Below are 288,358 nucleotides of genomic sequence, written 5' to 3'. Positions count from 1 at the left end.
TGTAAGAGTATAGTGAGGAGAAAAAAATCAATACAGGCTGACATTAGGAAAGAGCAAAATGGCAAAATCAACAGTTTAACTTTAAAGGGACACTTTAAGGACCTGGAAAAACAGCAGCAAAGAGACTCTAATACAGGCAGAAGACAAGAAATAATAAAAAATCTAGAGTAGAAATAAACAACATAGAAACAAAGAAAACAATACAAAAAAATCAGTGAGACCAGGAGCTGGTTCTTCGAAAGAATAAACAAGATAGACAAACCGTTGACAAGACTCACTGAAAAAACAAAACAAAACAAAACAAAACAAAAAAAAAAACAAATAAATCAGATCCCAAATGAAAAGGGGAGAGAGCTTACAACAGAACCTCAAGAAATCCAAGACATCATGAGAGCTTATTATAAACAATTGCACTCAGTTAACTTAGAGAACCCAGAAGAAATCGACAGGTTTCTGGAAAATTATCTTCCAAGACTTAATAAGAAAAATGTAGAAAGCCTAAACAGGCCAATCACATCTAAGGAAATCAAAAAAGTAATTAAGAAACTCCCAATATCAAAAGTCCAGGACCAAACATTCCTAAAAGAATTACTACCATTGATTCTCAGTCTCTTCCAAAACTTTGAAAAGACAGGAATTTTCCTAACTCTTTTTATGAGGAGAAAAAAATTGAGTGAAGGAGGAGAAAGACATATATGAAATGATGGAGGACAGAGCCAATGGGTCTCAGGTGCATTGGTCATATAAAGAAAGGGCTGAACTAAATATCCAAGTCAAACTCAACAACAATGAAATTATGAGACCTGATCTTTAACAAACTAAAAGATGCCTGTTAGGATGGCAGGCTGGGGTGAGGGATGGTGGCATGGGATGGACTCTAGGAACATTAGTGGAGGGAGGATGACATTGGTGGTGTGATTGGTGCCGAAATATTGTATGTTTAAAACCAAACTATGACTAACTTGTTAAATCACATGTTTTAAATTAAAAAATCAAAAATTTAATTTTCCTCTTTCATGATATGTCTTTGGTTAGGACATAGTACATTATCAGCACATGAGATGCACACATGAAAAAATCAACAATTTTGTGCTTATAAAGGACAGGAAGAGGTCCCTGCAGTCCTTAGTGTTCTTATATTAAGCCAGGGTGGAGAAAAGGAATGTTCTACAGTTCAGGGCTCAACAGTGATGTGGCAGGATGATCTGTGGCCTCTCTAATGTTACAATTCAGGCTGCAAAGTATTTTTAATAGCCTGGCCTTAGACTCCTGGTTTAGGCCAATTAATTCCCTTCTGACTGTACAAAATGTTCTGGTTTGCATGAGCGATTGTGTAACAGTTTAGACTGGATACCTTTGCTGTCCGGGAACTTGCTGGATTCCCTTGCTCCTCCTTCATTTCACTGTGCCTGAGTCAGGCTCAGGTGCATTGTTTCTTCATAGAAGTGTGATTGTCATAATGTTCTCTTAGGATCTCTAGATTTGTAGTTAAAGGACTGTTTTCTGAAGCGGCCAGTGAACTAGCTTATTCTACATCCAGCAAATCCCCTCTGTCTAATTCTATCACAGGGTCATTTCCCTCTTCTGCTAAGGATTCCTTGCCTACACTCTCCAATATGCTGGGAAGGGTCATCTGCCTGTTGTGTTTAAAAGGGAAAGTGCAGAGAAAGATCAAAGGGAGTCAGTGAAGAAAAATGTTATAAATGAATGTGATTAAGTGTGGAGAGAGTAGCTGGTTTTCTTTTTAAAATATATTTTATAAGATGTACCCTGACCATTAACTAAGTTTAATGATAGGCTGGTGTCAGCTTTGCTTTCCTGACAAGACTTCTAGATAAAGGGTGTGAGAGTAAATAAGCAAGAACTGTCAGAATCTAAGACTTTTGTTTCTATTTTCCCCATTGTTCCAGCAGCAGCATGGAGCAAAGTTTTTTTTTAACCCAATAAATAAATGCCAGTTAAATATTTTTTTTCCTATTTCAGATAAATACATCTACCATTGATCTAAGATGAGCTAAAACATCAGGAAAGATACTTACAGTTTGGGCAAGTGGTTCAGTTTTCCAAGCCTCAATTTCTTCATCTATAAAGTGGGCACAGTGACCTCAAAGTCAAGGATTTATTGTGGAGGTTAAATGATAGAATGAGAAGATAAAACTTTTAGCATAATATCTGTCATTGAGTGAGGTCCCTTGAAAAGATAGCTGCTCTTCTTAGTGATATATATTTAAATTTGGGTAGATGTCAGGGACAAGGCCAGAAACTGTCATATAAAGTCAAGTAAGAGTGTGTCTTGGATAAGAAATAGTTTATAGTTTGTGCTGTAAGTGTGAGAAGATATGTGTGAAAGATATGTGAAAACATTTAGTGAAATATTGTTCATATCTTTGGGATTCTGAGTAGGGTAGGGTTGGGAATATGGCTTACTTGTCTCAATGTGTAAAACTCTGGATTTGAACCCTTGCACCACAAACATTAAAATTATATACGACAAAGGTACAATCAACATCCAATTGTGCACCAATTAGTGAAAGGAGATGAGAAAGAACTTTTAGATCAGACAGTCTGGTTTTAAGACTTGAAACTGGCAGACAGAAGAGACTTCCAAGTAGGTAAATGCTCAGTTCATTTTGCTTAATTGAGTGACCACAAGCTGTTTGGACATGCAAATATAGTGCATCACCTGAGTGCATCACCCTCAGCACACAATAATCCCACTGGTTTTGTGTTGCTACAGAAGTATGATATTATACATGCAGACACAAGAAGAAATGGATTATGGGGCATATGGAGAACCCCTGCATCTTAGCTCATCTTCTTCTAGAGGCCCTTTCAATGACACTCTGCAAAGTGGAGGGACTGTAGCCACTTTCTACTTTTTCTTGTAATTATGTAGGGAGGTGGTCATGAGAAAGCCAGCCTAGGAAAATGGGCTCTTTGTACATACCTAGTTAGAAAGATATCTATCACAGGCTAATGAGTAGTTGATTTCTCTGGCCTGCGTTTGCCTTTGTTTAGTAAGTACTACTGACGCAACCTGACTCAAGGCAGCATATGGGACACCAACCCTGGTGAGATGCTATTTCTCATTATTCTTTCAGGGCAGGAATGCACATTTTGTATATAGTATTTATTTATTCACCAAATGTTAGTTGAAAGAAATAATGATTTCTGATATATGAATGGTAGCTCTTGTTCTGCTCAAATGCAAGAAGACAGCAAGTCATGGGAAGGCAGAATCCATAGCTAAGCTTTTCACTGAAATAATTTTGATTTGAAGCTTGGTACTTTGTCACTACTTAATAGTTGCTGTATATTGTTTTCAAGCCATTAACACAAAACTCAGTTTAACTACTGATCACACTCTTAATGAATTACTAGATCTTCACTTGGGTATGTAAATGTTTTCACATTTACACTCCCACAGTCTCTTTTACATTCCCACTGCTACTTTTATCTAGACCTTGGTTATTATTTATCTGAATAGTTTCAAAAACTTCTCTCCTGGTCTACTTCCAGTGTTACCTCACTCTTTCTACATACACTAGTCTACTTTATCTATCTATAGGCTTATCATATGTGACTTGATAATCTGTCAACATATTTGTGTGCTCTTTAACATGGAACTGAATCTCACAATATATTGGGTTCTGACTTTTGAGATGATTTACTTTGCATTTTTGCAGTTGAATGTAACATATATTAGATACTACATACACTAGTCTACTTTATCTATCTATAGGCTTATCATATGTCACTTGATAATTTGTCAACATATTTGTGTGCTCTTTAACATGGAAGTGAATCTCACAATATATTGGGTTCTGACTTTTGAGATGATTTATTTTGCATTTTTGCAGTTGAATGTAACATATATTAGATACACCTTTGCTATTCCATAAAATTATCATTGTCTTTATACAGATAGACATTTTCTATATTCTTTAAACATGAATGGATGGAAGTTTGAATAGCTGGATAAATGAATAGATGGGTGATTGAACACGTGTATTCAAATATGGGTGAGTGAATTGTGGATGGATTGCAAGATGGATGGAAGGATGGGGGAGATGGTTAGATTGGTGTATGTATATATATTCATAAATAATTAGGTAATTGTTAATGTAGCAGCTCTCCAGAAATGTGTTCAGGTATTCTGATAACCCCTAAGCACACTTTATCTTTAAATGTGCTCAGTGTACAGCATAGCTGCAGGTGTGACTTACTTATTACTCATTTTCTGAGTAATAAGAAGAGTAAAAGATTTGGAAGGGGAGGCTGGATGAGGGATATATTCTTCCAGGTGTATATAAGAACAATAAACAACAAAATTCATTTGTTTCCATCTGTGTCAAATACTTACATAAATTATCATATTTAGTACTTAAAACAACTTTATGAAACAAGTTTCTTATTATTCCCACTTTACCAACTCTCAATGAGGTTAATAAAGTGGGAATGATAAACTTGTGAAGAAAACTGCAGAACTGGAATTTGAACCAGGCTTTCCTGATTCTGTTTCAGGCTCTCTTATACTATTTGATGCTAGGCAAAAGAGGGATCTTTAGGTATGAGATCTTAAAAATAAGAGCCACCATTTTAACTTTGTAAGGCTATAATAGTCAGGCTATAGTTTCTTTACTGGCAAATCATTTTAATTATCTTCTTGGGTTTTTTAATGGGACTAAGAGGTCCTTTTTAGCAGGAGCCTAGTAAAAATTAATGACACATCTAAAGTGATCTAAGATAATATTCTTAGACAAAAGGAGTGGGATAGAGAAAGTTTATGATGCTTTTAGGAAAAAACGATGGAGAGCATCTTATTATGTTTTCATGGATGGTTTATGAATGGGTAACATATTTGTAAAATATTCAGCTTCAAAGAAATATGCACTAATGATGACTTCTGGGTAGAAGTAGAATCTGATAAATTATATCTAGATTCTATTTTATACTGTGATGAAACACAGTATTTTTTTTCTTCCTGAAACACAGTATTTATAGTAATATTTTCTTAAATTATTTTAAGTAATATGATTTACCTGTTTTTATATCACTGTTTTATACTTACAATGCTACTTCACCACCTGTTTGTTACTTTTAAAGTTATGATATTAAATAATAAAATAAGATAATTAAATGCCACTGAAAACCAGGAAAAAACTACCACCTGATCTTTTTCTCTGAGTCAGATTGACTTTCCACTGGCAAAGGCAGGGTGACTTATTTACTTATTCTTTTCTTTTGTTTGCTTGTACTTGCAGATGCACATAGTCAGGGGATGGAAAAATGAAGCTCTTAATGTCACGATATAGACCCTTTCTCCTCCCTCTCCAGAGTGTGTGCCCTACTGTGATTTTCACAGGAGGATATCCTCCTCTTAAATTTTATCCTGGTCATCAGCTTGAAATGGCTATCATGCATGCCCAGTTAAAGGAACAAACAACCATCCCTCATCTTCTCTTATCCATGCCAAGTTCACAACTGTCTGTTCACATATACTTTCTCATCCAGTCACTCATTTTTTCAAATATTTATGAAACATAAGCTCTGTGCCAGAAACTTCCAACACAGAGAGTATAATAGACAGGATCTTTTTTACTGTGGATATATTCACTGACAAGTTATCTTACATAATGAAATAATTAGGCTGTGGCAAAGGATGACAAGAATAATGATGAAAAAGTCAAGGGTCATGACAACATGACTCTGTAGAAAGGCAGGGAAGGGTCCACGAGCAGATGATTTTGAGTTGGGGCTGAAAGATGGACAGGAATTCATTGGGCAGATAGTGGTCAGTTCCTGTGTTAGGCTTGTGGAGTCCTGACACAGCCCACACAGTAAACAGCACAACCCTGACCTTGTGCTGCTTCCTCTCTGGCCAGAATGATGGATCAGCAATGATGCAAATAGTGTTAAACGCCATGGATAGAAGTATGCCTGAGCCGAAGGTGAAGGTGAAGAGCACTTCACTGGAAAGTTTTTGCTTTTAATTGATACTGTCTGGCGAGTCTGCACTACTCTGAATAATCTGTGAGTAGAATTAGAAGATAATCAGGGCAAGGAAAATTATGGTGGGAGAACATCAAATGAGAAAGATTTGAGTACTTTTCTATCATGAAGAATCTTTTAAATCTGGAATGTAAGGAAGGAAAAGGAGATGACAGAGAGGAAGGGTCTGTGAGTTTGCTTAGGAATTTGAATGGGATTCTCTCTTGGGGAACTGTTAAAGGTTTTAATCAGGAAATGGAGGCCATCAGATGTTCACTAGAGAACATCCCTTTGGTAGAAATGGGTTAGATGGAAAGCAGAGAGTCATAATATGAGGAAGAGAAAACAGAATACTAGGAATGTAGGTATGCTAGAATAAGCATTTGGAAACATCTTTTGAGACGGGATGACTGATTGGATGTGATTGAGAAGGTTCAAGAGGGCAGTTCAGGAAATAATTCTTTTTCTTCTTTCTGGAAAGTGACTACCCATGCCTCTTAAATTATTAGATTCTTGGCCAATTGAAAGTATTCATAGATTGTATTTTTAATAGAGCCTACTGAAAATTATCACCAACAAAGATTCCTAATGTTTTTTTTTCTAGGAATCTTGGACAGTGACTCTGTTATTTTTTTTTTAAAGAATAAAAGTTATACTAGAGCATTATACAAACTTTAGGTGTGCTTAGTTGAAAATCAACATGTATGGTCATTACATTACACTTAACACTGAAAGTTTTATTAATTTCTTCACCCTTTGAAATTTTTTCATGGAATACTTTTATAACACCTAGAATACTCATTTAAACCATAATTAATGCTGAATATAACAATCTTTGCTTAAAATTATTCATTAAATATTGGACCAAGTTCAAATTTCTTATCTATATTTAGGGAACTTTCTGGTCAAACTCTTTTTAGGAGAAGCTTTGGATCACTCCATTTATAGGTTTTCTTTCAAATATATGTACTTTTTCAAAAGTTTTGGTATTTTTATTTCACATGATTTCTTTTTAATTTTGACCCACAGTTTTTAAAAACAAACTTTTTATACAAATCTATTGTCATTTAAGTTGAAAATACTGTTTGTGTGTCTTTAGATCTTGGCGTTTTTGTATATACTAAGTGAGAGAGTAGATAGAGCCTGAAATGCCTGAGGAATATTGAGAAGTAGACCTCACAGGATCTCCCTGGTTAAGTTTTCACATTTTGTGAAGAGGACAGAATTCTGACTGTCATCAAGATCTGCATCTCTGTGGGTTAATTCTCCATTCTACTATCTTGATTTGTCTAAAATATATTGAAACTTGGAAATATTCACTGTCTAATTCTATGAAGACTGTGATAAATAATAGACAAGAAAATTTCCCTGAATAATTTTGAGCAAATTTATTTCCTTTGATATTTAAATATTGACTTGCATCAAAAAGATCATCAGACAGTTTAGTGCTATATTTTATATACTCATGTTATTGAGTGATAGTTTTATGCCTGTCTCATTCTTTATATAACGAGAACCTTGGAAACCACAGATTCCAGGTGGAACTTATTGTTAAATACCTTCTCCAAAATATCCTGAGTATCATAGTCAGAATCACTTTCATAAATTTTTAAAAATATAAAGAGAAGAAAGGATGTGCTTCTCAAGGGTTTCTTTTCCTTTTCTAATCTGATGAAAAAGGTGATTTTTTAAAACTAATATAAAGATTAGAGATAAAACTCAGCTTGTATAATAATCTACTTAGGAATTATTCCATAAATTACTTCTAATTTAGTGATTTTTTATTTTACATTTTATAGTAAATCTTTAACTAAAAGGTATACTTATAGCCTATCTCAATTTATCCATTATTTATAACATTTATATAAACAGTGGTCCTAAGAAATGAGTTTAGGAAGATGAGATTTCAGGAGGAAAAATCAAAAGATCTTTAGAATAAATTTGATCCTCACATGAAACATCGAACACACTTCTAGATAGGTAGGTGGGTAAAAGAGTTTGTTTATATTCAGAAAGAAAAAGAAGGGAAAAAGTGGAAATATGGTACAGTGAGAATATTCAGTCATGGACAGAATCACCCGATAAGAGAGTAGAAGGAGCATAGAACATAAGCCTGGAAATTGTTACTCTTTGGACAAGAACAGGAGGAGAAAGCAGAAAAAAAGGCAGCCATAGATGGGAGGAAAGTCAGAAGTGGGTAGTTTTCTGAATTTCATGGAGAAGAGGTTTAAAGAAGGAATCCCAAGTCCATAGTACAGAGAACTCATAAGACATCATAGAAGTCACTCACTAGAAAAGAATATACTTGCCTATTTTTTAAACAGACTGGAGTCCCTGAGACTCTCGTAAAATGGCTATTTAGAGACAAAGGCAGAAGTTTGGTTCAATTGTGAACCTTAAGAGAGGGAGGGTATTGGTCTAGGGAACAATCTTTAAACTAAGTGTGAAGGCATTGAGTCTATCATAACTTCTATCTTGATATTACATAATGATGTGAACTTTCTCTGAACAGAAGTGTAGAGAGACAGAATGGAAGCAATGAGATAGTGTGTGTTTGTGTGTGTGCATGTGTGTGTATGTGTGTGTGAGAGAGAAAGAGAAGATAAAATAGAAGAAAACAGAACAAAGATCAGAGGATAATGAATGAGCAGAAGGTAAATGAAGAGTTTAATTCTGGCTAGAAAAGTGGGTTAAAACCTATGAAACTACGCCTGCCCAGTGGGGCCCGACTGTGAAAAATTGTGAGTGCTGCCTGTGTATGTCTGTCTACTGTACTGTCTCATGAACCTCTTGGGAGTGGGCTGAAAAGAGGCTCCAGCAGAGCATGGCTGCTCCGCTTCACTACACAGCACTGTGCTCTTTCTAAGGAAAGAACACCATCGCAACAAGAAGAAAAAAATCAAACTAAGAACTGTGCTGGATCACTGAAGCCCAGCATTTCTCTCTGAACTGTTTTCTCTGTTGCGTGCTCGGGCCTAAGATTTGATCCTGTGTGAGGCTTCATCCACGGAGGACTCCCCTCACTTGGAGGCAAGTCAACCCATAGTCAAGCCATAGCATGTGGCTGCATACATAATTTAGCCAATGAATACCACCACAACACGAAGAAAAACCCACAAAACAAGTGTGACAATGGGGAAACAATGCAGGCCAGCACCAGACATAGAGAATGAAGATGACAATTCTGATGACCAGATAATGACCAACCAACTAATCAACCTCTCAGATAAGGACTTTACACAAGCAATATGAAAGATGCTCAATGAACTCAAAGAAACCATGGATCGAGTTGAAGAGAACACTAATAAGAACCAAGAAAATATGAAGACAGAAATCACAAAACTCCAAACGGAAATAACATATCAACTAACAGGCCTGAAAAACTCAGTAAACGAAGTGAATGACAAAATGGATAAGCTCTGGACAGGGTATCAGAAGCTGAGAATAGACTTGGTGCTGTGGAAGATGAGATAAATAACAATTCATTACAGCGGGATAGATTGGAAAAAACTTAAAGCAAATGAAGAGTGGAAAAATTAGTCAAAGAATGGGAACAGATGAAAATAGAAGTCAACAGAAACAACTTAAGAATCATTGGAATCCCAGAAACCCAGGAAGAAAATTTCCAGGAAGAATCAATGATCAAGAACATCATTGAAGAGAAACTTCAGAGCTAAAGAATATATGTGATCAAATCCTGCATGCTCAAAGAGTACCAACCAAAAGAGACCCCAGAAAAAAAATACCCCAAGACACATCCTAGTCACAATGGCGAATCCCACAGATAGAGACAGAATTCTGAAAACAGCAAGATCAAAAGGGGAAATTACGTTCAAGCAAGCATCCTTGAGATTTACAGCAGAACTGTCACCAGAAATAATCAATGCCAGAAAGCAGTGGTGGGATATTGTGACAAGACTGAATGAAATGAATGCTTCACCTAGAATACTGTACCCAGCAAAATTCACTTTCCAGTTTGACAGAAGAATACATGGTTTCACAGACAAAAAACAGCTCAGAAACTTTACAGACTCAAAACAAGTCTTAAGAGAAAAACTAAAAGACCTAATTTAAGACAAGACTAACCAAAAGACACACCAAATTTCACTATAAAGATGGCACTAAACCCCAGGACAATTCTTTCTCTCAACGTCAATGGATTAAATGCACCAGTTAAGAGACACAGAGTGGCTAAATGTATGAAAAACTCAATCCAACCTTCTGCTAACTACAAGAAACACACCTGAATAGTCAGAAAAACATAGATTCAAAATAAAAGGCTGGAGAAAAATTATCCAAGCAAACAACACCCATACAAAAGCTGAAGTGGCCACACTAATATCAGATAGTGCAAACTTTATACTCAGGAAGGTTGTAAGGGACAAAGATGCACATTTTATATTAATCAAGGGGTATGTAGAGCAGGAAGAAATAACTCTCCTAAACATATATGAACTGAATGAGAGGCCAGCAAAATAATTAATATAACTTGACAAATCTGAAAAATAATATCAATAACAACACAATAATTGTGGGGGACCTCAACATGGCTTTGTCAACACTGGATAGGTCAACTAGACTGAAACCCAACAATAATATACTAGACCTGAGGAAAGAAATAGAAGAAAGAGGCCTAGTGGATATATATATAGGACACTCCATCCCCAGAAATCTGGTTACACATTCTTCTCCAATGTACATGGGACATTCTCCAGGATAGACTGCATACTGGCACATAAAACATAACTACTTAATATCAAGATGATAGAAATTTTGCAGGCAACCTTCGCTGACCACAAGGCTCTGAAATTATTTGTGAATTCCAAAGGGACACAGAAGAAAAACTTTAACACTTGGAAGTTAAACAGCCTGATACTGAATAACCAGTGGGTCTGAGAAGAAATCAAGGAGGAAATCAAAAGGTTCCTGGAAACAAATGACAATAAAGACACAAACTATCAGAACTTATGGGACACAACAAAAGCAGTACTGAGAGGAAAATTTATAGCTTTGCAAGCACACTTCAGGAAGGAAGAAGGAGCTTACCTGAGTAGTTTAATGACACAGCTCATAGAACTAGAAAGTGCTCAACAGAAGGACCCAAAAATAGGGAGACAGAAGGAAATAACAAAGCTGAGAGCAGAAATCAATGAAGTGGAAACCCAAAAAACTATCCGAAAGATCAACGAAAGCAGAAGTTGGTTCTTTGAAAAAATAAGCAAGATTGATAGACCACTGGCAAAATTAAAAAAGAAACAGAGTGAGAGAAACTTGATAACTCATATTAGGAATGAAAAAGGAGAGATCACTACTGATATGGCAGAGATTCAAAGGGTAATCAGAAACTACTTTGAGAAACTATGCCACTGAAATTGAGAACCTGGAAGAAATGGATAAATTCTTGGACTCTTATAATCTTCCATGGTTGAAGGAAGAGGATGTAGCATATCTAAACACCCCCACCATTACTGATTAAATAAAAACAGTAATCAAATGTCTGCCCAAAAACAAAAGCCCAGACCCAGAGCGATTCACTAATGAATTCTTTCAAACTTTCCAAGAGGAACTACTACGAATCCTGGCAATTTCATGAAATTGAACAAACAGGAACACTTCCAAATAGCTTTTATGAAGCCAACATCACCTTGATACCTAAACCAGACAGAGATGCTATGAAAAAAGAAAATTATAGACTAATATTGCTGATGAATACAGATGCAAATATCCTCAACAAAATCCTGGCAAATAGGATTCAATGTCTCATTAAGAAGATTATCCACTACGATCAAGTAGGTTTCATCTCAGGAATGCAAGGCTGGTTTAACATCTGTAAATCTATCAAAATAATACACAACATCAACAACAAGAAAAATAGAAATCACATGATCATATCAATAGATGCAGAGAAAGCATTTGATAAGGTCCAACACCCATTCTTGATCAAAACTCTCAGCAAGATGGGAATGAAAAGAACCTTTCTCAAAATAGTTAAGGCCATCTACCACAAGCCAGTGGCAAACATTATCCTCAGTGGAGAAAAACTAAAAGCCTTCCCTCTAAATTCTAGCACAAGACAAGGCTGTCCTCTCTCACTACTCCTATTCAACATAGCACTGGAAGTACTCGCTATATTGATTAGGCAAGAAAAAGATATCAAGGGAATCCAGATAGGAAAGGAAGAAGTCAAGCTCTCACTGTTTGCAGATGACATGATACTCTACTTAGAAAACCCTAAAGATTCTACCAAAAAGCTTCTAGAAACAATAGGCTCATATAGCAAGATGGCAGGCTATAAAATTAACACACAAAAATCAATGGCCTTACTATACACCAATAGTAACAAGGAAGAAATGGACATTAAGAAAACAACCCCATTCACAATAGTGCCACACACTCTAATATTTTGGAATCAAGTTGACTAAAAATGTGAAGGACCTATACAAAGAAAACTGTAAAACTCTGCTGCAAGAAATAAGAGAGGACACGTGGAAATGGAAACAACATACCCTGCTCATGGATTGGCAAGATTAACATCATCAAAATGTCAATACTCCCCAAGGCATTATACAGATTTAATGCGATCCTTCTAAAGATACCCATGGCAATCTTGAAAGAAGTAGATCAGGCACTTTTGAAATTCGTTTGGAACAATAAACAGCCTAGAATAGCTAAAGCAATCATTGGGAAAAAGAATATGGGAGGAATTACTTTCCCCAACTTTCAACTTTACTACAAAGCAATAGTTATCGAAAAAGCATGGTATTGGAATAAGAACGGGCCATCAAATCAGTGGAATAGGCTTGAATACTCAGAAAATGTTCCCCAGACATACAATCACCTAATGTTTGATAAAGGAGCAAGAAATCCTAAATGGTGCAAAGAAAGCCTCTTCAACAAGTGGTATTGGCACAACTGGCTAGACACTTGCAAAAAATTAAACTTAGACCCCCAGCTACATCATGTATGAAGGTAAAATCCAAATAGATTAAAGACCTCCATATCATACCCCAAACCATAAGATATATAGAACAACACACAGGCAAAACACTCCAGGACATGGAGACTACAGGCATATTTAAGGAGGAAACTGCACTCTCGAGGCGAGTGAAAGCAGAGATTAACAGATGGGAATATATTAAGCTAAGAAGCTTCTGCACCTCAAAGGAAATAGCACCCAGGATACAAGACCAACCAACTGAGTGGAAGAAACTATTCACCCAATACCCATCAGATAAGGGGCTAATCTCCAAAATATACAAGGCACTGACAGAAATTTACAAGAAAAAAACATCTAATCCCATCAAAAAATGGGGAGAAGAAGTGAACAGACACTTTGACAAAGAAGAAATAGAAATGGCCAAAAGACACATGAAAAAATGCTCCACATCACTAATCATCAGGGAGATGTGAATCAAAACAACGATGAGATACCACCTCACACCACAGAGAATGGCACACATCACAAAGAATGAGAATAAACAGTGTTGGCGGGGATGTGGAGAGAAAGGAACTCTTATCCACTGCTGGTGGGAATGCCATCTAGTTCAACCTTTATGGAAAGCGATATGGAGATTTCTCCAAAAACGGAAATCGAGCTCCCATATGATCCAGCTATACCACTCCTAGGAATATACCTTAGGAACACAAATATACAATACAAAAACCCCTTCCTTACACCTATATTCATTGCAGCACTATTTACCATAGCAAGGCTCTGGAAACATCCAAGATGCCCTTCAACATACAAATGGGTAAAGAAACTGTGGTACATATACACAATGGAATATTATGCAGCTGTCAGGAGAGATGAAGTCATGAAATTTTCCTATACATGGATGTACATGGAATCTATTAAGCTGAGTGAAATAAGTCAGAGAGAGAGAAAAACGCAGAATGGTCTCACTTATCTATGGGTTTTAAGAAAAATGAAAGACATTCTTGCAATAATAATTTTCAGACACAAAAGAGAAAAGAGCTGGAAGTTACAGCTCACCTCAGGAAGCTCACCAGAAAGAGTGATGAGTTTAGTTAGAGAAATAACTACATTTTGATCTGTCCTAATAATGAGAATGTATGGGGGAAATGGAGAGCCTGTTTAGAGTACAGGCGGGGGTCGTGTGTGGAGGAGGGAGATTTGGGACATTGGTGATGGGAATGTTGCACTGGCGATGGGTGGTGTTCTTTACATGACTGAAACCCAAACACAATCATGTATGTAATCAAGGTGTTTAAATAAAATATAGAAAAAAGAAAAGTGCGTTAAACAGAATCTTGAAACTAAGAAGTAGTTAGGGCAGGGAAGTGTTGGGAAAGGATTCCAGTTCTAGTTGTGCCTAAAGATGTGATTGAAGGGGAAGCATAGAGAAGAACTGTGTGTGTCATAGAGTAAAAGTATAGACAAATGATGGGTGAATGTTGAGAAAGAAATATTGGGTAGCAACCTAGAGGGCTTGAATTTAGATGTAGAGAAGTCAAAAATGAAGAGTAAAAATATGATGAATAGTTCATTTTAAGTGTTAACTCATGAGAATATTTATGAACTGGTATGTAAATTACATTTTGAGACCCAATTTCTTATTTATCCAAAAGATTTCCCCCTCCTCCTCGCCCCTCCCTCCCTCCCTCCCTCCCTCCCTTCCTCCCTCCTCCCTCCCTCCCTCCCTCCTCCCTTCCTCCCTTCCTCCCTTCCTTCCTTCCTTCCTTCCTTCCTTCCTTCCTTCCTTCCTTCTTCCTTCCTTCCTTCCTTCCTTCCTTCCTTCCTTCCTTCCTTCCTTCCTTCCTTCCTTCCTTCCTTCCTTCCTTCCTATTAATCCTTAATAATCACTGTCTTAGTACTGAGGATGATTATTTACTATGAACAGGTGAGAGATGGGCCAGACTAGGCATTTGTAACATTGTTTCTGCCATGTCTCACTAGGTCTACTTGGAGTAAGGCACCATATATGCCTCTATAACCGTATATATATATATATATATATATATATATATATATATATATATATATATATATATATATATATATATATATAATAGAGAAATAGAGAATACTATCAGCTTGTTCTTCACAGGGTTATTATGTAAATAAAGAACAATTTTGGGGGGCCAGAGAGATAGCACAGCGCCATTTGACTTGCAAGCAGCCGGACCCAGGACCTAAGGTTGTTGATTTGAATCCTGGAATCCCTATGGTCCTGTGCCTGCCAGGAGCTATTTCTGAGCAGATAGCCAGGAGTAACACCTGAGCACCGCTGGGTGTGGCCAAAAAAAAAAAAAGAAAAATTTGTGAAGTCACTGATAAAGTTAGGAGTCACATACTACTTGAAATGATCCCTGAGAACAGAGTATTGTGAGTATATGTGAGTATTTATGAACACAGCTAGGTATGACTCCCATGCACCCCAAAGCAAAATTGGTCATGTACAAATGATAGTGCTATACTGAAACTGTGTGTTACTGAAAACTCTCAGAGGTGAAGAGTTTGTATAACTTTTAGCTTTACATCAATCTTATTTCTCTTCTTAACTTCTCCCTCTTTTTCCTATTGCACCTGCAAATTACAAACACTATTCTCATCTCACCTCTCACAGGTGTTTGTCACTGAACATAATGTGTTTGAAATAAAGAACTCAACAGGATACAACATGAAATATATTGATCGTTATCTTTATTCAATTAATAAGTCAACAAACACTGCTTTTCAACTCTATTCCAGTAACACATAATAAAATATTATAGATGAAGTCCATTCATTTATGATCTGTAGTATTCAGTATGTGTCAAATGATTAGACCACTGATATCATATGGATCATGAAAGGGTAAAACATTTTTGTATATATATCTAGAAAGATCTAGACACATCAAAGGGCAAAAGACAGAATTTAGGGACCAATGTAAGAAGAAAAAGAAAGCAGAAGAATGTCAGAACTGTGACTTCGTGGAAGATTTTAAAGAGGCCACTTTGAGAAAGCCTTCATTTTCTATATAAACTTACGTTAGAAGTATGAATTCATGTGGCCACTTCTACCTTCCCTTTCAAATATTTTTTGAGTGTTCATTGTTGGATTTTCTTAAAGATTCTTTGTTACTGGCTTCTTCTAAGCCTTTGTTGAGGGTTCTAGTGTCAGAAGTCTTTTTGAATTAACTTTCTGTGGAAATGAGAAGTGAACATTTGTCAGCTCTCTCCATTGGCATGTCAAATTTTGAGGGATTTATTATTCAGCAAACTACTCTCGAGGACCACTTTTTATCATATCCCAAGTAACCACACTAAATTTGACTGTATGCTTCCAGAGATCCATGTGTTTCATGTTACCATCTGCCAGGAAAGGCAGAGCTCACGCTTTCTGACTATAACAAAGATCTTCTGTAGAAGGGAAGGAGACCAGGATCCTGAGTGTCTCTGAAGAAGGCAGCTGTGCTTGGGCCTTGCTTTCAACCCAAAGCTGCCTGGGCCTTGCCTTCTCTTGAGTTGGTTGTTCTGAGTACAGTATCAAACACTGTGCCCTAAGTGGAAGTTCAGATGAAAGTATTGATTTGAAAAGTGTGAGTTTAGCATAGTATCTCAGAACCTGCATTACTTACTGTCATCTGGGCAGCTACTGGATGGGCATATCCTGAGCTTTCTGCAGTCTTTACCCCAAGATTGCCACCCCAAAACTGCCCATACATTGCCAGTGTCCATCTGCCTTTTCAGCAGTTAGCAGCTTTGTGGATAGTGGTGTGGGACTAAACATTTTAGATAAAAATCCGCTTAGGACTTAATGAGTGCCTTGGCAGTTTATATTGTCCATTCTCCAAGCATCTCTGTTAGTGACTGCTGTGGTGACTCATCTAGAACATGAAAGAGGCTTTCCTGGTTTTAATTTTGGTTTTACACAAATGCAGGCCTAGTTGACCAGTAGAAACCCCCTGGCTTTAATGGAAACATAACCTGTAATGCAGCTATTAACTGGCAGGCTTTTATTTAACATTCTGTGGTCTTCATAAAAAGAACAAAAAACACACTCTACCTAGAGGAACTATAGAGTTGAGGTATCACTAAATTCTAGTGGTTCTAAATCATTTTTCAGGAGTTAGCTTTATCATTCCTCAGAAACATGGCTCATAAATTGTGGTAGCAGGGGGACAGGATAGTCAAATCTTTCCTCCCTCCAGTTACTGCAGAGGAATTCAGGCCTCTGCACTTGTTCTGGGAGGTGATAGTTTTCTAAAAACCAAAGAATTTTGTGCTGTGGACCCCATGTTTACCTCTTCTTGCAGGTGACATCTGTGAGACTGGATGTCATACTGCAGGGTACCAGTGTGAGAAATGCTGCTTTCTTGGAGAAATTGGAAAGAAAACAGCTTCTCTCTTTCTGAGCCTGTCAGAGGCCTGTTCATAATTTCTTGCTGCACACAGGCCCCTGTGGTCCTTTCCATGCTGGTCCACAGCCATTCACATCTTCCAACTGGCTCCAAAGCAGGGTTAGCTCACAGCAGAGAGCCCAGTCAGCCTTGCTTTATTTCCTATCCCCTTAAGTAAGTGATGTGCATGTAGATGGAGGAAACTGTTACCTCTGGTGAACGGGAATCATATTTCACCTTTCAATCCTCTGACCTGCTTTGACCATGGTGAACTAACTTCTAATCTTTTGGAGGAGAGCTTGGTGCAGAGCCCATTTGACATTATATCAACTCCCTTGCACATAGCTTGTCTGTTGGGGTTTTGGTTGAAGACACTCCACTTCCTATTCTGTAGTCATATGTCATGTCCTGAGAATCATGACATGTACTAGCCCCATGACAAGATAGGTGAGGGCTCCTTAGTGCCTGAACAGTAGCAGCTCCTCAATAAATGGGCAATTCCTATTTGCTTTTCTCTGTTACAGTTCAGGATAAGTTATATTTAAAGATTTTTCTTTTTCCTTTTTTACTTGACTCATTAAGAACAGGAAATCAAAGAGACCTCATCCTGTGCACAGACAGGAACCTCTCTTCTCTGTGTACCTTTTTTTTTTTTTTTTGTATTTTGGGGCACACTCAGTGATGCTCAGGGGTTATTCCTGGCTATGTGCTCAGAAATTGCTCCTGGCTTGGGGAATCTTATGGGACGCTAGGGGATCGAAATGTGATCCTTTTTGGGTCAGCCTTGTGCAAGGCAAATGCTTATCGATGCACCATTGCTCTGCCCCCTCTTCTCTGTGTCCTTGAATATAATATTATATATTGGCAACAGCCATGAGACACAGCTCTTTTCTTCTGTAGGAACTGTGTTTGTGTGTTTTCTTGGGGGGAAGGGGGGAGGATGACAGGCAATGCCCTGGGAAGTTCAGCATCCAGGCCTAGGAGCAGATACCGCTGTGCCTGGTGAGGCTGGAGGCTAAGCCTGGGAGGTGCCAAATAGAGACACACACTCTGAGCTGAAGTGTCATGGGATGGGCAGAAGCTAGGTCTGGGACAGGCAGCTTCATTCCAGGAGTGTTATAAATAAGGTGACAGGCGAGTACTGACTAGCAGATGGTGCATTTCATTAGCCGTCAAACTGGATTGAAGGGCCTGGGCCTTCTAGGAGCTGGTGAAATGGGTGAAGGGTGGGAAACCTGAATGGTAGGAGAAAGAGCTCATTTCAATACATTGAGCTGAATCAAACCCATCCATGCTGTGGTTGCACTCATTCAGCTTCATAGATTCTGCCCAGCTCAGAATCACAGGCCACTGATTTGTGATTAGAAATTTGTATTTCAATTTTGAACAGTGAGTCACAAGCATCAAGGCAAAGAGATCAATATGGTTCAAACCATCCTATGATGTTGTTAGTTCAAAGTCATTCTGCTCTTGGTTGCTATGAGGTGCCATTAGAAATACTCCTGTTTAAACAGGTTAATTGGTACATCTCCAGGAGCATTCAACTGCCTGCTTCTTCCCAGAGATGAAGGAAGATGAGTGAGATAATATACATATATTATATATAATATATTTATAATATAAGATAATATTTGATAATATAAGCTATTATATTAAATAATTTTATTAAATAAATTAAATGAATAATATTAAATAAAATAAATATTATATTAAATAATATAATATTTGATAATATAATATTTGAAGGTCTATAAATGGGAGGTCTATGCATAGGAGCAGTTGTGCCACAAGTGCTTGTCTAAACTCAATAACCCTTTCTGCCATTCATTGTTCTTTGGTACTGAGGAAGTATCAGAGCATTAAGGACCAAACTTATTGGATCACTGTCCCCAGTGAGCTTTCATGTGGAGCTCATTCCAGACTTTGAACTTTAATTGTAGTAGATCTCTTTTTTTCTGTTTACATGGTGGGTCTGTTTTATGCAAACCTAGGGCTGAGTACAGTTCATCCAGCATCATAAACTTTAGTGTTCTGAGCCATCTGTCTGTGTGGCCCTTGTTAATCTTTTCATGTGTTCATCATGCTTATACAAGTTCCATTACTTACCCTGTGGCGTCAGTTGGAGGTATAGGAATGAAAATGATCTGTGACCTAGAATTGCTTCAAGGTCATTGAGGAAGAGTTGGCATATAATCCAACTAGTCTTTAAAGCAAGTAGAAGTGACCAAATGCTAAAAGTTATGAGATGGATGTCATAGTACTTATTACATACTTTCTAGAGAATGAACTTCTTTCATTTGCTGCCAGATCTACTAGATATCTAAGCTCAAGTTTCCTGTCCTGTAACTTTTGGTCATCCATTAAGGTTTCTCTTTCCATAGTTACAAAGAGAAAGTTATATGTCACTTCCAAATGTTGAATCTTGTAATATGTGAAGATATTTTTGTCTTTTTGTCAAAGATCATTAGTCTCAAACCTTCAAGTTTAGGTTTGACTCTGTTCTAACTGCTCTCTTTTCAACATAGACCTTACTTAAGTGGAGAAGTCAGTATCAGGAGCTGGACAAAAATATATGACCTCTATCTCTGGACTCTCAGCCTAGACTTGATTTCTATCTCCCACTGGACATTTTCTTGTTCACCTTGATGAGTTTCCATTGCTAAAACTCTTCCTAATCCAGTTATCTAGCTTTATTGACTTTTTCTTTGTGTGAAAGCCAGAAAGGAACACTAATTCTTTACAGATAACCATCAAGAGGGTTGTTACATGTTACAGTCATGGCTTGCCATTGTTCATAGTTTCTATGATTAATGCATAACCTGAAGAAATGACTCCATCATAATTTAAGACAGCCAGTCTATGCAGATCAGTCAGTGAGGTCTTCTTTAGGGCATACTCCTGACTTTGCTCAGGAATTATTCCTCATGTGCTCGGGGAGACTGTCTGGGATACTTGGGATCAAACTTGCATCAGCTACATGCAAGGCAATTGTCCTACCCACTGTACTATTGCTCTGGCCCGCAGTGAGGACTACTTATTTAACAAACCCGATTAATATGTTTCTAAAAAAAAATATATATATATATATATACATACATACATATATAGCAAACCCAATTAATATGTTTCTAAAATATATATACACATATATATTATATTATAATTATACATTATATTATTATATATTATATATATTGGGTGAGGACTCTGAATGTGTTAAAATGAAGCCATCCTAAATATTATATTGATGAATTGGCATCTATTGCAACCAATGCTAGTAAAAAATTTCTTTGTAATTAGATTTATGGATAAAAAGGTGTCCAATTAGATGCACTCATTTATATTTGAAAAAATATATGACAAAAGATCACTTTGGGTAGTTTTGTCTACAATTACTAACAAGAAAGTTCTTTTTCTCTTTTTTCTTTTGGTTTTGGGGCCACATCCGGTGATGCTCAGGGGTTACTCCTGGCTATGTACTCAGAAATTGCTCCTGTCTTGGGGGACCATATGGGACACCAGGGGTCAAACTGAGGTTCTTCCTGGGTCAGCTGCATGCAAGGTAAACACTTTACTGCTGCGTCATCACTCCGACCCCAACAAGAAAGTTTGTAAAGATGCTGTGCTTTTCTTTTTTTTTAATTTTTATTTTGATCATATTGGCTTACATATCTTTCACAGTAGTATTTTAGGTACATATTAACATTGAATCAGGGGAATACCCATCACCAAATTTGTCCTCTCCTCCATCCCCATTCCCTTCCTGCAACCCATATCCCCCACCATCACCCCCCGGGCTGCTAGAGTAGGTGGTCCCCTCTTTGTCTAGCTTACTAATAGTGGTCATATATCTGTTTGGTCCTGGTACCCTCCCTTGTTTCCCCCTCATTTGAGAGGTGGAGCTCGATCATTCGAGTTATGTGGTTTTGTTTGAAGGAAAGAAAAGCAATAGAATGGAGTAAAACATAAGAAAAAATAAAAAAATAAAATAAAGTAAATAAATCAAATAAGCTGAAAATGGCAGAGTCCTTCTAGAGGCTTTCGACTTCAATTTGAGCGAGGACATGAAAAAGGTAATTGAAACACCACATCAATACAGAAAGAAATATAAAATTAAATATCCAGTGAGCACTACAACAATAAAGACAAGCACCACACAATAGTCTCAGTTCTAAAATCAAACCATGCCGGAGTACAAAAAGAAAAATAAAGATAAAATAAAATAAAATAAAATTGGAGACATCAACTTCAATATCTATACCAAAATAAAGACGTCAATAAAAATCAATCAATCAATAAATATATATGTGGAAAAATGATTGTTTTGTGCTTTTTTTTACTCCCTGCATAGGCACAGTAACTATTGGGGATATTATAGAGGGAATTCCCTTGGCCTAGGAGATACAGAGTTTCTCCCTCTCCCCCAAAGTATACTGTCATGGGATCAACAATAGACTCCTTGCATGATCATTTACTCTCCCCTCGGTGCTTTTTTGGTGTATAGAAGACTTCTGCTTCATCATGGATGGTAAAATCGGACCTCTGTATCTAGAGATCTTGGTTTCTGTACAGCTCAAGGAATGGAGCTTATGATGAAGTCTTTGTGGTTCTAGCAGTTCTGCTTCTTCGGTGTCATTTTAATTCATCTTCTGTAGTTGGTGGTCTTGGTCATTATGTTGCTCCTAGGATGGAGCCTGGGATAGAGTCTTTTGTTATGTTTCCCGAAGACCTGTTCATTTGCGTTTGTCTCAGTCAGACCTCTGGAATTGGAGATCTTGTTTGTTGAATAGATCGTAGACCAAAAGCTAGGCTAGTGCTTTTTGTTGTTGTTGTTGTTGTTGTTGTTGTTGTTGGTCCCGGGATGCGTACTGTCCAGTCCTGGTTGTAACAACCAGTCATCTGTATATAGAGATCTTGGCTTTTGCACAGATCAAAGGGTGACATGTCTTCTGATTTTGTCTTATCGTTGGCTGGTGAGGACGGACAACTTGCTCTTGTATCAAGTTGTTCCCATTTCTTTGTTGTCAGGTTATCAATTTAAAACTGGTGCATGTTGGTGTTAGAGCAGCATTATGGATGCCCTGGAGGGAATTTGGTTCCTGGAGCTATTGTGGAGAACTCTGTCGTTTCTATGTCTGGGATCCAGGAGTCAGAGCTGGATGGTCAGTGCTAAATTCCCTGGGGTCTAAGTTGGTTTCACATGACATATGTTCAGGGTGGGAGATGCCTCTGTGTTGTAAGAAAGTATAAGTTCTTATCCCTAGTAGATAAGAGCTTGTTTTTACACGTAAAATTTCCTCCTTTTTAATATGCCTTTGCAGGAAAAAGAGGTATTACATTATATTGCTGGTGGAATACAGACACAGGAAAAAAATATATATATGCTCACACATATCTAAAAAATTCTTTTTTTTAAATATTAAATAACAGATGTAATTAAAGGAATAAAGTGGGGCCTGGAGAGATAGCATGGAGGCAAGGCGACTGTCCTTCCTGCAGAAGGATGGTGGCTCAAATCCCGGCATCCCACATGGTCCCCTGTGCCCACCAGGGGTGATCTCAGAGCATAGAGCCAGGAACACCCTCTGAATGCTGCCATGTGTGACCCTAAAGAAACAAAAACAAATCAAATCAAAAAACAAAAACAAAAACCAAACAAAGAAAAAAAAAGAACAACAAGGAAAAAAAAAGAAAAAGGGAGAAAGTGATACAGGAGATTACTTTACATTTGGGGAAAAACAGGATAAGAGGTAGTGTTATATAGGTCTATACTTATGATGAAAGTATAGGCTTCCCCATTGTCTTTTGAGATTTTCTTGTGGGATGTGGGCTCCAGGCAGGGCGGTCTTGGGTAGAGTTCTTGCAGTGGGAGTCTGTTAGATGCTATGCTTTTCTGTAGGAAACTTCTTTGTACAGTTATCAGTCTCTGGTAAGGAAAAATAATTATTGCACAACACTGATAGTTTTCAGTAACACCTCTTTGAGCTATTCCTGTGGAATTCTGCTAACGCTCTACTTTCCCCTGGTGAGCAGATCTTGTGGGCCACATTAGGGATGTATTGCTAGGAGTTATTCCTGAAGATTCAAACTATAGATTTCTTAAATGCTGAATTTTTCTGTATTGAATCCTATTTCATTTACAATTGCTTGAATACTCTGTTTCCTGTGACTAAGCCCTGACAAGTACATCTATTAACAATAGTATCTGCAAAACAATTTCAACTGTTCTCCTTAGTTAAAGAGTGTTGTGTGATTGCACTTTAAGATAATTTCACTAGAATTTGAGTTTTTGTCATGTGCCTGTTGCTTATGAATGTGAACCATGCATGTGAACCATCGCTCAGTTCTCAGGTTTTTTCTTATTTCTTTTCTATCATTTTAGGAAAATTATACCTGCTTCGAATACATGGGCATACAGGGAGAGAATTAAGGTAAAAATGGGTTTCAAGGACTAAAAGTTGATTGCTCTCTTTACTCTTTAGTCTAATACATATTTTAATAGAACCCAATTTATTTCTTTCACAAAGTGCCAGTAGGATAGATATGAGAAAAATTATGTGAAAGAAAATTTGACATTATATAAATTATGTACTGGCTGACCTGACTAAATAAAAAAGTAACCATAATATGAGTTACTCACTTTCTATTACTAACGAAGTCAGTTGATTGCAAATAACAGATTTATCACACAGTACTTTATAATCTGCTCATCAGCATGGATACTTGCTTTGCTGCATCCAGGCCTGCTCTCAAGCTTTTTTAATGGAATCCTTGTTCTGCATGTCTCTGTCCAACCTATTTTCAGTTCCTTTAGGACCCTAGTTAGAAGCCACTTCCTCTGAGAAGTCTTCCTTAATTCCCTCCATCTAAATTATGTCCTCTTTCTACTATCACAATTATTCATGACTGTTATCTCTAGTAGATATCATTTTTCTGTCATATAATTTTAGCTATTAAAATATATATGCATTTTCTTTAGCTAACTATTTTAATTAAGAAGATCTGTAGGTATTAATGAAGTTTCTGGAATTTAATTTTGAGTTTACTGTGCCAACTTGGCAAAGAAAATAGTTAAACAATAAATATTGGTGAGGCTTAAGTGAAATCCAGAACTCTCTCCCCCTTTCTATTTCATTTCATGCCCCTTTTCTACCTATTTACCATGATCTAAAAGGTATACTTTTCTTGTTCTAGGCAGAGAGTATAATGTGACAGAGGTATTAGAACAGTAGGAAGAAGCATTATCTTTGAAAAATGTAAGTCTTTTGGGGGGTTGGATGTATGACAATGCTTGGGGGCTACTATTGACTACACTTGGGAGTCACCCCTCCCTTACAGCAGTATTCAGGGCAGGTAGTGTCAGGAATCAAACTGGGTCAGCATGCAAAACAAAATACCCTAGTCTTATTTATAATGCAAGGATCATAAACTTTTTAGGGATGAAAAAGGGCATAATTTATTCAAATCCTGCTTAAACCAATAAGAAAAATGCATAGGTATATTCAATTAATTGTTGTCCTTGGCACATTACCAAATTACTGTATCAGTGAATATGTGTGTGTATATATATATATATATATATATATGTATATATATATATATATATATATATATGGAATAGAGGTTGAAAAGAACATTGTAACATGATTTGCAATCATTGGTTTAAGAAGTGGTATCTGAGAAGTCTTTAAAAATGACTAGTGCTATTAATAAAAAGTTGTGCATTCACTATGTATAGTTTCAAATGTCTCATTATTTGACATGTGGTCTCACATTAGATATTCACTGTAAAACAGGGTAGCATCTAGAAAATTAATATTATCTAAAAGCCTACATATGAATAAGTGAATTTAGCCCTCTGGTATATCTCTGAGTTCTTTGGGCACATTAAAATTTAATGTAAATATTTTAGAGGAAATGTGCCTATCTGAAAAAACTCTATTAGTTTTTTTCTAAAATGGCCACTGCTTCTGTAATAAAACTGCAACCCACTAGAAACTTGCTAGTAAGGTTCAGAATTAGCCAATTACACTGTGTGTATAAGCATGATTTTGTACTATTTATTAAGCTCAAGATGCTAAACATTTGATTTCAAGCATACCATTTTTCTCTCTCAGTTATAGTCCTATATATTCCCACCAAAAAGACACAGATGGAAGAAGGTCCAGCATATAAAAACCTGAAATGCTCTGAGTTGAATTCTAGGTGAGTGACACTCAAACCACGTCTTCCAGCTTTCTTATTTACTGATGTGATTCCTCCTTAGGAATGAGCCAAAATCTATAATTTGGAGTATGACATTTAAAAAAACCTCTCTCTTGGGTGTTTTGAATAGATAATGAAAAATAGAAAAGTATTTAAAGACATTGTTCAAATTATATATTCACTTGTTTAGCCAAGATAATATCACAGTAGTATATGCTGGGGACATCTGGATATAAATGACATATGACTATCATTGAGCAGCTTATGAGCTTATGGGGTAGAAGACCATGCAAATAAAAACCATGTGATCACATCTGTATAGATGTGGGAGAAAGAAGCCAAGCCTGTTTGAAAGACTGGGTAGGAAGGTGATGCTGCAGAAGTTTGTGGTCAATGGAGAGAGCTGACAGGAAATGTATGATAGGCTCAAGTAGTAGATGTGACAGGCCAAAACCATGGTAAAATAGCGAGTAATTCACAAAATTACAATGGATTTTTTTCCATTCATAAGTGTTCAGTGAAATTTTGTTATTGAAATTACAATGGATTCCAATTATATTGACGATCAATTGTAATATAAAATAAGAGGCTTTCTAAGATGTTTCTGTATGCAAAAGGTTGCTTCATTTAGAGAGCACAACATTAGAACAGTGAGTTTCACACTTTGATGTGAGTAGAATGTGACTAAGAGTTGCATTAAAATGTCAGTTCAGATGAAGTGAATTTGGAGTAGTGTTTCAGGTTCTGTATTCCTAACATACTTCCAAGAACAGCTGCACTGCCCAGGATGCTGAATATGAACAGTGGGTGAGAGGAGGGCAGGTAAAAAGATGATGGGCAGTGTGTGTGTGTGTGTGTGTGTGTGTGTGTGCGTGCGTGTGTGTGTACTATAGCAGCACATTTTATTTGGTAAAGTAATGGGTAGCAACCCATGTATTTGATAAGTGATACTAAGATTACATATGTATCAAGTGACCATGTACAGAATGGCTGGGAGTCAATAGAACAAGACACAAAGATGGGAGTTGCTACAACACTCTGGGACTGGTATTGGGAGCTGAAACATTATTGGGGGGCAGCAGCCATTGAAAGAAGCAAGAGACACAGGTTCTAAGACACACAAGAACATATTAATTGATTGGGTAAGAGGTCTGAGGCAGTGAAAAGAGAAGGTAGTAAGAATGATTTCAAAAAAGCATCATAAAAGAGTGGGGTTTGGTGCAGTCATGATAAGATTGATAGCAGGAAGGTTTGGTTATTCAAGGTCACCCTAATTCATCTAAGCAGAATTTATCTAGGCTAAGTTTTTATGATCCCTAAATAGGCTAAAGAGAGCAGACTTGAGAAGTTTAGGTGAAGACACAATCCTCAGAAAAAGGAGAGAAATGGGTGAAGGATTCAGTAAGGGATGGCTCAAAGAGTGGGAGAACTACAAGTAAGTAGTACAGTAGCAAGTAAAAGTTCCATGCTTTAAGAAATATTCTATGCCAATGGCCACATGAGGATGAGGGAGATTTAGCATATAATTATTCAAACACTTGAGTAGAAGTAGTTTTAGAAGCATTTATGCAGGCTCTTCTATTCAAAAGTTAAGGAGAGAATTGGAGGCAGGATAATGGCCCAAATCCTTGCAACCAAATAAAATGTTGCTCACTTGGCAAAAAAAATCTTTGCAGTGGTGATTTAGAGACAGACCTGGACAAAGGGAGATTATCCCAGATTATCCTGATGGCCCTAATCTAATAACTGGAGTCCTTATGAATGAAATAAGAGTCAGCAAGAGTGACTCAACAGGGATTAGGTTTAAACACTTCACCTCCTATTGTTTGGCTTTACAGATGAAAGGAGGGAGATGAGTGCAAGAATATGACATCTAGAAAAGGGATTCTTAGGTTACAGCCATCAAGAAAATGGGGTACCTGAGAACCCAGCTACTTCAAGAAAACTGCCAACCAAATGAATAAGAACACAGTCTCTCAACACCTGACATTAGTCTGCTGAGACCTAAACTAAATTTCTGATTTATGAAACCCTAAGACCCAAAACTAGGATTGTTTTAATCATTAAATGTGTTATAATTTTGCTATAATTGCATTAACAATTACTCAGGAGGGGTTAAACCTATAGTTATGATAATAATGAGAAAGCCAGCTACTCTTTTAAGATGTTTGGTTGTAAATATATGCCTCTGAAACTTAAAACTTGAAATTGTTATTGGCAACAATTTTAAAGTTCACCCTTTTTGGAGTGGGGTTGGAAAAGATTTGGATTGGAGTTTGCACTAACATTTGACACTCCATCAAGGGGCTGGTTGCTAGGTAAAACTAGGAACTAAAGTATATCATTTTCTCCATATTTTAATTGTATTTTTTAGAAAAAAAACCTTTGTTTTGAGAGTAGTGTAAGCTTTACAGCCCAGTAAGGGAAAGTACAGAGATTTCCATTGATCCATTCTGCCCTCTCCTCTCTCCCCAATCCTGTCAATACCAGTTCCAGAGTAGTTCATTTATTATTATCCATAATTCTACCTGGACTCATTATCATTAAAAATCTATAGTTTATATTAGGGTTAACTTGATATAACATTTTTTTAAGCAAAATAAAAATAGTGATTTTACCAACAACCTTTGAAACTCTGTGTTCTTTACTTTTTTTTTTTTTTTTGCTGTAGTCACCCCACAATCCATTGGAAGCCACACTAAATGAGAGTATGCACATGGAGTCAAGGCACTTTTAATTCCACTCACTTTGTCTCCTTCTATGTCCCTCATCTAGTAGTCTGATCATTATAGTGAGTGCTTAATGTGTGCTGCAACATTGTGGCATCATTTAGATGATTGCATGCTGGGATGACACAATACAGAGATGATAAACACATTATCGGCTCATAGTTATCAGTTTGCTGGGAATTTATTCAGTACATGGAATTGTGGTTCCATGGAGACACATTCCTCTTTTTGCTCTTTTCTCATCCTACCCTGTTTCTCACATTCTGTTCTCTCCATGCAGCTGGAAGCAAGTGTGTAGCCTAGTTGCCTTTCCAATCTTGTATATACTACCTGGGGTATATAGGAGCAAAATGAGCATATAAGAGTGAAAGGGTATATAGGAGTAAAAGGAGTTAAGGAGTCCTATAGTAATGGCCATGAATTTTGGGAATATATTTCCTGTAGTTATGTATACATTTCAACATAAAAATATAAGTGAACACTGAAAGTGCTCCAGTTATATTCATTTGGTTTTTAAAATAATTCTAAAAATAAAGACTACACATATTTGAAATATATGTGGAATTGTATATACTAAACATGTATACACTATATTATATATGCTACATATCTAAAATGTATATGGCATTCAATGCCTTTCCCCACCTATCATACTGGCACTATAGTAAAGATTTAAGTAAAGATATATAAATTGATGAGCATGTCTTTTGTTTTCTAAATCCTTCTATATATTTTCCCATTTATTCATAGAATTATTCATATTAAGCATTCATTAGAATCATTATTTAATAGTTATTATAAGTACCAGAATACACCAGGATGATAGTACTGTTTGTAGAAATATTTTTAGTCATGCTCCCGAGTCCAGATTTTTCTCACAAGTGCTCTGAAGTCCTATACAGCATATAAATACACATATTCATATATACATATATGCATGTTTTCATGCCACATAATCACACCTGCATGCTCTCCTCCCCTACAGAAACATAGAATCCTTAGCTTTAAGCCCAGAAGACATCCAGAATTTCATCAGATTAAGGAAATGTGCATTGGAAGTGGTTCCATTCTGAGAGTTGCTCACCCATAAAGAAATACTCTGATATTGGTGATACTGGTAATTCCTGATATTCGAGGAACCTTATCCTACAATTTTTCTTATGTGCATTAGGCAATACAGAAAAATTTGTTGGAGCCAGTGAGGTGGCGCTAGAGGTAAGGTGTCTGCCTTGCAAGCACTAGCCAAGGAAGGACCACGGTTTGATCCCCTGGCGTTTTATATGGTACCCCCAAGCCAGGGGCAATTTCTGATCACTTAGCCAGGAGTAAACCCTGAGCATCAAACGGGTGTGGCTCCAAAAACAAAACAAAAAAAAGAAAACTTTGTTGTCTTTATATGCTCCAAATCTTTAAAACCAATCTCAATTTCTCCATTCTCCTCTAAAGTTAACATTTATATATGTCCTATTATATATATATGTATATGTATATATATGCCCTATAAAGTGAAACTTGAATAATTTTTATTTCTCCTTATATCTTCCAAGTTTTATAATGCTTGGGGCCTCAAATTTTTTATATGTGCACAAATTAAGCAATAGGATTTATTTATTGTGAAACAAATTTAAGTAAGCAGTAAAGATACTTAATTGAGTAAGACATAGTTTCTATACTCAAGAATCCACAAATTCAGACTTATTTTGAATCCACATGGCATTGAGTTTGAGGCATTTGATTGATATGCACCAAATGTCTTATGAAAGCTCCACTCTGGAAAGGATGCAAGTTGTCAAAATGAACGCTTGCATTCAGATCCATCTATCATCTATCTATCTATCTATCTATCATCTATCTATCTATCTATCTATCTATCTATCTATCTATCTATCTATCTATCTATCTATCTATCATCTATCTATCTATCATCTATCTATCTATCTATCTATTTATCTATCTATCTATCATCTATCTATCTATCTATCTATCTATCTATCTATCTATCTACCTGTCTGATTCTGTTAATGATATAAGAGCTATATGGAAACATCTAGTACATTAAAATAGTTACATATATATGGAAATAACATTATCTTTTGTACACATAAATTTATTTTGTACACATAAGATAATTATCACCCACAGGGAGTGAATGTTGGGGCACTTTCAGTTTGATTGTTTATATCTGAACAGCTGTAGATACGTTGATAGTGATGATTGTTGAAGATGATGGAAAGCAGCAAGTTTCACAGGGAAGTTGCTAGATATCTGTGATGGTTCGTTTTCAGTAGAAGATTTTGTTAATGCTGGACTTCAGGAGTCTTTGAAACCCCTGACATAAAGTAACCCCTGGAAGAAAAGATATGTGAGTAGTTTAGGCTAGGAATGTGAATGAGGAACAATCTTATTTGCCTTTTTTTATTTGGTTTCATTTTAGGCAGGATAATGACTTGTTCCATTTTAGCATGTGCTTCCAAAGTACTTCATAAAATATATGGCCAGTTTTCACTAATTAAGTTTGAAGAGAAGTTGACATTCATGGATGACTATGGGTAGCCATAGGCAATAACCCAAGGACTTCTGGTTATGGATTCTCCCCCTCTGTGTGTTACCAAACAGGAACACTTCCTTCTCATGAACACATCAGTCATAGACAGTTGTAACAACTTCCTCTGTGTCTCAAGCTTTCTTGGCTCTGGAAGCATCCTGGGTTTGCTGACAACACTCTGGTATGACTGCTTTGTCTCAATACACACACATGCCATCAAATGACTTCTATTAAGAACAAATAAAAGAAAAACAGAATGAATTGAACTGAAAGCATACCTTCAATGACCATTGTTCCACACTGGAAATTTATGGTTCTGCCCCAAGGGCAGCAAATGATGGGGCAGTCCTACAGGCATTTCCTCAGTGAAGATTAGGAAGAGTCCAAGAAGATTGAAAGAGGCCTAGAAGAAATAAAAAGCAGGCCTATCCCTCCAAATAGGGCAATTCTACGGAAGCTGACCTTAGGAAAAGCAGTAGTGACAGGAGCCTACCAACTAGGAACTTAAAAACAAAACAAATCTCTCTTATCACTACCTAAACACTTGCCCTGCAATCTTGGGGTTCTACTCATCATCATATGAGGAAAAAAATAAACATGTTCCTTCTCAGTCTAAGATTCAGTGCCCTGAATCTCAGGGGATTTATTCATTAGCTCAAAAGCTCACAGACTAGAAAACTTTACTCATTTCTCACCAGAAGTACCCCTTTGGCGTTGTAGCTCATAGCTCCTTCATTTTCCTGTTAGGATGGAAAAGAAGCTGTCATGGATTGCCATTTAAGAATTCTTTAGTCATCTGATGACTTAAAAAAAAAGAAATCTTATTTTATTTATTTTTAACTGCTGGGGAGAGGTTTTGGATTACATCAGACTTTGCTGAGGAGTCGTTCCTGGGATCCTTGAGGGCCCATATGCAGTAGCAGGGATCAAACTGGAATCTGCCATATTCAAAGCAAATGATCTTAAGCCTTGTACTATTTCTATGGACCCTAAGGAACAAGACTGATTTTTCTTGGAACATTTAGGACTTTGCTTATCTGAACTGGCAAATTTTGTAGAAATCTGGTTGGGCCTTTGTGCTCAGGAAGACAGAACTAGTTCTCAAGCCCAGTATACACACACACACTGGTTTGTCAGGGAAAAAGCTCTGTGCTAGACTCTCAATTTCCAAACAGAATGCAGTCCACTGTTTAAAGAGTATTTTGTTTTCCTTTTCTGGAACCCATTGTGTGTTGCTTCCAAGACAATGAGCAGTTCAGACAGCTGCAGTTTTCTGAGCTCTAAGCCTCCTCCACACCCCCAAGTCCATGGCAGCTCTAAGAAAGAGTTAAATGAGTGGAGCTGGTGTATAGGTCTCCTTTGACCAGGCCTGGGGACAGTGGTGTAGTGAAGGGCTGATTCCATCAGCCCCTTTCGCCACCTCTGAGGAAAGGGCCTCACTTTCACCTCAGGAGCTGGTCCCCACAACAACACTCACAATTTGAGTAACTGAATAATTGTTGGCAAGGTTTGTGGGAGAGTCAGCCAGAGAGGGTGGGAGAGCATTCCATTAATATAACACAATGCCATAATAGGCTACAAAATTCTTTTCTTATAATTTTTTCTAGAATAGTGATCTCAATTCTCAACTTTTACCCTGAAAGGTGGGAAAATCATGTTGTTACAACTAAAACTTTTTCGTAGTTGAGTTAACATTGGTTTATAGATATGTATCAGTTGATATATCTCAAGAGTGCACTTCCACCCTCCCAAAACACCATTGTTTTATTCATCCAGGGGGCTTAGCTTCTGTTTTTGAGTTTGAGATAGGGTTAGGTTGCTCTGGAGGAGAAGTGCGCTACTCTGTAGGCTCCCCAAAACCTTCTCTCCTGCTTTGCTTTGTGCCTGCCAGTTGAGACTGCTCTTGGGAAGCTCATTTTTCTTGTCCCATGATCAGAGAGCTCTGAAGTGTAGAGGTAAAGAGCTTCCAGGCCTCACAAGAGGATTTGAGCTTGCAAGGTCTGCAAAGCTGGTGCTATCCACTGAGATATCCTATCAATGTGCTCTTTTGCTACTCTCCAATCCTCACCCTGGTTCTCAGTGAGGACAGAACACCTTGCTTCCTGCACCCTTTCTGAGGTGAGCCCACCCTGGAGGGTCCCTTCAGCATATTGTTGATAGGCTGACTCAGTATAGATCCTGCAAACCAGAGACTGACGCACTTTAGCAGTGATCCTTGTCTTTGGCTTCATTCCATGGATCCTGGTCAAGAATGGAAGGAGTCACTGAGCAGCCACTCATCTCGGTGACCATTTTGGAGAGGATACCAGGATAGGTATAATTTATTCATTAGAAAAGTAGAAATTGTATTGGACAATTCTGGTCATCTGGGGCATCTCAAGTTCAGTCTCTTACTTGGGCAATGGGAGAGAATAAAATATGCTTCAGAATCTAGAATTTTTCCATGCCTTTGAGACAATTAATCAATTTTCTCACCCTTATTTTCATGGTTGAACTTAAAATCTGGGCATATATTTACTTAATATATTTAATGAAAGCCTTATATTTAAAAAATGCTATCATTTTTATAGATAATGGCAGAATTTTTCACATCTTGGCCACCCTTCTTGAGATAAATTCCCTTTTGTTTTGTTTTATTTGTAGGCCCTTTCTGTAAGTGTTTAGGGATTACTCCTGGCTCTGCACTCAAGTCATTTTGGTGGAGCTCAAGGGATTACATTATGTGTCAGGGATTGAAATGAGGTTGATGCATGCAAGGCAAGTATCGTATCTGCTATAATATCTCTTTTTTATGTGACGATATAAGGGCTGCATTGCTTGGACATCATGCCAACTCTCTTAAGGACACCGTGTGGAGAGACTGTGCGAGCTTTTAATTTTCCATTAAGTTCATATTTGCGCTTAGGAAAAAATGGCTTCTGGGTTTGGAGAAAGGTTTAGTAAGTAGGGCACTTGCCTTACACACAGCTAGATTGGGTTCAGTCACTGGCATCCTATATAGTCCCCTTAAACGCTGTCAGAGATAATTTCAGAGTGCAGAACCAGGAGTAATCCCAGGCATTCCTGGTGTGTTACTCCAAAACCAAAAATAATTGCTTCCATTTCTTCCCTTTTGTTAATGTTGCAATAGTTGTGGGCATTACCTTTACTTCCCTAGCTGTAGTGCTCTAACAATTTTAGCTGTAGTGTTTATCAGAACAAGTGTGGTGTTTTCACACTTGGCTGTTGTGGTGTTCACTATGGGATGCACTCCTTTTATTGTAGTGCTTGTGGCTGATTACACTTTTTAGTGATGGTCCTAGTGCTTTCCAGGGGGTTCTGTGATTCTCTTACATGTGCTCACTGGGGGAGTAATACTTCTTGGCCATGACACTTATACCACACATTTTCTTTTAGTTGTCAAGCTACTCAGGAATCACAGACATTTGTGGTGTGAGTGCAAACACATCTGGTTGTGGTATAGCTGCAAATTAATTGTGAAACTGGAGATTGAAGATAGCAGAATTAGCTAGGATTGAGCATGTTGCATGTGAAACAATAGGAATTCAAACTCATGACCATGGGCTTGATGGCAAGTGCTTTACTGTGCAGGCCCTCCTCAGGTCCCCTACCCTTGTGTCTTGGATTATAGATGTTTTGTATGTAAATGTGATTGCTATTCTCTGAATTTCTTTTGTGCAAATAGAATGCCAGACTTTCTTGGACTGCTTGCGTGATATCCAGGCTGGAATTTTAACAGTGAATATTAACTTGGAAAAGTAACAAAACCTATAAAAAATTAAGTCTGCAATAGAGGACCACAAGCTGCTCAGTGGCTGTAATGATCATGGTCAATATGATTTAATAAAGTGACATTCCCTGATTAGTAAGAAGTGGGCCTGGCATCTTCTGCAGCATAAATACCCTGTGTCTGCTTGTGCCAAGTAAATCCTTTCAAGATTGCATTTCCCCAGCTCTGGTGAGCTGGCTCTGGACAGGGGAGGACATTCCACTGAAATTGGGCCATCAGCAGCTGAAGACAAAGGCAGCTGATTCAAGTGCTCCAAATTGGAGTTTCTCTAATCAAATATATTAAATTCACCATCATTCTTGATTGTTTTAATGGAAAGAAAGGGCAACTGTGCCCTTCATTTCTTAAGTCTTATTTTATGCCGAGAGAAGGAGGGATAGGGAGGTGGTGGAGGGGGAAGATTAGGGTGCAGTGGTGGGGGATGCAGAAGGGGGAAGACAAGAAGATAGCTAAATAAAGACAGCTAAGAAAGCTACAGGAAGTTAAAGTCTTTTGTTTTAAAAGTAAAGTGATTTCACATGTGCTCAGATCCATATTGAGTTCCCAGGGCCGTCACTCATGGAGAAAAACCCCACATAACCAGTTTATAAAGCATGTTGATATACAAAGCAGGACAGATGAGCCAGATTTGGGGCTTGGAATACTCTGGACAAAAGGGAATCAGATGATCCCTATTAAACAGATTGATTGGTTTCACTGGTTCCAAGAAAGTTGCTAAGTTGAGTCTCTCATTCCTGGCATACTCCCCGCACCTCTATATTTTGCTTTGTATAGAACTTGAGACACTAAAGGAAACGCATCTCTGTCACTTGGTAACCTCCTCAGCTAAGAATAGCATTCACTGTAGATCTTTTTTTCCCCTTGAGTCAAGGGATTTTAAATTCTAGTTAAAAATGATTGCCTCGTCGTCGACCCCCCCCCCCCCACTAAAATAACTTAACAGAAAATTCAAGCGCAATGTTTCCTGTTGGGAGTGCAGCACTGCATAAGACCACGTCTGGGCATGCACCTCAGCTTCAAAGAGGAGCTGGGGTACATGATGTCACTTTCTCCATCTGCAGAGTTGATAACAGGATGACCTCGAGTTAGATATGGAGCAGACATTTCACTGTGTGCCTGATGATTTCACCCCACTGCAAGGCCCCAGCCCAGGTAGACCCTGTCTGGGCCATGAGCCCCACACACAGCAGCTGCTAGGAACGTAGCGCATGCGGGGGCTCGCAAGGCTCACACAGGCCAATGTGAGTCATCCTCAGTGAGCTCTTTGGAAGTCGGTGCCTGTTACAGCCTGAAGCCAGCCTGTTTCAGAGCTGGAATGTGAAAAGCAGCTGGCTGTGTCAAAGGGACCAAGAATAAAGCCCCAGTGTGAAAGGAAGATGCAGCTCAGCTTAGAGAAAATGCCAGTAAGAAGGTTCCTGCCCTTCTGGGGGTTTTCTCATAGGAGTGCCTCTTTTGGCATTCTATTTCCCTTAGAAGCAGAAATGGTAGAGGGGATTCCGTGCTGATAAAAATATTAGTGGACTCTTTTGAAACATCCACTTCTAATGGGAATCAACAATAATGTGAGAAGGCAGCTTCTCCGTCCTCCAGGGCATAAGCGACAAAATACAGGTCAAATGGTACTATTCGTCCTTTGGAGGAAAGTTAATAACTCAATCAATCAGCCTTGGTCTACTGTCATACATGGTGGGCATCTTGGCTGTTGGAGAGGAAGCCCATCCTTTACCCAGACAGCTGGGTGAGGGCTCAGGGGAAACGAACCCCACAGCACACATATACACAATGCCTTTTGTTCTTTTTTCAAGGCAGGGACAGAACTGGATGAAAACCCTGGTCAGGGAACCAATTAGATCCCTAAATATTCCTCTGGCAGTGACCGCCTGGCCTGAATCTCTCAGTCTGGTTTGCAGTCTGGGCCAGAGCTGGAAGACTCATCTTGGATTTGGGGTGGTATCGAGGGGGGGCTGGGACTGAGGACAAGCTGGAAAGAAGCTTGTGAATGTATCAGGTCCACAGTGGAGCAGAGAGATATTATTGGGGTTAATGTGTGTCTCCATATATGCAGCCCACCTCTGTTTCAACCCAGCAGCACATGGTACTTCAAATGCTACCCTGTGAACTAGGTAAGTCTCAGAACTACATAGATGAGCAGTATCTCATTCTAGGGTCTTCCAATTAAATTGGCTTTGTTAGCCAATAATTGATGGCCTTCTAGCACACCCCTGATCATTATCAAACACAGAAAGCATCAGGGCTACAGAGAGAGCCACTAAGCTGCTTTCCAGCTTCACCACCAATTCACTGTGCAAGTCTTGGGTGAGCTGCCTCATCTCCCTGTAGCAGGGTCTTCTATCCAAACCCAGAGGAACAGAAATAGGAAACAACATGAGTGCCTGAGTCCATTGCCTCTCTTTTATGACCTGTCTTCATCACTAAGTAGTTTTGTTCACGCTAGAAAGTTTCTCTTTTGAAAAAAAAAAAAAAGTTGGGTAAGATCCTATCTACAATACAAAGATACTACATGACTTAACTGAACGCTAAGAGGCAGTCTGTGTGATTCCTGGCAACACAGTATATATATATATATATATATATATATATATATATATATATATATAATTCTAAACATTGGCTTTCTTTGTAACCCATATGGCATTAGCTGTTGAAAGTACTTAATAAAATATCTGCATTAGTCAAACAGACTCAAATTTAAAAAGAAATTACAAAGTATGTCTATGTCTTAGGTGAACCATTTCCAGACATTTCAAATTTAGAGATGAATAAAATAGAAATAGCAGGGTTGATTGCAAGGAAAAATTATCAAATTTTAATGTTGACTAAGTAATGCTGATAGAAAAAAATACCCTGATTTATAACCACCTTGCCATAATTTTAGAAATTAAAGGCCATACTGACCTGTATTTACCTGGAAAAACATATATTCTCATTAGCTATATATGTAATTAGTCTTTTTAATTTTTACTATTATTAATTTTGTTGTCATTGTTTTGGTTTGGGGATACACCCATCTGTGCTCAGAGATCACTCATGGCAATGATCAGGGACCATCTGCAATGCCAGAGATTGAATGGGGTCAGTCACATGCAAGACAATTTACCTTGCCCCTTGTATTATCTCTCTGCCATGATATATTTTTAAATATATAATATATATGTGAACATTGCCCTTTTCCTTCTTTGGATAATTTGCAGTCTGGAAGAGTAGTAGTTTGTCCCATCTGCCATCAATGATTCTGGGAAATCGTTGTTTTAAGGTCTAAAATTATCCTAAGTATGTGCTTGTGTAAATGAATCTCTGCTCTTTTTTGCTTTTCACTTGAATCTCCTGACCTTGTGCACCCCATCATGCACATCTGATTTATGCTGTTTTGGTCTCTCTAGTGTACCTTGATTGACATGTCAGAAATGAGAAAAGTGTTGGTATCATAAATTTCAACCTTTTCTCTTCCTCTATATTTAAGTCGCTGTTCTTATTTGCACACAGAGCCCTGTCTGAAGGAGAAAGTCCATCCTGCAATTTCCCAGGGCTGCCCAGGATTCTGCCTCAAAGGACAAGTGTTCTCTCAGCAAAGGAACGTCTACCATGTCCCTTCCAGTGCCCCCCACCACATTGATGGGGCTTTCAGGAGGCTTCTGAGCCTCTCCTGAACTTAGTCACTTAGTTCTGTACTAGCTCAGCTCCTGAGAAAGCAGGTCCTTACAGCCAATTTTCCCTTTGCTTCTTTCTCTTCTGTAGAAAGTCGGAGATCTCTAGACTTAGCCAAGACTTCTTCCTCAAAGCAGGCGCCTTTGCTGCTTTTCATTAGTGGGGAATCTGGGCCATCACTCCTAGCATGGAATCTTGGGCAAATGCAAATAGAGTAGGAGTTAAATAGAAAAAATGGTTCAGTTCTCTGCCTTCTACTGCTTTGGGCTCTCCCACTGTGGCCTCATGTGTTATGAATTACAGAAATACGAAACACACCCACAATTAAATCTTAACACTAAAATGCTCTTGAAGGTACAGTGTAAATGATTGAAATGCTCTACCCCTGGTTGCAGCCTCTCCGTGGCTTTGCTTTTGTCAATGCCATCTTAGCAGAACTGGGGCTCCACTCTTGGGCAGCTGGCCTTGTTCCAGGGGCTTCCTTGCAACTTTTTGCCACCTGGACCTAGAGCTGATTGGAATGACATATTCCCTATAAGAATTTTCTTGTATGCCTTATTGCTCTTCCTGGGAGGTCTCTCCACAGTCAGAAAGTAAACACAATTGGGGCCAATATTGAATCTCTCTTTGGAAGTGGTGGGAAATGTCAATGCCACTTGCTCTGATGTGAGTCAGAAATCTGGGGGCTACTTGAGCTGAATGTATCTGAGTCCAGTGATCCAGCTGGCTGGTCACATCACCAACCAGCCAAGCACCACCTTCCTGTTCACCATCTGGAGTCAGGTCCTTCAAAATGCAAGATTCAAGCTGCAATGGGTGCAGAATCGTCCTTTATCTCCTTGTTGCTCAGCTCTGCACTGTGTGGGAGACAGCTAGTAAGGAAATGGGGCATATCTAGTGGGACTTTGTCCTGTGGGGCTTGTGAGTGTTTTTAGAACTAATTTAGACTTAAAGAAAGATGGTGCTTGTTTTTTTATTTGGGAAAGCTTCATTTCTACCCAGAAGCTTCTTCTTATGTGTTAAGAGGCTCACTGTGGTTGGTGCGCTTTCCCTTCATGTGGTTCACATTTATCATGCTTTACTTGAGTTTTGATGTGGTAGCTACAGCCAATGAAAGCGTCTCCATTCTCCTCTATCCACCCAGCTCCAGTTCAAAGTTGTAAACTGAGAGTTTGGGGTTTCTGTCTTTAACATTTTCTTTCTTCCAAGTCAGTAGGTGCAGAGAACATTATTTTATCGGGCATGTCCAGGAGCTTTTGCACTCATTAGTGCTGCTAGTCCCAGGACAGTGGGAGACATGGGGTACTAGGGTTGGGACTGGGACTACCTGCCCTGGTTTATGTTCCAAAAGAAAGATCAAACACTTTGCTGGGAACTGGAGCAACAGAACTTGCAAAGTCACCACATTAGGTATGCCAGCCTGCCAAATCAGTAAAAGGTGACCCACCTCAGAGCCTTGAAGACCACCAAGACATTCTAATTGCCAAAATTTAAGCTACTTTCAGTTCTCTTTTTTCATGGCTTCTCTCTTCACTAAATATTTATGAGATAGTGAAGTCATGGTCTCTGGGAAATTGTTCAGCATGATGATTAAAAAGAGGGTCTATGGAGTCAGGAAGATAATACAGCAAGTAGGCACTAGCCTTGCATGTAGCCGACCCACATTTGATCCCTGACATTCTATATTGTCTGTCCCCCAAGAACTTGCCAGAAATTATTCCTGAACAAAAGTCAGAAGTATACTTGAATATTGCTGGGTATAGACCCACCAAACAAAAAACAAATGAAAAAGATAAAAAGACTATGTTCATATCAAGGCCTGATGCATCTTATATATGTACCTGGTAAATAAGGCAACCTCTCTGGAGCTCGATTTCTTCCCGTGTTGGACGGAGCTAACAATTTTACATAATCACAAAAAGTGTGTGAATATTAGAGAGAATTATATAAAGAATGCCCTGGAAAATTTTAGGTACTCAAGAAATACTCTACTATTGTTATGAAACACTATGACAAGGGGTCAAAGAGATAGCACAGTGATTAAGGTATTAACTTTGCATGTAATTGACCATAGTTCTGATCCTTAACACCAAATATATCTCCCCAAGCACCACCAGGAGTGACCCCTGTCACAGTACTAGAAGAAGCCCCTGAACGCTGCCAGGAAAGGCCTCAAAGCCCAAAACAAAACAAATAGTATTTGAAGTATTAGAAATACATCTGGAACCCAAAGGGATGGTTTCTTCTTTCACCGAGTTTGCAAGCCAGTGTGTTGAAAACAAAACTGTAAGGACAAAACTTTTCTTCTCTGCTTCTCTGCATCTCTACTGTCCTGCTCCTCAGATTCTCAAACTTGTGTCTCTCTCTCTTCGACTTGTATTCCTCTTTGTTTTCCTCAAGTGATGATACCACAGAGCCTGTGTTTATTTCTTCTCACAGTTCAGAGTACTCACTTCACAATGTTGTCCCAACGGTGGTAAGTGACGTCTCCAGAAGGACTGATGGGCTTTTTAGCTGCTCATCAGCCTGGGGAAGGGTAGAGCCATGCAAAGAAGTGCTTTGTGCTTGTTTTTCAGTCAAAGAAGATGGAAACTCTGCTCAGAGTTGAGTCTTCTACAATCCATCTAACCTCTTTGTGGTTCAGTTTATTCCTTCTGCAAAAAGGAGATAATAATGTGTTCTTTTAAAAGTTCCTAGCAAGAGGTCCTCAGGTTGGTCTGGGGGACACTCCTGGTAATATTTGACCAATAAAACTGGTAATTCAATGTAAGGATTTGAGGATGTGGCAAAGATTGGACTTTGCAGTGCTGGGGAAAACAAGGAAGACCCCAGTGATACTTGGGGGACCCCCTCGCCATGCTTGGGAAAGTATATGGTGCCAGGTATTGAACTGAGCTTGGAACATGTAAGGATGCATTCTAATGTTTATAGTATTTTCCCAGCCCTTAATGATAATACTCTTTAAGTGGGACAAGTTGGCATGTATCACATTAGTTTTTAAACTATTTATAACTCAAATATGTATCCTTATGTATTAACATTCATCCCCACTTGACTGACCTATAGGTTAGTCACTCTAGCTCAAAGAATCAGAAAAAATAGATGATAAAATGCAATTGGAGGAAGGACATTCTAGGGGAAGACAGAAAAAAGAGGAAATGCATAGCTTTAGGCAACTGTGACAGATTTAGCTCAAACCAGGGTAATTGAAGTGCAGCAGCTCCGAAAGGCTGTGTTTGGAAGACAGGCTGGTTTGTGGTTGAGGGTATTTATGCTGTTAAAACATTCGCAACTGATTAGACTTATGTGCAAAAATTATGTGTCTTCTTAAAAAGATTTAAAGAATTTATCTGGATCACCTAGCTTGTAAGGAGACAAATTTAGCAAAAGGACAAGACTTGGTATAATAGGGAAAGAAGCCAGGTTGAATCTTGCCAGCCATAGCACCTTCTTTGTTGCTATTGGCAAAATTCTCTGTCATTAAGTGATGGTGCCATGACCACCAACATCAGATTAAAATTGTCAACAGATTTCCATGTGTAACAGAAACTTGAAACATCTTTCATTGCCTAAAAGCAGGAATATGGTGCCAAAGCCACAGCTTTGGTGTTATTAAGCGTTGGTGTTTCAGCTTAAAAATATGAAAAAAATAATATGAAAAAAATTAAAAAAAATGAAAAATAATTCTCAAATCAGTTTATCCATCTCAATCTTTTCTCCACATCTATAAATTCCAAAAACTCCTCCTTAACTAAGAAACAATTTTCAAATTCCTATTCTGATTTACATTCTGCTTTCCTCTTTCCAAGTGGTTCTTCGGCCCTATCATGTTTTATTCCTGATAGACATTGAACCATCCTATTATCCTAGATGACTTGGTTCAATTGCTACTCACCCTCTATCTATTTGGCCTGATTAATCTCATTCCCTCACTCAAAGACTTCAATAACACTTGTTCCCAGAGGCTTTCCTGTTTCAGGTGACATTCATCTTTTGGTTTTACTTGGAAACCTGTGTGGATATTTATTAGGGAACTCTTTTGCAGTATTGAAATTGCTAATTTAACAAAACCTATTAAACTTGCTGGAAAACTTCTGAATTAAAAACCTGATTACCTCCCCATCATATCTCAGACACTAATATCCTAGTCTCTTAATAGAAAAGAAAACTGCTCCAATTTGAGAAGAATAATTCTATGAATTATATTGTTTATCTCAACAACAGATAAAAACACTTTAGGAGGCTTGTGTCAGTAGGTGATCTAGAGTGCTATGGTGAAAGAAATAAAAGAATCCATAAAGAAAATACTATAAAAGGCAGGTTACTCTTAAGAACCTTATAAATGATCTAGCTCCATGTGAAAATATGGTCTTGGAACTTCTACATCAAAATCAACTGGTCTGTCAGCTACACATTCTATTTGTTACCTATATGATATCTCTTTACTCAAATTTATAAATGAAGGACCTGTGAGTTGAAATTTTTGCCTCATTTTCAAACCTTAGAATTCCCTACTAGGGATTCTAAAAGTCTCCGATCATTGCAATATCAGTAAATGTAGGATTAAAAGAGAAATTTAGATAGCTATATGGAATTTTATAGATCAGAGTTTGACTCAAACCTCTAGAGTAAGATACACAATATAATTTTAATTTAAAATTAAATGTCACTCTGCTTTTTTCATTCTATGTTGATGAAAATATTTATAATGCAATGAACAAGACAAAAATTTTCTGAAAGTCGTATTACTCCACTTGGATATTGGAATAAAGACCATGAAAGTGAACAGTTAGAATGGTTAGCCAGGTGAGAGAATATAATTAGAAATGGCCCTGCATGGATAGAGTGGTGAAAGCTCATGTATTTCAATCTGCAAACAGAAATTAATATGCCACTCTGTAGGGTCCTAAGATGACATGGTTCTTGGTATTTTGACATTTTCTGGTTCCAAAGAGTAAATAGCAAATTGTCAAAAATGAGCTCTCAACCTCCCATACAGCCAGATAGCCTCCATCAAAGTATGAACTTTCTCATACTGTGAGGTGAGAGGAGTTTGAAGTGTGGTGAACCTGATGAATCTCACTTGTGAGAAAGCTTCCCTGTTTCCAGGGTGCTGTTATTCCTGAATTAATTGTGGTGTGTGACTGTAGTAAGAGAGCTCTGGGTCCCCAGGTGACTGAGGTAACAGAGAGGTGGATATTACCCATGATCACATGCTTGCTTATGCTGGCTGTGACGGTAGGACAAATGTCTGGAGATAACAACATTCTCATGGGTCTTCGCTTCTGTTCAGAATGATTCTATAATCACAAGAAATAAAAAGCTATCGACAAGAAATAGGAGAATGGCAGTCCTCTCACTTCAAACCACAGAAAGAATCAAACACTTAGATATACATTACTGGGGAGCTAATGGAAAGATCAAGGGAAGTGTCCTTACCATATAAGGAACCACCGTGAAGTAGTTCTTTATTTATTGTTTAAAGCTGATGAAAGGTTAGAAAAACCTTGAGGTTAACTTGACCTAGAAACAAAAAAGATATTTTGTTTTTCTAATTACTACCCAACACTAAAGGAAAAGGAGACACATTTCTTTTAGTTTTCATTTCTTTTTATACCTTATTTTTTTCCTTGAATATGAAATGACTAGCAAATACCAGATACTAATCACACTGTAAAACCATTATAATGAAACTGTGGCTTTTGACAATTTTGAATCCACAAAAATAGTGGGATGCAATGACTAATATTTTCTGTGTTCCATTTTAAAAGGAATTTTTTCCTGAAATAACATAAAGAATGTTCTGTATGAAAGCACTGTATGTAAACTACTTTGTAGTACCTGCAAATTTCTTGCCAATACAGTTTAGGACAAAAGCTTATAGTTAGGCAAAATATTTAATAAAATATAAATCCCTATTTAAGAACAGTATCTCTGTATGTCTACAGAATTATAATAATAGCAAAATATACTAAGAAACAAAATAAGGGTTGATAATTTGTATTTAAACAAATCTTTGTGTTTATTGCAGGTCTGTTGAAACCAAAAATTTATCATGATTGCTTCTCCATTTCCCCTATATATTAGGAATAAATTTGTCACATTAAACAAGGTAAATATGTATTATTATGCATTTGTTGAATCAGTACATATCCTGCAATGCTGCTCTTTGAATAGACAGGTGTTTTTTTTCCATTTGTGGCTTGAATAAATGAACATTGAAAAACTAATAAGACTGAAAACCAAGGACTGTTGTTTGTATTTCTTAGGCAAGTACAGCTCATTGACCTAACATGCTGTGTCTGTGTATAATTCTGGAACATAATCTGACTTTGCTTTTTAAAGTATTGCAATGCTACTATCCTTAATCACAGACCCATGTTTACAACACACAATAATTTCCTCTTTAGATTAAATTGTTTTCCTTTGCTTACTTAAGAAATACGCTTCCAGACTTCTCATCAGGCATGATTTTGTGTGCCTAATGCATTTTTGCCAGTTACCCCTTGGTTATCAGGCTACCCCAAGTTACCCATCATATTTCTACTGTAACATGAAGCCTCAGATGAAGCAGTTGTGTAGAGCCAGTTTTTCTTACTGAAACATCTTGCTTCTCTCTAGTCTTAGAAGTAATGTTCTTTCTTTACCACATCTGAACTACCACTCGTAAAAGTGCTAACACTAAGTCTAAAGTTAATATGTAACATTTGCTTATATTTCAATCCCGTACTCATAATAGTAATTATTTTATAAAATAGACCCTGGTTATGTTAAAATATTAATCCTCATCATAATTATGAGTTGCTGTCAATATTATGACCCCTCTTTTATATCTGGGTGAAATGTATTAAAGAAAAATGCCAAAGAACTTGCCGAGGTTACAAAATAAGAAAGTGGCATAGCTCAGATGAAAATCAGGGCGATTCCAGATCCAGAGTTTATTTTCTTAACTACTTTCATATGTTGCCTTTGGAAAAAGTGGTTTCAAAGCTAGACAGAAGTCCTACAAGAGAAATATATTATTGTACTCTTTTAGTTGATGGAGAAACAGAAGTACAGAAGGCTATGCAGGTTTTCTACCATTAAGTAAATTCCACAGTTTCAGAGACATTCAGTTCTTTTTCCTTCATGGCTTTCCCAGAATGTGATGATACTAAAGAAGGACTGTTCCCTGCAGGCAGTGCTTAGGAGCAAAGAGATCCAGAGGCCACTGTTGGGATATGTAGCAATATTATAATAAGTAAGGCACTTGCTGTGCATGCAGCTTACCTGGGTTTGGTTTCCAGCATCCACAGGGTCCCCTGAACATGGCCAGGAGAAATTCCTAAGTGCAGAACCAGGAGTAACCCCTAATCATTGCCAAGTGTGGCCCCAAACCAAACAACAACAAAAAAGCTACTGACAGGTGGGGCAGATACCTGGGAAAGCAAGAGAGGTTTGTTTTGATTCCAAGTTTTAGGTACCTCCTTATGCTACTGATTGCCATATAGGTCCCCAAACCCAGAGTTTGAAGGGAATTTAAGATCTCTGGGCTCTGACTCAGATTCTCTGTCTTTAAGGAGCCAAAGTTTTTGTCTGGAGATGGAATAACTTCGCGGGTTCAGTCTGCAGTGCACCTGCAGATTTCCCATTAAACTGCCTGCCGAATCAGGAATAATGATTCTCAGGGGGAAGAGATATTATTTGCATTTGAATTAATGTTGAGTTCAGAGTCACAGATTCCTCATCAAGAAGGATTTAAAGCAATTGCTGATATCCTGGGGATCTGTGACCAGCTCATTATTTTCATCTTGCAGGGTAGTACTAGAATTTTTAATTTTTTTCAAGTCTTCTTTTGAAAGTTTGGCTCTCTTTATCCCCATGATCATAATTATAATAATTTTGAAACATCAGTCTGCTCAGATATCAAGGTGTTGAGCGGATAATTTCACTTTAATGAATTTGTCTCATATGGGCTTATTTTCCACATCTGTCCTAGACTGAATAGCTAAGTGGTTAATATGAGAACTGTTCCGTTTCATTAGCTTTTCCCTGTTGATTTTCTTGAGGTGGAACTGATGCATTGCCAGTTGCAAGCCCTGTCAGCTCTTTCCTTTTAGGAAAAGCATGGGTCCAAATTTTATTCTAAAGCACTGATGCCAACTAAAGAGTATAAAAATATAAAATAGTTTGATCATACAAATACATGGCAGGATTCCATATACCCTGTGGCTTCTGAGAGATTAGAAAGTTCTTGTCATGGACGTCATCAGTACCAGTACCTGAATCCATGTAGGATTAACTATGTAAGGTCATAAAACCTTTACAAAGTAGAAGAGGTAACAAAAGTTTTACTGGCAAATACAGGAAAGGAGAAAATAATGTAAATTCACTTTCAGAAGGGGAATTAAAAAATGAAGGGATTTCTTTTTAAAAAATTAGAGAGACTTTTGAAAAAAAAATGCTCCACATCACTAATCATCAGGGAGATGCAAATCGAAACAACAGGGAGATATCATCTCACACCACAGAGAATGGCACATATTACAAAGAACAAGAACAACTTGTGCTGGCATGGATGTGGGGAGAAAGGGACTCTCATTCACTGCTGGTGGGAATGCATTTAGTCCAATCTTTCTGGAAAAAATATGGATATTCCTCAAAAATCTGTAAATTGATCTTTCTTATATGATCCAGCAATAACACTCCTAGGTATATAACCTAGAAACACAAAGACACAATACAAAAATGTCCTCTGCCACTATTGTGTGGTACTTGTCTTTATTGCTCTAGTGCTCACTGGACTTTTAATTTGATATTTCTTTCTGTATTGATGTGGTGTTTCAATTACCTTTTTCATGTCCTCGCTCAAACTGAGGTCAAAAGCCTCTAGAAGGACTCCGCCATTTTCAGCTTATTTGATTTATTTTATTTTATCTTATTTTTATTTTTTCTTACTTTTTACTTTATTCTATTGCTTTTCTTTCCTTCAAACAAAACCACATAACTCGAATGATTGAGCTCCACCTCTCAAATGAGGGGGAAACAAGGGAGGGTACCAGAACCAAACAGATATATGCTTACTAATAGTAAGCTAGACAAAGAGGGGACCACCTACTCTAGCAACCCAGGGGGTGATGGTGGGGGATATGGTTGCAGGAAGGGAACAGGGATAGAGGGAGGACAAATTTGTCAATGGGTATACCCCTGATGTTAATATGTACCTAAAATACTACTGTGAAAGATATGTAAGCCAATATGATCAAAATAAAAATTTTTAAAAAGTTAAAAAAAATGTCCTCTGCCACTTCTATGTTAATCATAGCATTATTTACAGCCAGAACCTGAAAGCAACCCAGGTATCGAGGTATAACAGATTAGTGGCTAAATAAACAGTGGCATATCTACACAATGGAATACTATGCAGCCATTGGAAAAAATGAAGTAATAAATTTTGCTTATACTTGGATTGAGTATTATGCTGAGTGTAATGAGTCAAAGGGAGAGGGATAAACAGAATAATATAAGAAAAATAAATATAAGGAAAATAAAAAGCCAGTGTGGGAATAAAATCCAGAAACAATAGAGATAAAAATCAAGAGGACCATTCCATGAGAGGTAGCTTGCCACAAAGAGCACAGAGAGCACTTAGTACAAAAATTCTAATATGGAAAGGACATTCATGGCATCCCTTTATTTCCAGTAGTGAAAACCACAATGTCACAAAAGAAAAAGAGAGGGGAGATCTAGCAAATGAGAGAAAGACAGAGAGAAACAGAGAAAGTGAGAGAGAGAGAAAGAGAGAGAGAGAGAGAGAGAGAGAGAGAGAGAGAGAGAGAGAGAGAGAGAGAATAAAATGCTTGCCCCAGAGGCATGTTTCAGAGGGTGGGTGAGAGGGAAGAGGGCATCAGGTAGGGTTAGAGGGAACTTGTTGACATTGCTGTTAGGAAATATGTACTGGTGAAGGTTGTACATTGTATGATTGTATGACAATGTATGTAAGTTATACATTGTATGATTGTAACTCAATCATGAACAACTTAGTGAAAAAAAACTTTATTATGAACAATTTTGTAACATGGTGTTTAAATAAAAATTAGGTTTTTTTGTGTAAAAGAATTAAGACATTTACAAAATTGTTCATAATACAGTTGTTTAGAAATACAATGTTTGAAAGAACTCCAATTCCAGAAGTCTGACTGAGACAACCGCAACTGAACGGGTCTTCCGGAAACATAATGAGAAGTACTTTATCTCAGGCTCCATTCTCGGAGCAACATAACGACCAAGAACACCTACTACAGAAGATGGATTAAAACGACACTGAAGAAGCATAACTGCTAGAACCACAGAGAAAGACTCCATAAACTCCATTCCCTGTGCTGCACAGCCACCAAGATCTCTAGATACAGAGATCTGATTTTACCATCCAAGACAAAGCAGAAGTCTTCCACACACCACGAAAGCAGCAAGGGGAGAGTAAATGATCATGCAAGGAGTCTAGAGTTAATCCCATGACAGTATACTTCAGGGGTGGAGAAACCCTGTATCTCCTAGGTCAAGGGAATTCCCTCTACAATATCCCCAATAGTTACTGTGCCTATGCAGGGGGATAAAGAAAAAGAGGGAAAAAAAGCACAAAACAATCATTTTTCCACATGTTTATCGATTGATTGATTTTTTGACGTCTTTATTTTGGTGTGGAGATTACAGTTGATGTCTCCAATATTATTTTATTTTATTTTGTCTTGTCTTTCTCTTTCTTTTTGCACTCGAGCATGATTTGATTTCAGAACCGAGACTATTGTGTGGTGCCTGTCTTTATTGCTGTAGTGCTCACCGGTTATTTAAATTAATATTTCTTTCTATATTGTTGTGGTATTTCAATTACCTTTTTCACATCCTCTCTCAAACTGAGGTTGGAAGCCTCTAGAGGGACTCTGCTCATTTTCAGCGTATTTGGCTTTTGACTTCTTTTTTTTCCTCTTATTTTGCACCCCAATCTATTGCTTTGCTTTCCTTCAAACAAAACCACATACCTCGATTTTTCTAGCTCTGCCTTGTAAATAGAGGGGGAAACAAGGGAGGGTTCCAGGACCAAATAGATATGTGATCACTAATAGTAAGCCAAACAAAGAGGGGTCCGCAGCCTGTGGGGTGATGGTGGGGTATATGGGTTGTAGAAAGGGAACTGGAATGGGGGAAGGAAATAGTTGGTGATGGGTATTCCCCTGATTCAATGTTAATATGTACCTAAAATACTACTCTGAAAGGTATGTAAGCCATTATGGAAAAAAATTGTGTTTTTAATCAGAAACTTTCTTTGACTTACATGTATTATTATATCAATTATATTATATGTTATGTCACTATATTATGTTATGTTAGTTTACCTCATTATGTTAATCAATTTTGTCTCTTGAATAAATTCTTACAATAAAAAAATAAATACAATGTTTGAACACAAATTCCATCACCATTATGACCTTTTCTCCAGCGATGTCTCTCAGATTTTCTCATACTCTCCAGCATTACCCCTTGACTGGAATATAACAAACAAATTTATTTTGTATTACTTGATCCAACAAAACAAAAATATGGCAAATGATATTATCAGAAAGTAAATATGTAAAAGTATTTGTAATAATTGATTGCTATGTGATTTTAACTTATGTATATAAATTCAAATCACTTAATATGGTATATTGCCTTATTCTCATTTATATAACTAACTTTTCAAATCTAGCATCTAAAAGAGATTGCATTAAATTTTATTTTGTACTTGAATCTTATGTGATAATTATCATATCTTTCTTGTCACAAATAAACCTTTTTGAAAAAATTCAGTATTAATATATTTTAGAGTTTCCATAAAGTAGAAACAAAACCTACATATGTAAAATTTAGTAAGAGTAAAGAGAATTAAAAAAATTTAAACAGGAAAATAAAAATAGGCTTATAATAGAATGAAGTGTTTTATCTGAAAAAAGGGAATATTGGTTTTATATCAGAAAATATTATACTATATAAATGGTGTTTAAGTTTCTGCATTACTAATAATATATTGTAATAAAAACTCTGGATGTAAAAAAAGAGAAGACATAAAAAAATCAATATTAAATGTACATGGGACATTCTCTAGGATAGACTACATGCTAGCACACAAAACATACCTCCATAATATCAGGAGGATAGAAATTTTGCAGGCTACCTTCGCTGACCACAAGGCCCTGAAATTATATGTGAACTACAAAATATCTGAACTACAGAAGAAAAACTTTAATACCTGAAAGTTAAACAGCCTAATACTGAATAACCAGTGGGTCCAAGATGAAATCAAAGAGGAAATCAAATTAGAGTAACTTCTCAAAACAACACAAAACAACATCTGAATAGCCCTCTATCTTTGCAGAAAAACCTATTTCAGTTTCCTACTTATAATTTTAAAAACTCCCTCAAAAAAAACTCCAGGCTCTGATGGTTTTACTAGAGAATTTAAGAAAGATTTAAAGGATTACCTAGTTAAACACATCTTTTTCTAGAAAACAGGAATGAGGGAATATCTATCAAACCATTTCATAAAGCTAACATCACAAATCCCTAAATCAGCCAAGATGACACTGTAAAACAAAACAACTACCAAAATTACTCATGAAAATAGATGAGAAAAACTATTAGCAGCATACACTATTCAGAATATACAGAAAGAATATTCATTATGACCCAGTGAGCATTATTCCAGGGTTGCCTTCTTCAAAAGGCATCACCAGTGTTTATATCTCTTGTGTTTAATGCTTCTCTTTTAATAAGGATACTAATTTTCTTTTTCTTTTTCTTTTTTTTTTGGTTTTTGAGCCGCACCCGTTTGACGCTCAGGGGATACTCTTGGCTATGTCCTCAGAAATCGCCCTTGGCTTGGGGGGACCATATGGGATGCCGGGGGATCGAACCGCGGTCCTTCCTTGGCTAGCGCTTGCAAGGCAGACACCTTACCTCTAGCGCCACCTTCCTGGCCCCCTAATTTTATTTTTCAAATGCATATAATATGGACGAATCTTCAGAGAAGAACATTGGGCTGAGTGAAAAACAATAAACAAACAAACAAACAGAAACCTTCCTAGAAACAAATGACAATGGAGACACAAACTATCAGAACCTATGGGACACAGCAAAAGTGGTACTGAGAGGAAAATTTATAGCTTTGCAAGCACACATCAGGAAAGAAGAAGGGGCATACCTGAATAGCTTAATGACGCAGCTCATAGAATTGGAAAGTACTCAACAAATGGACCCAAAAATAGGGAGACAGAAGGAAATAACAAAGCTGAGAGCAGAAATCAATGAAGTGGAAACCCGAAAAACAATCCAAAAGATCAATAAAAGCAGAAGTTGGTTCTTTGAAAAAATAAACAAGATTGATAGACAACTGGCAAAAATAACAAAGAAAGAGAGAGAGAAACTTGATAACTCGTATTAAAAATAAAAAAGGAGAGATAACTACTGATATGATAGAGATCCAAAGGGTAATCAGAAACAACTTTGAGAAACTCTATGCCACTAAAAATGAAAACCTAGAAGAAATGGATAAATTCTTGGACTCTTATAATCTTCCATGGTTGAAAGAAGAGGATGTAGCATATCTAAACACATCCATCACTATTGAGGAAATTAAGACAGTAATCAAATGTCTGCCCAAAAACAAAATTCCAGGCCCAGATGGATTTACTAATGAATTCTTTCAAACCTTTCAAGAGGAATTTCTACCAATCCTGGCAAGACTGTTTCATGAAATTGAAAAAAAAAGGAGAACTTCCAAATAGCTTTTATGAAGCCAACATCACCTTGGTACCTAAACCAGACAGAGATGCTACGAAAAAAGAAAATTACATACCAATATAGCTGATGAATACAGATGCAAAGATCCTCAACAAAATCCTGGCAAATAGGATTCAATGCCTCATTAAAAAGATCTACCATCAAGAAGGCTTCATCCCAGAAATGCAAGGATGGTTTAACATCCATAAATCTATCAACATAATACACAACATCAACAACATGAAATATAGAAATCACATGACCATATCAATAGACACAGAGAAAGCATTTGATAAGGTCCAACACCCATTCTTGACCAAAATGCTCAGCAAGATGGGAATGGAAGGAACCTTTCTCAATATAGTTAAGGCCATCTACCACAAGCCAGAGGTAAATATTGTCCTCAATGGAGAAAAACAGAAAGCCTTTCCTCTAAATTTTGGCACAAGACAAGGCTGTCCTCTCTCACCACTCCTATTCAACATAGCACTGGAAGTACTTGCTATAGCGATTAGGCAAGAAAAAGATATCAAGGGAACCCAGATAGGAAAGGAAGAAGTCAAGCTCTCACTGTTTGCAGATGACATGATACTCTACTTAGAAAACCCTAAAATCTCTACGAAAAAGCTGCTAGAAACAATTGACTCATACAGCAAGGTGGCAGGCTACAAAATTAACACACAAAAATCAATGTCCTTTCTATACACCAATAGTAATAAGGAAGAAATGGACATTAAGAAAACAATCCATTCACAATAGTGCCACACAAACTCAAATATCTTGGAATCAACTTGACTAAAAATGTGAAGGACCTATACAAAGAAACTATAAAACTCTGCTGCAAGAAATAAGAGAGGACACGCAGAAATGGAAGCACATACCCTGCTCATGGATTGGCAGGATTAACATCATCAAAATGGCAATACTCCCCAAGGCATTATACAGATTTAATGCGATCCCTCTAAAGATACCCATGACATTCTTCAAAGAAGTGGATTAGGCACTTTTGAAATTTATTTGGAACAATAAACACCCTAGAATAGCTAAAGCAATCATTGGGAAAAAGGATATGGGAGGAATACTTTCCCCAACTTTAAACTTTACTACAAAGCAATAGTTATCAAAACAGCATGGTATTGGAATAAAGACAGGCCCTCAGATCAGTGGAATAGGCTTGAATACTCAGAGAATGTTCCCCAGACATACAATCACCTAATTTTTGATAAAGGAGCAAGAAATCCTAAATGGAACAAAGAAAGCCTCTTCAACAAGTGGTGTTGGCACAACTGGTTAGCCACTTGAAAAAATTGAACTTAGACCTCCAGCTAATATCATGTATGAAGGTTAAATCTAAATGGATGAAAGACCTTGATATCAGACCCAAAATCATAAGATATATAGAACAACACATATGTAAAACACTCCAGGACATTGAGACTAAATGCATCTTCAAAGAGGAAACTGCTCTCCAAGGAAGTGAAAGCAGAGATTAACAGATGGGAATATATTAAACTGAGAAGCTTCTGCACCTCAAAGGAAATAGCACCCAGGACACAAGACCCTCCCACTGAGTGGGAGAAACTATTCACCCAATACCCATCAGACAAGGGGCTAATATCCAAAATATACAAGGCACTGACAGAACTTTACAAGAAAAAACATCTAATCCCATCAAAAAATGGAGAGAAGAAATGAACAGACACTTTGACAAAGAAGAAATACAAATGGCCAAAAGATGCATGAAAAAATGCTCCACATCACTAATCATCAGGGAGATGCAAATCAAAACAGCTATGAGTTACCACCTCACACCCTAGAGATTGGCACACATCACAAAAATGAGAACAAGCAGTGTTGGCGGGGAAATGGAGAGAAAGGAACTCTTATCCACTGCTGGTGGGAATGACATCTAGTTCAACCATTATGGAAAGCAATATGGAGATTCCTCCAAAAACTGGAAATTGAGCTCCCATACGACCCAGCTATACCACTCTTAGGAATATACCCTAGGAACACAAAAATACAATACAAAAACCTCTTCCTTACACCTATATTCATTGTGCACTATTTACCATAGCAAGACTATGGAAACAACCAAGATGCCCTTCAACATACAAATGGCTAAAGAAACTGTGGTACATATACACAATGGAATATTATGCAGCTGTCAGGAGAGATGAAGTCATGAAATTTTCCTATACATGGATGTATATGGAATTTATTATGCTGAGTGAAATAAGTCAGAGAGAAAGAGAAAGATGCAGAATGGTCTCACTCATCTATGGGTTTTAAGAAAAATGAAAGACATTCTTGCAATAATAACTTTCAGACACAAAAGAGAAAAGAGCTGGAAGTTCCAGCTCACCTCATGAAGCTCACCACAAACAGGGATGAGTTTAGTTAGAGAAATAACTACGTTTTGAACTATCCTAATAATGAGAATGTACGAGGGAAATAGAAAGCCTATCTAGAGTACAGGCAGGGTTGGGTGGGGAGGAGGGAGATTTGGGACATTGGTGATGGGAATGTTGCACTGGTGATGGGTGGTGTTCTTTACATGACTGAAACCCAAACACAATCATGTATGTAATAAAGTTGTTTAAATAACAATATTAAAAAAGTGGGAAAGAACAACAACAGTGGGTAATACCTTAAAAGGATGAAGGAAATAAATATAAATTCAATGGGAAAAAATCAATATAAATGAGATGTTAATTTATTACTGAAGCATATAAAATTCCTTAGCAAGCTAGGAGTAAATATACCTCTCTTAATGTATGCACTATTAGTAATTGCTATACTCAATACCACAAGTTGGGCAGTTTGTCCTGCCCTTTAAAGAAGCTCTTTAATGCTTCATCTCTTTTTAAATTATTTTCCACTTTCTGCTGTTTCCTATTGATTTCCTACTCATCTTAATCTTTTGTTCAGTTTCTTTTATTCTGCTATTCAGAGTTTCTGTTGAGGGTTTTTGTTTTTATGTCACCTAACATGTTCTTCAGTTACATTATTTTGGTTTAGTCACCTTTTCATTTCAACTCTTAGAATTTCTTGTGCTTTGTAAATTACCTGCACCATTGTTTTATTTAGCTCATTGAATATCCACATGATGGTGCCACTAGTTACATTGTCTGAGCTGGTTAGGTATTCTTGAGGTTTTTAATCATATTGTTTTATTACTCATGAACTTGGGGACATCCCCCTTGGTATTCTAGTGTTCTTGCTGTTCCGGTAGTAAGCCTTTGTAGTTAGAACCTTAGAAAATGCCGAAGGATTAGGCTGGGTTGCTGTTTTCCTTCTCTTCCCATTTTCACTGAATGGCAAATATAACTGTGAGCAGCAAGTATTTTGTTTAGTAGATTTGTTGTGTGACATTTAAGTGATCACATGCTTCCCCAAAGGTTTCTTGATAGATGGATGTAGAATAGAAGAACTTTTGGGAAGAAGTTTAAGACAAAATAATATATTTAAAACATAATTTAAGATCTAGAGCAATAGTACAGAAGGTAAAGTACTTTCCTTGAATGATGCCTTGATCAAATACCTGCACTATATATGATTTATTGAACACTGCTAGGAATGATGCATGAAATTGTATCCAAAAGTAAGGCCTGAGAAACACACCAGGTATGACTCATAACAAAAATAAGTATTTTTAGATAAAAAGTAAGTTGGTCCCATGGGAAAAGGAATGGTGGCATCTACTTCATAGGGGCCTAAATTATATTGAGATCAGAGGTCATCCATTAAGATACTCTGAGTTTGAATAGAAAGACTGGCACAATCTATAAGCTGGTAGATTGTCCCTCTTTGTAATTATATTTTATATCACTATAATTTTATTTTTTACATTAGAACATAAAATAATCATAATTTATTGAATCAATATTGTCCTAGTGTAAATTTTTTTTCTCTAAGTGTGATCTTCTCAAGGTAGTATGATGACAAAATAAAATAAGTCTTTTCTTGCTCACTTTCCACAAGAAAATGGAAGACTCTAATCATGGAATAAAAAATAATTTACTTCAGTCTATATGGATATGTATGAATTATGTTTTATCCATGGAACAATAACTATAGTCAACAATAACCATAACAATAACTATAATTATAAATTTATGATTTACTGACTAATGCACAAGCTCTAGAACCAATCTGAAAGAGATGTAAACTTTCTTAGATTATGTACACTAATCAGTGGCACATTCTTGGTTTATATGGGAAACACCTTTTAGAATAACTATAGGCTATATAGAGAAAAGCAACAGTATGCAAGAATGAAGAATCAATGAAAAGTTATAATTCCTAACCTACAACTAGTATTGTCCACATTACTATGAAGAAGGTAAAGGTCTCAGGTGAGTTCTACTGGCACCAGAGGTAGATTAAGATGCAATTATCTTCCCCTAATGAACTTTACTTTTACTTTGTTTTGTGTTTAGGAGACCTACAACAAGAAAGTAATGGAAATGAAAACAGAAACCATAAAGTAGCACTGAGAACTCAGCTATCAGAAGGAGTGAACATGTGTGGGGGAACTTGTGTACTGAGTGTGACTACTTGAGCCCTCTGTTAAATTGTATGTGTTTAGAGGTATGTAGCTTTAGCTGAGGACTGCTCTGTCTTTCAGAACTCTTAACAGCCTTTGATCTCAAAATAGAATGATAATAAATTAAATGTCATCATTGTCCAAATTAAATGTCCCCCTTCTGAAAAAATTGGTTTAGAAAGGACTTGATCTTACTTATAGACCCTTTGTACATTGTGGTAATCTATGCTCATTATTTCATTTATTCCTCTTAATTACATTGGAATGTTTAATAATTGTCCTTTGTATTCTTTAACTTTCCCATTGGTATTAATAAGTGTCATCTTTTTAAATGCTGAATTTAGGTATGTTTAAAAAAAGAGCCATATGGTACTTCTAAGATGATGCAACATTTTATTACTAGTGTGAATTTCAAAGCAACTATAGTATTGATAGAAGGAATCCTAGGAAGGCCTAGGTGTGGACAGAGGCAATGGATGGGATGACCTGGTATAAAAATGAATTGACTCTCTGAGTGAGAGACATACAAGGGCCCTATGAGAAAGAAAACTAAAAATTGGTAATCAGAAGAAGCCATTGGTGGGGCTTTGTTTTCCAAAGTCAGAAACTTAGTAAAAGGTACCCACGCTGGCTATAAGACTAGCTGAAGAGTAAGTGACCCAGAACAAGGTCAGGATGTGCATCCTGAGAACAAATAAGAGAGAAAAGACAGAAAAAATTAGGAATATTCTGTGACTAATGGCTTAAATCTTTGTGTATTTTTCTTTTCAAAAGTGGTGCCTGACTGATACTCTATTTACATCTTGCTAAAATGGATCTACATTACCACATGAGTTGTTCCAACTGTGAGATATAAGTTAAAGCACTACTAGGAAGAAATAAGCAGCCATGTCATACAGGGAGGCAGATAAAAATTTCAACTAATCAAAAATATTCCCAATACAGAAATGCTAGACCAGATGACTTTGCCAATTAATTTAATAAAATATTTTAAGAACTGAAGTCTATTGTCTTCAGTATTTAAATAAATGTAAGAAAGGAATTTCAAATCAATTTCTGAAATCAAAATTTCTCTGTTGCCAAAACTATAACATACAGGGGCCAGAGAGATAGCATGGAGGTAAGGCATTTGCCTTGCATGCAAAAGGACGGTGGTTTGAATGCCGGCATCTCATATGGTCCCCTGAGCCTGCCAGGAGCGATTTCTGAGTGTAGAGCCAGGAGGAACCCCTGAGCTCTGCTGGGTGTGACCCAAAAACCAAAACCAAAACAAAACAAAAGAAAACAAAACTATAACATACCAATATCATAAAGACACCAAAATCATAAAGATAAAATTAGAACACAATATCTCTAATAAAGACATTTATATAAATTTTAAGCAAAATAATAGTATACTGAATTCAATAATATATTAAAATTTTATTCATCATATCCAAATGTAATTTGTTATGCAAGAATAGTGTCAACAAATATCAACATTTATGTATTAGTGTAATAATCATATGAATAAATAGGACAAAAATAATTACATCAATGGAAGTTGTGAAAGCAAGTATGAACATTCACTATACATTGTTGACAAAACGTATAGGAACTAAAAAGATAATTTATTTGGTTGAGCACATGTTTTCTATGCAAGAGACTTTGGTTTGAATATAACACTCCATGGAATTACAGTTACCATTGGAAAGACATCCCCAAGCACAGAGGCAAGATTAACTTTGAAAGCCACAAGGTGTGGCCCAAAAATAACACACATACACACACATACATGCACACATACAAACACACATATACACCACAAGGGTAAAAGGATTGGAAATCAAATAGTACATCAGGTTTGCCTTGCATGCTGCCAACCTAGGTTTTGAACCCTAAGACTCCACCAAGAATGACCCTTGAGCACAGAGCCAGGCATAATATCTCAGCACTGTTGGATATGCCCCCCTCAAAAAACAAACAAAGAAAGGAGTAGAAGGAGTAATCTAGGCATAATAAAGGCTATACCCTATATACTTACAGCTAATATATTCCCTAGTGAAAATTGAAAGCTTTTTCTTGAAAATCAAAAATAAGAAAAGCTGTCCTCTACCACCACTTCTACATAATTTAGTATCAAAATATCAAAAAGCAATTAAACAAATGCAAAAAATAAAGAATATATAAAAAGGAGTAAAATAATCAATTTTTTCAGATGACATGATATATATGTATACAACCTTAAAAATCTCATTAAAAAGCTATTAGAAATAATGAGTACAGCAACATGTTTGATTTCAAAATAGATATACAAAATATGTTGCATTTCTATTTGTAAATAATAAATGAGACAAAACTAAAAAACAATCCCATTTAATATTGCATCAAAATAAAATATTTAGGTAAATTATCAATGTAATGAAAACCATAAGCCACTATTAAACAATATAGAAGAAATTAAGCCAAAAGCCATTCCATGAGTAGGATTAGAAGAATAATTATTCAAAAATCCATTTATTTTCTCTCTCTTTTTTTTTACATACCTCAATTCTTAGGGGTTACTCCTAGTTCTGTACTCAGGAATTATTCCTGGAAGTGCTGAGGGTGCTGTATAGGAGAGCAGAGATTGAATCTGGGTCAGCCACGTGTAAGTCAAGAGATCTCTTTACTGTACTATTGCTTCAGCTCATCCAAAATATCCATTTCAATCAATATCCCAAATGTATTTATTTGTACTGATTTAATATAATCCAAATTAAAATTTCAATAACCTATTTTAAAGGAATAGAAGAAAATGAGCAAAGGTTTATATGGAATCATAAAAGTCCTTGAGTAGCTAAAGCAATCTTATTGGGAAATGAAAAGAATAATGGAGATACCTTGTTACCCAACTTCAAGCTATTTTACATAGCGATGGTAATTAATATCATATGGTATTCAGAATAAAAATAGATAGATACAAAGAAAATATTGTAACTGGATTGGAAACACAGAAATAAACCTTATATTTATCAATAATTAATACATCTCTAAGGATTCACTAATATATAATAGAGAAAGGAAATTTTTTCAGCAAATGGCAATAGAAAAAATGGACAATTACAAGTAAGGGAATGATACTGGCCTTCTCTCTACCTCCATGTACAAAAATGAAATCAACTGGACTAAGAATTTTAATATGCCATCCAAAACTATCGAGTTCATAAAAATATTTAATTAGAAATGCTTTGGGAATTCAACACAATAGCAAGGTACAATAAAAGCAAAGACAAGCAATTGATATTACATCAAATTTGAAAAGCTCTGTGCAACAGAATAAGATATTTTTTATTTTAATTATGACAACAAAGATGCAAAGAAAGAGGACAGGGTAAAGTTACAGTGGAAGCCCAATCACCCATAAACAGAATTCTCGGTAGTACCATCGATGATATCCTACCCTTGAACTTTCAGCCAAAGAACATTAAGAAAAACAAAACTGAACCCGTGTACAATACAATTACTTTGTCCCTCAAATCCCCAGTTGTAGTACATACTATTTCTTAGCAGCACACAATATAATCTAAAGACATTAGACTTATGTAATTCCTTAAACATTGAGGGCAAAGTACATTTCTCTAGTTCCATGCACATGCTTACTAGTTTAAGTTAACCTCAAAAGTTTTAGTGGTTGTTTTTCTTAAGGATTGGAGTCAAGGGAACATAGTAAAAAACGGTATTAAAGTGGCATTTGTTTGCATAGGCCCACCAAAACATAAGGGACATGGAAAGACAAATTATGGTCTATATACAAGGAGACCCTACCCCTGAAGTTTCCTGGCACAGGACTGACTCTAGGCTCCAGGCAAACTAGTTTGTCCAATTCAAGTACAGAATAAGATATTAACAGAACCAAAAGACAGCCATGTGAGTGGGGAAAGATTCTTGCATATTATAAATTGGCTAAAGGGATAATTTCCTAGTCTTATAGTGATCTCTGTGAACTACCTGATAACAACAAAATAACCCTTTCAAAAACTGTGCAGAATATTGAATAGATATTCTCCAATGAGGACATGTAGATGGCCAACAGGCATGTGAAAAAATTTTCTTTATAACTGCTAATTAGGGAAATGCAAATAAAAGTTAAACTGAGATTATATGTCATATTTGTGAGATTGACTTACTTAAAAAAATTAGAATTAATGAAGGTATGGCCAGAAAAAAAACTTCCATGCTCTGTTAATAGGGCTGTAAATTGGTGCAGGTATTTAGAAAAATGGGATTACAATTCCTTAGAAGGCTAAGTATAGCACTACTTTAGGATGCAGCAATCCTGCTTATTGATATCTATATAAAAATGTGAAAACATTAATCTTAAAAGTTATAGTCAGCCTAGTATTATTGCAGTGTTATTTGCAATAGCTAAGATGTGAAGACAACTGAAATGCCTATGATAAATGCTTAGATAATTAGAATGTGGAATATAGACAGATTTTCCCTAAAACAACAAAGAAAAATACATTTAGAAAAATTGCAGCAAAATGTAAGGTACCCAACTAGCTTACATGAAGCAAAATAAATCAGAAGGCAAAGAGAAACATTGGATTATTTCATTAATTTGAGCAGTATAAAGGCATAAAATTGATGAACAAACAAAATAACTTAAAAAGAAATCAGGAACGCTGAAGAGAACTAACACTACCTAAGAAGAAGAAGGTGGGGTAAAGTGAGCAAAAAGGTAGAGGAGGACTACAGAAATTTGCTTTATTAAGAAAAATAGAGCCCATTTCTGTCTGCCTGAGCCTGTGCTTCTGAATCCCCGAAGGTTTCCTCAGAGGCCTAGGGAGTTCACCCCAAAAAAAACTGCATTTTGAAGCGGCTGAGTGAGTACATTCTGGCTGAGGGATCGCTCTGCTCTGCTGTGCCTTTGTTCACTCTGAGGACTTCAGGGGAAACTTCCATTTCTGTCAGCCTGAGTCTGTGCTTCTGAATCCCTGAAGGTTTCCTCAGAGGCCTAGGGAGCGCACCCCCCAAAAACTGCATTTTGAAGCAGCTGAGTTCATTCTGGCTGCGGGATTATGCTGCCCTGCTGTGCCTTTGTTCACTCTGAGGACTGTCAGCTAAGGCAGCAGAAGAGCACAGCCGCTAATCAATGAACCCCACCACAACACAGGAAAAACCACACTACAAGTGTGACAATGGGGAAACCTCACAGGCAAACACCATCCACAGAGAATGAAGACGAAAGCTCGGATGACCTAATAAATTCCAACCACCAGATTAACCTTTCAGATAAGGAGTTTAGAATAGGAATGTGGAATATGTTCATAGAACTCAAAAAGAGCAAAGATCGATCTGAAGAAAACACAAAGACAGAAATCAGAAAATTCCAAACCGAAATAACAGATATGAAAAACATGGTTGTTCAACTGAAAACCTCAATGGATAGCCTCTCCAACAGGGTATCAACAGCTGAGGAGAGAATCGGAGTACTGGAAGATGTGATGCAGAAAAACCCAACACAACAGAAGAAATTGGAAAAGAACCTTAAGACAAACGAACAAGCAATGGAAAAAGTACTCAAGGCTGTTACACCGCACTCAGGAAGGGCTCACATCAGAAGTGCTTCTTAGCCTTCTTAGGTGTAGTGCACTCCTGAAAAAGAATTATTTGCCAAAAAGGCCCGGTTAGAGTAACAAATCAGTTGACCCTTTGCTTGAATTGTTTGGTTATAATTCTAAACGTGGCAGTGAGTATCTCTCTCTTTATTTTTGACCATTATTAAAAATCAGGCCTCAGTATTTCTTTCTAACAAAGGAAGACAGTATCAAATCCCGCCAAAATTTTCCCACTGACATGTTCTCTGTGATCTCTGCTACCTTGGCGCCAAGATCATGTTTTTTCCAAAACTTAGCTCATGATGAAAGCAATTTTCGGTTTTCCCCAAAACTCTAAAACATTTATCTTTCTTCCCATTTCCCTGAAAATTACCTGGTTTCTCCTGCTTACCCAAGACAAAAGCTAACCCACAACAGAACCTCTTTTTACCCTCAGTATCAGTTCTTTAATATGCAGATTTTAGCTATGGCCATCCATTCTGCTTCCCTGACCATTTCCCACTTTCTTTGATCTCCTAAATTACACCCCGCATTCCAGAGCTCACCCCTTAAAAGTCACCCAGCTCAAAAAATAAATTTGCTTTGTCTTTCCAGACGCAAGTCCCCATACATCATGTGTGGTAATTTATTTCTACAATACTGTTCCATTTTTCCGTCTATTTCATGTTCCCACTCTCTCCCCGTGAAATGTTTCCCAGACTCCATGAAGAAGCTGCTTAGAAGCGCTGGCATCTGCAGCACAAGGCATGCGAACAAATGAAAATAGAAGTCTTTGAAAAAATCAACAGAAACAACATAAGAATCATTGGAGTCCCAGAAACCCAGGTAGGAGATCTCCATTAAGAATCAACTGTCAAAGACATCATCAAAGAGATACTCCCAGAGTTAAAGACTACATGCAATCAAATCCTGCATGTCCAAAGAATACCAGCTAAAAGAGACCCAAAGAAAAACACCCCAAGACATATCCTCGTTACAATGACAAATCCCATAGATAGAGATAGAATACTGAAAGCAGCAAGATCAAAAAGGAAATTTACATTCAAAGGAGGATCCCTAAGACTTAGAGCAGACATGTCACAAGAAACTCTCAAGGCCAGAAGACAGTGGTGGGATATTGTGACAAAACTGAATGAAATGAATGCCTCACTGAGAATACTGCTCGACTCACATTCAGGTTTGAAGGAAGAATACACAGCTTCAAGGATAAACAACAGCTCAGAAACTTCACAGATGATGATAAACCAGCCTTAAAGGAAAAACTGACAGGTCTACTCTAAGACAAGAGAGACCAATAAACAGAGCAAACTTATCCACAAAGATGACATTAAATCCTATGACAATCATCTCCCTCAATGTCAATGGACTAAATTCACCAATTAAAAGACACAGAGTGGCAAAATGGGTCAAAAAGATGAATCCAACCTTCTGCTGCTTACAAGAAACACATCTGAATAGTCAGAAAAAACATAGGCTCAAAATCAAAGGCTGGAGGAAAATCATCCAAGCAAACAACACCCTCAAAAAAGCTGGGTGGTCAAACTAATATCTGATGACACCAACTTTATACTCAGAAAAGTGGTAAGGGACAAAGATGGACACTATGTACTAATCAAGGGATATGTGCAATAGGAAGAAATCAGACTATTAAATATATATGCACCCAATGAGAGACCAGCAAATTATCTAATACAATCAGTGACAAATCTGAAAGAAAAAAATCAATAATAACACAATCATTGTGGGAGACTTCAACATAGCCCTATCAACACTTGATAGGTCAACCAGACTGAAACCCAACAAAAAATACTAGCCCTGAAAAGAGTTCTGGAAGAAAGAGGACTAGTAGATATATACAGGACACTCCATCCCAAAAAACTTGGATACACATTCTTTTCCAATGTACATGGGTCATTCTCCAGAATAGACTACATGCTGACACAAGAAACATACATCCATAAAATCAAGAGGATAGACATCTTGCAGGCTAACTTTGCTGACACAAGGCTCTGAAATTACATGTGAACTACAAAGCCACACAGAAGAAAAACTTTAACAATTGGAAATTAAACACCATGCTACTGAACAACCAGTGGGTCCGAGAGGAAATCAAAACTTTCCTGGAAACAAATGATAATGAAGACACAAACTGCCAGAATCTATGGGACACCGCAAAAGCGGTCCTGAGAGAAAAATTTATAGCTCTACAAGCACACATCAGGAAGGAAGAAGGAGCATACCTGAATAACTTAATGCCGCAGCTCAAAAAATTAGAAAATGACCAACAAAAGGAACCAAAAATAGGGAGACAGAAGGAAATAACAAAGCTGAAAGCAGAACTCAATAAAGTTGAAAACCAAAAAGCAATTCAAAAGATCAACAAAAGCAGAAGCTGGTTTTTTGAAAAAATAAAGAAGATTGATAGATCATTGACAAAATTCACAAAGAAAGAGAGAGAGAAATCCGATAACCTGTATTAGAAATGAAAAGGGGAAGATCACGACAGAAATTGCAGAGATCCAAAGGGTAATCAGAGACTACTTTGAGAAACTTTATGCTACAAAACATGAGAACCTATAAGAAAGGGAAAAATTCTTGGACACTTATAACCTTCAATATTTAAGTAAGGAGGATGTAGCATATCTAAACACCCCCATCACTACTAAGGAAATTGAAACTGTAATCAAACATCTGCCCAAAAAGAAAAGCCCAGGCCCAGATGGTTTTCCTAATGAATTTTTTTCAAATATTTCAAGGGGAGCTACTACCAATCCTAGTCAAGCTCTTCCATGAAATAAAAAAACGGGAACACTCCCAAACAGCTTTTATTCTGGTATAAGACAAGGCTGTCTGCTCTCACCACTCCTCTTCAACATAGTACTGGAAGTTCTTGCTATAGCGATCAGGCAAGAAAAAGATATCAAGGGAATCCAGATAGGAAAGGAAGAAGTCAAGCTCTCTTTGTTTGCAGATGACATGATACTCTACATAGAAAACCCTAAATACTCTACCAAAAAGCTTCTAGAAACAATAGATTCATATAGCAAAGTGGCAGGCTACAAAATCAACCTACAGAAATCAATGGCCTTTTTTATACACCAATAATGATAGGGAAGAGATGGAAGTCAGGAAGGCAATCCCATTCACAATAGTGCCACACAAACTCAAATATCTTGGAGTCAACTTGACCAAATATGTGAAGGACCTATACAAAGAAAACTATAAATCCCTGCTCCAAGAAATAAGGGAGGACACATGGAAATGGAAACACATACTCTGCTCATGGATTTGCAGAATTAACATTATTAAAATGGCAATACTCCCCAAAGCATTATACAGATTTAATGTGATCCCCTTAAAAATACCCATGGCATTCTTCAAAGAAGTGGATCAAACACTTATGAAGTTTATCTGAAACAATAAACACCCTCAAATAGCTAAAGCACTTATAGGGAAAAGCAAATTGGGAGGCATTAATTTCCCCAACTTTAAACTGTACTACAAAGCAATAGTTATCAAAACAGCATGGTATTGGAATAAAGACAGACCCTCAGATCAGTGGAATAGGCTTGAGTTCTCAGAAAATGTTCCCCAGACATACAAGCACCTAATTTTTGACAAAGGAGCAAGAAATCCTAAGTGGAGCAGGGAAAATCTCTTCAACAAGTGGTGCTGGCAGAACTGGTTAGCCATTTGCAAAAAAGCGATTATAGACCCCCAGTTAACATCATGTATGAAGGTAAAATCCAAATGGATTAAAGACCTTGACATCAGACCTGATACCATAAGGTATAGAGAACAACACGTAGGTAAAACACTCCATGACATTGAGACTAAAGGCATCTTCAAGGAGGAAACTGCTCTTTCCAAACAAGTGGAAGCAGAGATCAACAGATGGGAGTACATTAAACTGAGAAGCTTCTGCATCTCAAAAGAAATAGTGCCCAGGATACAAGAGTCACCCACTGAGTGAGAGATACTATTCACCCAACACCCTTCAGATAAGGGGCTAATATCCAAAATATACAGGGCACTGACAGAACTTTACAAGAAAAAAACATCTAATCCCATCAAAAAATGGGGAGAAGAAATGAACAGACAATTTGATAAAAAAAAGAAATACAAATGACAAAAAGGCACATGAAAAAATGCTCCTCATCACTAATCATCAGGGAGATGCAAATCAAAGCATCGATAAGATACCACCTCATACCACAGAGATTGAGGCACATCACAAAGAATGAGAACAATCAGTGCTGGCGGGGATGTGGAGAGAAAGGAACTCTTATCCACTGCTGGTGGTAATGCCGTCTAGTCCAACCTCTATGGAAAGCAATATGGAGATTCCTTCAAAATCTGGAAATTGAGCTCCCATTCGACCCAGCTATTCCACTCCTAGGGATATACCCTAAGAACTCAAGAATACAATGCAAAAACTCCTTCCTCATACCTGTATTTATTGCAGCACTATTCACAATAACCAGGCTCTGGAAACAACCAAGATGCCCTTCAACAGACAAATGGCTAAAGAAACTGTGGTACATATACACAATGGAATATTATGCAGCCATCAAGAGAGATGAAGTCATGAAATTTTCCTATACATGGATGTACATGGAATCTATTATGCTGAGTGAAATAAGTCAGAGGGAGAGAGAGAGAGAGAGAGAGACGCAGAATGGTCTCACTCATCTATGGGTTTTAAGAAAAATAAGTCATTTTTGTAACAATCCTCAGAGACAATGAGAGGAGGGCTGGAACACCAGCTCACTCCATGAAGCTCACCATAAAGAGTAGTGAGTACAGCTATAGAAATAACTACACAGAGAACTACCATAATCAAGTGAATGAATGAGGGATCTGGAAAGCCTGTCTGGAGTACAGGTGGGGGTGCAGTGGGATGGAGGGAGATTTGGGGCATTGGTGGTTGGAATGTTGCACTGGTGAAGGGGGTGTTCTTTACATGACTGAAACATAATCACAATTATTTTTGTAATCAAGATGTTCAAATAAAGCTGAATAAAAAAAGAAAAATAGAGCAACTATGTAAAATTAAGTGTCACAACAGCACCCTTTTTAGGATCTAAGATGGAATAGGAAAGAAATATGTTTTGGGAAAGGAGGATAATCTGAGTGTTTCTGGGTTTAGATAGTTAAATACATTAACATCAGAAAGATTAGCAGGAGAAATAGCAAAATTCAGTGGGAGATGCATGGGAATTCACATGACTGTAAATTTCAATTGAAATTCTAGTATGATAGACCTGTGTCTTGGGAGTGGGGGGTAGATTTTATATGGCAAGAAGGGAATGATGTCATACTTTATTCTCAATTGAAAAAATGAGATTTTCAGATAAAACTTTTCAGTGATAAACACATACCTGCCTGCAAGACAGCCCTTAAACTACATTCTTTTAGGTCATAAAAGAGGGAAGCAGTGATTGCATTTTTTTTATTTAGGAAAAGTAACAAAAGACCAAGACAAGAGTTTCTTCTTAGCCTCTAGGGCCTTCTCTCTTATAAACTTATAAAACTTATCACTCTTATAAAAATAATTTGCATTCCCAAGTCATGCAAATTTTTCAGTCTTTCATTCTTTCCTCAAGACCTCTCATATTCCTCTGTTTTTTAGCTCACCAAACCAAGGTAACCTTTATGACAAATTAAGGAAAATCAATCTGACTTTTGGTGAAGATGGCTCCTCCAAAGTGGCATTGGGAGAAGTCAGGGTTTGGTTCTGTCTGCTAACACTGGGACATCATCACATAGGACATTTTCTGTCCAACATCCAAGGAAATTGAGTGAATTAGCAACAGGAAACTTCAACTCCATTCTGAGATGAGACTTGATCTTGAGGCTCAAGTGTAGATTTGGAAGTCTCAGCTGTTTGTGGATGTCACATGATGAATAGAGGCTGCTCTAAACATCCCTCTGCAGGTGGCATCCTTCTATCCAAGTAAGTGACACTGGTTGACTTTGTGATTGTAAAGATGGACAGCATGAACATGTGAAATTCAGAAAAGCCAAGATGTTCCCATCATTCATCCTTTGTCATGGAGTAGGAGGGAGCCCACACATAACACCCAGGCATTTGTCACTGTGTTTTGTGCTTATCGAGTCTTTTTGCAGGAGTAACAAGTAGAGTGCTGCAAAGATCTTAAAACTGATTTTCTATTCTAGATACTGTCACTTGTATGGAGTATTCCCTCAGGTATGGGGGATAATTTAGATTATTATCTGCTAAAAGAATCAGCCTCTTAATGGTAGCTGGTAGATGAAGCTGCAAAACATTTTTTATTCCTTACCATGATGAATAGAAAAATCACTTGCTTTTTCTATCTCTTTTTAAAAAAATCATTTATCATGAATTCTGTAGTAAGGAAAGTAGTTCATATTATTATTTACCTTACTATTGAAACTTAAAATTTCTTTGTCTTTAGGGATGAAGCTGATTTTCTGCTAATTATATTGTCTTATGAATCACTCATCCTGAAAGTAAAAAGGAGGTCAAATCTCAAACCAGAAGGGAAGTCTTCCTTGTTTTTGTATGTAGACCTTTCGATCAACTCTTTTGAGATGCAAATGTATGAAGGAGCTTGGAAGTCTGCTATGCATATTAAGAAAAATCATCTACTTTTCTCCTGTACATTTTTGCTAAACATTTAAAAACATATACTACTACAGTTTCATTTCACACTGTCCACCTCCCAGAAAATGTTTCAGAGTTGAAATCTACTAAAGAAAAGATGAAATATAGATTTGAGAAACTAAATTCTCTAAAGACCATAAATTTGGTATAACTGAGGACTTTGTTTTTATTCTACATGCATAATCCATATTTTCTTATTTTTTGAAAATTGCTAACTAAGTTGGATCCTGGATAACATTGGACCTATTTTGATGTAAAATTTCTTTACTAATTACTACAGAAGATAAAAATGTTCAAATACTTTACATTCTTGGAGAGAGGAAAAAATGTGAAAACTTGGAAGATTTGCATAGTTATGTTTAGGGAAGAAGGCATGGCTGCATTCTAAGTTCTATACAGGAAACCTCAGCTCAAGAGTAAAAGCATAAATAAATAAAGTGACATTTCAGGAGCACAGAAGAGAAGTCTCTGATACTCAGAAGCAATGCTGGAGAATATGTGCTTTATTATCAGCGACAACAATAATTAAAGGGTTTGGGAACCTCCATGGCCACCTCTACACTGTTTAATAGTAATTATTGGGTAATTACATACTATTATATGAGGGATATATAACTACATAATTGTTATTATTAAGTATGATGTTGACCATTGTGGTTCCAACCCCTTCTTCATTTCTGGGTCCTCTTTGGAATGGTAATCGAAATAATAAGACTAAGGTCGAGAAGAGGGAAAGGAATTGGGTGAGGGCATGTTGGCTTGGCTCAGCTAGAACAAAAGCAAGGGAGCTAGCCCTAGGAATCAGTGCATCTCTTTTGCAGTGGTTAGGTCCATCTTTGACGGACCTGCGCGATAACTATTCTCAAAGAATTTCTGATCCAAAGCTTACTGGTCTCCACTAACTTTTTTGAATGGCATTCAGAATTGAAAATCGGAGCTCAGAATTAGTGCACGGGTCACCTCACCTTATTTTCATATGCCAGGTATTGGCATGGAAATGTGGGTAGGAGAGATAGAGACAAAAAAAGAGAGTATCACTCTAGATAGTTTTCTCAGCTCTTTTTTTTTCTGTTATAGTGTATTGTTTCTTACAATGAACCCTATCTGAATTGGAATGCTCTAGAGAGTCTAGCATGGATTTGAAGTTTGAAATATTAGAAGCAGACTCAAGTTACAGCTCCTTTAAGCAGTGTGACTGTTAGTAGTGACTAGATGTTATAAACTCTGTTTCTCAAGGTACCATGAGGGAATCACAATTCTAACATTTACTGAAGGTTAGCAAAGAGATTCAAGCAGTGTCGATGAGCATAGGTGTGTAGTGAGCAGAAGGAGATCATGTCTGCCTTTTGCTGTGAAGGAACCAAGTATCACAGAAAATTTTTTAATCAACCTTCACTGTGACATTTGCATTGCCTGCTTCCCCCAGTAAATAAATGGCACAACTGAGACTCAAACCCAAGTATTTTCTGTTTGGTATGAATTTACATTCTGAGATGCTCTGGCCGCCTTCCTGGTTCTTCTGTCTTGAGGCAGCTCTGAGGTGGATGATTGAGTTTGAAGCTGTTCTGTATTTCAGTGCAGCAAGTGGCAAGCTGACACTTGTTTGCCTGTCTTGAGTGTAGCCCAGGTCACAGGGAGGGAGTTGCCAAGCTAGGAGTGGGAAGCTTTCCATAGATGGGCAGATAAGTAAGAGAATAGGACTGGCTTTGTGAAAGGTGAGCAATGAGGAGGCGATGAGACCTGGGCAAGGCTAGGTGTGGTCAGCATGCTTCTCCCTCTACAAGTCTCCTTTCAGGAGGGGGAATGCATTCCTGAGGGAGATGGAATAAATGACCCTAGTCATTCCACAAAATATTCACTTCCTTTTTCACATGTACATTTTAAATGCTTATTCTGAAAATGACCCCAAAGTACATATATTTAAGGTAAGAAAATATATGCCTTTAGGAACAGGATGGGAACCACTTGTAGGATTTTTTTAGCTGTATTCTTTCTGGAAAGAATCATATGGAGAAGAATGTATTTAAGCTTTGACTGGGTACAGAAAAATAAGGGGCTATAGTGCATTATGAATTTGTAAATTTCAATTCTTCTGTTATTTTTCCTGTCCAAAATCCAGCTTACTCTCAAATTTGCCTTTATTTATTACTTATTTATTACTTTATTACTTATATTACTTATTTATTACTTTATTTATTACTTATCCCTATAACAGGAGAAAAAGGAAAAAGATAAGAGTAGCCCAAGTGTAAGTAAAGCTTGCAACTTAAAATAAGGTTCTTAAATATGTCTTTCATATTCTCAAACTAGAGCTTGTGACCATGGACTCGATGATTAAGAAGAACTTTCTCTTAGTGATTTTTAAATAGGTATATAATATTTATTCACCTCAGAATTAGAATGCAATTTCTTATTTTTATGTTTTGCATGAAGATAATATAAAGTTGATATGAATCAGTGACAACTTAACTAGGATGGATAACATACTTGGGATTAAAGACATTAGAAGGTAGAGTATATGTTCATTCTGGGAAAAAAAAATCACATGATCCCCAGTGATTAGTGCTATGTCTTTTTAAAAGAGTTTTTGACATAAGAAACCTTGGGCCTGTCTAGGATGCTCTATCTGTACTGAATCAGTCACACTGAGTCAGGACAATGGCCTTTGAAGCTACCTCCCCAATACTGGGGAGTTTCACTTGATTCATGACTTTCTTCCATACACAGGTAAGCCGGAAGATGAGTTATGTTTTGTTGGCTAAGTGCTGATATTTCAGCAGCCTAGTTAGAGGTGTGGCCACAACTGCCTTGTACCAGGAGTTAGAGGATTGGATTCTGATCTTGACCTAGGTTGCATGACATTATACCAGGATACATTTTAGAGTTTTGAGGGGACTTTAATAATAATAAATTTAGAAAAATATGTAGATGCTGGTATGTACAGTCCTCATATTTATCTTGTGTAAGTAGCTTTACCTCTTATAGCCTAAAAGGATTTAAAAAATACTTGTTCTTTCTCAGGATTGAGACTCTAAGGAAATAATAAATGTATTTAAGGTATTCTGAAAATAAGAAACCCCTTTACAAATTAAGAGTTTATTTGCAAATGTTCAAAATGAGCTCAAGGTAGGTTAAATGAGAAAAGATAGTCAAAGAAATAAACTTCCAGTTATAAAGGAAATTATTCCTGGTGTTTATATGGAAAGCAGAGTGACTATATTAATGGTACTGCCTTGTATATTTGAAAGTTTGTAAGAGAGTGTCTCTTAAACATAATCTTCACATACTGGAGAATAGGGAGGGCTTTTGCCTTGCATACATCTGACCTGTATTGAGCTGTGTTTGATCCTCAGCAACCCATATGGCTTCATCAAGAGTGATCTCTGAATGTAGAGCTAAGGAAACACATTGAACACCTCTAGGTGTGGTCCCCAAATCAAACCAACAAAAACAAATAATCAAATGTTCTCTTCATAGTAAAAATAATTGTGACTGCACAAGTGCTAAATACTGTGATTATTTCACAATAAAAATATACATCGAATCATTGTTTGCACCTAAATTTATGCAATACTAGAGGTCAGATATCTCAATGAAACTGCAAATAAGCCTTATATGAATATTTTTTATAAAGTAAATAAATAGTGGTACTCAAAGCTTACTCCTAGCTCTCTGTGCTCAGATGTCACTCCTGGTGGTTCTGAGACAACTGTATATGGTGCTGGCTGCATGTAAGGCAAGAGCTTTTCCCTAATGTACTATTTCTCTAGCCCTTAAACTTTGTCTTAATCATAAATCCACATACAAATTCCTCAATCAAAAGTAAAATAATTTTAACAGGAAACCCAAGTTATACTAACCCTGAAAATAAAATCTAAGAGTTCTCATATTTTATTACAAATACAGAGTTTTACAGATATTTGCTACCTTAGAAATTCCATTTCTCTGTGCAGCAGGGAAGAATGTTTATTGTCACTGGTGGTGGTGACTAACACCTGTTTTCTCTCACGATTTTACAGAATGAGTAAAAGAAATGTTCTTTAAGATTCTCCTAACCAGAAGAATTATCATAAATCCAAGGACTGGCATCCAGTTTAAGGCTTTAGTGTGACTTTTCTAAAGTATAGAAAATAACTAGATACCCAAGCTTGTCTGTCTCTGCTTATAGTTATTTGGTGATATCTAAATGGCAATACTTGAGATATTATTGCTTTTGTACCCCATAATTTACCCATAATACAAAAACTAAATGTATTTCCCTCCACTCCACAGGATGAATGTTGCTACAAGTATGGACAATCTCTTTGAACCACATAGAATAAAGAGGGACCTTTTTGCATATCCCTTAGCCCCAGAATCTGATTAATTTGCCACTGCAAATATGGGCCTTGGTACAGAGATAGAAGCTGAATATTTAAGCTCAATTTTTAAAATAAAATTAAGAAATTGTTATAATTACATGGTAGATACATAATGTGATTGGAGCCAAATGTTGATTAATGTTAATTTTAGGGTAAACAGAGGGAGAGAAAGACAGGAAAAGCCAGTAGACTACAACTAAAAATATTCATGAGGTGAGACTCAGCATCTCTGAGTGTACAACCTGATAATTACTTATGAACAGTGATTACCTGGTCTTATATAATTAACTTTGAGATTCATCTGGACTGCTAACACTTCTCTCCTGGAATGTACCAATCTCTGTGATTCATAGACCACTGAACTAAATCCAAAAATGCCTGCACACTAAGTAATTCCATGTGGCTCACTCAGAAAAAGTATCTTCTCTCATTGGGACACAGAAGAGATATTGTTCATTAGAGACTAAATCTGTTAGGAAGTTAATAACAGTGGTAGCGTTGTAGATATTTGTCATGCTGAAGGTAATGGGATTTGGAATAGAGACCCAGAAAAACTTGCTGTTTAGTTTAATTAAGGCCACGTGAAGTGTCTTCCCATCCTAGAGTCCTTTCTGTTTCACTTAGAAAAGACACTGTTAAGCAGTGTTAAGTGTTAAGTGTTCTGGCACTGAATAGCACAGGCTACATCTAAATAAAGAGAAAATGAGAACATGACAGACCCAGGGAGGCAGGAGAAGAAACTTTAAGTCTGAATATGAAATAAAATGCAATGCTTTAAACTGGAACTGGGTTGAAAGCAAGTTCAGGGGGTTATTAGGGAGATAAAAATATTTGATTTGCTTCACTTTAATAGATTATCTGAGACCAAGAGATATTAGAATCAATTATAGCTAATTTATTTGATTCATTTTCTAAAACAAATATCGGTTGCTTGCCAACATTTATTTTCCCTTTTATTATTAACAAAGCCCTGGTTTAATTTGGATAATCCTACAGTCCTGTACTTCAAGAAAGCAAGCATGACCAGCACCAGAAATCAAACTTCCACCTGGGTAGGACCTAATGCCACCCTAGTACCGACTTGCTCCAGGGTGGGTTCATATGACACCCTGACAACTATGAAACAACAACAGCTTGCTTTCAGGGCAGGTTTCTCTGCTTCACCATCTAATAGTGAAATTAAATCAGAAGACACTCTGTGACACCCTGACTGCAACATATGATCTGTGCAAAAACAAGATATCTAATAACAGAAGCCTGACTGTAACTACAATTGAGTAGAGCTTTTCCTGGGTCCATGAAGAAAGAACTCAGGTTTGTACAATTAGTATGCTCAGAGCATGTAGTTGGTTTTATGATAGGATGCTTTATGGGTAGAGACACTTTTCTTTTAGGCCAAGGGTATTTCCTTTCTAATTTCTCCCAATTGCTATGCGTATACAAAAAACAAAAAAACAAAACAAAACCTGAAACCACCACCATTTTTTAAATTCTATTTGTATCTTCTAGATAGGGGCTCCTGCCTTTTAAATAGAACCTTGGGACATTATTTTTTTTTACCTCATACTTCTGTGTTTTCTACAAATTTCAAAAACAAAAAAAAATAAGAGAGTGAAAGGATGGGGCCCAGGGGCCAAGTGGTCTCAATTGGTGTAGGAAAACAAAAAAGGTCAAAACTAAATACCCAAGCTAAATTCAATGCTAATAGAATCAAGAGATCCAAGCTATAACAATCTAAACCTAAAATGGATCTTTTACACTGGGAGGCCAGGGTGGAGGTATGGGATAAAAGCTTGGATTTTTAGTGGATAGAAGTCAACCCTGGTGATGGGAATGGCCCTAATCCACTATTACTTTGCTTGAAATTCAACTTTGAAGGTTTGTAATTCACAATGGTCTCAATAAAAATTTTTTAAAAAGCAGGCAAGCATGGTCATCATATGTCCCTTCCAGGCATTGGTTTAGGCAAGCAAATGTGATGCAGTTTTGTGTAATGATATGTGAAATAATGTTTACTGGAGGAAGGAGCAACTAGAAAACATATTTTAATTGATCTTTTTTTCTTTTTGTTTGTTCTTTAAATTATAAAATACTTCCAGAAATAAGCAGGCATGTTCAGCTTCTACTGACAGGTGCTGGTGCTTGCCTGTGGTAACAGAATATGCCATTTTCTTCCCTGAAATTAGCTAGCTTGAATACTAGCCAACCTGTTGAGAAGGGCAGATCTGAGAGGAAGGAGGAACTTTTTCTCTCCGATTATATTTAAAACTCTGACTCTTATATATCAGGGAGTCTATGAATTAACCTACATTAGTGGTATTGCACAGCAGAACATTTTTCTATTTGAATAACTCTCTGAATGTTTGTAGTAGTTGAGTCAGAATTCCCTTTCTTGACACTGAAATTATTCTAAATGATAAAGCACTTCTAAGGAGAATTTCAGATCTTTCATGACAGATGCAATTCTGTCATCTGAAGAGCCTCAAAATTCTATTAAAAATTTTCTGGACTCCACACTGTACACTACTCATCATTAATAATAATAACAATAATAACTTTTACTTGTTCCTAATAAATGCTTTTGAAAGTCCTTTCACATGAATTCTTACCTGTAAGTCAAAAAATATTAATACTATGATTTCTATTTTCAAAATCAGGAAAAGTATATAGAGAAATGGAATGCTTTACTAAATATTCATAAATTGATAAATCTAGAATAGAAGCCTAAGTCTTTACCAGGGGTCTTCAAACTATGGCCCGCGGGCCACATGTGGCCCGCATGGAGTCTGATCCGGCCTCCAGCAGTGAGCACTGTTTGGTTGACAAGATACCTGCCAGCATATACACTCAGTGTCACGGTTTCTCAGGGATGACGTCAACCGTCTTCGCCCACAGCATGTTCTGTGCTGGGAGGGTGGGCGTGAGGGTGGTTTTGAGAGGGACACTGATGCGCCCTTGCGCCTGGCACTTGGCGTGGGCATTGCTGATGACGTCACTGGAGGGTGCCGAACACCCGTGGTGAGGAGTACTGCATGTGGGTGACTATATAATGTAAAAAGTTGCCTGCTCCACCCCCTGGCAACATGGTGTCTGTGTGCTGTGCCTGCCTGTCAGTAAGGTTTTCCTCCACTCCCTCCACTGCCAAAGGTCAGTCAAAAGTGCCATAAAAATAAATTTTTGCCAGATGAGGGGTTCTGCCCGATTGGGCTGTGGGTGACTCATATGAAAATTCCCCTTTGGGGGTGGTGAGGCGTTCAGTGCTGAAATCAAGGTTAGGGGGTGGGCGGTGGTTGGGAGGTTAGGGGTTCAGTGCTGAATTGCCCATGTGGAAAATTAGGGGTTCTATGCTGAAGCATTTTAAAGAGGTTACATTCAAAATTTTATATGCATTTTGCAATTCCTTTTCAGTGTTCACATGCTGATTCCGAACATATCAATTTGGGCATTATATAGGGAGATATAACTGAACTATCAGGGACTGAGCTGTTCTGCTTAGAAAAGCCTGCAAGGGGTAAGTGTTCACATCAGGGACTAATGGGGGTTCATACACTGTGTGTATATATACACACATATTTGTATTTCACTAATATCAGTTTGGAATCCCTAGCAAACAATGATGTCAAGAAAAAGAAAAATTGATGGCGAGTATAGGATATTCAAAGAACAGTGGACTTACAATTACTTTTTTATGCAGTACAAAGAAAAAGCTGTGTGTCTGATATGCCAGAATATAGTTGCTGTGTTCAAAGAATACATTTTGCGATGCCACTATCAAACTCAACATAAAGATAAATATGATTGTTTGGTTGGAGAAGTGAGAAAAGATAAAATATTACAACTGAAACATACACTGACGACTCAGCAAAATACTTTTGTGAAGCAGAAGCAGTTAAATACTTCCTCACTGAGGGCAAGTTTTCAAGTTGCCAAGCTAATAGTGCACAATGGCAAACCATTTGTGGAGAGAGAATTTGTTAAAGAATGCCTTATTTTTGTTGCCAAAGAGATGTGTCCAGAGAAGGCCCATTTATTTAGTTACAGTAAGCCTTTCAGGAGTTACAATGACATGAAGGATTGAAGAAATGGGAGAAAATTTGCTGCACCATTTGAAAAACTCTGCAAAGAAACTTTGCTATTTTTCCTTGGCACTCAATGAAAGCAATGATGTTTGTGATTCTGCCCAACTTCTCATTTATATGCGTGGGACAAATGAGTATTTTGAAGTCACAGAAAAGCTTGCTGCACTGCAAAGTATCAACCACAGGAGTGGATATATATGAAAAGGTTTGCCAAACTGTGAATGGTTTGGAGCTGGAATAGGTTAAACTAGTCAGTGTAACAACTGATGGTGCTCCTAGCATGGTGGGATCTAAGACAGGAGTAATTGCTCACATTACACAAGAGATGGACAAACATAACCATCCTCATCCAATTGCCATAACTGCCTCATCCACCAACAAGCGCTGTGTTGTAAATCACTGAAGTGGGACTCTGTTATGAAAATTGTAGTATCTTGTGTCAATTACATTAGAACTCATGTACTAAACCACAGACAATTTCAGGAATTTCTATCTGAGGTAAATGTTGCCTATGAAGATGTTCTGTACCACACAGAAGTTCATTGGCTGAGTAGAGGGAGAGTTTTGAAACGTTACTATTACATACTTCCGCAGATTACAGCTTTTCTACTTGCAAAAAACCAAGAAGTACCAGAGCTCAATGATGCAGAATGGAAATGGCACCTTGCCTTTCTGACAGATATAACAGAGCTACTCAACAGTTTCAATCTGCAATTTCAAAGCAAGGGGAAGCTCATCTGTGATATGGCATCGCATGTGAAAGCATTTGAAGTAAAATCAGGCCTTCTCATCAAACAAGTATAGGAGGAAAACTTCAGTCATTTCCCAACAACTCAAAACCTGTCAGCGGACAAACCATTGGTTGCATTCCCAAAAGAAACATGTCTGGCTTCACTAGAATTGTTGCAAAAGGAGTTTCAATTTAGATTTAAAGAGCTTCATCTCCATGAATAGGACATACAGCTTTTTCGTAACCCATTTTCTTTTGAGATTGAAGATGTCCTTACAATTTACCAAATGGAACTGGCTGAACTGCAGAATTGTGACTCTCTGAAAGACGCATTTAAGTCAAGTAACCTTTCAAATTTCTATGCATCTCTCCCCTCTGAGACATATCCAAATATCAGGAACCATGCACTCAAAATGGTAACCATCTTTGGTAGCACTTATGCCTGTGAACAGACTTTTTCAAGAATGAAACATCTGAAATCTCCAACCAGATCAAGATTAACTGATGCCCACTTGCATCACTTGTTATGGCTGGCAGTGACAAATATGGAACTGGACATTGACCATCTCATTAGCCAAAAGCAGGCCCACAGTTCCCATTGAAATACTGGTGCGTGATCTGTTTATTTATAAATGGTTTTCATTTTATTTATATAAGATATGTGCAGTGTGAGTAGGAATTAGTAGCTCATATAGTCCGGCCCTCCAGCTCTCTAAGGGACTGTAATCCGGCCCCAACTTTAAAAAGTTTGAAGACCCCTGGTCTAGACTAAAAAAGTGCAGTGAGAAAGAGAAAAATGTATAAAAGAATTAAAAGCATGATGTTTGGAGTAGAAGTTAATGAACAGGATACCGAAAGAAACAATTCAAAAGATCAATAAAAGCAAAAGTTTGTTCTTTGAAATAAAAAATAATTAAAATATATTAACAGAGACAGGACCTCAGACCAGTGGATCAGAACAGAATTCCCAGACATAAACCCCCAGATATACAGCCAACTAATATTTGATAAAAGAGGCAAGAATATGAAATGGAACAAAGAAAGCCTATTCAACAAATGGTGTTGGTACAACTGGAAACTCACATGTACGAAAGTGAAAATCGACCCATATCTCACTCCTTATACAAAAGTCAACTCAAAATGGATCAAAGACCTGGAAATCAGACCTGAATCTATAAAGTTTATTGAGAATAAAATAGGCAGAACACTCGAAGACCTTTATATCAAAAGGGTCTTTGAGAATGGAGCACCAATGGCAAGAACGTTGGCATCAAATATAAACAAATGGGACTACATCAAACTTAAAAGCTTCTGCATGGCAAAAGAAACCCTACTTAACGCAAGAAGACAGCTAACAGAATGGGAAAAAATCTTTTCACTTGATATATCAGATAAAGGGCTGATATCTAGAACATACAAAGCGCTCAAAAAGCTGAGCCCCTCAAAACCAAATAAAGCCATAAAACAATGGGGAGATGAAATGAATAGACACTTCTCTGAAGAAGACAGAAGGATGGCCAACAAACACATGAAAACATGCTCACCTTCACTCATCATCAGGGAGATCCAAATCAAGACAACAATGAGATACCACCTCACACCAGTGAGGTTGGCTCACATCAAAAATAATGGAAACAACCTTTGTTGGCGAGGATGCTGTATGAAAGGAACTCTCATCCACTGCTGGTGGGAATGCCCCCTAGTCCAACATCTATGGAGAAAAGTCTGGAGAGTGCTCAAAGAACTCAGAATTGAGCTGCCATTTGACCCAGCAATTGCTCTCCTAGGCATATACCCCCAAGATGGAAGGACATTCATTCCAAAATACGTATGCACCCCACTATTTATTGCAGCAATCAGTATAATAGCCAAATCTTGGAACCAACCTTGATGTCCAACAACAGATGAATGGATCATTAAGATGTGGTACATATATACAATGGAATATTACATGGCAGTTAGAAATGATACAATCACAGACTTTGCAGCAACGTGGATGGACCTAGATCATGTTATGTTAAACAAAGTAAGTCAGAAGACGAAAGAAAAATACAGAATGGTAGCACTATTCTGAAACACCTAGAACACATATTTTATACACAACTAATACTTAACAATCAAATAACAAGGTTTAACATGGTAGAAACTCCGAACACTGTAATAGTCAACATATACGTGGGAGCAGTGTCCAAAATACATGAAAAAGGAATAATGCAAATTTTTGATTACACAATATACCATAAAGAAAACAATAACAACAGAAACGGCAGCATAGAACAGGTAGGTAATCAGACTTCTACAACAAAGGCCCACAATAATCCCTTGGAGTTCGTATACAGGAACACAAGTATAGAACACCAAGGGAAATCACGGACTGCAATGGCAACATACCATAATACTACCTTTTAATGCCTTTATCTTACTATATTTTAAATAACCTCTCAGCTTTTCTGTCCACAGGCGCCCTTGGATACAAAGGGCGGACAAACTAAGGTGGCAATTCGGGATACCACACGGGATACCATACCTTGCATGCACTACGAGATGGCCACGAGAAAACTCTTTAACATACACTTTATCTCTAGGTAATACCTCCATTTAGGAATTGAAGCACGTGATCATTCAGATCATCGAAGCAGTACCTGAAACATACAGACTTAAACCACAGGCTCTATTCTTCGAACACTCTTAATTAAACCAGTATTCCCTTGCTATTCTCTCCTCTCTTCTCACTACTTTTCTTTCTTTTTTTTCTATATTCTGCTTATTACTTTTTTCCCTTTCTCTTCCCCTTTTCTCTCTGAGGTATTTTCTATTTTCTCTTCCTTCATACCCTTCCCATATACCTTCCCCTTTCTCCCCTCCGGAAATCCAACTATCCCTTTACCCCTCAATCCCATCCAGATCTCCCACCATATTAAAATTTTTCACCCTCAGTCCTTATTCTATTAGGCATCAAGATCGACCTCCTACCCAATGAACCAGTACCCTGCACCCAGGCGAGGGGACACCCAGATAAACCCACACCTCGTCTCCTGAAAGAAAAGACAGCCAACTCCCCTGTGGACTCATGCTGCGAGGCCCTCCCTACTAACTCTCCCTAACGGGGACTGTTCCTTGAAACTGGGCCTAGGTCCAAAAATATCCCCAATGCAAGAAATCTTCCAAGACCTCCCTGCCGCAAATTTTTAATAATCTGAACAAGGTCAGGGGATGTGTTAGGAAGATGCCTGGGAACCCATACACCACAAGAAAAACCCAAAAGACAATGGGAAAAACTGTACTTCCAACATAGGCATAAAACCTGTAATACACCACCTCTTTACCTGCTCTCCCCCAAATGTAAGGTAGTCCTCTGCACCACTTTGGTTCCTTAAAAACTTCGTTAACTTATTTTATTTTTATTTATTTTTTGTTTTGTTTTGTTTTTAATTTAGTTATTTATCTTTTTAAAATGATTGTCATATATATATATATATATATATTGGTGAGCACATACTTTTTTAATTTCCTTTTTTTTTTTTCTTTTCCCCCTCGTTTTTGGGTATGTGACCTGTTTCGGTTATCCCATCAATCCACCCACAAATATACAGACATTATAATGTAGCACCACTTCCCCCTGCAAAGGCACACTAAGTAAAGGGGAAATCTTACATATAAAAAAAAAAAGAGCTCCTATCTACTAGAGATAGGAACTCATAGTTGTTTACAATATGGGGATATCTCCTGCCTTGAAAATATGTCATGTGGAATCAACTTAGACCTCAGGTGATTAGATACCATTCATTCAGCCTTGAACCCTTGAGCCCCGACATAGAAACGGCACAGCTCTTCACAACAGCTGCAGGAAACAAACTTTATCCGGGACAGCCTTGATATGGCGGGACTAACAACAAGGCCCAGCTCTAACATGTTATCCTGACAATGAGGAAAATGCGAACATCTTGACCTTAGAGCAGATTAGCCTACCTTACCAACTAACGACAAGACAAAACCAGAAGTCTTGGTACCCTTTGGTTAGTCCAAAAACCAAGATCGGGATTTGCAGATGACTGGCTGCAAGAACCACGACCAGACTATATACATCTTGGGACCAATAAAAAAAGCCCTAGTTTAGGGCTTGAACTATGACCTGCACAATTATCATGATCCCCAGTCCCAAAGGTCCGGCAGAGACAATTGTAACGGAATGGGGCTTTTGAAAGCACAAAGAAAGACGCTATCCTAGGAGCCACCCTAGGTTCAGTGCAAAGACCAAGATCACCAACCACAGAAGATGGATTAAAATGACACTGAGGTAACAGAACCTCTAGAACCACAAAGACTGACTTCATCATAAGTCCCACCTCAGGATCTGTGCAGATACTGAGATCTCTAAACATAGAGCAGAAGTCTTCCACACACCAAAAAACAAAACAAAAACAAAAAAAAAACACCATCGGGAAAGTAAAGGATCCTGATCATGAGCAAAGTCTAGAGTTGATCCCATGACAGTATGCTCCAAGGACAGAGAAACCCCATATCTCTTAGGCCAAGTGAATTCCTTTTCGAATGACCCCAATATTTACTGTGCCAGGGCACGAGGGAAAAAACAAATACAAAAAGCACAAAATCTTGGTTATTTTTTATATAAATATATATATTACCTTTATTTATTATTGTTATTATTATTTTTGATTTATTTATCTATTTTGGTTGATATTTCTGTTTGGGTGCGATTATTGAAAGTGTTGTCCCCAATTATATTTATTTATTTATTTATTTTTTTCTTTCTTCCTTTCTTTTCTTTCGTTATGTGCTATACCATGTTTCTTAATTCAAGACCATGATGTGATTTTTGTTTGTTTGTTTTAGTTTTTTTGTTGTTGTTGGTTTGTTTGTTTTGTCTGTTCTTTGAGGTGCTTATCGATATAGCTGGAGCCCTCAATTCATGGGAGGACTGCCCTGGTTTGTCTCTAAGGAGGCGAGATTGGGGAACAGGTTACTGGGCTGCTAGAGCAGTTCACATGATCTGTGGTGGTTATTCATTGAAAATGTACTTCATTATATCTGCTTTTGCTTTTCTTGGGCAGCCCTGTCAGCCAACCCACCAGCTGTTAAGCAGTTTATAAGTAAATGTAATTTTTTGTTGTTGTTGTGGGGTTTTGTTTTTTTTTATATTTTATATTACATTTTGTTTAAAGTCCTATGAATGTATATGTGTGATTAAAATGGCTTTTTCTGTTTGAAAAAAAATAAATAAAAACCATTACAAAAAAAATAAATCCTCAAAAATATATATATTAAAAGACAATATATTTAGTATATTACTTAATTAAATTTTATATATTAAATAATTAAATTAACATATTTAATAAAACATATTAAAATATATAAATCATTAGCAAGACTCACAAAGAAAAAAAACTTAAGAAATCAAATCAGAAATAAAAGGAGAGATGCTACTACAGATAATACATAATTGCAAAGGATAATCAGAGATTAGTTTTAAAATCTTTATGCCACACAATAAGAGAGCCTGGAAAAATGGATAAATTATTGGCTCCTATTACCTCCCAAGGTTGAACCAAGATGAATATATAATACATAGATTTATCACTACAAAGAAAATTGAAATGGTAATCAAAAGCTTCCCCAAACAAAAACCCAGGTCCTGATGCATTCACTAGTGAATCCTTTCAAACTTTTCAAGAGGATCTAACTGCCATTATTTTTCAGGCTTTTCCAGAAAATTGAATAAACAAAACACCCCTAAATTATTTCTAAGAAGTTAACATCACCCTGATACCAAAAGCAGGCAGAGATGCTACGAAAAAGAAAACACAGATGATGAACACAGATGCAAAGATCCTCAACAAAATTCTAGAAAATACGATCTAACAGCACATCAAGAAGGTCATACACCATAACCTAGTAGGATTTATTCCAGAGATGCAAGGATGGCTTAACATAATCAAGTAAATCTATATAATATAGTATATCACCAAAAGAAAATATAAACATTGTATGGTCATAGGATTAGATACAGAAAAATCATATGACAAGGTTCAGAACAAGTTAATGATAAAACCTCTCAACATGATGGAAATTGAAGAAGCCTTCCTCAATGGCAAGCATTGTACTCAATAAAGAATAACTAAAATCATTTCTTCTTAGTTCTGACACAGACAAGATTGCTCCCTCTGACAACTTCTATTAAATATAGTACTAAAAGCACTTTCCATTACAACTAGGCAAGAAAAATATATCGGGGCATCCAGATAGGGACGAAAGAGTGAAGCACTCGGCTGCTATTACTCTGTTGGAGAGGCTTTCCAGTGAAGTTTTCATTTTACCAACAACATTTTTCAGTTATGTTATTTTAGAAAAGCCTTCTGCCTCCCTATAATCATCACAGCACTTTTCACAATAGCCAGAATATGGAAACAACCCAAGTACTGAAGAACAAATGATTAGCTAAAGAAACAGTGGTATAGCTACACAATGGAATACTATATAGCTTTTAGGAAGTCATGAAATTGAATTATACTTGAATGAATATGAAGAGTACTATACTGAGCAAAATGAGTCAGAGTGAAAGGATTCTTTTTATTTTAATATAACTCTTCCAACATTTTTTAAAATAATTTTTATTGAGACCAATGTGAATTACAAGTCTTTCACAGTTACATTTAAGCTACATAGTGACAGTGAATTAGGTCAATTTCCACCACCAGTGTTGACCTCCTTCTGCCACTGTTCCCAGCATGTATCCCATACCTCCACCCTTAGCCCCCTGGACTGCTTGTGTGTCAGGTCTCTTTTGTGTGTAGCTTGTTTTAGTTTGGCTCTCTTGATTCTATTGTCATTGACTTTGGGTTGGGTTTTAGGTCTGATCATGTTTTATTTCCACTCAATGCTCATGAGACCATTTGCCCCTGGTATCATCCTTTATTTTTTTCTCAATTTGTAGGAAGACATAGAAATATGAGACAGAAAAAGATGATTCATGTTCTATGGTTCTGTTATATAAAAATAGAAAGCAGGTAGAAAGCAGGGAGGAGCCCTGTCTATAAGTTATAAATATAAATTTAAAAGAAGAAAAAAAAGAGAAAAAGAGAGGGGCTGATGTGGCAAGTATTGGAAAAATTCGAAAGAAAATTTCCTTGGCCTAAGAGATACAGGGTGTCTCCACCCTTGAAGCATACTGCCATGAGACCAACTACAGGCTCCAGACATGATAATTGTCAAACCCTAAGGTCTTTCTTTATGGTGCCAGGAAACATTCTGTTCAGTCATGGTTGTCAAAGTCATATCTCTATAATTAGAGATCTTAGTTTTTACACAGATCCTAGGATGAAGTTTAGGATAGACTTTTTCTTTATAATCCCAGGAAAAGTTCTGCTCAGTGGTGGTTATTGTAGTCAGTCTTCTGTAATTAGTAATCTTGTTTTATGCAGATCCTAGGATGGAGGGCCCTCTGATTTCATCTCATTGTTAGTTGATTAGGTAGTGCAACTTGCCCTTAGATCAAGTTGTTGCTGTCTTATCATGGTCAGGGTGTTGTATTAACCTACCCTGGTGAAAGTTGGTGCCAGAGCAGTATTAGGGACTTCCCCAAGGGGAGTTTGATTCCTGATGCTGCTGCAGGGAACTGTGTCAGTTCTAAGGTTGGGATCTGAGATTCTGGGTTGGAAGGTCATTGTTTGATCACATGAGGTCTGAATCGAGTCCCTTTGACAAATATTCAGGGTGGAAGATTCCCCTGTATTTTAAAATTTATGGGTTCTTATATCAATTAGATTAGAAATTGTTTCTATACATAAGATTTCTCCATTTTAGTGTGTCTATGCAAAAAGGAACAATGCCATATTATATTCTTTGTGCATTTGGGGTAAAAATGAAAAGCTATACGGTCTTTGTGCCCTGGTTTTGCAGAGGTCAGAATTCTAAGCCCTTCTACCCTCCTCCTGTCTTCCTATACCTGATGAAGTGTCTCACACATCAGATGCTCAGCAAATGGTACTGATGCTGCAGATTTTAAATGTCCTCTGGAGACTGGCACACATCGCAAAGAACAAGAACAATCAGTGCTGACAGGAATGTGGAAAGGAACTCTCATTCACTGCAGGTGGGAATGTCATGAAGTCCATCCTTTATGGAAAACAATATGGATATTCCTCAAAAAACTGAAAATTGAGTTCCCATATGATCCAGCTATACCACTCCTAGGAATATACCCTAGGAACACAAAAATACAATTCAAATATCTCTTCCTTACACCTATATTCTTTGCAGCACTATTTACAATGTCCAGACTCTGGAAACAACCAAGATCTCTTCAACAGATGAATGGCTAAAGAAACTGTAGTTCATATACACAATGGAATATTATGCAGCTATCAAGAGAGATAAAGTCATGAAATTTTCCTATGCATGGATGTACATGCTATCTATTATGATGAGTGAAATAAGTCAGAAGGAGAGAGATAGACACAGAATGGTCTCACTCATCTATGGGGTTTAAGAAAAATTAAAGACATTCTTGTAATAAGGCCCAGAAACAATAGAGTTAAGGGCCAGAAGGGCCAGAAGGACCAGCTCACAATTTGAAGCTCACCACAAAGAGTGGTTAACACTGTTAGGGAAATAACTACACTAACAACTAGCCTAACAATGTTAAAGAATGAGAGAAGTAGAATGCCTGTCTTGAATATAGGCAGGGGAGAGGAAGGGGGTCATTGGTGGTAAAAATGTTGTACTGAAGGGAGGTATTGTTTATGACTGAAACCCAACTGCAATAATGCTTGTAATCATGGTGCTTAAATATTTTATATATTAAAAATAAATAAATAAATGTCCTCTGGAAGTTTAGGTAGAAAATTATAAGAAAAAATGTGGCTAAGTATTAGAGAATTTATATAGAAATGAAAAAAACATCATTTTTTTAAAAAAATTACTAGAAAACCTACAAAGTTTGGTGGCAGAGCGATGATGCAAGCTGTAAGGCATCTTGTGCTAGTCTAGGATGGACCAAGGTTCTATCCCCCGGCATCCCATATAGTCCCCCAAGCCAGGAGCGATTTCTAAGTGCAAAGCCAGGAGGAACCCCTTAGCATCACCAAGTGTGGGCTGAGAAACAAACAAAAAAAAATTTGCAGTTTTTTTCTCCCCTGATATTAAGTCTTCAAAGAACGAAAACATTGATGTGAAGTGGACACTGGCAAAGGATTGGTGTGGAACATGGTGTGGCCGAAACAATAGTGACAGCTTTATAACTTTGTAATTCATGATGGTTAAAAGAAATGAATCAACATTAAAAAAACATTGAACAATGGACTTATTTCCTACTCTACCTCCTAAAAATGTATACTTGGGAGAGTTTATTAGCTTCTTTGAGCCTCAGTTTTCTTAATCTGTAAATTGAAGGTAATTACAGTATTCATCTCAGAGGGTTAGGAGCATTCTAACAAAATATGCCAATCAGTATTTACATGGTTCTTATAACACAGGGACAGATAGAAAAGCATCAGATATTTTTTAAGAGTCAGTCTAGAAGTATTAAATATTATTACAGAGTAAATAGAGAAAAAACAAGTACATTTTAAAAGTTGCTTTAGAATATCCTGATACTTGCACACTTGTCACTACAGCTCCTTCTTTGGCTTCCTGTGGACTCTGGCCTTTCTAAATCAAAATTTTTGCCAGTTTAGCATCAACATTTTCAACACTAAAGTTCCATCAACGGGAGGAGGAGATTTCTATGCTAATCACTAACCAGCTGTCCTACGGGTCCAGAGGAGGCCTGCTCCTATTTATACTTCTTCTTTCTTAGAAAATTTCAGTGAAGAGACAAAAAATTATGGAACTCTCATGGTGAGATATCCAGAGTTGAAAGATTGTCTTTGAGGCCTTAATGACAGGGATTGGCCCACAGAGAGGGCCCTGTGAGCATGAGAATCTGCAGAGGGAAAGAAAGGACAGACACTACAGCCTGGAGGTACTTTTCTTCAGAGAAGAGAACAAACTGCTTGAGGACCTTCTGTTTATGCCACATCTGACAGTGCAGTAGCAAAGTTTCTGCCTTAATTATGCTGATGATTTGAACGGATTTGTCCCTTGAAATAAAATTGTTCTTCCTCAGGATGATGGCCTGCTTGTCTCCAATCTGAAAAAAGAGTAAATGTCATGATGAAGCTGATGTTGATCATCTGTTGGAGACACTAAATTCTTGGATCCTGCTCTTCATGACTGCCCTGTCTCACTCCTGAGGAGATGAGATTACACAAGCTCTTACTTTCCTTGAATAATAGTTTAAACTATACGGATTTCTTAATATTTGCTTTCTTTAAAGCCTTTCCTTTATTTATATCTCTGACCCAGACTTTTGAGTGCCCCTAACATCCATGATTCAGCCAAACTCTGGGTTTTTCTGTTTAATAATTTTTGTGTTAACAGTTCTACCAATTAGCATAATTTATTTTAAACTGTGGAATGACATCTTTTAGGGAGATTACTCCTAAAGTAAACATGTGAGGCAATATGCACAAATTACTATTAAAAGCCCTTTATATACCCCCCAAAAGCTGGCTGAATATAGGGTTTGCTTATACAGAAAGACCCACACATAAACATTTAACAGCTCAGGTACAGTAGTCTGAAGTTAAAGGGTTTATGCAAAGTAAGGGTTTGGACTCATATTTTCTTGTTTCTCTCTCATACAATTTTATTCTTGTGAGTAAATGTGTTTTGAATTTGTACACTGCTAAAATTCTCTGTACCTGATATTATGATGTTATAGTGTGTGAGGAAGTTCCCAGCCTGCATACCTCTCTTATCTAGATTTGTCTCACTGACACTTCCACAGCCCTGCAGGCAAATACACTCATTGGAGACCTAATCTGAAACTGAAAGGCAAATGAGGCAATGAGAAAGATGTGCAAATCAACAATTACCCACCTGAGGCATTTTTTTTGGGGGGGCTCCCCAGAAAAAGACAAAAGGGAAAAGAAGGGGAAGAGAAATGGGGAGGAAAATTTGGGTCTCTTGACTCCAGGTAATTTGACCTGTGACTTTTGGATCTGAAACTCTAGAGAAAACTGGGAACTATTGTCTTTAGCTGTCTAAAGCTGAGCTCTATACCCAAAGCTGCAGTTTCCAGGAATGAGAGTTCCCCATGGAGAGAGAAGTCTGTCTGTCTTTAAGGTTTACATTCAGCATGAATGATTTCTTTTAAAATAAAAAGCACCTAACATGATTTACCAGATGTCTGAGAGAATACTGTAAAAATGACATGTAGATCTTTGCCATTCACTTGAGCAAATACATATGCTGTCACATTTCAGTGCTATTTATTGCTTCTAATTCTCAGTGTGTCCAATACCACCCATCCAGATACACATCAGATGCACAAGTAAGGATGGAAGATAACTTCTGGAATATTTGAATATTTTCATTTCATGTGTAACATGGAGCAGAGAAAGTGCTCTAGATAATAAAATATTCAGAGAGTGTAAAATAGGCAAGATAAATCATGAAGTAAAATTTATGATTTTTATATAATGTAATAAAATATTTTTGGATCATGAAAGGTAACAAAGTAAAATGACAACCTGGAGAAACTAGGCCATTTGTATAACTTGTGGGAGCTGGAACCTCCCTACATGGCTTTCGGGAGAACATCAACCTCCTGCAGTGTTATCTATTGTCAGGGAATCAAGTATGGTACAGCTCTGTGACTCATTTTCTTGACCTTCCTTCACAAAGAAGCATAATATTCTTTAATCATACTACTTTGTTGAGGAGGAACAGAGAGATACTTCAGAAAGATGGTGCCACATGTGTGTGATTTCATGTACTTTTTATTTGTACACAAATAATTATAGAGAAGAAATAGACATTAACAATCAATCCTTTGGGCCTGAGCAATAGCACAGTGATAAGGTGTTTGTCTTGCAGGTGGCTGATCCAAAACAGACCTAGGTGTGATCATTGCAGTCCCATATGGTCCCATCAAAAAATAGAGAAAAGAAATGAACAATTTCTCAAGAAAGAAATGCAAATGACCAAAAGATACATGAAAACATGCTCCACATCACTAATCATCAGGGAGATGCAAATCAAAACTACAATAAGATACCATCTCACACCACAGAGACTGGCACACATCACAAAGAACAAGAACAATTAGTGTTGGCAGGGATGTGGAGACAAAGGTACTCTCATTCTTTGCTTGTGGGAATGCCATCTAGCCCTGCCTTTATGAAAAATAATATGAAGATTCCTAAAAAACCTGGAAATTGAGCTCCCATATGAGGGATATGTTCCTAGGGATAAGCCCTAGGAACACAAAAATGCAATACAAAAATTCCTTTTTCACACCTATATTCATTTCAACGCTATTTACAATAGCTAGATTCTGGAAACAACCAAGAAGCCCTTCAACAGATGAATGGCTAAAGAAATAGTGGTACATATACACAATGGAATATTATGCAGCCATCAGACGAGATGAATTCATGAAATTTTTCTATTCATGATGTACATGAAGTATATTATGCTGAGTGAAATAAGTCAGAGGGAAAGAGATATGCAGAATAGTCTCACTCAATCTGTGGGATTTAAGAAAAATAAAAAACAGTATGATATTAATACCCAGCAACAATAGAGATGAGGGCTGGAAGGACCAGCTCATGATATGAAGTGTACCACAAAGAGCGGTGGGGACGGTTAGGAAAATAACTACACTAACAACTACCATGACAGTGTTAATGAGTGTGAGATGTAGAATGCCTGTCTCAAAGTAGGCAGGGAAGGGGAGGAGGGATATAGGGGTATTGGTGGTGGGAATGTTGCATTGGTGAAGAGGGGTGTTATTTTTATGGCTGAACCCCAAATACAATCATGTTTGGAGCCATGATGCTTAAATAAAGATATTTTAAGAAAAAATATCTATATAAAATTGTTAACCATATGGCTATTTGCTAAATGAACATTAAAATGTATTACAGAAAGTTAGCTAGTATACAATATAAAGTACTTTATATTTTTCTTGATTTAAAAAATAAAGTAACTTAAAATATCTTTAAAATCACAGAAAATTGTGAAGAGGTTCTGTATACAATAAATGTTTCTCCTATTGTAGTAAACATGTTGCTCTAATAACTTCTGTTAATTGAAAATAATGTAGTGTATTATTTTTAAAAATTAAAAAATTACAAATATGCTCCTTGACATTGGTGCTGGGAATGTTGCACCCATGGTGGAAAGGATGGTGTTCTTCTATTTTCTTCTTTTTTTTTGGTTTTTTGGTCATACCCAGTGATGCTCAGAGGTTATTCCTGGCTATGAGCTCAGAAATCGCTCCTGGCTTGGGGGATGATATCGGGCTCCAGGGGATTGAATGTCCTAGGATTGTTCATCCTAGGCTAGCATCAGCCAGACAAATACCCTACTACTTGTGCCACTGCTCAGGCCCCAAGGATAGTGTTCTTTTTATGACTGAAACCTAACTACAATCATATTTGTAATCATGGTCCTTAAATTAATATATTACTTATAAAGATAAAATCCATCAATGGGTTTATTGATCAAATAGCAGATAATTACAGAAAATGGTTGCAAAAAAAAAAAAAGAAAAAAAAAAAAAAAGAAAAAAGAAAATGGTTGCAAAGAGACTGACCCTAGAACCTGAAACCTCTGGCTCAAAGTAGGGTAAACAGGACTGTGTCTTAGTGCTAAAAGTTTCCTCCCTCCAGTGGTGTTGGAGGGCCAGGGAGAGAGCACAGAACTGTTCCCTCAAGCGCTCTGTAGAAAAGGTCTATATGTCCTATATACACAGCTTGCTGCTAAATGCTACCCTGGTCTCTTAGATGATTTGGAATGTTCTGACTTCTCGTGTGGCCTGGCAACATCCCTGGAGAGAAAAGACACCCAGCATCACATGAGGTCATGTGACAAGGAACAGGTCAATCTACACCAAATTAAACCAGTCTAGCATCCAGGACAACAATCAACACCAAGGTTAGTCCCGATGCCACCTTGAATTTGCCAAGCAACTTCTTTCACTGTGAAAGGATATACCAATTGTCACTGGAGGCTGTCTGCCCTTTATGCTCCACCAGGTTGATTCTGACCCTGCAGGTTTTCCATAAATTTTGTGTCATTCAAACCTTGGCACTGCCTTCCTCAATAGAACAGTTAGTTCACTCTTCAACAAGCTCCCTACTGGTGACCCTTAAACTAACTCAGCTGTACCTGAGAATTTTAGAAGAGGAAGTCCCTAAAAACCAGCAAATTCACTCACCCTCATTTTACAATTAAGCCATTAGTTAGGTTGCTAACTTGACTACCTGTCTATAAGATGGCCCAACTTTGTCTCTGTCCAGATAGTACTTGATGTGATAGAGCAGGCATTAACAGAAGAATTCTGAATCTTTTGGGGAGACTGACCAATCCATATTTTTATGTTATGTTTTATGTTACGTAAAGCAGGAGACCACACTTTGCTGCCCAAAAGCCAGGAGGTAGGTCTATGTCTTTCTTTTCCTGAGGTCCCCCTCAGGGTGTCTTTAGGCACATCATAGGCTGTCTGTCAGTATATTGGCTGCAGTTGCCATAAATTGGTGTCAATGACTAGACGCTGAAGAAATGGAAATGTATTGCTCATCTTGGAAAGCCTAGTTCAGAGTGCAGATTTATTTATTTGGAGGCCCTCATTTCGGTACATAAACACCATCTCCTTGCTGGGAGTCACATGGCTTTCTTCTATGTGTGCTTACTTCTGCTCTGTTTGTGTGCTAATATTTTCTTTTAAGAATTCTGCAAACAAATTTTTGTTGCAATAGAATCATATAGAAAAGTGGCAGGTTATAAAATTAACATGCAAAAATCAATAGCCTTCTTATACACAAGTAATGTTAGAGAAGAAATGGTGTTAAAAAAAAACAATTCCACAGAAACTCAAATACCTTGGAGTCAACTTAACTAAAGAGTTGAAGGACTTATACAAAGAAAATTACAAAAAAACGTGCTTTAGGAAATAAAAGAGGACACAAGAAAATGGTGACACATACCCTGTTCATTAAAATGGCAATACTCCCCAAAGCATTATCAGATATAATTTAACTCCTCTAAGGATACCCATGAATTCTTCAACGAAGTGAAGCAAATACTCCTGAAATTCATTTGGAACAATGCCCTCACAAAAAAAAAGATGGGAAGCATCACATATCCTAACTTTAAATTATATTATAAAGCAATTAAAACAACATGGTATTAGAAAACAAACCCTCCGATCAAAGGAATGTACTTGAGTAATCAGAGAATGTTCCCTGACATGCAATCAATTAATCTTTGATAAAGGGGCAAGAAACTTGCAAGGATCAAGGAAAGCCTCTTCAAAAAGTGGTGCTGGGACAATTAATCAACCACATGCAAAAAAGTGAACTAGGACCTCCATCTAACACCATGCACAAAGTTTAAATTCAAATGGATTAAAGACCTTAATAAAAACTTGGAACCATAGGTATATAGAAGAAAACATAGACAAAAACTCATGACATTGAGTCTAAAGACTCTTCAAGGAGGAAATTCCACTGTCCAAACAAGTGGAAACAGAGATAAGCAAATGAAGCTACATTAAGCCAAGAAGCTGCTGCATCTCAAAGGAAATAGTGACTAAAACACAAAGGACACCCATAGAATGGGAGAAACTATTTATCCACTACCCACCAGATAAATGGGCTAATATATAAGATATACAAGGTGCTTATAGACCTTAATAAGAAGAAAATCATCCACTCCATCAAAAATGGGGAGAAGAAATAAACAGTTCCTCAAAGAAGAACTAGAGATGGCCAAAAGGCACATGAAAAAATGCTTCACATCAATAATCACCAAGGACATGCAAATCAAAGCAACAATAAGATGATATCTCACACCACAGAGACTGACACATATCACAAAGAACAGGAACAATCAGTGCTGGCAGGGATGTGGGGATAAAGGAACTCTTACTTGCTGGTGGGAATGCCTTCTTGTCCAGCCTTTCTGAAAAAATATGGAGTTTCCTAAAAAAAATAATGAGTTCCCATATAATCCAGGGATATACCCTAGGACCACAAAAACACACTATAAAAATGCTCTCTGCACACCTGTGTCCATTGCAGCACTATTTACAATAGCCAGAATCTGGAAACAACCCAGGTGCCCAACAACAGATGAATGGCTAAAAAAAACCTGTGTACATATACACAATGTAATACTATGTAACTGTCAGAAGAAATGAACTCATGAAATTTTCCTATGCATGCATGGACATGGAAAATATTATGTTGAGTGAAGTAAGTCAGAAGAAGAGAGAGATACAGAATAGTCTTCACTCATCTGTAGGATTTATGAAAAATAAAAGAAAGTATGATAATAATACCCAGAGACAATAGAGATGAGGGTCGGAAGAACCAGCCCATGATATAAAGCTTACCACAAAGAGTGGTGAGTGCAGTTAGAGAAGTAGCTACATAACAACTATCACGATAATGGTAGTGAGTGAAAAGATAGAAAGACTGTCTTAAAGACATTCAGGGTCTGGGAGGAGGGATATTGGGGAAACAGGGGGCATTGATGATGGGAAGGTTGCACTGGTGAAGGGATGTATTTTTTATGACTGAAACCCAACTAAAAACATGTTTGTAACCATGGTGCTTAAATAAAGATATTATTAGGAAAAAAAAATCTGAGTAGGGGCAGGTTATATTAAGGCCCACTCTTAATGGCCTCATTTCAACTTTATCACTTCTTTATGGGACTGTTTTTCTTTTTTTTTTTTTTTTGGTTTTTTTTTTTTGGTTTTTTGGGCCACACCCGGTAATGCTCAGGGGTTACTCCTGGCTATGCGCTCAGAAGTCGCTCCTGGCTTGGGGGACCATATGGGACACCAGGGGATCGAACCGCGGTCCGTCCAAAGCTAGCACAGGCAAGGCAGGCACCTTATCTCTTGCGCCACCGCCCGGCCCTATGGGACTGTTTTTCAAGTCCCATTCTGATATCTTGGAAATTAGGATTTAAACACTTCAATGTTTTTGGTTGATTGTTCATTTTGTTTTCCTAGTGGTGCTCAAGAGGCCCAGGGACCATCCACTGGAGATTCTCAGACAAATGGACTGGCAGTTCAATGCAAGGGCCAGTGGATGTAGAAATGCTTAAGTTATATACACCGGTGGTGCTTGGGGCCTTCAGGGTAGAATAAGCAGTGACAAAAGAACCATGTGATGCCTTAGATCAAAGCTGGGTCGAACATTTTCTCTAACCATTGTACAATCCTCTAACTATCAACATATGATTGTTAAGGAAATCACAGTTCTGCACATAATATACTGATTCCATATCCATCATCTAATCTTACCCAGCATTCCAGGTTGCAATGGTTGGCTACTTAGGGCTAGGAGCTCCCACTTTACCACCTGTTTCTCTGGCATCCAGTCTGAAATTTCTTTTTCACTTCTCCTTTGAAGGGAATGCTAGCATGGAAGGGGGCTCTTCCCACTGCTCTTCAGCAATACATGCAAGTTTCTCAAATCCCATCCCCACCCCTTGATGATTTTCCGTGAACATCAACAGGGAATTAGATTCAACCTCATATGGGAAAATTCAGCCTCAGGTTCAGCAACTCTTTGATCATGCCTCTTTGCACTTTTCACTCAGCAACAGCTCTTATTACCTCATGGTAGTAAGAATCTGAATCTGAGCACATGTCAGGTTGGTTTAGTGCTAGGGAATTGATATAGGTATTAATAGCATCTCATAATAACCCAGTGAACTGTAATTACCTTATGTTATAGATGATGCATTGAAGAGTCTAGAGAGGAAGTGATTATAATTGGAAAATAAAAGCATCCGTATTTGACATTACTTCTAATATTGACACCACATTACCTTTCTAGTGAATCCATCTTCTCTACTGTACTTCTATGGAACTTTCTTTTGCCTCTTGGAAGGGTTCCAGGTTCTTCTATTCTTAGTATTGCTCTTTTGGGTTCATCTTTGAAAACAGGACTCAATTTACAGGGAAAGGGGAGGATTTTAGAGTCAGTATTCAGATACTGGTCACAGCATTTATTAGTCATGTGAACATGGGAAAGTTCTTATTTGTGAAAGGAGATAATCTTTATCTCACTAGGATTAAATTAGATAAAATATGCCAAGCTACTTGTACACTGTCTAACATCAATAAAAATTCTGAAAAAAGTAGTTCTGGATTACAGAAGATTAAGAAAACAAGCCATTAATGCATTTTTAAATTTTAATTGTAACTGAACCAAATATTAATAATACATTTAATTATATTAAATTAATAATAAATAGTAACGTGCATATTGTACTTTGTACATGGTATAGAACTCTAAATAAATGAAAAACTCTACAATAGAGATAAAATAAAGGAAGCAATGCAATAAAACAATGGGGAAAATATGACCAGACACTTGAAAATATGTTCATCACCACTTGTTATTAGGAAAATACAAGTTAAACCCATGATGAGATAGTACCTCACTTCATTAAAAATGGCCATGTCAATAGGATTGGAGCAATTGTTGGCAAGCATACTCTACTGATCACAATGTAAATTAGTACAGATACTAAGAAAAACAGGATGCATATCCCATAAAAATACAAGTGAAACCATCACAAAATTCAATGATACCAATCTTAGGCATTTATCCAAGGGATATGAAAACAGGAATTCAAAAGATATTTGTATCTCTTAAGTTCATAGCATTATACACAATAACCAAAACATGAAGTCAACTTAAATGCACATTGATAGATGACTGGCCAAAGAAACTGTGATAGATGTACACAATGGAAATTGACTTTGCTAATGATGAAACTCCAGTATGGAGAGTTCTCAGCAAACTAATAATCGATCTGCCATATGATCCAGAATTCCATTTCTGAGTATCTATCCCCAGGACAGAAAAACACTGAGCCAAAATGATGTCTGCATTCATTGCAGCATTCAGTACAATAGTTAAGAGCTGGAATGAACCTAGATGTCCAACAACAGAGTAGTGGATCATGAAAATGTAGTACATAGATACAATGGAATACTACATAGCTGTAAGGAATGATGCAATCATTAAGTTTGCTCCAATATGGATGGCACTGGATGATATTATGTTAAAATAAGTCAGAACAAAGATAAATACAGAATTATATCACTTCTATGTGGTATTTAGAATAATTGCATTATTATTATAGAAGAAATGTAATGCTTTAAGTGAAAGTTGTCTTAAACACTCGGTGAAATTGAGTAGAGGAAGAGAAATACAAATATGAAATAGTTGGGGCCAGGATTCCAAGTAGTCTCAAGTGCATTGGTGCTGTTAAAAATAGACATAACTGTGATTGGAGTGACAATGCAGTGGTAAGGGGGCTTACCTTGCATGCAGCCCACTTAGGTTCGATCCAAGGCATTCCATATGATCCCTGAAGCCTATCAGGGGGGATTTCTGAGCACAGTTCCAGGAAGTAACCCTTGAATACTGCAGGATGTGGCCCAAAAGACAAAAAAAAAAAAAAAAAAAAAAGGACAGAACTAAGCATCAAGCCAAAGTCAAAAACAATGAAATCATGAGACCTAAACTAACAAACTTAAATGGGCCTGTTATGCTGGCAGGCTGGGAACTGGGGTGGTAGCATTGGATGGACTCTGGGAACATTGGTGGAGGGAATCAATACTGGTGGTGGGATTGGCCCTGATACATTGTATTCCTGAAACTCAACAACAGAGAACTTTGTAAATCACAATGGTTTCGATAAAATATTTTTAAACATGATGAAATTGTACCTATTGGGACAAGTGAATGAAATTTGAAATGATTTCATATTAAATTAAATGAATAAGGAAGAGAAAGGTGGGTTCATTTAAATAGCTTAAGTAGATGAACTGACAAACAACTTGAACTCTGTGAAAAATATAGTAATTAATAGAGACAAAGAGTAAAGTAGATATATGGAATGGATAGAGGTTTTTTTTATGGTTATGGAAAGCATGAAAACTTTAGCAGTGGTTAGCCTTATGTATATGCGAAGATGTGAAATATGTCCTGAAAATCTAAAGCACTGTAAACCAAAAATAAATCAAGAAAAAGAGTGTACATGTCCACATTCAAATACCTCTAATAGTCCTACTGAGTATTTGCATAAACATGAACATATACACATATGTACATAAATTATTGCCTATTTATGCAGATATACATATTTATGTGTATTTCTTGGGGGGTTGGGTCACACCCTGCAGTGCTCAGGAGTTACTTCTGGCTCTACACTCAGAAATTGCTCCTGGCAGGCTCGAGGGACCATATGAGATGCCAGGAATCAAGCCATCATCAGTCCTGGGTTGGCTATCTGCAAGGCAAATGCCCTACCTCTGTGCTATCTCTCTGGCCCCAGTTATGTGTATTTCTAATTTGGAGACTATTGAATGAATTTGAACATAGATTCTATATTGACTAAAATCATGGCATTCATATCATATGCCAGAACTCACTGTAGTGGTCTTATAGGAGACAGATGCTAAAAATGTGAGAATATGTGTCAACATCTGTTAGAAGCTTGCATATGTTTCATCAACCAATGTATACACATCTGTATGTTTATGGGCACAATTGTTCACACATAAACACACACAGAGAACAAAAGATGTGACAAAATAAGAATTCATTCTACTATCATTGCTACATTTCTGTAGGTTCAAAACTTTGCAAAATAATACAAATAAAAAAACAGTGCAACGAGAGATCTTTGTGGAAAGTATGGGCTGCAAGCCTAAGGTAGGGAGGTTATTTTACTTTCTCCTTTGTTCCATCCAAGACTTATGAATGCCTTTGCCAAGGCTGTAGAAACTTCTTTTAGAATCAGAGTTGGGCATTATTCCATGTTCTCCCCTAAGCATGTCTTGCTTACTTGTTTCTATGTTTCTTTACTTTTTTTTATTCTGGAGAAGCCTATGTGCTCTCTTGAATGCACACTTCCTCTCTTTCTCTTCCTTCACATCTTTCTAAGTTTTGTTCAATAAAAATTATCTTGCTTCACTGAGTTAGTCCTTTTATCCACACAGAGTTTATCTATCCTGTCCTGCGATGCAGAACTTACCTGCACTCCTGGCAGTGTACCTGAAATAATTTAGAGACTTTCAGAAGTCTGCTCTTAAAGTTGAAAGATTTAAAAAATAAAAATACTGAATACCTAGCTAATACCTAGAAGAAATAGCATAGTAGTGATTTTATGTATTTATTTATTTTTGGATTCGTGCCATATCTGATGGTGGTTAGGTCTTTCACTTGGCTCTGTGTTCAGTATCACTCCTGATGGGGCTCAGAGGACCATCTGTGATACCAGAACCCAAACCCCAGGGTGGCTGTATATAAGATAAGTGACGTACTCACTGTACTATCTCTTCAGCTCCCATATCAATTATTTTAGTGATAAGTATATCTCAAGTATTGTGGGCACTCTGCTGGTACTAAAAACTTACTTGCTAATCCTGCTAAATTTAAATTTAATCAGACATCTGTATTTTGTCTAATAGCCCTCCTCATTCCAGCTCTCATCTAATCTTCACCCTGATACCTAGAGTTCAGGGTAATCTATGAAGACCAATCTTAAAGACATAGCCAAAGGGCTTCTTAAGACTATCAGGATTCTCAGGTTTGCACAGGGCCACAGAGGTCACTGGATTGAGCAGGAAGATAGGCTACCTATGGAATGCAAGGAGCAAGAGCCCCATCCATTACAGTTCCCTCCAGTATGGTGTGTATGTGTGTGTGTGTGTGTGTGTGTGTGTGTGTGTGTGTGTGTATGCCTTTCTTTTCTTCACTCCTTCCCTGTCTTTCTTCTGCTCCTCATATCCCACAGATAATTCCAACCAGTCTTACATTCAGACCTGTGACTGCAACAACCATCTGTATTTGGCTGAATTTCAGCTTCACACTCACTTGCTGGGGCATTTGGTAGGGCATTATCTAACCAGTTTCAGTTTTCTGATCCATAAGACTCTAAAATTCACAGAGTAATTGTGCCTCCCTCAGAGCAGGATGGACTGAGTTTATATTTGCAAAGGACTCAGAATACTATCCTGCAGAAACTCCTGGGAACATGTGTGTTGAATCAATAAGCCACTTAGGGAGAAAAATTAGGGTCATTGTATGTTAAACTAGAGGCTTGAGGCCTCAACCCCAGAGTTTGTGCCCTGGGGATGGTTTGGTAATGTAGAGCTAGCCAGTTCTTACCTGACTTGCAGAAAAGCTAGGTCAGTGTGGATGAGATGAAAAAATGGTAGCTTGGACAGTGACTGTTCTTCTGACCCAACTAATTACCATGTGGGGGGACTCTGGCACTGAGAAAAGTGGCTCAGTGTGGGCTGTTTTGAAAATAAACCTCGCAAACCCTCCCGTCATGCATGATTCATTGTCTCCTTTGCTCTTATGTGCTTCTTCCTCCCAGTTGAAGTCGCCTTCCTTCACTTCCTTCTCTTTCATTTTCAGTTTTCCCTTTTATGGTGGTTTTATTGCAGAATGGATTTTCAAGCAGTGGATCCAGAGGTCACTTTTAAAGATAGTTGGCCACTTGGAATGGAAGGTTCAGTGCTGAGAAGGGCAATGTGGTACTTGGGGAACCAGGCAGTGCTGAAGATCCAATCTAGGACTCATGCATGCAAAGCATGATGCCAAACCCTGCTCTTTCTCTACTCGTATGGGGTTATATTTCATACCATACCTTCTTAATTTTGGTTTAAGTCTTTTCGCTTTACTCTTGGACTCAAAGAAAAATATGCACATGGAGTCCAGGGTTTTGCTTAAGGCAGGACAGATGTTGTTTCTGGTTTCTGGGAAGTCCCTATGGTGGGAATTAATTATGGAACAGGGAAAAGCTGAGCCTGTATCTCTGGGTCCATGGGATTTAAGGAGTAAGATGTCACTTTGACTTGGCTTAATATTCTGGAGTGCTTCACTCTTAAGGTGGAAGGGCCAGTTTTTCTAAAAACAAAGAGAAATGTATCTGCTGCTCATACTTCTTGTAACCAAATGATATGAGAAAAAGTCTCCATTTAAATCCAGCACTTAGACTTGAATCAGCCCAACCTTCACGTTTTCCTGACACATTGATACCAGATGTTACAGGATAGAGACACATTGTGTATTTTCTTTGGGCATGGTTTTGCTCCATATCATCCAGGGTTATGATAAAATGGACACTCTTTAAGTCGCTACATTTTGCAGTTGGTTTATACTAAATCTCAGTGACCAGAACTTCTCTTCATTCGCAGTATCAATATAGTGCCAGAAAGACGTTACAGTATTAAGACCTTGCATGAGGCTAACTGTGGTTCATGTCCATCAACATATGTTTCCAGGATTGATACCTGGGCACAGAGCCAAGAGTAGCCCCTGAACACTGGTGTGTCTCTAAACACAGCACAAAACAAAACATTACTGTAAAGAAATAAAATCCAAGATATTCTACTACACAAATCTCATCATTTAAAAAAAATAAACAAACATGGAGATTATTTTGCTGAGTGAAATGAATCAGAGGGAGAGGGATAATGATAGAATAATATAATTTATATCTGGGCTATAAGAAAAATAGAAGACAGCATGGTAATAATATTCAGAGACAATAGTGATGAGGATTAGGAGGACCTGTCCATATGGTAGGAAGCTTGCTACAAAGAGCAGAGAGTGCAGTTAGAGTAGAGAAGGTTCTATTATGACATTGATAGCTGAACCTGAATACTCTGGGTGCTAAAAGGGGATAAAGTGATATGCTTGGAACCCCTTTATTAACACTAGGTAAACCAGAGGTCTCAAACTCAATTTACCTGGGGGCCGCAGGAGGCAAAGTCGGGGTGAGGCAGGGCCGCATAAGGGATTTCACTTACCGAATATTCACAATAAAAAATGGCATTAGTAAGAAAAAAAATCGCATTAAATAAACATTTGCATACCCCTAACGGAACTGCTTGGGGTATGCGAATGTTTAGTTTAATGCGATTTTTTTCTTACAAATGTGATTTTTATTGCGATTATTAGGTAAGCAAATAATCGCAAATACTGCGATATTTGAAGGCCGGCCACGGGCCACAAAATGTTGTACGGTGGGCCGCAAACGGCCCGCGTGCCACGAGTTTGAGACCCCTGAGGTAAACCGTAGTGCCAAAAAGAAAATAGAGAGTGAGAGCAAGCAAGTGAGTGAGCAAGAGCAAGAGTGAAATATATAATATAAATATATATCCCACCCCAGAGGCAGGTGGGAGAGTGTGGATGGGGGGAAAGAGGGCATCATGGAGGGTGAGAGGGAAACTTGACGGTGGTGGCAGAAAATGCACACTTCTGAAGGTTGTTATACATTATATGACATTTTTTGACTGTAACTCAATCACGAACAACTTTATCTGTGGGGAAAATACTGTATTATGAACAACCATATAATCATGGTGTTTACAAATTAAAGATCTCATTTCCACTAAAAAAATATCTTTTTTCCCTAGTGTTTTTTTTCTTTTCTTTTCTTTTCTTTTTTTTTTTTTTTTTTTTTTTTTTAGTTTTTGCACAAGTTACAGTAGTCCTCAGGACTTATTCCTGGCTCTGCACTTAGGAATTACTTCTGCCGGTGCTTGGAGATCATATGGGATGCTGGCAATAGATCCTAGATTAGTTGCATGCAAGGCAAGTAATCCTATGTGCTAGGCTATCTTTTAGGCCCAATCATTTCTACTGATATTAACTAAGAACTTCAGGTCATTCAACACATTCTTTTCTAATTTCCAAATTACTTTTATTGGTGTGTGTAGGGAGAACAACCTTCTCTCACTCATTGTTCATCTACTGTAGGTTTTTCTGATGTTTTTGTCTGTTCTCTCTATTATATACAATTTCTCAACTGTAGCATATTTAGAATTCCTTTAATAATAGAGACTGACCCTAGTAGAGGTTTGTATATGAGAGTATGGGAGATTCGAAATAGAGTTCTCACTATGCATATTCCTGGTTCAGGAGTTCATTTTATTTCAGTGTCAGTCAATTCTACTTTTTGGGTCAGATTTAAGGCCATTCTGTGTTATGAACTCCGCCAATTCTGCCAATGTACTCTTTTCTCTGATATCTTTGGTCCAATTCTACCTCCTTTCCTCATAACATTTAGGACTCATGATTTTATCAGAGCTGAGCCAGGTGCTGAGGCTTGCACCAGGAGGAATTATATGCTTGGGCAATCTTTCTTGTGAATATTGAGAGATCTTCTTTGAGAGCCATTTAAAGCTTTAGATTTTTTGATAATGGACTAGGAACCCAAGGCTAGAGTTTGCCCAAGATCAACAAGGGACAGTAAGGTAAATGCAAGACAGATTGACTTACCTGTGAAAGTTTGGAATTTGTATTTATTGCAGATCTTTTGGCAATGAATTTTATACTTGAATAAAACTTTTGCTGAAAGTAAGCATTTATAATAATTGCTGAGACTTCTGACACTTCCTGAAATGTTGCACCCAAAGTGAATGTCTCAGTCAACCTCCTTGAAAGATCTGTCTCATCAAGGATTTGTTGTTCTAGATCTTGTTTAGTCAGACACCCCACTCGGATCTGCCCCATTTTCTATCTTGCCTTTCCATTCCTCACTCCTGCTGCACCTCCAGAACACTTCTTTTTTATCTTCAGGAAGAACAATACTGAAATACTGTTCCAGTTTGGGTTTGCATCTGGAGCAGAAAATAGAAGACTAAGGTAACACACTGGACAAATGAGGACACACAGGACTCTCAGTTGACAGATGTTTATAAAGTGAAATGACTTTTTTCTTTCCACAAACTACCAAAGCAATGTTTTCAATATTACCATTTATCCAAGCTGCTGAGATGCATCAAAATGGTCTAGTTAAGTATAAAAATAGTCTTGAAAGCCAACAATGTATGTTCCACTTATCTCGTATAAATCTCTTCTATCACTTCACACAGATGTGTGTGTTCATCTGAATTATGAGATGATGCATAGAATGGTTGAGGCTTTGGGTGAATGTATTATCTGCTCGCTCATTTTTTTTGCTGATGATACAGATTTTTTAAAATTAAATCACTGTGAGAGTGTTAGATTTTAGAGTTTCAGTCATACAATGTTCCAAAACCCATCCTTTCACTAGTATTCATTCCCCCCAGTATTCCTCCAGCCCCTATCCCACCCTAAACCTGCTTTATGGAAGACACTTTTCTTTTTCTTTTTTCTCTCTTTACAATTTTTTTCTTTTATCCTCTAAGCACCATGGTTTGCAATACACTTACTAAAGGAGCATCATGCATATCACTTTACTTCCTTTCAGTGTTCAGTTCTTGTCCAGTGTGATCATTTCCAGCTATTATTGTCATAATGGTCAAAGCCTCCAAATCTTTTAAATTTGAAAAAGTTCCTTTCATTAATGTAGGTGTAGCAAAGTAGAATTCCTGATACATCATGTTCCACATTGCTGATCATGGTTCTCAATCTGGACCTAGTATTATGATTGTTTATTTAACCTAAAAATAAATTTTAATAAAGCTTCAAAGTAAAGTGAATCTTTAGACTTGTTGCAGAGGCAGATCCCTGACAATATGAATATACATAAATATAGATACATAATGAAGTCCATCCTCCCTCCTTTCCTTCCACTCTCCCTCCTTTCCTTCTTTCCTTTCTCCCTTCCCATCTCTCCTTCCCTCCCTTCCTCCCTTCCTTAGTCCCTCCCTCCTTCCTTCCTTCCCTTCCTCCATTTCTTCCTCCCTCCCTTCCTCTATATCTTCCTCCCTCCGTTTTTCTTTTCTTCCTCCTTCCCCCTTCCTCCATTGTTTGTCCCTCCCTTCCTTCCTTTCTTCCATCCTTCCTTCTTTCCTTTTATTCTTCTCCCTCCCTTTTTCTCCTCATCCTTTTCTTTCTTATCACTTAGACTGAGTGACATTGACTGTCATATTAGTCATTTATAATTAAATATTATACTTACCCAAAGAGCCATAAAAGGGCAGTCTTAAATATATTTAAAATGTTGTGAAAGTCATTTTAACAATGGTAATCTTTACTAGTGCTTGGTCAGATTAAGCACAGAAAATAATATCATCTTCTAGATGTCATGGCCAGTATAGCTTCTTCTGCAAGCAGAAAAAAACGTTTTGAAATATATTGCTATAAGGTACAAGGCACATCAGAACATCAAATTCTACTTTTTGAAATATGTTTTGACTTAAGTTTAATTCACTTTCTGAAGGAATTTAAAATAGATTCTTACCTATAAAATCTATTTGGCAACACTTTGAATTGTATTGTGAACCTATGCAATGTAGACACAACTAAATCTGGAAGTATATTAATGTCATTGATAGTATGTTTTATTTATAGAATTTACCCTGTCTCTGGTTCTCAGTTAGAAGCCTATACACAGTAATTAAGTCATTATAAAAACACAATGGGATATATCATAATGGAACCATCCTGCTGTCAAAGCATGCAGTGCAGGGAAATCAGAATAACACAAAAGAACACAATGCATCCAATTTAGTCCTGCTGTGGAAATGTCACAAACCAGTACCCTCCAAAGGATAGGTAGGGTAAAAGTTATTTCCAAAGACAACTGGGGATTGAGTCTTAATTTTCAGAAAACAGCAAACCAACCAGCAAACCAATCAATCAAACAACCAAACAGCCAGTAAGGGCAATTGTTCAGAGCTTAGTGAGAACTATAAGGTATTGTCTTTGGACTTAAAAGGTTTACAGTTATTTATAAAGGAAAGGTTAAAAACTTGAATACTGTATGTTAGTAGTTTAAGATTATTACAAAGGAACAAGCAAAGAGGAAAGCCTTAATATAAATTCTGCACTTCAGAAATGACATAAAACATTAGAGTTGGGCTAAAAATTTGCCTAAATGATATGAAAAATGTAAATATAAAGTGAAGAGAAAGAAATGGTATAGGAAAAAAATATTGGACATATAGATTCTTTTGTTTTGTTTTGTTTTTTGGACCACACCGGTGATGCTCAGGGGTTACTACTGGCTATGCACTCAGAAATCACTCCTGGCTTGGGGGACCATATGGGATTCTGGGTATAGAACCAAGGTCTGTCCTGGGTCAGCTGCATGCAAGGCAAACGCCCTACTACTGTACTATCACTCTGGCTCCAAGATTCTTAAGAAAATATTTACAGCAAATATTTTATTAATTCATAAAATAAATATCAGGCAGTTAAATAGCAGCTATATTGTCTTTCTTTGAAAACAAAGTAATGCTCTATAATGTAGTAAAGTAAGACAGGAAAATGTATGACTTTTGATACCCAATTCATAATAGGAATTTATAGGTATCAGAGAGAAAAGAATGCATCAATTATTCATTATTTTTAGGGAGTAGTCAATGCGGACCATTTAATTTTTTTCTTTTAAAATATATATATATATATATATATATATATATATATATATATATATATATATATATATTACTTAAACACCTTGATTACATACACATTGTGTTTAGGTTTCAGTCATGTAAAGAACACCACCCATCACCAGTGCAACATTCCCATCACCAATGTCCCAAATCTCCCTCCTCCCCACCCAACCCCCGCCCATACACTAGACAGGCTTTCTATTTTTCTTATATATTGTTAGGATAGTTCACAATGTAGTTATTTCTCTAATTAAACTCATCCCTATTTGTGGTGAGCTTCATGAGATGATCTGTAACTTCCAGCCCTCCTCTCTTTTGTGTCTGAAAATTATTATTGCAAGAATGTCTTTCATTTTTCTTAAAACCCATAGATGAGTGAAACTATTCTGCATCTCTCTCTCTCTGACTTATCTCACTCAGCAAAATAAATTCCATATACATCCATGTATAGAAAAATTTCATGACTTCATCTCTCCTGACAGCTGTATAATATTCCATTGTGTATATGTACTATAGGTTTTTTTAGCCATTCATCTGTTGAAGGGTATCTTGGTTGTTTCCAAAGTCTTGCTATTGTCAATAGTGCTGCAATGAATATATGTGGAAGGAAGGGATTTGCAAAATGGAAACACATACCCTGCTCATGGATTGGCAGGATTAACATCATCAAAATTGCAATACTCACGAAACTACACCTGCCCAGTGGGGCCCAACAGTGAAAAATTGTGAGTGCTGCCTGTGTGTGTCTGTTTACTAGCCTGTTGCGTGAACCTCTTGGGAGTGGGCCAAAAAGAGGCTCCAGAAAACTCGCTCTCCCAGAGACCAATTCTAGGGTGGAAATGCCAAGGAACTGCTCCATAACATGAAAAACCAGCTATGCTTTGCAGAAGCCAGGTCCCCTGTTTGTGACGTCAGGCTGGGAAAATCCATGAAACTATGCCTGCCCTGTGTGGCCTGACTGTGAAAAATTGTGAGTGCTGCCTGTGCGTCTGTCTACTATCCTGTTGCGTGAACCTCTTGGGAGTGGGCCAAAAAGAGGCTCCAGAAAACTCGCTCTCCCAGAGACCAATTCTAGGGCGGAAACGCCAAGGAACTGCTCCATAACGTGAAAAACGGCTATGCTTTGCAGAAGCCAGGTCCCCTGTTTGTGACGTCAGGCTGAGAAAATCCATGAAACTACGCCTGCCCAGTGGAGCCTGACTGTGAAAAATTGTGAGTGCTGCCTGTGTGTGTCTGTCTACTATCCTGTTGCATGAACCTTCTGGGAGTGGGCCAAAAAGAGGCTCCAGCAGAGCACTTTGGCTCTGCTTTGCTATGGGGCCATGCACTCTTTCTAAGAAAAGAACACCATCGCAACAAGAAGAAAAATCACACTAAAAACTGTGCTGGATCACTGAAGCCAGCATTTCTCTCCGGACTGTCTTCTCTGCTGCATGCTCAGGCCTAAGATTTAATCCTGTGTGAGGCTTCATCCACAGAGGACTCCCCTCCCTTGGAGGCAAGTCGACCCATCTAGAAAGGGCGGAGCCAGAAGAGTGTGGCTGCCTGCATCAGTTAGCCAATGAATACCACCACAACACGTAGTACAAGTGTGACAATGGGGAAACAACGCAGGCCAGCATCAGACATAGAGAATTAAGATGACAATTCTGATGACCAGATAATGACCAACCAACTAATCAACCTCTCAGATAAGGACTTCAGACTAGCAATATGGAAGATGCTCAATGAACTCAAAGAAACCATGGATCAAATTGAACAGAACACTAATAAGAACCAAGAAAATATGAAGACAGAAATCACAAAACTCCAAACTGAAATAACATGTCAACTAACAGGCGTGAAAAACTCAGTAAATGAAGTGAATGACAAAATGGATAAGCTCTGGGACAGGGTATCAGAAGCTGAGAATAGACTTGGTGCTGTGGAAGATGAGATACATAACAATTCCATACAGCAGGAGAGATTGGAAAAAAAACTTAAAGCAAATGAGCAGACAATGGAAAAATTAGTCAAAGAATGAGAACAGATGAAAATAGAAGTCTATGATAAGATCAACAGAAACAACTTAAGAATCATTGGAGTCAAGAGACCCAGGAAGAAAATTTCCAGGAAGAATCAAACGTCAAGAACATTATTAAAGAGAAACAACCAGAGCTAAAGAATATATGTGATCAAATCCTGCATGCTCGAAGAGTACCAACCAAAAGAGACCCCAGGAAAAATACCCCAAGACACATCCTAGTCACAATGACGATTCCCACAGATAGAGACAGAATTCTGAAAACAGCAAGATCAAAAGGGGAAATTACATTCAAGCGAGCATCCTTGAGATTTACAGCACACCTGTCACCAGAAACACTCAAGGCCAGAAAGCAGTCGTGGGATATTGTGACAAGACTGAATGAAGTGAATGCTTCACCTAGAAAACTATACCCAGCAAAATTCACTTTGCAGTTTGACAGAAGAATACATGGTTTCACAGACAAACAACAGCTCAGAAACTTTACAGACTCAAAACCAGTCTTAATAGAAAACTGAAAGTCCTAATTTAAGACAAGACTAACCAAAAGACACACCAAATTTCGATATAAAGATGGCATTAAATCCCAGGACAATTCTTTCTTTCAATGTCAATGGACTAAATGCACCAGTTAAGAGACACAGAGTGGCTAAATGGATCAAAAAACTCAATCCAACCTTCTGCTGCCTACAAGAAACGCACCTGAATAGTCAGAACAAACATAGACTCAAAATAAAAGGCTGGAGAAAAATTATCAAAGCAAACAACAGACATAAAAAAGCTGGTGTGGCCATAATAATATCAGATAATGCAAACTTTATAATCGGGAAGGTTGTAAGGGACAAAGGTGGATATTTTATATTAATCAACGGTATGTAGAGCAGGAAGAAATAACTCTTCTAAACATATATGCACCAAATGAGGGGCCAGCAAAATATTTAATACAATTGTTGGCAAATCTGAAAAATAATATCAATAACAACACAGTAATTATGGGGTACCTCAACATGGCTTTGTCAACACTGGATAGGTAAACCAGACTAAAACACAACAAGAATATACTAGACCTGAAAAGAGAAATGGAAGAAAGAGGCCTAGTGGATATATAGGAGCAGAAAATCCTAAATGGAGCAGGGAAAGCCTCTTCAACAAGTGGTGTTGGCACAACTGGCTAGCCACTTGCAAAAAATTGAATTTAGACCCCCAGCTAACATCATGTACGAAGGTAAAATACAAATGGATTAAATACCTCGATTTCAGACCTAAAACCATAAAATATATAGAATAACACATAGGGAAAACACTCCAGGACATTGAGACTACAGGCATATTCAAGGAGGAAACTGCACTCTACAAGCAAGTGAAAGCAGAGATTAATTGATGGGAATATATTAAGCTGAGAAGCTTCTGCACCTCAAAGGAAATAGTGCCCAGAATAGAAGAGCCACCCACTGAGTGGGAGAAACTATTCACCCAATACCCATCAGATAGGGGCTAATATCCAAAATATACAAGGCACTGACAGAACTTTACAAAAAAAAAATCCATCTAATCCCATCAAAAAATGGGAAGGAGAAATGAACAGACACTTTGAAAAAGAAGAAATACAAATGGCCAAAAGACACATGAAAAAATGCTCCACATCACTAATCATCAGGGAGATGCAAATCAAAACAATGTTGAGATACCACCTCACACCACAGAGAATGGTACACATCACAAAGAATGAGAATAAACAGTGTTGGTGGGGATCTGGAGAGAAAGGAACTCTTATCCACTGCTGTGGGAATGCTGTCTAGTTCAACCTTTATGGAAAGCGATATGGAAATTCCTCCAAAAACTGGAAATCGAGCTCCCATACGATCCAGCTATACCACTCCTAGGAATATACCCTAGGAACACAAAAATACAATACAAAAACCCCTTCCTTACACCTATATTCATTGCAGCACTATTTACCATAGCAAGACTCTGGAAACAACCAAGATGCCCTTCAACAGATGAATGGCTAAAGAAACTGTAGTACATATACACAATGGAACATTATGCAGCTGTCAGGAGAGTTGAAGTCATGAAATTTTCCTATACATAGATGTACACGGAATATATTATGCTGAGTGAAATAAGTCAGAGAAAGAGAGAGAAAAACACTGAATGGTCTCACTCATCTATGGGTTTTAAGAAAAATGAAAGACATTCTTGCAATAATAATTTTCAGACACAAAAGAGAAAAGACCTGGAAGTTCCAGCTCACATCAGGAAGATCACCACAGAATGATGAGTTTAGTTAGAGACATAACTACATTTTGAACTGTCCTAATAATGAGAATGTATGAGGGAAATTGAAAGTCTGTTTAGAGTACAGGCAGGGGTCGGGTGGGGAGGAAGGTGATTTGGGACATTGGTGATGGGAATGTTGCAGTGGTGATGGGTGGTGTTCTTTACATGACTGAAACCCAAATACAATCATGTATGTAATCAATGTGTTTACATAAAATATAAAAAAATTGCAGTATTTCCCAAAGCATTGGACAGATTTAATGCGATCCCTCTAAAGATACCCATGACAGTCTTCAAAGAAGTGGATCAGGCACTTTTGAAATTTATTTGGAACAATAAACACCCTAGAATAGCTAAAGCAATCATTGGGAAAAAGAATATGGGAGGAATTACTTTCCCCAACTTTAAACTGTACTACAAAGCAATAGTTATCAAAACAGCATGGTATTGGAATAAAGACAGGCCCTCAGATCAGTGGAATAGGCTTGAATACTCAGAGAATGTTCCCCAGACATACAATTACATAATTTTTGATAAAGGAGCAAGAAATCCTAAATGGAGCAAAGAAAGCCTCTTCAAAAGTAGTGTTGGCACAACTGGCTAGCCACTTGCAAAAATTTGAACTTAGATCCCCAGTTAACATCATGTACAAAGGTAAAATCTAAATGGATTAAAGATCTCGATATCTGACTAGAAACTATAAGATATATAGAACAACATGTAGGCAAAACACTCCAGGACATTGAGACTACAGGCATCTTCAAGGAGGAAACTGCACTCTCCAAGCAAGTGAAAGCAGAGATTAACAGATGGGAATATATTAAGCTGAGAAGCTTCTGCACCTCAAAGGAAATAGCACCCAGGACACAAGAGCCTCCCACTGAGTGGGAGAAACTATTTACCCAATACCCATCAGATAAGGGGCTAATCTCCAAAATATACAAGGCACTGACAGAAATTTACAAGAAAAAAACATCTAATCCCATCAAAAAATGGGGAGAAGAAATGGACAGACAATTTGACAAGAAATACAAACGGCCAAAAGACACATGAAAAAATGCTCCACATCACTAATCATAGGGGAAATGCAAATCAAAACAACTATGAGGTACCACCTTACACCCCAGAGATTGGCACACATCACAAAGTGAGAACAAGCAGTGTTGGCAGGGATGTGGATTGAAAGGAACTATTATCCACTGCTGGTGGGAATGCCGTCTAGTTCAACCTTTATGGAAAGCAATATGGAGATTTTTCCAAAAACTGGAAATCGAGCTCCCATTTGACCCAGCTATTCCACTCCTAGGAATATTCCCTGGGAACACAAAAATACAATTAATTTTTTCTTTAACTTCTCTTATTTTCCAAATATTTATCTAAACAATAATATATTTTTAATAAAGCACAAAGGAAACTCCCCTAAAAATCTCAAGATAAATTTTAATGACTCCTATCTACAAATTTTATATCCTGCCAGCTAGGTTCTTTGTAAGTATGTAATTGTGTTTTCCTCCACATGTGAATGTTGAACTCTTGCTGTCTGTGTGATATGAAAACAGAGCCTTTAAAGGACTATAGTTAAATATGGGGGTAGGTCTCCAATCCCATGAAACTGGGATACTTGTAAGAAGAGTCTGTGTGAACTCAGAGAAAAGTCTTGTGAGAAGCAGGAAGGTAAAAGCCAAGGTAAAAGGCCTCACGAGAAAAGAAACCTGCCACTAGCTTGATCTTAGACTCTCAACTTCCTGAAGTAGGAGAATGCAAATTTTGTTGTTTTTACACCTAGTAGCATCTTTTTATAGCAGCCTTAGCAGAAAGCTGTTCTGCCAGTCCATTATATAGTTGATTCTATACATTAGAAGCATAATAGGTTCACATAGTTTTTTCTTTATAAAATTAACATAACAACTCTTTGACACACACAGAATGAAGCTTCCAATCAGTTGTGGTTTTCCATTCTTGTCATTGACTTGGTACCACCAGAACATTGGCTATGATCAATACCTAAAGAAGTTACAGATTGTACAAGACACAGAGAGACCTTTTGCAGGGTCCAAGAGTAAAAAGCAGCATCAATGGGCTTTGTGGAAACCCAAGAGGTGATTCCAGTAAGGGAATTTTTTTTCCTTGCTGCTATGTGTTTGCACAGAGCTCTTCATTTGACTCCATTTCTTAATTTTCATATTTAATTAGTTAAAATTTTGGTGTCACTTTTACTTCCGTAGATCTTTTTTTTTTCCTTAAAAACTGGTGCCTCCAGCTTCTATAGATGTTGCTGGTTGATAGCCCTCACCATCAGCCCTATTTGAGAACACCCTATAAAGGCATCCTCTACACCTTTAAGCCATCTCCTCTATGTAGCAACCTCTATCCAAAGACTAAGCATTAGAGGCAGGTAAAGATATGACCTTTCTTGTCCAAACTGGTGACATATCTGAAAGGCCAGTCCAACTCCTGTGGTCCCTGCATTGAGCCCAAAACATAACTTTTACCCTCTGGCTAATTTTGCTTCCTTCACTTTCCCCACAGGTATTAATCCTGACCTACAACATTTCCTAATTTATCTGAACCATCTCTTTCTGCCCCAAATAGAGATTGCTTATCCATGTAATCTCATAGCAGTTATCAGCACATCAAGGAATATAGTTGACCTTTTATGAGGTACCCAAGACATTTTAAGATATCTGGCATTCCAAGATCTCTGGTATTTTAAAATCTCTTGTTAAACAAGGACATGTATTTTATCTCTGATTTGAATTCCTACGGAGATTGTTGTTGAGCCCTGGAGTTAAGCCATAGTGTTCAGCTTTCTCTGTCCATCCCACCAAGGGGCTATGTCCTCATTCAGCCATAACAGTTTAAAATTGAGATTCCAGGTCTCCCCTGGCCCTAAGATGTGGGTCTAAATTTGAACTTTCAAATTATAGATGTAAAAGTTAGAAGCCACTTTAGAAACACTTAAGTTTAGAATGCCTTTTTCAACTTATTAGTCTTGAAAATTCTGAAGGTGGGATGAAGTGATGTGGTTGGTTGTAGATATTGGCATGAGTGCAGGATGGGGAGTGACAGCAGTGACTACAATGATCCCTTGATAGTCCTCCTCTTTATTTTACTAAAGAGAAAATAAACCGAGGTCAAAATGATCCAAGATCATGTGACTGGTTACAAGAGTTTGAATCATAATCATTGTGCCATAACTAGCAGTGGAGAATTCTATGTCCATACATGGCTGCATTTATACTGTCTGCTTAAATACATTCCATTTCAACTCCTGATCTGCCATAGCAAAATAATTCTTGTTCTCTCCTTGGTTGCCTTCTGCTATCTTACATGAGCCTTATTCCTTTGGTTGGACTTCTATGAGGTTTTGGATTTAAGCCCAACAAAGTTCTAGCACTTGGGTTTAGCAAACTTAGTAGCTGGTTAATTCTTTGCTATACCTCCATCTTCATTTATTCATTTGCTAATGAATGAACTTGTCACTGAAAATATTAAAATTATTACAAAAATGTCTATTTATACCTTTGATTAAAGACTTAAATATATAATGACATATAACCTGCCTTGTGGCAGACATTTTATTTTATATTCCTCTCTTTTAGCCTTCTCACTAATATATTCTGTTCTTCATTAATAAATTTATCCCTTTTTCTCTTTCCATTGTTCTTTGGAGATGTCCATTACACTAGTCCATGCTCTGAATACTGTAAATTTGTCACCTAAAGCTAATTTTGATAGTTGAACTAATGTTCCCTCTCCTAAAGATGGTAATGATCTATCTTTGAAAAGTGAGAAGCTTTACATTTACTTTTGATTTTGACATTTACATACATTAGCATTACATGAAAAAAGAAACCTTGCATATGGAATTGACATGTAGAGTTAAAAATGTGAAAATTACCCTCAATTAACCATGTGGTCCCAATGTAAACCCAAGTGATTTTAAAAGAGGAATACAGAAGAAAGAGATATTGTGATAATAGAAAAAAGGAACTGGAGAGATATGAAACATGAGAAGGGCTTATTCCACCCATGCTGGTTTTGAAGATGGAAGAAGGGTCCATGAATCAAGGAATATGATTAGTTGCTAGAAACTGAGAATGGCCCACAGACAAAGATGGAAATAAAATCCAGAGTGTGAGGAGAGCATGTAATGGAATTCTTTCATAAAATTGAATGGGCAAGAAAACAGATTTCCCCCCAGAGTTACAGAAAAAAAATGTGTAAAAAAGTCTTTATGAACAGCTCTAAGTCATTTAGCATGCAATGCAAAATGAAAACAATGATCAAATCTCTTTACCAAATGATTGATCCAGAAGTGGGTATGTAATTCAAGTAGAGCCATTATTACTTATTAAATAACAAAAAAACGGAGAAATACTTCTTCATTTTATTTTGTATTTTTTTAGAGACTACCTGAGGTGCTCAGGTACTAATAGTGGAGCTTCTCCCAGCAGTGTGAAGCATGTGTTCTAGTCCATTGAATTATCTCTCCAATACAAGAAACAGAAGTCTCCAGACAAGAAGAATAGGGTTTTCTAATCCAAGACCTGTGTGGTACATAGTTTCTGCATAGTGGAGGTGTTGATAATAACCAGGCCAATCCAAAACAAGAGTGTTCTAGGGAGTCGAATGCCAGTCCTGAGAGGGTTCTTCTCCACTGGTGTTTGGGCAAACTTCAACCCTGTCATTCCTGCCACATAAGCCAATTAAACCCCTCCTTTTTTTCATATTTATTACATCTGTTTTTCACTGAAATATGGACTAATTTGTGTCTCCTAGAAATCTCAATTTTGGTCTTTGCTAATTCATCAATTTCCTGGGTTAGCCTCTCTTCTTCAGAAAAACCTGAGAAGTTCATGATCCTTGGAAGACTTGGCATGTTAGCAGAGATTGTACTATCAGAAGAACTCAGGTTTCTGGTGAGTGATGGTAGAGCCCAAAGAAAAATGGCACATGCATGAAAGGAAGGGAGGGGCCTGTAGAAGTTGAGGGCCAGAAAAAATATCTGAATCAAATGGGTTGTTGTGGGAGGAGGATGTGTATGTCAGTGAATATCAGGTTAAGTCTAGGAAGCTAGTACATTGAGTGAAGAGAACAAATCAATTCTGAACATTGGGAACAAAATGGGGATGAAAGATAGAGAGAGGAAAGAGCAATTCTCTTCACCCTTCACAAGCCTCTCTTCTTTCAATCAGCATTCCTCACCATAACAGAGGTTGATTAATAGAACTGAATCACAGGTCCCATAGCAAGAGGTTAGCAAAGTAACACCTGGCAGACTCAGAAAAGAGGGTTTGATCTGGGGCATGCACCAGAAAACCATGAGTACTTCCTGGTTGTCTGACCACCTCTGCAACCTCAATAGTCCAAACTAATGCCCCAGCAAGCAGCCATGAGGACATGAGAATCACCAAAGTGTCAACTAAAGTCTTAGGACCAGGCACAGACAAAATGCCCATTGTTTTTCTGGAACACCAGAGGTAGAGAAATTATTGAATAGCAACACAAAACAACCTCTTGGTGAAGTTTTCTTATTGTTAGAGTTTGAAATTCTGCCAAGAGTCTTCATACTTTGAAGTTGGTCAGCAGTTAGCTGGAGACAATAGTGAAAACAGCCCCTTTTGGCCTCTACCTAAACATCAGCAGAAAAAAAAACAAAACTGGCTTGAAGAAGTTTGAACTTGAATGGTCTCATTACCTTTATTTGCCCTGACCTAGAGTTGCTTCGCTAGGGAAGGAATCTTAACTGGAGGGCATGGAAATGCTATGAGATGGACATTTCTAGCTTACACATTCTCTGAGTCAGAGTATTGGGAGTTAGTGGTTGATTTAGTAGGGATGTGGGAGAGAAGTTCATTTGTTATCTTGAGAACCCCCTTCTTAGGTTCAACATTTTAGGCAAACTTGAAAAAAGGTCTTTCGGCATTTGGAGTTTGTTTTTCACTTGGAGAAAGTCTGTATCCTTTTCTTTGCAAAAAGGGAAAGAAAATATTAAAAGTGAAAGATGAAAGTTTACTTGGGCATGATATCACTGTTGAACAACTCATGTCTTCTGAGTTAAGTGTCAAAAAAATCTGCAATTTACTGACGAGGTTTTTCTGAAATTATACAAGGAATGGATAATTGAGTAGCAAACTCCCTGAGCTCTTTAGACTGAAGTTGCACTGCTCTTTATGAGATTATATGAGTAACACCTAACATCCAGCTTCTGAGACAAGTTGTTTGTTTCTAGAATCAATTTATGATCAGTAACTATTAAGTCCCCAGATAATCTCATTTCTGAGGTAGCCATAAGCTAGCTTTTAGTTTGTAAAAATCTCCAAGTATTCATATTCATATTGTCTCTTGTATTTCTTTTTATTTGGTTTTTTCGGCCACACCCGGTGATACTCAGGGCTTACCTCCTGGCTAAGAGCTCAGAAATCACTTCTGGCTTGGGGAGACCATATGGGATGCTGAGGGATCAAATCACTGTTCGCCATCCTAGGCTTGAGGTGCATGCATGGCTAATGCCTCTACTGCTTGCGTCATTGCTCCAGTCCCTCTTGGTAATTTTTTTTTATAATTTTTATTTTGATCATAGTGGCTTACATATTGTTAACAATAATATTTTAGGTACATATTTACATAAAATCAGGGGGGATTCCCATCACCAAATTGTCCTCCCTACACCTCCGTTTTTGTCCTACCTCCCATTTCCTCTTCCCTCACCCCAGGGCGGCAAGAATATGTGGTCCCCTCTGTATCTAACATACTACTTAGTAGTCTTGCATCTGTTTGGTCTTGATGCCTCCCTTATTTCCCCCTCTAACTGGAGGCAGGATTAGCTAGTTCAAATTGCGTGGTTTTGTTCGAAAAAGAGAAAAGTAATAAACTGGGGTAAGAGTCTAATACACCGAAAATGGGCGGAATCCTTCTAGAGGCTCTCATCATCGATTTGAGAGATGGAGAAAAAGAAGGTGAAACACTCCACCAGTACCAAAAGAAGTGTCAAATATCCAGTGAGGGCTCCAGCTATATCGACAAGCACCACAAAAAACAGAAAAAAAAACAAACAAACAAAATAAAACAAACAAAAAACACGCCATGGTCTTAAAATGAGAAACATGGCATAGCCCATAACGAAAGAAAAGAAAGGAAGAGAAAAAAATAAGTATAATTGGGGACAAACAATTTCAATAATCACACCCAAACAGAGAAATCGACCAAAATAGTAGGTTAAATAAAAATGATAATAACAATAATAAATGAAGGTAATATATATATAAAAATAACCAAGGTTTTCTGTGCTTTTTTATTTTTGTTTTTTCCCTCCTGCACTGGCACAGTAAATATTGGGGTCATTCGAAAAGGAAATCACTTGGCCTAAGAGATATGGGGTTTCTCCGTCCTTGGAGCATACTGTCATGGGATCAACTCTAGACTTTGCTCAGGATCATTTACTCTCCCGGTGGTGGTTTTTTTTTTTTTTTTTTTTGGTGTGTGGAAGACTTCTGCTCTGTGTTTAGAGGTCTCAGTATCTGCACAGGTCCTGAGGTGGGACTTATGATGAAGTCAGTCTTTGTGGTTCTAGAGGTTCTGTTACCTCAGTGTCATTTTAATCCATCTTCTGAGGTTGGTGATCTTGGTCTTTGCACTGAACCTAGGTGGCACCCTAGGATAGCGTCTTTGTGCTTCCAGAAGCCCCATTCCGTACAATTGTCTCTGCCCGGACCTTTGGGACTGGGGATCATGATTATTGTGCAGGTCATAGTTCAAACCCTAATCTAGGGCTTTTTTATTGGTCCCAAGATGTATACAGTCTGGTCGTGGTTCTATCTGCCAGTCATCTGTAAATCGCGATCTTGGCTTTTGGACCTACCGAAGGGTACCAAGTCTTCTGGTTTTGTCTTGTCGTTAGCTGGTAGGGTAGGCTAATCTGCTCTAAGGTCAAGTTGTTCACATTTTCCTCGTTGTCAGGATATCATGTTAGAGCTGGCCCTTGTTGTTGACCCCGCAGTATTAAGGCTGTCCTGGATGGGATTTGTTTTCTGCAGCTGTTGTGAAGAACTGTGCCGTTTCTATGTCTGAGATCCAGGGTTCCAAGGCTGGATGAATGGTAATCTAATCACCTGAGGTCTAAGTTGATTCCACATGACATATTATCCAGGTAGTGAGATATCCTGATATTGTAAAACAACTATGTGTTCCTATCTCTAGTAGATAAGTGCTCTTTTTTTATATATGTCAGATTTCCCCTTATTTAGTGTGCCTTTGCAGGGAGAAATGGTGCTACATTATATTGTCAGTGTATTTGCGGGTGGACAGAGGGGAATAACAGAAACAGGTCCCATACCCAAAAACGATTAAAAAAAAAGGAATAAAAATGTATGTGCTCACAAATGTGATATGTAGGACAGACATTTAAAAAAAATAAATTAAAAAAATAAATAAAAGAAAAAGAAATAAAATGAGTTAGCGAAGTTTTTTAAAGGACCAAAGTGGTGCAAAAGACTACCTTACATTTGGGGGGAAAGCAGGTAAAGAGATGGTGTATTAACAGGTCTTATGCCTATGTTGGAAGTACAGTTTTTCCCCATTGTCTTTTGGGTTTTCTTGTAGTGTGTGGGTTCCCAGGCATCTTCCTATCACACACCCCCTGACCTTTTTCAGATTGGTAAAAATTTGCGGGCAGGGAGGTCTTGGAAGAGTTCTTGCATGGGGATACTTTTGGACCTAGGTCCGGTTTCAAGAAACAGTCCACGTTAGGGGAAGTTGGTAGGGAGGGTCTCGCAGCCTGAGTCCGCAGGGGAATTGGTTGTCTTTTCTTGCAGGAGACGAGGTGTGGGGTTTAACTGGGGTGTCCCCTCGCCTGGGTGTTGGGTACTGGTTCGTTGGGTAGAAGGTCGATCTTGATGCCTAATAGATTAAGGACTGAGGGTGAAGAGTTTTAATATGGTGGGAGATCTGGATGGGATTGAGGGGTGAGGGGATAGTTGGATTTCTGGAGGGGAGAAAGGGGAAGGTATATGGGAGGGGTATGAAGGGAGAGAAAAGAGAAAATACCTTAGAGAGAAAAGGAGAAAGAGAAAGGGAAAAAAGTAAAGAGAAGAATATATATATATATATATATATATATATATATATATATATATATATATATATTATATATATAAAGAAGTAGTGAGAAGAGAGGAGAGAATAGCAAGGGAATGCTGGTTTGGTTGAATGTGTTCGAAGAATAGAGCCTGTAGTTTAAGTCTGTACGTCGCAGGTACTGCTTCGGTGGTCTGACTGGTCACGTGCTTCAATTCCTAATTTTTATGTCAATCTCAGAAGCACTTATAAAAATTCAAGTTTTGTATGGTTCTGAGTAGGAAGGAATGGTATCCTTTTCAGCTTGACCACAGTGATTGACAGCTTCTAAGTGTATAAGAACTGCATGTAATCATGCATCAAAGTTTCCCAAGAGGTACTTGAAAGTTTCCCATTTCTATTTCTGAGGAGTCTGAGACTCATGGCCCTCTACCTCCCAAATTTCTGGGCTACTTAATACAGCAACTTTTCTTTTGGTCCTTTACAGAAGCCTAAAATGAAGAGAAAGCTTTAGGTCAGTCTGAACCATTTATTAAAAAAAGTATTTACATAAAATGACTTTCTTATAAATGATTTTTCGATTGTATTTGGTTTTTGAAGCACACTCAATAGTACTTAGGGGTTACTCACAGCTTGGTGCTCAGGATCATGTTTGGCAGAGTTTGGGGGGACCAGATGTAATGCTAAGATTTAAACTCAAGTCAGCCACATGCAGGGTAGTTCCCTACTTGCTATCCTATCTATGCAGCCCTCAGTAAATGTATTATGGGCATAACTTTCTCTTGGCTACTTGGAGCTAGAAAGGAAAGAGGGAGGAGTGGAGAGTGAGTATGTTTTTGGTTGTTTCTTTTCAGTGGCAGAGATAAAACTCAGGATCTTAATGCATAAATTCTGCCTCTAAACGACCTTGGCTTTACCGGTCAATAATTCTGTGTAATGCACTTCAGTCACAATAAAAATTAAAAAAAAAAAAAAACAAGAACAAAATCCTTGGCTTACCATGGCTTTCATATTTGGGGGGTGGAGGAGTTGGATAATACTTAACTAATGCTCATGGCTGACTTCAGGGCTTTGAATTCTGAGACAAATTTTAGGGGGATTTGGACATGAGTGTAGTGTCAAAGATATAACCCAGTTTGGTATGTGCTCAATTGCATATGTTATTTCTCTAGCCTCAATACAATTTAAAATTCTGAACTATCAGCTAGTGACATTTTTTGGTGAGAGATTTTGTTCTTGGGCAACCATCTTGAGGGGACATTAATTGGTATTAGTTTTTAGTAAAGTAGAATGAAATCACATAAAAAACCCTAGTGTAAAATCTCACTAGCTACAGAAGGAAAGAAGAAATGCTGGAAGGAAGCCGTAAGCTCAGGTGAGTGATCCCTAATGAAATAAGAGAAACCTCTGTCTGCATCTGCCACAAAGATTCCTAAAAACTCTAAAATCTCAGTTCAGAAGAAAGATTCAAAGCTTCAAGATGTGGCGTTGTGGTCCCTCCACTTGGGGATTCAAGCCCTCTTTGCTTGTTCAATGTGCACATTTCTTTGCCATGTAGAAGAAGATTGGGCCCATCCTGAGTGAGAGGAAGGGCTTCTTTTATGATCCCAGTGTCCAGAGGCTCTAAAGTGCTGGCCAATAGAAGGCAAGCTCCTTTCTTGTATCTGCTATCAGACAGACTGTGAAGAGGCAAGAGCTCCCTGTGAAGCACCTTTCCCCTGGCCTCTCCTGACTGAAGTGTAAATGACTTTTGAGAGCAGAATCAGCTAGTCAATGAACATATTCTTTGAACTTCCCTGACTGAAAATCTTTCTGAGACTTTGAAAATCTTCAAAGATCTCAGTCCATGAAATCAATAGTTCAGGTTTTTTTTTAAGTTGCTAGAGTTAAGGCAGGAACTTAACTCAGCAAGCAAAGCACCGAGGTTCTGATATGTAAGAAGCTGCCTTCCAGCTTTTATGAAGTCTCCTAAGGAAGGTAAGGCATGGTCTTCATCCTGGAAGGATAAAAAAAGGAACAAAAGGCAAAGTCCTGTGCCTATAAGGTGGTGACAGAAGTTGGCTTTTTGGAATGGGTGTCAGCAGGGAAGCTGGGAAGGAAGGTGCTTCTTTATGTAAGGAGCTACCTAGAGCCAAATTCAGAGGTGAACAAAGTAATCTGAAACATATCCCATCTTCATGTTATTTTGAACTGATAACCCTAGAACACTGACACATATATAAACGATGACTCATTTTAATGAGATATTTACTGTGTATGCTATATGTTTTCTTAACCTATCATACATTATATAGTGTAATTCTTTTTTATAAATTCTATAAGATTTTTTTCAGTTATTTTCTCACTTTAATTTGTTCATTTTGGGGGGGGGGCTCACATCTAGCTATGCTTAGGGTTTACTATTGGTTCTGTGCTCAGAGATTACTCCTGATAGTGCTTGGAGGATCAAATAAAGGTATTAGAGCTAGAAATATTGCAAAATCACCCCACACACTGTATCTTTAACACCAGGTGAAGAGTTTGAATCAGGGTCGTGCAATAAATAATCAAGCCAGGCTGAGGGTGGAACGTGTATAGTCTGTCAGTCTTCTATCTTTTATCTCCATCAGATGTTTGCCAGAACTGCTGTTTTTACTGAGTACAGAGACCACCCCTAGGTGGGGCAGTAAGGACATAGTTACGATAGATAGCTCAGTCTATGCTAAGCCTTTCCCCCCAGGTTTACATAAAGACAATTTTTGTTTTAGATGAAACCAAGTTATAAACAGATATAAAAAAACCAGTGATGATCTTTGTTTTAGGTAAAATAAGGTATAACCTAATTAAAATATGATTAGTTTCAAGAAAGACAATTTTCTTAATCTATGTACTGTATTATTGGCCTTATATTGATTATTTTTGGTTCAGATGAGAAGAGGAAGCCCAGAGAGGTAAAATAACTTGCCAATGAGATAAATACTTGTTCAAATTTGTGTTTGTTCCTATAACTCCAGCACCTTCCCCCAATCTAGGCTGAGGAATACGTGGTCCATAGAACTGAATAATACCTGTAAAATTTTTTAGTCTTGCCTGATTGTAAAGATATGAATTCATCTCACCACAAAATGAAGCCCATTGCATGTCCTATATGAATCATACATACAGTTGGAAATATCCAAATGGCTATTTTGGCTAAAAATAAGCTGGTCCCCCTGCACTAAATTATCATTTTCTGTTATGCATGGAGTAAGTGGAAGAACTGATGCTTTGTTAGTTTTATTGAGATCAGAAGGAGAGTCTCAGGTTCTGTCTCCCAAAAGGCTAAGGGAAATTCTTAGTTTAGAGTCCTAACTCCTAGGAGAATGCCTCAATGCCAGATGCAGTGTTTTGGGGCCAAGGCCACATATGCATGCATTACCTTGGCCTGCCACTGTAGATGGATTTTTTTCCTTCTCTCTACCTGGCTGTTTCCTCACTCATTTCTTGATGATTCTTACACAGCAACAGAAAATAGAACTGGAAAGAAGAAAATGATGCTTACAAGTAAAGGGAAAGCATCATCCTTGAGGCAGTGGGGTTCAGAGAAAGAGTGATGATTAAGAGGTTTGTGAGATGCTAGTACCTTCTGATGAGTAGCAACAAAAGCCAGATGCAGATTAGGCCTGTGCCATTGTGCCTGTGAAGAGCTCATGCCAAGGCTTCTTGTCAGCAGAGGGTGGAGTGTGACATCAGATTTTAGCAGGATGCCAGGCCAGCCCACAGCACCTCCAGGGCACACTGTTGAATAAAACAAGTACTTGATGAAAATGTACAGCTTCCAGATGTCACTGAGCTTCAGCTTGTTGAGAACCAAGATGTAACTGACTACAGTGTGTGGCTCACTGACCTGATGCTCTGGCTCCCCCTTCATGGGGCAGAAGAGAAGCAGAATCAACCCTACTTCTTTCCTGGTATCTACTTGACCACACAGAATCCTTCAGATTGTGTTTCTTTTTTTTCCTGGCAAAGAAAACAAGTCATGACTTTTTCTAGTGGTAATTACAGGTAGTCCCCAAAGGCTGCTTGGCTGTACCTAGGAAATACTTTCGAGCATGAAGAAGTATCTTCACATCCTCAATTATAAACCTCAGAGGCAGTATTTGTCTCTATATTTGGAAACTAAAAAAGAAATACAAGCATTCTCCAACCCTCTCAACTTGCCAATTGTTGGGTCAGGACTGTGTCTCGATAAAGGCATAGCTTGCATGCACGAGATTTAGTTTTGATTCTAAATGCTGGAAAAAGAGTTTCTCCAAAACTAACAGACCTTATACAGTCTTATTTATAAATTATACATTTCAAATACTTTTACCAATAGGGCAGAGCATTTGGAGCCTGGGTTACTTACTGCTGGTAAAGTTTGACCTGGCAGTGCTCAGGCCAGTCATGTTCAGTGCATACTCAGGAATTCTCAGGGGCCACTAGGTCTTCACTGGATGTGCTGTAGAAACCTTGGGGTGCAGGAAATTGAGTGCAAGATATTACACAAGCTAGCCCTGTGCCCGATCCCTTGAATTATCTCCTAGTTCCCTATTTTTTGCTTTTTTACTCAGGCATCTTGATGTCTATAGTTCAATTACATATGCATCTGCTGACCTATCCATGACCTACAATATGCATAAGTTACAGATTGCTAGAAAAAAATTGGGAAGTTTGTGGAGTGTTTTTATAATCAAATGGTAAATCACTTAAATCTATCTTTCTTTCCTTCTTTCTTAATTTCTTTCCTTTTTCTTTCTTTCTCTTTCTTCTCTTTCTTTCTTTCTTTCTTTCTTTCTTTCTTTCTTTCTTTCTTTTTCTTTCTTTCTTTCTTTCTTTCTTTCTTTCTTTCTTTTTCTTTCTTTTCTTTCTTTCTTTCTTTCTTCTTTCTTTCTCTTCTCTCTTTCTTTCTTTCTTTTCTTTCTTTCTCTTTTTCTCTTTCTTTCTTTCTTTCTTTCTTTCTTTCTTTCTTTCTTTCTTTTTCTTTCTTTTCTTTCTTTCTTTCTTTCTTTCTTTTCTTTCTTTCTTTCTTTCTTTCTTCTCTTCTTTCTTTCTTTCTTTCTTTCTTTCTTTCTTTCTTTCTTTTTCTTTCTTTCTTTCTTTCTTTCTTTCTTTTCTGCTCTCTTTCTCTTTTCCTTTTGTCTTTCTTTTTTCTTTCTTTCTTCTTTCTTTCTTTCTTTCTTTCTTTCTTTTTTCTTTCTTTCTTTCTTTCTTTCTTCTTCTTTCTTTCTTTCTTTCTTTTCTTTCTTTTCGTTTTCTTTCTTTCTTCTTTCTTCTTTCTTTTTTCTTAGTGCTCAAACTTATTGTCATCTCTTTACTCAGGCTTCAGTTTGTGGTTGAATACGAGGTCAATCACTTAGAAGAAAATATCTGAAAAATTTTCTAACCCTCTAGCCAAGATTATGTATTTAAATGAGTTCAAGTACTGTTATATTTTATAGCAGAAGTGAAAAGCACATGAATGCATAAAATTTTCATATAAGCAAGGCCTCTCCAAAAGAGATTTCAAGGTGTTCTGCAGAAGGGTGTTTTACAAATTTATAAGCCTGAAGAAAAAAAAAAACCTCTGAGAAAAGGATCCAGCAGAGGCATCTCTCATTTGAACTATGGGGAACCTCATGCTCACATGCCTCATCAATTTGGGTTCTGAGAATTGAGTCGAGAGAAGAAAGATCTTAAAATGGAGTTGAGAAGATTTGGTAACTGGTACAAATAGAATGAGAGGCAGTGAAAAGAGGGTGATACTTTTGAAAACTTTCCCTGAATAATTTCCAGTAATAAGATTTGAACTTCTCTTAAACCACACTGCAGTACTGTGTCAGCTGAATTCTTGGGATATTATCTAAAAGCAATTATAATATTAGCTCTATTTACTAATTTCTCTCCATGTGCTAAGTCTCATGCTACACCATCATGGTTGCATTTATTGATCAATTCCCAATTGGAAGCACATACCATTATGTTGCTTCTTCACGTGAAAAAAATGTGTCTCAGAGAACAGATCCAGCACCCACCTGACCAAATGTCAAAGGGAAAACTCCAAGATGGAGAGTCTGACATAAGTAGAAAGAACATTTCTTCAATTTTGTTAGATAGTACACTTAAGGCACTTGCTTTTCATGTAACAAATCCCAGTTAGATACTCAGCACCACATATAGTGTCCTGTCACCAGTAGGCCTGATCCCTGAACACAGAGCATAAAGTGATCCCTGAGCAAAGAGCCATAAATAAACTCAGAGCGCCACTGGGTATGGTTCAAAAGATAAAACATATTTTTCTTTACCTACTTTTTATAGAATGTCATAATTTCACAAAAATTTATTTTTAAAGGGATTCCAACCCCCCTGACCTTTACTTGTTTTTTTTTTATTTGTTTTGAAAGTCATACTCAACATTTTTTTTAAAAACTCCTGTTTATGCACTCAAGGATTACTCATAGATATGCTTAGTTACCATAAAGGGGTCTGGATTAAACTTTGGTTGGGTATGTACAATGCAAGTACCCAATCTGTTGTAATATCTTGTTGTCCCAACATTTTACTTTTTACTGAAGCTTTCTGTGAAGTCAGGAACATTAGAACGGTCAGTCTGAGAGGTTTTCAGATGCTAAAGGTATTTCCAGAGCTTGTCTTGCTCTGCCCTACCACCAGCTGACTCCCCTCCTGCCATCTCTGCTCTCCTAGTCTTGTTTGTTTTCCTTTCTGTGTTTGCTTCCCAGACCTTCAGAGTTTCTTGGCTTTCACTGCAGCTCTGCCCTTTAGAAAATAGGAACACAAAAATACAATACAAAAATCCCTTCCTTACACCTGTATTCATTGCAGCACTATTTACCATAGCAAGACTCTGGAAACAGCCAAGATACCCTTCAACAGATGAATGGCTAAAGAAACTGTGGTACATATACACAATGGAATATTATGCAGCTGTCAGGAGAGATGAAGTCATGAAATTTTCCTATACATGGATGTACATGGAATCTATTATGCTGAGTGATATAAGTCAGAGAGAAAGAGAAAGATGGAGAATGGTCTCACTCATCTATGGGTTTTAAGAAAAATGAAAGACATTCTTGCAATAATAACTTTCAGACACAAAAGAGAAAAGAGCTGGAAGTTACAGCTCACCTCATGAAGCTCACCACAAAGAGTGATGAGTTTAGTTAGAGAAATAACTACGTTTTGACCTATCCTATTAATGAGAATGTACGAGGGAAATAGAAAGCCTGTCTAGAGTACAGGTGGGGGTCGAGTGGGGAGGAGGGAGATTTGGGACATTGGTGATGGGAATGTTGCACTGATGATGGGTGGTGTTCTTTACATGACTGAAACCCAAACACAATCATGTATGTAATAAATTTGTTTAAATAAAAAATTAAAAAAAAAGAAAATAATTACTTTATGCTGAGCAGTGGTCATCTTCAGGGAGGTATGTAGAGAACCTGTTTCACTCATCCTTACCTTCACCCTTGGTTTGTTCTATCTCTGGGTCCAGATCCAAGATTGGATGAGGATACCATGTGTCTGGGCTAGTGACCTGCTCTTAAGGTAGAGCCCTCATTGAACCCTTGAACTGGTACTTGCTCTTAGCCTTCCACATAAGAAACTTATTCCAAACTGCACTGTTTCTGGCATGTCTTCTCTGTAGCAACATAAGCTGGAGGGGTGTGCATAAGAGTCGTCACTAAAACCCAAATGACAGCTGATATTGTTTGAAAGCTCATTTTTGTGTATAGTGGTTGTTTTGAAACTTTTATGACCTTTAGTTTTCTTTTTTAGGGAAAGAGGGTGGGGAGTGAGGGAGACACCTGGCAGTGCTCAGGACAATTCCTAAATCTGTGCTCAAAAGTGATCTATGCTTAGTTAAACTATATGTAGTGTCAGAGATTCAAACCAGGGTAAACTGCAAGGAAAGTGTGCTACCTTCTTCCTATCTCTCTGCCCCATTAGCTTTTATTAAGACTATTGTGGACTAGTGTTTTTTTTTTTTTTAATGCTGGGGCAAGTTTTACAGTTTCCAACTTTAGGTTGAGAAACTTTGATAAATATGGTTAGGTGTGTTGCTTTGCATCACATCCAGGAGGCAGTGTTGGTAGGGGTCAGATGTGGACAATTTGGGTTTAAACATAGGACATAGCTGTACCTGTTATACAACAGGCAGGGCTCTGTCTTTTCTCCTATCTAATCTTTATGCAATTTTGTTTGACTCAACTCTGTATAAATGCTCCCATGCCCTACATCTGGCTCCCCACTCTTGTCCTCTGTTCCTTTTTTGATTTTACTCTTCTCCAGCTCCATGGATCCTGAAAGCTCCCAGGCTCCATACAGACAGTTGTGCCATAGTTGCCCAGCAAGTTTCTGGTCCTTTGGCACGTGAGCACCTTGTCGTGGTTTCCTTATTGGCCTTGGGCACACAGCCAGCTGTGGAGAACAAGTTGCTACCTTGCCACCAATTATGCTCATGTATCATAATTGTATGGCTTTTTTTTGAAAGCCAAATGATGAAGCTAATAGAGTTCATGCTGAGAACAGATGTTCTTATTTCTACTCAGATGCTCTACATGGCAAGGATCCTCTGAGTCTTTTGTACTTTCATTTGATATGTTTCTGGTTGAAGAGATCTTGGGAAAGGTTGAAAAAAATCATGCTGTCCTTCCAACAAGGAACTGGGCACAGGTCTTGAGGGGGTGTGAAGTCTCCATCCTTGGCATTTTATAATCCATCTGTTTCCTGAGGACATAATCCTATTTCTGGTTGAAAACTGCCTTGGCACAATTTTATAATTAAACATTCAGATTTTCATTTTTGTGGTTGTTTCCATCTAAAATTAATGTGGCAAATAACAATTCTCCCATTTTCTCCTCCATACTTTTGTCCCTCTCTACTTGGAATTCATGAGAAATTGTTTTTTCTTCTCCTTAAAAATCAACATTTATAGAGGACTTCCTAAGTCACAGTCACTCAACATTTATAGGGGCTTCTTATATTCCAGTGCTAGGTAGAGTACACAATAGCATTTTTGTTTTGGTAAGACTAATGTTTTGTCATAAAATAAAGACAATAGAAATAGAATTGTCAAATAATTTTTGACAGAGGAAGTGTTAGGAAGGAATAAAGTAAGGTGGTAAGATAGAGAGTTGTGCTATAGAAGTAGGTCAAAAAAGTTCTTATAAGAAGATGAGATATGTGACGTGAGGCTTAGAAAATCCACAAAACTATGCCTGCCCGTGGGGCCCAACTGTGAAAAACTGTGAGTGCTGCCTGTGTGTGTCTATCTACTGTCCTCTTACGTGAACCTCTTGGGAGTGGGCCTAAAAGAGGCTCCAAAAGGTGACTCTCCCAGAGGCCAATTCCAGGGCGGGACTCCATAACATGAAAACCGGCTAGTCATTGCAGAAGGCAGGTCCCCTGTTTCTGACATCAGGCTGGGAAAATCCACGAAACTACGCCTGCCCAGTGGGGCCTGACTGTGAAAAATTGTGAGTGCTTATTGTGTGTGTCTTTCTACTATCCTGTTATGTGAACCTCTTGGGAATGGGCCGAAAAGAGGCTCCAGAAAACTCACTCTCCCAGAGACCAATGCTAGGGAGGAAATGCCAAGGAACTGCTCCATAACATGAAAAACCAACTATGCTTTGCAGAAGCCAGGTCCCCTGTTTGTGACATCAGGCTGGGAAAATCCATGAAACTACACCTGCCCAGTGGAGCCTGACTGTGAAAAATTGTGAGTGCTGCCTGTGTGTGTCTGTCTACTATCCTGCTGCATGAACCTCCTGGAAGTGGGCCAAAAAGAGGCTCCAGCAGAGCACTTTGGCTCTGCTTTGCTATGGGGCCATGCACTCTTCCTAAGAAAAGAACACCATCGCAACAAGAAGAAAAATCACACTAAAAACTGTGCTGGATCACTGAAGCCAGCATTTCTCTTCAGACTGTCTTCTCTGCTGCATGCTCAGGCCTAAGATTTAATCCTGTGTGAGGCTTCATCCACAGAGGACTCCCCTCCCTTGGAGGCAAGTCGACCCATCTAGAAAGGGCGGAGCCAGAAGAGTGTGGCTGCCTGCATCAGTTAGCCAATGAATACCACCACAACATGTAGAGAAACCCACAGTACAAGTGTGACAATGGGGAAGCAACGCAACCAGCATCAGACATAGAGAATGAAGATGAAAATTCTGATGACCAGATAATGACCAACCAACTAATCAACCTCTCAGATAAGGACTTCAGACTAGCAATATGGAAGATGCTCAATGAACTCAAAGAAACCATGGATCAAGTTGAACAGAACACTAATAAGAACCAAGAAAATATGAAGACAGAAATCACAAAACTCCAAACTGAAATAACATGTCAACTAACAGGTGTGAAAAACTCAGTAAATGAAGTGAATGACAAAATGGATAAGCTCTGGGACAGGGTATCAGAAGCTGAGAATAGACTTGGTGCTGTGGAAGATGAGATACATAACAATTTCATACAGCAGGAGAGATTGGAAAAAAAACTTAAAGCAAATGAACAGACAATGGAAAAATTAGTCAAAGAATGAGAAAAGATGAAAATAAAAGTCTATGATAAGATCAACAGAAACAACTTAAGAATCATTGGAGTCCCAGAGACCCAGGAAGAAAATTTCCAAGAAGAATCAACGGTCAAGAACATCATTGAAGAGAAACTTCCAGAGCTAAAAAATATATGTGATCAAATCCTGCATGCTCGAAGAGTACCAACCAAAAGAGACCCCAGAAAAACCACTGCAAGACACATCCTAGTCACAATGACAAATCCCACAGATAGAGACAGAATTCTGAAAACAGCAAGATCAAAAGGGGAAATTACGTTAAAGGGAGCATTCTTGTGATTTACAGCAGACCTGTCACCAGAAACACACAATGCCAGAAAGCAGTGGTGGGATATTGTGACAAGACTGAATGAAATGAATGCTTCACCTAGAATATTATTCCCAGCTAAACTCACTTTCTGGTTTGAAGGAAGAATACATGGTTTCACAAACAAAAAAAAAACAGCTTAGAAACTTTACAGACTCAAAACCAGTCTTAAGAGAAAAACTGAAAGACCTAATTTAAGACAGGACTAACCAAAAGACACACCAAATTTCGATATAAAGATGGCATTAAATCCCAAGACAATTCTTTCTCTCAACATCAATGAACTAAATGCACCAGTCAAGAGACATAGAGTGGCTAAAATGATCAAAAAACTCAATCCAACCTTCTGCTGCCTACAAGAAATGCACCTGAATAGTCAGAACAAACATAGACTCAAATTAAAAGGCTAGAGAAAAATTATCCAAGCAAACAACACCCAAAAAAAGCTGGAGTGGCCATACTAATATCAGATAATGCAAACTTTATACTCAGGAAGGTTGTAAGGGACAAAGATGGATATTTTATATTAATCGAGGGGTAAATAGAGCAGGAAGAAATAACTCTCCTAAACATATATGCACCAAATGAGGGGCCAGCAAAATAATTAATACAACTGTTGACAAATCTGAAAAATAATATCAATAACAACACAATAAATGTGGGGGACCTCAACACGGCTTTGTCAATACTGGATAGGTCAACCAGACTGAAACCCAACAAAAATATACTAGACCTGAGAAGAAAAATGGAAGAAAGAGGCCTAGTGGATATATGTAGGACACTCCATCCCCAGAAAACTGGATACACATTCTTCTCCAATGTACATGGGACATTCTCTAGGATAGACTACATGCTGGCACATAAAACATACCTCCATAATATCAAGAGGATAGATATTTTGCAGACTACTTCGCTGACCACAAGGCTCTGAAATTATTTGTGAATTCCAAAGGGACTCAGAAGAAAAACTTTAACACCTGGAAGTTAAACAGCCTCATACTCAATAACCAGTGGGTCCGAGATGAAATCAAGGAGGAAATCAAAAGGTTCCTGGAAACAAATGACAATAAAGACACAAACTATCAGAACTTATGGGACACAGCAAAAGCAGTACTGAGAGGAAAATTTATAGCTCTGCAAGCACACATCAGGAAGGAAGAAGGAGCTTACCTGAGTAGCTTAATGACACAGCTAACAGAACTATAAAATGCTCAACAAAAGGACCCAAAAATAGGAAGACAGAAGGAAATAACAAAGCTGAGAGCAGAAATCAATGAAGTGGAAACCCAAAAAACAATCCGAAAGATCAATGAAAGCAGAATTTGGTTCTTTGAAAAAATAAACAAGATTGATAGACCACTTGCAAAACTATCAAAGAAATAGAGAGAGAAACTTGATAACTCGAATTAGGAATGAAAAAGGAGAGATTACTACTGATATGACAGAAATTAAAGGGTAATCAGAAACTACTTTGAGAAACTTTACACCACTAAAAATGAGAACCTGAAAGAAATGGATAAATTCTTGAATTTAATTATTATAATCTTCCAAGGTTGAAGGAAGAGGGTGTAGCATATCTAAACACCCCCTTCACCATTGATTAAATTAAAACAATAATCAAATGTTTGCCCAAAAACAAAAGCCCAGACCCAGATGGATTCACTAATGAATTCTTTCAAACTTTCCAAGAGGAACTTCTACCAGTCCTGGCAAGACTCTTTTATGAAATTGAACAAACGGAAACACTTCCAAATAGCTTTTATGATGCCAACATCACCTTGATACCTAAACCAGACAGAGATGCTATGAAAAAAGAAAATTACAGATCAATATCGCTGATGAATGCAGATGCAAAGATCCTCAACAGAATCCTGGCAAATTGGATTCAATGCCTCATTAAGAAGTTCATCCACTATGATCAAGTAGGTTTTATCCCAGGAATGCAAGGATGGTTTAACATCCGTAAATCTATCAACATAAAACACAATATCAACAACAAGAAAAATAAAAACCACATGATCAATCAATAGATGCAGAGAAAGCATTTGATAAGATCCAACACCCATTCTTGATCAAAACGCTCAGCAAGATGGGGATGGAAGGAACCTTTCTCAATATAGTTAAGGCCATCTACCACAAGCCAGTGGCAAATATTATCCTCAATTGAGAAAAAATAAAAGCCTTCCCTCTAAATTCTGGCACAAGATAAGGCTGTCCTATCTCACCACTCCTATTCAACATAGCACTGTAAGTACTTGTTATAGCTATTAGGCAAGAAAAATATATCAAGAGAATCCAGATAGGAAAGGTAGAAGTCAAGCACTCAATGTTTGCAGATGACATTATACTCTACTTAGAAAACCCTAAAGAGTCTACCAAAAAACTTCTAGAAACAATAGACTCATATAGCAAGGTGGCAGGCTACAAAATCAACACACAAAAATCAATGTCCTTTCTATACACCAGTGGTAATAAGGAAGAAATGGACATTAAGAAAACAACCCCATTCCCAATAGTGTCACACAAATTCAAATATCTTGGAATCAACTTGACTGAAAATGTGAAGGAAATACAAAGAATACTACAACACTCTGCTGCAAGAAATAAGAGAGGACACGCAGAAATGGAAGCACATGCCCTGCTCATGGATTAGCAGGATTAACATAATCAAAATGGCAATACTCCCCAAGGCATTATATGGATTTAATGCGATTCCTCTAAAGATACACATGACAAGAAGTGGATCAGGCACTTTTGAAATTCGTTTGGAACAATAAACACCCTAGAATAGCTAAAGCATCATTTTGAAAAAAAATATGGGAGGAATTACTTTCCCCAACTTTAAACTTTACTACAAAGCAATAGTTATCAAAACAGCATGGTATTGGAATAAGGACAGGCCCTCAGATCAGGGGAATAGGCTTGAATACTCAGAAAATGTTGCCCAGACATATAATCACCTAATTTTTGATAAAGGAGCAAGAAATCCTAAATGGAGCAGGGAAAGCCTCTTCAACAAGTGGTGTTGGCACAACTGGCTAGCCACTTGCAAAAAATTGAACTTAGACCCCCAGCTAACATCATGTACGAAGATAAAATCAAAATGAATGAAAGACCTCGATATCAGACCCAAAACCATAAGATATATAGAACAACACATAGGCAAAACACTCCAGGACATTGAGATTACAGGCATCTTCAAGGAGGAAACTGCGCTCTCCAAGCAAGTGAAAGCAGAGATTAACAGATGGGAATATATTAAGCTGAGAAGCTTCTGCACCTCAAAGGAAATAGCACCCAGGACACCAGAGCCTCCCACTGAGTGGGAGAAACTATTCACCCAATACCCATCAGATAAGGGGCTAATCTCCAAAATATACAAGGCACTGACAGAAATTTACAAGGAAAAAAACATCTAATCCCATCAAAAAATGGGAAGAAGAAATGAACAGACATTTTGATAAAAATGAAATACAAATGGCCAAAAGACACATAAAAAATGCCTCACATCACTAATCATCAGGGAGATGCAAATCAAAAAAACTATGAGATACCACCTCACACTACAGAGAATGGCACACATCACAAAGAATGAGAATAAACAGTGTTGGCGGGGATGTGGAGAGAAAGGAACTCTTATCCAGTGCTGGTGGGATTGCCGTCTAGTTCAACCTTTATGGAAAGTGATATGGAGATTACTCCAAAAACTGGAAATCGAGCTCCCATACGATCCAGCTATACCACTCCTAGGAATATACCCTAGGAACACAAAAATACAATACAAAAACCCCTTCCTTACACCTATATTCATTGCAGCACTATTTACCATAGCAAGACTCTGGAAACAACCAAGATGCCCTTCAACAGATGAATGGCTAAAGAAACTGTAGTACATATACACAATGGAATATTATGCAGCTGTCAGGAGAGATGAAGTCATGAAATTTTCCTATATGCGAATGTACACGGAATTTATTATGCTGAGTAAAATAAGTCAAAGAGAGAGAGAAAAACACAAAATGGTCTCAGTCATCTATGGGTTTTAAGAAAAATGAAAGACATTCTTGCAATAATATTTTTCAGACACAAAAGCGAAAAGAGCTGGAAGTTACAGCTCACCTCAGGAAGCTCACCACAAAGAGTGATGAGTTTAGTTAGAGAAATAACTACATTTTGAACTGTCCTAATAATGAGAATGTATGAGGGAAATGGAGAGCCTGTTTAGAGTACAGGCGGGGGTCTGTTGGGGAGGAGGGAGACTTGTGACATTGGTGATGGGAATGTTGCACTGGTGATGGGTGGTGTTCTTTACATGAGTGAAACCTGAACACAATCATGTATGTAATCAAGGTGTTTAAATAAAATAAAAAATATATACTCCATTAATGAGACATTTTCTGGGATAGTGGGTGCAAGAGGTGCCAGAAGTGCTTGAGAGGCCTAGTTGTCACTCATGATAGTTTCTGGGCCACCAAAAAAAAAAAAAAAAAAAAAGAAGATGAGATAAGCTGTGGTTAGGAAAGAACATTCCAATAAGTGGCACAGTTCTGTCCAAAGGTCTGAGACAGGAAAGAGCAGGTGAATCTGAGCATGAGATTTTTGGTTAGTTTGCTGGCGTGAGATGTGCATTCAGAGGGCAGGTAAGACAAAGCCAGAGGTACCTGTCTCATAACACCCTGACTTCAATAAATAGTTTATACTCAGTCAAAAGAGGTTGACTAGAAATTAGGATTTTTTTAGGGTAGGGCATGTTTCATTCACAGGAAGTTGGCCAGAGATGTGCTTTTGAATATTCCTAACCCTGAGATGTCAGGCCAATTGAGGAACTAGGATCTCAAGTCAGGGTGTTCCTGGGGGAAAGACAAAGAAGCCAGCAAGGACATAGGTTTTTTCATTAGGCTCTTTTCTATACGTAGGCATCCATACTCCTATAAGTACCTCTGCTGCACTGTTTCTTCTATTCAACAAATGTACAAATCTAAGTCAGCCTCATGGGAATCATTAGTGGTGGGTTGTGAGGATGAGGTTTTAAGTAACTAGTCATAAATCACATAGTATCTAGCATGGAATGAACATTTTCAGAGATTTCTGTAATAAAATGTTTCTACAATGATTAAGTTTTCTGAAGAAACATGTTTTTTGGTCAGAAATTACTCCAAGCTTACCATCACAGTACCTGATTTTCCCAGTCTTAAGTTGTGTGATTTGGAAGAGCAATGATGTGAGGTCAGACTGCAGAATGCTCTGACAGAGAATATTCAGCATAGACCTTCCCCTTCAAATACATTTTCTCTTGGATCTGAGGTCCAGGGACTCCCTTTATACATCTTAGCCACATAAAAATAGCAAAATCTATAGTGTTAGCCATTGGAAACTGTTAATTTTACAGGTTGAAATGATCAAATGTAGTAAGAGGATCAGATAAAAGGAATAATACTGGCAATTGAACAAGTAGTCATTGAAATTTACTGGTTTGCACTTGGATCTGAAAAGAATGTTAAACTACTTATTTTCTTTCAATACTTTCATGGTTTCAGAATGGTGGCTGAGAGGAGAACAAGTTTGATTTTTACACTAAAGGTGTTATGTCTCTTTGCTTTGAAATAACCTCCTTCATTTTAACACTGTTTATTTGGGGGAAATATCAATCCTTTTAGATTATTTCATCTTTCTCTTCTCTTTCCCTTCACATGAAGAATCTTAAATCCTGAAACTGCAAGGATCAGGGAAGGGAGTTTCAAAAGTTCTTGCTGGACTCTGCCTTAGCCCCACCTTCTCCACCTGCAGTGAGCTTATTGTTTAGATATCTGCTGAGGTCACTGTATATCTACGACTCTTTTTTTGCTCCCTGTGCCTTTCCTCTGAAGCCTCTTGTTTCTGATACTCCTGCCCTATGGCCTGCTTTTGTTAGAATCACTGAAACCCTTGACATCTTAATAGATTAGACACAATAATTTCACCTGGGGTATCTAGTACTTGGGGTAGAAGTTCCCTGTGTTCTTCCTCTGATTCCCTTGTACTCTAGGTCTCTAGGCAACCATTATTTGCAAGCTTTCAGGATCCATGCAAGGAAGAGAAAGCTGACATCTCTAGTAGTTTCTAAGTGTTTGCAACTTCTTCCCTGTGCACATGTCAGGGTTCACCTGAAGATGACTGGGCAAAGAAATAGGGAGTCTTCTGGGACTGACCTGATGGATTCTTTTTTCTGTACCACCTTCTAAGGAGTCCTCTCTTTCGCTTTAGAGTGGAAGGAGCTCCCCTTAGTGTCAGGTCACCCTCTTTTACTCCCTAATGGAAGGCTTATATTGATTTCTTTTTTACTTCACTACTATGACTTGTTTGTTTGTTTCCTTGCTTTCAGACCACAGCCAGTAGTGCTCAGGGACTACTTTCAACTCAGTGCTAGGAGGCCACTCCTGTAAGTGTTTGAGGGAACCTATCATGCTCTATATAGAACTAACCCTCCCTCATGCAAACATGTGCTCTCCTGTCCAAAGACAGATATGTTTTTATTTATTTAAACTTTTCAATCTTCTTGCTCACTTCATCATAACAATCTCCCTTCTATTTCAGCCTTAAGGAGAAAATTTAATTTTAATTTTAACCTATATCATATGTGTATCGTCAGCCTTAACATATCATCTTTGAGCTATCTGAAATTATTTTTATTCTGCCTTGAACAATTGGCTCTGGAACTGCAATAAGGCTGCCTTTTAGAAACAGTATCCTAGCAGGGGAGGTGAGCAGCACTTATCACATAATATATATGCTTTTTGATTCATTTTTTTTTGTTTTTCTTTCTTCTTCTTCTTTTTTTTTTTGGGGGGGGGTCACACCTGTTAGCGCTCAGGGGTTACTCCTGGCTCTATGCTCAGATATCTCTCCTGGCAGGCTCAGGGGACCATATAGGATGCCGGGAATTGAGCCCAGGTCCATCCTGGATCAGCTACATGCAAGGCAAACGCCCTACCACTGTGCTATCTCTTCATCTCTGACTCAATTTTTCTCATAACCTCCATCAACAAACACATTTGTTACCTCAGACACAAAGATATATCCATTGTCTGAGGTTGCCATGAAGAGTCTGTCATGAGTTTTATACTCAGGCCTCCAGATTGTAAAATGTGAAGACATCCCACTTGCCATTATCCTCATTTACCTAACCTACCATTAATACATCAATTATATCAGTCAACTATAGTTTTGTAGATTCATATATTTGACAGGGCATAACTCAGAGATACAGACAATCCACAAATTTAAAGAAAAATGCAATATTTCAATTTGGAAGTTTTTGTAGCTCAATCTTACCGTCATTTGCCTTTTTCTCCATATCTGCAAGACAGTGTTGACAAGGTCAATCTTCTGACCATAGGAGAGTCTGCTGTTGGTTGACCCAGATGGAGATTGGCAGAGCTGGAACCCCAGGGGGTTAGGTTCCCCACACCCTGCCTTGTTTTCTCAGGTCCATGAAACCCAGCACTGTGTCCTATGCTGTATCCACTCCCATGATGAGTAGTGATGGAACAGCTGGCAAGCTGAGAGAACCCACAGGGCAGACAGACATACCTGGCAATTAGAACTGGAGAATATTATTTGAATTTGAGGGGATGAAAAAATCGTGAACTATGAACACCAGAAACAGTGGGAAGAGCAGTGACTTAGAAAAAACTGGCATCTCCCACAGACAAGCTGGTGGCTGTTGGGAGATGGGAATGGAACAGACTATCCCATATTGGGTTCCTGGTTTAGACCTTGCATTGGGTTGAGTTTTGTTCTTCTGATTGTACAGGCCAATGACTAAGACATGAACACAGCATGTCTGAGTGCCTTCACTTCTTTCTTGCCAGTCTGTCTGCACAATGTGAACTTGGAGACACACAACAAGGGAATATTCTTCTGAATGACCTTGCCCATGACTGCTTACTCAAGGCATAGCTGCCAAGATTGTTTTAGGGGCAAAACAGACACTACAGGATGTGCAATGGTGGTGAGTCATGCCCAGATACCATGGGTAGAACTTATTCATGGTCAACATGGTCATCTGAGCTCACAATGAAGTTTACATTTAAATTTCCTTCTGAAAGATGAGTGAACATTTCACAGAAATGGAAAAAAGGCTCCTCCAAGGAGCAGGAAAAACTGTCAGCATAACAACACCAAAAGTGATAATAGATAATATTGGCATAAATAGTTTGAATTAAATATTTATTTATGGGCTGGAGAAATAGTACAATAGGCAAGCTGTTTGCCTTTTATGCAGCCTACCTGGGTTTTAGTGCCAACACCACACAGTATCCCCTGAACCTTGCCAGGGTAATAGCAGAGTGCAGTAAGGAGTAATCCCAGAGCACAGCTAGGTGTGACCCCAAAGCAAACTAAAAAAGTTCATTCACTGAACACAGAAGGAATAGAACTCCTAGAACCATGAAGAAAGGCTTCATCATGAGCTCCACTCATTGATCTGTGCAGCTACCAAGATATCTAGATACAGAGGTCTAATTTTATCGCCCATGACGAAGCAGAAGTCTTCCATACACCAAAAAAGCACCGAGGAGAGAGTAAATGAACAAACAAGGTGTCTACAGTCAATCCCATGACACTTTACTTCAATGGCAGAGAGACCCTGTATCTCCTAGGCCAAGGGAATTCCCTCTCTAATGCCCCCAATTTTTACTATGCCTATGCAGGAAAAAAAAAACCGGGGGGGGCACAAAATAGTTTTTTTTTATCTATTTATTTATTTATTTATTTGTATTTTTATCTTTTTTGACTTCTTTGTTTTGGTGTAGATATTGAAGTTGATGTCCCCAATCTTATTTTATGTTATTTTATCTTTATCTTTTTTTTTTTGCACTCTGGCATGGTTTTATTCCAGGACCGAGACTATTAAGTGGTGCTTGCCTTTAGTGCTATAGTGCCCACTGGATATTTTATTCGATATTTCTTTTTGTATTGTTGTGGTATTTCAATTCCTTTTTTTCCTGTTCTCTCTCAAATTGAGGTTGAGAGCCTCTAGAAGGACTATACCCATTTTCGGCTTATTTGATTTTTACCCCACTTTATTGCTATTTCTTTCCTCAAACAAAACCACATAACTTGAACTATCTAGTTCCACCTCTCAAACAGAGGGGGAAATAAGGGAGGGTAATAGGACCAACCAGATATATGACCACTAAGTAGTAAGCTAGACACAGAGGGGACCACTTATTCTTGCAGCTCGGGGGGTGAGGGTGGGGAATATGGGAGGCAGGATGGGAATGGGGGTGGAGGGAGGGCAAATTTGGTGATGAGAATTCCCCTGATTCAATGTTAATATGTGCCTAAAATACTACTGTGAAAGATATATAAGCCAATATGGTCAAAATAAAAATTATAAAAAATAAAAATAAAAAAAGTTCATTCACTGGAAATATAGTGAATGTATCTGTGCTGCCATATCTGTCTATGTTATTGGAAAATTTGGAATTAAATATTTCTTCCTATCTCAGATGAACTAAAACATTGTCTAAGCAAACAGATTATTTTTTAAGTAAATTATTTAACAGAATCCCCATGAGATGCACAGTTACAAAGTAGTTCATGATTCAATTTAAATCATATAATGTCTAACACCCTTTACTAGTGCATATTTTCAGACACCAATGTCCCAATCACTCTCTCATCAGCCTGCTCCTCTATCTGCTTCTATGAAGACATTTTTTTTCTTGCTCTTCATTCTTGTTTAAATTAGATAGGGAGGTTTATAATATTGTTATTGAAAAAGTATCATACTTTGTTCTCAGCACTCAGTTCTTGTAAAGAGAGATCAGTTTTAACTACCATCTGCCCTCACTGCACTTCCCAACTATTAGTGGCAAGCTTCCTACAGGCCTTCTTAACCTTTTAGATAAGTCATTGGAATATTTGTGCTAGTATTTTGTTGAGGAAATGAGTTGAGTATTTTGCATCTGTGTTCATCAAGAATATTAATCTGTAATTCTCTTTTTTATCTATTTTATTTAAACATCTTGATTACATACATGATTGTGTTTGGGTTTCACTCATGTAAAGAACACCACACATCACCAGTGCAACACTCCCATCACCAATGTCCCAAATCTCCCTACTCCTCTCCTGACCCCCGACTGTACTCTAAACAGGCTCTCCATTTCCCTCATACATTCTCATTATTAGGACAGTTCAAATTGTAGTTATTTCTCTAACTAAACTCATCACTCTTTGTGGTGAGCTTCCTGAGGTGAGCTGTAAATTCCAGCTCTTTTCGCTTTTGTGTCTGAAAAATATTATTGCAAGAATGTCTTTCATTTTTCTTAAAACCCATAGATGAGTGAGACCATTCTACATTTTTTTTCTCACTCTGACTTATTTCACTCAGCATAATAGATTCCGTGTACATCCATGTATAGGAAAATTTCATGACTTCATCTCTCCTGACAGATGCATAATATTCCATTGTGTATCTGTACCACATTTTCTTTAGCCATTCGTCTGTTGAAGGGCATCTTGGTTGTTTCCAGAGTCTTGCTATGGTAAATAGTGCTGCAATTAATATAGGTGTAAGAAAGGGGTTTTTGGGGCCGGGAAGGTGGCGCTGGTGATAAGGTGTCTGCCTTGTAAGCGCTACCAAGGAACGGACAGCGGTTCGATCCCCCGGCGTCCCATATGGTCCCCCCAAGCCAGGGGCGATTTCTGAGCACATAGCCAGGAGTAACCCCTGAGCGTCAAACGGGTGTGGCCCAAAAACCAAAAAAAAAAAAAAAAAAAAAAAAAAAGAAAGGGGTTTTTGTATTGTATTTTTGTGTTCCTAGGGTATATTCCTAGGAGTGGTACAGCTGGATTGTATGAGAACTTGATTTCCAGTTTTTGGAGGAATCTCCATATCGCTTTCCATAAAGGTTGAACTAGATGGCATTCCCACCAGCAGTGGATAAGAGTTCCTTTCTCTCCAGATTCCCACCAACACTGTTTATTCTCATTCTTTGTGATTTGTGCCATTCTCTGTGGTGTGAGGTGGTATCTCATCATTGTTTTGATTTGCATCTCCCTGATGATTAGTGATGTGGAGCATTTTGTATGTGTCTTTTGGCCATTTGTATTTCTTCTTTGTCAAAGTGTCTGTCCATTTCTTCTCCCCATTTTATATGGGATTAGATTTTTTTTCTTGTAAATTTCTGTCAGTGCCTTGTATATTTTGGAGATTAGCCCCTTATCTGATGGGTATTGGGTGAATAGTTTCTCCCACTCAGTGGGTGGCTCTTGTATCCTGGGTGCTATTTCCTTTGAGGTGCAGAAGCTTCTCAGCTTAATATATTCCCATCTGTTAAACTCTGCTTTCACTTGCTTGGAGAGCGCAGTTTCCTCCTTGAATATGCCTGAAATCTCAATGTCCTGGAGTGTTTTGCCTATATTCTATATATCTTATGGTTTTGGGTCTGATAAAGAGGTCTTTAATCCATTTGGATTTTACCTTTGAACATGATGTTAGCTGGGGGTCTAAATTCAATTATTTGCAAGTGGCTAGCCAGTTGTGCCAACACCACTTGTTGAAGAGGCTTTCCTTGCTCCATTTAGAATTTCCTGCTCCTTTATCAAAAATTAGGTGATTGTATGTCTGGGGAACATTTTCTGAGTATTCAATCCTATTCCACTGTTCTGAGGGCCTGTCCTTATTCCAATACCATGCTGTTTTGATAACTATTGCTTTGTAGTAAAGTTTAAAGTGGGGAAAATAATTCCTCCCATATTCTTTTTCACAATGATTGCTTTAGCTATTCTAGGGTGTTCATTGTTCCAAACGAATTTCAAAAGTGCCTGATCCACTTCTTTGAAGAATGTCATGGGTATCTTTAGAGGGATCACATAATATCTGCATAATGCCTTGAGGAGTATTGCCATTTTGATTATGTTAATCCTGCCAATCCATGAGCAGGGTATGTGTTTCCATTTCCGCGTGTCCTCTCTTATTTCTTGGAGCAGAGTTTTATAGTTTTCTTTGTATTTCCTTCACATTTTTAGTCAAGTTGATTCCAAGATATTAGAGTTTGTGTGGCACAATTTTGAAAGGGGTTGTTTTCTTAATGTCCATTTCTTCCTTATTACTATTGGTGTATAGAAAGGCCATTGATGTTGTGTGTTAAATTTGTAGCCTGCCACCTTGCTATATGAGTCTATTGTTTCTAGAAGCTTTTTGGTAAACTCTTTAGGGTTTTCTAAGTAGAGTATTATGTCATCTGCAAACATTGAGAGCTTGACTTCTTCCTTTCCTATCTGGATTCCCTTGATATCTTTTTCTTGCCTAATAGCTAAAGCTAGTACTTCCAGTGCTATGTTGAATAGGAGTGGTGAGATAGGACAGCCTTGTCTTGTGCCAGATTTTAGAGAAAAGGCTTTTATTTTTCTTCCATTGAGGATAATATTTGCTACTGGCTTGTGGTAGATGGCCTTAACTATATTGAGAAAGGTTCCTTCCATTCCCATCTTGCTGAGAGTTTTGATCAAGAATGGTTGTTGGATCTTATCAAATGCTTATTCTGCATCTATTGATAGGATCATGTGGTTTTTATTTTTCTTGTTATTGATATTGTGTATTATGTTGATAGATTTACGGATGTTAAAACATCCTTGCATTCCTGAGATGAAACCTAATTGATCATAGTGGATGATTTTCTTAATGAAGCATTGAATCTTTTTTGCCAGGATTTTGTTGAGGATTTTTGCATCTGTATTCATCAGCAATATTGGTCTTTAATTTTCTTTTTTCATAGCATCTCTGTCTGGTTTAGGTATCAAGGTGATGTTGGCTTCATAAAAGCTATTTGGAAGTGTTTCCGTTTGTTCAATTTCATGAAAGAGTCTTGCCAGGATTGGTAGTAGTTTCTCTTGGAAAGTTTGAAAGAATTCATTAGTGAATCCATCTGGGCCTGAACTTTTGTTTTTGGGCAGACATTTGATTACCGTTTTAATTTCATCAATTGTGATGGGGGTGTTTAGATATGCTACATCCTCTTCCTTCAACCATGGAAGATTATAAGAGTCCAAGAATTTATCCATTTCTTCCAGGTTCTCATTTTTAGTGGCATAGAGTTTCTCAAAGTAGTTTCTGATTACCCTTTGAATCTCTGCCATATCAGTAGTGATCTCTCTTTTTTCATTCCTAATACAAGTTATCAAGTTTCTCTCTCTCTTTCTTTGTTAGTTTTGCCAGTGGTCTCTCAATCTTGTTTATTTTTTCAAAGAACCAACTTCTGCTTTCATTGATCTTTAAGATTGTTTTTTGGGTTTCTCCTTCATTGATTTCTACTCTCAGCTTTGTTATTTCCTTCTGTCTCCCTATTTTTGGGTCTTTTTGTTGAGCACTTTCTAGTTCTATTAGCTGTGTCATTAAGCTACTCAGATAAGCTCCTTCTTCCTTCCTGATGTGTGCTGGCAAAGCTATAAATTTTCCTCTCAGTACTGCTTTTGCTGTGTCCCATAAGTTCTGATAGTTTGTGTCTTTATTGTCATTTGTTTCCAGGAACCTTTTGATTTCCTCCTTGATTTCATCTCGGACCCACTGGTTATTGAGTATGAGGCTGTTTAACTTCCAGGTGTTAAAGTTTTTCTTCTGAGTCCCTTTGGAATTCACAAATAATTTCAGAGCCTTGTGGTCAGCGAAGGTAGTCAGCAAATTTCTATCCTCTTGATATTATGGAGGTATGTTTTATGTGCCAGCATGTAGTCTATCCTGGAGAATGTCCCATGTACATTGGAGAAGAATGTGTATCCAGTTTTCTGGGGATGGAGTGTCCTACATATATCCACTTGGCCTCTTTCTTCCATTTCTCTCCTCAGGTCTAGTATATTCTTGTTGGGTTTCAGTCTGCTTGACCTATCCAGTGTTGACAAAGCCACAATTATTGTGTTGTTATTGATATTATTTTTCAGATTTGCCAACATTTGAATTAATATTTTGCTGGCCCCTCATTTGGTGCATATATGTTTAGGAGAGTTATTTCTTCCTGCTCTACATACCCTTGATTAATATAAAATATCCACCATTGTCCCTTACAATCTTCCTGAGTATAAAGTTTGCATTATCTAATATTATTATGGCTACTCCAGCTTTTTTATGGGTGTTGTTTGCTTGGATAATTTTTCTCCAGCCTTTTATTTTGAGTCTATGTTTGTTCTGACTTTTCAGGTGTGTTTCTTGTAGTTAGCAGAAGGTTGGATTGAGTTTTTTGATCCATTTAGCCACTCTGTGTCTCTTCACTGGTACATTTAGTCCATTGACTTTGAGAGAAAAATTGTCCTGGGATTTAAGGCCATCTTTATATCGAAATTTGGTGTGTCTTATGGTTAGTCTTGTCTTAAATTAGCTCTTTCAGTTTTTCTCTTAAGACTGGTTTTGAGTCTGTAAAGTTTCTGAGCTGTTGTTTGTCTGTGAAACCATGTATTTTTCTTTTAACCTGAAAAGTGAGTTTTGCTGGGTACAGTATTCTAGGTGAAGCTTTCATTTCATTTAGTTTTGTTATAATATCCCACCACTGATTTCTGGCCTTGAGTGTTTCTGGTGGCAGGTTTGTTGTTAATCTCAAGGATGCTCCCTTGAATGTAATTTTTCTTTTTGATCTTGCTGTTTTCAGAATTCTGTCTCTATCTGTGTGATTTGTTATTGTAATTATGATGTGTCTTGGGGTATTTTTTCTAGGGTCTCTTTTGGTTGGTTCTCTTCAAGCATGCAGGATTTGATCACATATATTCTTTAGCTCTGGATGTTTCTCTTTAATGATGTTCTTGACCACTGATTCTTCATGGAAATTTTCTTCCTGGGTCTCTGGGACTCCAATGATTCTTAATTTGTTTTTTGAGACTTCTATTTTCATCTGTTCCCATTCTTTGACTAATTTTTCCATTGTCAGTTCATTTGCTTAAAGTTTTTTTTTCCAATCTGTCCTGCTATATGAAATTTTTATTTATCTCATCTTCCACAGCACCGAGTCTATACTCAGCTTCTGATATCCTGTCCCAGAGCTTATCCATTTTGTCATTTACTTCGTTTACTGAGTTTTTCAGGCCTGTTATTTGACATGTTATTTCAATTTGGAGTTTTTTGATTTCTGTCTTCATATTTTCTTGGTTCTTATTAGTGTTCTGTTCAACTCGATCCATGGTTGTTTTAGTTCATTGAGCATCTTCCATATTGCTAGTCTAAAGTCCTTATCTGAGAGGTTGATTAGTTGGTTGGTCATTATCTGGTTATCAGAATTGTCATCTTCATTCTCTATCTGATGCTGGTCTGCGTTGTTTCCCCATTGTCACACTTGTACTGTGGGTTTTTCTACGTGTTGTGGTGGTATTCGTTGGCTAAATGATGCAGGCACCCATATTCTTCTGGCTCTGCCCTTTCTGGATGGGTCGACTTGCCTCTAAGGGAGGGTAGTTCTGTGGATGAAGCCTCACACAGGATCAAATCCTCGGCCTGAGCACCCAGCAGAGAAGTCAGTCCAGAGAAAAATGCTGGGCTTCAGTGATCCAGCACAGTTCTTAGTGTGATTTTTTTCTTCTTGTTGCGATGGTGTTCTTTTCTTAGAAGGAGTGCACGGCCGTGTAGTGAAGCGGAGCTAAGTGCTCTTCTGGAGCCTCTTTTCGGCCCACTCCCAAGAGGTTCACGCAACAGGACAGTAGACAGATACATACAGGCAGCACTCACAGTTTTTCACAGTCGGGCCCCACTGGGCAGGCGTAGTTTCGTGGATTTTACCCTCTTTTTTAAGTGGTGTCTATATTTGCTTTTGATATCAGGATAATGTTAACTTCATAGAAACTGTTTGGGATTGTTTCTATTTCTTCAGTTTCCTGGAAAAGCCTGTTAAGTTTTGGTGCTTTAAAATGTAGGTTCTTTTAAAGATTTGAAAAAATTTACCAGTGAATCTATGTGTACCTGGCCTTTTGATTACCATTTCATATTCCTTGATAGTAATAAAGGTTTGCTCAGGTATTCCAAATCATCTTAGCTTAACCTGGAAATTGAAAGGAGTCCAAGAATTTATACATTTATTCTAGGGTCTTTTGGTTTATGGCGTAAAGATTTTCAAAGTAATCTCTGATCACCCTTTGAACTAATGTAGTATGTGTTGTGACATGCCCCCTTTGTTTTCTGATTTGGTTTATCATTGCTCTCTCTCTCTTTGTGAATAGTCTTGCTAAAATTTTATGGATATTGTTTAAATTTTTAGGAATTTACTCTTTACTTAATTTCTGCTCTAAGTTTTTTTTATTTCCTTGTACCTGCCTGTTTTCAGTACATTTTGTTGGTTAGTTTTGAATTTCAAATAGTAACATTAAGATATTTGCGTAGGCTTTTTCTTCATTCCTGATGAATGCTTGGAAAGCTATAAATAATCCCCTTAATACTGCTTTTGCTGTCTCAGAGAAATTCTAATAATTCGTGTCCTCATTATAATTTGTCTCTCACTGAGTAGTTATTTAATAGTGAGCTATTTAATTTTCAGGTGTTAAAGATTTTCTCTGTTTTGTTTACAATTTACTTCTACTTTCTGTGTATCAAGATCTGAAAAGATAGTTGATACAATTTCTATACTCTTGATTTTATGGTTATAGAATGTGATCTATCTTGGAGAATGTCCCATGCACATTGGAGAATAATGTGTATTCAGCTTTTGCGGGGATGAAAAGTCCTGTGTGTATCTACAACTATATCTCTACTTTTACTTTCTTCAAGTCCTGTATATTCTTTTTAATTTTTAGCCTGATTGATAGGTCAAGCAGTAATAGTGGTATTTAAGTTTCCAACTACTATAGTGCTGCAATTGATGTCTCTAGTCATGTCTATTAGCAGTTGTTTTAAATACTTTTCCAGTTCTGAATGGGTGCATATATACTTATTTATTATTAAGAAATAACTATCTAGCACTACAAACTTGGATTGGACAAACTAGTTTGCCTGGAGCCAAAAGTTTGTCTTATGCCAGGAAACTTTAGGGGTAGAGTCTCCTTGTATTTAGGCCAAGGCTTTTCCTTTCCATGTCCCTCATATTTTGGTGGGCCTATGCAAACAATAATTGCCACTCTAACACTGTTTTTACTGTGCTCCTTTGACTCTAATCCTTAAGAGAAACAAAACACTTAAACCTTTGAGGTTAACTTAAACTAATATGCATGTGCATGGAAATGTAAAAAAGTACTTCAATGTTTAAGGAGTTACATAAGTTTTATGTCTTTAGATTGGTTTGTGTGCTGCTAAGAAATATTATGTACTACAATCTGGGGACTTGAGGGACAAAGTAATTGTACATGGGTTCTGTTTTATTTTTCTTAATGTTCTTTGGCTGAAAATTCAAAGTTAAGATATCAGCAATGGAACTACTGAGAATTCTGTTTATGGGTGATTGTCCTTCCACTGTAACTTTACCTTGTCCTCTCTCTTTGCATCTTTGCTCTCATAATTAAAAATAAATAATTAAAAAAATAAAAAAGAAAACTATTTTTCTCTTATTACTATTTTGAGCCATGAAGCCTATGTCTTCTGATATTAGTATGCCACCTAGCCTTTTAGGGGAGTTGTTTGCTTGAAGAACATTCTTCCAATCTTTGACTTTGAGTCTGTGCTTGCTCTAACTATTCAAATATATTTTTTTCAGGCAGCAGAACGTTGGATTCAATTTTGTGTTATATTTTGCCATTCCATGTCTTTTAATTGGTGCATTTTTCCATTGACATTGAGAGAGATTACTGTCATAAAATTTTGTGCCATATTTTTATTTTTAATATAATTTTTATTTGGTCATAGTGGTTTACGTATTTTTGACAATAATATTTTAGGTACATGTTAACTTAATATCAGGGGGATTCCCATCATTGAATTGTTCTCCCTACAGCTCTGTTCCCATCCTACCTCCCATATCTTCCTCCCTCACCCCCAGGGCTGCAAGAATATGTGGCCTCCTCTGTGCCTAATTTGCTACTTAGTGGTCTTACATCTGTTTCGTCTTGGTAGCTTCCTTATTTCCTCCTGTAACTGAGAGGCGGGACTAGATAGATAAAATTACTTGGTTTTGTTTGAAGAAGAGAAAAGTAATAAACTGGGGTAAAAATCAAATATGCTGAAAATGGGTGGAGTCCTTCTAAAGGCTCTCATCATCAGTTTGAGAGATGAAGGGGAAAAAGGTAAATCACCCCAACAGTACAAAAAGAAGTGTCAAATAAAATATCCAGTGAGCACTCTGACAATAAAGGTAAGCACCACATAAAAGCCAGGATCTTGAAATAAAAATATGGCAGAGCACATAAAGAAAGAAAAGAAAGGAAGAAAATAAATATATAAATATAAACAACTTCAATAACCACAGCAAAACAATGAAATTGACAAAAACTAGATAGATAAATAAAAAAAGGAGAAAAATTGTTTTGTGCTTTATTTTCTCTCCTGTAAATATTGGGGTCATTCAAAAAGGAATTCCTTTGGCCTAAGAGCTACAGGGTTTCTCCACCCTTGGAGTATATTTGTCATGGGATTAACTATAGACTCCGTACAGGTTCATTTACTCTCCTGGTGGTGCTTTCATGCTGTTTGTTAGACTTCTGCTCCTTCCTGGGTGATAAAGTCAGACCTCTGTATCTAAAGATCTTGGTATCTTCACAAGTCAAGGAGTGGAACTTGTGATGAAGTCTTTTGTTGTGGTTCTAGAAGTTCTTCTCCCTCAGTGTCATTTTAATCTGTCTTCTGTGGTTGGTGGTCTTGGTCTTTACGTTGATTCTAGGATGTTTCCAGAAAACCCATTCCGTTGCAATTTTCAGACAGACCTTTGGAACTGGGGATCATGGTTGTTGTGCAGGCCATAGCTCAAACTCTACACTAGGGCTTTTTTATTGGTCCCAGGATACATACAGTCCAGTCATGGTTCTATCAGCCAGTCATCTATAGATCGCAATCTTGGCTTTTGGACAGACCAAAGGGTGACAAGTCTTCTGATTTTGTCTTATTGTTAGCTGGTGGGGTAGGATAACCTGCTCTTAGGTCAAGTTGTTTGCATTTTCCTTGTTGTCAGGATATCATTTTAGAACTGGCACTTGATGGTGTCCCAGCAGTATTAAGGATGTCCCAGACGGGATTTGTTTCCTGTAGCTGTTGTGAAGAACTGTGTCATTTCTATGTCTGGGATCCAGTGTTCAAGGCTGGACGAATAATATCTAATCACCTGGGATCTAAGTTGGGTCCACGTGACATATTTTCAGGGTGGGAGAAGTCCCTGTATTGCAAACAAGTCTAAGTTCTTATCCCTAGTAGATAAGAGCTCGTTTTTATATGTAAGATTTCCCCTTTTTTTAGTGTGTCTTTGCAGGGGGAAAAGGTGCTGCATTATATTGCTGGTGCATTTGGGGGTGGAAAGAGAAGAAAGCAGAACAGGTCACACCCAAAAAATATAAAAAATAGAAATAAAACTGTATGTGCTCACATGAATATATAAAAAATAAAATAACAAGGTAATTAAAGGAACAAAATGATGCAATATACTATCATACATTTTGGGGTAAAGCAGGTAAAGAGGTACTTTGTACAGGTCATATACTTGTGATGGAAGTATAGGTTTCCCCATTGTCTTTTGGCATGTGGGTTCCTGAGTGCCTTTTCATCACACACCGTGACCTTCAGATTGGTAAGAGAATTGCGGCAGGAAGGTCTTGGGAAGAGTTCTTATTTTGGGGGTGCTTTTAGAGCTAAGTCCATTTTCAAGTAACAGTCCATATTAGGAAGAGTTGGTAAGGAGGAATTAACAGCATAAGTCAGCAGGGGAGTTGGTTAGCTCTTCTCACCAGGACTGAGATGTGGGTTTGACTGGGTGTCCCTTCACTTGGGTGCGGGGTACTGGTTCGTTGGGGTAGAAAGTCAGTCTTGATGCCTAATGGATTAAGAACTGAGGGTGAAGAGTTTTACTAAGGTGGAAAATCTAGATTGGGTTGGGGGGTGCAGGGATAGTTGGATATCCAAAGGGGGGAAAGGGGAAAGTATATAGAAGGGGCAGGAAAAAAGAGAAAATACATTAAAAAGAAAAGGAGAAGAGAAAAGAAGAAAATAAAGAAAGTAATGAGAAGAGAGGAGGAAAGAGCAAGGGAATTCTAGTTTGAATGTGTTCGATGAGTAGGGCCTGTAGTATAAGTCTGTAGGTCACTATTGCTGCTTTGGTAGTCTGGCTTGTCATGTGCTTTAAGTCCTAAAAGAAGGTATAACCTAGAGATAAAGTGTATGTTAAAGAGTTTTCTCGAGACATTCTCGTAGTGCAAGCCAGTTATGGTATCTTGTGTGACTGAGCCCCGAGATGCCATCTTAGTTTGTCCACCCTTTGTATCCAAGAATGCCTGTGGACAGAAAAGCTGAGAGGTTATTTGAAATATCATAAGATTAAGGCATTAAGACATATTGTTATGTGATGTTTCCATTGAAGTTAGTGATTTCCCATGGTATTCTTTACTTGTATTTCTGTATAAGATCCCTAAGGGGATATTATAGGCCTTTGTGGTAGAAGGCTGAATACATACCTGTTCTCTCTATGCTGCTATTTCTGCTGTTGTTGGTTTCTTTGTGGTATAATGTGTAGTCAAATGTTTGTGTTGTTCTTCTTTCATATGTTTTGGGCACTACTTTCCAGTATTTGTTTACTGTTACAGTGTTTGGAGTTTCTACCTTGTTAAACCCTGTTATTTGATTGTTGAGTATTAGTTGTATATAAGGTGTATGTTCTAAGTGCTTCAGAATAGTGCTATCATTCTGTATTTATCTTTCGTCTTCTGATTTATTTTGTTTAACATAATGTTCTAGATCCATCCACATTGCTGCAAAGTCTATGATGGTATCATTTCAGACTGCCATGTAGTATTCCACTGTGTATAGATCTTAATGATCCATTCATCTGTTGTTGGACATCGAGATTGGTTCCAAGACTTGGCTATTATACTGAGTGCTGCTATAAATAGTGGGCTGCACACATATTTTGTGATGAATGTCCTTCCGTCTTGGGGGTAGATAACTAGGTCAAATGGCAGCTCAATTCTCAGTTCTTTGAGCACTCTCCAGACTGTTCTCCATAGGGGGCAGTCCCACCAGCAGTGGATGAGAGTATCTTTTGTACCGCATCCCTGCCAACAGAAACTGTTCCCATTATTTTGATGTGATCCATTCTCATTGGTGTGAGGTGGTACTTCATTGTTTTGATTTGGATTTCTCTGATGATAAGTGAAGGTGAGCATGTTTTCATGTGTTTGTTGACCATCTTTCTGTCTTCTTCAGAGAAGTGTCTATTCATTTTGTCTTCCCATATTTTTATGACTTTATTTGGTTTTGGGGGGCTCAGCTTTCTGAGTGCTTTGTATATTCTGGATATCAGCCCTTTATCTGATATGTTGAGTGAAAAGATTTTCCCAGTCAGTTAACTGTCTTCTTGTGTTAAGGAGGGTTTCTTTTGCCATGCAGAAGCTTTTTAGTTTGATGTAGTCACATTTGTTTATGTTTGACACTAAAGTTCTTGCCATTGGTACTCTATCCTCGAAGACCTTTTTGATATATAGGTCTTTGAGTGTTCTGCCTATTTTATTCTCAATAAACTATAGATTCAGGTCTGATTTTAAGGTCTTTGATTCATTTTGAGTTGACTTGTGTATAAGGAGTGAGGTATGGGTCAATTTTCAGTTTCTTACATGTGGTTTTCCAGTTGTACCAACACCTTTTGTTGAAGAAACTTTATTTGTTCCATTTCAAGTTCTTGGCTCTTTTGTCAAATATTAGTTGACTGTATATCTGTGGGTGTATGTATGGAAATTCTGTTTTAACCCATTGGTCTGAGGTCCTTTCTCTGTACCAGTACCATGCTGTTTTGATCACTATGGCTTTACAATAAAGTTTCAAGTTAGGTAAAGTGATGCCACCCAGCTTCTTGTTTTTCCATATGTGTTTGGCTATACGGGGTCTTTTGTGGTTCCAGAATAATTTTATGATTGATTGTTCTAATTCTTTAAAGAATGATGTCTGAATTTGGATTGGTATTGCATTAAATCTATATAGTAGTTTGGGTAGGACAGTCATTTTGACTATGTTGATTCTACCTACCCATGAGTATAGGATGTTCTTCCATTTCCTTAGATCCTCTTCAATTTCTTTCTGGAGTGTTTTAAAGTTTCCCTGGTATAGGTCCTTCACTTCCCTTGTAAGATTGATTCTTAGGTACTTTATTTTTTTTGATACTATTTTAAATGGAGTTATATTTTTTATCTCTCTCTCCTCAACTTCGTTATTTGTATAGACAAACGCTACTGTCCTTTGTGGATTGACTTTGTAGCCAGCCACTTTGCTGTATTAGTTAATTGTTTATAGGAGTTTTACTGTGGACTCTTTAGGGTTTTTGATATATATCATCATATTGTCTGCAAAAATAGATAATTTGAATTTCTCTTTCCCAATTTTTATACCTTTTTATACTTTTTATACCTGTGTCTTGTAGGATTGGTATTGCTAGGACTTCTAAGATTATATTAAAGAAGAGTGGAGAGAGTGGGCAGCCTTGCTAGTTCCTGACTTTAGTGGAAATGTTTCTAGTTTTTCGCCAGTAAGCATAATGTTGGCTGTGGGTTTTTTATATAGAGATGTAACTATCTTGAGAAAGGTTCCCTCTAACCCTATTTTGCTGAGGGTTTTCAACATGAAAGGGTTTTGGATTTTGTCAAACGCCTTCTCTGCATAGAATGATATGATCATGTGGTTTTTGTCTTTCTTGTTTTTGATGTGATGTAAAAAATAATGTTGATTGATTTGAGTATGTTAAACCAACCTTGCATTCCTGGGATGAAGCCCACTTGGTCATGATGTATGATCTTTTTGATAAAGTGCTGGATTCAGTTTGCTAAAATTTTGTTGAGAATCTTTGCAACTATGTTTATTAGTGAGATTGGTCTGCAGTTTTCTTTCTTGGTGGTGTCCTTGCCATCTTTGAGAATGAGTGTGATATTAGCCTAATATAAGGACTTGGGAAGGACTCCTGTTTCTTTGATGGTTTGGAAGAGCCTGTGGAAGAGTGTAGTAAGTCTTCTCGGAATGTTTGATAGAATCGCCTGTAAGTCCATCTGGTCCTGGAGTTTTGTTCTTAGGGAGTTTCTTAATTAAATCTTCAATTTTCTCTGAAGGGATTGGTCTGTTTAGGCTTTCTATATCTTCCTTATCCAGTCTCGGAAGAGGCATTTTTCCAGGAATCTGTCGATTTCTACTGGGTTCTCTAGCCTAACTGAGTATAGTTGTTCATAATATGATCTCACGAAATGTTGTATTTCTTGGGGTTCTGTTGTAATCTCTCCCTTTTTATTTATGATCCTACTGATTTGGGTGTTTTTCTCTCTCTCTCTTTTTTTTTTTTTGGTGAGATTCGCCAGTGGTTTGTCTATCTTGTTTATTTTTTCGAAAAACCAACTCCTGGTCTCATTAATTTTTTTATATTGTTTTCTTGTTTCTATGTTGTTTATTTCTGCTCTGGTTTTTATTATTTCTTGCCTTCTGGCTGTGGTTGGATTTCTTTGCTGTTGTTGTTCCAATTCCTTGAGGTGATCCTTTAAACTGTTGGTTTTATCATTTTCCTGTTTCTTGTCATAGGCCTGTATTGCTATGAGTTTCCCCCTAATTACATCTTTTGCTGTGTCCCACAGATTTTGACATGTTGTCTCTTCATTATTATTTGTTTCAAGGAATCTTTTTATTTCTTCCTTGAGTTGCTCTTTTATCAAGCTGTTGTTGAGCAGCATGTTGTTTAATCTCCAGTTATTAGTTTTTCTCCATTGCTTCTTCTTGTATTCAATTTTGACCTCTGTTGCACAGTGATCTGATAGGGTGCTTCTAAAGATCTTTACTTTTTTGGTCTTATATAGGTTATATTTGTATCCTAGGACATGGTCTATTCTGGAGAAGGTTCCGTGTGGGCTTGAGAAGAATTTGTATTCTGCTTTCTGGGGATGGAGTGTCCTATATAAGTCTATTAGCCCTAGATCTTCTAATTTTTTATTTAGGGCTCTTATTTCTCTGCTGTTTTTCTGTTTGGTGGATCTATCCAGTGGTGATAGTGGAGTAATAAAATCTCCTACAATTATCACTTTTCCCTTAATGTGTTTTCCCAGGCTTGTGAGCAGCTGTCTCACATATTTTGCTGGCTCTACATTAGGTGCATAAATATTGACTAGGGTTAATATTTCTTGGTCTAGTGTTCCCCTGATCAGTACATAATGTCCCTCTTTGTCCCTGATCATTTTTATTGAGGTTGAATGGAATTTGGTCTGATATAAGAATGGCTGTCCCTGCTCTTTTTTGTTTTCTATTAGCCTGAATAATTAATTTCCATCCTTTTTATTCTAAATAAATAATTTTATTATTTATTTATTTTATTTGTCCTGTAGTTGTAGGTGTGTTTCTTGCAGGCAGCAAAAGTCCGGTTTATGTTTTCTAATCCAGTTCTCTACTATGTGCCTCTTAATGGGAGAGTTAGTTCATTAACATTTAGGGGATTATAGACAGAGCGGACTGTTGTGAAGTTGTGTCGTGTAGGGTGGTTGTTGTTCCAATCAGGGGTTTGGATTGTGTAATTCGTCTCTAGTATTTCGGTTAGGATCGCTTTTGTTTGTGCAAATAATGCAAGATCGTTTTTGTTTGAGAATGTTTTTAGTCTGCCCTCTCACATGAATGAGAGTTTTGCTGGATATTGGACCCTAGTTTGAAAATTTCTTTCATTAAGGCATTTAAATATGTCATTCAACTGTCTTCTTGCTTGAATTATTTCAAATGGGAGATCTGGTCTGATTCTTATGTCCCTTTCTTTGTATTTTAGGTTTTTTTCTCCCTTATTGCTTTAAGATCATCTTTCTCTTTGCTTTTTGCCATTTGGATTACCATATGTCTTAGTGTTGGTTTATTAGGATCTATTTTGTTAGGGACTCTTTTCACTTCCTGGATTTGCACTGAATTTTCTTTCCAGAGGGTGGGAAATTTTTCTTTTATTATTTCTCTGACTACTTGTTCTTCCCCTTTTCCTATTTCCTCCCCTTCTGGTATACCCACTATTCTTAGGTTATTTCTTTTGTTCTTGTTTATTAGATACTGGACTTTTCTGTCTAGTGCATTGCCTTCTATTTCCTTGCTGGTTTTTTGGTCGTTTTTTGTTTGCAGTTTTTGTTCGAGTTCTTCAATACGCTTCTTCATCTGTGCGATCATGCTCACTTTGCTTGTTACATTCTCTTTTAACTTCTTTATTTTCCTTTGTATGGAATCTCTCATATTCTTTGACAGTTCTTCCAATGGATCTTTGCATTTTGGTGGACTTGGAAACTTGCTAGGGTTTGTCTCTGTGTCTCCAGATGTTAGGATTCTCCTTGATTTACCCATATTTCTTTGCATTTATTGGTGTGGCTTGTAGTGTAGTGCCTTCCAAATTCAGCCTGCTTTGGTCCCCTGTGGCACGGGGATGGGTCCCCTCCCTGAGCGTGGTTATAGAGGGGTCTGTTGGGTGAGCTCGCTGAGGTTCTGCTCCTCCTGTGCTCTCTATGTGGCCTGATTCATTGCTTTTCCCTTTGTTGCCAGCTAGTGCAGTTCTGCTCCTGGCCACAATGGTGGAGGGTGCTGTTTGGCCAACTCCTTCACCACCCCCCCCAACCTGGGAGTCAGCTCTGTCACTTCCTTCAGTGGGTCTGATCTATTCCCTCTCCCTATTCCTGCCGCTGGTGCAGTTCCACTCCTGGCCATAATGGTTTCCGGCGCTGTTGGGCCTAGCCCTCTGTCCTCCCTCCCCTATCTGGAAGTCAATGGAGTTCCGCCCCCTCTGGGCATCAGCGGAAGAAATTCCCTCAGCCAAACCCTGCCGGCCACTGCCCTCAGCCCTTGGGGAGTCCCAGGTCCACTCTAGGGCTCAGGGGCGTAGGCAGCTCTAGGTCACTCAAAGGTTCAGGTGGCAGGCCCAATCTCACCCAGTGTAATGGTCCTAGCCTGTCCCTGCAGCGCGGAGTGAGTCAGGTGCAGGGTTTTCCTCACCCCTCCTACACTCTGCTCAGGCTTGGGGATGAGCAGGGTGGCAGTGGGATGCAGGTCTCAGGTGCCCACATGGGGAGTGGGACACACCCGGTCCACTCTCCAGTAGGGCCTGGGGTCCCTGGGGTGGGGCACTCGGGGTGGCGGCCAAATTTTGTGCCATATTTTTGTGGAGGTTTGTTGTTTGTGGATTTGTCTTCCCTTAAATATTCCCTTCAGTTCTTCTAAGATTGGTATTGTTCCTAAGCTTTTGCTTATCTGTAAAGCTTTGTATTATACTTTCAAACTTGATTGAGATTCTTGCTGTTTTAAGTTTCTTGATGAGTCATTTTTTTTCTTGATATTTTTCCTATTATATTCCATACCTGCTTTTGGGCCTGGAAGGTTTCTTTGGATAATTCTAATGTAAATCTGGGGTCAGAACAATAGCACAGAATGTAGGCTCTTTGCCTTGTACAAGGCTGATGTGGTCTATAAAACAAAAATCTCGTGTAAATCTTAAAGATGCTACTTTGCATGTAATTTATTTATTTTTATCTTGTTACCTTCAGTATTCTATCTATATCTCTGGTTTTCATCATTATGTTTAGGATTTTGCCTTATGGTTTTTTTGTTTGAGTCTCTTTTAGGTAGTACTCTTTGAGTATTCAGGATGTGGGTGCATGCATTCTTTCAGTCTGGGAATTTCTCAGCAATGATATCTTTGTCTGTTGCTTCTTCATAGGGTGTTTCTTTCTTACTCTTTGGGACCCCAATGATTCTTATGTTTATTTCTGTTGAATTTATCCCAAATCTCTATTGTTATCTGTTTATTTTGAAGTTTTATCCACTTTATGTTGTCTGGAAGTATTACGCAGTTTAGCTTTTAATCTTAGAATCAACTGATTCTATAATCTGCAGATAGTACTCTGCTGGTGTGGCCTTTCAGTGAGTTTTTCACTTCAGCTACCAACTTTTTCAGTTCTATCATTTCTGTTTGAAGTTTTTTTCATTTATATTCTGATATCCCCTTGACTCTTATTGGCTGCTCATTGTATGGTTTTCTTGAGTTCCTTGAATATCGTCAACATTTTACCTCTAATGTTCTTATCAGAGAAATGACTGATCTGGTTGGATCTGCAAAACTATCATCTTCTTAACCAAGTGTGGTAGAGTTCTGCATTGCTTCCCCATTGTGACTGTTGCTGTGTCATGGAGTGTTTTTTTTTTTTTTATGCATTTCAGTAGGGCTTACTTACTGAAAAAAATGTGTGGCTGCAGTCACGCTTTTCTCAGGGCACACTGACCTGGGAGTGTAAGTACCTCTTCTGATTACAAAGCGGATCTTTCTAGCACTCTGACCATCTGCCTAAATTTCTTGGGATTGATTGGCTGGATGCATGTTGGTTTTTTTTCCCCTCAGGGCACACATATGTGAGAGTAAAAATGTCTCTTCTGAGTCACAGTGAGGACCACACTGTCAATCTGTCTGTCTACTTCAGTTTTTTTTGACAAATTTTGTTTGTTTTCAGAAACTTACCTAGATAAGTATATATTTTCTTAATTTGGTGTGACCAGAAATATGGTGGTTAAAACAGAAATGACTCTCCATTACTTCAGTATGAAAAATGTGGATGTTTAAGTAGCTTTATCTTTGTGAATTGAATTTTGGAATTTAAAAAATGTAGGGGTGCCTGTGAATAACCACTACTATTGACATAAATGGGAGAAAAAGCAGTCCTAAATGTAAAGTAACAAGGGTGATTAGTGGAGAGGAAATCCCAAGATGGTTTAGACTGCTCTATCTAGGAGGTCCTTTCTGGTTGGACAGTGTCAGTGCCATTGTAGCTATCTTTGAAAGATTGACAACTTCAACTACTACATGTATAGGAACATAAATATTTGGACATATATATATATAGAGAGAGAGAGAGAGAGAGAGTCCTTTTCATTGCTTCTCATACTTATTTTTTTTAATATATGGCACTTGGACTCAGAGCAATATTACAGCATGTAGGGTTTTGCCTTATATGCAGCCAACTTGGTTTCAAATCCTGGTACTACAGGTCTGGAGTAAACTAGGCGTGCATAACAGGATTAAGTCCTAAGTAATATATATATATATATATATATATATATATATATATATATATGCATATATATAGTATGTATACTAAATATACAAACATGCATTACACAGAAATTTTAACATAATTTTAAACATATTGCATGATCATTAACTCATACCACTAGCCATCAGATATTTGAGTCTCTACAGCTTAGCTTGTGAGATGGTATTCTTGGGATTACAATCACATCAGTTAAGGAAACCGATAAAAAATTATTTTATGTAGGGATTCAGAATATAGATTGACTCCCTGCCTCAAAGCATGAAAAAGCATAAGATGGCACTGATATTACTAAAGAAAATCAAGTTTCAAAAAAAAAAGATAAAAAAGTTGGGGAATTTGATGTTTTATGATGGATATATGAGATTTGGATAGCATCCTTGAAGTAAAAGGTGAAAGAGCAGGCCTCAAGGCAGGAAGAACTCTATGTGTGAACACAGGAAAGAATGGACATTGTCCTCAAGATTTAGTTTGTAGAGGCAAATGTAATAAAGAGAGAGGGCTTTTGACTCTGTCTCTACCAGCTCTTCTCACCATGGCAGTTTAATGGTTCAATTCAGGACATCTTTATACATTTGTAAGAAACCAGACACCAGCATATTCAAAAAATTATTTTTGGTTTATTTTTGCACTCTTACACATTATACTAAATCAAAAGAAACATATTCTATTTGAATAGTTTTATTGAATTCTGTTTGAAACAAGGACAGCATTTTGATTAGCCACTTTCCTCTTTGGGGTCCTTTTCATTTCTTCTCATACTTATTTTTAATATTTAGCACTTGGATTCAGAGCAGTAGTGCAGTGTGTAGGGTTTTGCCTTATATGCAGCCAACCTGGCTTCAATCCCTGGTACTTCAAGTCTGTGGTGAACCAGGATTAAGCCCAGAGTAATGTATGTGTGACCCCCAACACAAAATAAAAACAAAAACAAAACCCTCAGCAGAAAGTATTCTTGTATATCAATGTGGTTTCTCTAAGATAGATTCTTTATCTAAAATAGCAAGCTATTGTCTCTCATTTATTAAATTTGAAATAATTTTAACTTAGAATTATGTATTTTGATTAATGTAATTTTGTCAAATACAGAAAATGAAAAACTCCTCCAGAGTTTTGTTAAACTTCCCTGCCTTTTGGCATGTGCCTCTAATTAAAAAAAAATTATATTTTTGCCAGTAACTACTTTTGGCATAGCCAGAAGCTGAACATCAGTCAGGACATCACAGGAAGAAGCATTTTTTTGCTCCAAATTGCATCATTTGGCAAATTTTCCCATTATGGTAATTACATGTTTGGGAGATGCAATGAACTGTCTGCAGGCTGCCTCTTCTCCATCAATAGTTTGCTGCTGCAAGGCCAGGCCAGCATGAATAGCTCTCCTTACTACCCTCCCTTCCCCACTTTTGCATCTTTTTTTCTGTTCTGTGCTTGGCCACTTATTTGACTCTGAACGTAGACTCTTGTGGACCTTGCTTCTTCTTTATACCCCTTTTAAATCATGTTTTCTTTAGTCATATTTCCAATATATTAATAGATTAAACTTCTCAAGCTAACCTCAAGCTAACCTGATGTGTGTCTACCTGAGTGCATACATGAATCTTTGTATCAAAGTAGAGACTTTGTGTCTTTTTGGATAACTTTTATCTTTGTCTGATACAGTAGCAATAATTAATGAAAACAAGCATTGATTGTTTGAGCACTACCTTAGCCATATTCCTGTATGAGATTTAATATTTTTCCAATAATTTTTATTTTGACTAAAGTGGAGTAAAATCTTTCACAGTAATATTTTAGATACATAGTGACATTGAATCAGGGCATTCCCACAACCAATGTTGTCCTCCCTCCACCCCTGTTCTCAGCATGCATCCATATCTTCCTCTATTACCCCCAAGGCTGCTAGTATAAGTGGTCCCCTCTGTGTCTAGCTTGTTGTGGATTCGGTATCGATTCTGTTGTCAGTGGCTTTGGATTTGGAACCTAAGTCCGATCATATTTTATTTTCACTCAATGTTCATACAACTGTCTTGGTACCTTCCATTATTTCACCAATTTGTGAGGCAGAACAAGATGATTTAAGTTATGTGGTTCTGTTTGAAGGAAAGAAAAAATAGGGGGGGAGGAAAATCAAACAAGCAAAAAATGGGAAAAGTTCTTCTAGAAGCTATAAATATCAATTTAAGAGAAGAAAGGGAAAAACATTACAACAATACAAAAAATATCAAACATAAAACCCTAAAAGCACCACAGCAATAGAGACAACAACCAAACAATAACCATGGATCCGAAATAAAAACAAAATAGAGCACAAAAAAACAAACAACAACAATAATAACTAAAAAAGAATTAATTTGTGCTTCTTTTTTTGCATAGGCACAGTAAATATTGGGGAGATTATAAAGAGAATTCCCTTGGCCTAAGAGATACAGGGTTTCTCTGCCCTTGAAGTATACTGTCATGTGAATAAATCCCGGCTCCGTTCATGTTCTTTTACTCTTTCTTAGGTTCTTTTGTGGTGTCTGGAGACTTTCCGCTCAGTCATGGATGATAAGATCAAGCCTCTCTAACTAGAGATCTTGGTATTTGAGAATGAGAGTAAGTATTTACATAGGACACTGTTCTGTGTAATTTCACCCTGATTTTTGTGGGAAAGCCATGTGACCAAATGGCCCCCATGAAAGAGCAACTTGACCTTACTCTGCAGGCCACACAGATGCATAATTTTTCAAGGTGCTGAGGCAAGATGAGAACAATATAGTGCTTATGGGATCTACATAGTGACTGAATCCCTACCAACTGTCAAATTGGGTCCAGCTGGAGATATTTTGTTCACAACAGGTGGAATATTAATGAAGTAGCTTGATCATAAATGTGTTGTCTTTTTCCTCTGAAAACAAAAAAATATCTATAAAAATGACTGGCTCATGTTAAGACCTTAATAGATGTTTGGGAAGAGTATGCTGTTGGAAACGAAACCAGCCATAAATCAACTGGTCTCTATGACTTTTAGGTAGTTAGTGAATTTATCAGGGGAAAAAAAGAACTTCTTTATTGACATTAACAAAGTTATAAGGCCAGAGAGATTATATAGGGTTTAAGGTGCTTGCCATCAATATTGGCCAACTCTGGTTCAATCCCCACATATGAGTGCTCTTAAAGTGATTCTGAGTAATGCCTCCACCATTCATAACCAACCTGCCCCCCAATTTTTACTTTCAGGGGTGCTTTCGGGTTATAGAGAGCTGCTTACACCAATAGTTCATTTAAATTTTGGCCTGGCTATAGAGGTTTAACTACTGGAAGGCAGCCTCCCAGTGGTTTTTAAAGTTACACAGTCAGGCAGTGAAATGAGACTTCAGTTCAGTCCCTTTTCCAGGACCTGTGCTTAAATATTCAGGCCTGATAATCTTTTAACTTTTTCAGGGATTACATTGATGCTCTTTAGTATCATAGAGAGTATGTTTGAATAAAGTATTTTCTGTGGCAGCCTCAAGAATGAATGGTTTAGAAGACCCCACATGCCAGGACTTCTGCTCCTCTTCTACAGGTATGGCTGGGAATCTGGGCAGACAGCTGGCCAAAGGCCTCCTGGGCTGACCACTTAGTCCAGGAGACCTAGATTACCCCCCATGCCAGACTGGCCTTCAAGGCCGGGTCTGGCAACTGAGCTCTGGGGGGATGGGGAGGAGGGAAACTCATCTCCCATGCATTTTCAAACTGGAGAGGGAGGCTGCAGCTGGACCCAGAAGACCCCACATGCCAGGACTTCTGCTCCTCTTCTACTGGTATGACTGGGAATCTGGGCAAAAAAAAAAGTGGAGGGAATGCCAAACCCTGCCACTCCAGCACCCCTACTTTTTTTTGTTTTGTTTTGATTTGTTAGTTTTTGACTTTATTTTTCTTCTCTTTTTTCTTACACTTTTCTCTTTTTTTCACTCTTGTGGTTATTATTTGGTGATTTAATTTTTTCTTTTTTATTCCATCTTTCTTTCTTTTTTATTCCTCTTCTTACTTTTTTTGGTAGTTGCTACCAAATTTTTTTCTCCTTTTTTTTCTTATTCTTTTTATCTCCAATGACGGTGGAATGGATGCTCAATCTACAACAAGCTGTAAAGTGGAGACCAGTTGCACTAGCATTCTGGGGGTAATGGAGGGAGATATGGGATACCTGCTGGGAAAAGGGGTGGAGGGAACACAGCACTGGTGGTGGGAATGCCCCTCATTCATTGTCACTATGTACCATAAATTATGCAGTGAAGGATTTGTAATGCACTTTGGTCACAATAAAAATTAAAAAAAAGAATGATTTGTACAACTACCTCTCCTTGAGGCAAAAATGAAAGAGTGAACTAAGCCTAAATCTAGAAATATTTGTGCCTGTGAGGAAGGGAGTTCAACACAGTGGCTTGGAGCATCAGAAGAGTTTGTAACTACACTCTGGCTCTAAATGTAAACAGGAAGAAATTGTGTGATTATATAACATTGTTGTAGAAATTTTATATTTGACTATATGTTAGCCTAGCACTGTGCCTAGAGCAGAATACCTGTTTATTATAACTTTTTTGTTTAATCACTCATTTCCTTCTTACACTTCTCTTCTTCTTGTTATTTGGTCAGAAAAGGGTCAGTTCATTAGAACTGAAAAATTTGACCACCCATGAGCAAGGCCTGAAAATATTTGTATGATTGGCTGATATAGGAAGAGGACAGGCTTGAGTTCTGTTTTGTTTAATAATTAAAAGGCATGCTTCTGTATCCCCTTTCTTCAGATGCCACTAGTGTATCTGAATTCCCCCCCGGTGATTTTAGTTTTCTCTGCCATTTAATAAGTAAGAAGCATGATAATTAATGTCCAGAATTTAATCTTGATCCAGGTGAAGATTATTCTGAGCAATGTCAAACTGGAAAGAACTCATAGGATCCCTCTTCCATGAGGGTGTGTTAAAATAACAGAAGAATATGCCCTGGAAGGCAGTCCCAAGATGGTATGATGGCCAAAGGGCCAGACAGTAGAGTGAAATGGAGATTCAGGTGAGGGTGAGCATTCAAGGCAGAGTTATAGTAATAATTATCCAACTAGATCAGAAGGTATGGTCAGGGTTGGATGAAGTGAGAATTCAGAGGACCACACAGGATAACAGGTGTAGGCAATGATGCAAGGAAGATGCAAGGCTCAAGCCTCCGCTACCAGTCTGTGTTCAACACTGACACCTGAACATCTAGAAGTACTTAGGAATGTATTGTGAAGGTGTGATGTCCTTTCAACATCTACCTTATTCTACCAAATTGCCCCAGACAGGACTTTTCCCACTCCAGCTGGCCATGCTGGCTGATGGTGAGCTTATTTCAAAGGCAAAGCACCAGTTGTGAGGAACAAACATCAACAGAGGACCCTAGGGAATAGCATTAGCTCTCTAAGGGCCAGATTCATTCTGTATCTTTCTGAGAAATAAAAGGGGAGTATAACTTCCAAAGAAATTTGAGTGGAAAAACTTAAAATTTCAAGGTTATTGACTTATTAAAAGATTCTGCTGTTTTCAAAAGGCTCATTTGATCTCAGGAACCAGTCCCTGTGGAGACAGGTGACTCTTGATATGATCCAAACATTCATCCTCTTATCTGCTGCTTAATCTTCCCTTGTGCACGTGTTCAGTAAGGTAAAATGCATTCTTTGCAGTTTGTCCAGTTCAAACCAGTAACATTGCTCTAGGTGAATGCTGATTACAAATCTGGACCTTTTACAAAATGTTAATGGCGTGCTTTTGAGCAGAGTGGAAAATGCCAGTGGAGAGAGGACTTAATACAGCTTAGTGAAAGGGCACAGAGTCAGGCTACAAGGCTTGTATTAATCTTTGTTCTCTTAATGCCAGAATTTTACCTGGTCTGTCACCTGTATTGGTCAGTGTTACTGACAGTTACATAAAAATATCACCTAAATAATACTTTATTTGGGGTCATAATGATTGAATATGATGAGACAGGTAGAACTGTTTTGGGAACCAAATAAATGCTTAATTCTTTCATACAGAAAAGGGTTGCTAGTGGCAGCAAATTGGCTGCTAAGTAAATACAAGCATCCCAGGAAGGTGGAGGAGAGGGGAAGGGCAAACAAAGCTGCCATTACCTAAAGAAAAAGCTAGGAGCTGAATGCTAGGAGAAAAGAAAAGACAGCCAGGTAGAGGGACATTATCTGAACTGTAAAAGAAAAGAAATTAAGGTAGGGATGAATGGGTAACTCCTTCAGTCTTGGTCCAGGCAGCAGAGATCAACGGTCAAAAATTTGAAAGCTTGAGGGACAGGGAATCAGAGAAGTTTAGAAAGAATTCCAGAAATCTTAGTCACTGGGCTCAGGGGATTGTGTGAAGAAAAGTTTTGTCAGTATCTCTTCCCCTGACTAGCTTCCCAAGCAAACTCTGAGTAAGTCTAAAGTGAAATGGAGCTTAGCAAATGTGAATGATCATCAGAAATATCTGGATGGCTCATCTGTCTCCCTGCACCTCTCTTTTTCTGTAGTGTTTTTGTTGGTACTCAGGGATCCCATAGTGATGTGCTACCACCCAGGACCTCACACACACTCAAAGCATGAGTTCTACCACTTGAGCCACATTCCTGACCCTCGAGAGCTTCTTTTTTTAAGACACAGATTTCTGGACCCCAAAGTTTCTGATTAAGTAACTCTTAGCTTCCCTGGAAATCATTTACAAGGCTCATGATTCCCAGGTACAGCCTATCTGCTGGCCTGAGGATAGCACTTGAAGAATGCAGTACACAGACTGTTCTGAACTTTTGGCCTGACAAAGAAAGAGGCAGTTGGAGCCTGTGAGGTAGGTTCTCACTTCTGTTCTGACATCATTGGCATGGGAAAGAGCATGGGATGGGGTGCTGCTCACTGCACCAGGGGAGGAGCTCGAACAGGGTGAGAAGTCTGCTGCCTTTTCCTCATCTCCTTAAACTTCATCACTTTACATTAATCCCCCAAGAGGCTCAGCACAAACAGAGAACCATCTTTCTTGGGCACAGAGAGTTCAGAGTTCTTTTTTGGGGGAGAATCTCTACTAGTGCAGTCTCAGTAGCATCAGATTAAATCTCTGTGTTGACCAGCTTTGCCTCCAGGGTGATTACCAGGCTACATTTTCTCACTTCTTGGAATTCTTCCACACTAGCATGTCCCTCCAACTGAGGAGGCTGATGTGGCCAGTTTACTATCTAGTCTAACAATTGATATTCTTTGTGTTTTTTGACTTGGATATTTTTTCTTTGACATCCCATGAGTATCTATTTTGTCCTGTCTTTTTTCTACTTTACCTCCCCATTAATACATTACGAAGTTTTATGTATTATGTTTTCTGATTTTATTTTTTCTAAATACTTTGGGTTTCTAAACAACAGCATATATGAAGAGGGGATTATTGCTGAAGCATAGAGACAGGGTAAAATTGGACACAGCTGGTACAAGGATATTCCTCTAAACGAGTGGCTCTGAATTCTGGTCGAATGACAGAATTACCTCGTAGCTTCTATATCCATGGTATAAGATTTGGATTTAAATTGATCTGGGATAAAACTCATGATATTGGAAATTGAATCTCCTTAGATGTTTTTTCTGAGTAGTCAAGACTGAAACTCACTCTTCTAAACCATTTTTTAATCACAATTCTTTAATGTGAGTGTGCCTAAAGTGTGTGTGTGTGTGTGTGTGTGTGTGTGTGTGTGTGACATTCTATTCACAGCCATTAGCCAAGTCAAGACAAATGGGAGACTGCCACATATGAGATAGAGTAGCAGTCAATATGACAACCTTAACGTTTAGACAGGAAAGAAAGCAAAATAGGTGTATCTTAAGACCAGGAAGACTAGCTCAGAGACTCAAAAAACAAACAAACAAACAAATTAAGACCATATACTGACAATAAGAAAGACTGGGAGCATTAACCAGAACTTTCAGTGACCAGAGAACAAATTGCCAAGGTCAAGGGAATCCCAGAAATTTGGAGTCAGCACAGGGGTGAAGCTCAATTCTAGACCTGTTGCCATCTAAATCAGGACTTCTATAGAATCCATATTCTGGTCAGGAGCTGAGTGAGTGTTCAAAACTAGCATAGGAAATATACAAAAGCTAGAAGAATCTTGAAAATAGAGAGATGAAAATTAATTAAAAAGTATAGAGGAAATTGCTTTGGTTTACATATTGCTTAACAATCACTTTCATTTTTTTTAAAACCAAACTGGTCAAATGTTTCTAATGTTGCATGGATACAGTTCATATGATGGGAATTCAAAAATAAACTTCTTTTAGAGCAGTGTTTCTTCAGGCTAATGTGTGAAAACGCATTACCTGAAAAACTTGATAATACACTGATTCTAACTTCTAACTCAATAGGTGTGTGATTGGGGGTGTGTGGTGAAGATAGACCTGGAACTCTGCATTTATAACGAGCCCCCTCCACCTACCCAAATGATGCTCATCTGAGGATTCCTCAGTAGTTGCAAGGACAAAAAGGAAGGACTTGGAATCTACTTCAAGTTTCTTAAAGAACTGATGGGATCTCTTCCATCACTGTTGGCATGTAATTGGGCACTAACCTCATTTCCTAGATAGTTTAGGGAATATGTTCTTAAATGATTCCAGAAGCAAAGTCATATTCTGAACATAAGGACAAGGGCAATGTTCTGCCATGCACTACCATGACCATATCTCTATCTCTTCTTTCACATACCTGTCTCCTGGGAAAGGCCAATCATCCCCATGCTAAACTGCTAGAGTTGCTCAAGTGCAGCAAAAATCACAACTAATAATTCACCTGTTACACAGGAAGTGAGCATCAATTTTTCATAAATGAATGTCAACGAGGTGCAATATTTCTGCTGTAGCAAAATTTCTATACCTGACAGTATTCTTAATATACTTTAATTAAGAGGTTAATCTGTTGTAGAAATTGCTTTTCTCTGAAGCCACCTGAAATCAATTTAAACTCAATTACAAGTGGTTAGCTATTGTTTATGTGGTTAAAGATTAGAGAATACATTTTTGCTTGTCAGGAGCCATCCAAACGAATTTTGAATGTCATGATCAGAGGAGATGCTGAAGAGTTGAGTGCTCTTTAATGGGCATAGAGAAACCATTAGAAAATGTAATCAGTCATATTTGATGACTTGACCTTGAGACACAACAAGAAAAGGGTCTAATCATGTCTGTCCCATAAGTGCCACTGGGATTGCCCTGCTAAAATTAATTGATCATTACGTGCTTTCTGAGAGCCCCATATACCCTATTTGATGGAATATAAATTGCAAAAATAATCTGTAAATTATATAACAAGCTTCAGAATACATTTACCCTTTGTCTCTTTAGCACAGATTAAATCTGACAGCTAGTTTTAAAAATGATCAAAATTGCTGAACTCTTTCAATAGTTTGGAATGTTTGAGTTTAACAAAGAAAACATTTATCACACGGCAGGAGCCCCATATATAAATCTGAATTATGGTCCATTTTCTATCAGTAAAATGTAGAGAGAAAAGGGGTCTGAAAAGGTTTAATGGAACTTGTATGCATTATTTTTTATTCAATGGCTTACTAAGGTACTTAGCTGCTATTAAAAATTTGGATGCATGTCAGAGACAAGGATGCTGCTTTGAATCTAATACACTTCTATCTAAGTATATGAAAGAATGGCCTGCCTCGAACAGACCAGTCAGCTTGCTAATGTGATATGCTATTGTCTGGTAGAGCTATCCACAATGACATTGCACTCCTCTGATTATCAGAAGGTTAAAGAATTCTTGTCATCCTTTCACATGCCAAAGCAATGAATCCAATTACCTACTCTGAGTGTTCTTCAGGGATCAAGACATCCTGTTACTATAGAATACACATTGTATGACATTTGGGTGAAACTTGCAAAGTTTCTTCTAGAACTTGTACCCACCTCCAACCCTGCCAAGGAAATTATTTTTACGTTTTTCCTTTGGGTTTACACTTTTCATATTTGAAATAAGCCTTTCCAGGATTTTCTTCCATAAATGTTGGATGGTTAACTATTGAGTAGAAGACCATCTGTTCCTGCCTAATTGGCATAACAAGGGAAGATTACATTTGCAGATCACAAAAATAAGTGAAGTGGGCTCAGTAAAGTGTTTTGCCTTAAGAGCTCCCAGGACCATGGCATCTCCTTCTATAGAAGGAGAGATTTCTTGAACTTACCCAATGACACATAATTTCTGTTTAGAATTGAGTAAGAGGATGGGGCTCAGCTCCAGGGATGACATCTATCTATCTATCTATCTTTTGTTTGGGGACCACACCCAGAGGGGAACAGGAATTAATCTTGACTCTGCTCATGACTCACTCCTGTCAGGCTCAGGAGGGCCATATGGAATGCTGGAGATTGAACCTGGGTTGGTCCCTGGTTGGCTGCATGGAAGGCAAATGCCCTACCCACTGTGCTATCATTCCAGCCTTGTGGGGATGGTATTTATAATGCAAAAGCTCAGGATTTGACTCAGGATTCAATCCTTGACATCATTTACTTATTGGGAGCCTTTGTGCAGATTCTTGGCATTTCAGTGCCTCGATTCCCCCATCTATAAGATGAGATGATAGTGAAAATTAAATACAGTAAAGTTCATGCTTAGCAGTGTGACAGGTACAAATTCTAAGCTTTTAGCCTAACCAATTGAAACCTAAAATTGTTTATGAGCCCTAAATGGGATGAATTATTTAGGAAATATTTTTTCCTAGTTCATCTTTTTTTGGATATAAAAAGTCTTATAAAGACATCAAATTAAAGTTGTATTTAACTTTTTAATTTCATAGTATCTTTTATGAAAAATCCTTCTGCAGTGTGCCTGGGGAAAGACAATGATGATCAGCACCCTGGTGGAATCAGGGATTTGAATGAGTTGTGGTTAAACTTTTGCCCTAAACCAACTGTGTGAGGTTAAATTGAGAAGCCCCTCCTTCTCTAGAATCAGTTTTTAATTTTTTTTTCTGGATAGTACAGATTGACGGGTGTCTCATACAGCACTAAGATTCTCAACTCAGTACTGCTGGTCATCTCAGAAAAATTATCCACTTCTGAATAACTGATTTTCACTCGATGCACTGTCAGAAGGTAGATACTGGCAGAATGACATGTGGAAGAGTTTATCTTTGTTGCTATCTGCCTCATGATATCTGATCCTTTGCTCTGCATATCCATGTGGATGATTATTTACTAAGTTACTCACAGTTAAAAGTCATGGGAGGCCAGGTAGGTAGCTCAGTGATGCATATGAAGATACCTGAGTTTTATCCCTGTCTTTACAGGCTACACAATAACACCAGACCCAAGCTTTGCATTATTTAGCCTGTTTGATTGAGAATCACTAGTCCCTTGGGTACTGCAAGGGAATACTCCTAAAATATCAGATCTTCCATTGAAAATATAAAACTTGAACACTTCATATTGCTCTATCCTGGGAAGCTACTCTTCAGCCCCCTTAACATATCCCACACCTCTTTCCCTGACATTTAACTTGGAGAGTATTTCCTCCCCACCTTGTCCTACCCGTCTCCAAACACCCACTCTCAGCCAAGGTTGGAAAGGGCATTATGAAGATAAGATCCAATCCATAGACAGCATTATTTGTCCCTCCAAATGTTTTTCCACATTTGTAAATAGTTTTCAGAAATTAACCAATTAGAAGTTTTCATATACAACTCATTTAAAACTCCTTTTAAAAATAACCAACTATAAAGAAACAAAACAAGGAAATAGAAAATACTGTATATGATAAACTCTTGTTCCTAGTTTCCAAGTTGAGCATGAGGCAATCAAGAAGTGACTTGGACAACGGTGAAGAATTTGGGGCATTTTGGTGGTACTGGAGCAGTAACTATATACATATGTATATGTATACGGAGTGGTAATTATAAACATTACCTAAACTGCAATAACACAGTTTTAAAGGAAATTAACAATAAGGAAATTGGCACCAATGTCATCAATGTGAACAATCTACTTGCACCTGTTGTTGAAGAGTATGACTACGGCATGATAAAGGCAACACTCTGAACACCAACTCTATATTGTCTCAAGGACCAATTGATAATTCTTTGAACTATTATAGACTTTCCTATTTGGCAGCCACCTGGAGACCCCATGAGAATGTGTCACATAGAAGATTTCCTGCCCAGTCTTGCTCTTTGCTTGCCTGCCAGGCTTTAGAAGGCATGTGAGTCTGAGTCCTCATTATAATACATATATAAAGTTAGGTTTTTTTTAGATTCATACCTGGTGAGTATTCAGAAACCTTGAGTAGAATCCAACTTTGAGATTTAAAAGCACTTGACAAGTATCTCCAAGTGCTGATTTGGCTAACAGGTAGGAGAGAGTTGGGGATACAGGTTGTACCTGGGGAAGGTAGAAGAGGTAGTAAACAAACTTCTTTTAACTGTCAGACACATTTTTTCTTAGTATAGTCATTTTGTAAGTATGTAGAAAGACAAAAGTAGGGTAGAACAAGATTCATATATTTCCTAGACCAGTGAGTGTCATGATCTTTCTTGAGAGTCTTGGAACTCTTAGTCCTTTGCTGTCTTCTGGAGAATGAAGAAACCTGAAGTTCAATAGAACAGTAGAAAGATGTGTGCCATTCTCTGGGGTGTGAGGTGGTATCTCATCGTTGTTTTGATTTGCATCTCCCTGATGATTAGTGATGTGGAACATTTTTTCATGTGTCTTTTGGCCATGCGTATTTCTTCTTTGTCAAAGTGTCTGTTCATTTCTTCTCCCCATTTTTTGATGGGGTTAGATGTTTTTTTCTTGTAAAGTTCTGTCAGTGCCTTGTATATTTTGGAGATTAGCCCCTTATCTGATGGGTATTGGGTGAATAGTTTCTCCTATCCACTGCTGGTGGGAATGCTGTCTAGTTCAACCTTTATGGAAAGCGATATGGAGATTCCTCCAAAAACTGGAAATCGAGCTCCCATACGATCCAGCTATACCACTCCTAGGAATATACCCTAGGAACACAAAAATACAATACAAAAACCCCTTCCTTACACCTATATTCATTGCAGCTCTATTCACCATAGCAAGACTCTGGAAACAACCAAGATGCCCTTCAACAGACGAATGGCTAAAGAAACTGTGGTACATATACACAATGGAATATTATGCAGCTGTCAGGAGAGATGAAGTCATGAAATTTTCCTATACATGGATGTACATGGAATCTATTATGCTGAGTGAAATAAGTCAGAGAGAGAGAGAAAAACGCAGAATGGTCTCACTCATCTATGGGTTTTAAGAAAAATGAAAGACACCCTTGTAATAATAATTTTCAGACACAAAAGCGAAAAGAGCTGGAAGTTCCAGCTCACCTCAGGAAGCTCACCACAAAGAGTGATGAGTTTAGTTAGAGAAATAACTACATTTTGAACTGTCCTAATATTGAGAATGTATGAGGGAAATGTAGAGCCTGTTTAGGGTACAGGCGGGGGTTGGGTGGGGAGGAGGGAGATTTGGGACTTGGGTGATGGGAATGTTGCACTGGTGATGGGTGGTGTTCCTTTTATGACTGAAACCCAAACACAATCATGTATGTAATCAAGGTGTTTAAATAAAAAAAATTATGCATTAAAAAAAAAAAAGAACAGTAGAAAGAAACTTCAGAGAGAAGTTTTGGAGAAATTTTACTGCATGTGACCAAGAACCTTCCTGAAACTGTAGAGGCATGCATGCAGAGAATTTTCTTCCTCTGGACTAGATTTTCCTCAGATGTAAAATCACTATCCAACTCTGTAACACTGATTTTTATGGATCTCTTATAAGATTGTGCCTTTTGGCTACAAATAAGGGCTCATCTCCAGTATATTTCTATTTTGAACTTCCCATGGTACACTATGGTCTGTTTGCCAGTGGGTCATAATTGAGTCTTACTAAATGCAGTTCTGAAGAAATTGTTCTCATGGGTGAAGGTCTGTGTTAGAACCACAGGATCAGTACATCAAAATGAATGAGGACAACACTACTGGTGGTGAACGTCAGCCCATGAAATTGAGTTCAATGTGCCAATCAGTGACTGAACTCAGTAAGCACAATGGGCCATGAAATCAATAGCAACATAGTAACTTGAATATAATATTTGAAATTATTGTCAACTAAATCATTCACTTGAGAACTCAGTTACTGAACCAAATGTAAGAACAAATGCCCATAGAGTACATGTGCAGACAAAAGGATATTCTGACTGAGAAGCTAATTTTCATTGATTTGGTTGGTGATAGAATAAAAGGCTTCACTCTTGTGCAAAATACTTTAACAGACAAAGGCTTTCTGCTTTGTACTCCAAAAGCTTTCTCTAACTTCATTTCCCTAGAAATAGGCAGACTATGTGACATTAAATTCTCTCTGTGAGCTGAATTCTCTGGCATGGAATTTGGGACTTGGATCATCTATCTAAATGTGAAAAGAAAAAGAAAATATTTCTTTTTTCAACTTCATAATTCCTTTGTTCTTAAACAGGCTACTTCAGCTGAATTGTACTAAAAGGAATGAAATGGGGCTTGTCTAGCATGAATATATGATGTTAGGCTTGAGTTTTCCTCCAAAACTGTCGGAATATATTTTTATAGTGTTAATAGAAGTTCTTTTATCCTTATACAACAATATACTAGTAATTTTCTTTTAAACTTTTGTATGTATATTTTTATGATTATACTAAGAATTAAAGCATATTTCCCCTTTGTTCTTTTAACTTTCAAAATTTGCTTTGTAGGATTCATTTTTAATAGCCAAATAATAATCCATCAAATGAGTGCACCATTGTAGAAGATTGCAAAACTGCTTCTAATTTCTCATCTCTGCCTGTTTATACATCCTTTGCATTGTTATTTTATAACTCCTTCCATCAGCAAGTGAACCTTATTTTTCAGTCCTTGGAAATATGTTGTGGCCTTGTAATTTGTTTGGTCAACAACGTGGCAGAAGTGATGATGGGTACATTCTTAGTTTGTACCTTCAGAAAACTTAAATATTTATGTCTGCTATTTTTAAGAACACTGCTGTAAGAGAACATCATCAGAAAAATTTCAAGCTAGCCTACTAGAGTCTGAAAAACATGTGTATATCTTGGGTATAGTGGTGACTATAATCATAGCCTAGATTTCCTAGGTATAGCATTTCGCTTTTGATCTGCCATTTTTCTATAACTGCATGAAAGAGTTGGCAGAGACAAAAAGAAACTCACAGTTGCTCTATAGAGTCACTCACAAAACCAATATTTAATGCTTTAACTCTCAAATTTTGTAGGTGTTTGGTTAGTCAGCACTAGTCAAATGATGTAGCCATATTTTTTTTTTTTTGTGGTTTTTGGGTTACATCCGGAGTGCTCAGGGTAAACTCCTGGCTCCATGCTCAGAAATTGCTCCTGGCAGGCACGGGGACCATATGGAAAGCTGGATTTGAACTGATGACCTTCTGCATGAAAGGCAAATGCCTTACCTCCATGCTATCTCTCCAGCCCCAGTAGCCATATTTTCTTCTTTATTTTTTGCTATTTATATAGGTGTTTTCAAATATTCTCTATTATAAAGCAATGTTATTATAAAAAACTTGACTGAAAATGTTTATCTAAGGAATTTTTTATCTTATTTAAGAACACTGGCATTCACTTTTATCTCTTAAAACACATTAAAAATACAATTGCCATCCTCCACTGTCCTGGGTTTGATCCTTGGTATCACATATGTCAAGAGTGATCCCTGACCTCAGAGCCAGGAGTTGTCCTGAGCACTGTGGATATGACATAAAAGCAAACAAGCAAAAACTCGAAAACAATAGAAAACAAAAGGACAAACCAAAAATACCTTTCACTGGAATTTAAGGTTGTAAATTATCATTGCCAAACAAATCTAAGATTTTATACTGCTTAAATGCTTTATACAACTGTGTGTAGGATAGTACAGATGTATTTTCCATACAGAAATATATAACATGAGGTCCTGGGCAGTTTTAAACCAGACAAATTTCAAAAAAACACCAGATGTGTATAGAAACTTCAGGTTTGGCTAGGAAAACCTGAGTATAGTGATTGTTTTATATGGTTCTAAACAAAACTTAATGTTCATTAATTTTTCTTGCCAACCCATCATTTTTCTTTAGAAAATCCATGACCACAACAAACTCTGGCTGCCTCCTACAAAAATCAAACCAGTAATGTGTCCTCTAACATAACATGTTGGTAGGGAGTCTCTAGCAAATCATTTGTTCAAGCAAAAAGTCATTTAAATTAATAACTATGTCATAAAAATTGAAATAGCTCCAAGATCATAGTTTTTATATAATAATTTATATTGTTTCTTCACTGAGTAGCAATGTCTCTATTAAAAAAATTATTCTATTGGGACTGGAGAAGTAGCACAGCTGTAGGGTACTTGCCTTGCACGTGGCTAACTCAGGAAGGACTCTGGCATCCCATCTGGTCCCCCAAGCCAGGAGCGATTTCTGAGCAGATAGCTAGGAGTAACCCCTGAGCATCACCGAAAACCAAAAAAAAAAAGAAAAGTTATTCTATGATGACTAAAAGCAATGACTTTCAAACTTGTGTACTGTTACCAGTTGAAAACCATTGGTTGAATATATCTCTTTATGAATTCATATTACCAGAAAGCAATGCAGACATATTATTTATTTGTTTTATTATTTTATTATTATTTATTTTCCTTACTATTGTTATTGTTGTTATCACTATTGGTGTTGTTATTAAGATATCTATAAGAGGAAATAAACTCATTAAAAACAGAGTTGAGTGCCAGAGTAATAATACAGTAAGATACTTGTCTTGCATGTGATTGACTCAAATTTGATTTTTGGCAGCCCTCTGTTCCCTTGTAGTGCTTGCCAGAAGTCATTCCTAAGTACAGATCTAGAAGTAAGTCATGAGTAAGCCAGATGTTGGTCAAAAACAAAACAAGGAACCAAAACCAAACCAACAAACAAAAAACTCCTGGGAGCTTTGAAACTGTTCTTGATGAGCTAGTCAGTGATATATTTTTTCTTTTCTTACATAGCAATAAGACATACTATTACAGTTTTGAAGTTGTCTTACAATCTTCTCCTTGGTAAGCTGCTGTACTTCCTTTCAGAGCTACAGCCTGCTGCACATTCTTTGACAAGTAGGTCAGTTAGTTACATTATATGTATCCAGATCATTCTAAAGAATATGATCTTTCTCAAAATTTACTTCCATGGCTTACTCTTTTTTAATATTTTGTTATTATTTAGAAATATATGTTTATCTACTTTTGCAAGGTTCCTGTAACAATTTTGGGTAGTATTCCAGTAATATTCCAGTTCTACTCTGATCATAGAGAAATCTGAAAAGTTCCAGTCATTTGGAGGACTTGCCTTGCCTAAGTTAGATATGTAATCATAGAGTTATTAAAAATGACCCAATCCTTCAGAGGAAAATTATTTCTATTTTTATGTTTTTTGGGTATGTGACTTGTTTCTCTGTTCTTTTCACCCCCAAATGCACCGGCAATTTAATGAAGCACCATTTCTTCCTGCAAAGGCACACTAAAAAAGAGGAAATCCCACATATATAAACAAGCTCTTATCTACTAGGGATAAGAACTCATAATTATTTACAGTACAGGGTTATCTCCCACCTTGAAAATATGTCATATGGATCTATCTTAGACTCCAGAAGATTATACACCCACCGTCCAGACTTGAATTCTGAACCTCAGACATAGAATCGGCACAGATCTTCACAACAGCTACATAAACCAAAGCCCATCTGGGACATCTTGAATCCTACTCGGACTCCAACATGTGCCAGTTCTAATATGATATCCTGACAACGAAGAAATTGAGAACAAATGGACATAAGAACAGGTTATCCTACCTTACCAACTAATGATACAACAAAATCAGAAAACTTACCACACTATGGGCTGTGCAAAAGCCAAGAATGTGATCTTCAGATGACCGGCTGATAGAACCATGACCAGGCAGTATGTATTCTGGGACCAACAAGAAAGCCCTAGTCTAGGGTTTGGTCTATGTCCTGCATAACAATCATTACCTTTAATTCCAGAGTCCTGACTGAGGCAATTGCAACTGAATGGGTCTTCTGGAAACATAACGAAAGACAATATCCTAGGCTCCATCAGAGTTTCAGAGCAAGGGCCAAGACCACTAACCACAGAAGACAGACTAATTTGACATCGAGGAAACAGAACTTCTAAAATCACAAAGAAAGTCTTCATCATAAGTTCCACTCCTTAACCTGTGCACAGACTGAGACCTCTAGATTTAGAGGCCTGTTTTTATCATCTAGATCGGAGCAGAAGTCTTCCATACGGCACAAAAACACCAAGGGGAGAGTAAATGAACGTGAAAGGATTCTATAGATAATTCATGACAATATATTCCAAGGTCAGAGAAACCCTGTATCTCTTAGGCCAAGGGGATTCCCGTTTTGGATGACCCCAATATTTACTGTGCCTATGTGGGGGGGAGACAAAAAAACCACTAAATAATCCTTTTTTATTTTTATTTTTATTTATTTATTTATTTATTTATTTTTGTTTTTCGGGCCACACCTGTTAGATGCTCAGGGGTTACTCCTGGCTACGCGCTCAGAAATTGCCCCTGGCTTGGGGGGACCATATGGGACACCGGGGGATCGAACCGTGGTCCTTTCCTTGGCTAGCGCTTGTAAGGCAGACACCTTACCTCTAGCGCCACCTCGCCAGCCCCTTTATTTTATTTTTTTCTATTTTTTTTCGCTAGATTTTGTTGATTTTTTTGTTTAGGGGTAGATATTGAAGTAGTTGTCCATTTTTTTATTTATATATTTACATTTTCTTTCTTCTTTTCTCTTCTTCCTCTTTGCGCCTTGTCATATTTCCTATCTCAAGACCATGGCAACTATGTGGTGCATATTTTTATTGCTGCAGTGCTCACTGGATATCTTATTTGATTCCTCTTTTTGAACTGTTGTGGTGTTTCACCTTCTTCTTTTCCCCTTCGTCCCTCAAACCAAGGAAGAGAGCCTCTAGAATGACTCTGTTCATAGTTGGTGTAGTCGATTTTTACCCCATTATATTACTTTTCTCTTCCTCAAATAAAACCACATAACTTGAACTTTCTAGTCTCGCCTCCCAATTAGAGGGGGCAGTAATAGAGGCACCAAGACCAAACAGTTATAAGACCACTAAGTAATAAACTAGACACAGAAGGGACCACGCATTCTAGCAGCCCCTGGAGGGAGAGTGGAAAATATGGGAGGCTGGATGGGAGCGGATGTGGGAGGACAATTCGGTGGTGGGAATTCCCCTGATTCAATGTAAATATGTACCTGGAAAATTACTGTGAATGATATGTAAGCCACTATAATTAAAATAAAAATATACTTAAAGAAAAAGAAAGAGAAGTAAGGAGAAACTCAGAACATCTCTCTACCAGGAGGAATTTCAGTGGAGTAGTAAGCAAGTTAGCTCTATTAGCACAAGGCTGGCACTCATGCTTTCCAAATTATCTAGCATCAGTCTTCTCTTACATAAGGCAGGAAAAGCACTCCAAGCTTTTTGATTAAAAGAAAAATATTAGAGCCTTTTGTTTTATTTACCAAACATTTGTAACATTTACTATATCCCCACAGCTGGATATTTTAATACCTAAAACTTAGTAAAATAGAGAAGTCTGGTGAGTTAATTTTCCATTTACGTCCTAAAGTTTATAGAGCTCTTATCCACTTATATAATTCCAGTTCATAGGGTCACACCCAAAAAAGAAAACCAAAAATTTTGGTTACTTGGCCTAAGTTGCTCTCTACCCAGTCAGAGGTTCCAGATGGAAACACAAACTGTTCATCTTCTCTGGGAGTGAATCGTCACTTCTTCAGGCAGAGAGAAAGAGTCTACATCTGTCTCTGCAAGCAATTAAGGCTTTAAGTTAGGATCCTGTGCTTCAAGAGGCATCAGAGCAAAAGGGCTCCTGTGCCTATATTGATATTCCTACATTCTCTTTAAACCCCACTTTTCTTAGGACCTTCCCTACACAGCACTCACTGGTGCAAGAGGTGTAGGATGCTTTTTAAGTACCTGAGGCCTGTTTGATTTAGGTACTTCAGAGACTATATCATGTAAAATTGGATACAACTCATGATATAATTTATATATAAGCAGCCACTATATAATAAAATTGTATATCTCTAAAGGAATTGTGGTTCAATTCAAAACCTGAGGATATGGCGCTATTGGGTTCCTATATTGCTGGGGACCACAAAGCCACCCAGGTAGTGGTAAGGGGCCTTCAGGATTACACTTGGCAATGCCCTATAACCTGTGTGGTTCCAAAAATCTAACAGGTTAGATACATGCATATGCCCTAACTCCTGTAATATCCTACTGTTACCCCTTCACTTTAAAGAAATATCGTGTTTCATTTTGTTTTGGGGCCATGTCCTGTTGTGCAAAAGGTTTACTCTTTGCTTTGTGCTCATGGATCATTATTGGTAGCATTCCAGGTACCCTCTTATTACTGGGTCTATTGTGTATAAGGCAAGCACTATACCTACTGTACTATCTCTTTGGGCCTAAAGGAAAAAATTTAAAAGAATTTGTCTCTGTTAAAATACAAAAATTTAACTGAATTAAGGAACTCTGTAATAAATGTCAATCATTAGCTGAATATGGGGAACTATTTCAATATTTTTTGGGAACTAGTTTTTTTTTTCTAAAGCAGATAGATAAATGAGCAGGTTTAATTAAAAGAGAGAAATATCCACATGTTCTCTGAAATAATCAGCCTTACCTTTTGAATGCTCACAATTGTACAGCCTACTCAACTGTTTTTTTAACCTCTAAATTATATGCAGAGGATCTGGAGAGTTAGTGAAGCTGGTGCAGTGCTTGTTTTACATGTGAATTTACATGTGAATCTCTTTCTTTTCCAAGCACCACATTCACATCCGGCTAGGAGTGATCTTTGAGGACAGAGTCAGGAGTAAGTCCTGTGTACTGCTGATTGTAGCCTCAAAACAGACAAACAAATAAGCAAATATGGGCAGCATCTGGTTAGGAGAGATCAAAGTTAGGGTATTGTCCTGGATCATCAACAAGCTCCAGAATGTTGTCTTTTGATGTATATATGTCATCTAAAAGTATGGGCTAATTATTTAAATATTAATAAAAGCATAATAATGGTTAAAGAACATTTACTTATGTTCTATTATATAAGGATATCTGATTAATTGATCTATTATTTTCTTTTCAGGCTTAATTATCTGTTCATTCTCCTACTAGACAATTTATAAAATGTTTTTAGAGAGATATTTGATTTGGTTTACTCATTAATACCTCCTATTAACTGGAAAGAGCCTGTTTATAAAAGACATTGCAGGAAGCATGAAATATCACTATTCTGCAAAGTTCACCTTCAGTTTTTGGGTATAAGTCAATTCCTGTTGCGAATACAGGCAGGAGTGGGAGAAGTGGTGGGCATTGGTGGTGGGAATGTTGCACTGGTGAAGGGGAAGGGGGCATTCTGTTTATGACTGAAAACCAACTACAAATATGCTTGTAATCACGGTGCTTAAATAAAGATTTATTTAAGAATAACTGTGGGAAAGGAAAAAAAATAATAAATAAAACCAACATGCCTGCTTCCCTCCCACCCTGAAAAAAAATGGAAGTCAGTGGTGTGACAGGTAGAAAAAGGTCCATGAGAAATTACATCAGGGAAGTCAGAGTGAGTGAAACAATGAAAACAGTTTTAAAATATTGGAGCTGGAGAGATAGTACAAGAGATAGGGTGTTTTTCTTGCATGTAATTGATCTATATTTGATTAGTGGAATCCAATATTGCCCCTTGAATATATCAGGAGTAATTTTTGATTGTAGAACTAAAGAGGAACCCCTGAGCACCTTCAAGTGTGTCCCAAATATTAAAAATATATAAAGGTGGTCAAAAGCGTTTAAATATAAATTTTTGTTTAGAATTAACATCTTTCTTCACATGTGGAATATATTCAGATAATCACAATTTATTTTAAGTAGCAATTTTGAAATTTGAACTCTCCCTTGCTGAAAGCTTTCTGACTATGCCTTTGTGCACTTTTAGGAATGGTACCTGGAAAAGGCAAATAAACTAAAGACGTATGAACAGATACACCTCGAGGTCACCTTGTCCTTAACTGGGAAAGCATCATTTGCAGGCATCTGACGTCAATCAGCAAGGGTTGACAGATGATTCATATGTGTTCATACCATTGTTGGTTCCCGTTATTGTTTTTCACCTCACACTTGAGTTAATCATTTGTTCAAGTTAGGTTAGGCACTTCAGTGCCTAACTAGGTCTTTTCCTGCAGTTTTATGGGTGTAAAACCTTGGTTGAATATGGAAGTGAGTATTGGGAGGTCTGTTTCCTTTTCCCCAAAGAGTCAGTATACTGAGAGTATACAGAGAGGTAGAGGGAGAAAAGTCACAGTATAAAACTGAACCTCAAATATTCATAAGAATCTGGCTATATGTGACTCTTCACAAGAGTAAGTTCACTTCCAGAACCTTATTTATATAACTCTAAATTTACTATGAAGTCTGAAATAATTCCATTGTGACTAGTTGACCTGAGTCTGTATTATGAAATAAACAGAAGGCAGGGCAAATAGGATTTGGGGACCTACATAGTGGGGCAGAGACCAGTCTCTACCAGTATTTCAAAAGTCTGGTACTGACTTTCTAAGGATCTTCTACCCCTGTTTCTGGGTTGAAATTTCCCTTCTGATACAATAGGCCAGGGGTGGTAGTGGTGGTTCAATTAAACTCACCCCTTTTCTTCTCAGAAGTAAGCCCTGTCAGACATCAGCAGGCTCTGATAATCTTGTCTTCTCTTTTCTAAAATAGCCTCCTTCTTAGCTTTACAGAAAATCCAAGAGGATTTTCATATGCTGAATCCTGCTTGCTTTATTTGACTTGGTAATACTTCTTTCTACCTGCTCATTCAAAGGCTCTTTGTCAGACACAGCGAAAGGCACATCTCCTTACCATCAACAACCTATTTCTGATTAAGGTCCAAATGCAATTTCAGACCAGACTGGAGTCTTTCAAAACCAGGGCCGAGCCCAGACTGGGCCCAGTTTGCAGGAACTACTAATGACTTTCTGGTAATCACCCAAGTATAAGAAGCCACCAAACTCAAGAAACAGGGCTTTAGAAATAAAAAAGAAGTTTCTTTTCTTAGTTCATCTCATCACCATCTGGATAGCTTTGAGAATACTTATTGCACTATGATTAATTTTTTGTGTGCCATAGATTTTTGCTAATTAATTTTAATTACCGGGAACAGGAAATTTCAGCCTGACTAGCTCATGTTTAACTCAAGTGGCAAAATTGGAAGGCATTCTTGGTACTGTTGAATTTTTTAAAGCTGGTTAGAGTCTGAATTTAACTGGTTCAAAGAATTTACTAAAAAAATAAAAACCTGTCCAAGATAGCAGAGAGGACAAAAATGTGTGCTCCCACATTTCTTGAGGTAATGGGCTACCTCACTGGCTGAGTAGAGAATAAGTTCAAATCACTCCTCCATCTTAATTTGGGTGAATTCATTAACTCAGGATGCAATTTGGTCAAAATGTCTCATTGCATCATCATGTCTCCTTGAAACTCCAAGTTCTTTGGACATGGAGTTCTTGTCTATGTGATGTGAACCAACAAATTTTTTGTAAAAAATATTGGCCCAAAGACTTGGCTGGTGTCTTAGAGAAAAAAATATGGGCCATTGAATTATTAAAATGAACAAAGTTGCTGTTTTTACATCCTGGGGACATTGACTTTGGATCTAGAGAAATTTATCCCAAACTGGGACTGATTTATAAAATTGTGTGAAAACAGAGCTTTGGCGCTGTCATAGCAGCATCAGACACAGGATTAGTAGGTGATCAGGGTGAAGAGGAAGCTTCATGGTTTAGTCTGCTAAGATTTAAATTGTCTGCTCACATTTTTATTTTTGACAGCAGAGCTATCCTTTTAACTGAAATATCTAGATCTGGTCTCAATTTCTAAAATATATACTCATCACACAGATGCAATATTTTATGTTTAACAGGATACATTTTCCCCTTGGAAAAATATTAAATGATAAAAATAAAGTTGCCCTTACCAACTTACATTTTGAGATTTGGGGTGACTTGCATGGTTGGCAGTCCCCAGTTCCTTTCAGTATGTAATTTTTCTGGCAACCTGACTTATTCATCTGCTATAACAAGGACTTCAGCATATGATCTGGCTTATGGGAAGGCTCCTAACCAATGGGCTTCACAAGGGTAGAACTAGATTTTAAATCACCATTAATTCCCTTTCCCTGAAATTGTTTCTTATGCCATGGCTTAAAGTAGGCATCCCACAAGTAGTGATTGGATTACAATGTAATGAGTTTTTATCTGATGAGGTTAACTAATGGGAGCTCACCAGGGAGCTACTAGGGAGCTCAGGCAGTTAAATGTTGTTCCCAAGCCAAGGAATTTAATGGAATACTCTATCTGTAATCGTAGAATGAGTAAGAACCAATTGTGTCAGTTATCTTCATACAGATTCCTCGTCCTTGTGGCATATTTTAATGAATGACATCTTTCATCCATGTGGTCATTGAAAAAAGGGACATATTCCAATATCTTTACTAACATTACTCTCTTCCTCTTTCAGTCAATGATGACTTTTATACATTTCTATCTTTGATCTGGCCCTTTGGTTTCTTCAGACGCTTCCATTTTTATTGCTTTGGCTCCAATCTTCTCATTGTTCACCTAGACTGTTTCAGAAACTTCCTAACTCTTATACCTGTTTTATGAGTTAATATTTCTTAGCTTATGTTATGTTTTATTATAACATTTATTTCCTAAAATAAATGTTTATTAAGGATCTGGTCAATCAACTCAACTGTTATAAGCCTTTTGTGGCCCTTGACTTTCTGTAGGTTAAATTCAAATTCATTTGCAGAACATATAAGGCCATGTCCCACCTCATATGACTCTCCATTGCCTATATTGTGGACATAAGTCACTTTGGGACATCTTCAGCATATTTTTTTGTATTATTCTCCTCCCTGAAATGCCCCTAACCTGTCTTTTATGTTAATATATCACACTCTTCATTCAGGTAAGCACCACATCTCTTTTTCACCCCTGCTTCATCCACAGAGTTTAGACCAACATCAACACAAAATGTAAATATTTGTTGAATGAATAAATTGTATTGAAAAAATTTAAAATATATATCTTTATAGAAGATGGTATTCTTATGCTGAAATTTTTCTATTCAGCTCAGCAACATACAAAGTAGAAATCAACTGGGGGCTGCAGTGATAGTACAGCAGGTAGAGCTTTTGCCTTGCACTTTGCAGACCCTGGTTCAATCCCTGGCATTCCATATGGTCCCTCAAACCTGCAAGAAGTGATTTCTGAGCAAAAAGCTAGTAGTAATCCCTGTGCGCCTCCCAGTGTGGCCCAAACATCAAAACCAAAACCAAACCAAACCAAACCAAACAAACAAACAAAAAAAGTAGGAATCACAAAGATTTATGGAGAGCCTAAAAAATTCAACATATGTAGAAAATGTGAAAACTCTCCAAAGAATATGGCTGTTTGTAGTAGTTTAATCCTGGCAGTGATCTCCAAACTAGACTACTTGTCCATTATTTCTGCCCATGATTACTCTAATCAGATATGTACATGTTTCTTAGATTCATTTTTTCAAGTGCCCCTTTGAATGCATCAGTCATTAAATAAAAACTATGTTCAGTGATTATTGTTGCCAACAGATAGAAGTAAAAACAAAATATTAAATCTGTATATTATTTAAAGGATATGTACCAGAACAATAGTATAATGGCTAGGGTTTTTGCATCTCACTCAGACATGACACCACATATGGTTCTTCAAGCATCACCACAATCCCTTAAGCATCACCTGGGCACAGAATCAAGAGTAAGACCTGAGTAACACAATTGTGGTTTCAAAACAAACAAACAAAATAGACAAAAACAACAAGGATTCTGCAAAATTCTATTATTCTCTGAAGACTTTGCACCCCATTTCTCTGTGCCTGTTCATTCCTATAAGGATGTTAAAAGCTATGGACAACTCAAGTCAACAATATTATATAGATATGTAAAATCTTCATATTTCTGGATCCTAGGAAAGTATGTATTAGTTTCCCAGAAAAAACTCATATTCGCTAATGTATAAGTAATATTATCTATTCAGTGGGTCTATAGCTGCAGAAATGTAACACTCCTCCCCCCCAAAAAATCAGGGTCTTTCTGTCTAGCTCTCTTTCAGAAACTATAACAAGAAACGCTTGATCAGAATATATCATAAATAATTTTTAGCTTAATTTCCAAATCTTGCAAATCTCTCCATACACAAATTTTTTTTCCTTCAGAGCTTGGAGAATCACAAGAAGCTTATTAAAATGCAGATTTTAAATTTTTATATTTGAGAACCATGCATATATTTCAGATGGGCATTCTGGCTGCTGTAAATGCAAGGTGTTTATTGTATCTTGAGTTATTAATGAATTTATTTATTCATTCAATCAATCACAAACAGGCAATTCTTCACAGCTAAACTTTTCTAACCAGAATTACATGTGCTAAAATCAATTAGCCAAATCAATGGGCTACATCTACTGGTATTTATTATAAATAATTATCTTCTAAACCATCCAATAATCATATCTTGTTATGAAAAATATCACTCTAGTCTAACATACAGTTTCTTGGAGAAGGTCAATTAGTACATGATAAGAAAACCATATATAAATGTGTCTTTAAATGTTGAGAGGAAAAGTATTGCCTTTCTTAAACTGAATGGATGGATTTTTCTCACTGATACTTAGATTTGCACAGCTCTTACTCCTGGCTTTGTGCTCAGAGATCACCTCTGGTGGTGCTCAGTAAACATAGGTGTGGTGTGAGAAATCGATGTGCAAGGCAAGCACCTTAACCTCCGGATTATCACACCAGTCTTAATTATGCCTTTATAATTTTAATTCAAAAGGGGAAAGTTAAATATTATAAGAAAATTTAGTTCCTAAATTCATTCTAATTTTTCAGGAATATAACTCAGAGTATATAGGACATATTGTATAGATGCATTTAGCCTGCTTGCTTTTAAACCATATAGTTGGGACACAAATGATAGACTTCTAAATAAGACTTAGTTTCATGGCCTAGAAGGGTTTTTCAGGGTTTAGTCTGTGGTGACTCATGATCATCATAATATTCCAGAGAAATATTTGAAGCTGGGATACCATACCTGGTCTTAACAAATCTAAACGTGAGGTTATTCTTAAAATTCTGAGTGCATGTTCCCTGTCCACAATAATTCACAGCTTAAGTTTGAATGATTTACTCATTGTGCCCTCACATTGCCCCATACCTTTCTATTACCTTCTGTTAGCTCATGAGTTTTCCATTTTTGAAATAGCTTCCTTCCCATTGTTCTATCCATTTGAATCTAACTTTTACCCAAGATCTAGTTAATGTTATATTTTCTTTGTGAAGTCAACCTAAAACCATATCAGGCCATAATGAACTTAAGAATACCTCTATTCTTATTGTTTACATTATTGGCATTTATAAACTTCCTGACATATAGTTCCCATTTTCTTAATTATACTATTAGTACTGTGGAGAATGGTAGTAATGCTATAGATATTCAGTAGACTGAGCACACTACCTGACCCATGATAGATGCTTCTAAAAAATCTCTCAATATAAATGAGAAAGGGACATTTTTTCTTTTTCCTTGTATTTTTTTGTTTGTTTTTGAGCTACACTGGGTGGTATTCAGGGGTTATTCCTGGCTCTGCACTCAGAAATTACTCCTGGCAGGTTTGAGAGAGCATATGGAATACCTGGGATTGAAACCAGTTTGGCCGCATGCATGCAAGAAAAACACACTACCCACTGTACTATGGCTCTAGCCCATGTTTTTATTTTGTATTGGTCACATATTCTCTATGGTTGACTCATTCCATTGTACAGGTTCTGAATTCCACCTATGTCAATGACATTGTAAATATCTGTGATGGCTGTTGCCAAGTTCAAAGTTTTGTCCTGGGATAATGGCAATTTAAAACTAGAATCCTCAAAGTCATTGCTTCTCTAGACCTACTTAAGTCACTAAGTAGGTCTGTGCCAATCCAGCACATATACTGCCTTCGGGAGAAAGTTAAGCTAAACAGAGTTTATCTACTCTGCTAAGAGATACCAAGACTTAACATATTCATCCTTTAAAGGGTTCAATGCCCCCACACTACACAGTTATTAACTCATTCTGTACTTTTACCTCTCTGACCAATGTAAATGGGTGACTGAACAAAAATGCAAAGATCTGTATCCAGGTTCAACTAACCTAATTTTACTTCTTTGCACAGAACCCAATTCTCAATATCTTTCTAGGCCAAGATTTGTGTGTATTCATTCTCTTTTTTTTAAAGCTTCTGTCTTCATTTTTCTTTTCTTTTATATTTTATTTAAACACCTTGATTACATACATGATTGTATTTGGGTTTCAGTCATGTAAAGAACACCACCCATCACCAATGCAACGTTCCTATCACCAATGTCCCAAAACTTCCTCCTCCCCACCCGACCCCACCTGTACTCTAGACAGGCTTTCCATTTCCCTCATATATTCTCATTATTAGGACAGTTCAAAATGTAGTTATTTCTCTAATTAAACTCATCACTTTTTGTGGTGAGCTTCCTGAGGTGAGCTGTAACTTCCAGCTCTTTTCTCTTTTGTGTCTGAAAATTATTATTGCAAGAATGTCTTTCATTTTTCTTAAAACCCATAGATGAGTGAGACCATTCTGCATTTTTCTCTCTCTGACTTATTTCACTCAGCATAATAGATTCCGTGTACATCCATGTATAGGAAAATTTCATGACTTCATCTCTCCTGACAGCTGCATAATATTCCATTGTGTATATGTACCACAGTTTCTTTAGCCATTCGCCTGTTGAAGGGCAGAGTCTTGCTATGGTAAATAGTGCTGCAATGAATATAGGTGTAAGGAAGGGGTTTTTGCATTGTATTTTTGTGTTCCTAGGGTATATTCCTAGGAGTGGTATAGCTGGATCGTATGGGAGCTCAATTTCCAGTTTTTGGAGGAATCTCCACATTGCTTTCCATAAAGGTTGAACTAGACGGCATTCCCACCAGCAGTGGATAAGAGTTCCTTTCTCTCCACATCCCCGCCAACACTGCTTGTTCTCATTCTTTGTGATGTGTGCCATTCTCTGTGGTGTGTGGTGGTATCTCATCATTATTTTGATTTGCATCTCCCTGATGATTAGTGATGTGGAGCATTTTTTTCATGTGTCTTTTGGCCATTTGTATTTCTTCTTTGTCAAAGTGTCTGTCCATTTCTTCTCCCCATTTTTTGATGGGATTAGATGTTTTTTTCTTGTAAATTTCTGTAAGTGCCTTGTATATTTTGGATATTAGCCCCTTATCTGATGGGTATTGGGTGAATAGTTTCTCCCACTCAGTGGGTGGCTCTTGTATCCTGGGCGCTATTTCCTTTAAGGTGCAGAAGCTTCTCAGTTTAATATATTCCCATCTGTTAATCTCTGCTTTCACTTGCTCTGATTTGAGTTGAAGAGGGTGGCACTCATCAAGTTCCAACTCTCTGCTGCCCTCAACAGGCCCTTGACCTTATTGCTTTGCCATTTAACCAGATTAACTGGGTTCCAGATAAGCTCAAGAAGGACTTGATTCTTGAGACTAAGGTCTGAATTTCAGGTATTTTGTCAAGTGATTCTGTAGTTTTAGTCATTAATTTATCCTAAAGTATATAGGAAAGTACTTTTTCTTATATTTTTTGTAGATATATTCAATTTCTTCTTTACCCATATTGTTCTTTCTTTTCAAGTATAACATCAATGTTCTGATGTAGGATTTAGTTATTTTGGTAAATACAGCATAGTTTAATTAAATAATAAAACATTTGAAGTAATGTGGGGGATGTAAAGATAGTAGAGGGGTAAGGTACTTTCACATTGTTGGTTTGAACCCCTGAATACAAAGCCAAGAGTGAGCCCAGAGCAATGAAGGGTGTGGCCCAACTGTGCTTTCTCCAATATGAAGAAGTAAGATGGACCTAAGTTTTAATTCCAACTTTGTTAATCACTGATTCCATCAATTTGAAAATTCTTTTTCTTTGTCCTTCTAGAAAGGAGCATCCATTTAAAATATATAAGTAAGGCTGACTTGCATATGGAGTTCAATGCTGCTTTTATTTTCCACATAATGAAATATTTTACTTGAGTAAAGTATCCAGTCATTACTTATCTTCTAAAGAAATGAGAATGAACTATGTAGGACACATAACTAAGTAAGAAACTCCTTCTTCCTCTGACTCCCCTACCTTTTCTGCTTTTCTATCATCTTCAATATGTAGTTTCTTGGATCCAAGAGAAATAATATGCTTTGGTTAGTTATTTGGTCAAAAATCCATAGCTTTCTCCTATCTTAGACTTAAGGGTCTTACTTAACCTGAAAACTTGCTCCAGGTTTCAGTGTGTGAGCCATAACTCTTGTGAAATATTAGTTTATAAAAAAAATGCCCTGCCATATTTCATTAAATAGAATTAGGTCTAAAAAGGACTATTAAAAGGCCTCATGCTAATTTTGAAGCATAATGGCCATATTTGATTCCTCTACTAACAATCGTCAATGTGGGGCAGACTCTGATTTTACATTAAGGTTACTGACTTCTTACAAGGTATCCCAGTTTATTGATCACATAATTTAATTATCATAATTGCCTAGTGTGTTAAGTTCTCATTCTTGTTTTATAGATGAGGCAACTTTTGGAACTTCAATGGTGCAATCGGTTAGCACATGGTACTTTACATAGATGAGGCAACTGGAGCTCAGAGAATTGGTAGTAATTTACTCAAGGTCCAGTAGTAAAGTTTGAAGTTGGGATTTGTACCAAGGTATTACTGGACACAAGTATATACTTGTAGCAGTTAAGTTCAGCAAATTTTAAAAAGCAATAAATTCTGAAGGGTAGCCAATGAACAGGAGCCTTCAGGGATAGAGATCTTCATTTGGCTCCACATGGAGCCACAGTTATTGGAATTGATTGCCATATGGGAGTTCTTAAATGGCAAGTTGAAGGCCAGTTTAACTATGATACCATGAAATAATCATCAGATAATAGTTTTTGTCTGTTTTGTCCATTTGTTGATTGATATGTTATATTTTCAAAGATTGCATCAATTATTTTATTACTCCTGAGTTAGTGTAATGCTTCAAATTATCTTATTGTAATTCAGCATAATTATCTGTAATTAAAACAAATTCCTGTAGGGTGAGAATACTAAATCCTATCTAAACCTCTTTACATAGATCATGCCTATCAACCATTACTCATCTACCATTTGACATCTCTGAGCACTTACTGGCGAGCTAACTTTGCTTTGTCCAATAATTATGAAAAGAACTGTGTGTTCTCTGATATCAACAGGTTTCTGGGAACATTAGTTTCATGGAGATAATAGAAATTAAAGAATCCTCTTTCTATGAAATTTAGATGGTGCTCTAGCCTCGAATGTCCTGGTTAAAGTCATACTTGCCCTTGAGATAAGGATACTCTCTCAGAAGTATCTCAACCTCTCCATCTGAGCCTGGGTGTAATCAAGAAGAACACAATTCGTTGCTTAGAATCAAGTCAATTTTTGAAACAAGTTATATGTTATTCCAAGTAGAGAAGTTTTCAGCTAGTTTATAGTCATCAGAGTTGATCTTTTCTTTATGTTTCTATATTTACATATTATTACAACAGGAAATTGCTTAATTAAAAATTCTCACCTAACTTACCTAGATCTTGGATCTTTCTTGGGTAAATATTTTAAGCATAGACATTTTCCTCATCTTATGATTTTTTTCCTATTTTTTACCTTTCATCTTAAAAACTACCCAACAACCATCCAACTTTAGTGCAAAAATTTGAAAACAGTTTTATTTTTCAAAATGGGTTTCTACTTAGACAATTTCTACTTATTTTAAAACTCTACTTTAAAAGAAATGTGTAAACATGTATAACATGTGTAAACCTTAGAGATCTGTATTTTAAGCTTTATGTTTACTATTTTAGTATAGTGAAATTTGCCAGGAATATTACTTGATGTTTAAAATGTATGAAAATGAGATTATATTTACTTAAGCCAATTACCTTCTTTATTTTCCATTGCCAAATCTCATTCAAATTCACAAAATTGGTTTTATTTTCTAAAAGGGCATTTCAATATTTCATTGCACATTTTCCAATGATCAATTTTAGAGAGTTGCTTTTCTTTATAACTTTTTATTACTTTATTTAAGGAATGTGGCTTTCATAGTTGTTCATAATAATTTGTTTCTGCCATTCTATATTCCAACACCAATCCCAACACTAGTGTAAAATTTATTCCAACATTGTCCCCTGGTTCCCACCAACACCCAGATTGCCCCCATAATAGACATGAAATAATTTACGTTATATTTCTTGTTAATAGCTAAGAGGTAATAAAATTATGAAAAGAATATAGCATGAGGAAATTTGTGAAAATTATTATATATAGCAATGGGGGTCATTAAGTCCTTGTCTGAAAGTTTAGTAAGCTATTTCTTACTAGTTGATCATTCTGTCATAGTTTTGTTTGCTGGCTTTTTTCCTATTTTGTTTTAGGTGGCTTTTATCTTACTTTGACATTTAATTTGGTGTGTTCCTTCTAGAGTAACAGTATTGAAAAACATGGAGATGTAAAATTGCTGCATATACAGCGGTGTGGCCCAGGAATTACAAGGTCTGTGGTATGGTTATGGCTACCAGGTCTTAGAGAACTAAAAATAGGTAGGGGGAGGGTGCCCTCATTCTGATGAAGTTTTGGTGATGTCAGCCCAAATATTAGCATACCTGAAGTTTTGGTTGATTAAACATCTCTGCAGAAATCAGTAGTGTAGTGGTGAAGATGGGCCATTTGCAAGGCAGTGATGGTGGGTTCTGGGTGCAGCTGCTGGAGTTTTGACAGAGCAAGATTTGGTCTACCCCTCCTCCCAAGAGTATCTTCAGTTTTCAACTCTGAGGTGGTGTATCCAGGATTTTTCAAAGCTTTGTCTGCATCTTTTTTGAGAATAAAATGAGTCTGGGGCCCACCCAATAGCACAAAGGTAGGGCATTTGCCTTGCCCATGGTATATCCAGGATGGACCTGGGTTCTATCCCCGACATCCCATATGATCCCCCAAGACAGAAGTGGTTTCTGAGCACATAGTCAGGAGTAACCCTTGAGCGTCACCAGGTGTGACCCCCCCCCAAATAAATGTATCTGTGGAGCTGGCCATAGGAGGACATGGAAGCAGTTGATGGATGTGGATACAGCTCTAATTTTAAAAGATCAGATGGGAGAATGTATAAAGAAACTGGGGGAACAGTTAGATCACATCCAAAAAAACTAACCATACTCTATACTAGTTACTCTGTCCTGCATGCTTTTTCATCCTTTGAAAGAATATCAAGAATCTCCTTATTTCTTAAGACCGTGATAACATATCATGGCCACTATCCCTAAATCTGGTTTTAGTTTATTATTTTATTATACATTTCCAACATTTATTTGTGGTCACCGTTCTCAGGTCTGTGTTTCTGACTTCAAGACAAGTACTATGTTGTGCTTCTGCAGTGCTGCTAAATTAGCATATCCTGAAAGCTCAGTAACTTCTTGAGTTCATAAATGTCTGCATCCAAACTATTGTATGAACAGGGATGAATAGAGACATTGAGTGATAGAAATAAAACACCTTTTTGTTGCAAGAGTAACCTCATAGGTTGAACTTAAGACTGAGGTCTCTTAGCTTCATTAGCAAAAAGGAAACCAAGATCCCTTGACTTCACTTTGTTTCTACATTGTAGGTGATTTAAACTCTTTTCATAAGAAGAAAACAAAAAAATAGTGAATTTAACAGTTGAGTGTGCTCCAAACTGTTAAAGAATTTACATAAATTTAAGTATCCAAGTTTTCTGACTTTGCTTCTTCCCATAGTTTATATACCATCTTTATTTACTGCCTACTGCAGCCATTTAACTTCAATCTCGCTTTTGCCCTATCAGTGCTTTGAACGGTGCTGGTACTTCATTCTCACCTTAGTTGCCTTCTCCACAGTATTTAGTTCTGCTGTTCACTTCCTTCTGTACCCATCTCCTTTAAATTTTTTCCTTCTATTTTCAAAAGACCCATTTTTTTAAATCTTTATTTAATTGTTATTTATTGGATGTCAGCCTGCCAGAACATTTTAAAATTTGTATTGATTGCTATACATTTTTTCAGTGTGGATTTTCCTAATGGTTTTTAGTGGAATGGGATCAATTCAGAACCCCGTAGCTAGCATATTCCCTTTGTTCACCATCCCACCCAACCAGTTTCCTTTTAGTTCTTTGACTTGCCTTTCTCTTCCCCGCCCTGGAATATTTTCATAGGCTTTTCCTCTGTCTGGAGGCCACTCTCTTTCCAATTTTTGCCTTCAGGTTTTAGTTCAAGTATCTTTCTTCCTGGGGTCTTTCTGATACCTGACTACCTCATATGCTAGGGGAATTAGCCTTGTTACTCCTTTCATGATGCTTGGAGATATTTTTGCAAATATCCTTCACCTTTCCAAATTTCTAAATATATATCTGGTTCTGGGGATACACTTAATGAGTGTCTTCCCATAATCTGCAAGTTCTGTGAGGGTAGAGACCCAGTTTATGTGCTTACTGTTAGAACATAAAAGTTTGGACTAAATAAAAAAGTTTGTTCTCACATTGAATTTTTATTATTTTTATTTTTTAAATTTATTTATTTAGGACAACATTAAATTTTTAAATGTAATTTTATGGAGGTAACATTGCTTGACAATAATGTAAATATTCATATGTTTAGGGACACAATATTACTATTTCACATCAACCACTAAAGTGTCAAACAGGGTTTCTTAACTATAATCCATCAGATCCTTTAGCCCACTCTCTTCTACCATGGTAATCTTTACTCTGTGTAAGAGTCCTAGTTTATTTGCTTTGGCTATTGTCTGTTTAATCTCTTTGCTTCTTTTTATACCACAAATTAGTGAGGTCATTTGGTATCTGCCTTTATCCTTCTGACTTTAATATAATGCCTTCCAATTGTAGCAAAAGGTGAGATTTCAACCTTTACTAGAGCAGAGGAGAAAAATCTTATTTAATTTTAAGATTGTATAAATTTTGGCCTGATCATTATTATGTATCAGCATACTCTCCATATCTTGCTATATTTACATCTTTACTATAAACTAAAATTATTTCTCTTATCATTTTACTCATTACAAAAATGATCAATGCATGAAGTTATCTAGCAGATTTAACTCCTTTCACTTATGGTTTCTGTCTTTTGTCTACTCCCAGTTTTGAAGTCCTCCAGTCTCTTGCTAGTCAACTACTTATTACAATGACTCCCTTCCCTAAGGCAACTCCCACAATGCAATGACAATAGAGTTTCTCTGTTTACAGTTTGCTGTGGGTTATTATATTTATTTGATAGGAAAGGTTTTAATTATATCTCAACTGACTTGTCCTCTTTAATTTATACTCCCACTATTTGCTCCCTTTACCTATTATTCGAAATATTAGTCACCTATGTGGAAGGAAGATATTTCAAATATCCTCTTTGGTTGGCCCAGTTTGCAAAGAACAGCTGCTTACCTCAAAAGAAAATTAAAGTCTGAGGGCAATGAGAAATTTATAGCATTCCAGTATTAACATTCTTTGGATCTGGAAAGATCTTAGAGGTAATTTAATTTGAACTGCTTTCTAGATAGGTTAAGAGTGATGATATAATCAGTATCATTTTATTAATGGAAAAATTTTTCCTGACTAGATTAGACTCTTTTTAATCTACAGACTGAATATGTATTCATGTGTGTATATGAGAGCATATGTGTATTCATGTATGTGTGTATGTCTCTTAAGAATGTCTTTCAAACTGTTCTGAAACATCAAAATATCTAACATGAGAAAAAAAAGGTAATCTAGGCTCCCAATCAACATAAAATAGAATCTCTGAGCTTGGCTCTGGGAATCACAGGTCAGAGGTGGAGTATGCTCTTTGCCTATTTCTGTACTTCTACTCTCTATTTAATTTCATAGCAGACACTGTAATTTCAAGGTTGACAATAGTTTTAACAATGATCGTATAGATTTTTAATATTAATGGCATATGTATTATTAATAATTGTAAACCTTGGTGGATTTGTTACACTTTTATGTCTTGGTAGAAATCCAAAACTCAAGAGAGTAGATTATATGCAGCTATTGGTAGCCCTGACACCAGATCCTGTATCACCAGCTTGTGAGTAGTAGTACCTGAAACTGTAGCTTCTCTGGGGAAGCTGCCACAAGAATCAGGCCTGCAGTGAGTTGTGGAATGGAGTCTTTGGCAAACCCAGTAGTTATTCAGGGGCACAGCTGAGACTTCAGCTTACCAGGCTGTCCAGAGTTGGCCTGTGGTGAAGAATAGCATATCATCTTGAATTAGGCAATGAAATAATCACTAGCACCAGTCACAGTTATGGAGATATGATTTTTGTCTAAGAATAAATGAAAGTGTGAGAATTTGTGTGGTGGTGATGTATATCTGGTGAGGATAGTGGTTCAGTTATCCCAAAATGATCTTCTCGCAGTGAAAAGCCAAAAAACAAAACAAAACAAAACTCAGGCCCGGAGAGATAGCACAGTGGTGTTTGCCTTGCAAGCAGCCGATCCAGGACCTAAGTTGGTTGGTTCGAATCCCGGTGTCCTAGATGGTCCCCCGTGCCTGCCAGGAGCTATTTCTGAGCAGATAGCCAGGAGTAACCCCTAAGCACTGCCAGGTGTGGCACAAAAACCAAAAACAACAACAACAACAACAACAACTCATATTCATTAAAGTGTTAGCACTAGAAAGATTCCAAACTTGATGGGTGTATCCAAGAATAGTTTTATTTTTTGTGTGCAAAAGTGGAGGATTTAAATCCCTACATATGATTAAGTCTTGGAGAACTGCTTTGGTAAAGGATTCTCTGTAGTGGGGCTATCCTTTGTAAAAGTAGCTATAATGACACATGGACTTTGGGTGTTTCCCTTAGCTCCCTTGGAGACTGTATACAGTTTTGTATTCAGTTCAGGTGATTCTCCTTGGCCATATGGAGCTAAAATATTGCTTTATTTCTCTCTGCAAATATCCCAGGGTGATGCAAAGATCATACCTAATCACTTCTTTTCTTTTATGACTCTGCTCTCAAAACTTTGCCATCTTACAGAACAACAGGAGGATGAGGGGAAATAAAGGAACATGATATTATATTGGCATACTAAAATTATTTTGTTAGAACTACAATTCCTATCATGAGACCTGACCCCTCAGGCAATCTTCCTGTCTGTTATTAGTGTGCCAATATTAACAGGCACAGATGGGAACAGTGGATGTAATTCCCTTAAGTTACAAGGAAAAAATATCCTTGATGGTTGGGTCACAAGAAGTGAAGGGCCAGTCTTAATTAAGGAAATCAGGAGAAAATAAAAAGCAAACCCTAATAAAGATTACAATATAGGGATGAAAAGTTAAAACAAGGATTAACATTTTTTATTTGTATACTGCTGACCATGGTTTGACTCCTGGCATCAAATACTATACCCTAAGCACAGGGCTAAAAGTAAATCCTGATCAAAGAGCAAGTAACTAACCTTTAACTACTTAGTAAGCTTTAAACATTGTGGTATATGTCCCTAAAACCTCCTCCCTCCCCCGTAAAATAAACCACAATATTGTTAGACCCCTCAGAAGCTGAGACAATATGGCTCTGTGATCCTGGCCATTAGTTGGGGAGGCCTTTATGCTCTGTTATAGATAGGCTTTGCTAACTCTTGAGTTTCTGATGTACAATATAACTTTAACTCTCATCACCCTAAATTAGTACAATTTCTCTACATTAAATCTTCGGTTTTATCATAGTTTCCCTTTTCTTAAAAATTTGCTTATGCATAATTTAAGCTGAATAACTTATGGCATTATTCAGTACATTACAAATAGGCTGACATTGCAAATAACCAAGTTCTCTATATTTTGAACTCAAAGTTCTGTTAGTGGGTATCTGATTGGTCTAAGAGATCTGATTTTGAACTCAGGTCATTAATATATGTCATGTGACAGCTTGGATAGGCAGCCTTTTAAGCAGCTATCAGTTTCCAGTAGAATCAGATGTGGACAGAGTAGGAACATGTCTAAATCTGCCATTTCAGCTGGGGCATGGGTAGAAGAGTGCCATGGATTGCGTGCACTTAACCATGTTTTACTACAAGAGTTAAGGAGGTCCAAATTATAGGGAAAACTCAATTTATATAAACTCAGAAAAATACTATACATTTGGATAATATATACTTAGATTAACTATGATACCTTTAAAGTATGGATAAAAGTTTAAGTTCTTATTGAATTATACTCGAATAAAAATACTGTATTTCTGGAATCATGACAAACAATAATTATTGGGGTAAAGACTATATACAGAAATTAAAATGATAGGAAAGGGGGAAAATAAAAAGGTTTTATCACCTAAGGACATAAATAAAAGGAGTTTGTGGACATTATGGAACATAAACTCTACTGAATACATAGAGCAAAGTTTAGTTATAATATAATGTTTAAGAAAAATAGAAATTATTATTTTTTTATTATTAGCCAGATCTTATTATGTTTACTTTTTACTTCTGTTTTTTATTTTAAAATAAAAGAAAAGGGAAAAATGCTGAAGAAAATTATAGAACAAAAAGTGAAATGAAATAAATTAAAGGAATGTAAAATAATACCATATTTTCCAGCATATAAGATGACTGGCTGTATAAGACAACCCCTACTTTTCTTGTTAAAATATAGGGTTTGGGCTGTATTTGCCATATAAGACTACTCTCTTTTAATACACACCCAATGGAAATTAAAAAAAAACTTAAGAGAAAATAAGTAGAGCCCTCAAAAGTTAACAGTAAATGTTTAATAAAGCTAGACTTTGGAGTGCCAACAATAATTTTACATTTGTCATTTGTAGTGAGTGACTGATTTTTTAAATTGTAATCTACATTCAGAGCAGGGAAAGGGGGCTCCTCCAAGAGCAGCTGGCTGGGGTGCAGTGTTTAATAGGACAGCTTTATAGGGAGACAGAACACCTTCTCTGTGTCCCATAAATGCTGAACAGAGGACCGAGCACCAGAAAGCCGCATACCTGGCAGGTGGATGAGATGCTGTGCTCAGTAACTCAGCTCCTCTGTGTGCCCTCAAAGATTAATCAGGACAAGCAGAGGACTGAGTGATGACGCAGCTGAATGGGATGTGTCTGTAAAAAGGAGGTGGATCACTCTCCTTTGAAGCTGGAGTAAGTTTCAGCATGCTATTATACTGGTATATAAGACAACCCGACTTTTTTTAAATATAATTTTTATTATGATCATAGTGGCTTACATATTGTTGACAATAATATTTTAGGTGCATATTTACATAAAAATCATCACTGATTTGTCCTCCCTACACCTCCATTTTCGTCCTACCTCCCATATCCTTGTTCCTCACCCCCGGAGCTGCTAGAATATGTGGTCCCCTCTGTACCTAGTTTACTACTTAGTAGTCTTGCACCTGTTTGGTCCTGGTGCCTCCCTTATTTCCCCCTCTAACTGGGAGGCAGGACTAAATAGTTCAAGCCATGTGATTTTGTTTGAAGAAGAGAAAAGTAATAAACTGGGGTAAAAGTCTAATGCACTGAAAATGAGTGGAATCCTTCTAGAGGCTCTCATCATAGGTTTGAGAGATGAAGGAGAAAAAGAAGGTGAAACACCCCAACAGTACAATAAGAAGTGTCAAATATCCAGTGAGGACTTCAACAATAACGATAAGCACCATAAAAAAAAACAATGGTCTTGAGATAAGAAACATGGCAGAGCACATAAAAAAAGAAAAGAAAAGAAGAGAAAAAATAAATATAAATGGGGACAACAACTTCAATAACCACACCAAAACAAAGAAATCAACAAAAAGTAGATAGATAAATAAAAATATAAATAATAAATAATAATAAATTAAGATAAAAATATATAAATATATATATAAAATAAAAAATGTTTTGTGTTTTTTGCCTTTTTTATCCTCCTGAACAGTAAATATTGGGTTCATTCGAAAAGGAATTCACTTGGCCTAAGAGATATGGGGTTTCTCCACCATTAGAGTATATTGTCATGGGATTAACTATAGACTCCATTCAGGTTCATTTACTCTCCTGGTGATGCTTTCGTGGTGTTTGGAAGACTTCTGCTTCATCCTGGGTGATAAAATCAGACCTCTGTATCTAGAGATCTCAGTATCTGCACAGGTCCAGGAGTGGGACTTATGATGAAGTCTTTCTTTGTGGTTCTAGAAGTTCTGTTCCCTCAGTGTCTTTTTAATCCATCTTCTGTGGTTGGTGGTCTTGGTCTTTGCACTGATTCTAGGATGGCACCTAGGATAGCGTCTTTCATTGTGTTTCCAGAAGCCCCATTCCGTTCCAATTGTCTCTGCCAGACCTTTGGGACTGGGGATCATGGTTGTTGTGCAGGTCATAGTTCAAACCCTAGACTAGGGCTTTTTTATTGGTCCCAAGATATATACAGTCCGGTCATGGTTCTGGCAGTCAGTCATCTGTAAATCACGATCTTTGCTTTTGCAAAGGTCAAGTTGTTCCCATTTTCCTCGTTGTCAGGATATAATATTAGAGCTGGCACTTGTTGGTGACCCAGCAGTATTAAGGCTGTCTCGGATGGTATTTGTTTCCTGTAGCTGTTGTGAAGAACTGTGTCGTTTTTATGTCTGGGATCCAGGGTTCAAGGCTAGATGGATGGTGTCTAATCACGTGGGGTCTAAGTTGGGTCTGCGTGACATATTTTCAAGGTGGGAGATATTCCTGTATTGTAAACAAATATGAGTTCCTATCCCTAGTAGATAAGAGCTCTTTTTTATATGTAAGATTTCTCCTTTTTTTAGTGTGCCTTTGCAAAGAGAAATGGTGCTCCATTATATTGTAAATGCATTTGGGAAACAGGTCACACACCCAAAAAAAGATAAAAATAGGAATAAACATATATGTGCTCACATATGTATATGTAGAACAAACATTTTAAAAAATAAATTAACAAGTATATAAAGGAACAAAGTGATGCAAAAGACTACCTTATTTTTGGGGAAAAGCAGGTAAAGAGGTGGTGTAATACAGGTCTTATACTTATGTTGGAAGTATAGGTTTTCCCATTGTCTTTTGGGATTTTCTTGTGGTGTGTGGGTTCCCAGGCACCTTTCCATGACACCCCATTCTTGAAATTTGCAAAAGATTAGCAGCAGGGAGGTCTTGGAAGAATTCTTTCATTGGGGATACTTTTGGAGCTAAGTCTGATTTCAAGTAACAGTCCACATTAGGGGGAGTTGGTAGGGAGGATCGCGCAGCATGAGTCCACATGGGAATTGGCTGCCTTTTCTTGCAGTGGACGAGTTATGGGTTTGACTGGGTGTCCCTTCGCTTGGGTGCTGGGTACTGGTTCGTTGGGGTAGGAGGTCAGTCTTGATGCCTAATGGATTAAGGACTGAGGGTGAAGAGTTTTAATATGGTGTGAGGTCTGGATGGGATTGAGGGGTAAAGGGATAGTTGGATTTCCAACTTTACATAACATGTTCTAGATCCATCCACGTTGCTGCAAAGTCTGTGATTGTATCATTTCTGACTGCCATGTAGTATTCCATTGTGTATAGTTACCATTCATCTAGACAACCCCGACTTTTAAGATTTTCACCAGTTAAAAAGTCATCTTATACACCGGAAAATACGGTAGTTAAATTTCTTTAGTTTGAGAATTTGGAAAACCGGATAACAATTGGCTTTTCTAAATAAAGTTTCAAAATCTAAGGCACCAGATGAATAAACTCTCCTTTAATTTTAATGCTACAAATGAAATCAGAAAGAAAAATGGGGAGTCAAAAACTACTAGCAAGTTGATTGCCAGGCAACTGATCAAATTGCAAAGGGCTAAGCCAACTCAGTTTTCTTAACAACAAAATGATTGAACTGTGTTTGAATCATGTGAAATTATCTCCTTTAAGGATTTAAAATGAGTTTCAGTTTTTAGTAATAAATGTATTCCTTAGCTATTGTTATATTAACCAATAGACTCCAAAAGACCAATTCAGTGACATAATGTAAATACATTTTAAGGTTTCATAGGAGAATGCACTTTAAAACTATAAGTCACTGCCTTCTTGAGACAGGATACGTGAAAACTGATTCTCACATCCCACTTTAGAAAGTGGTCACAAGAAGATAAAGAAAGTGTGCATTTACTTCCTTCATTAGTTTGTGGGAGATTCATCTATTTAATAAAATCTATGTGGCAGAAAATGATTTAATAATAAGCAATTCATGGTTTCTTTATCTCTTCCTGGCACAAAGTTTTTAAAATTGTTATAATTTCTTAAGTGTAGAGCATGAACAAGGCAGGCAGTATAAGAATAGGGCCTGATTGCCTCATGATTAACATGTTAAAATGACCTTTACAAAGATTGGATTTGATCAGCAAGCCAATGATGTATCAGACATGTCTATGAATGAAGCTCCCATAAATCTCCTGAAAGAGACAAACCCAATGGATGTAAAAAATTTATTTGTAGAGGGAAAAAATGGCAGCTGAAAAGAGCATAAAAACATTGTCTCCTCTCCCACATATCTTGTCCTACTCATCACTTTCACCTGAATGTTCATTTATACATTTTTATCTTGCCTTCTATAAAAACTGATAAATGTTAACTTTTTATTTCAATTTTTCCCTTTTTTAAATTTTTCCTTCTTTATTTGAACATTGTGATTACATAAATGATTGTGATTAGGTTTCAGTCATGTAAAGAACACCCCCTTCACCAGTGCAACATTCCCACCACCAATGTCCCCAATCTCCCTCCATCCCACCCCACCCCCACCTGTACTCCATACAGGCTTTCCAGTTCCCTCTTTCATTCACTTGATTATGGTAGTTCTCTGTGTAGTTATTTCTATAGCTGTACTCACCACTCATTGTGGTGAGCTTCATGGAGTGAACTGGTGTTCAAGAGCTCCTGTCATTGTCTCTGAGGATTGTTACAAAAATGACTTTTATTTTTCTTAAAACCCATAGATGAGTGAGACTATTCTGTATCTCTCTCTCCTCCTCTGACTTATTTCACTCAGCATGATAGATTCCATGTACATCCATGTATAGGAAAATTTCATGACTTCATCTCTCCTGATAACTGCATAATATTCCATTGTGTATATGTACCACAGTTTCTTTAGCCATTTGTCTGTGGAAGGGCATCTTGGTTGTGTCCAGAGCCTGGCTATTGTGAATACTGCTGCAATAAATATAGGTGTAAGGAAGGGGTTTTTGTATTGTATTCTTGTGTTCTTAGGGTATATCCCTAGGAGTGGAATAGCTGGGTCGAATGGGAGCTCAATTTCCATATTTTGAAGGAATCTCCATATCGCTTTCCATAGAGGTTGTACTAGGCGGCATTCCCACCAGCAGTGGATAAGAGTCCCTTTCTCTCCACATCCCCGCCAGCACTGATTGTTCTCGTTTTTTGTGATGTGTGTCAATCTCTGCGGTGTGAGGTTGTATCTCATCATTGTTTTGATTTGCATCTCCCTGATGATTAGTGACAAGGAGCATTTTTTCATGTGCCTTTTGGCCATTTGTATTTCTTTTTTATCAAAGTGTCTATTCATTTCTTCTCCCCGTTTTTTGATGGGATTAGATGTTTTTTTCTTGTAAAGTTCTGTCAGTGCCCTGTATATTTTTTATATTATCCCCTTATCTAAAGGGTGTTGGGTGAATAGTTTTTCTCACTCAGTGGGTGACTCTTGTATCCTGGGCACTATTTCTTTTGAGGTGTAGAAGCTTCTCAGTTTAGTGTATTCCCATCTGTTGATCTCTGCTTCCACTTGTTTGGAAAGTGCAGTTTCCTCCTTGAAGATGCCTTTAGTCTCAATGTCATGGAGTGTTTTACCTACGTGTTGTTCTCTATACCTTATGGTATCCGGTCTGATATCAAGGTCTTTAATCCATTTGGATTTTACCTTCGTACGTGATATTAACTGGGGGTCTAAGTTCGCTTTTTTGCGAGTGGCTAACCAGTTTTGCCAGCACCACTTGTTGAAGATATTTTCCCTGCTCGACTTAGGATTTCTTGCTTCTTTGTCAAAAATTAGGTAATTGTATGTCTGGGGAATATTCTCTGAGAACTCAAGCCTATTCCACTGATCTGAGGGTCTGTCTTTATTCCAATACCATGCTGATTTGATAACTATTGCTTTGTAGTACAGTTGAAAGTTGGGGAAAGTAATGACTCCCATTTTTCTTTTCCCTAGGAGTGCTTTAGCTATTCGAGGGTGTTTATTGTTCCAGATGAACTTCATAAGTGTTTGATCTACTTCTTTGAAGAATATCATGGGTATTGTTAAGGGGATCGCATTAAATCTGTATAATGCTTTGGGGAGTATTGCCATTTTAATGATGTTAAAACTGCCAATCCATGAGCAGGGTATGTGTTTCCATTTACATGTGTCCTCTCTTATTTCTTGGAGCAGGGTTTTATAGTTTTCTTTGTATAGGTCCTTCACGTCTTTGCTCAAGTTGACTCCAAGATATTTGAGTTTGTGTGGCACTATTGTGAATGTGATTGCCTTTCTGACTTCCATCTCTTCCCTACCATTATTGGTGTATAAAAAGGCCATTGATTTCTGTAGGTTGATTTTGTAGCCTGCCATCTTGCTATATGAATCTATTGCTTTTTGGAAGAGTCTTTAGGGTTTTCTAAGTAGAGTATCATGTCGTCTGCAACCAATAAAAGCTTGACTTCATCATTTCCTATCTAGATTCCCTTGATATATTTTTCTTGCCTGATCGCTATAGCAAGAAATTCCAGTACTATGTTGAAGAGGAGTGGTGAGAACGGACAGCCTTGATTTGTACCAGAATTTAGAGGAAAAGCTTTTAGTTTTTCTCCATTAAGGAATATATTTGCCATTGGCTTGTGGTAGATGGCTTCAACTAGATTAAGAAAGGTTCCTTCCATTCCCATTTTGATGAGAGTTTTGATCAAGAATGGTTGTTGGACATTATCAAATGCTTTCTCTGTATCTATTGATATGATCATGTGGTTTTTATTTCTCTTGTTGTTGATGTTGTGTATGATGTTAATAGATTTACGGATGTTAAACCATCCTTGCATTCCTTGGATGAAACCTACTTGGTCGTAGTGTATGATCTTCTTGATGATGCATTGGATCCTATTTGCTAGGATTTTTTAGAAGATCTTTGCATCAGCATTCATCAGGGATATTGGTCTGTAATTTTCTTTTTTGGCAGCGTCTCTGTCTGATTTTGGTATCAGGTGATGTTGGCTTCATAAAAGCTGTTTGGGAGTGTTCCTGTTTTTTCAATTTCATAGAAGAGCTTGGCTAGGATTGGTAGTAGCTCCTCTGGAAAGATTTGAAAAGATTCATTAGGAAAACCTTCTGGGCCTGGGCTTTTCTTTTTGGGCAGATGTTTGATTACAGTTTCAATTTCCTCAGTAGTGATGGGGGTGTTTAGATATGCTACATCCTCCTTACTTAAATGTGGAAGGTTATAAGTGTCCAAGAATTTTTCCATTTCTTCTAGGTTCTCATGCTTAGTAGCATAAAGTTTCTCAAAGTAGTCTCTAATTACCCTTTGGATCTCTGCAATATCTGTCGTGATCTCCACCTTTTAATTTCTAATATGGGTTATCAGATTTCTCTTTCCCTTTCTTTGTGAGTTTTGCCAATGGTCTATCAATCTTGTTTATTTTTTCAAAGAACCAGCTTCTGCTTTCATTGATCTTTCGGATTGCTTTTTAGTTTTCTACTTCATTGAGTTCTGCTTTCAGCTTGTTATTTCCTACTGTCTCCCTCCTTTTGGTTCCTTTTGTTGGTCATTTTCTACTTTTTTGAGGTGCGCCATTAAGTTATTTAGGTATGCTCCTTCTTCCTTCCTGATGTGTGCTTGTAGAGCTATAAATTTTCCTCTCAGGACCACTTTTGCTGTGTCCTATATATTCTGGCAGTTTGTGTCTTCATTATCATTTGTTTCCAGGAAAGTTTTTATTTCCTCTTTGATTTCATCTCAGACCCACTGGTTGTTCAGTAGCAGGGTGTTTAATTTCCAATTGTTAAAGTTTTTCTTCTGTGTGGCTTTGTAGTTCACATCTAATTTCAGAGCCTTGTCGTCAGCAAAGGTAGCCTGCAAAATTTCTATCCTCTTGATTTTATGGAGGTATGTTTTATGTGTCAGCATGTAGTCTATTCTGGAGAATGACCCATGTACATTGGAAAAGAATGTGTATCCAGGTTTTTTGGGATGGAGTGTCTTGTATATATCTACTAGTCCTCTTTCTTCCATAACTCTTTTCAGGGCTAGTATGTTTTTGTTGGCTTTCAGTCTGGTTGATCTATCAAGTGTTGATAGGGCCGTGTTGAAGTCTCCCACAATGATTGTGTTATTATTGATTTCTTCTTTCAGATTTGTCAGTAATTGTATTAGATAATTTGCTGGTCTCTCATTGGCTGCATATATGTTTAATAGTCTGATTTCTTCCTGTTGCACATATCCCTTGATTAGTACATAGTGTCCATCTTTGTCCCTTAACACTTTTCTGAGTATAAAATTTGTGTCATCAAATATTAATATGGCCACCCCAGCTTTTTTGTGGGTGTTGTTTGCTTGGATGATTTTCCTCCAGCCTATGATTTTGAGTCTATGTTTTTTCTGACTATTCAGATGTGTTTCTTGTAGGTAGCAGAAGGTTGGATTCATCTTTTTGACCCATTTTGCCACTCTGTGTCTTTTAATTGGTGAATTTAGTCCATTGACATTGAGGGAGATGATTGTCATAGGATTTAATGTCATCTTTGTAGATAAGTTTGCTGTGTTTGTGGGTCTCTCTTGTCTTAGAGTAGACCTGTCAGTTTTTCCTTTAAGGCTGGTTTATCATCTGTGAAGTTTCTGAGCTGTTGTTTATCCATGAAGCTGTGTATTCTTTCTTCAAACCTGAATGTGAGTCGGGCTGGGTGCAGTATTCTTGGTGAGGCATTTATTTCATTCAGTCTTGTCACAATATCCCACCACTGTCTTCTGGCCTTGAGATTTTCTTGTGACATGTCTGATCTAAGTCTTAGGGATCCTCCTTTGAATGTAAATTCCCTTTTTGATCTTGCTGCTTTCAGTATTCTATCTCTATCTATGGGATTTGTCATTGTAATGAGGATATGTCTTGGGGTGTTTTTCTTTGGGTCTATTTTAGCTGGTGCTCTTCCTGCATGTAGGATTTGATTGCATGTAGTCTTTAACTCTGGGAGTATCTCTTTGATGATGTCTTTGACAGTTGATTCTTAATGGAGATCTCCTACCTGGGCCTCTGGGACTCCAATGATTCTTATGTTGTTTCTGTTGAGTTTATCAAAGACTTCTATTTTCATCTGTTCACATGCCTTGAGTACTTTTTCCATTGCCTGTTCGTTTGTCTTAAGGTTCTTTTCCAATTTCTTCTGTTGTGTTGCGTTTTTCTGCATCACATCTTTCAGTACTCCGATTCTCTCCTCAGCTGGTGATACCCTGTTGGCGAGGCTATCCATTGAGGTTTACAGTTGAGCAACCGTGTTTTTCATATCTGTTATTTCAGTTTGAAATTTTCTGATTTCTGTATTTGTGTTCTCTTCATATCGATTTATGCTTTTTTTGAGTTCTACGAACATATTCCACATTTCTATTCTAAATTTCTTATCTGAAATGTTAATCAGGTGGTTGGAATTTATTAAGTCATCCCAGCTTTTGTCTTCATTCTCTGTGAATGGTGTTTGCCTGCGAGGTTTCCCCATTGTCACGCTTGTAGTGTGGTTTTTCCTGTGTGTTGTCGTTGGGTTCATTGGTTAGAAAGAGTGCGCGGCCACGAAGCGAAGCGAAGCCGCCTCTAGTTGACAGTCCTCAGAGTGAACAAAGGCACAGCAGGGCAGAGCGATCCCGCAGCCAGAATGTACTCACTCAGCTGCTTCAAAATGCAGTTTTTTGGGGTGTGTGCTCCCTAGGTATCTGAGGAAACCTTCAGGGACTCAGAAGCACTGGCACAGGCAGACAGAAGTAGAAGTTTCCCTTGAAGTCCTCAGAGTAAACAAAGGCAAGCAGGGCAGAGTGATTCTGCAGCCAGAATAAACTTACTCAGCCACTTCAAAATGCAGTTTTTTGGGGGTGCGCTCCCTAGGCCTCTGAGGAAACCTTCGGGGATTCAGAAGCACTGGCACAGGCAGACAGAAGTAGAAGTTTCCCCTGAAGTCCTCAGAGTGAACAAAGGCAAGCAGGGCAGAGCGATCCTGCAGCCAGAATGTACTCATTCAGCCACTTCAAAATGCAGTTTTTTGGGGGATGCGCTCCTTATGCCTCTGAGGAAACCTTTGGGGATTCAGAAGCACAGGCACAGGCAGACAGAAGTAGAAGTTTCTCCTGAAGTCCTCAGAGTGACAAAGGCACAGCTGGGCAGAGCGATCCCTCAGCCAGAATGTACTCACTCAGCCGCTTCAAAATGCAGTTTTTTGGGGGTGCGCTCCCTAGGCCTCTGAGGAAACCTTCAGGGATTCAAAAGCACAGGCACAGGCAGACAGAAATAGAAGTTTCCCCTGAAGTCCTCAGAATAAACAAAGGCACAGCAGGGCAGAGCGATCCCTCAGCCAGAATGTACTCACTCAGCCACTTCAAAATGCAGTTTTTTGTGGGTGTGCTCCCTAGGCCACTGAGGAAACCTTCGGGGATTCAGAAGCACAGGCAGACAGAAGTAGAAGTTTCCCCTGAAGTCCTCTCCTTTTTAAAATTTTAATCATAGTGGCTTACATATCGTTCTCAGTAATATTTTAGGTACATATTAACATTGAGTCAGGGGAATTCCCACCACCGAATTGTCCTCTCTCCACACCCATTCCCATCCTGCCTCCCATAGCCTCCACCCTCACCCCTGGGGCTGCTAGAATGAGTGGTGCTCTCTGTTCCTACCTAACTACTTAGTGATCTTACAACTGTTTGGTCATGGTACCTCCATTGTATCCCCCTCTAATTGGGAGGTGGGACTAGATAGTTAAAGTTATATGATTTTATTTGAAGAAGAGAATAGTAATAAGATGGTGTAAAAATCAAATATGCCGAAAATGGGCAGAGTCCTTCTAAAGGCTCTCATCCTCGGTTTGAGAGACAAAGGAGAAAAAGAAGGTGAAACACCACAACAGTATAAAAAGAAGTATTGAATAAAATATCCAATGGGCACTATAGCAATAAATGTAGACACCACATACTTGCCATGGTCTTGAGATAAAAAACATGACAGAGCACAAAACAGAAGAGGAAAGAAAGAAAAAATAATAAACAAAAATTGGTACAACCAGTTCAATATCCACACTAAATCAAAGTAGACAAAAACTAGATAGAATAAAAAAAAAGATTATTTTGTACTTTTTGTCTCTTTAAATTTTTTCCCTCCTGCATAGGCACAGTAAACATATGGGTAATTTGAAAAAGAATTCCCTTGGTCTAAGAGATACAGGGTTTCTCCATCCTTGGAGTATATTGTCATGGGATTAACTATAGCATCCTTTCTAGTTCATTTTATCTCCCGTTGGTGTTTTTGTGGTGTATGGAAGACTTCTCTCCATCCTGGGTGGTAAAGTCAGGTCTCTGTATCTAGAGATATCAGTCTCTGCATAGGTCAAGGATGGAACTTATAGTGAAGTCTTTCTTTGTGGTTCTAGAAGCTCTGTTCCCCTAGTGTCACTATAATCCATTTTCTGTGGTTGGTGGTGTTGGTCCTTGCACTGATCCTAGGATGGAGTCTGGGATAGCATCTTTCGTTATGTTACCAGGACATTCAGTGTCTACTGTCTCAGTCAGACCTCTGGAATTAGAGATCATGGTTGTTGTGCAGGTCATAGATCAAACGCTACACTAGGGCTTTTTATTGGTCCCAGGATACATACTGCCCAGTCATGGTTCTACCAGCCAGTCATCTGTAGCTTGTGGTCTTGGCTTTAGCACAGACCAAAGGGTGACAAGTCTTCTGATTTTGTCTTATCATTAGCTGGTGAGGTAGGATAACCTGCTCTTAGGTCAGATTGTTCCTAATTTCCTCGTTGTCAGGATATCAAATTAGAGCTGGGCCATGTTGGTGTTTGAGCAGTATTAAGGATGTTCCAGATGGGATTTGGTTCCTGTAGCTGTTGTGAAGAACTGTGTCATTTCTATGTTTGGGATCCAGGGTTCCAGGCTGGACAATCGGTGTCTAATCACCTGGGGTCTAAGTTGGGTCCACATGACATATATTCAAGATAGGAGATGCCCCTGTGTGTAAAAAAGTATGAGTTCTTATCCCTAGTAGATTAGAGCTTGTTTTTATACGTAACCTTACCCCTTTCTTTAGTGTGCCTTTGCCAGAATAAATTGCGCTACATTATATTGCCGGTGCATTTGGGGGTGGAAAGAGAAGAAAACAGAAGCAAGTCACACACCCAAAAGGATAAAAATAGAGATAAAATATATGTATAAAGAAAAAACATTTTTAGTAAAAATAAAAAATAAAAGAAAAATGTAATTAAAGGGAAAAAGTGATGCCAGAGACTACTTTACATTTGGGGAAGAGTCGGTAAAGAGGTAGTGTTATACAAGGCTTATACTTATGATGGAAGTATAGGTTTCCCCCATTGACTTTTGAGATCTTCTTGTGACGTGTGGGTTCCCGGGAACCTTTTCATCACACAACCTGACCTTCTTGAGATTGGCAAAAGATTCGAGGCAGGGAGATCTTGGGTAGAGTTCTTGCATTGGGAGTCCTTTTAGAGCTAAGTCTGGTATCAAGCAATAGTTCACGTTAGGAAGAGTTGGTAAGGAGGGCCACACTGCAGGGGTGTTGGTTGTCTTTTCTTGCTGGGGATGAGGTGTGGGTTTGAGTGAGTGTCCCATCGCTTGGGTGCTGGATACTGGTTCATTGAGGTAGGAGGTCAGTCTAGATGCCTAATAGATTAAGAACAGAGGGTGAAGAGTTGTTTTGTTTTTGTTTTTGGGCCACACCCGGCATGGCTCAGGGGTTACTCCTGGCTGTCTGCTCAAAAATAGCTCCTGGCAGGCACAGGGGACCATATGGGACACCAGGATTCGAACCAACCACCTTTGGTCCTGGATTGGCTGCTTGCAAGGCAAACGCCACTGTGCTATCTCTCCGGGCCCCAGGTGAAGAGTTTTAATAAGGTAGAAAATCTGGATAAGATTGACGAGTGAAAGGATAGTTGAATTTTTAACAGGGGGAAAAGGGGGAAGTGTATGGAAGGGGCTGAAAAGGAGCAAAGAGCAAATAAGATTAAAAATAAAAAGAAGAAAAAAATAGTGGGAAGATAGGAGAAAAGAGCAAAGGAATGTTAGTTTGCTTGAATGTGTTCAATGAGTAGGCCCTGTAGTATAAATCTGTAGGTCACAGTAGTTGCTTCGGTGATATGGCTGGTCAAGTACTTCTGATCCTAAAAGAGGGTATAACCTAGAAATAAAACGTATGTTCAAGAGTTTTATCGAGACCTCTTCATCACAAGCTGGGTATGGTATCTCATGTGACTGAGTCCCAAGGTGCCATCTTCGATTGTCCACACTTTGTATCCAAGAACGCCTCTGGACAAAAAAGCTGAGAAGTTATTTTTAATATAGTAAGATTACAGAATTACATCATATTATTTTGAAATGCTTCCATTGGAGTCAGTGAATTCTCATGCTAATCTTTACCTGTAATCCTGTATAGGATCCCTAAGAGATTATTATGGGCCTTTCTAGTAAAAGGCTGGTTACATACTTGTTCTCTCTTTGCTGCTGTTTTGCTGTTGTAAGTTTCATTATGGTATAATGTGTAGTCAAGAGTTTGTATTATTCCTCTTTCATGTGATTTGGGCACTACTCCCCAGTATATGTTGACTGTTACAGTGTTTGGAGTTTCTCCCCAGTTAAACCCTGTTATTTGAACATGGAGTATTAGATGTATATATGGTATATAATCTGGGTGCTTCAGAATAGTGCTATCATTCTGTGTTTATCTTTCATCTTCTGCCTTACTACTTTTATCATAATGTGTTCTAGGTCCATCCACGTGGCTGAAAGTTCACGATTGTATAATTTCTGACTGCCATGTAGTATTACATGTGTATAGATACCACATCTTAATGATCCACTCATCTGTTGTTGGACATCGAGGTTGGTTCCAAGACTTGGCTATTATACTGAGTGCTGCAATAAATAGTGGGGTACACACATAATTTGGGATGAATGTCCTTCCAACTTGGGGGGTAGATACCTAGGAGAGCAATTGCGGGGTCAAATGGCAGCTCAAATCTGAGTTCCTTGAGCACTCTCCAGATTGTCTCCATAGGGATTGGACTAGGGGGCATTCCCACCAGCAGTGGATCAGTGTGCCTTTCATACCGCATCATTGCCAACAGAGACTGTTCCCATTATTTTTGATGTCAGCCATTCTCGCTGGTGTGAGGTGGTACCTCATTGTTATTTTGATTTAGATTTCTCTGATGATGAGTGAAGGTGAGCATGTTTTCATGTGTTTGTTGGCCATCTTTCAGTCTTCCTCAGAGAGTGTCTATTCATTTCGTCTTCCCATTTTTATGGCTTTATTTGGTTTTGGGGGGTCAGCTTTCTCAGTGCTTTGAATATTCTCGATATCAGCCCTTTATCTGATATGTCGAGTGAGAAGATAATTTACCCAGTCAGTTAACTGTCTTGTGTTAAGTAGGGTTTCTTTTGACATGCAGAATATTTTTAGTTTGATGTAGTCCCATTTGTTTATGTTTGACACTAAAGTTCTTGCCATTGGTGGTCCCTCCTTGAAGACCTTTTTGATATATAGGTCTTCGAGTGTTCTACCTATTTTATTCTCAATAAACTTTATAGATTTGGGTCTGATTTCAAGGTCTTTGATCCATTTTGAGTTGATTTTTGTATAAGGAGTGAGGTATGGGTCAATTTTGAATTTCTTACATGTGGTTTTTCAGTTGTACCAACACCATTTGTTGAAGAGACTTTCTTGGTTCCATTTCAAGTTCTTGTCTCTATTGTAAAATATTAGTTGACTGTATATCTTGGGGTTTATGTCTGGAAATTCTGTTCTAACCTACTGGTCTGAGGTCCTGTCTTTGTTCCAGTATCATGCTGTTTTGATCACTATGACTTTATAGTATAGTTTCAAGTTAGGTAAAGTGATGCCACCCAGCTTCTTGTTTTTCAATGTGTTTTTGGTATCCAGCATCTTTTGTGGTTCCAGATGAATTTTATGATAGATTGTTCTAATTCTTTAAAGAATGGTGTCTGTATTTGGATCAGGATTGCATTAAATCTATATAGTATTTTTGGTAGGATACTCATTTTGACTATGTTGATTCTACCTACCCATGAACATGGGATGTTCTTCCATTTCCTTAGATCCTCTTTAATTTTCTTCTGAAGTGTTTTGATGTTTTGATGTTTCCCTGGTATAGGTCCCTCACTTCCCTTGTAAGTTTGATTCCTAGGTACCTTATATTTTTGATACTATTTTAAAGGGAGTTGTATTTTTAATCTCTCCTCAACTTCATTATTTGTATAGAGAAATGCTACTGTCTTTTGTGTATTGACTTTGTAGCCAGCCACTTTGCTGTATTGGTTAATTTTTTCTAGGAGTTTTACTGTAGACTCTTTAGGGTTTTTGATGTTTATCATCATATCATCTTCAAAAAGAGATAGTTTGAGTTCCTATTTCCCAATTTGGATTTCTTTGATTCCTGTCTCTTGTCGAATTTTTATCTCTAGGACTTCTAAGATTATATTGAATAAGAGTGGAGAGAGTGGACAGCCTTGCCTAGTTCCTGACATTAGTGGAAATGCTTCTAGCTTTTCACCATTAAGGATAATGTTGGCTGTGGGCTTTTCATAGATATTTGTAACTATCTTGAGGAAGGTTCCTTCTAACCCTATTTGTTGGATTTTGTCAAACGCCTTCTCTGCATCGACTGATATGATCATGTGGTTTTTGTTGTTGATGTGATGTATGATGTTGATTGATTTGTGTATGTTGAACCAACTTTGCATTCCTGGAATGAAACCAACTTGGTCCTGATGTATAATCTTTTTGATAAATGCTGGATTTGGTTTGCTAAAATTTTGTTGAGAATCTTTGCATCTATGTTCATTAGTGAGATTGCTCTGTAGTTTTCTTTCTTGGTGGTGTCTTTGCCATCTTTGGTAATGAGTGTGATATGAGCCTCATAAAAGGATTTGGGGGGGATTCCTGTTTTTTTTTTGATGGTTTGGAAGAGCCTATGGAAAAGTGGTAGTAAGTCTTCTCATATGTTTGATAGAATTCACGTGTAAATCCATCTGGACCTAGACTTTTGTTCTTAGGGATTTTCTTAATTACGTCTTCAATTTCCTCTGAAGTGATTGTTCTGTTTAGATTTTCTAGTTCTTCCTTATTCAATCTCAGAAGATGGTATTTTTCCAAGAATCTGTCGATTTCTACTGGGTTCTATAGCCTAACTAAGTATAGTTGTTCATAATATGATCTCATGAAAATTTTGTATTTCTTGGGGTTCTGTTGTAATATCTCCCCTTTCATTTGTGATCATACTTATTTGGGTGTTTTCCCTCTTTTATTGGTGAGTTTTGCCAGTGCTTTGTCAATCTTGTTTATTGTTTCAAAGAATCAACTCCTGGTCTCATTGATTTTTTTGTATTGTTTTCTTAGTTTCTATGTTGTTTATTTCTGTTCTAGTTTTTATTATTTCTTGCCTTCTGGTTGTGGTTGGGTTTCTTTGCTGCTGTTGTTTCATTCCTTGAGGTGATTGTTGGTGTTGTCATTTTCCTGTTTCTTGACATAGGCCTGTATTGCTATGAGTTTCCCCCTAATTACTGCTTTTGCTGTGTCCCACAGATTTTGACAGGTTGTCTCTTCATTATCATTTGTCTCAAGAAATCTTTTTATTTTTTCCTTTATTTGCTCTTTGATCCAGCTGTTGTTGAGCAGCATGTTGTTTAATCTCCAGGTATTAGTTTTTCTCCATTGTTTCTTCTTGTAGTCAATTTTGACCTCTGTTGCACAGTGATCTGATAGTGTGCTTCTAATGATCCTTGCATTTGTGCTCTTATATAGGTTAGTTTTGTATCCTAGGACATGGTCTATTCTGGAGAAGTTTCCATGTGGGCTTGAAAAGAATGTGTATCCTACTCTCTGGGGATCGAGGGTCCTGTATAAGTCTATTAGCCCTAGATATTTTAATTTTTCATTTAGGGCTCTTATTTCCTTGTTGTTTTTTGTTTGGTGGATCTGTCCAATGGTGATAGTGGAGTATTAAAATCTCCTACAATTATCACATTTCCCTTCATGTGTTTCTCCAGGTTTGCAACAGTTGCCTCATATTTTTCTGGCTCTCCATTAGGTGCATAAATATTGACCAGGGTTAGTACTTCTTGGTTTTGTGTTCCCCTGATCAGTAAGTAGTGACCCTTTTTGTCCCTGATCACTTTTTTGAGGTTGAATGAAATTTGGTCTGATAAAAGAATGGCTGTCCCTGCTTTTTTTTTGTTTTTTATTAGCCTGACTAATTAATTTCTATCCTTTTATATTCAGCCTGTGCTGGTCCTGTAGTTGTAGGTGTGTTTCTTGCAGGCAGCAGAAATTCGGTTTATGTTTTCTAATCCAGTTTTCTACTAAGTGTCTCTTAATGGGAGACTTTAGTCTATTAACATTTAGGGAGATTATTGACAGAGAGGACTGTTGTGAATTTGTGTTGTGTAGGGTGGTTGTTGTTACAATCAGGGGTTTGAATTGTGTAATTTGTCTCTGAGTAGATCCTTTATGATCAGTTTTGTTTGTGGAAATAATGTAAGTTCATTTATGTTTGAGAATGTTCTTAGTCTACCCTCTCAAATGGATGAGAGTTTTTCTGGATATTGGACCCTAGGTTGGAAATTTCTTTCATTCAGGCATTTAAATATGTCATTCCACTGTCTTCTTGCTTGAATTATTTAAAGTGGGAGATCTGGTTTGATTCTTCTGTCCCTTCCTTTGTATTTGAGGTTTTTTTTCTCCCTTATTGCTTTAAGGAGATCATTTTTCTCTTTGTTTTTTTGCCATTTGTACTACTATATGTCTTGGTGTTGGTTTATTAGGGTCTATTTTATTAAGGACTCTCTTTGCTTCCTGGATTTGCACTGACTCTTCTTCCCAGAGGGTGGGGAAATTTTCTGTTATTATTTCCCTGATTACTTGTTCTTCGCCTTTCTCAATTTCCTCCCCTTCTGGTATACCAACAATTCTTAGGTTATTTCTTTTGTCCTTGTTCATTAGATACTGGACTTTTCCTTCCAGTGCTTTACCTTTTATTTCCTTGCTGGTTTCTTGGTCGTTTTTTGTTTGCAGTTTCGTTCAAGTTGTTCAATGTGCTTCTCCATCTCTGCGATCCTTCTCATTTGGCTTATTATGGTTTCTTTTAACTCCTTTAATTCCCTTTGTATGAAATCTTTCATATTCTTTGACAGTTCTTCTTTAATGTGGCTGATTTGTTCATTCATGGAATTCTTGTATTCAGTGGCTAGCGTTTCTTTCATTTCTTTTATAATGGCTTCCATTTCCTTTCTCATGGCTGCTTTTATATATTCTTCCAATGGATCTGTGCATTTTGGTGGACTTGGAAAATTGCTAGGATTTCTCTCTGTATCTCCAGATGTTAGGTTCCTCCTTAGTTTACCCATATTTATTGATGTGTCAGTGCCTTCCAATTTTAGCCCGCTTTTGCCACCTGTGTCGGGTACCTTCTCCGGGATACGGCTGTAGGAATATATGTTGGCTGAGGTCACTGAGGTTTGGACCTTCTTCCAACCTCCAGTAAAGGCTGAGTCGTTCCGTCCTCCCCCTCTTCCTGCCAGACAGTTAAGTTCAGGTCCTTGCCACAGTAGACTAGGGCTCAGCTGTGCCTAGATCGCTCACCCCTGTTCCATCACCTGGGATCATCAGTGTTCTGATCCAGGAACCCTTCACTCCCTCACTTGGTCTGCCTGCCTTCCTGCACCTGGGACCAGCTGCTAACAGGTCCGGCCCCTCCACTCACTCGCTCACTCACTCACTCAGCCTGCCTGCCTTCCTGCTCCTGGGACCAGTGGCGAACAGGTCCGACTCCTTCACTCACTCACTCACTCACTCACTCTGCCTGCATGCCTTCCTGCACCTGGGACCCACAGCAAACAGGTCTGGCCCCTCAACCCACTCGGCCCACCCACCTTCCTGCTCCTGGGATCAGCGGCAAATAGGTCCAGCTCCTCAACTCACTCGGCCTGCCTTCCTGTTCCTGGGACCATCAGAGAACAGGTCTGGCCCCTCCACTCACTCACTCACTCACTCACTCACTCACTCTGCCCGCCCACCTTCCTCCACCTGGGACTAGCTGCGAACAGGTCACTCGGCCTGCCTGCCTTCATGCTCCTGGGACCAGCCTCGAACTGGTCCGGCCCCTCCACTCACTCATTCTGACTCCACCCACATGCCTTCCTGCACCAGGGACTGGCTGTGAACAGGTCTGGCCTCTCCACTCACTCACTCACTCACTCACTCACTCACTCACTCACTCACTCACTCACTCAGCCCGCCTGCCTTCCTGCACCTGGGACAAGCAGCGAACAGATCCAGCTGCCTTCCTGCTCCTGGGACCAGCGGCGACCAGGTCTGGCCCCTCCACTCACTCAATCACTCAACTTTTTATTTCAATTTTATAAAATTTTCTAGTTGTTCTAGAAAATTGATCAAACTTTAGGACAAGCTTGTTGCAACTTCTGATTTACAGCTGAGGTCACAGAAACTCAGGTGACAGATTTGCCATTGGTGTTTGAAAGAGGAGGGGGTGAAAGTCAGAAAGGCATTAAATTATCTGACACCCAACTAGTATCCCATAATGAACCCTCTATCCCTTCTCCATATTTGGTGCAGAATATTAAATATTCTTACAGTAACAACTAAAGTTACTACACACGTCACAGAAAAAAAAAACCACTGTGCTCCACATGCCTGTTTTCACTCCAGGTACCGGTCACAAATTCCAGAGTCCACAGTATATCCACACGTTTGTAATGACTATAATCTGCACCAGTCCCCCAAAAGATACCTAAAGGATGATGCTGGATGGGTCTTAAACCAGGCTTTCATGTCCTCTACTTGTAGCTTTAGGATATGTTACTCTCCTGGTACATTTATATGTTCACTAACCCAGAAGTTTCCCTTAGTCTTTCAACCCTTCTGCATTCTCCAGAGGATAATTAGAAGGATTATACAAATACTATTCAAATTATACAAATACCATACAACTCAAGACCTTAAGTTTTTTTTTGTTGTTATTGTTGCAGGATAAAGAAATTAATATTTTATATTAGCTGATAGTCCCATCAGAAATATGACTTCAAATGAAAAACAAGACGAAATTCCCATTACCACAGAGTTCCAGGGAGCTGCACCAGCAACGATTGCAGTGATCACATGTAGACACGTTCCTTGTCCTGAGGGCTTGCCCAGAGCTGGCGTGTGTCTGGGCAGTATTCAGGTAACTTTGCAGGAAGAACTGGAAAGACCTAGAGGCAGAACTGGGCTGCTGCCTGGAACATAGAAACAGGCAGGGCCTGAGCCAGTGGACTGGGGTGAGATAGATGTGGAAACAATTTTCTGAAGGATGAGGGAAAATGTGGGGATGAGTAGCATTAGGGGACAGCCACTTTGGAGTGCTGGAAAGAGAAGAAAGGTTCCAGAAGGAAAGATGACCTGGCCTACTGCCTCCCAGGGCTTTATCCTCTCAGGGCTTTATTTCAGCAAGCAGCATTTTCCTCTGTCCTCTTCTTTTTTTAGAGTGGCAATTGTTGTTGTTTGCATAGGCCCTGCAAAATATGGGGAAATGAAAAGGAAAAGCCTTGGCCTAAATACAAGGAGACCTTACTTTTTAAGTTTTCTGGCATAAGACCAACTCTAGGCTCCAGACATACTACGTTGTTCAACCCCTGAGTCATTCTCTGTGGTCCCAGGAAAAATTTTTTTGTGCAATCACCATTGGTTTCCGTAGTTAGAGATCCTGGATTCTATGTATAACCTACATTGAGGTCAGGATGATGTGGAGCGTCCTCTACTTTCACATCACAATTAAAGGGCAATGTGGAGAGCCCTGCACTGAAAGCAGATTGTTGTTGTTAAGTCTTCTGGGTGTTAAGGGAACCCTTGATGCCAGGACAGCGGTAGGATCTTCCCTGGTAGAGGATTGCTTCCAGGTTATGTATAAACAACTGTGGTTGTCTATATGGAGACTGGTGAGAAAAAAAGTTGCCAGTGATTGCCCCCAGCACGCCCCTCTTGTGTTGGATGGGGGTTGGGAATGCCTTTAGACTTCCCTCTGGCATCCACCTTACTGGCCCCCTGGGCCACGGATGGCCCTGGAGTCCGGGAGAAAGGAGTGGGAAGACGGCTGGCAGCAGCCCAATACCCATTTCACCGCCTAAGCATGGGAAAAGGCCTTCGACATAGAGCCTCCCCACACCCCATGCCAGCGAAAACTGGCTTCCAGAACGGAAAATGTTTTGTTATTTTGTATATTGTTTGCATATATCTTGCCCACATGCTGAAAGAATCTAAGACCCACCAAAGTCAATTCATTTGTCTAAATTCAGGTCTGTCCCAAGTATCAATATTACCTGGTGAATTCTGAGGGCAAAAATTGCTGCCATACATCACTTCCCATGGAGAAAATAAAGTTGAGGTGGCACTTCCGTTTTTTAAATAGCTTCGAGTGTCTACCTCCTCCACTTCAACTTCTCCACTTGCTGGCTTGCCCAGAACACTGACGTCAGGCCCTCCACTGACTTTTTTTCCTTCTATCACAATCTCTCTTTGATTCCGATTATTTACATCCGAGGGTAAATGACAATGAAATATTTATCCCAAGTAGTCAATCAGCTGACCTAAACAAAATAGTTGGTTATGTGCCTTTCCTAAGATGGGTTAGTTGATTTGTCTGGGCAGATTTTTATTGTCATTGTCTATATCTTCCTTAGCATCAACCCCAGCAACACCAAAAATGCCAACTGCAAGACGCTGGGAGAGGCATCATTCTGTGTATTCCCCTACAGAGCAAACCAAGCTCTGGAATAGGAAGTAAACCCTAGCAGGCACAGAAAACATAGCAGGACAGATGCTGAGCCCTGCACCATTGTGGAATTGGAGAAAGTAGGCAGGAAGAACAGGAAACATCCGTCTTCCTGCTGTCATCTGACGAGGCCCAGCAGGCTGTCAGCTAGCACAGGCCAAAACATGGCATCCCAGGGAGACAGGTCTGCCTGGTCATAAAAGCCAATTGTTTGAAAAGAGAATTATAAAGGAAGAATGGCAGCAAGAATAGGTGCTGGCCCCTGGCCTCTTGGCCTTCCCAGACATAGGGTCCAGGAAGAACACAGAGCCAGAACAAGGGCTGCTCCAAGGGTGGCCTGCACTCAAAGGGCAGAGGGACACACGGGATACATGCACTCCATTTTTGTTTCTCTCTGGACTCATGGTTGTCATGGAGATACAATGACAAACTTCAGTTCTCTGTTTAGCTGCCAGATAGGTAGTGCAGTGTAGCAGCTTGGTTCCAGGTAGATAGGGGATAAAATTCTGGCTTGGTCAACCATAGACACATAATGGACAGGTTTCACGATCTCATTTACCACATCACCATGTGCCAATAGTGTGCTATTTTTTATTGGGAGGGTTTGGAATGTGCTGTGTTACGCACATTTGGACTATGTCTTATCTTGCACATGTAGACTGTGTCCCTGCAGGTCAATGATGCCACTGTTCTTGCATGACTGGCATCTTGTTTTTAGATATTTGACTGAAGCTCTCTGACTGGGACAACTTGGGGTTCCCTAGCTGTCCACCAGTGAATACTTGAGCAAGCACAGTGCCAAAGAGAGGCCATTTCCCCTTGCTTTAGACGTTTCTTAAGAATAAACAGAATTGGGCCAGAGCTACAGTACAGCAGATAGGGCATTTACTTTCCTCAGGGCCCATCCAGGTTAGATTCCGGGCATCCCATATGGTCCTCTGAGCTTGCCAGGAGTGATTTCTGAGAGCAGAGCAAAGAGTAAGTGCTGCCAATGTGGCCCCAAAACAACAACAATAACAAAAAGAATAAACAGAATAAATATTTTAGGTCCATTATTTCACTAAGGGGACTTGTCCTTTCTTCTCTTAACTCATGAACCCAAACCCAAACCCAACAAAATCTCTCCTTTATGTTGCTCCTGCTAAACTTCAATTAATGGCATTTTGTTTTGACTGAAGACTTTTTTTTTTATTGTTAAAAATGCAACTTTTCCTAGAAGTTAAACTTAGCACCTGCCATTTCTATATCCACTTGAACCATATAGTGTTGGGTGAGAGCCTCTCTTCTGAGGGCCCCTCGCTAGGAAGGATCTGACCTTACTGGTAAAGATGAAGAACAATCCAAACTTCACTCACACACACACACATACACACACACACACACACACACATACACACACACACACACATATATATATATATATATATATATACTCTCACTGAATAGAACACTGACTTCTGTTCACCTACTCATACTTACATTACTCTACTCACACTGATGCCTACTTCTAGGTAATACCTACTTATATATGTTTACCCACTCACATACTAACACTTACCTACTTATACCTCCTTACATCTACTTATATCAAAACTACTTATATTTGCACATATTTATCTTTACTTATACTTACAAGTATTTATACATAGTCACACTTGTAATAACTCATATTTATACCTTCTTATACCTACTTCACAACATTGGCTTTGCTCTACATTTTTAACAAATGCCTACTGGCTTTACTTTAATCTGTCATTTTAATTTATAGTTTATTCACATTATTACATGCATTCTTTTCAATGGTTTTTAGAAAGAGAAAAATACTGGGGGAATAAGCCCATCATAATATCTTAATATTATATGACATCTTATGAAAATATGTATATATCCACAAAAGGGAATAATAATCATAAGCCGTCTTTGCTAGGTAACAACTATCCATTGGAGTAAGCAGGCAAAGCTTATTTTCTCACCAGAGCCTTTCAGCTAGCCCTTTTATACACCCTGGGGCCCAAGCATAGGAGTCTGTTATATTAGTCACAGGTGGCAACTTCACTAAACCTTCCTGAGAATTTCCTCTGCTGTGGACTAGTTTGGTGATTCACTAATTATTACTTCTCCCAATTTCCTTAGTGGGGAGTACAAGACAACCACTGTTCCATTATGCAGAGTTAGGCACCAAACACAGAGATTTTCATTTTGAGATAGAATGAGGTCTAACCTCCAGACCCTAAGCCCCAAGAGAGCAGAAAGAAATTACCAGCCCTGTCCTTAGCACACTTTGTCTGCTCTATTATTTTATTGGCATGATGGTAACCAGCAATTCATACATCTTGAACCATGTGCATTGATCTCCTTTGACATACACTGCCTGTCGTGCTGTGTACCACAGTGGACCCCATATAGGCATGTGCAGACTAGCAGAATAGATGCATTATCTTTTGACAACAGACAAGGAAGTCACCAGCTTAGACAGATGCCTATAATTTTTTAAAATTATTTTTATTGTGACCAAAGTGACTTACAAATTTTTCACAGTAATATTTAAGGTACATAATGACAATGAATCAGGGCCATTCCCACCATCAGTGTTCTCCCTCCACCCCTGTTCTCAGCATGCATTCCATATCTCCCTTCTTTACCCCCTGGAATACTAGGGTAACTAGTCCCCTCTTGTATAGCTTGTTGTAGATTGGGTATCGATTCTGTTGTTGACTTTGGGTTTGGTATTTAAGTCTGATAATATTTTTGTTTTGTTTTTGGGCCACACCCATTGATGCCCAGGGGTTACTCCTGGCTATACTCTCAGAAATTGCTCCTGGCTTAGGGGACCATATGAGATGCCAGGGGATGAACTTTCGGTCCATCCTAGGCTAGCGCTTGCAAGGCAGACGCCTTACCTTCAGCGCCACTGTTCTGGCCCCAAGTATAATCATTTTTTAAGATGCCTACAATCTTAAGGCAAGAATTTAAAATTGGTGAATATACTTTATTTTTTACTGTCATAACACAACCATGTTCTGTCTCCCTTGTAGTCAGACACATACCTAGTAAATTTTTATTTTTTAACTATTTTATTGAAACATAGTATCTTATAAGGTACTCATAATACTGTTGTTTTTTCATAGTTACATAATTGTTCATAATTGAGTTTTAGTCATACAATGTACAACACCTTTCAGTGCACATTTCTTGCCACCAGTCTCCCCTTGTACTCCCCACTTCTCTTCTCTGTCTGCCTTTGTGGCAGTCATTTTCTTCTCTCTTTTGCTCTTTCTCTCTCTTCCTTTCTTTTTAATCCTGTCACTTGCAATATTGTTACTGAAGGGGTAACTATTTGTGGCAAGCTTCTTACCAGGAACTGACCCTCCTGGCCTCATCTCTATTATCTCTGGATATTAATATCTCTGGACTATATTTTAATACATCCCATAAATGAATGTCTATCCCTATCCCTCTGACTCATTTAGCTCAGCATGAGGGTCTCCATGTATAAGCAAATTTTATGACTTTATTTTTTCTCAACAGCAATGTAGTATTCCACTGTGTAGATGTATCAGTTTCTTTTCCTTCTTTTCTAAATTACTTTATTTAAAGACCATGTATTACACAGTTAGCATAACTTACCATATACATTTACATCCAGGTAAGTGGGAGCAAAATTATTAAAAAGAAATAAAAGAGAAAGGAAAGAGTACAGCAACAAGAAAATTTGTGAAAATTATTTTATGTCATATTGAGGTCTAGTCATTGTCAGAAAGTTTAGTAAGCTCTTATGGCTAGTTGATCTTTCTGTTATATCTTTAGTTTATAAACATTAGATGCTTCAGATAAACATTGCTCTATAAATTGTTGTGTCCCTCCAGAGATGCCAGTATTGAAAAATCAGAGTTATATTGTCTAGGAATTTCAAGCACTATTGCTAGCACTGTGTCTTTGAGGAGTGGTTTTTGGTGGTTAGGTCTTCTGGAAGTATGAGAAGGTGGATGGAGGGTACAGACTCTCACTCCAAATAAGTCCATGTGATGTCAGCCCAAGTAACAATATACTTAGAATTTTAATCAGATTGATTATGCTGAGAGATAGGTGGTGAAGCTGTGCTATTATCAAAGTGACAGCTCTAGGTGGTGGATACAGCTGGCATGGTTTGGGCAGGATAGGGACTTTAATCACTCTCTTCTCCCAAGATTGCCATTTTCAGTTGTTTGGCCAAGATTTTCACAGCGTGGAATACCTCTCTTTTGAGAGGAGAGTGAGTCTATGGATCTGGTCAATTGCAGATATGGTGTCTTTGTTTCTAGGCATGGTTTTGGCTCTGATCATTGATTTTTTTAAATCTTTATTTAAGGAACATGGTTACAAACATATTTGTAGTTGGGTTTCAGTCATAAATGTACATTTCTTTCACCAGCGCAACTTTTCCACCACCAATGCCCCCACTTTCCCTCCTTTTTGGCCCCCTCCTTGTCTTTGAGACAGACATTCTACAGGCATTCTATTTCTCTTTCACTATCATTGTCATGATAGTTATTAGTGTAGCTATTTTTCTAACTGTGCTTATTACTCTTTATGGCAAGCTTCATAAAATAGATTGACTCTGAGTGTTTTTACTAACTATACTGTCTTTTACTTTTTTTTTCTTTTTTCTTTTTGGTTTTTGGGTCACACCCGGAAGTGCTCAAGGGGTTACTCCTGGCTCTATGCTCAGAAATCACTCCTGGCAGGCTTGGGGGACCATATGGGATGCCAAGATTTGAACCATCAATCTTCTGCATGCAAGGCAGACACCTGACCTCCATGCTATCTTTAAATTCTATAGATGAGTGAGACTTTTTGTATTTATCTCTAAACCTCTTACTTATTTCACTTAGTATCATAGTCTCCAAGTTCATCCATGTATAGACAAATTTCATGACTTCATTTTTCCTGATAGTTGCATAGTGTTTTATTGTGTAGATGTACCACATTTGTTGTTGGGCATCTGGATTGTTTCCAGATTCTGGATATAGTAAATAGAGCTGCAATGAAAATAGGAGTGCAGAGGTCATGTTGTGTTGTATTTTTGTGATCCTAGGGTGTATCTCTAGGAATATACCACGGTTTCTTTATTCATGTTTCTGTTTTTAGAAACTTGTTCTTTTTTACCAGATTCTGGCTATTGTGAACAGTGCTAAAATGAACATAGAAATGCAGAGGGCTCTTCTGCATTGTGATTTTAATACCCTAGGGTATATGCCAAGAAATGGTATTGCTGGATCATATGGAAGCTCAATTTTTAGTTTTTGAGAAATATCCATATTGTTTTCTAAAAGGCTGGAGCATTCAACATTCCCACCAGCAGAAAATGACAGTCTTTTTCTTCCTACATTTGTTCCAGCATTGGTTATTCTTGTTCTTTTTGATGTGTGCTATTCTTTGTGGTGTGATATATCTTATTGTTATTTTGATTTGCATTTCCCTGATAATTAATATTGTCGAACATTTTTTCATGTGCCTTTGGACATCTGTATTTCTTCTTTAAGAAAATCTCTGTTCATCTCTTTTCCCGTTTCTGAATAGAGTTACATTTTTTTCTTGTTAAGTTCTACCAGTACCTTATATATCTTAGCTTTCAATCCCTTCTCAGATATGTACTGGGTAAATAGTTTCTCCCATTCTTTGAACAGTGTTTTTATTATACCATTTCTTTTGAGGTTCAGAGGCTTCTTAATTTACTCATTTTCCATTGGTTTATATTTGCTTTCCCTAGTTAGTAAGTGGTGTTTCATCCTTGAAGATGCCTTTAGTTTCAATGTCATGGAGTGCTCTGCCTATGTTTTCCTCGATGTACCTTATGGTTTCAGGTCTGATATCAAGGTTTAATCTATTTTGATTTGACTTTTTTGCATGGTGTTAAAGAGAGGTCTGTATTTACTTTTTTACATGTAGTCGAACAATTCTCACAGCAACATTTATTGAGGAGAATTTCCTTGCTTCACTTCTTATTTCCTGCCTCTTTTCAAAATTAATTTATCCTGTAAATGATAGTCATTTTTAGGATATTCAAGTATATTCCATTGATCAGAGGGTCTGTCTACCATGCTCTTTTAATGAATACTTCTTTATATTACAGTTTGTAGTTGAAGAAAGTGATGTCACCCATCTTCTTTCTCCCAAGGATTGCTTATACTATTTGTGAAGGTTTATTGTTTCATAGTAATTGAAGGAATGTTTGATCTATTTTTTAAAAATAGCATGGGTAGCCTTAGATAGCTTGCATTATATCTATATAATGCTTTGGAAAATATTGTCAGAATATTTTTAATGATATTAATTCAGCCAATCCATGAGAAGTGGTATGTTTCCATTTCATTGTGTCCTCTTTTATTTTATTTTATTATATTTTATAATTTTTACTGTTAGTCCTCTCTTATTTTTTGAAGCAGATTTTCTTGTATAGGTTTTTTACCTCTTTAGTTAAATTGATTATTAAGTACTGATTTTCTGAAGCACAATTGTGCTTAGTAGCTCTTTATTCTCTGTTATTTTTATATATAGAAAAAAGCCATTAAATTTTACATATTAATTTTGTAGCTTGACACTTTACTATACAATTCTATTGTTTCTAGAAGCCTTTTTGTAGAGTCTTTAGGATGTTCTGAATATAGTATTGTGTCTCCTGCATACACTGAGAGCTTTACTTCTTTTTCTCTTTGGATGTCCTTGATTTATTTTTCTTGTTTAGTTTCTATGGCAAGTACTTAGAATAGAGATAGTGAGTTTGGGCAATCATATCTTGTGCCAGATTTTAGAGGAAAGGCTTTTAATGTATAAGGTTTGCTATGGGTTTGTGGCAAATAATTTTTACTATATTTAGCAAAGATTTTTCTACTGGTTTCTTGTTGAGAGTTTTATTATCATGTATGGGTGCTGGATCTTGTCAAGTGCTTTCTCTGTGTCTATTGATATGAGCATATGATTTTATAATATGGTGTTTTATGTTGATTTAATTGCATACATTTAACCATTTTCCATGAAAAGTCCTATATATACACACCACATTATATATACATATAATTATATACTTAGACACTTATATACTATATGACACTCTCTTCCTTTCTCCCTCTAGAGCCAGTATATTATTGTTGAGTTTTAGCCTGGTTGATCTATCAAGTGGTGACAGAAGTCTCAGAAGTTTTTAATATACTGGTAAGGTCTTTAGATGATATTTTCATTTCATTTACTAAGTTTTTAAATTATATAATTTCTGCTTAAAATTTTCTCATTTCTATTCTCATATAAATATGAGTCTTATTGGCTGTGTATTCATTTTGTATTTTCTTTAAGTTTCTTGAACATTCTAAGCATTTTCTCTTTAAAGTCCTTATCAGAAAGGCTACAGAAATGGATGACACTGATTGGGTCTTCAAAACTATCATCTCCATGCAATAAGAGAGTTGGACTTCTTTATTGCTTTCCTATTGTGACCTTTGCAGTATGGTGATTTTTTTTTATATGTTGGGTGGGGCTCATTGACCAGAGAAATGCACAGATGTGCAGTGAAGTGTAGCTGTAATACTTTCCTTTGGTGCACAGACCTGGCGTGAAACCAGCTTTTATAAGGCAAAGAGGACTATGTTGCAGTCTGTCTACCTCTATTTCTTGGGAATATGTAGCTGGATAGAGCCCAGATGGGTTGCTGAAAGACCCATTCTCTTATCCTGGTGCTTCTCTTGACCTCAGAGCACAATGATCTCAGGTGAAAAGGGCTCTTCTAAGTAAAAGAAGACCCCAATACTGGTCAGTCTGCCTGCCTGCATCTGTTTCTTGGGACTGCATTCCCCAGTAAAACTTGCCCGAGAAAAGATTCTGGCCTGTAATTCCACATATATGTGTATATGTATATATATATATATATATATATATATATATGTGTGTGTGTGTGTGTGTGTGTGTGTGTGTGTGTGTGTGTGTGTAAAATAAAATTGTTTGAGTCTATAACAGTCAATTGCCTTAGGCCACACTTGATGTTCTGTGTCATATGTTTGGCCACTGGGCTCAAAAATCCATACTTAGACCCTCTCTTGATACTCTCTTTTGGGGGTCATATCAGGCATTGATTAGGCTTACCTTCTGCTCTGTACTCAGAAATTTCCCTTGGCAGGTTCAGGGAACCATATAGGGTCCTGGAGATTGAACCTGATATTAGCCTCATCCAAAGCTCTTCCTCCTCTATTTTTATACTGTTTTTCTGTTCTATTTTTCTTCCATCAACTGTAGAATGATTGTAATGAATATTTGGGAATTCTGTAGTATTTGCTTCAGGAATAAGAAGAAAAACTTTTTAGCCTTCAGCTTTAACATTGCTTCTTGTACCCTCAGTAAAATCTTTCAGCCTCTCAAGCCTGGCTCTGTTCCTCATACCTCCCTTACCCACCATACCAGTTATTAAACCAAATTGAGATGCCTTTTTTCTGTGAAGCCACACAGTCAATTCCAATTTATTAGCTTTGAATGAGTAGGCAGGCAAATACAGAATCTGAGCAGGCAGAACAAAAATGGAGGGTGAACATACAAACAACATGAAAAAATGAAGGGATACATGAGAAGAAGTGAAACTGGGTGCTGGCCATTACCAACATTGGGACAAAGACACATGAAGCCCTGGCCCCTCAGAATCTCTTTTTTTCTGACAATTTATCTCAGACCCACATGACATAAGCTTGGCTTTAATGAAGTGTGTGGAATAAAACTCATTCCCAGGCAGCCAAAGTGTGGCCATCTGGCCTGCCATAACCAGGGGGAAAGGGCACAAAAAGAGGGAGAGAAGGAAGTTAAGATGATGTGCAGATCTTCCCAGATAGTAGTTTGTGGTATTTGAGTAGGGCAAACCAGAGTAGCCAATGTCTTATGCCTGTTATCTCCCAACAGCCTGTTGGTTTTCCTCTTCTCACCCTATAAATGGAAAACTAAAACATGGTACCTTTCTGTGTGGCTTCAGAAAGAGCCTTGATCCTTTTCCTCCTGCCCAGTCTGTATATCAGAAACAATGATATTTTTTATTTCATAGATTTGTTGCCAGTATTAAAGATCTTTAGATATAAACTGCTTGAACCAAGACAAGTTTCTGAAACGCTATAAAAAATGTTTCCAATTAGCTGATTGCAGAGAGGGTCTCACTCCAGTTGACATGGATCTACCAGAGTTCTAAAGTCTGGGGCTACTCCTTGTTGCTATGTAACTTTCAACCTGAAAGGCAAGTTTCACTTTTCCTCATGTGTTCATGAAATATACTAATAAACTAATAGTTTGGGATTGCTGAGAGGGTTCAATTAATTAATATCACAAAGCTCTTCAAAGTAAATATCCCCTGGCTTTCACTGGACACTGAAAAATTATTACTCTGCTTATGGAGCATGCTGACATTGTGCAAAGTGATCACTTGGATGGGAGGCCATGTGGTGACCTCTTACCCTTGTAATTTTATTTCCTAATAAGATAAAATGACATTTTGGCCAGCAAAGGATGATTGCTGTTTGTTGCTTATCTGCAGAATTTCAGATGACTGTTTTCAAGTGCTAGAGTTGGGCTTATCAACTTCTAATCTTTGCCCAGAAGCCCCTCCTACCTGAGTTCCCTGTTCCCATGACTTGACTATTTCATTGACCCAGCTGTGTGGATTCTTTGCAGACAACTCACAAGTTCCTGCCTTCAGCCTGACTCTGTACTTTAGCTATAGTTGCTTCACAATGTTACATGGCTCATAAAAGAGTATAGTATTTTGAATAAAAACTTAGACCACAAACAACATGGTATCATCACATTATACTAGGTAGCATAAATTTTTTCCAGATCAAAACTTACAGTGGGACTTTTGAGAGAAAGCCACTGATGACATCAGTCATTTGGGGGAGGGGAATTGTTGATGATCCCAGATAATTCTGAGTTTTCTGTAAAATGTGTGTTAGCCCTGACCTTTGTATTGTATACAAACAGCATGAGATTTGAAATCCAACTATACCTATAATCACATGGCATAGGGAGATCAGTACAAACTTTTAATAAAGATGTTGTATGACAGGGTAGCAATAATCTTGGTGTATAATTGCTTTGTAAATAGGTTGTATATGCAGTAACTATTGGAAGGTCACTTCAACTGAGGACAGAGAAAACAGAGATATTTTAAAGTGCTATCTGAACTAAGTATCCAAGCCAAAGACAACAACAATGGAACCAGGAGACCCAAATTCTATCAATCTAAACTTTAAATGGGCTGATAGATTGTCAGGTTTGGGGACAATGGATGCTTGTTGGGATATACTCTGGGAACAGGTAGAGAGAGATCAACACTGATGGTGAGATTGGCCCTGATTCATTGTATGTCTGAAACCCAACTCTGAAGGACTTTGTAAATCATAGTGATTTTAATAAAATAAAATAAATAATAATAAAAGTGTGACTAAAATAGAAAAATAAAATTCTATCTAACATAAAATAAAGGGTTGACATCTAAGATATACAAAGTACTCACTAAGGTTAACCCTGCAAAACTTAAAATGGTGAAAGAAAATAAAAGATATTTCTCTGGGTAAGACCAACAGATGGCTAACAGGCACATAAAAATGTTTATCATAATTTATCATTAGGCAAATCTAAATCAAGACAAAAATAGGATATCATCTTAAAGCAATGAGGATGAAACTTAAAAACATTGGGAACATGGGGCCAGAGTGATGGTGCAAGTGGTAGGGTGTTTGCCTTGCACATGCTAACCTAGGATAAACAGTGGTTTGATCCCCCAATGTCCCATATGGTCCTCCAAGCCAGGAGCGATTTATGAGCACATAGCCAGGAGTAACCCTGAGTGTCACCAGATGTGGCCCAAAAAACAAACAAAGCAAAACAAAACAAAAAGTATATATATGTAATATATTATATATTATATATATGGAAAATTTTGTATGTATTGGCAGGATGTGATGGAAAGGGAATGCTATTTTGGTCAACCCAGATGGAAAACAGTTCTCAGTAAACTCAGAACTGAACTTGCATATGGCCCAGCAATTCTGCTTTTGTGTATCATTCCCTAGGACAGAAAAACTCATCCAAAAAGTTGTATGCACACCACCATTCGTCTCAGCACTCAGTATAATAGTTAAGAGTTGGGATCAACCTATATATGCAACAACAGATGAGTGGATCATGAAGATGTGGTACATATATACAATGGAATACTACATAGCTGTAAGGAACGATGCAATAATGCAATTTGTTGCAATATGGATGAAACTGGAAAATACCTAAATGAATTAAGTCAGAAGGATAATTGTAGAATATCTTTTATATGTGGTATTTAGAATCATTGCTAGAAGAAATGCTAGGTTTAAGTAGGGGTTGCTGAGAAAACTCTAGGCCCCAGAGCATAGTGAGAAATAAAGAAATTGAGTGAAAGAGGAGAAAGATAAATGTGAAATAACAGGGGATGGGGCCAAGGGACCTCAAATGCATTGGTGGGGTTAAGAAAGGACAGAAAATATATGTAAGCCACAGAGTCAATACAATAAAATAAAGAGACCCAAACTTTAACAACCAAGCTTAAGAAAAGGTGCCTCTTATGATGGCAGGCTGGGGTATTTTGGTGGTAAGACAGGACAGACTCTTTGAACACTGGTAGAGGGAGGTTGATACTGGTGTTGGGATTGGTGCTGAAAACCAAGTACAAATAACTTTGTAAATCACAGTGGTTTAAATAAAATAAAAATTTAATTAAAAAATGTAAAATGTGTTAGCTGTGCTGCTTTCAAATAATTGGTAATTTGCAGGAGTAGCAATAATGAAGTCAAGAAACATTCCTTTAACAGAAATATGGACACTGAAGAGCAGGATGAGGGCAAATGTCAGAAAGAGGAAGTCTGGGAGAGGCTAGAATGTAAGTCTAGAAAGAGAGTGACTGATTATAAGGCTAGAAAGAGAGCAACATGAAGGGCCTTAAATACTGTTTAAGGATTTAATTGCAATGTTAAATAATGTATTTATATAAATATGTAAGTAAAAGAAATGTCCTAATGGTCATTTGAAATCTCCCAGTATCTTCGCATCAATTTTATATTAGTTTTATAGATGTATCGTTGTCATATTTTAAGTTATACAAAATATACACAGGTGTTAAGAATACAGTTAAAGAAATTTTGACAAAGAAATCACTCTATTTAGCAATATCCCTGTCAAAACAGATTTTTTTCACATCTCCAAGAAGTTCCCTTGTGTATGCTTCTACTTAGTCATCAGCCTTAGAGGTAAGCATCATTCTGAGTTCTTTTTCCACAATGTTGCTTTGGTTTTAGACATTCCTACATTTTTTGTGCTTTGTCTCCTTCCCTCAACAAAATGTCTTTGAGATTAATCTGAATTATTACACAAAAAATTGTCCTATGAACAATTTTTTTCAATTATGGAGTCATATTAAATTATTTTAATATACAATAACCTTAAATAGCATGGCTATCAAGTGACATTTGATAGTTTCTGTTTTTATTTACTAATCTAAAAATTTTATAAAGGCTTTTGTATGAGTCTTCAAACATAAATATGCTTTCATTTCTCATAGATAAGTGTCCAACATCAAATTTATTTAAAAATTTATTTTATTGGGATAACAGTTTTATGGGGAGACACATAATTACAGAAAAAAGGTGTCTTTAGTGCAGGATTGTTAAATTCATGGGGTCTATATATATGCATATGCACGTCTATGAATAACCGATAAACTGGGTCAACTGATTTAGCCTTAGGGCTTCAGAATGTTTCCTAAATTTTGTCTTGGGACTCTAAGATAAGTCTTTATGATTTGTTTGTGGGGTCACACACTAGGATACTCAGGGCTTACTCTGGCTCTGTGCTTGGATGCCAGTCCTGGCTGGTGTTTCGGAAAACTTATATGATGCTGGGTAACAAATCACATCAGTTGCATGCAAGGCAAGCACTTTACCTACTGTACTATCACTGCAAGACAACAGATTTGAAAGTTGTAAATATAATGGTGGTTGTAAAACCTAAGAGTAATTATGATTACTCAAGGAAAGGTATGCCTCTGGGAAATGAAAAGGATGGAGGACAAAACCCTGAGAAATATCACCATTTAAAGAGTAAGCAAGGAAATGCAGCATATGAAGTCTAGAAAGACTAATCAGAAAGGTTTGAGAAGAAATAAGCACACGTGCTGTGGCAGAAATTAATTGTAAAGAAATGAAGGAAAGCATAGAGCACAGGTAAGGGCTAACTGAACTAACAAGAAAGAAGGCAAAAGGGGAAGGAAGAAATTTGAGATGAGGAAGTGGAGAGAATGTGGACTTTTGAGATATTTTGTTGAGAAAAAATAGAGCAAAGAAAAAGTCAGGAGTTAATAATTTTTTAAATTTGACTAGGATAGAAGCAAATATATTATTAAATATGTAAGAATTTATAGAAAGAATAAATATTGCAAACAAAAGATACTGACTGAATTAAAGTTCAAAAAAAAGATAAATGAACATTATATCAAACACTTAAAACAAAGAGATTGGCTAAAATAGAATAAGGACTAATCAAGCAAACTGATCTCTTCTATTTTCTTCTTTGTTGAGACTCCATAAGAAGTTCCTGGAGACTAGGAAAATTTTAGTTCTCACATATAAGTATCAGGCTTTTCCAAGACATAGAGTCCATGTACTGTCAGTTACGAGTTAAATAAATTGTTAAACCTTTCTAAAGCATTGGGAAGAAGTGAATTTTCTGTAAGAGAATGCTGAGTAAGGTCTAGAGAAAGAGGGACTTTATGTTCCAAAACTCAAATGAGGAAACAGGAGTGTGCAGCAGCATCTATCTCAGCATTTAGGAAATACTTTCCCTGCTTCTTTAGTGAGTTGAGTCCAGGAGGAGATATGTGAGTTAAGGTTGTAGTAGTCCCTCAAGGGTTGGAATTTTGCCATATAGGTACAGTGCAAATTCAGGAATGCAAGATATGTGTGGGTGCTGGTGAGATGGTAGTTATCAGAAATAAATATAAGAACAAGCTCAGGAAGCTAACGATAGCCTTGATATTTATTCCATTGGAATTCAAGGGAAAATTTTTCTCAGAAGAAATTGAGCATGTCTAATAATCATTATCTTTTAACAGATGAGATCTTACTTAATTTTTTGCTCCAATTCACAAGCATGAAAAACAATATTTTTAGTTTCCAATAAGCCCAAGACATTTTCTGAGATTATGTTTCAGTTTAGAATTTCAGAATTTCTGAACAATCTTCTGTAAAAATCAGGCACTGCCCCAACAATCTAGTCTTTGCACAGTTTTAGAAAGGGAGAAATGAACATCTAGGGAGGTTATTCATCTTGAGATAGAATTACAATTGTAACAGTAAAAAGTCACTTAAAAAAATCAGGCATCTGTAGCATATGGTAGAAAACGAACCCAATTCATATATAAACCCAAAAGAATAGGGCAGGAGAGATGAAAAGATTATTGTTAAAAACGTTTTGGGTGGTTGTCTAATGGGAAGCAGTTGGTTAGATAGAAAAATTTTAAAATGTACTGAATGTGTTTGATGGTGTTCATCAGAAGTTGAAACTCACCTATGATCTCTACTAGTTGGTGGTGGCATAAGAGAAACATTTCTCTGATTAGGGACCATTTCTTCTACAGTCACAAAGAAAGTACCCATGCATGTCATTACAAGGTATCACACTTCCTTGGAAGCCAAGTAGTCTGAGAATGTGCATTCTGATTCCTCATGCATGTTTTCTGAAAGTTCAGTTCTCCTCTTGTCTTTTACAAGTTAAGAAGTTTCTTGAGATGGTTTGTCTATTTTTTTCATCACAGATACATGCAAATAACCTGGGTATCAATGTTAGAAAAAAGAGACTTGAACTAAAAGTCATAGTCATATATTTATTAAAAGTAAAAATGACATTTGTATGGCAAATTATATTTTGTAAAGAACTTCCTTTAGTTACCATATTTGATCTTCACCAGAGCTTTTTGTAGCCGGATGTTATTCTGAATAAAATAATTCCTTACTTTCTTAGCATGAAAAATTACTGTCTTTTACTGTCTCCTTTCATTAATTTGATTGAATTTTTCTATTGCTTTCTTCTGTATTTATAAGTCATTTATTATTTTGCTCCTTTACCTAAAATCTTCAATTGATGCCTAGAATTAAACAAAAAGCTCTCATTCAATGCCCTCCATGCTTAGACTCAGATCTTCTAACTTTATTGTCTTTCATCTCCTTGGAAACATGTTTCTTTATCTTTGTACTCTCTCTTTCCCTCCTACAATTCCATTTTGCCTTCTTCCTGAACTCTGCTTTTTAACAAGAATCAGTCTAAAATTTGAACCACTTTTCAAAGGCTCTGCCTAAATGCTGCTTTCTTAATAGAGTCATTTTGGCTAAACATTTTCACATTTAGATGAAATGTTCATTTCCCCATATTCTCAATATATACAAAAACTGTTTCAAAAACTATTTCAAAATAGTATTGAAAATATTTAAGCACCTTATTAGATTATAACTTCAGCTATGGTATGATAGATTTGTTATTTAAAAATAAAACTCAAGATCATTTAACTGTGAATGATCATCATCATTGTGAATTCTTTTCCACAGGAATGTTTGGGTCATGTCATTCTCTTCTCTTCCTATGGTGTACTTCTTTTTTCAGTTTACATAGCTATACTTATAAAAATGTATTGAAATAGTCCATTTTGATGTTTTTTCTTCTGATTAAGCCATAAGCAACTTGAAAGAGCATAGAATGATAGTTAAGTCTATGACTTCCTAGGTTTAATTAAGGTCTGCTATTTACTAGTTATATGATTTGAGATATTTACATTAGCCTTTCTTTGGTTTGTTTTTTGTTTTTGAGTTAAACCCGGAATTTGTCAGGGGTTACTCCTGACTCTGTGCTCAGACGTTGATCCTGGAAGGCTTGAGGGACCATAGGGATGCCAGCATGCTAACCAAGGTCTTCTAAGGTTGGCCACATGCAAGGCGATTGCCCCACTGCTGTGCTATAGCTCTGGACCCTAAATTAGCCTTTCAAATCTTCTGTTTTCTTATCTCTAAAATAGAGATAGTAATAACACCTACCTTATGAATTGTTATTATGCAAAAAAAGAATTGTTATTATGCAATGAAATGCAATGAAAAAGTGAATATATGTGAAAAAAATTATTAGAAAATAGCCAACTACAAAAATCCATGAAACTACGCCTGCCCAGTGGGGCCCGACTGTGAAAAATTGTGAGTGCTGCCTGTGTGTGTCTGTCTACTATCCTGTTGCATGAACCTCTTGGGAGTGGGCCAAAAAGAGGCTCCAGCAGAGTACTTTGGCTCCACTTCGCTATGCGGCCATGCACTCTTTCTAAGGAAAGAACACCATCTTGACAAGAAGAAAAAAATCACACTAAAAACTGTGCTGGATCACTGAAGCCCAGCATTTCTCTATGGACTCTCTTCTCGGCTGCGTGCTCGGGCCTAAGTTTTGATCCTGTGTGAGGCTTCATCCACAGAGGACTCTCCTTCCTTGGAGGCAAGCCGACACATCCAGAAAGGGCAGAGCCAGAGGAGTGTGGCTGCCTGCATCATTTAGCCAATGAATACCACCACAACACGTAGAAAAACCCACAGTACAAGTGGGACAAAGGGAAAACAACGCAGGCCAGCATCAGACATAGATAATGAAGATGACAATTCTGATGACCAGATAATGACCAACCAACTAATCAACCTCTCAGATAAGGACTTAGACTAGCAATATGGAAGATCCTCAACGAAGTCAAAGAAACTATGGATCGAGTTGAACAGAACACTAAAAAGAACCAAGAAAATATGAAGACAGAAATCACAAAACTCCAAACTGAAATAACATGTCAACTAACAGGCCTGAAAAACTCAGTAACCAAAGTGAATGACAAAAAGGATAAGCTTGGGACAGGATATCAGAAGCTAAGAATAGACTTGGTGTGTGGAAGATGAGATAAATAATAATCCCATACAGCAGGAGAGATTGGGATAAAAGACTTAAAGCAAATGAACAGACAATGGAAAAATTAGTCCAAGAATGGGAACAGATGAAAATAGAAGTCTAAGATAAGCTCAACAGAAACAACTTAAAAATCATTGGAGTCCCAGAAACCCAGGAAGAAAATTTCCAGGAAGAATCAATGGTCAAGAACATCATTAAAGAGAAACTTCCAGAGCCAAAGAATATATGTGATCAAATCCTGCATGCGCGAAGAGTACCAACCAAAAGAGACCCCAGAAAAAATACCCCAAGACATATCCTAGTCACAATGACGAATCCCACAGATAGAGACAGAATTCTGAAAACAGCAAGATCAAAAGGGGAAATTACTTTCAAGCAAGCATCCTTGAGATTTACAGCAGACCTGGCACAAGAAACACTCAAGGCAAAAAGCAGTGGTGGGATATTGTGACAAGACTGAATGCAATTAATCCTCCACCTAGAATACTCAGCAAATACTCACCTAGAATACACCAGCAAAACTCACTTTTCAGTTTGACAGAAGAATACATGGTTTAATAGAAAAAAAACAGCTAAGAAACTTTACAGACTCAAAACCAGTCTTAAGAGAAAACTGAAAGGTCTAATTTAAGACAAGACAAACCAAAAGACACACCAAATTTTGCTAAGAAGATAGCATTTAATCCCAGGACAATTCTTTCTCTCAACGTCAATGGACTAAATGCACCAGTTAAGAGACACAGAGTGCCTAAATGGATAAAAAAAAAAAAAAAAAAAGAAAAAAAAAAAAAAACAAAAAAACAATCCAACCTTCTGCTGTCTACAAGAAACGCACCGAATAGTCAGAACAAATATAGACTCAAAATAAAAGAATGGAGAAAAATTATCCAAGCAAACAACACCCATAAAAAAGCTGGAGTAGCAATACTAATATTACATAATGCAAACTTTATACTCAGGAAGGTTGTAAAAGACAAAGATAGACATTTTATATTCATTAAGGGGTATGTAAAGCAGGAAGAAATAACTCTCCTAAACATATATGCACCGAATGAGGGGCCAGCACAATATTTAATACAACTGTTGACAAATCTGAAAAATAATAACAATAACAATACAATAAATGTGGGGGACCTCAACATGGCTTTGTCAACACTGGATAGGTCAACCAGACTGAAAACCAACAAGAGTATACTAGAGCTGAGGAGAGAAATGAAAGAAAGAGGCCTAGTGGATATATATAGGACACTCCATCCCCAGAAACCTGGATACACATTCTTCTCCAATGTACATGGGACATTCTCCAGGATAGACTACATGCTGGCACATAAAACATACCTCCATAATATCAAATGGATAGAAATTTTGCAGACCACCTTCACTGACCACAAGGCTCTGAAATTATTTGTGAATTCCAAAGGGACTCAGAAGAAAAACTTTAACACCTGGAAGTTAAACAGCCTCATACTCAATAACCAGTGGGTCTGAGATGAAATTAAGGAGGAAATCAAAAGGATCTTGGAAACAAATGACAATAAAAACACAAACTATCAGAACTTATGGGACACAGCAAAAGCAGTACTGAGAGGAAAATTTATAGCTTTGCAAGCACACTTCAGGAAGGAAGAAGGAGCTTCCCTGAGTAGCTTAATGACACAGCTAATAGAACTAGAAAATGCTCAACAAAAGAACCCAAAAATAGGGAGACAGAAGAAAATAACAAAGCTGAGAGCAGAAATCAACGAAGTGGAAACCCAAAAAACAATCCGAAAGATCAACGAAAGCAGAAATTGGTTCTTTGAAAAAATAAACAAGATTGATAGACCACTGGCAAAACTAACAAAGAAAAAGAGAGAGAAACTTGATAACTCATATTAGGGATGAAAAAGGAGAGATCACTACTGACATGACAGAGATTCAAAGGGCAATCAGAAACTACTTTGAGAAACTTTACGCCACTAAAAATGAGAACCTGGAAGAAATGGATAAATTCTTGAACTCTTATAATCTTCCATGGTTGAAGGAAGAGGATATAGCATATCTAAACACCCCCATCACCATTGATGAAATAAAAATGGTAATCAAAAGTCTGCCCAAAAACAAAAGCCCAGGCCCAAATGGATTCACTAATGAATTCTTTCAAACTTTCCAAGAGGAACTACTACCAATCCTGGCAAGACTCTTTCATGAAATTGAACAAACAGAAACACTTCCAAATAGCTTTTATGAAGCAAACATCACCTTGATACCTAATCCAGACAGAGATGCTACGAAAAAAGAGAATTACAGACCAATATCGCTGATGAATGCAGATGCAAAGATCCTCAACAAAATCCTGGCAAATAGGATTCAATGCCTCATTAAGAAGATCATCCACTATGATCAAGTAGGTTTCATAACAGGAATGCAAGGATGGTTTCACATCCATAAATCTATCAACATCATACACAACATCAACAACAAGAAAAAATAAAAACCACATGATCATATCAATAGATGCAGAGAAAGAATTTGATAAGATCCAACAACCATTCTTGATCAAAACTCTCAGCAAGATGGGAATGGAAGGAACCTTTCTCAATATAGTTAAGACCATCTACCACAAGCCAGTGGCAAATATTATCCTCAATGGAGAAAAATTAAAAGCCTTCCCTCTAAATTCTGGCACAAGACAAGGCTGTCCTCTCTTCCCACTCCTATTCAACATAGCAGTGGAAGTACTCGCTATAGCGATTAGGCAAGAAAAAGACATCAAGGTAATCCAGATAGGAAAGGAAAAAGTCAAGCTTTCACTGTTTGCAGATGACATGATACTTTACTTAGAAAACCCTAAAGACTCTACCAATAAGCTTCTAGAAACAATAGACTCATATAGCAAGGTGGCAGGCTACAAAATTAACACACAAAAATCAATGGCCTTTTTATACACCAATAGTAACAAGGAAGAAATGGACATTAAGAAAAAAAATCCGGGGCCGGGTAGGTGGTGCTGGAGGTAAGGTGTCTGCCTTGCAAGCGCTAGCCAAGGAAGGACCGCGGTTCGATCCCCCGGCGTCCCATATGGTCCCCCAAGCCAGGGGCGATTTCTGAGCACATAGCCAGGAGTAACCCCTGAGCGTCAAACGGGTGTGGCCCAAAAACCAAAAAAAAAAAGAAAAAAATCCCATTCATATTTGTGCCACACAAACTCAAATATCTTGGAATCAACTTGACTAAAAATGTGAAGGACCTATACAAAGAAAACTATAAAACTCTGCTCTAAGAAATAAGAGAGGACACATGGAAATGGAAACACATACCCTGCTCATGGATTGGCAGGATTAACATCATCAAAATGGCAGTACTCCCCAAGGCATTATACAGATTTATTGCGATCCCTCTAAAGATACCCATGACATTCTTCAAAGAAGTGGATCACGCACTTTGGAAATTTATTTGGAACAATAAACACCCTAGAATAGCTAAAGCAATCATTGGGAAAAAGAATATGGGAGGAATTACTTTCCCCAACTTTAAACTGTACTACAAAGCAATAGTTTTCAAAACAGCATGGTATTGGAATAAGGACAGGCCCTCAGATAAGTGGAATAGGCTTGAATACTCAGAGAATATTCCCCAGACATACAATCACCTAATTTTTGATAAAGGAGCAGGAAATCCTATATGGAGCAGGGAAAGCCTCTTCAACAAGTGGTGTTGGCTCAACTGGCTAGCCACTTGCATAAAATTGAACTTAGACCCCTAGCTAACATCATGTACGAAGGTAAAATCCAAATGGATTAAAGACCTCGGTATCAGACCCAAAACCATAAGATATATAGAACAACACATAGGCAAAACACTCCAGGACATTGAGACTACAGGCATCTTCAAGGAGGAAACTGCACTCTCCAAGCAAGTGAAAGCAGAGATTAACAGAAGGGAATGCATTAAGCTGAGAAGCTTCCTCACCTCAAAGGAAATAGTGCCCAGGATGCAAGAGCCACCCATTGAATGGGAGAAACTATTCACCCAATACCCATCAGATAAGGGGCTAATCTCCAAAATATACAAGGCACTGACGAACTTTACAAGAAAAAAATCATCTAATCCCATCAAAAAATGGGGAGAAGAAATGAACAGACACTTTGACAAAGAAGAAATACAAATGGCCAAAAGACACATGAAAAAATGCTCCCCATCACTAATCATCAGGGAGATGCAAATCAAAACAACGATGAGATACCACCTCACACCACAGAAAATGGCACACATCACAAAGAATGAGAATAAACAGTGTTGGCGGGGATGTGGAGAGAAACGACCTCTTATCCACTGCTGGTGGGAATGCCATCTAGTTCAACCTTTATGGAAAGCGATATGGAGATTCTTCCAAAAACTGGAAATAGAGCTCCCATATGATCCAGCTATACCACTCCTAGGAATATACCCTAAGAACACAAAAATACAATACAAATACCCCTTCTTACACCTATATTCATTGCAGCACTATTTACCATAGCAAGACTCTAGAAAGAACCAAGATCCCCTCAACAGACGAATGGCTAAAGAAACTGTGGTACATATACACAATGGAATATTATGCAGCTATCAGGAGAGATGAAGTCATAAAATTTTCCTATACATGGATGTACACAGAATCTATTATGCTGAGTGAAGTAAGTCAGAGAGAGAGAGAGAGAGAGAGAAAAATGCAGAATGGTCTCACTCATCTATGGGTTTTATGAAAAATGAAAGACATTCTTACAATAATAATTTTCAGATACAAAAGAGAAAAGAGTTGGAAGTTCCAGCTCACCTCAGGAAGCTCACCACAAAGAGTGATTAGTTTAGTTAGAGAAATAACTACATTTTGAACTGTCCTAATAATGAGAATGTATGAGGGAAATGGAAAGCCTGTTTAGAGTACAGGCGGGGGTCGGGTGGGGAGGAGGGAGACTTGGCACATTGGTGATAGGAATGTTGCACTGGTGATGGGTGTAGTTCTTTACATGACTGAAACCCAAACACAATCATGTATGCAATCTAGGTGTTTAAATAAAATATATATATAGAAAAGTTAATAAAAAAAAAAGGAAAATAGCCAACTATAGGGGCCGGCCGGGTGGCGCTCGAGGTAATGTGTCTGCCTTGCAAGCAGTAGCCAAGGAAAGACGGCGGTTCGATTCCCTGGCGTCCCATATGTTCCCCCCAAGCCAGGGGCAATTTCTGAGTGCTTAGCCAGGAGTAACCCCTGAGCATCAAACGGGTGTGGTCTCCCCCCAAAATAAAAAAAAGTAATAACTGGAAAATAGCTAACTATATTAACGTACATTAATGAATTTACATTTTATTATTTTAATTATTTTTTGATTTCTGAATTTATTTTTATAAATAAATTATTTAATTGAATCACCATGAGATACACAGTTACAAAGTTGTTCATAATTAAATTTCAGTCACACAATGTAAAACACCCTTTGTCAATGTATATTTTCTTCCAACAATGTCTTCAGTTTCCCTCTTGCCTTTCTCCCTGCCTGCCTTTGGGGAAGTCTTTTTCTTCTCTCTTCTTATTTTTCTTTTTAAGACATCGTAGTTTGCAATATTGTTACTGAAAAGTTATAATGCACATTACTTTTTTTTTCCTTTCAGAACCTACTTCTTATCTAGAGTGATCATTTCCCACTATCTTGTTTTTTTTTTTTTTTTTTTTTGGTTTTTGGGCCACACCCGTTTGACGCTCAGGGGGTTACTCCTGGCTATGTGCTCAGAAATTGCCCCTGGCTTGGGGGGGACCATATGGGACGCCGGGGGATCGAACCGCGGTCCTTCCTTGGCTAGCGCTTGCAAGGCAGACACCTTACCTCCAGCGCCACCTACTCTGCCCAACTATCTTGTTATAGTGGTCCTTTCTCTGACATAACTGTATTTCCCCCCAAACTTTGTGGCAAGTTTTCTACCATAGACCAATTCTCTTGCATGTCATCTCTATTGCCTCTGGATATTATTATCATGCTACCTTTTTTTATACATCCTACAAACAAGTGTGATCATTCTATTTATATCCCTCTCCCATTCACTCATTTCATTCAACATAATACTCTCCATATGTATCCATGTATAAACAAATTTTATGACTTAATTTTGCTACATGGTATTTCAATTTCTTTATCCACTCATCTATGCTCTGGCATTCTGGTTGTTTCCAGATTCTGGAGAAATTAATGAGCTTTGTATTTTGTTAGAGGGGCTCTTTCTAGATAGGAATGTTTGGGTCATGTCTAGAGTGATCAGAGTCTACTCCAGGCTTTGTGCTAAGAAGTGATGACTGGGAAGTGCTCAAGTGACCATATAAAGTACTTGCTATTGATTCAGGTTCAAAATAAATACACAAGTGCATGGTTTTTATATTTTTATTGATAAAAATATTTCTTAGGCTAAGCTGGTAGATGCCAGCTTATATATAAGCTATATATTCAACAATACATTTGATGAATAAATAAGAGAAAATACATATGATGACTTATTTCTATAAAGTCTAAAATTAAAGGTACAGTCCTCTCTTCTAGTACTTTTCCCCTAAAAAATGAGGTTTACATTAGGTGATCAATAAGCATCTTGGAGTGAGCTTTATAAGTAATAACTTAATGATTGATAGATTTAGAAAGTAAAAATAACAATAAATTAGAGAATTAATATGTAGAGTAAGATGCATACTTTCCACATGACAATCAAAGTTTGATCTGCCAGGAGTGACCCTTGAGCACAGAGTCAGGAGTAAGCCTTACTCACAGCAGCATGTAGCCTCAAAACAAAATAGAACAAATAACTAAATAAGCAGATTACAATCAAATTAAAATATAGGGTTTAATATTAAGGTTATGAGACATTTACATTTTGTTTGAAACTTGGGGTAGGATTATTTAACTTGCATTTTTTTTATAAATCAGCTTCTAGCTCTCTAATAATATGTAGAATATACACAGGCTGATATAAATCCAGGTTTCATTTCAATCCAGATCATAGGATGAGTAAGGCGAATGTGTGGGGCAGAGGACAGACTGTGTGGTTTTTGGAACCCTCTGTGTGAAAAAGGATTTCAGAACCACTCTTAGGGAGGTCAAGAGATCTGTAGCATCTACCTGTACGTGGTTGACCAGAACTCCATTTCCCAGAACTTGACTCCCACCACAGAGTTTGGTTAGGAATAGTAAATTGACTAAAATTTTTTTAAAAGCAGATTAAAAACTTTGTAGAAAAAAGCAACCACCACATTTCTTAGCAAATTAAGCAGGCAGGTATGGGGCTATTTTACAGTCCATCAAACATATATATTCATGCCAATGAATATACACGAAAAGCAGAAGACTTGTTTGTTTAGCTAGAAATGCTTACATTGATGTCTTCCCCTCCTTTTCTGCTTTGTCACTCAACTTTCCTAATTCTGTGTGAGAGAGGTTGTTTCCCCTCCCCTCAGCTTTTTAAAGTAACATCAGTGGAGCAGCTAATGAGGCAGTGGAAAGCAAGCTGGTCCATTCAGAGTTGCTAATGACTCCATTCCCGGGAGCCTAATCAAAGATTTGTACATTTAATTGCTGTCAAGTCAGCTTCAACCACCTGCCATTTCTGCAACACCTGAGATCTCAGCTTGGTGGCCTCTGATTCTAAATGAATTCATCACCCTTTCTAAAGGCCAGAAAGCCTGGCTGCTGGGAAACCTAGAATTGGATTAAAACAGAAGGATAGAGACCTCATGGAGAGACAGAGCATTGGAGAGGTGTCACTTACCTAACTAGAAACACACCTGTACATTTCTAGAAATCACTTTATCTGCTTCTGAAGGGGGCAGATAGGTTAGATGAGGATGAGACTGTGTAAAGTGTAAAGGGGAGAATGTATTTTCTTTCAGAATCTTTTGTGCATTTACCCTAAAGGATGACTTACTTACTTTCCCCAAAGGACAGAAGTCCTCTGTCATGGATCAACATTTGTTGAGTATTTTTTCCAATTAAAATGACTATTTTTTAATATGGGTAGTAAGATAACAGTTCATATGGACTCAAGTTCTAAACTAATGGTAACACAAGTAAAATTGAGCTGCCATATGACCCAGACATCCCACTTTTGAGAATTTATCCTCAGGACAGAAAAAACTAATCTAAAATGATGTATGCACACTGCTATTTATTGCAGCACTCAGCACAATAGCTAAGACTTGAAATCAACCTAACTGTCCAACAACAGATGAGTGGATGATGAAGGTGTGGTACATTGAATACAATGAAATACTACATAGCTGTAAGGAATAATGCAATCATACAATTTGCTGCAACATGAATGGAACTGGAAGATACTGTGTTAAATGAAGTAAGCCAAAAGGATAAATACAGAATAATAACATTTATATGTGGTATTTAGAATAACTGCATGAAGAAATGCAATGCTTTAAATGGGAGTTGTCTTGAACAACTCTTGGCCTCTGAGCATATCAAGGAGAAAGAAATGGAGTGGAGAGGAGAAAAACAAATATGAAAGTATGGGGTCCCAGGGGCCAAGTGGTCTCAGGTGCATTGGTGGAGTTATAAAAGGATAGAGCTAAATTTCCAAGCCAAAGGCAACAACAATGGAATGAAGAGACCCAAACTTTAGTAATCTAAACTTAAAATGGGCCTGTTATACTGGGGAGCAAAGGGTGGTGATATGGGATATACTCTGGGAACATCAGTGGAGCAAGGTCGACACTGGTGGTGGGATTGGCCTTAATTCATTGTATGTCTGAAACCCAGTTTTAAAGGACTTCATAAATCACAATGATTTAAATAAAATAAAAAAGGTATGGAGAAATGAATTGAAATAAAAAATATCTTAAATGTGCATACTGATATCTATACATTTTACCAGCGATAGGTAAAACATAAAAGAGTCACACTTACATTTATTCTATCTGATATTTTGAGATAATTGTCTAGTGAAGTGGTCCTCAAACAAGTCAAAATCATACTCTTTAATTTAAAGAGGTTAAAATTGGATGATCTGAAGTTGAACAAGTGTCTAGTGAGACTAATACCTCTCTCAACTAGGAAATTATGATTAAACTTTTTAGAAGCACCAGTTTTAATGGTGAGTGATAATGTCCTGGTCCAAGATGGTAGGTGGTCAGTTGTATTTTCTATTTATAATCAATACTCTGACCCTTAGAACTTCTGTGAGAAAATTAGGACTTTCTTTTCTTTGTTGTACCCATTCCTAAGCCCACAATCATGTGCAAAAAGGAGACAAAATTTGGGCAGGTACAGAACTTTGACCTATAAACTAATTGCTTCCCCCTTCACATAATTTCTTCAGTAAGAATATGACTATGTAAATATGAAAATTCATTCTTAAGATGACTCTCTTTATTATGACTGAGGCATTACCCGATAATCATCCCCTATGAAAAATTGAAATTCAATACAAGTCAGGACACTATTCACTCATCTCTTTTGCAGTTTAGTAGAATTTATGCAGGAAGAGCATCATATCATCAAAACATATTTATAAATAAATGGAGAATATGCTCATTTTTGCCATACCAATGTCAAAAAAAGTGGAAATTGAGGTATTGTAAGTGGATATATCTTTAGTTATGAGACTTAATAAAACAATGACCAGTATATGGTCTAGAGACTGAACTAGACACCTTTTTTACTTTAGATTAACAGTGAGAACATTTTCTTTTATGAATCAAATGTTGTAAGATTGCTCTGATTTTAAAGGATAAATTGGAAAGGTCAAAAAGTTCCCTCATTATACTGCAACCTACAACTTCTCCTAAATCTAAATTTCTAGTTACCTTTTCTAAACAGTAATTTGATCTGCTGAAGATATTGTAATGCCCTATATCTTAATGTCTATGGTTAATTGTTGTTTTCTTGTACTGATTTATCTTCCTCCACTTTTTAGAGTTGTTGCCACATTTTAGACAAATGCACACTTGTTTTGATTTCTTCATTCCTCATTACTGTTTAGTCTATTGATATTAGTAAACCCAGGACAGTATGCAAGATGACTTTACAAGAAAGCTAAATTAATTCTAAAGTACAAATAGCATATGATCCTCAAATCAAATTATTGTTTATTGTTATTCAGTTACTACTCTAATTTTTTTCCTAAAGTGTATGAAACCACAGAAGTCAGGTATATTTTTTTGTACTCACCATTGAAATTAGATCTAAATTTCGTTGAGAGAACCCCAACACACACACACACACAAAAACCACCATTAGGGAAACAAGACTGACAACAAGCATATTTACATGGAAATATTTTACATGTGCATTTTCCTGATGAAAAATGTAACGCTTTTTGGGTAAAAATTTCCTAGAAACTAAAATACTTTGAATAAAGAGAAAGATTGCAAGGCTCTATCTTTTTGCTCCTCCTGTAAAGATGATATAGCCATCTCAGGAATATTCTTCCTGAGACAGATCTATTTCAATCACTCCTTCTTCAACATCATAGTTATTTTGCACCCCTCATTTTTGCTTTTATTTTGTAGCTTCATGTGGAAGTTCAGGGATTACTTCTGCCATCATGATCAAGGATCACTTCTGGTGGTATTCAGGGACCAAGTAGTGCCAGGGATTGAACCTGATTCTATTTCTCCAGCCTTGCACCCTTGCTTTTATCTTTAGCACATATCTCTGTTGTGTTATGTGTAATGTGTATTGTTTTCTATAATTTTGACTATAAACTCTGAAAAGACAGGTACAGGTGAATTTCTTTCTAGTAAGTACCTTGATATCTCCTTCACTGCTTGGCACCCAGCAGATATTAAGAAAACATTGGCCAGTTGAACAATTGTTAATTGTGCTCAAAGCAGTGTTAGTGAATCTAAGCATTAGTCCTCCCTGACATTTCTATAGAATTTTTTGTGTTTTTGATAATGTAAATAAAAGTGAGGACACATCAAGATTTATGAATACTTGTCCTATGGATACATTTGGGCATGATTTTGATCTAAAAGAGATAGCATATGAGTTAAGATTAAGAGGTGACTTCAGTAAAAATATTGTAAACCATATTGTCTAAAAGGGAAGAAGGGAGCTAGCTAAAGAGAGAAACAGACAGAGAAAAAGATGAAGAAAAAAAATAAAGTAGAAACAAGAGAAAAAGAATAGAAAAAAGAGAAGAAGGAGGAGGAGGAGGAGGAAGAGGAAGAGGAAGAGGAGAAGAAGGAGGAGGTCTATTACAGAGCATAGAGACAGGGGAGAGATGGAGTGTTGTGGTGGGAAGAAAACTGAAGATATTGGTGATGGAAAATGCACACTGGTGAAGGGTATAGCACAGTGTATGACTGAACTCAATTATGAATAACTTGGTTAATGAAAATTTTTATTCTGTTTTAAAAATGAATAAATCAAAAAGGAGTAAAATTAAATAAGGAGTACTAAGACACTAAGTTGCCTATCATGAAACTTACCCCAATTCCATCTCTAGCACTATATTTGGTTCTCTGTGAATCACCAGGAATGATAGATCCTTCAGCACAGATCCAGGGGAAAGCACTGAATATCACTAGATAAGGATTTAAAGCCAAATAAAATCAAGTCCATTTAGGTACTTTATCTGACTCATGGTACATATTGGCTTTACTCCTAAAGGATCCCATCAAATTCAGAACCATGTAAAGTGAAATGAACAGCTTCCTGCCCCCTGCCTCCTTACTTGTCCCCCACCCTGTTCATCCAAGTTGGAAAGTTGCCCCTACTCTTCTCTGAGGGAGACAGATTTGACTGTGTCAGAAAGACAAAGCAGCATTTATTATCGCCCTGCAAACCTTGTTAGAAACTGTGTTCAAAGCTGCCCTTCTGGCATGGGGTGGAGATTCTAGCTCAGCTCAACCTTTCATATTCATTGCTTCTATTCTATTCTTGTCCACTTACTAAGGTAAATAGTAGGAGAAATGTAGACTATTCATTTCCAGGAATCTTGACTTTAAAGCAAGTGTAATTCACTTTATCCAGTTTAAATGACTCCAGAGAACTATGGAGAAATTGTGTTTTAGAAATCTGACTATATTTTTAATTCACCAAATGGTCATTTATGTTTATGTATTCAAAATCTTATATTTGCTAATAGAATGTCAATATAATAATTCCTTTTTTGGGCCTGGAGAAATAGCACAGCAGCGTTTGCCTTGCAAGCAGCCGATCCAGGACCAAAGGTGGTTGGTTCGAATCCCGGTGTCCCATATGGTCCCCCGTGCCTGGCAGGAGCTATTTCTGAGCAGACAGCCAGGAGTAACCCCTGAGCACCGCTGGGTGTGGCCCAAAAAAACTAAAAAAAAAAAAAATTCCTCTTTTGTGAAACCAGTATTTTCCCAAACTCTATTTGCTCCAGTTGAGAGGCAGGAGTTGAAGATTAGTTGCAGAGGGAATAGATTAGCAAAATTAGTGATTATGATGCATAGAGTACTAAAGACTGCTCTCAACCCCTTATAGAGTACTGTAACTGAATGTGAGGCAAGACAAGTTTTACAAGTTTATTATTATTTCTGTATAATTTATTATCGGTAAATGTTTAGTGTGAATACCTATAGATTCATAAACAGGGTTATGTAATTATTTCTTGAGTGGAAAGGGGTTTTGAGTAGAAAAACTTTAAGCAGCCCTGTTAAATTACTCAGACTTGTGGGCCTTATCTTGAGTGCCCCCACATTTCTCTTCAACTGACTTAATAGAGGGAAGCACAAGGGGAGGAAAACCTGTCAGATGTTTCCCACCTCCTTCTGAAGAATGGGCCTACTGTTAGTGGCAATGAGGAAAATCAAGGCTGTGAAAAGAGGGAAGTTAAATTCTCCAGAGTGTGGGAAACCAATAGGAGTTGGGCTTGAATTCTCCTCTCTTCTTGATGTGGGCATGACTGAGAAGGGTGTGTCTTGGTCTGTAATATTGCCTACACAGCACTGTTCCATCCTGTTTTCACTGTTTCACCACATCACTCTCCTGCATTCAGCATTTCCAGCCTGACTTCCTGTAAGGCACAGGGGAACCTTGATGGTCTTTAATTTGAGGTATAGTGTGAAGGTGTCATCTGTCTGTGTGACCGTTACAGAATCATGAAGGACTTACATTTTTCTTTTGTTAGACTTTGTTCCAGAAAGGGAAAAGGAGTTAGTCAGAATATATAGTTTATCAGTTGACATTGCAATAATTTTTTCCCTTAACAAACTTCCTAATGTTCTGACCCTTCTGGTCTGAACATTTTCAAGGCTGTTCCTATGCCAACCAAAAAACACTGCAGGATCTATTTTTCTTGTGCAATGGAACAGTGAATCTAACCACCAGGAAGATGTGTGAAAGGTGTAGTTTGCTTCCCATGATTTCTTTTCTGAAAGTAAGTGTATGATTTTATAGATAGAGCTCTAGGAAGCACCACAATACTCTGTAGATACCTTACTGCTCTGTGCTTATTCTGGGTCCCTCAGGAGGGATGTAATTAATTCATACATTCCTGGACATCTGCCTGATGTAGAAAATGTATATAGATAATCTCAAGACTCTAGTCAGATGTTTTTTTAAATTTTTTTAAATTTTTAATTTTTAATTATGAGAACAAAGATGCAAAGAAAGAGGACAATGTAAAGTTACAGTGGAAAGACAATCACCCATAAACAGAATTCTCAGTAGTCCCATTGCTGATATCTTAACTTTAATCTTTCAGCCAAAGAGCATTAAGAAAAATAAAACAGAACCCATGTACAATTACTTTGTCCCTCAATTCCCCAGATTGTAATACATAAGATTTCTTAGCAGCACACAAAGCAATCTAAAGCCATAAAACTTATGTAACTCCTTAAACATTGAAGGCAAAATACTTTTTTATACTTCCATGCACGTGCATATTAGTTTAAGTTAACCTCAAAAGTTTAAGTGAGTTGTTTTTCTTAAGGATTAGAGTCAAAGGAGCACAGTAAAAACGGTGTTAAAGTGGCAATTATTGTTTGCATAGGCCCACTAAAATACGAGGGACATGGAAAGGAAAAGCCTTGGCCTAAAAATAAGAAGGCCCTACCCCTGAAGTTTCCTGGCATAAAACCAACTCTGGGCTCCAGGCAAACTAGTTTGTCCAATCCAAGTCATTGTATGTAGTGCCAATACTTTTATTTTTCACACAGTCTCTGTTGTTGGTATCATGTTTCTGTATTAAAGATCCTGGAATATGCATATCCTACATTGCAGTCAGGATGGTGCAGAGCGTCTTCTCATTTCACCTCACAATTAAAGGGCAATGCAGAGAGACCTGTCCTGTAAGCAGGTTGTTGTTGTTGTCAAGTCTTCTTAGTGTTAAGAGAAGTCTTTTTAAGCAGGTCAATGTCAGAGCCGTGGTAGGGTCTTCCCTAGTAGAGGATTGCTTCCAGGTGTTGTTATAAAAAACCTTGGATATTTCATAGATAGGTTCCCTGGTTCAGGGGTGAATGGAGGATGCCCATTCTTCTGAGGCCTTTGCCAGGTCACTATATCAATGTTCAAAGTGGAAGGTCCATTGCACTACTAGATTTGTGTGTTCCAATCTCTATTAGATATGAACTTATTTGTATTTATAGCATTTTCCCATTTTAATGTGCCTATGCAAACAAGAAACAGTGCCATGTGGCATTATTGGAGCTTATTGGGGCCATAAGAACAAGTCCAACAATCCCTATGACATGGTTCAATCATAAGCATTAAACTGAGGAACTCTGTCACCAAAATTCCTTATTGAACAGCTCACAAAGAGAAGTCATTAGTCAGATGTTTTTTATGGTGTCAAAATATCTAAATTCTTTCTTGAAGTCAGATTCTTGGCTCTATATATCTGAAACCTGCTATTGTTTTCTGTAGGTTTTTTTTATTTAAAGAATTGTGATTTACAAAGTTCTTCATAGACATACAATGTTTCAGCACTAATCCCAACACCACTGTCACCCTCCCTTCACCAATATTTCCTGAGTTCATCTCATGCGACCCACTCTAAGCCCCAGCCAGGTATCATAGCAGACCCATTTTAAGTTTAGCTATTAAAGTTTGGGTCTCATGATTTCATTGTTGTTGACTATATGACTTAAATATTTAATTATGTTCTTTCTTAACCCTACAATATACCTGAGTCCCCTTGGCCCTGCCTCCTGCTATTTTATGCTTGTTTTTCTCCTCATTTTTTTCCTTTTTCTCACTATACTCTGGGATGAAGATTGTTCTCAACAATCATTATTTAAACCACTGCATTTGCATTCACTCATACAGATATCCTGACTATTCTAACAAAATTCTGTCATAAACTTTCTCTTTTTTAAAAAATTCACTCTTAATTTTTGCTTGTTCAGGGTTAGAAAAATTATCTTTCCTCCTCCTATTCCTCTTCCTCCTCCTCCTCCTCCTTCTTTTTCCTCTTCCTCCTCCTCCTCCTCCAGAGGGACATAGTCAGCAGTGCTTCTGGCTTACTCCTGGTTCTGTGCTCAGGAATCATTCCTAGTTGGTTTTTAAGGGTGAAATGGTGCTGGGGATCATACCCTTGACGGATGCATGCAGGACAAGCTCTCTACCTGCTGTGTTCACTCTGGCCTTTTCACCAGTCTTCTTATTTTGATGAGTTACAAAATAAGAAGTGTAGGGTGCTCACAGATGTATAAGGAACTTAAGTTCTACTTAGACCACTATCACACATCTAACTAACCAATCAACTAATAAATGAGGATGAATAAAAGCAAGCAGTGTTGTGGCATAAATCATATTCCTGAGAGCTGGCTATATCATATTCCTCCTAGCTATAGCCTTTTTACCAAAATGTTGGTTCACCAACATGTTGTTCTGTCTAGAGATGTGCTTCATATTCATATTCATCAATTATATGATTTGGGAACCTTTTACACAGAGGGTGAATTATTGTTTTGCCCTTTGATAATTCAGACCTGTGTCACTAGGGAATGGTAGAATCTGAGGGCACTGAGCCTAGTTTCTATTGCAGTCTTCCATAAGATCATCCTAAGCTACACTATTAGAAAGTTTCAGAAACCAACGAATTTTAAATGCTGTTTCCACAAAAGTTCACTGTTAACCCTATGAAAATCAATAAGTTTTTCTTGCCTGGTGGGTGTTGGCTATTTCTGATTCTCTTTAAATATCAATTTAATAATTATCAGAATAAAAAATGTTACAGAACATGGAGTTGGAAATGTATAATTCCCATATTTTTGGCTTTATTTGTCTTTTTCAAAAGTTACTTAGTTTCAAAAATTTTGGTTCAGTTTATTAGAGTTTATGTTATAACATTTATCCATATTAGCATAGAGCTGTCTGATTTTTGATATATATATATATATATATTCTATGTAATAACTGGTTAGCTAACATGTAAAACAGTTTTATCAGCCTTCCTCCAAAGCCTTTATTTTCTTTAGTAGTCAACTTTTCCTTTTTTCAGTACCTGATAACTATCAACTGTTTGCTATTATTCCAAATTTGTCTTTTCCAGAATTTCATGCAATGTGATCATACAGGATATGAATTTGCTGTTCTGGTTTCTTTTACTTAGCATATGCATTAGAGATTCACCCACATCATTACTACTTTATCATTTACTTCTTTTCATTGCTTGGTAGCAAGTAATCTAGTGCACAGATGTATTAAAGTTTCTGAATCCATTCATCAGTAGAAGGACATTGCGTTGTTTTCATTTTTGCAGTTATAAATAAAACTATAAACACTGTGTAAAGTGTTTTGTTTGTACAGCCTTTTCCAGTAGGTATTTTGTTTTAAGAGATGCATTTAAGTTCAGATCCAAATGAACAATCAAAGACTTGGGGAACCTGGGGAGAGAAGAGTGTATTTTCTTATCAGTCAATCAGCCCAGACCTGTCAGTTTAACATGGACTAGTTTGAATAATAAGTTGTTATTATTTCCAATGAGAAAATATGTAGAATAAAAATTAAAATTAAGTTTATTTTTCTAAACCCTTGAGGATGAACATAAGTACATGATAGTAGGCATCAATTTAGTCACTCTTAGATGGTTAAAGTAAATATCTATGAATTCTGGCAATTTCCAGTGTAAATCATCTGTAGATACTGTACAAAATTATGTTTAAATCATGAATAACTGTTGCTTAGAAGATAAGGATAAATTTAAAGACTGTGGGCACATTATCTATTAGTCAGCTTCTCAGAATCATCCAGGTTGAATATTCTTTCTTTTTTTTTTTTTGACAAACTTAGGGGGAAATTGACACTTTTCATTTAAATAGTTATAATAGAATCTCTATTGGATACAAAATGCCAATTAATTTTCATGAAGTACCACTTTATTTATCTGATAAAGTAAGAGTTTGGAAGAAGTAAGAGTAATACCAGAAAGAATGTTTAACCCTGAATTTTCATTGAATCTGTCATTGAATCTCCTCATTGCCTGAGACCATTTGTGTTTCACTCTACACACCAGGAAATTTTATTCACAGTGAAAATGCTTGCTGTAAGCTCTTGGATGAGAGTGACAATAAAACCATGATTGGACTGAAAAAAATTTTGACCTCTGTCCTTGACATTTGAATGTGTTTGACTTTGATGCTGATAGTGCAATATTCATATCAAGACAATATTTTTAGAATTAACTAAGACTAGAAGAAAAGGTAAAGCTAAAACACAGTGTTATGCAAACATAATAGTTTTGTATTAGACTCTTTTTCTTATATAAAGTTATGAACATTTAATCTTCAAAAATACAACATGAAATAAAGATTGAACTTTAAGGAATTAGATCTATCAGTGGATCATCTATCCAGCTAACCATTTTAGTTTATTAGTGTCTGTGTTGGTGGCATATATTTTCCATTAGTGTCTTTGTTGGTGGCATATATTTTCCAGTGTTCAAGTTTCATCAATATCACCACAACAATATTAATTATAGCTGTGACAAAGATTAAAACAACCATCACAGCAACTTTTTATGAGCACAAATGGCTAAAAGGAATAGGTATGTGTTTATTATCAGTTATAACTGCTTTCTCCTTTTATTCATCCAATTCAGAATGAGTGGGAAATAAAAATCATGACTAAACTCAAATCTAAACTCTGATGTTTGTTAGATGGGTGTTAGTCAACGTACAGTATAGACTCTTTATGCTGTGAATATTTATCTAAAAGTTGGATGCTAGTTCACAGCATAAAATGACATCAAGTGAAGCAAATACTTACCTATACCTGATGTACAGAAAATATAAAATAATCTTGTAAATAAATGTATTATCATAAAGTACATATATAAAATAACATACAAACCAAGTATTATAAATGGTGGTTTCTATTTTTATTTCATTCTTGTATATATAACCAGACTACATGAAAAGTGAGTGAAAAATTATATTCTGCATTTCAACTAACATAGTTTCTCAAATCAGGGAAAGAAACAGATCTGGACAAGTAATTTACTTTCACTTGGTCTGAGAAGGGAAGTTTCAGCTCAAACAAATCATTTTCCTAAATATTATAAAAATTTAATTTTTTAAATAGTCACAATTTCCCTTATTTTCAGACAAGAAGGGATTGAACCAGCATGTTCATTAAAGTATAGAGCTTTATTATAGAAAAACACAGGAAATATCTGGAGAACCATAGAGACTGGAGAATCAAATAGAAAATAAGAAATAAAAATGTATTAACTGTAAATATCCTGATTATATATTTAATAGATTATTATAAACTTTGAGGTGATTACTTGAAGTATCCACTATGGGATGGGACTGAATCAAGCATGTTTTGTTCTCTTTCTTTACATGCTCACTATCCAGAAAGCTTTAGGCAATATATTTCCCAAGGCTGTGTTAAAAGACTTCATCGTGTTTCCCTCTGAAGTTTTGAAATTTTAAAATATGGAAAGTACAATTTTGTAAGTGTCAGCATACCACAGGCAATAATTCAAGAATTCTAGTGAAGTTAGTAGTTTCAGGGAAACAAACTTTCTGTGTTTTCTGTGTTTGTGTGGGTGCATTCTGAATAAATTTCAGTTGGCTGAGAATAGGATATAATGTCACTGCACAAGGACTGAACCCAAGAAACCCTCATAAAATCAGAACTGAAATTCATCCCTACCTCCTTTTCTTCTGTTCTCTACTCTTTTATTTCCTTTACCCCCTCACTCCCAGAGTTTCCATAACTCCTTTCTGTATTTATGTCCTCATAGATCATTTCTTTATTATACCTGATGACTTTCTACTTCTCTTCAGTGTGCAAATGGATTAAAGTGGTCCTCTGGCATGATTACATGTAATCTTACAGTTAAAAGACACAGCTGGCTATGATATCTAGCTATGTTCAGTATATAGAAGGAGAGTCTCTAATTAACTATGCCTCAAGATGATTAGAGATACCTGTAAACTGTTTCTCTACTGTAGTTGGGGAGTAGTGTGTGAAAGTAGAAATGGTGGGTGAAGAACCATCAGAGCATTTTAGGCTCACCAAACATAACTTTGCTTATTAAGCAGAATACATGTGAAATTTCTCAGCTATAGATTCGAACAGTGAGGATTATCAGGAGAATAAAGTACCAATAAAATGTATTCTATGAAGAATTATAGCCAAATATTTATCTAGGAAATTACTATTTCAATATTCCTTTCAAAATTCAGGGTGGAGTTAGGTGTCTGTGAATGTTAATTGCTATTATATAGGTTGAGAATTGGACTCCTCCCTCCATTTTTTCTTCTTTCCTTCTTTGTATCCTACTTGCATATTATCTGGTGCTCTCCATGGACATTTGAGCTATGCCACACCATTCATGGAGGCCCTATTTTCTCAGAGTCAGCTGTTCTTTCCCAGGCCTATAAGCACTGATGGCTTGAGTGTAGAGTGGCAATCATTTAAATAAGATATCCCTAAAATCTACAGTATTTGGGTTTGGAATGGACAGAAGGTTCATTGGCTGCAGGAGACAAAAAGCATCACATTGGCTGATGGTGGCAAAGGAAGCTGTGTAAAATAGCAGTGAACCTTCTATAAGTAATACAGAAATAAAGTTTCAGTAAGATAATATAATTAAAGAAAGATTAGAATTATGAATTATAATTTCATGTTGGGACCACTGAGCACAGAGAGTCCTCTGGGACTGGAATTTACCATGAAAAAATTGTTCTGTAGAAAACTGAGGTGCTAAGCCAGAGCCTGTTGGTGGAAAAGAACAAATGCTCCTCCTTTAGTGTGATATCCTTTAGTATGATATTTAGGTGATGAAACATAAAAGATGAGAATAAAGAGAATAAACATAAAGAGAGATCAGCCAAGAACCATTGTAATAGAGCAAGAAAGTGGTACTAAGATCCCTGATACAGGGAAGGTCAGAGTCTTCAGAAGCTATTTTAAGAAGACAGACTCACCTGAGTTTAGAAGCCAAATAAAAAGGAAAAAGAGGATGTACCAAACTTATTTTCCAAGATATTCATCTCTTTTTTTGATGTTTGTTTAATGAGAAAGCCAAGGTTTAGATCTGCTAAGGAAATTACTAGGATCCTTTTGTGGTTTTGTTGTAAGGAAGATTTTCCTGACATTATGGATAAATACATAGTGAGCTCACCGTCATTAAAAGGATTCAAGTTTTATAACTCTGTACAAAATTTCAAAAGGGGATTTCTATGTAGGGTTGGAAGCTGGAGTAAATGACTTTTACAAATTTTTCAACTTTCAGATTTTAGAATGCTTTAGGAGTAAGGGATGTGGGAAGGCTATTTCATACAGTGTTGATATCTTCTGACAAATTTTAAATATCACTCTGACATATTCCATGAAATAGAAAAAGGTTTTGTTTTAAAAAGGAGAATAATAAGTTAAAGGAATACTTTCTATGCATGTAACAATACCTGCACATAAATTTAATAAACATTTCGTTTTAGTCTGAGGCTATTTATATCCAAAACTTTAGTTGCTGTTTAGCTAATCAGTACCCAGTATTTGGCATACTTGTCAATGTTGAGGGGCCTAACATAACCAGTCCTACATGTCTGTGGTTAAATATGTCATTATTTGTGTGTAAATTAAATAAAAGGGACTCTAAATAACAAAATGATTACTATTTTCCGTTTAATGCTATATCTATTATAATCCAACAAAGCAGTCCTTTATAAATCTTTGGTAAAGTAACGAATCAGAGGAGAGTTAAATATCAATCTAAGTATAACTTGAGTATGTAAACAGATTGATGAATTGCTAGATTTCTAGGATATAAACCATATGGAACTTCAAAGAATGCTCTGAGAAGCTTGGGATAATTTTAGCATTTAATGAAAGTCGAGGACAAGATGAAGTTACATTACCAGTTGATTAAACTTCTTAGCACTCTTCTGTTTTCACTCTCAAAGCCCTTATGAAACAATTAACATTCTGAACATTTAAACTATAACTTGTTAGATTGTTTCCATGATGTATTAATGAATTCTATAGATGTTAGTGCCAGGAAAGACTGGGGTTGGGAGAGCAGGGGAAGGCGAAAAGCAAGGAGAGATTCTTTACCCAGCCTCTGTTATCTGCTCCCTTACATTTCTTTGTGTATGATTATAGTTACAAAGAATTTAATAGGTTTCAATGAGGTATGTGATGCAAAACAACACACACACATACACACACACACAATCCTTTACTTCTCAAGTGGTAGAAGCAAGACTAGAATTCAGACTCCCCCCTCAGTGAACTACCTTTATATACTAACTTCAGAAAATCCATAATTTATTTTATGCTTTTCCATAATAATGAATAATATTCTCTTTCCTGTGTTATATAAGTAGATCCTTCACTCTTTATAGTGGAGTGGGTACAGCACTTCTGCTAATGCTGGGGGTGGGTGGAATTAAGTTGAGGAGCCTTCTTTTATTTAAGGAATAAAGCAAAATCTGTGCAGAGTAGAGCGAAGAATTAAGTGATTTGGGATTGAAGTACAAAAAGCAGCCAAGATGGAAAATTACTTGAATATTTACTAAATTTGTAAATCAGCAAATTTGACCTGAATTACCAAAGAAGAAAAAATTATCTAAGGAATACCCAAGGATTAGCCTTGGAGAAGTTTAGTGAGGAAGGCCCAGGGGATAACTCAATGAGCTCAAACTTTAGCCAGGAGGCTGAGGGTGAGTGGGTCAAGGGCCACTGTACCCAATACCCACAGGCAGAGAGCACAGCCATGATATCCCAGCAATGAAAAACATGCAGAACTCACAACTCAGGCCTACTCCTGTGCCTCAGGAGGTTTGTGCACAGAAGGGATGAGGGACAGGCATTTGGACAGTAGAGTGGCCTTCCTCAGTGGATATTCTAAATAAATAGGGAGGATCACACAGAGGAGCACTTATTGCTTTTTCTGAGTGCAGAAGATTCCCCTGGGCTAAGAGTAGACCTGCACAACTGATTCTGTAATGGTCTCTTTCCTCTCAGAAAAAAAAAACTTAATTACTTGCTCATTAATACTTTTTCTTTTTCTAGTCACCTAATGATGCCAAATGACTGGAGAAAAAGCATCCTTCTGTGGCACTCTATTCTATTAGAGCAACCACACTTCCATCTATATTAGAATAAAATGAGGGTACTCTGATTTTAAAGTATTCAATTTTGTTCTAATTCAAAAGGTTGATAATAAATTCCTCTTGATATTAAATTTCTTCTTACTCTATAGGTATTTATCCCATATATATTTCTTTTCTTTGTTTTGTTTTTGTTTTTGTTTTAGGGTTTCACCTGGCTGCCTTCAGGGGCTTATTCTTGGCTCTGTGCTTAGGGATCACTTCTGGTGGGAATTGAGAGAACCTGGTTGACCAAGTGCAAGCCAAGCTCCCTACCTTCTATACTATCTCACTAGCCTCCAGGCACATTAAATGTTTTTCCCTTTCTAGGCACTGAGAGATAGAACATTACTAAGTAGGGTGCTTACTTTGTATGAGGTTAACCTAGGTTGTCCCTGACATTCCTGGAGCCCTCCAAGAATTATTCTTGAAATATAGAGCTAAGGAGAGTCTCTGAACATCAGTGAGTGTTGCTCAACCCTCCACCCCCCAAAATGACCTCCTTTACTCTCTTTCATAACTACCATGTAAGTCTCCTCAATGTCTTATAGAGGACAAGAGTCAAAAACAAAACCTGCACTGGCAATGAGCTTGAAGGACTGAGGTAGGTGCCTAGAATGTAGTAGGACTTGAGTTCCATTCTGAGCTCTCCTCACACACTCTTTGCAAGTACTGTGCAGTGTGACCCTGGTGGTACCCAGTAGCAGGTTTTCTGACAATACTAGGGAGACCCCCACCCCATCTCAAATAACTTAATAATAGAACAATGCCTAAAGGGAATATACAAAAGAAGTTAGTATATACAACAAAGATAAAGAATGTATACATACCCACTTGGAGTGAGGCACATTTTATGCAAGTTCAGTAAAATAAATGATTATAAGTATAAGGGACATAATAGACTTTGAATGAAATGACTTGACTTAAATGAGCTCTTGACTCATATGAAGGATGGGTAATTAAGAGTAGGCCAGCAAGGAGAGAGGAAGAGGAAGGAGGAAAGGTGAGGGAGGAAGGAGAGAAGCAAAGGAGAGGAGGGGAGGAGGACAAAAAGTGTACAGGTCTTGTACACTATCCTGAACTTTAAGACACTTCAAACTATTTTTTTCAAAACTTATTTTTTTCAGAGTCACTCATTTACTCCTACATTCTTAGCATTTAGTTGGGAGCAGTCCCAATTTTGCCACTGTTCCCACTCCCCTTAGTGCTTAACCTTTGGCAGAAACAGCAAATATTTGCACACGATCCTTGCCTCTGCCAAGGGAGTCCTCTTAGATCAGGCATCCCCCTCAAGGCCAGTCCTCCCATTCCACCATGGCCTAAGGGGCACACTACTCAGCTAACCTGCTCTGAGGATTTCCTAGTCCTGTCCTCCTTATCACTGGAAAACTTGACCTTTAGCTCATAGAACTGTCCTGGAAGGGGAGGAGAGGTGTGGGAAGGGGAGGGTAAGGAACTTTCTGACTTTAAAAGTCAACTGAGCTTCTCAGACTTTTGAAATGCAGCGTTTGTATTTTGAAACTGTTCTCTGAGCACTGATCTGCAAACACAGATACTAAGAAATTCTGGGGCCAGTATGTCCAAACAGCTATGATAAGGATATAATAGCCCTGCCACTGCACCACTTTTTCTGGTTTTGTTTTGCTTTATTTTTGTTTGTTTTTTTGATATTATCTCACTTCTCTTTTTTCTTCCACTTTTTTCTTTCTTTTTTACTTTTGTGAATATTATTCGGTGATTTTTTTCTTTCTATTTTAGTAGTTGATACCAAGTTTTTTCTTCTCTTTTCCTTAACCTTTTTATCTCCAACAGAATAGCATAATTTGAATCATTCAGCCTCATAAATTGAGGGAGAAAAGAATGATACCAGGACCAGTCATATGAACACGTAATGTAAATAAAAAATGACCAGACTGGAACACCAAACAGAATAGATACCCAACCTATAACAAGCTGTAAGGTGGAGACCAGTTACACTAGGATCCTGGGGGGGCAGATTTAGTTACACTAGGATTCTGGAGGGATATGTGGGAGACAAGCTGGGAACAGGAGTGGAGGGAGGACAACATTGGTGGTGGGAAAGCCCTTCATTCGTTGTCACTATGTACTGTAAATAATTCTGTGTAATGAACTTCAGTCACAATAAAAAATAGTAATAATAATACATATAAAATAAAACAATATGACAACAAATTAAAATTTAACAATTGTCATTGCTTTGGTGTTTTAATTCTTCAATGGTAACCCCTTCTTTATCTCAGCAGTATTTGGGGCCCAAGAAAAAATATCAGAAGTTTATTAAATTAAGTTCATATGATTCCTCACTGTGCAGTGACCAACAGTACTACAATTTGGGGCAAGAAGGTTTATTTACTGTTGCATCCCATATGAAAAGAGACAGCTATTTCACTGAATTTTGAGAGAATTAAATAATCATTGAGTGGAAATAAAAAATGATCAGACTTAAACACCAAACCCAAAGTCAACAGCAACAGAATGGATACCCTATCTACAACAAGCTATATGCAGAGGGGAACAGTTATACTAGCACTCCAGGAGGCAAAGGAGGGAGATATGGGACACATGCTGGGGAAAGAGGTGGTGGAATGACCCTAATTCATTATCACCATGTACCTTAAATATTACTGTGAAAGATTTATTATTCACTTTGGTCACAATGAAAATTATTAAAAATAAATAACCCAATAATCACTTTCTAAGTGCTTCCTATTCATTTTCTATTTTCTCCCATTTTCTAAATAATGACTTCTTCAAAGTAACACAGTTTCAAACTTAGGTCAGGTAGGTGATCAAGAAATATCAAAAATCAAATCAGTTCATATTATTTCAAGCTATTATCTTTGAGAATTTTCCAATTGGGCTAAAGAAGAAATAGAAACAACCAAAAAACAAATATGTGTTACAAATTGTATTTGATTAGTTTTCTGTTGTGAACTATCTTGGCAATTAAAGGGAGAATGAGTAACTGTTGCATCAGTTCTGTGATTCCTAAAATATAAAAGTCAGGAGTCATCTAGAACCGGAGTTATAAATTGAGAAAGACTTGGTATAATCCTCAGTAAAGTGCTTTGCAAATAATGCATATTTGATAAATATAAGTATACAGACTGAGTGTTTGGAAAGTTTAGTTCTCCACTCTTCTAGAAAAAAGAAACAACTTCTAAAAAGGAGACCAGACATTTTATATGACTTTAAATTTCCTACTCTGAAATAAAATAAACACAAAATTATGACAACAGGGCTGGCTAGAGTCACTGTGACATGTTAAGAGATACAATATACAATCAGCTATTTGGACCATTAGATAAAAAACTAGACACTGGCACAGCACCAAATGATATTAATCTCAACAGAAATGTTATTATAATGTATCTCTTGGATTAAGTTTTCCTTATTACAAGCACATTGTGCCAGATCCGGCCAAAGCAGAAAAAGACTAATGTCTTTAGAAAACACACACACACACACACACACACACACACACACACACACACACATACACCACACACATATATATTTGTATATTTTACACTGTCTTTCTGATTTGAATCTAAGAACAATGGGGACTAATTCCAGCAGGTATTATTGTTTGTGACATTTATGGAGAATATATAGGGATTTGTGCATCTTGAATACATCTACCAAAGTGGCTGTTATAGGTTCCAATATATATATGATGGGTCTTCAGTAAAGCATAGGATATTGCTATCTGGAGGGCTTACCTGTGGCAAACTCTACTCCAAGCACTTCAAGAACACTGACACATTTCTGGAGGAGGAGTCAGGCAAAATATCTGATGAGATTTTATTGCAAAAATTACTTTTCGTGAAACAATATAGTTTTTACTGAAACTAGTTTAGAAAGATGTAAAATGAGAGAGAGAGAGTACATGTTCAAGAGAGAACATGGGCTTCTTCAGAATGTAAATAAGCAAAGAAACAGAGGAAAAAGCAAGCAAGATACACATCAGCACTCTTCTCGCTAAAACTGTGTGTTTTTGACCCTCTTACCTTCATCATGCTTCTTTTTCTTATAAATATATATATATATATCTTACATATTCATATAATAATATATCCTTATATACTCATATATTTCTTATATATGTATATACATATATATATACACATACTATTTATTTCATTTTTAACTCATCATTGATTCCCTAGCAAATTACCCTTCTGAGTTCCTGGCATAATTACTTCCATCACAATGGGCTGAAGTTAGAAGTAGGTCATTAAAAGAGACCACAGACTGAATAGAAAGAGCCTTGTTTTGAGTTCCTTTAGCTATCCTTTATAATGGCAGAACAGAGGAAGAAAATTACTGACATTGAGTTCCTTTTTTGATGATAGCTTCATTCCCATCTTTTAAAAAGCTGTGTCACACTGAGAAAAATGTCTCTACGTTTTTAATTGCAGATAATTTTATGTACAAAAAATCCTGTGAAAATGGTCTAATGAGTGTAGCTTAGTATGACTTTGGCAAAGTTCCATGTCACTTGAACTGAGAGTAAACATGCACACACACATACACACAAACACACATACACACAAACAATATTTGTTACTGTCTAAAATTGTAAGGAATCATTTGCATCCAAAGCAATGTAGGAAACTAAAAAGTGCAGATTGGCCCTTAAGTGAGCTCCACCTTCATACATTTCCACAGAAGAACAGGGATAGGAAGTGTGGTGTACTGCCACCAAGCGGTGAGTCCAGGAAGGCTGCGGTCTACCTAGGTTCCTCTCCTCACGTCTTTGGAAGGTGACCAAGAGTTCAAAAAAAAAAAAAAAAAAAAAAAAAAAAGAATGACCCTCTTTCCCTCCTTCCTTGCTGTATTAACTGCTGGAAGAAGGTATGTTTTGCTAAAGCCGGAGATGTGGCTCAGGGGTAGAATTCGTGCCTCACGGAAGTCATGGGTTCAGTCAAAACACAACCAAACCAAACCAAACTGAAGCCACGCCAACCAAATAAAGGAAAGATGCATATATATATATATATATATATATATATATATATGTTATATATATGTTATAACATATATATGTTATATTATATAATACATGTTATATAATATAACATAATTATTATATATAATATATATGTTGTTCATCATATCTCAACAACACTAAGTGTTAAACAGTAATACCCTGGCATTGAAATCACATGTTAAGTCAAAATGTGCTCTTAACAATCAGGATTTTAGGATTAAACTCCAGCTTTTCCCCTAGAATTTTAGAACTCAGGGTCACTAAAAAGTGGCCCAGTGATGAGGCCATTGGTAAAATACAGAAATCACTACTTCCAATTTGACATATTCTGGATCATATCAAATGTAGAGGCAAATAACTTAATCAGTTAATAAATATTTGTTTTATTTAATTTTTATTTTATTTAAGAAATGTGTCACATATTTTACATAGATGATCATAATACATTTGTTCCCAGAGAAGTGAAAGCAACGTTATTAAAAAGAAAAAAAAAGAAAAATGAAGTGAAGGAAGTTTTAAAATTAAAAGGATAGAAAAAGTATAGTAGTAAGCACATTTGTGAAAAACTATTGTATCTCTAGTGAAGTCATTAATACAATGGCAGAAAGTTCAGTGAGGTATTGTTGCTAGTTCTCCATCTCCTTTTTTGTACCCAAGCCCAATTTATATCTAATATTTCTAGGCTGATAGGCCCTAACATTTCTTTATCTTAGGAGATATATAGCCTCAAAACTCAGTTGACCAAACCAAGTAATAACTTGGCAATTTTTCTTTTATACTCAGATAACCTTGATTGTTTAGGAAAATAACCTGTAAGTCCAATGTATATATAGCTACCTTTTGTATAAACAATTCAATAAATCAGTTTCTTAAGTAACAGGAAACTGAAACACCATTATACCATCACAAAATGCAAAAAACAATGGAGAAACTATAGAGGACTACTGTAACTGAGGATATAGAGAAATATTTTGGCATATATCCAAGCCCATTAAAATGCCTGAGCCTCATAGATGAGTACATAAAGTCAGCACTTGGTGCTTCAGCAATAGAAATCAAGGAGGTGCTAGCCAATTAAATTAAGCAATCAATAAATGAACAATTCAACCAACTCAAAGAAGAACTCTTTCAGAAGATGAGAAAATCTATATAAATGGAACTGAAGGTACTAAAAAACATGTTAGCAAGCCATAGTAACAGAATCACATAGGTGATTCTTGATTCACACAAATCATACAGATGAACTTAAAGGCAAATTACAAGCCAGCAATTATAAAGAAGTCAAAAACGAAAGAAGACAAAACTATAGACGAAAATTACAATTGTAACAACCATTTTAGAACATAAATCTAATTTACAAAGATTCACAGACATAAGAATCATACCAAGCATCCTACCACGTCATAATGGCATAGAAATCAAGATTGATTGTAAAAAGAGGATGTGAAAAAACTAAAACACCTGGAGACTAAACACCATGTTGCTCAATAAAAGCTGGATCAAAGAGAAAATCAAGGAAGAAATAAAGAGATTTCTTGAGACTAATGACAACAAAGAAACAAATTACCAAAATCAATGGGATACAGCAAAAGCAATAATTAGGGGGCAAACTCATAGCAATACAGGCTTTCATAAGTAAAGAAGAAAATATATAATCAACAACCTAAAGCACACCTTAAATATTTGAAAAACTAACAACAAAGGAACCCAAACATAGCAGAGGAAAACAAATAACAAAAACCAGATCAGAGATCAATGTTATAGAAACAAACATTATTTTTGAAGATTAATTCTTGTCATCAAGCAAATTACCTGTTGTCCAGATGATAGAAAACAAAACTAGTAAAATTAAACACATGCACTCAGGGAAGTTTGATTTCTTTATTGTAGTGATCCTGAAATTTGATAGAGAAGGAAGTAAAGGATTGATTTGGGGATCAAAGAAAAATAAGATCTTTTATCCTGCTATTGATTATTATGCATGGTGCTGCAATGAGCATACAGTACAGATTTCTTCCCTAAACTGTGTTTTGGGGTCATTAAGGTATATTCCTAAAAATAAAATTGTTGGGTTTTATGGAAGTTCAATTCCTAGTTTATTGAGGAATGTCATATTGTTTTCCAAAAGTGTAGGCTAGTCCCCATCCCATCAGCAGTAAATGAGGGTCCCTTTTCCACCATATCTGCACCAGCACTGGTTGCTTTTGTTCTTTGTGATGAGTCTCTTTGGTGTGAGTTGGTATCTCATTATTGTTCTGATTTGCATTTTCCTAATGATTAGTGACATAGAGCATTTTCATGTGTCTTTTAGCCACTTGGATTTCTTCTTTGAAGAAATTTCTGTTCCTCTCTTTTAAAAAGGAAGAAAATATATATGATTGGTTGCTGTTTTCTTGTAATGTTCTACCAGTGCTTTATCTATATCATGGATATTAACCTTTTATTTGATGAGTGGTTGGCAAGTAATTTCTCCCAGTTTGTGAGATGTCTTTGTGTTCTGATCTTTGTTTCCTTTGAGGTGTAGAGGCTTCTTAATCTAATGTAGACCTATTTGTTTATGTTTACTTCAACTTGCTTGGTCAGGGGTGTTTCATTTTTAAATATTTATCTAATGTTAATGTCATGGAAAAATCTGACTATGTTTTCTTCTATGTATCTTATGGATTCGGGTGTGATATTGAGGTCTTTAATTCATTTTATATGACTTTTGTGCATGGCATCAAGCAGAAATCTAAGAGTTTTTTGTTTGTTTGTTTGTTTGTTTTGAGACCAATCAGTTTTCCCAATATTTGTTTCAGATGTTTTTCTTGCTCCAGTTCATGTTATTGCTCTTTTATCAAAGAGTAACTGACTATATACCTGGAAGTCTGTCTCTGGATTTTCAACTCTGTTCCATTGATTGGCAGGTCTGTCTTTATTGGAGTACATGCTGTTTTAGTTACTACCATTTTGAAGTACAGTTTGAAGTTAGAAAATTGATGCTACCCATATTTTATTTCTCAAGGATTTATTTGACTGTTTGAGGGAGTTAATGTTAAATATGAATTTCAAAACTTCTATTTCTTTTAAAATGCCATAGGTATCCTGATAGGGGCTGTGCTGAATCTATATAATGTTTTGGGATTATTACAATTTTGATATATTAATCTTCCCAATTCATGAGTTGAAATTGTAATTCCATTCTCTTATGTCTTTATATTTCTTAAATATGTATTTTGTAGTTTTCTTTGTATAGGTCTTTCACCTCTTTGGTTAAACTTATTCCTGGGAACTTTATTTTCTGAGGCACAATAGTGAATGGGCTAATTTAATAATTTCTCTCTGTTCTATTTCATTTATACATAGGAAATCCATGGACTTTTGCATGCTTATTTTGTTTCCTAACACCCTGCTATACAAACTGTTTTATACTTGCAATGCCATTTTAGCAGCTCCTTCATTGGAGTGCCCACAAGAATAATGAAGTGCATGTTTCAGAATTCCTCATGACTTAGCATTACCAAAAAATTGCACAATTGCATTCATCCTTCTCTGTGAGGAGAAGGATCAGGATTGCTGTGTAGTTGATAGTTAGTGTTAGTGCTGGAGCCTCCTTTATTAGCTCTATCTTTGATTAGCTCTGGGAAGTCAGTCACATTGCATTACCTCGTTAGGCCTCAGTCTCTCCATAAAAAAAAAATTGTACTGTCACCTCATGAAACTGATTTGGAGGATTCAATGAGACCATGTTCATCAATAGTTAAAGCAGTGATTATGCTTAGGAACTGTGAACATTTTATAGATTTTGAAAACTTAAATTTTTTAACAATAACATTTAGGTTCTTAGGTTCAGTCTGTTTACTGACTTATTCAGTCTGTTTACTGATTCATACACATTTGTAAAGTACTTATTTAGAGCCTGCTGTGGTGACCACAAGGTAAAGAGACATAAATAAACTGCAGTCTTTTAACCTAAGAACTCAAAATTGTAAGCCAAGAGTTATGGTGACTGAGGAGAGGAAAGCTGAGAAAGCCGTTCTGTGGTACATATAAGGTAGCATCCATTCCTTCATCAATGGGAAGCTTGACACTGGTTCCAATATTAGTGTTTAGGGACAGGTAAGGAATGGAAGAAAGAAGACATTCCAAAAGAGGACAAATTCTCAGACCAGAAGAAGCAGGTTGTGTGGAGGGTAGGAGGAAAGTGCAAAGAAGCATATGAGTTTCAAGGAGGATATGAAGTCCAGTCCAGTCTACATACAAGAGTCCTTGTACATGAAATCAAATACTTAGGTTTCTTCTGTGTTTTTAAGCCTTTTTTCTTATTTATTTGCTTTGATACTTTGCCTGGCAGTACTCAGGATTTATTCCTGGCTCTATGCTCAGGGATCATTCTTTGCTATGCAAGCACCCTACTATCTATCTGACCCCGGCTTTCAAACTCCTTTAGTACAGATATATTTTTTCCTCTCCAAGAAAAATCTTCTGAAGAACCAAAAAAAAAATTTTTAAAGAATATATTTAGGGGCCGGGCGGTGGCGCTCGAGGTAAGGTGCCTGCCTTACCTGCGCTAGCCTAGGAGACGGACCGCGGTTCGATCCCCCGGCGTCCCATATGGTCCCCCAAGCCAGGAGCGACTTCTGAGCGCATAGCCAGGAGTAACCCCTGAGCGTCACCGGGTGTGGCCTAAAAACCAAAAAAAAAAAAAAAAGAATATATTTAGTTAGGAAATCATTTAAATTAAGCAGACTTAGAAAGTGCAATTAAAAATTTGAATGCAAAAATGCAAGAGTGGGGTGTGTTCAAGACTATGTGAATTTTTTTCTCTGCCTCAATATCCCACATCCAGTGCCAGTTTAGGGCCTAGCATATAGTAGGTTTTTCATTAATATTTCCTAACTATACTGAAGTTTTAGAGAACATTCAACTAAACATCTGAGTTTAGGTCTTGCAGAATGTGCTTACAGTTATTGAATATCCCTCTTAGTTGTGACTAAAGCTCTGTGCAGTGTATGTTTAAAGTGGAAACATGGAACAGGGAATATAAGGAAAGGAGAGATGGTGAAGGAGACCAAGAAAGTTTCCAGATGGTGTGGACAGCACAGTGAGTGTGACAATTGGTTGTGCTTTTTTTTTTTTTTTTTTTTTTTTTTGGTATAAGAGCTCCCTATCCTCTTACATGGCTGCTTGACTTAGTAGTAGATTTAATCTACCTTTTGTTTAATATAAAAGCCTAGACAAAGCAATGTGTCATCAGTGAATAGGGGCAACCCTGTGTAAGAACTTGAGGATTTCAATATGAAGTCTACACCTGTGTTATAAAGACTCATGCAAAGACGCTAAGATGGCTTTGGTATGCTTCTCTATTACTCATTCGTTTTTCATCTAAACTTTGGGTTATTTCCATCTCAGATTTTAAGCAGTGAGACTCTTCAGTTGCTGTATTACAGAAATGGGGATTCATCCCATCTCTTGGGAGGACCTCTCACTGCAAGGAGTTGGTTATCCTCTGGAGGATTAATGGGTTGGGAACCAAGTTGGCACATATTGAAGGCAATGGACTCTTTTACTTGTCTGAATCATATGTCCCAATGGAAACTTTCCCCATCCTCACAGTCATTAATGTGTCATAACCCATAATTTAAAAATTATTGGGTGTTTAGGATTTCCTTTCTCACTCAGCCCATAGATCCTTATCTTAACTCACAAACTCAATCTTCTGACTATGAATGGAGGGAAAAATCCTCCGACCAGTTCATCCTTAAACAAATCTATGAGAACCAGCACAATGGGAGACCATCTCTGCTCTGGGTCTCTTAAAATGACAATAAAGTTTACTTAACTCCCTAAACCCTCATGCTTAATTGCATATAATTATTCTTTAAAACCCCACGCATTGAAGTTTACTCCTCACAGGATCTGCGTGACTAGATAAAATAAAATATTTCTTCAAATTATACAAATGTATTTCTTGATACACTATGGGCCAACCAGTCTCCAAAGTTAATATTGTTTCTCTGAGAATGGAAGTTTGACTCAATGATGTTTTACAAATATAGCTGCATTTTCATATGCCCTTAACATATAAGCATCTTTTCAGTTCAAAATTTTTGCCTTAAAGGATTAGGAAGAGGGTGCTTCAAAGATAGGTGCAGGCATTTGTAAAAGTTAATCCCTTTGCATCTAAAGATAAGCCATGGGCTAGGACTAAGGGGACAGACCACAGAAAACCCCCCTTTTTTTCTTCTTTTTTTGGACCACCACCCTGTAATGCTAAGGGTTACTCCTGGCTATGAGCTCAGAAATCACTATTGGCTCGGGGGACCATATGGGACAGTGGAGAATTGAACTGCAGTCTGTTCTAGGTCAGCCGAGTGCAAGGCAAATATCCTACCACTTGTGCCACTGCTCCAGCCCCACTTTTTTTTCTTAACTAACTTCCTACCCTTCTTTTCTGGTGTTCTTTTGTAATGCTGCTGATAAATTTAAATGGTAATCTTTACATTTTTTGTATTTAAAAAAATTTTGGGGGGCAACATCTGGCAATACTCAGGAATGACTTCTTACTTTATATTCAGGGTTCATACTTGGTGGGATTTGGGTGGCCATATATGGTGCTACAAGCTAAATTCAGTACAAGGCAAGCACCATATGCACTCTATATGGCCCATCTATGTATGTTTTTATTAACAGAAATATCCTTGGGGGTTCATCTTTTCTTTTCATTTTCTTCTGTATAGTATTACATTTTTCCAACATACAGAACTTGCTGTAGCTCTTTACACTCTTTATTCTAAAGTTAGGTATTTTAGAGAAAAATCATCCTATTAAAATGGCATCTTTTCTGAAAATTAAGAAATCAAAACTTTCTCTTCCCTCAAAAAGAGCTCTTTTAGCTCACTGTTGCAGAAAACGGTTACCAACCATGGCCATCACCCAGTGAACCTACAGAGAGAACCTCAGAAGGAAATGGGGTGGAGTCCTCAAATTTCTGACACAAGTTACTTATTTAATACACAGAGTAAAGAATACAAAAGAAAATCATCATTCTTCTCATAGTCCTCTCTTTTATTAGTGCTTCTACCCAAAGATACTGCAGGCCTAGCACCAATAAATAGTAAAAACTTTAAATGTCTATTTGAACATTAAAAAGCAGTCATCTGTGCTTCTTATTTGCTTTTAGATAAGCAAACCCACCACATAATTTACTTTTGATAAAGATCACTGTGGCTTCTTGTTTGCTCAACATGTGTGACTTTTAAATGGTGAATTTTCTGGCATGGCACTAGAGCAAAACTTTTAACCCAAACTTACTAACACTCCTCCAACACACACACAAATATCCCACATACATCTCAGAACCCATATTAATATATGTCACCATTCACTCAAGCCTTTATCCACTGCTGTTTAAACATCTGCATGTCCATATGTTCTGCCTGTAAAATCATTCAAGATTTGGTTCCTGCCAGCCCTGATGTGGTCTCCACATGTTCAGGGACACTCCTAATTCATGTTTCATTCCACCACCAAGCCTTCCAGGGGATTCCACATGGAAGGGAGTGCATTCAGGGCCTGATCAGAAAAAAAGAACCTTTGAGATTCAGCACATCTGTCTGATGTACATTACATTCATGCTTGTGACCTCACACAGGTGTCAATTTTGGATCAGCAATTAGTATGGTAAGAATTAAATGCTGGCAATTTAATTCAATTATACTTAACCACAAGAGAAAATACGGTTATTATAGTGACAGGACCTGTGCGAGGAATACATGCTACTGGCTTGGGACCTGCCTAAAAGTTGCTAAGCTGTGAGGGCAATCAAAGTGTGGATGAGGATGAGGGGGATAAGTATATGCCTGTTCTGACATTCATGGCTTAATGTTTTTCTCACAATTGGAGGTATACTCCTAATGTTGTTGAGGGATCAATTGGACACAACTAAAGCTGGCTTCTTGTGTGTGCTGACAAGCCAGGTTTAGCTGTTCTAGAATAACAAAAATGATTTGCCAAATCCTGTGAAAATGAAGAAAATAGAATAAATGACAGCATCAGCACAGGAAAGGGAACTAATTTCCAATACTACTTTGTGTTTGTGTGTGTGTGTGTGTGTGTGTGTGTGTGTGTGTGCGTGCAAGTGCGCGCGCGTGTGTGTGAAACTAGGTAGCTTTTATTGAGACTTACTTTGAAATATGTGAGGGAGAGGAAAAGGGAGGTGTGTGTTTTAGAGAGAACATAGGCTATTCCATAGAGGAAATAGGCAAACAAACAAAAACCACAGAAACAAGTAAGAGAGAGAGGTGTTCAAGAGAGAACACAGGCATAAGAGCAAGCCTGAATATTACTCTTTTGTTTTTGCTTTTGTTTTTTTGTGTCACACCCAGTGATGCTCAAGGGGCTACTCCTGGTTCTGCGCTCAGAAATCCCTCCTAGCCTGGGGGACCAGATGGGGCGCCAAGGGATCGTCCTGGGTCAGCTGCATGCAAGACAAACGCCCTACTGCTGCACTATTGCTCCGGCCCTGATTAAAAGAGGGCTTTGGCCCTCTTTTAATGGGAATTTCTACTTATGGTTCATAAGTCTCTGAGAAGCTTGATAACTCAGAAGACAATATTTGATGGCCCAGTTACTTCCTTTTAAGTCCTCCGAAACCCCTGTAAGTGGTTAATGAGTCTTTTCTCTTGATTTCAGTTGCAAGATCTTTCAGGTCTACTTTTTTTTTTTCATTCCATGCACAATTTCAAGTCACAGATAGAGATGCTACACCATTCAAAAGTACTTTGGATGTAAAAGAACCTGTTTCCACCTGTGTCCAGAGCTTGTATCCTCACCTATTTTCACTATTTATGAGAGAGAAATCTTTGTTGCATCATACTAGTTCATTGGTCTTGGTTATTTATATTTCACATGGGGACATTACTTGGAAATTATCTTATTTAGTTATTTATCTTAGTATAATTTAACATTCAATTTATATTTTTGAAAAAGACAAAGTTTTATCTTTCTGAAATGGCAAGGTAATATCTCTTGAATATGTGTAAAACTTTTAAATGTACTTATCCATTTATGAATATTTAGGTGATCTAATTTTTAGTTATTAAAAATATCATAACTTACTTTATCATATACTTTTATGGTCTTTGAAATACACTCACTTCTTAACCAGTCTGAACATCAAACACTGAACTCTGGTTCAAATTCTAGTTTGGCCTCCCCACAACGTGGTGACTGAAATTTTTCTATCTAGATGTTCCTTCAAGTGAAAATGAAGAAACTATTTTCCCATAAGGTTATGAGAAGAGTTAACAGAGCCAGTGCACTTAAAAGAGTGCCTTCCTGAGTAAAGAGGGGGGAAACTGTAAGCTTCTTTGATCACATTGTTTTCAATCCAATCCAAGTAAGGTGAAAATTATATGTGTGCATAGATATATTCCTGTGATACTTTTAGTGGTGACCTGCTAAGTATTTTCATAAACTTGCTATGACACTTCCTATTCCCCAGAATCTATGATCCTTTCCTTGGGTGCAAAAGGAATACACAATAGAAGAGGATGTACAACATGTGTTGCCCCTGAGTTGGCTAACAGGTTTCCTTTAGATAAACCCTGACTTGCATATAGACATAGAGTTCTGAAAATTATAAAAACTCACAGGAAGTTTCCCAAGGCCTTATTATAATTTATCTGGACTACATATTGGCATCTCATAATCCTAGGTAAGAATGCCTTGTCTCTGAAGAAAGTATAAATACTTTGGTGGTGAATTTCTTTTAGGACAAGCTCAATTTCAGCATTGAGATTAATATGTATAAAATATATGCAAAATCATGGAAGCTCTTGAACTGACTTTCTAAAGTGCTTTGGGCATGAGGGACACTGACATTGTGTGACATATGTTTTCTTTTCATGAAATCCTCACCAGGTTAGGCTAGACACATTGGTGACTCTTGTCATTACTTGTGACATTAGCTCCATTCCCTCTCTATGCTGTTCTCCCATGGAGGTTACAAAAAAAGCTAAAAATTTTATCTGTTTGGGGCTGGTTTTATTAGACTTAATGGAATGATAATTCATGAGACTGGGTTTTTTATAAAGTGGGGAATGGTTTATTGTCTTTAGTAAAGGATAACTTACCTGTTCATTCATCATAACTCATAGAGGGGAACAAAACAGAAAAACACGAATCTGGTTTCTTGTCCTTGTTTTATAAGTTTGAGCAAGTCTCTTTGACTTTTGGATTGGTTTTCATAGCTTTGTAAGTTGCAACTAATAAACTCCAAAGACCACCCCATCTCCTGAAAATGAACCGCATTAGTCACCCAGCCCTTGCCCTTCAATGAGGAGTACTGTAAATTTAATGTCATTATGATTTTACTAAAACATGGAATAGAAAATTTTCCATTCCAGAAACTTTGCCATTAGTGCTTGCAACTATAGCTGAATAATAAAAAGGTTGACAAACTAATTCTTGGGTACTTATAGGATCCTGGGAGAAAATGTCAAGCATAGCCAGGTAACTGTTTCAGTGTAAAGTGAAGAGATGTTACCTTGATTTCCACACCAGCTGAGCTCCTGAATAATTATCTTTTAAGCAGCATGGAGCACAAAACAAGCAGATTCACTTAGCATCTGGGGAGCCAATTGCACCCAGGCCTGCCCAAACTAGCCTTTCTCATTGCAGGGTGTGGGAGAATAAGGCTTTGTGGGTCCCTGGGGGCCTGCTAGGCCTGGAGCTGTTGCTCAGCTGTGGGAGGCATGCCAGTTCTCAGGTCTACTAATGAGTGGTGTGGTGTCTGGCAAAGACCTGGCTTGCGAGTGAGTGTGACTAATCATGAATCTTTTCAATGATGCTGACAATTCATTCTCTTTTCTCTCCCCTGCTCTCTGTGCTAGAGCTGGTTGAAATAGGAGCAAATGAGCCTCATTCTGAAAAAAGCAGGCCATGATAAAGGACCCCCTAAAAGGTTTCCAGTGCACTGTGCCTGGATGTTTTGCAGTCAATGTAATTATCTGACTGGGCGGGGGTTGAGGGGTTATTTTGTTGTTGTTGTTCCCTACACACAATAGCAGGCATTATCTGAAGCCAGTACCCCTTTACTGTTCTATATTTAACAAAGGTAACATTGGCATCAGCAAGGGCAGTGTCATACTTATTCCACGTATGTTTCAATCCAAATGATGCCTTCCCAATTTCCTGTCTAAAAGCTGTATTTCTTCAAATAATGTTTCCATCCCACATGAAAATGCCCTGGATTGCTTAATTCAAGGTAAGGACCAAGAGGGAATGTATCTTCTGTCACATTTTCTCTCCCTGCTAAATATTTTGCTTGATAATCTGACTGTGATTCTAACATCAGAACTGAACTGTGTTCTCTCACAGGGAAGGTGAATATGTGTATGTGTTGTGTATGTATTTATAAAATTGTAGTTCCATCTGTTAGTTGCTGGTTTTAGAAAATTTTAAGGTTACAGGTCAGGTTTTGAATCAAAATTGAATCAAAATTTTTAGAAAGTAGTAGTACTTATGTAATGGATATTGTATCCTCATCAGGAACTAGACATCTCAGAATGATTCACTTAGCATTTGCTACTTACAGAGTAAAAGGATTTTAGTTTTATGACTTGAGCATATGCAAGTAAAGTAGACAATGCTTTAAGAGCTGAAAAATATAGAGGTGGTTTTGACCATTCTTATAATCTAAAGCAAACAAATTTGCAGTCTAGCTCAGTTTCTAGTCACTGTTCAATATTTAGAACTGTGTCATCTATTCTGGAATTCTACTAACTTTTGGAAGTCTAAAATGCCAATTAATGTTGTTAAAATAATTTTTCTAAATAAAACTCTGGGATATATATGTGTACATGTGTGTTTTCAAGTACTTACATGAATGATAAGTGATTATATTTAAGATAGAATTTTGGTTTGGGTTTTGACTACAGAACTTCCCTTATGTTCTTGAGGACCGTGGAGTTGCATCTGGCATGAGATAGAACATTCAGCTATACTTGTATGATATACAGTATTTCTAAAAATATGAAATTTCACTACTCAGTGCCAGGTTCAAACCAGGGCCTCATATGAAAACAGGGATTTAGTTCTTTGAACTATCCCTATGTTGCTGTCTATTGATTTTTCTAAAGAGTATGCTGTCATACACCTCAGTACTTTCTATTGTTCACATCTAAACTTTTTTTTCAGATTTACCTGATTTCAGGGGCTAGCACAATAGCACAGCATGTAAGGCACAAACTTGAATGCAGTCAACCCAGATTTGTTCTCCATCAACCCACATGGTCCCCTGAGCACTGTGAGGAGTGATCCCTGAGTGAAGAAGGAGATCTACCTGATTTCATGAGGCCTTTAAGTTTGTGAGCTCTGATCTAGCTTTACAATCCATTGATTGACTTCTTATGTTTTCATAAGGAATATCAGCTCCCTGACTTTAATCAAGTTAGGCCTTATTAATCTTTGTCACAATGTGACATTTCTTACCTGAGGGTGGGAACTCAGTGCCCATGCAAAGACCCATCAATGCTTCTTTAATTAGAGGAGATCCTGAGAGAGAGATAGAGAGAGAGAAAGAGAGAGAGACATCCAAGGAAATTTTTGGGTCCATTCTCTATTAATATAAAATGTAAGACAGAAATTCCTCATAGCCATAGTATTCATATTCTGAAGAATAGCAGCACCAGAAGAGCAAGACCATGAAAGTTCACTCCAAAGTATGTATGTGAATACACATGTGTATGTCATTTCAGACAATTCTTAAGTATTCTTAGTCCGAAAACAATATTATAAAATATATTTATTTTAGTAATTTTCTAATAAAAACATAACACATAGATGTAAATTAAATGTTAACATTTTTTGCTTAGAAAAATAAAAAGTATATATTTAATAAGTTAATAGTGAAAATTATGATATAATTTAAGAGATTTGATAGATTAATAGGAGCAGCATCAATTATATAACAACAATTTACTATCTTATTAGCAGATAGTCATGAGATATTTAGGTGTCATGTTAGATATGGAGGATAATGAGAGAAAAAGAGTCAAAAAGAGCAGAAAATAAAAACAACAGTGTAAGGAAGTCGTTTTAGTGCTCAGAACCTGGTTAGGGTCTAAAGAAGTGAAAAGGCCTTTTATTCTTGGGCATATGGAGTCAGTGAAAGGTTTCAATATTGAGATTAAAAAAAACTCTGAGAAAAATGTTCCCCAGACATACCATCACTTAATTTTTGATAAAGGAGCAAGGAATCCTAAATGGAGCAAAGAAAGCCTTTTCAACAAGTGGTGTTGGCACAACTGGCTAGCCACTTGCAAAAAATAGAACTTAGATCCCCCCAGCTAATATCATGTATGAAGGTTAAATCCAAATGGATTAAAAACCTCCATATCAGACCCGAAACCATAAGATATATAGAACAACACGTAAGTAAAACACTCCAGGACATTGAGACTAAAGGCATCTTCAAGGAGGAAACTGCACTCTCCAAGCAAGTCAAAGCAGAAATTAACAGATGGAAATATATTAAACTGAGAAGCTTCTGCACCTCAAAAGAAATAGTGCCCAGGATACAAGAGCCCCCCACTGAGTGGGAGAAACTATTCACCCAATACCCATCAGATAAGGGGCTAATTTCCAAAATTTACAGGGCACTGACAGAACTTTACAAGAAAAAATCATCTAATCCCATCAAAAAACGGGGAGAAGAAATGGACAGACACTTTGACAAAGAAGAAATACATATGACCAAAAGACACATGAAAAAATGCTCCACATCACTAATTATCAGGGAGATGCAAATCAAAACAACTATAAGGTACCACCTCACACCCCAGAGACTGGCACACATACAAAGAATGAGAACAAGCAGTGTTGGCGGGGATGTGGAGAGAAAGGAACTCTTATCCACTGCTGGTAGGAATGCCGTCTAATTCAACCTGTACGGAAAGCAATATGGAGATTCCTCCAAAAACTAGAAATTGAGCTCCCATATGACCCAGCTATACCACTCCTGGGAATATACCCTAGGAACACAAAATTACAATACAAAAATCCCTTCCTTACACCTATATTCATTGCAGCACTATTTACCATAGCAAGACTCTGGAAACAGCCAAGATACCCTTCAACAGATGAATGGCTAAAGAAACTGTGGTACATATACACAATGGAATATTATACAGCTGTCAGGAGAGATGAAGTCATGAAATTTTCCTATACATGGATGTACATGGAATCTATTATGCTGAGTGTAATAAGTCAGAGAGAAAGAGAGAAAAATGCTGAATGGTCTCACTCATCTATGGGTTTTAAGAAAAATGAAAGACATTCTTGCAATAATAATTTTCAGACACAAAAGAGAAAAGAGCTGAAAGTTACAGCTCACCTCATGAAGCTCACCGCAAACAGGAATGAGTTTAGTTAGAGAAATAACTACTTTTTGAACTATCCTAATAATGAGAATGTACGAGGGAAATAGAAAGCCTGTCTAGAGTACAGGTGGAGGTTGGGTGGGGAGGAGGGAGATTTAGGACATTGGTGATGGGAATTTGCACTGGTGATGGGTGGTGTTCTTTACATGACTGAAACCCAAACACAATCATGTATGTAATAAAGTTGATTAAATAAAAAAAAATAAAACTCTGAGAAATCTTTGTGTTACTGAGCATACTTCAGTGTGTTTCAGGAAGGGAAGATAAAATAAAAATGGAGATGGGGTGATCAGACAAAAAGGTAAGCTTCAAGACCTCATGAGCAATTTGAGATAGGGACAGTGATGAGCGTTATTACAACTGGTATGGCGAGGCCATGCCAGGACCTTCAGATAATTGGATTAGATCAGAAAAGTCAGTTCAGTGCTTCTATCAGGAGACATGTAATCAGACATATTCCTTTGGAATGCTTTTTTTGAGACAGGTGGAAGAAGCTAGAATGTAGGCCAGGAGACAGACAGTACTATCAGTTGACCTTGACAAGAACTCAGTGGAGTAGAGAAATGAATGTCCATTTTATTTTATGGCAAAACATGAACTAAAACCTTTGATAAAGATTTAAAGATGAGTCATCATGAAAGGTACTTTGGGTCCTCAAAAATGAACATGGTAACCACCTTGGTAGATGAGGCTATCTCATGTATTTAATTAGATTAAATTTAGTGTTACTATTTAACAGTAAATTAAATTCAGTGTTACTATTTAATAGTAAATATTTTCTGTTTGTCTTGTTATCTCATGTACCCCTATGAACTAGTAGAATTACAAGTCACAGAATTTAGAAGAGAAAACTGAAGAAAAGAGATATTAAACATTCTATGCCAAGTACTGAGCTGGTTAGCACTGACCCTAGGGTCCACAATAAGACATGAATACACAGTAGTGCAATTTTTTGTGAAATATCTCTGAAAAGAGTAAGATTTTCTTACCCTTTATGTAAAATTCTTCTATAGGTCCATAAAAAACTCAGTTTCAGCACCCAAGATAAATTTAGCACCTGAAACATCAGACTAAATAACTTGATGTCGAAGTAGTTAAAAATATCTCCCCACATCCTCTGACACACAAGTGAACAACTGTATTCCAAGCATGTTTTTTATTGGACTTACCCTTTTTGACTCCCAAATTAGATCATATTAAAAGACACACCAAAAGAGTAACTAAATGGGATGCTGTGTCTCTAGCAAATTTTTATCAATGAAATGGAACTAAAACGTAGCCATGACCTAAATTCCAGGCATATTACATTAAGAATACAGCTACTATTTTGTACAGTGATTAATTCTTCTTAGAAGAATGGATATGATAATTATTCATTGGCTCATTGGTATAGCCTCAGTTAACATCAGGGGCAAAAATAAGAGAGAGAAAGCAAAAGCTATAAAAAAATAAAAGAAAAATAAATAAAACAAGGAGATACAGAAAAGAAAAGAAACTGAAAAGTATGCTTCTTGAGACTTTTGTTCATCAGGATCTTATGAGCACAGTTAAAATTTATTTCTGGATGTTTCCTGGATTTAATCCTCTATCTTTTCCTTCTTTTCTCTATATTTCCTACTTGCTCATCCATGACAGCAAAGAAATCTATAAGAAAAAACCAACAACATTCACTCCCTAATAATTTAGTAGGTCTTTATGAAGAGAAATAGTATAAGGGAAATATTATAGAAAAATATTAAAAAATAAAAATATAGAAGAGTCATGAAAGAAAGGTTCTTGGTGCCAGAAAGATAGTACAAATATTAAGGTGCTTCTCTTGAATACAGCCATCACTGATTTCATCTTTGTAATAAAATGGTTCTTTAAGTGTCTCCAGAAGTGGTCCGTAAGCACACATTCAGGAGTAAACCCTGAGCACAGCCAGGTGGAATCCAAAGCAAAATATAGAAGAATGTCCATGTTGATTGTAGCTATTTTATGAAAAAGAATCATAGCTCAGAGATAAAGTCTGTGAAGGTAACCTACAGACTGACATTTTAACTATCAATGATAGACAAGTCCACCAATTTTACTATTTTAGTATAAAGTTTATTTTTTGATTAAATATCAGTCTAAGGTGAGCCCTTTGAAGATAGTCTTCACAGGGCTTTAAAAACTCAAGTTCTATCTATATTGTGGTTTCATCATCCCCTTGTCCTTCATCTTCTTTACTTCAGTCAGAGGTTGAAAGAGAATTTGGAAGATTACAGGCAGGTTTTCATAAGCGACGCCTAAGTGACACATCACTTCCACCCACATTCTTGTACTGAGTCAAATGAACCACCTAGGTACAAGGGAAACCATTTTTCAGACCAACTGTACATGGCAGAGGAAGGTATATGGTATACTTTAGTCTAGTTAATAAGCTTCAAAAGATTCCTTCAGGAATCCCACTCTCTAGTTACTCACTAGTCACTCACTACTTTCAAATGACCACTTACATGTTATGCCATGTGCTGCATTATCCCACAGATCAAACAGTGGAGAAGGAGATTTGTAATCAGATTTATGAGATAATTTGCAATGATCATGAATATCAATCTTTTTATGATGTTAATTTTTTAAAAATATTTCTGTTAGATACCAGGTTTCTAGAATTATCACTATATTGGCTATTTTTAGAATGAGCATTTTATGATAAATTGAAATTTGTCTACATATTTTATGCTAGGGTAACTTAATTTGGTTTATTATGAAAATATTATTAGTTTAGCTATGCCTGGTTTTATTGGCTTTATATTTTAAGAAACTTGAAATATTTTCAAGGGAATTTTCATGGAATGATTTCTTTTATGTCTAAGAGTAAGCTGGGACATATTGACATTTGTTAAGCAGGAGATAAACTCCTCTCCAAATGTAGAATAAAGGGAACTAATTTTTTGTCCTTTGAATATGTACAGAGGTGGTTAATGAGGACCATTCTTAAAGAAAAGAGAAGTTACTCTTTATAAAAGCAGAGTACTTATTTGTATTTCATATGAGTGAAGGATCCTGATCCTTCTCTTTCCTCATTTATGTTCTGACTATGTAGACAGCTGTGCTAAAGCTATCGTGTGTAAATGTTATTACCATATACATCTGCCTCAGTATATTTATTTGTAACTTATATTTGTTCTGTATTTTTGCCAAATATGTTTGATTATTATTACACACTTCTTTAGAGATAACTTTTCTGCTACTTCTATAGCACTACTCTATCCGCAAAGCACTATATAATTCTTTAGATGCATAGAATTACTTGAAAAAGTAGTCCATGACCTTTTATTTTGTGGTATCTTCTTGAAGAAACAAAATATAGGGGCAGTAAAAAGTATCAACAATCACAAATGACATATAAAAATCAAGCATATAGTAAGAAAGTGATATGAGATTTCCAACAGTTTAAGGTGGAATAGAGAAGAATATACATTCCCATCTTGAAGAGTTATTTAGGAAGTCGCATACAGTATCTTAGCATATATCCTACTTCTCAGAACCAAATTACAGATTCATATCTGCTACAAGGTAATCTGGGAAACATATATTTGGTTTTAATGTTTTGTGAGTGGGAAATTTTAATATTTTTTAGTTAAAAGGAAAAGGATAATGCCCTTCAGTTAAGCAACTTAGTTTCCAGCAGAGTAAAATGTGATCTTGGGGCCATTTTAGGGAATAGTATCCTAGAACAAACTAAAACAAGTCTCTGATAAAAATGTTAAACTCTATTTCCCCTGATATGAGTTGTATTTGGAAATTTTCAATTTGGCTGTAAGATTTTGCTACTATTAAGTTTCCATCCTGATCTAGAAATGATGGGCTTTTGGAAAACTTTATATCCTCAAGTGTAAGAAAGAAACATGAAGTCAAGTGATGATGGAATCAACAAGGATTTTGTGTTCATTGAACATGCATGAGTTTCTCCACTGCAAAATAAACAGATGATGACCAGGAAGAAGCCATGCCTACAACTGTAGTATTCACAAGCATTACTAAACAAGCCAGTGCTTGGAAAGTTAATAGAAACAACATAGTTTTAGGAAAATACATCCTTCTCAAACTTCCCCTTATGTTTCTCTGCATGGGTGAGAAAGAAGATAGGATTAAGTTCAATTTGATTATCTCAGTATGAACAAGGAAAACTTGTTATCAAAGTATCTTCATATGTTAGGTTAATGCCATAATGTCTATAACATGCTATTTCTCCTTCTTCCCATGCCTTTTTCTCTTCTCATATCCTTTCGACCAACTATGGAGTGGGTGTGAGTTCACTGCTTGAGTAGAACTAGGCCAGAACTAAGCTACATATCAAGCTGACAGAGAGGAATTTGGTGCCAAAGTTGATTAAATGAGAAGTGAAAAAGAAAATCTCACTCTGAATTCCAATATGGGAGTTTAGGAGGAAAAGGCTATTATTAGATTGCTTAAGAATGAGTAAAAAATACAGTTATTAGAGAATCAGGGAGCTTCTAGACATGTCTACTTCACTGAAAATAAGTTATATTTTTATACTGCTAGACATTTAAAATATTCAAGGTTTTACCTGCTATGATAAAATTATTTTTTGTTATAGAAAAACCTCAAAGTGCTATTTATATTACTGCTCTTCAAATGCATATCATGACATGTACTATTATCTTAGACCTACCTTCATAATTTTATGAATACTTCACCAGACCATAGAGGGCAACTCTGTCATAAAAAAGACCTTATGAAAATCATGCTTCCACATAGAAAGCAAAAAATGACAGAGAAATGACATCTCATTAATGATGCCAAGTTTACATTGTAAATATATTATCACCACTCTCACACCAACTGCTTATGTTAAAAAATTACTAGTTTCAGCAAATACATTATAAGAAGAAGGCTAATTCAGATTCAAAGAAAACAATCTGTTACCTGATAAACCAGGATTTTTTAGTGATCTTGGATCAATTTTTTAGAATTTCATGAAAATAGTGGTTAAAGTACAAACAAATAATGAGTTAAAGCCTGTAAATAGAATTTTTCTCCTCAAAATATAAGATAAAAATAAATGTCTTACATAGATTTAAATTTTGTACGACTTACAAGATATCTGGACTCTCATACAGTTTTGTCTGACAATAAATTAAATACTTCTAGCTCTCTTTTTTTTCTATCCAGGTTACCTGTTCTTTAGATTTCTATAGGTAACTATCTTTATTACCTCTCCCCTTGCTCACTTCTATTTTTTATTATTTGTTTGGGAGCCATATGTTACTGACTCATGGCTCTGAAATCAGGGCTCATTTCTGACAGGACTCAAGGTTCAATATGTGACATATGGAACAAGATTAGCTTCCTTGTCACTGTACTATTTCTCCAGTCCCTGAAAAGTTATGCTATTTAAATATTTTAAGGATTTTTGCATGTTACATTCTTGCCCTAGACATCATGTAGCATTTATTTGAACACCTAGTCTAGAGTATATTCTGTTCAAGGCTCTTGAAATTGAAAAGTAAATAAAAATAGTCAATTATTTTTGCTCTTGTTCAGTGTATAGTCTAAATGATACAGAGCATGACCTCAGAGGTCTCACAGTTTTTGATTAAAATATATATATATTTTCTCTATTAAAAGTAGCCAAGACATGGAAACAATATTAATATTTAAGAACAGATGACTGGTAAAGTATTCATTATACATATACAAAGGAATATTACTCAGTTATCAGAAAAATTATTTTACTTGTTACTATATGATTAGAACTGGAGAATATCTTGCTGGGTTAAGTCAGTAAGGAGAAGGCCAAATACAGAATGATTTTTCTCATATGTGGAATATAAAGGAACATATTATGGGTATAACAAAAAATTAAACACAACAGATTCTGAGACCTGGCTTACTGAACTGAATCTACCAAGGATCTGGAATAGGATGGTGGGTAGGTAGGGAACCCTGAGACAATGGTGAAGGGAAGAAGATACTCTAATGGAGGATGCTGTGTAGAAACCCTATTATTAACAGTATTGCAATCATGGTAATTTACATAAAAATTAAAAAAAATAAATTTATTTTCATTTTTATTATGTTTCTTTATTATGTTCTTTTTTCTTTTTTCTTTATTTAAACATCTTGATTACACATATGATTGTGATTAGCTTTCAGTCATGCAAAGAACACCCCTTCACCGGTGCAACATTCCCACCACCAATGTCCCAAATCTCCCTCCATCCCACCCCACCCCCACCTGTACTCCAGATAGGCTTTCCAGTTCCCTCATTCATGCACATGATTATGGTAGTTCTCTGTGTAGTTATTTCTGTAACTGCACTCACCACTCCTTGTGGTGAGCTTCATGAAGTGAGCTGGAAGTTCCAGCCCTCCTCTCATTGTCTCTGAGGATTGCTGCAAAAATGATTTTTATTTTTCTTAAAACCCATAGATGAGTGAGACTATTCTGCGTCTCTCTCTCTCTCTCCCTCTGACTTATTTCACTCAGTAAGATAGATTCCATGGATATCCATGTATAGGAAAATTTCATGACTTCATCTCTCCTGACGGCTGCATAATATTCCATTGTGTATATGTATCACAGTTTCTTTAACCATTCATCTTTTGAAGGGCATCTTGGTTGTTTCCAGAGCCTGGCTATTGTGAATAGTACTGCAATAAATATAGGTGTGAGGAAGGGATTTTTGTATTGTTTTCTTGTGTTAGGGTTTATCCCTAGGAGTGAAATATCTGGGTAGAATGGGAGCACAATTTCCAGATTTTGGAGGAATCTCCATATCGCATTCCATAAAGGTTGGACTAGATGGCAGTCCCACCAGCATTGTATGAGTTCCTTTCTCTCCACATCCCCGCCAGCACTGATTGTTCTCATGCTTTGTGATGTATGCCAATCTCTGTGGTGTAAGGTGGTATCTCATCGTTGTTTTGATTTGCATTTCCCTGATGATTAGTGACGAGGAGCATTTTTTCATGTGCCTTTTGGCCATTGGTATTTCTTTTTTATCAAAGCATCTGTTCATTTCTTCTCCCCATTTTTTGATAGAATTAGATGTTTTTTCTTGTAAAGTTCTGTCAGTGCCCTATATATTTTGGATATTAGCCCCTTATCTGATGGGTATTGGGTGAATAGTTTCTCCCATTCGGTCGGTGGCTCTTGAATCCTGGGCACTATTTCTTTTGAGGTGCAAGAGTTTCTCAGCTTAATGTATTTCCATCTGTTGATCTCTCCTTCCACTGGTTTGGAAAGTGCAGTTTCCTCCTTGAAGATGCCTTTAATCTCAATGTCATGGAGTTTTGTACCGACGTGTTGTTCTATATACCTAATGGTATCAGGTCTGATATCAAGGTCTTTAATCCATTTGGATTTTACCTTCTTACATGATGTTAACTGGGGGTCTATGTTCGCTTTTTTGCAAGTGGCTAACCAGTTCTGCCAGCAACACTTGTTGAAGAGGTTTTCCTTGCTCCACTTAGTATTTCTTGCTCCTTTGTCAAAAAGTAGGTAATTGTATGTCTGGGGAACATTGTCTGAGAACTCAAGCCTATTCCACTGATCTGAGGGTCTGTCTTTATTCCAATGCTGTTTTGATAACTATTGCTTTGTAGTACAGTTGAAAGATGGGGAAAGTAATGCCTCCCATTTTCCTTTTCCCTAGGAGTGCTTTAGCTATTCAAGGGTGTTTATTGTTCCAGATGAACTTCATAAGTGTTTGATCCAGCTCTTTGAAGAATGTCGTGGTTATTTTTAAGGGGATCGAATTAAATTTGTATAATGCTTTGGGGAGTATTGCCATTTTAATGATATTAATCCTGCCAATCCATGAGCAGCGAATGAGTTTCCATTTCCATGTGTCCTCTCTTATTTCTTGAAACAGGGCTTTGTAGTTTACTTTGTATAGGTCCTTCACGTCTTTGGTGAAGTTGACTCCAAGATATTTGAGTTTGTGTGGCACTATTGTGAATGGGATTGCATTCTTGATGTCCATCTCTTCCCTATCATTATTGGTGTATAAAAAGGCCATTGATTTCTGTGTGTTAATTTTGTAGCCTGCCACCTTGCTATATGGGTCTATTGCTTCTAGAAGCTTTTTGGTAGAGTCCTTAGTGTTTTCTAAGTAGAGATCATGTCGTCTGCAAACAATGAGAGCTTGACTTCTCCCTTTCCTATATGGATTCCCTTGATATCTGTTTCTTGCCCGATCGCTATAGCAAGCACATACATTACTATGTTGAAGAAGAGTGGGGAGAGGAGACCGCTTTGTCTTGTACCAGAATTTAGAGGAAGGGCTTTTAGTTTTTCTCCATTGAGGATAATATTTGCCACTGGCTTGTGGTATATGGCTTCAACTAGATTGAGAAAGGTTCCTTCCATTCCCATCTTGTTGAGAGTTTTGATCAAGAATGGGTGTTGGACCATATCAAATACTTTCTCTGTGTCTATGGATATGACCATGTGATTTTATATTTCTTCTTGTTGATGTTGTGTATGATGTTGATAGATTTATGGATGTTAAATTATCCTGGCAATCCTGGGATGAAACCTACTTGGTCATAGTGTATGATTTTCTTGATGATGCCTTGTTTCCTATTTGCCAGAATTTTGTTGAAGATCTTTGCATCAGCATTCATCAGCGATATTGGTCTGTAATTTTCCTTTTTTGGCAGCGTCTCTGTCTGGTTTTGCTATCAAAGTGATGTTGGCTACATAAAAGCTGTTTGGGAGTGTTCCCATTTTTTTAATTTTATGGAAGAGCCTGGCTAGGATTGGTAGTAACTCCTCTTGAAGGATTTGAAAAAATTCATTAGGAAATTCATCTGGGCCTGGGCTTTTCTTTTTGGGCAGATGTTTGATTACAGTTTCAATTTCCTCAGTAGTGATGGGAGTGTTTAGATATGATTAGTACAAAATGTCCATCCTTGTCTCTTACCATTTTTCTGAGCATAAAGTTGGTGTCATCAGATATTAATATGGCCACCCCAGCTTTTTTGAGGGCATTGTTTGTTTGGATGATTTTCCTCCAGCCTTTGATTTTGAGTCTATGTTTGTTCTGACTATTCAGATGTGCTTCTTGTATGCAGCAGAAGGTTGGATTCATCTTTTTGACCCATTTTGCCACTCTGTGTCTTTTAATTGGTGAATTTAATTTATTGACATTGAGGGAGATGATTGTTTTAGGATTTATCATCATCTTTGTAGGTAAGTTTGCTGTGTTTGTTGGTCTCTCTTGTCTTAGAGTAGACCTGTCATTTTTTCCTTTAAGGCTTATTTATCATCTGTGAAGTTTCTAAACTGTTATTTATCCATAAAGCTATGTATACTTCCTTCGAACCTGAACATGAGTCAAGCTGGGTGCAGTATTCTCAGTGAGGCATTTATTTCATTCAGTCTTGTCCCAATATCCCACCACTGTCTTCTGGCCTTGAGAGTTTCTTGTGACATGTCTGCTGTAAGTCTTAGAGATGCTCCTTTGAATGTAATTTCCCTTTTTGATATTGCTTCTTTCAGTTTTCTATCTTTATCTGTGGGATTTGTCATTGTAACAAGGATATGTCTTGGGGTATTTTTCTTTGGGTCTCTTTTAGCTGGTACTCTTCGGGCATGCAAATTTGATTGCATGTAGTCTTTAAATCTGGGAGTATTTCTTTGATGATGTCTTTGACAGTGATTCTTCTTGGAGATCTGCTACCTGGGTCCCTGGGACTCCAGGGACCAAATTTTCTTATGTTGTTTCTGTTGAGTTTATCAAAGACTTCTATTTTCATCTGTTCACATTCCTTGAGTACTTTTTCCATTGCCTGTTCTTTTGTCTTAAGGTTCTTTTCCAATTTCTTCTGCTGTGTTGAGTTTTTCTGAATCACATCTTCCAGTACTCTGATTCTCTCCTCAGCTGCTGTTACCCTGCTTGTCAGGCCATCCATTGAGGTTTTCAGTTGAGCTACCGTGTTTTTCAGATCTGTTATTTCAGTTTGGAGTTTTCTGATTTCTGTCTTTGTGTTCTGTTTAGACTGATCTATGCTTTTTGAGTTCTACAAACATCTTCCTTATTGCTATTTTAAGTTCCTTATCTAAGAGTTTAATCAGGTGGTTGGAATTTATTAGGTCATCTAAAATTTCGTCTTCATTATCTGT

Source organism: Suncus etruscus, chromosome 8 (genome assembly GCF_024139225.1).
Source record: "Suncus etruscus isolate mSunEtr1 chromosome 8, mSunEtr1.pri.cur, whole genome shotgun sequence".
NCBI classification, from domain to species: domain Eukaryota; kingdom Metazoa; phylum Chordata; class Mammalia; order Eulipotyphla; family Soricidae; genus Suncus; species Suncus etruscus.
Note: the sequence above shows the minus strand (reverse complement) of the source record.